The sequence below is a fragment of the Drosophila grimshawi genome, unplaced genomic scaffold, assembly GCF_018153295.1.
Source record: "Drosophila grimshawi isolate 15287-2541.00 unplaced genomic scaffold, ASM1815329v1 contig_311, whole genome shotgun sequence".
Taxonomy (NCBI): Eukaryota; Metazoa; Arthropoda; class Insecta; order Diptera; family Drosophilidae; genus Drosophila; species Drosophila grimshawi.
In genome coordinates this window covers 13,245,675-13,534,032 of record NW_025063098.1, presented here as the reverse complement: position 1 = coordinate 13,534,032, position 288,358 = coordinate 13,245,675, and the positions used below count along the sequence as shown (strand labels likewise).

At 37.6% G+C, this 288,358-nt stretch overlaps 25 protein-coding genes and 1 long non-coding RNA gene across 49 annotated transcripts; 13 read left to right on the top strand and 13 right to left on the bottom strand.

Annotated features, from left to right (window-relative positions):
* The first annotated feature begins 37,844 nt into the window (after nt 1–37,844).
* On the top strand, nt 37,845–39,021 carry LOC6567329 (DBF4-type zinc finger-containing protein 2 homolog). The gene has a single exon (XM_001994294.2). The coding sequence runs from the start codon at nt 37,915–37,917 to the stop codon at nt 38,932–38,934; it is 1,020 nt and encodes a 339-aa protein (XP_001994330.1). The 5' UTR covers nt 37,845–37,914; the 3' UTR covers nt 38,935–39,021.
* Nucleotides 39,022–73,460: 34,439 nt separating this feature from the next.
* Nucleotides 73,461–74,845, top strand: LOC6567331 (opsin Rh3). The gene has a single exon (XM_001994296.2). The coding sequence runs from the start codon at nt 73,485–73,487 to the stop codon at nt 74,631–74,633; it is 1,149 nt and encodes a 382-aa protein (XP_001994332.1). The 5' UTR covers nt 73,461–73,484; the 3' UTR covers nt 74,634–74,845.
* Nucleotides 74,846–100,381: 25,536 nt separating this feature from the next.
* LOC6567851 (E3 ubiquitin-protein ligase RNF113A) lies at nt 100,382–101,719 on the bottom strand. The gene is made up of 3 exons (XM_001994298.3): nt 101,591–101,719; nt 100,794–101,532; nt 100,382–100,730 (listed from the first exon to the last, which is right to left on the bottom strand). The coding sequence occupies exons 1-3, from the start codon at nt 101,700–101,702 to the stop codon at nt 100,487–100,489; spliced, it is 1,095 nt and encodes a 364-aa protein (XP_001994334.1). The 5' UTR covers nt 101,703–101,719; the 3' UTR covers nt 100,382–100,486.
* Nucleotides 101,720–102,044: 325 nt separating this feature from the next.
* Nucleotides 102,045–103,111, top strand: LOC6567852 (S-formylglutathione hydrolase). The gene is made up of 2 exons (XM_001994299.2): nt 102,045–102,092; nt 102,146–103,111. The coding sequence occupies exon 2, from the start codon at nt 102,149–102,151 to the stop codon at nt 103,004–103,006; it is 858 nt and encodes a 285-aa protein (XP_001994335.1). The 5' UTR covers nt 102,045–102,092; nt 102,146–102,148; the 3' UTR covers nt 103,007–103,111.
* Nucleotides 103,112–103,620: 509 nt separating this feature from the next.
* On the bottom strand, nt 103,621–105,521 carry LOC6567853. Of its 3 annotated transcripts, XR_004365385.2 has the most exons (4): nt 105,396–105,521; nt 104,749–105,310; nt 104,174–104,670; nt 103,621–104,099 (listed from the first exon to the last, which is right to left on the bottom strand). XR_004365385.2 is itself a non-coding variant. In XM_032739961.2 (2 exons), exons 1-2 carry the CDS (start codon nt 105,314–105,316, stop codon nt 104,450–104,452), a joined length of 789 nt encoding a protein of 262 aa, XP_032595852.1. In that variant the 5' UTR covers nt 105,317–105,440; the 3' UTR covers nt 103,621–104,449. The 3 variants fall into 3 exon arrangements, 1 of the variants encoding a protein (XP_032595852.1); XR_004365384.2 differs by having other exon boundaries at nt 104,749–105,494; XM_032739961.2 differs by having other exon boundaries at nt 103,621–104,670; nt 104,749–105,440.
* A 1,356-nt stretch (nt 105,522–106,877) lies between these two features.
* On the top strand, nt 106,878–107,777 carry LOC6567854 (vasotab). The gene is made up of 3 exons (XM_032740366.2): nt 106,878–106,990; nt 107,354–107,548; nt 107,614–107,777. Exons 1-3 carry the CDS (start codon nt 106,963–106,965, stop codon nt 107,670–107,672), a joined length of 282 nt encoding a protein of 93 aa, XP_032596257.1. The 5' UTR covers nt 106,878–106,962; the 3' UTR covers nt 107,673–107,777.
* On the bottom strand, nt 107,756–108,943 carry LOC6567855 (iron-sulfur cluster assembly scaffold protein IscU). 2 transcript variants are annotated; one of them, XM_032740365.1, is made up of 3 exons: nt 108,696–108,943; nt 108,094–108,558; nt 107,756–108,036 (listed from the first exon to the last, which is right to left on the bottom strand). In XM_032740365.1, exons 1-2 carry the CDS (start codon nt 108,780–108,782, stop codon nt 108,181–108,183), a joined length of 465 nt encoding a protein of 154 aa, XP_032596256.1. In that variant the 5' UTR covers nt 108,783–108,943; the 3' UTR covers nt 107,756–108,036; nt 108,094–108,180. The 2 variants fall into 2 exon arrangements, with proteins under 2 accessions (XP_032596256.1, XP_001994338.1); XM_001994302.2 differs by having other exon boundaries at nt 108,090–108,558; nt 108,696–108,913.
* Nucleotides 108,944–109,206: 263 nt separating this feature from the next.
* LOC6567856 (ubiquitin-conjugating enzyme E2 N) lies at nt 109,207–110,298 on the bottom strand. Its single transcript, XM_001994303.3, has one exon. It carries the CDS (start codon nt 110,015–110,017, stop codon nt 109,562–109,564), a length of 456 nt encoding a protein of 151 aa, XP_001994339.1. The 5' UTR covers nt 110,018–110,298; the 3' UTR covers nt 109,207–109,561.
* Nucleotides 110,299–110,350: 52 nt separating this feature from the next.
* LOC6567857 (armadillo-like helical domain-containing protein 3) lies at nt 110,351–113,296 on the top strand. The gene is made up of 6 exons (XM_001994304.2): nt 110,351–110,639; nt 110,717–110,924; nt 110,985–111,438; nt 111,508–111,882; nt 111,944–112,524; nt 112,592–113,296. Exons 1-6 carry the CDS (start codon nt 110,586–110,588, stop codon nt 113,035–113,037), a joined length of 2,118 nt encoding a protein of 705 aa, XP_001994340.1. The 5' UTR covers nt 110,351–110,585; the 3' UTR covers nt 113,038–113,296.
* A 306-nt stretch (nt 113,297–113,602) lies between these two features.
* LOC6567858 (tight junction protein ZO-3) lies at nt 113,603–224,112 on the bottom strand. Of its 17 annotated transcripts, XM_032740348.1 has the most exons (15): nt 223,514–224,111; nt 179,875–179,950; nt 162,409–162,940; nt 133,372–133,541; nt 128,274–129,935; nt 127,099–127,759; nt 123,833–124,066; nt 122,988–123,631; nt 122,382–122,533; nt 122,220–122,319; nt 120,749–120,968; nt 120,366–120,681; nt 119,898–120,030; nt 115,893–118,270; nt 113,603–114,535 (listed from the first exon to the last, which is right to left on the bottom strand). In XM_032740348.1, exons 1-15 carry the CDS (start codon nt 224,064–224,066, stop codon nt 114,312–114,314), a joined length of 8,055 nt encoding a protein of 2,684 aa, XP_032596239.1. In that variant the 5' UTR covers nt 224,067–224,111; the 3' UTR covers nt 113,603–114,311. The 17 variants fall into 17 exon arrangements, with proteins under 17 accessions (XP_032596239.1, XP_032596248.1, XP_032596245.1 ...); XM_032740357.1 differs by lacking the exon at nt 115,893–118,270 and having other exon boundaries at nt 113,917–114,535; nt 223,514–224,110; XM_032740354.1 differs by lacking the exon at nt 119,898–120,030 and having other exon boundaries at nt 113,934–114,535; nt 115,893–117,636; nt 120,481–120,681.
* Nucleotides 179,904–180,817, top strand: LOC116805808. 2 transcript variants are annotated; one of them, XR_004365410.1, is made up of 3 exons: nt 179,904–179,964; nt 180,026–180,081; nt 180,465–180,817. It is a non-coding gene; the product is annotated as an uncharacterized LOC116805808 (long non-coding RNA). The 2 variants fall into 2 exon arrangements; XR_004365411.1 differs by having other exon boundaries at nt 179,907–179,959.
* Nucleotides 224,113–228,651: 4,539 nt separating the features above from the next.
* On the top strand, nt 228,652–232,337 carry LOC6567956 (maternal effect protein oskar). Its single transcript, XM_001994309.3, has 5 exons — nt 228,652–229,148; nt 229,904–230,297; nt 230,670–231,100; nt 231,188–231,569; nt 231,965–232,337. Exons 1-5 carry the CDS (start codon nt 228,668–228,670, stop codon nt 232,077–232,079), a joined length of 1,803 nt encoding a protein of 600 aa, XP_001994345.1. The 5' UTR covers nt 228,652–228,667; the 3' UTR covers nt 232,080–232,337.
* Nucleotides 232,338–233,127: 790 nt separating this feature from the next.
* LOC6567957 (centriolin) lies at nt 233,128–234,991 on the bottom strand. Its single transcript, XM_001994310.3, has 3 exons — nt 234,442–234,991; nt 234,107–234,383; nt 233,128–234,046 (listed from the first exon to the last, which is right to left on the bottom strand). Exons 1-3 carry the CDS (start codon nt 234,841–234,843, stop codon nt 233,787–233,789), a joined length of 939 nt encoding a protein of 312 aa, XP_001994346.2. The 5' UTR covers nt 234,844–234,991; the 3' UTR covers nt 233,128–233,786.
* A 470-nt stretch (nt 234,992–235,461) lies between these two features.
* LOC6567958 (succinate--CoA ligase [ADP-forming] subunit beta, mitochondrial) lies at nt 235,462–239,954 on the top strand. Of its 3 annotated transcripts, XM_032740343.2 has the most exons (9): nt 235,478–235,638; nt 236,243–236,346; nt 237,097–237,249; nt 237,316–237,478; nt 237,545–237,812; nt 237,945–237,947; nt 238,150–238,574; nt 238,645–238,814; nt 239,603–239,954. In XM_032740343.2, the coding sequence occupies exons 1-9, from the start codon at nt 235,570–235,572 to the stop codon at nt 239,664–239,666; spliced, it is 1,419 nt and encodes a 472-aa protein (XP_032596234.1). In that variant the 5' UTR covers nt 235,478–235,569; the 3' UTR covers nt 239,667–239,954. The 3 variants fall into 3 exon arrangements, with proteins under 3 accessions (XP_001994347.1, XP_032596234.1, XP_032596235.1); XM_032740344.2 differs by lacking the exon at nt 237,945–237,947; XM_001994311.3 differs by lacking the exons at nt 237,945–237,947; nt 239,603–239,954 and having other exon boundaries at nt 235,462–235,638; nt 238,645–239,262.
* On the bottom strand, nt 239,910–242,021 carry LOC6567959 (beta-catenin-like protein 1). The gene is made up of 4 exons (XM_001994312.3): nt 241,946–242,021; nt 240,420–241,877; nt 240,132–240,327; nt 239,910–240,069 (listed from the first exon to the last, which is right to left on the bottom strand). Exons 1-4 carry the CDS (start codon nt 241,973–241,975, stop codon nt 239,984–239,986), a joined length of 1,770 nt encoding a protein of 589 aa, XP_001994348.1. The 5' UTR covers nt 241,976–242,021; the 3' UTR covers nt 239,910–239,983.
* A 443-nt stretch (nt 242,022–242,464) lies between these two features.
* On the bottom strand, nt 242,465–245,916 carry LOC6567960. Its single transcript, XM_001994313.2, has 3 exons — nt 245,643–245,916; nt 245,382–245,535; nt 242,465–243,099 (listed from the first exon to the last, which is right to left on the bottom strand). The coding sequence occupies exons 1-3, from the start codon at nt 245,786–245,788 to the stop codon at nt 242,737–242,739; spliced, it is 663 nt and encodes a 220-aa protein (XP_001994349.1). The 5' UTR covers nt 245,789–245,916; the 3' UTR covers nt 242,465–242,736.
* A 5,729-nt stretch (nt 245,917–251,645) lies between these two features.
* LOC6567961 lies at nt 251,646–256,456 on the top strand. Its single transcript, XM_001994314.3, has 5 exons — nt 251,646–253,029; nt 253,747–254,418; nt 254,485–254,617; nt 254,726–256,110; nt 256,183–256,456. Exons 1-5 carry the CDS (start codon nt 251,787–251,789, stop codon nt 256,365–256,367), a joined length of 3,618 nt encoding a protein of 1,205 aa, XP_001994350.1. The 5' UTR covers nt 251,646–251,786; the 3' UTR covers nt 256,368–256,456.
* A 193-nt stretch (nt 256,457–256,649) lies between these two features.
* On the top strand, nt 256,650–257,509 carry LOC6567409 (probable ribosome biogenesis protein RLP24). Its single transcript, XM_001994315.2, has 2 exons — nt 256,650–256,823; nt 256,938–257,509. Exons 1-2 carry the CDS (start codon nt 256,743–256,745, stop codon nt 257,430–257,432), a joined length of 576 nt encoding a protein of 191 aa, XP_001994351.1. The 5' UTR covers nt 256,650–256,742; the 3' UTR covers nt 257,433–257,509.
* Nucleotides 257,510–258,290, bottom strand: LOC6567410 (D-aminoacyl-tRNA deacylase). 2 transcript variants are annotated; one of them, XM_001994316.2, is made up of 4 exons: nt 258,176–258,290; nt 258,022–258,112; nt 257,733–257,965; nt 257,510–257,664 (listed from the first exon to the last, which is right to left on the bottom strand). In XM_001994316.2, the coding sequence occupies exons 1-4, from the start codon at nt 258,216–258,218 to the stop codon at nt 257,555–257,557; spliced, it is 477 nt and encodes a 158-aa protein (XP_001994352.1). In that variant the 5' UTR covers nt 258,219–258,290; the 3' UTR covers nt 257,510–257,554. The 2 variants fall into 2 exon arrangements, with proteins under 2 accessions (XP_001994352.1, XP_032596220.1); XM_032740329.2 differs by lacking the exon at nt 257,510–257,664 and having other exon boundaries at nt 257,913–257,965; nt 258,018–258,112; nt 258,176–258,271.
* A 281-nt stretch (nt 258,291–258,571) lies between these two features.
* LOC6567411 (zinc finger FYVE domain-containing protein 26 homolog) lies at nt 258,572–266,974 on the bottom strand. Its single transcript, XM_001994317.3, has 7 exons — nt 266,474–266,974; nt 264,468–266,273; nt 262,634–263,957; nt 260,801–262,485; nt 260,485–260,743; nt 259,107–260,343; nt 258,572–259,052 (listed from the first exon to the last, which is right to left on the bottom strand). The coding sequence occupies exons 1-7, from the start codon at nt 266,594–266,596 to the stop codon at nt 258,614–258,616; spliced, it is 6,873 nt and encodes a 2,290-aa protein (XP_001994353.2). The 5' UTR covers nt 266,597–266,974; the 3' UTR covers nt 258,572–258,613.
* A 461-nt stretch (nt 266,975–267,435) lies between these two features.
* On the top strand, nt 267,436–269,640 carry LOC6567412 (neither inactivation nor afterpotential protein G). Its single transcript, XM_001994318.2, has 5 exons — nt 267,436–267,583; nt 267,641–267,775; nt 267,835–269,105; nt 269,161–269,372; nt 269,431–269,640. The coding sequence occupies exons 1-5, from the start codon at nt 267,565–267,567 to the stop codon at nt 269,576–269,578; spliced, it is 1,785 nt and encodes a 594-aa protein (XP_001994354.1). The 5' UTR covers nt 267,436–267,564; the 3' UTR covers nt 269,579–269,640.
* On the bottom strand, nt 269,610–270,434 carry LOC6567413 (peptidyl-prolyl cis-trans isomerase-like 1). The gene is made up of 3 exons (XM_001994319.3): nt 270,216–270,434; nt 270,113–270,161; nt 269,610–270,051 (listed from the first exon to the last, which is right to left on the bottom strand). The coding sequence occupies exons 1-3, from the start codon at nt 270,287–270,289 to the stop codon at nt 269,653–269,655; spliced, it is 522 nt and encodes a 173-aa protein (XP_001994355.1). The 5' UTR covers nt 270,290–270,434; the 3' UTR covers nt 269,610–269,652.
* Nucleotides 270,435–271,002: 568 nt separating this feature from the next.
* LOC6567414 (sodium-coupled monocarboxylate transporter 2) lies at nt 271,003–274,200 on the top strand. The gene is made up of 8 exons (XM_001994320.3): nt 271,003–271,442; nt 271,810–271,875; nt 271,933–272,207; nt 272,266–272,515; nt 272,573–272,953; nt 273,006–273,202; nt 273,675–273,858; nt 273,921–274,200. Exons 1-8 carry the CDS (start codon nt 271,083–271,085, stop codon nt 273,981–273,983), a joined length of 1,776 nt encoding a protein of 591 aa, XP_001994356.1. The 5' UTR covers nt 271,003–271,082; the 3' UTR covers nt 273,984–274,200.
* Nucleotides 274,201–274,652: 452 nt separating this feature from the next.
* Nucleotides 274,653–278,261, bottom strand: LOC6567415 (importin-9). Its single transcript, XM_001994321.2, has 5 exons — nt 278,008–278,261; nt 277,286–277,933; nt 276,806–277,224; nt 275,382–276,719; nt 274,653–275,311 (listed from the first exon to the last, which is right to left on the bottom strand). The coding sequence occupies exons 1-5, from the start codon at nt 278,159–278,161 to the stop codon at nt 274,793–274,795; spliced, it is 3,078 nt and encodes a 1,025-aa protein (XP_001994357.1). The 5' UTR covers nt 278,162–278,261; the 3' UTR covers nt 274,653–274,792.
* Nucleotides 278,262–278,516: 255 nt separating this feature from the next.
* On the top strand, nt 278,517–279,705 carry LOC6567792 (prefoldin subunit 3). The gene is made up of 3 exons (XM_001994322.2): nt 278,517–278,727; nt 278,847–279,241; nt 279,308–279,705. The coding sequence occupies exons 1-3, from the start codon at nt 278,641–278,643 to the stop codon at nt 279,414–279,416; spliced, it is 591 nt and encodes a 196-aa protein (XP_001994358.1). The 5' UTR covers nt 278,517–278,640; the 3' UTR covers nt 279,417–279,705.
* Nucleotides 279,706–280,402: 697 nt separating this feature from the next.
* Nucleotides 280,403–281,294, bottom strand: LOC6567793 (39S ribosomal protein L40, mitochondrial). Its single transcript, XM_001994323.3, has 3 exons — nt 281,174–281,294; nt 280,873–281,103; nt 280,403–280,806 (listed from the first exon to the last, which is right to left on the bottom strand). Exons 1-3 carry the CDS (start codon nt 281,197–281,199, stop codon nt 280,494–280,496), a joined length of 570 nt encoding a protein of 189 aa, XP_001994359.1. The 5' UTR covers nt 281,200–281,294; the 3' UTR covers nt 280,403–280,493.
* Nucleotides 281,295–288,358: the final 7,064 nt, after the last annotated feature.

Sequence of the window (288,358 nt, the reverse complement as noted above, 5' to 3'; positions counted from 1 at the left end):
TGTGTGTGTGTTGTGTTGGCCATATAAATGCAAATGGCTTATGAAAATAATTTGCCAGTAAATTATAAATTTATGGTAAATTGCATATTGAGGGATTTTTCATTTTCAAGCCATCTGCCGTTGCGTCTTAGGGCCGCACCTGTCCGCCACTCATTGCCCGCTGGCAGATGTGCAATTTTATTTCTTATCATGTTGATAGCGTTAAGTGGAATATTTTATTTTAAATAATTGCGTGTTTAAGGTGAAATTTCTTATGTGCGGGAAATGATTACAGTCCAAAGTAGGTAACGTCGAGTGCCGAATATGCCGAGAGACGTAAATTAAATAAGCGTCTGCGCTTTCCCCATCTCTTCTCGCTGGCGTTTCCCTCTCCAATTGAGAATACCTTGTAATAAGCAGGCTTTCTGCAAAGGCTTAAGTGCCACTCCACACCTATACTCCATCCCCGGTTCTCCTTCCCATTTACAGTCACACCTGCCACGACTTAATGCGAGTGCCTGCGGTTCCGGTGCGATTGTAATTCATTGTAAATGTGCAAAAATTGTAATGAAAGCTTTTGCCAACCTTCAATAAAGGAGAAATGCATTTGTATTGCGTGATGATGGGAGGACTAAGTGCTTTGTAAAATGGAATTGCAGGCCGTCTTCTTCTTTTTATCAGATAATTTCCAAAGACATCAACATCAGTAGGGCATTTAGATGGATAAAATGGATGATTAACAGTGGAAACAATAGACTTTTTTTTTGTAAATATTCTTTTTGTGTTCATTGAAATGCAAGCGATAAATAATAAAGACGCTTGGGATGTAACTAAAAGCAGCAAATAAAACTTCTGTATGCTTTTCATTCAGAGAAAAATAAAATAATTTCCTCTTACAATAAACACAATAGTTTCCAGAGTCAAAGAGACTTTTTACACGTTTATCAGTTTTATTGATTTACGATTTTTGCGAACTATTCACAATCATATAAACTTTCAAGCCGCATTATAAATATAGCACCTTTAGCAAGGTTGTATCATTCACATTTCTATCTGAATTAAGTCTGAAATTCACATTTAATTTTACACAAAGTAAATGCAGTGATCAATAAAAACCTGTGATTCAAATAAAAGCAATTGCTACATTTGACCTGAAGTAAAATAAAAATAAACTGAAATCAATGAAGCCAATGCGTCAGTGTTTGACTGGCTTCTGAAGCCTGAAGACAATGCACTTAAATATTTGTGCATTGACCACAGAGTCATGCAGTCATTCTCTCATTCTGTAAGTCAGTCAGTCAATCAGTCAGCCTGCAGCCAATGCATTGCTCGCTCTTTGCTCTGAATCCAAATGGGAGTTTGGATAATGGAATACAGTCGGATCCATAGAATACATTGGGCACCTTTAACTTTTGTTGCTGCCAAAGTTCAGTTGTTTACGAAATGAACGAAGCAAGAAGCAAACAAACAAATTGCCAAAGAAAACTTTGTACGTTTTGCTCGTTTCGGTTTACAAAAGTAGAATTGCAATTTTGTGCAAGGTGAAGGTGTGTGTTCCTTTCTAGTTCCTTTTTCTCCCCTTTTATTTTAGCTAGGGTGGAACTATTCCTTTGTTGGTCATTAAATTACATTTAAACTTATTTTATGTGAGTCTGCTCTGCAATTCTTTTTGGATTGTCTATCAGGTTCTGTTTGCAATGCTTTTCCTCTTCCCTGCTCTTTCACCTTTTTCATTGAAGTCATTTAGCATTCAACGCATATTTCTCTCACCTCTTCGAAAAGATTCAATTGGAAGCTGCAAGTGCATACTTACCCCAAAAGTATTGCAATTTTTTCAATAAACGTACCAAATAAAACAAAAGGTGATGGCTAAATATTTTCACAAAACAAAAGGAATCACAATAGTACGCTTGAAAAGATTTGATAATACTCAATTCGCATATTTAGCAAAAGTTACTTACACTTAACTAACTGAAATATTAATGCACAACTTTAATATTTGCTTACTTGGCCCCTTTAGACCGAGAGAAGTGCAACAGCAAAGCAGTGCAAATAAATCAAATTGATTCCTGAAACTATTGTCAAAGATATAAAAAACAAATGATCAATGAAAACAACAAAATGGTTCCCTAAAATAAACTTTCGAGTGTCCAAACTTTGAATAAGTGCAGTAGCCGTGAACAAAAGTGTTGTACTCTCAGTGTCTGCTAGTTTAAAAGTTGAACACTGAATTTCAAAGTGAACATTTCAGCATATTTCCAAAAAAGCACTCTAAGAACAAACCAAAAATAAAACATATAAATAAATTCATTAAAAGATTAACTTAGATTAATAAATTTTAAGAATTAAGGCATTTGATATTACATTTATATTTTCGCATCTATTTATAAGTTTATTTAAAAGTTTCAAACTTGTAATAAGATAAGCATATAAATAAATTGTAATACAATTTATCTCACGCAAATATGACAATGAAGAATTAATTATCTGGCAATTAATTTCATAAATGCAAATACATTCGAGCAATTTTTATATTTTAAGAGCTGTAAAAGACTTCAAGAAAGAGCATATCAGTTGAATATAAATACATTTTTATTTTTGTTTCTGGACATCCCATACACAATTCTACAGATATTTCAAATTTGATCTAACCACTTATTAAAAATACTGAGGAACAATTGTGTAAAATATTTCCATGTGAGTTGCATTGAAAACGGATTACTATTACATTAAGTAAAAGTTTGATAAGGAAATCGGTGTACAAATTTTGGGTTTGGGTTGGGAAACTGTAGTTCCGGTAACTGCCCTTAATACCTGTAGCAATGCTGAATTATTCAAGTTATACACTTTTCTTCTATCTGTAATGATAGATATTGGCTTTTTATTGGGGCACTTCCGGTTTCGGGCAAAATATGATATTTCATTCATTATTAATTGCAGAGAAGCCCGCATCTAGTCAAATACAAATTGCAGCTACATTTGCTAAGCATTACAGAGACATACTCAATCTCATTACACTTTCTCACAAATCCTTTACTTTTTTCTCGTATTGGATGGTCTTAGATTCGTTGACGTTGATTACAGGACGACAGAATGGTTGCGGCGCCTGCTGGCCTTCATTAAGGCCATTTGCAGAAATCATTTTCGGCGAAGCGCTGTATAACGAAAAGAATGGGAGAAAGGGAGAAAGGGAGAAATATGCAAGTTGGATTGTAAGCCCAGCATGAAATTCATTGGGACGTTAAATTTAAATTAACATACTTAATTTTGTGAAGGCACTCACACAACAACCAGATCCCAAATGAATTGCGACAATTGATTTTCAAGTAATTAGCACTTTTGAAGTCGACGCTCATTTGCCCAACGGCTGTTGCTCCTTTACGCGCGAACAGAGCCCTCGTGCTCCCTGTTCCCCTCGTGCTTTTTCTTTCGATCAATATTGAAATGCTGACGATGCCAATTTCAAACGATGGCAACATTTGTCAGGAAGTGCGTTAAATTTTACGGAAATTGGCGTTAATGAAAATGCCAAAAAGCAAATAGTTTCAATTACCGAACATTGCCTGGCTCGATTCCTGCCAGCCAGCCTGTTGTTGCGACGTCTTATGTTCCTAATGGTTATATGTGCGGCGTCTACGTGATATTTGCTTATATCAGAAAAGGCAACAGCTGCTTACAAGCTAAACAGTAAGTATATGTATATTTATATACTGATATGATTGCCTGTTATTAAAATAAGTTGAGAGCTCCTCACATTTTTGCCGGCTCAACACTTTTGTGATAAATCTGCCATACGTGACGAGCGCTTGGGGGAAAACTTGCGGTAACCAAACCCGATTAAGGGTAGACCTAAGATTGATTGTGCCTGGTGCTTGTGGTCTGTGGCAAGGATTTCTGCGTCAAATGAGAAGCCCCTTAATTATATAATATTTTTTTTAAGCATTTTTATCAGATTGACTGAGTCCTTGCGCAAAGAATATAATGATGTTAATGTTGTTCGGTGAGCTATTTACACATATGTGTATGTGTGCACATATATAGCCGGGCTTATTCGTATGCAGGCAATTCAAATAAATGTCGTACGCAGACATATCTCTCACCAAAAACTCAACGATTCTCAGCTGCTGCCAGTGTCATTGTCAGTGGCTCTGACCATTGGCACACTTCAGTCGCACTTGTTCACGTCCAGTCGCACTCATTTGCTAAGCACACACAGAACACACACACACACATACAACACACACACACATACACACACACACAGATTCAGAGACAACATAAAGTGCACTTATCATGTGTCGGCCTTTGCCTATTTTGGCTATTATTATTTATGTTGTTGCTGTTGCAGTTGATGAGTTCAGCCCAGATTATTTATATATAAGAGCACTTGTCAAGTGTTTGTTGAGCCATATTAGAATCCAAAACAAAGTTATAGTGAGAACAGCAAGCGATAATTATGATTGAATGGGTTAAGGCACTGCTGCCAAAATAAAGCAATTAGTTAGTGATAATAAAACCAGGAAATGTTCTAATTATCAAAGGAACTCACACATATAAAATATAAGTAAATTTCTTAGATTGCAAATCGAAACAAATAAAGAAGGTTATTATTGACCTAGTTTCACAGAGTATATATATGATTTTCAAATAAAGATCAATTGTATACAATTATAATTAAGCACCGGCAGCGTTCCAATAAATAAAAGGTGCACAAAAATCCATTAGCCTAGGTTAATCTTAAGTAAATGGGTCCATCAATGGTTATCAATTTGCCAAAATCCAATTTAAAGTATCATTAACGGTGACATTTATGCTCACAATGACTTAATGCCATTTTCAGCATCTTAATTGTATCTCCTGACAGTAATATAAATTGCCACATATAAAAAAGAGTATCTCAAACTGTCAGAAGGTGTAACAGTGCTCCCAATTTACCTTACAAGACTTGTGCATAGGTGCGACCCAATTGCCGGAAGTTAAAATGTTTGGGGTTATCTAGAGTGTCATCATTAACCGCAATCAGCGCGTATTTTGCGCCAAATGACAAACAATATACAATTCCTTATGCGGCAGGGGATCACCTAAGCTGTGGTTGGGGAATGGGTACAACAACAAAACTTGTATTTAATCTGTTGATCTGCTCATGTGACAGGCCGGGGAAGAACTGGGACTTTTTCTTTTTAGCACGCAACTTTTCTGCAAAAATTTTTAGGCAGCTTAAGATTTTTCCACACAACGTTGAAACAAAAAAAAGTTAAAAAATAAAAATAAAGAGATAAGTACCAGCAAAAGAAACCAAATCACTGTCGAATTCGCTTGACGAACTTAATTTACCCTATAACTCCAACTTTTTATATAAGTTGTGCACTTAGAAGAGTGCTTAAAAACTATATTAATAATATAAATATTTTTAATTAAAAAAAATGGGATTCGTACAGATTTGTCAGTTTTAACAATTCAACAGCAATATATTATAATACATACAAAAAAAGTTTAAGAAATTTGTTTCATTTTCATTTTGCAACTTGAAAATATGTAATAAATTGGTACTAAAACTGTCTTTAAAATATCAATTGCATCCATTCAAAAGTCAGTTTGCAATACTCGAAGAGACTGAAATATTTTCAAATAGTATCTGAGTAATTTATAACAATAAGAGTTTATATTTTCGAACATAATTTCTTTAACTAACCCTATATTAATAATATTTATAATTAATAATATCTTATACACTAAATTTTGTTAATTCAGTATCGATTTTGTTTCGGACCCGAAGGTCCGAAATGTATTTCATAAAAAAATATTAAAAATTTATTCACTCAACTCAACTTTTATCATTCAGGCAAGAATTAGGGTTAATGGATATTGCTCTATTCTCAGAAGGTGGCTCAATAGATCTATCATTAAGCCAATAAAAATAATAATCATTATAGCAATTTAAGTGCGGATGGCAGTCTTCTCAGTCTTCTTCCGATGGAATGCAACTATTTACAAAGATAGTACAACTTCTGGTTAGTAAGGGTATTCAATAAGACAAAAAGAGGCGTGTGACTTCGTTTTTGTACAGCTATGGGTTGGCAAAGTGCGCCAAAGGCTCTTTGCTGCTTTGGGCTTCCCATCCCCGACCGTCTTCGTCAGCAGCTCTCTTTGCTTACCTTCGACTCCTTTCTAGGCACATTAAGCTTGGCAAGTTGGTGAACTGCCACAAGCGCCCCAAAAGTTTTGGGCTTGTTGCGAAAAACACACAAGGCGCGTTAAAATCTTATCAACAATTGCAGAAGACTCTATGTGAGTGTGTGTTTGTGTGTGTTTTGGGGGAAATTAAAAGCAAAATGCGTTAATCATGAGTTGAGTTGCGTTTTCTTACACAACACAATTTAATTTGCGTTAAACGAGCTCACGCCGCTGATTAAAGCAGCTGAGGCAGCTTCTTCGGGTTGCCGCGCCTAATTTTATGCAACAACAAGAGAAACTTTTACACGCGTCAACGCCATCTCATGTGTGTCAAAAGGTAACTTTTGGGCCAAAGTTCCTTGCGATGCCTGAACGCCAAACAATGACAAGGCAATGGCCGACGTAAATTCAAGGATATGTGCCTAATCCAGGCTGACAGCAGCACGTATCCGGGCTACGTCGAAATAAAGTGAAAGATAAGAAAACTGCAAGTTTTCTTTTTGTACACGTTCCTAATGTGATCAATTTTACTGAAGTTAAAGTTTTTCTGTATTAACCGAATTTAGACAAAATGACTGAGTTGCTTTAAGATTCTGCCGGCTAATGCTGCATTAGGTGTAAATTAGTGAAAATATAAGCAGAAAATATAAAGAGCACTTAAAAATAAATATAGAATAGTAGAAGCATTTTGAAATGTAATACAAAACAATCGCTGATTCCATCAGATATTTGATTTTATATTTTAAGTCATTCATTTTGCAATTAAATATTTAATTTACATTTAATTCATCAAAAATTAATTTCTTAAATCTTTTGCATTCTTTTAAGTCTGAAAATATTTAGATCTCAACAACATTGGAAGTGAAATAAGTGTAAAAATTCTTGAGAATATGAGCTCAAATGCTGCTTCATTTAATGTGTAATTCGCAAACACTTTTAACTTTCCTAATATAAATAAAATTCCACAATATTCTTAGAACAGATTTCTGGGATTCCCTTAGTAGTCAAAAAGTCCTTTCAACACTGACATGAAACCGGAACTGTACAAAATCCACGTTAGCTAACTTATTTGCAGTGCACTGCAGCAATTTAATGTCAACGGTTTTGAATGCAGCATCCGCAGCCAAAAGGAGTTTATTTATTCAATTTGGTTATATTTCAAACACCAACACTCCCACGCCGTCAGTTAGAATTTCGTGTGCAGTGTTTTGTGTAGCATTTTGTTATTGCCTTCATACAACGCGTTGGTTGATGCTGATGAGTTTTTAGGCTGCCAACTCACCAACTCCAAAGTGCAGTGCTACAAATGCAACCACACACACAAACACAAACATGCACACACTCACATAGATACTCACTCCACTCTACTCTGTACTTGGCAAACTAAGCACACATATTATTTACACTTTTGAACGCGCAACGTTGCGTCACGTTGAGTTTGCAACGCATTTGCGCCTCACATTTTATGAATTCATTTCCGTTCATTTACGCCTGATGTGGCGACGACGAGTCGAAACTCTAACGTCAGTTAACAGAGGCTGTAATTAAGCTAAACTGGCGGGCGAGCCTAGAACGCTCTTTCTACCATTCAAAAGGGTTGGCCTCTGTGCCTGCTCCAGGCAGCTGCAATTACATTTGGCCCCTATGTCAGCAGAGCATTCTTGTGGCATGAGCCAGGTGTGTGGCTGGCCTCTGAACTTGCACCCCTGCCATCCCAAACTGAGTTCTGCACCGTCAGCATCTGCTTTTCATAAGTCCTCAAGAGACAAATTGTGGTTGAGTTTCAGGTAAATCTGAACTAAATTGAGAAAATAAACAATATTAATATTTTTACTGGATATTTAATATGAATTCAGAGATCTTAATGTGAATAAGATTGATTAGCGTAACTCAAACAAAAGCCTTTTCCATTTCATTTTTATTTTACAGCCCCTCACTACGGAATTGATATATATTTTCAACTTCGCTTTAGGTTAAAACAAATCATTCAAACAAGATTATTGTCAAAAATGCTTACCTTGAAGATATTCTGTATTTGGTTATTTTGCTTTTTACTTCAAATTAGCTTTTAAATTAAGTGCAATTAAGAAATTCTACTTTTTTTTATATTATCTGCTTATTATTCAGCTGGGTAACATACAAACAGACATAACTTGACACAATCGACTATCACTGCTGGTCTACAATATTTCCACATTTATAAAAAAAAATATGTTTAACACTTGCACACTACTTTAATACCCTGCTTTTGCACACTTGATGTGATGTGTACATCACTCGCAAGTGGATACAAGATGTGTCAGAGTCAGGATATTAAATTGTGGTACCAAACACACAGCTACAATTTTATACAAGACTTTCGTATATCTTATATACATATATGCAGAGTATACATGCAGATATATATACAATAGTGTCAAAAACAATACATAAGACTCGAGGCGTTGTAACGAAAAATGACAAGTAACCCGAAAGCAAACAAAGCTAACATGCCATCCTACAAGCTGATGAGCTATTGTACACTCTGTAAAAACTAAATCAGTTCACTTCACTAGACTTGCATATACAAGTTATGATGTTGTTCTTAATATATTATTTCATAAGTTTTCTAAGTTCTCTAAATATTGAAAAGATTATGTAAGTTACATTTTGTATTGCAGGGTATAAAATGTAATTTATGTGTCCATCGTGTGGATGAGGGCGTAAGGAGGGAAACGGTAACTTGGCAACGGCTTTGTATAAGCCGCAACAAAAAACGCGTCACACATGTGCCATTATTAAACCCATCCATACATGCGTGTTCAAGTGTGTGTGTGTGTGTGTGTGCTTGTGTGTTTGTGTGCGTAAGTGAGGGACAAAGCGTGGAGCAGAATATTAATTAATTTCTTTAACGCTCACTCGAGCACCACAACAAACGAGTGGCACAATGCGCTGTGATATAGCGGCTTCTAGAATTATGCTATAAATATTTTACTTGCCATATTAATGCGATGCTGGCGACAAAGACGATGGAGATGACGACGGCGACCGCGATGGCGACGGCGATGCCATCTTAATGAATTTCAATATGGCGTCAGTCAACCCGAGGCTCGTTTGTCTCTCTCTCCCTCTCTCCCCTCTCTCCCCTCTCTCTCTCTCTCTCTCTCTCTCTCTCTATCTCTCTCATTCTCATTCTCCCTCTCTCTCACCCTGTTTTTTTTCTTGACGTATCTTTGTGTATGGCTCCGTCTGCGTTTGGTCATGTATGGGGCTTCTTGGTGAAATCCTTGAAATCCTTGCACTTGAAGGCTGTTAATTAAAAGCCGCTTAGAAAACTGTCGCTCCAGCTAAGTCAAAAACCATGCTTTGCACTTGACAACATTTAAGTGGTTCAAATTCGTGTGCATTTCAAATGGGCTTTCTGAAGTATCGTCTGCAACATGTTGAAACTAATTCAAGTCTTTGGGAAGCACACTGAGTCGACCCACCGACAGGCTTTCATTCTGTTCTGAGGCCTCCGATAAACAAATTATACTTATGTGTGCTTGAGAGCCGCCAGCGTTGATTTTTCTTGTCTCTGCAAACCAACCGAAAATTCGCAAAAGTTACAAGCTGCTGGAATGGTTGGAATGAGTCTTCATTCGCTGATATTTTATGCTGCTGGCATTCAAAATGTCAACTTAAAGCAATTCACGGAAAAAGTTTTATCTGCCATTTCAATTGCTGCCTGGAGACTTACCAAAAGAGGCCAGAATGAGAAATGAAACAAACTTGCACATACATATATGCTTGTAGGCTTTCAAGTTGTTCTTTTACATATTTTCCTTATGTTTATCCAATATTTTGGATTTATTTACTTTTCTATTTAAATTTCAAATATTTTGTGGATAGGAAATTTACATCTTAATGAATTTCAAATCTATTGAAATTTTGATAAATATTTTTAGTTTTTAAAAAAATTAAGCCGGAATATATTTATGATAATTGCTAGTCCAAATCTTATTCATAATTTATGCAAAACTATTTTAAGGCTTGTTAATTTCTATTAATAAAAAAAAAAAAAATAATAATAATAACAGCTTCGTTATGCACTCAGCTCCATTGAGTCAGTTTCCTATATTTATTAGTTTAAAATGCAATAGTCACAAGGGTGGGATAAGTATATATTATACGCATTAGGAGAAAGATTTGCAATGCTGTTATATATATAAATAAATATATATATATATTATATATGTATATATAAATAAATATATATATATATTATATATGTATATATATATATATAAATATAGCTCACCATCTGTTTCGCATAGTCGTAAGCTACGCTGATTGGAGGGACGCAAAACCGTTAATAGTGCGACGAGACCTAAACGAACTGGCCACACATTTCAATTTTCGACAAACTGCTCATGCCCGGAGCAATTACCTCACACCCATTTAAGAAAAAATAAAGTAAAATAAAAACGAGCACGAGTCGCGTATAGAGTGTGAGCAGCAACCAGTACTCGGCATGACTTTGGTTTTGGTGTTTTTCTTGGCAAGGGGCTCAGTGCCAATTGACATTACGTTCCATTATCGGCCAGACGGCGCTCAGTCCGAGCCAGTGAAGTGGCAATCGGGGAAAAAAAGAGGAGAAGGGACTAGCTGTGCCTATATTATAGAGCCGTTCACCCTGGAAGATGGGAGGTCTAAGCTGGGGGCTACCAAAATTCGTATGTACTCAGTCTGCAGGGTGCCAAATAAAAAGAACCACAAAATCCATTCAGACACAGGCAGCAGGAACGCCTTTCAGTCGTTGGCAATTTCCAGCCCTCTCACCCGAAAGTCCCTTTTAGGGGTGCGCATAAAAGTTACTTCCTGTCGCCTGGCGGCGGAAAAGGCTGCAAAAAGGCTAACAAAACTATTAAAATGCCAGCGACACCATTCACCACACACAAATACTATACATATATTTATACTATATAAATGTATACATTATTTATTTCATTCCCCGCATTCGGTTTCTAGTCTATATTTGAATGGACGTCTGTGTGCTTATACGAGTTTTATTTCGTAATGTTTAGTTTTCGTATATATATATATATATATATATATATATATAAATTTTTTTTTTTGGAGGGGGCTCTGTCTGCGGCCCACAGCGGAAATAGAAATCCTTTAACAGAGAATTGTGAAACAAATTTTGCACTTTGCCCAACAACTTCATGTTGTCCACGTCCTAGGGAACTGCCGCCGCCTGCAGCTCAACCGTGCATGTTGTCCTAATGACGCGCAACGCTAGTTCATCCCAGTCCCCACACTCCCCTCTCCCACTCGTCCTGGTTGGTTATTTTGTTTTACTCTTAGCTGGAAGCTGAAGCTGCATTTGGCAAGCGACAAAGTAAATGAGCGTGTGACTGCCCAGCGGCCCTGTCCGCTGTCCGCTGTCCGCTGTCCGTTTTTCGTTCTGAGTCCTGGCCCGGGTGGTCGGATCGGAATGCCCTGTGACAAGTTTATTTTAGTTTCATTGTTGCTTTCGTTGTGCGGCGCATTAGGTAGCCTTTCGTATTTATTTGTTGCATTTCCGCTCTGCCCTTCTTGGTCATTAGGCCCAAGGCGTTAGGTATTTAGAATTCTGCTAACAATTTGTAAATGGAATTTAGTTGTGGGATTTTAGCTTGGAAGCTTCTTAGAAATTTAAGTGAAAAAATGTAGATTAAGTTGGCTTATAGCATAGCTTAGATATATAAATGAGCTTAGCTGTGAGATCTTTCTACTGTGCCCCACTTTAATTCATTTCACATGTGTAATTCTTCACACAAATAAGTTTACCCACAATTTATGCAGTTTTTAATAATAAACAATTTCCAAAGTTGGAAACATTTTAGATATACTTATGATAATTAACAAAATACTTGTTTTTTCGCATTTTTTTTTATTTTTACAATCAAAAATAGATTTGCATATAAATTTGAGAATTTATTTTCCAAATTTAAAGTGTCAGAGTTTGGATTGATTATACAAACAGACATAGATAGATTGAATCGGATGATATATTAAATCGGATCAAGAACATATATTCATTCCCCCATTTTCCCCATTTCTAATTGGTTCACGGTATAATTAAGCTGAGTTAAAATCAATGTATAGAGCATAAGTTCGAAAATGAACTTTTACACAAATATTACACCGTAAAACTCAAACTGTCAAGCAAAAGTACACCATTTAATTATAGCCTTAAATTTGATCGAATTCATGTAAAAGTCCTGCAAGAAATTCAGGCAAAAATGTTCACATAATGTTAAGTAATTTGGGTTGTCATTCCCTGGCTGTTGTGCATAAGGACGTACCTGGTAGACCCTCAAAATATTTCATTTAAATTTTTGTGCGACAAGCCGCAACTTAGAAATTAATAATAAAAAAGAACTTGAGGACACAGAGAGAATTCGTCAAAAGCCAAACAACAAGCAGCAGGGGCAGCAGACAATCACCTCAGGGGGAGTGAGTAGTGAGGAGTGAAGCATATGACTCCCAACTACGTGCAATATATATATTTATGGGAGGATGACAAACGCGAGGCACTCAATTTGGCAGATTTACATAAAATTGCCAGCTCCGCCGATGGGTGCGTTCCCGTAACATGGGCCGTCTCTCAGCGGCCGCAGGTGCACGTTGGCGACTCTGAGTCGCTGTCATTATGTATTGTGTGTCGACTGACGGGGCTGAGGCTCGAGGTTGGGGACAAGCTGCCCACAAAACTTTACAATGGCGGTGACAAAGTTTTGAGAGCGCAAAAAAAAAAAATTGTTTGCCATATGTTTTAAGGCTCGTACCGTCGCAGTTGTTGTTGCTGTTGTTGTTTAGTAAAAACAGGTAATGTGCTCAAGCTATTAAAAAAGTATTTAGAAAGTATTTCGAGGCAGCGATCCTTGGGGTCGAAAGTTTTTCAGGGCACTGTAGGTGTGCATACCCAACACTCACTCCCTTGAAAGAAGTAGGAAGCCAGTCGCAAGATAAATTACAAGTCCCCATGATTAATGATTGTAAATAGGCCGACCTGGCATCCTCATCCCTCGGTCACCACCTTGTCCTCGTCCAGCTTCATTGTGCTTATCATCTTCGCATTCGTGAACTTTGCTATGTAAAATTATATGAAATTTATTTAAGTTCTGGCAAATTTCTGCATAAATATTTATTATTTCCCACTCAGTATAGACTTGTGGGTGCTTAGTAGTTGAAAGTAATTGGTTTAATACGCTTTGGGGCTCGTGATGCTTAATTTCTATGGGCGTTATAATTTTACAGTTGACAAGATTTCGGTAAATGGGAAGAAATGGATTCATGAATAACAAATGTCAGAACGATTCAAAGTTGAAATTAACTTAGCTTTAATTACAAAACAATTTGTAAAAATGAGCCACATACAAATAAATATTCATTATCTTTAGTTTTATTTATTATTATTACTTTTTTTTGTCAACATTTCCGTTTTTATTTTGAAACTTTAACTTTGGTTTTTCAAATACTATGTCATGGGTTTGGGAAGAGACAAAAACTCAAACAACTTGCTTTCATTGAAGCGAACATGATGCAGGCAAAAACAATTTTCGATTCGAGACATACACATACACAAATACACTTACACATAAATAAGCACACTCACAGGCAAACTTTGACAAATACATATACAAATGTGTGCCGGCCACCAAATGGCTTTATTGCAATTGACACAAAAAATTCGAATGAATGAAAACAACCGTGCACAGGAAATAAAACACATACAAACACAGCAGAAATGGAGCAAGAATCAGAAGGGAGAGATAGAGATAGCGATAGAGAAAGAAAAAGAGAGGTAGCAAGAGATATTCACATACAGTTGGAGCGAAAGCGATGCCAACGTCAACGAGTAACGCAAATGACAACAAAGGAATTTTTCAATATTGCAGCACGTTGCGTATACGCGCCGTCGTCCAAAACAAATAAAATTAAACAATGCGACAGAGTTGCGAATGCGTAGCGCGGGTGAAAGATAACCGAAGAGATAACTAAAATTCGTTGCAGAGAGACAGAGAGAGAGGGAGAGAGAGAGAGAGAGAGAGAGAGAGAGAGAATGGGGAAAGAGAGAGAAGGGAGAGCGCGAGAGTGAGAGAGTCTCCTTGCAGTCCGCTGGTTGAGCAATGTCTGCGGAACGGAAGCAAAGCAAAGGCGGAAGTAATTGATTTGCGTTTGTGTGTGGCTATTTGTGTGTATCTGGGCGTATGTATCTGGGCTTGTGAAAATGTATGCACTGTTGTTTGCGATCCATGCAAATGCGCAACATGAATGCAAAAACTAACAAACTGAGAGAAGCTTGCACAATATCTGTGAAAATAATCGTTAGAAGCCAAAGCAATTTTCTCTTTATATCATCCCATATATTGTATTGGCTGAACAAATTTAATTTAATTTGTATTTGCAAGCAATTCAAATTTATTCATTATTGCACCTAATTTATAATTAACCGAAGAAGAACAGCGCTATGCAAAAACAAATTAAAAATAAATATTTCTAAAAAATACAATTATTTTTACAAATGCTGGTTTGACAAAACTACTATGTAAGGTATTTTGCATTAAATTGTTTGAATTAGATTATATGCTTACTTTAAAGCACCGTCAATTTATTTGAAATTACAAATGAATACGTTAGATAATATCGTTGGTCATTCAATTATGTATTTGAAATTAAAATGAAACACTTGCCAAAATATTGCAATGTTGTGGCCATGCTTAAAAATAATATTCTGCCAGCTGCATGCAAACTTAATTAATCTAAAATTATTTAACCACAATTATAATTACCATATTTCTGTCCAATATCAAATGACTGCCCCTGGAACAAAATCACAAATATATACTAAACAAAATATGTATTGGGATATTTGCTGCCCGAAATGAGTTTTATTTTATTAAGATACACGTGCTGTGCATTTAAATTTCAATTTAAGTCACTTTGCATAGAATTTGCCACCTAAAAAAGTAGTTGACAATTATTTTGTGGAAAATATTTGAATGCATTTCAGTTTAATTTACCTTTATGCGCTTAGCCATTAAATTGTCCAATATAGATAACAATTATTTGCATAATTTGGATCAACACGTTTGCTTTAACACTGGTATTAAACAGTTTAATACAAAGTTGTTCAAAAAATGGAAACTTAATTTTATATATTGTCCAGAAATTGTAATACAATTTCATTTATTTGCTTTTGTGTGTGGGACACTGCGTAGGCGTGATAGTTATTTAATTCTCGCTACTGTCTTATGCAAGTGCTGTAAAAACTTTGATAACTTAAAAGGGTTTTGGCGAGTGCCTTTGTTCAACATTGGATTTTGTTGAAAAGTTAAAAACAGTTTACATAGTTTTAATTGGCAGAGACGATGTCTTGCAGACAACAACCAAATTGATTAGTTCATTTTTTGAACAATTTTGCTGCCAAATATCTTTCAAATACGCGCTTGTTAAAAAGTAGTGAAAAGACGAAAAGTTGGTTTAATTGTCAAAAATTTGTATAGTAAAATTTAGAAAGTAAACCAATTTATCACACAGTGAAAAACAGCAATTTACAGGTGATGATTATTTATGCTAAGGTCATTAACAACTTTGCGACTAGTCAAACAACAGCTCAATACAACAACAGTGCCAAAAACCAATTCCCATCAATTCGCACCAAAAGCAATTGTCAATAGCTGCTGGCCAATGGAATGCCAGCCTGATAGGGAAAAGCGAGCGGTGTGTGCACAAATTGGCAACGGTAACAACAATGATTGATATCACCTGTCAATATTTTATAAAATGTTGATTTGTTTATTTCATTGTTTACTGCATCACATTTGCCAGCTACTCGCAAACTCTGAAAGGCCTCTAAGCACACACGGCAAAAGTGAACCCAATTGGGTGGGGAGAAGAGGTGTTTTTATTGCCAGGATGAGCGAACCGTCCTGTTCACAGCAGGCTTACATCATTTGTGCCTCCATCTTTGATTGTAAAAAGTATGCCAGTTATTTTAGCTTCTTTTTTCTCTTTATGTTATTGTTGGTGTTGGGTGTTCTTGTTTTTGATTCTGATTCTGTTATTTTGTGCAATCTTTCACTAGGCATTCATCAATTTAACAATTTAACAGTAGGACATTGGCAAAGGCTGGCTCTGGCTCCACACGACGAACGCATTATTAGGTTCCTCCGCTTTTTCAAGCTTATCATTTTTTTTATATATGTTTTATTGTCTACCGTTCTATTTCATTGCTAACAATTGGGATTTGAAGGCACTTTTTTTACCGTTCGCATTAATATGCGCATAAATATTGTATATTTTCTTCTGGTCTATTTTATACCCTATACATATTTAGAGTGTGTAGAAGGTATATCGTGAAGTTGGGTGAATATATGTAACAGATGATTCAAGTGTCATCCATACAATAAATTATATTTTTTTTGTTAGGGATAATCATTATCATCAACCTATTTGCCTGTTCGTCGATTATAGCAATCAAAGAGAGGATATGAGCTAGAGACTGCAACTTTCAACAACATTTCTAACACACTGCAAATTAATTTTAATTATATACTTGTTTCTCAATTGAAAATCACATATTATTTGTATTTTGCTCAAAAGTTATTTCCAACTAAAATTCACATTTGGTTTTTCTTAGATCAAAAGAGTCATGTTTACATAAACTAAATTGACTACGAATTACGAATTATATTATTGTTGAGTATTCTCGACTAAAGCACCCTGCTTTCAAAATCACTTTATCAACATTTCTGCTAAGATGTCTTTTGTGTTGCATACAATGCACCGTATTGCAACTGTCGTCAACAATGATGCAAATTGGCTGGGATAAAAATGATAGTTACAAGAAAGAAACCAAGATTCGATACACTTAAAAAATTAGATAATGCAATAAAAATCTAGAAATTGTATGCCCCTTTACACAATTCAAATTAAAAACAAAACAGTTAAGCCGACCGTTAAAAAACATGCTTATAATTACCGAACTTTTCGACATTTGGGGCTCATATCTAATGACTTTTACTGTTCAAGGAAAATAAATATAAGGAAAACGACAGAAAAATACCCATTTAGCCAACTCTCGATGCGGTGAAACACATTTCGATGTGTAGCAGACTGACAGCAAACAAAGTTGCAACGCCCCCGTTTTCGGTGTTGAAAGCAGACTGCGAAGGAAAACCTATACGCAGTGAGAATATTTTATTTGCATTGGCAAGTAAAAGAAGAATTACGCATACGTCTCGTATTGCAATCACGAGCAGCAGGCAAGCACACAGCGCGCTTGTGTGTGTGAGTGAATTTTTTATGCTTATGTGCTCGCCGCGTGTTTGAGTTTAGCTGAAAGTTTGTTAAGATAAATACAAATGGGAAAGTTTTTAACATCAAATGTGCTGGCAGTTATAGAAGATCCGCTGACGGGTTCGAGTTGTTAGTTTGGATGTCTTTTTTTTTGCGTGTCTCATGCATAAGGCAAATGCTAATTGAATTCTCTAATACGAATGAGAGCTAAATTGTGTTTGTTTGTGACCAATGCCAGAAATGTGGCAAAAGGGCGTGCAGCGATTTATCTCCGAGAATATTTTAGTTTTGTTGCTGCTCTATTGCAACTGCATGAGCTCAACTCAACATAGCCACAAACATTAGATGCGCTTGTGATACACATCATCGCTTCGCAGCATTGAACCAACTGTATTCTATGCTCCTCCTACTCTTTACTCTTCTTTAGCCCAGATATCTGCACATACTACAGCCATTTATCCTGTTTACTATATAGCTGCAGCATTCGAATACGTATACGTATATGTATTTCACTTTGCAATGTATGCTGCTATTGATGAGCGAACATTTGTACTTGTCGTTCAGTGTTGGGTCGATATACATCTGCTCCACTCCTTGCACTTGATGATGGCTTTTCAAAGACCGTTTGACATTAAATCCTGCGATGAACGTATCAGCTTGGCGTTAAGTTATTTGAGTGTGGCCAAGCGCAACTGACTACAGACTGAGGCTGCAGCAGCAGCAGCCTCTGATTTATAATTATGTGAAGTTCAGGACAATACCTCCGCTCAATGCCCTATCTGAAACAAGTCAGTGAATTATATGACATTTGAAATGTATGTATTCTGCCAGTTAGCAGAGCATATAAATATTTGAGAGCGATGCGACTTTAATGCCAACAAGGCTAATCTCAGTTTCAGTATGGATATATTTGTTGCTATTGTTCTGGTTGCTTTTTGTTTGTCGTTTGCTGTTTGCTGTTTGCAACTTTTGTTTTTGATTTTCTGATGGTTGGAAACGTAAATGCAAGCCGCTTATGTGTGTAATCCTCGGTCAGCGGTTTATTCGGGTTTCCACCAATGCCACACACAGTCAATTTTATACCTTGCGCTCTTCTCCTTTTTTTTTATCACTATTTCTGTATTTTGTTGTTGCAAGTTACCAGATATCTGTCGCAGTTTCTATTACTCTACTCTTTCTCTCTCACTCTTTTCAACCATATATCATTCCAGCCGCCTGTCAGTTTTCAGTCTAAATCAAGTTGCATAACCAGTTCTAATTAATGAGCCAGTCCCAAAGAAAGCTCTCATGTTTCGACTCATAAATTATATTGTCTATCATTTTGTATGCTCTGAAAACTAGTAATGAACCCAACGTTGACGCAAAAAAAACTACTAAAAAATACTCATCATAAAGTGGAAAAAATAGTTTCTGATGATATTAAGCTTGGAGTAAAGTCATTAAAAATTATTAGCTCGTGAAAACTTATCGCTTCTAATGCTTTTAATAACATGCGCTTATTTGGATAAACTTTTTCCTATAACAAAAAACTTAAAATTTAAACTAAAAGCCGAACTAAAATTACAAGTTTATAAGCTTACATGTAGGCAAAACCATTATTGCCATTCGGAATACTATATGAGAAACTTACCCAAAAATGTTAAAATGACGTAAAATCTACGTAGTAAATAAGTAGTTAAATAAAATTTGAAAAGACATCACCAAATCTAAGGATTAGTTCCTTTGTTGTTATCTAAAACATATTATTCAACTATTAAGCATGACAACATATTTCTCAGTGCATCTGCTGCACAGTTTTTCATTAAAGCATTTACATAGTTGTTGTTATGTTGCCATTTTTGTTATCTTCAATCTCACTCAAAATCATGTAAAATGCGGTCCATTGCATTGTTCCAATGAAAAATGGCCTGTTGCAACAATGTTGCTCAGCGGGTCATAAAACTTGTGCAGCAGCAACAACCGTTACAATAACAACAACAACTCGAGAACAATTCCACGAAATGCGGCACATTGCAGTTGCTTATCTATTCGCCGTCTATTCTCTTAATTTTGCCATCTAGCTTTTCTTTTTTCTTTCTCTCTCTCTAGCACGGGCGGACAACTTAATTTTCCTGGCTGGCCCATAAGACAACAGAATAATAAGAAGCAGAGTGGGACTGTTGGAATGTCTCTTATATATTTTTTTCTTTTTTTTCTGTGATGCTGCTGCTGCTGCTGTATTTCGTAATTAACGCCTGTAATAAGATCACGATTAAGATTTTCTTCAGCTTTTTTTTTATTTATTTATTTTGTTTTTATTTCAGCATTTTTAGTGTCCCTTTGCATTTTAGGACTGTTTGCGTTTGCTGCATGTGAACTTGTTTGTTGTTTTCTCAACCTCATTAATTTTAACTCCAGTTCTTCTTTTTTTAATGGTGAAAGAAATGAAAACTGTCCGACAATTCACTGCGCATAAGAACGGGCGAAAATTAGCATAGATTATGAGGGGTTCGTGTCAAGTTCTGCTGTTGCCAGTGAACTTCCTTGCGGCAGGAAAAGCCAATTTTTTTTTTTGCCATGATTAAGAGCTTCTTACTGCTGTTGTTGCGGATATGTTTCAAGGAAAGTTTATTGGCTTGATTAAGTGGAGTTAAACATGGTCAAGTACGGCAAGAGGTAAATATAAAAAGTAGCTATAAAACAGCGAATTATGCTATGAAAAATGTAAGTAATATAAATACTGGAGGCTATTATACGAATAACGATGTAAAGCGCAGTTTACGAAGACGAGGAGAATAAAGTTATTAGTTCGAGTGATGATAGAAAATATCAATCAGATTTTAATTAAGCTTAAATTTGTAAAATTTTCTATTGAATTTGCGGTCTACAAAATATATTCACTAATTTTTTTTTCTAATCTGAAATGTTTAAATTTGTAAAAATTGTATCGCATTTGTTCTGTATATAGACACTTATTCACTTATAATAATAATTTCATCGAGATATTTAACCATTACATTACTTAATGTTACTTTTACTTCGCTTTGCCATTTTTTGAGACATCTCCAAAAAATGCCTGACATTCCATTACTTTTGTGCAGTCTGCTTACATTTCTCTTTTTGTTTTTCAATTAGCCATTTCTCAATTCGCTTTTAGCTTCGAGTGATGGAGATGGCAACATCGTACGCCAAATGTCTAAAGCACGCAGACAGGATTGCCTTTTCATTAAGACTCGGAGGCGCATCCTCGACAAGTCTGTGCTCAAGTACTTCATCTTTTTGTCCGTTCACTGTGAAAGTTTTTTCCATGGCGTTGATGGAGTGGCTTGGCTTGCCTGCTTTCCCTCCCTACTCTCTGCAAAGCCTCGTGCTGCAGTTGCGCATCACTTTATCATTTTGCATTCTGCTAGAGCCCAGCTCGACCCACGCACACTTGATTATGTGCATTTACAGTGAAATTAATTTCTACTTTAGAGTTGCCAGAAAACAAATAAAAAATCGGTAAGAGTAAAAACGAAAAAGTTTTGTGTCGCTTGCGGCTTTGCACTGACAATTAGCAAATGTAAAGAAAAACAAGCAAAAAGGCGAGCCGGAAACGTAATACTCTTATTGACTATAATGGGAGCTACGTGGTATATTTGACCATAGATAATCTGGTTAAATTTGATATGTCTCTTGCAAAAAAATAATACAACATAGAAATAGACAGACGGACGTGTCTATTGATCAATTAAAAATATACAACTTATAACTTGGAAACGTCTTTGTCAAAGCGTTACAGACCTGTCGGCAAAATTTGAATACCCTCTCCGAGCATATGAAAATAAAATAAAAATTTTGCTTGCCATAAAAGTTGCCCCGAAAAATTGTCGCAAGTGTTGCCATTTGCGCCAAGGGCTCCGGTCCCTCAAGGGGATGAGGCTCGCCTTGAAAGCCGCTTAGCAAAACGCGTTTGTTGTCGCTTTTCTTTATTTTTGGGCAACTCGTGCTGCAGCCCAGCCTTTTCCCCATTTCATCATATTAGCTGTGTGTTCGAGTATATTAAATTTATTTTCAAACTTTTAACGAGCTTCGTTTTGCATTTGCTCTGCAGTGTAATGAAAAATCGGATTAATTACATGTGCGACAGAAATTTTTGCTGGTTTAATGGCAACTTTGATGCGGCAAGTGTAAATAATCCGGTTTTTGTTAGCGGCCTTTTATCGGCAACTTCGCTTTAAGGTGCATAATTGATGGATTGAAGTTTTCGTTCGTTTTATCGGATGTCAACGTCAGAAAATTCTAAAGCAGATTGCGTCACAAAAATAAAAAAAAAAAACAAAATGAATAGTCATTAGTGCATTATAAGAAATCCACAGAATTTTTTTAAATGCAAATCAGAATACTTTTCACCTGAGCTCAGATTAGAATTACTACTTAACACATAGGAGCCAAGTGCACAATATTTAACCATATAATTTTTGAATATGCCAATTAACTATATATCTTTATGGAATTTAGATATTTTCTTATTTCATATTCTTTAAAATTGTCTCAAATTGCTATACAAATACACACTTAATAGCATCTTTTTAGAAAACAAGAACATATGAACGTTTTTTACTTCGTGAATTAATTTTATTGTCAGTATTATTATTATTGATGAATGTGAAAGCACATTGAAGCTGTATTCTAAAACAAAAACCTATTTAAATGACCAATGCTGTTTTAAAAATATTATCAGTCACGACACATCAAATAAAATGTATGTACGTTCAAATGTAATACAATTTTATTTACAACCTGTTACGGCGTCAATTCTAACACATACTTAAATGTAATTTCCCGTAAACGGCTAACCAAAAGGCCAGAAAAACAAGAAGAGAAAAAAGCACGAGAAATAACCCAAAAGTGAAATGAATAATGAGCCTGGCAAAGGATGAAGCGCGACCGCAGCAGCAGCAGCAGCAGCAGCAGCAACAGCAACAGCAATAAACATAGCCAGGCAACATCAAAAACAACATCAGCAGAGACAACAACAAGAACAACAACAGCAGCAGCAAAGAGTTGGGGTGGCAAAACCTTTTTTATTGATGCTTTTACATGTCATAAAATATTTTTATAACATACTTTCAGTAGCAGACCGAAACATTTGTAAATGATGTGCAGCAAAACCAGCATTAAAGCGTGTAGCATACACAAACACACATGGACTCCAATTGAGGACCATACTAGCATAAAAAAGGCAAATTATTTAGTGGCATTAGCATTAACATGAAAGAAAACACGAATACAATTTTAACAATTTTAACTCTTTTATTTGGGTTCATTTTTTGTAGACAACCTCTGTCTGTCTGTCTGTCTGTCTGTCTGTGCATTCATTAAACTTTCAGAGCATTGTTTTTCAAAGGTCAGAATCATAAATATACACAACCCACATACAAATCAGATTTAGACTTGACACACACCCCACTTTGCATATTTGTGTGCAACAATATGAGAGTGTGCGTGTTCATTAATTCGTCAAGTTTCTAAATAAATATTGTGGCATGAAAAAAATCCACTAAAGAAAAGCGTTTGCAACAACACTTCAACTTCCATATACCCTCTACTCAGCTCCAGAAAAATTGCTTGTATAAGTAAGTACCCCAAATTAAAATATTTAATTCCAATACATATATATATATAATTACACTTTCTTTCTTTAATATTATTATTATTATTAATATTATTATATTATTATTATTATTAATATAAAGAAAACTAACATAAAAATAATCTTAGTAAGTTTTTCTATTCCCTATTTTTTTCTCATCAAATTTAATATGAAGTATGCCTAGGTGGAAAAACACTTATCTACCTTTGATTTGTAAATAAATAAATTCCTCAAATTCCTTTGCATATCAATACGCAAATAAGAATTGGCTTTGATGTTTCATTCAGTTGACTGTGAGCTTACATTTTTGTGAATAGTTTTGACAACTAAATAGAACAGGAATGTTACTTTTACTCTTGTGGTATACATTTCTGTTATTGTGAAGCAATTAAAAATGTTCCATTTGTTAAAAGCTTTTAGTCGTCTGGAAATATTCTCATTGAAAATGTTTTGTCTTATTAGTAAAAGTGAATAAAAAGATCTCAAAGGGCACAGTGACAGAAAATGAAGTCTACGTCCTCGGTTCAAGCCAATAACAAAAAATATTTTCGAAATACACATTTACATTTGTGCTGTTTATATGGCCAAGACTGTATTCATATGTGAACTTGGCATATATCCTTCAGCATGGCTTAATCTATACACCAACATTTCTTGGCTTACTGTTGTCAGCTTCAACCTTTATGTTGGGGCATTTAAATTTGTTAAGGCGTTGGCAATTTGACTGACAGCCAACGTCAAAGGGCGCATATATTTAATACGCAAGGGACGCGTTGCTCAACAAAACAAGCATAATAAACGTCAGAGTGCAAAAAAGAAATGAAAAGAGAAGAAACTGCGAAGGGTTGCCGTGCAACATGCATCAAAATGACATAAAGAACATGTTGGCAAACCAATAAAGCGTAGACAACCCCGAACTCCGAGGGAAAACAACCGACAACTAAATGAACTGCAGCACATACAAATGCTCGCGTGTCCAGAGGGTGTCACGTCTCAGGAAGACGACATAAACACACACACACACATTCACACACTCACACACACACACACACACTCGACACAACACTTACCGCCAGCCGATCGAGCGATAGACATCGCAAACACGTTCATCTTGCCCCAGGTTCGAGAGTTGAGGTTCAGGTTCGGTTTTTTCCTTTTTTGTAGGCTCGTCCCGGTCACAAAAATGGGACACAACGGCCAGAAAGATGAAATTTCTGTACGTGAGGTCATTTGGTAAATGTTTTAACAATTTAGATAAAGTTAACACATTTCTTTAGAGTTTGCCTTCTGCCTCGGCAAATGAAAAAAAAAAAAGCTTTGCAGCACACTGCAAATGGGCATAAAATTAGTTGGGTCAGTCGTTGGGCACACACGTCTGCGGATGTGACCGAAAAACAGCCAGTCAGTCGGCGGATGCCCTTGACACACACACACACACAGATACACACATATATTCGCATACAATATGATATAACACAATGAACTTGGCCTTCAGTTGGCCATGCAGAAACGTTTATTATGTTGATAAGAAAAGCAAAACAGAACCTAACGGAACAGAGTATAAAGCACAAAAAAATGACAGCAGCTCATTTGCCTGTAATTTAGTGCTGAGCAGCGCTGTGACTGATAACCGAGCAGACCAATGGGCACCAAGAGCGGACCAAAAAATGGTCCACTGTTTGACATGCAGATGGGCTCGCAATCCTCATAATTTACTCGACTTTACATCGGCCAAATGTCCCATTTGCCTATGTTCCATGTGGCATGTGGCATCTGGATATGCCACGCTCTTTAAGGCAATTTTAAAGTTGGCCTACTTGCTTGCCAATGTATTGTATGTAGGCACCCAGTAACATGAGCAACGAGCTGTTCTGATGCAAGCAATTTGCATAACGAGTACAACCAACTCAATTGAGGAAATGAGGAAATTGTATGCCATAAATGTGCGTAACTCGACAGTAAATGCGATTTGCCAACTGCTTTGTTATGGCACACGGGCCGTGTGAGCGATGTTAATGTAAGAACGGCATGACAATATACGCGACGAGTTAACCTTTTTGAGGCATTGTGAATCTACCTATGCTGAAAGCATTTGCAATACATATATAAAATATAGTTCTAAAATAGTAATTAAAAATATTCAACAATTCAAGATAAAAACCATTTTAAAATAAAATTTGAGTTTTAAACGCCTTGTATTCCAAATTCCCTTTTTTTATAGTTTAATTTAATTTAAATATGTATTACAAAAGTAACATAGAAAATACTATCTCAGCAAATTATAATTTTTTTAATATTTAAATCACTTGTCGATTAAATCATCTTTACTCATTAAGGGTACTATTTTTGAAGTTTTAAGCGCCTTGAAATCAAAATTCCCTTTTGAAAAAGCTTTTTAATGTTCATGTCTCAGCTTAATTTAAGTTTCTATAGAATTACCTAGGTATAATTTAACATATACTTATATATACTATATACTATACTATACTATACTATACTATACTATACTATACTATACTATAGTTATTAGCATATCAAAATCACTACTCGGAGAAATTATTTCTTACTCCTTGAATGACTATTCAAATTTATAGATGTATTTATTGATTTGTAATTTGAATATGGTGAACGAGCAAATAATGTATTTGTAAATTCAATAGCACTAGGATTTAAATATTTAAATTTTATTTGATAATCGTGAACATGCAAATATTGTAGTGATACGTAAATTTATAATGGGCTTCAAATTAGAAATACTAATTTGTACTTTTCTACTTTTATTTTCATAACCTCTGTAAACATAATGAATTGAAATACAACTAATTCAATCACTTTTCGTCCGCACCTAACACATTCAATTAGTATTTGGCTAATGTCAATTTTCTGGTTGACGTGCCTCTGCCTCGTTGCCTCTGGCAATATGATTTACAAGGTATCTGTAGCAAAGGGTGTATCACAATCAGTGCAGATTAAAAGTAAATATCGAATTGCAGTGAATAGGGTCTGTGGCAGCCCAGGGTTGAGCAGCAGCAATCACATGCACGTGCAACACACAGACAACCAGTAAATAACCCCGAGGCACGCATCAATTCACTACACACAGCTGTCGGCTTGTGCAGTCAATGTTTGCATCTGAAACCTTTCGCAGCACGCAGCTGCACGTAGTGAAACCTTAGCTTATGCACAGTGCACTGCAAGTAATGTTTGTTTGCTTTTCTTTTGTTGATGTTTAAGCTGTTAATGGTTAATCGAAAAAATATATTTCTTTTTTCGTGCAGATTGTATTTAATTTTTTTAGTTAAAGATAAAATATATAACATTTCTTGCGCTCTGCTTAAACTGATTAGAGCAACTTGGATTCATCGTGTACACTTTCCAAAAATAGTTCGCAATGTTTCTCTTCAAATGGACATTGCCTACCGCAAGTTGCTTTTATCAGACATTTCCGTTATGAAGTCGGAAGTTGAACAATTGCCACACAATGAAAATAAGTGGTGCGATCTGTGAAGAGTTGAGTTAGGCCTCAACCTAATTGTATTTAAAGGAAATACTTTAATATATTTATAAGTAAAGATGCTTTTTTAATATATTACATCTGACTGCAATGCTTACTTATAATGAATAATATTATTTTTTGTTGGCACGTTCAGTTATAAATATTAAATATTAAATATTAGCTTGATAAATCAATGTGCTGTGTTCTCAGTTCTGCAACGCTTTCACTGTCCATTATCATTTGAAAATTACCAACACACGAAATGGCCAAAAATTGTGCTTTTATTGTGCATCGTAATTGCAAATGAAACTCCGAAAAACTAAAGAAAATGCAGCTGAAATGCAAGCAACATGGTGCGCTGAATGCCCCATATGATCCATTCATAATGCAGGCCATGTTCAAAGTGCAAAGTATTCCAATAGCAAAAGCTGAAGCAACAGCAGTAGCAGCACGAATAGGACTAGAATAAAATGGTTTTGCTTTCGTGATATCTACAACTTTGACTCTGAGTCCGGCAATGGTTGCTGCCACAAGCATTAGCATCGCAACGAGTCAGACAAAAAGGCAGATAGACAGACTGACAGGCAGACAGGCAGAGGTAGAGGAAGAAATTTCTATTGCGGCACAGAGATGTCCATGGGAATTTTTGTTGTCGTTCTTGTTGTGCAGATGGAAACGAAAACAACAATGAAAGCAACCGAGCACTGCTGGGCACGTACTCGAGAAATAATTTTAATTTTTTTCCCCTCGGCGACCGCTTGACTGTTTGCATTTTGATTATACTTTCAAATATAATTTACAGAAAATTTGGCATAAACTGCATTTAATTGTTAACGGCAAAAACAAGCACACCCACACAAAGTACTGACCCAATGGGCTTCAGCATTCAACAGCAATCGCAGAGAATACTCCCATTTATTTTCTGCAAAGTTATTTACCCAAATACGAAAAATATAAAAAACAAGCTGGAATCGTGGTATTCAGCACGCCGAAGATTGGACTCTCTTTCAGCATAATTCGGCTGCATACATTTAAATGTTTATATTTATTAAAACATTACATAACATTCATATATAATACATAAAGAAGTTGTCTAGGACAGAAGCTAAAATGCTTAACTAGAAATTTGCTCAAACAAGCATTTATATATATTAGCATAAATATGTATACATATATTTGAATATTTATATTTTGTATAATTACAATTCCCTGATACAGACCCAAGCAAGGGTATAAAAATGGTCGACAAATGAGGTTAAGTGCGTCGACAAAGCAAAAATGTTTCAGGCCGCTTTTTCAAGGAGTTGTTGCGCTGCCCGTTGGCCAGAGAGTTTCTGATTTTTAAGTGAGCCTGCGAATATTGCATGGATTTCATTTTGCAGAAAACAGGCGATGCCCCAACTGAACTGACTGACTGACTGTCATTAGACAATCGAGCATTTCTCCTGTTTTTTTTTTTTGGTTGCTGTTCGAATTTTGATTCAAATTTGAAATTCATCCGTTTGCCGCAGTCGATTTACTATGCAGACCATGTATCGATTGCCTGGCCTGCCAATTGAAATGTTGACCTCAAATTTCAGTTACTCCCAGAGAGAACTAATTGACAAAAGCTTTTCACATGTCATTTTCTGTATAGCTATTGCAATCTGTACACAACCTCCAAAATACATAAACTCGAATTTTTGGCTGATAAAAAAGCGAATGTAATGAACTGCGTTAAATACGTATACACTTAATAAATACAAATAAAGTTTCATTGAGAAGTGAGTTTAGGCTCGAAATGAAAGTCTGTTATGGGAAAGGAAAATAAAAATCGACTTAACTTTAATTATTCATATCGTTTTGGCGCATTGTATGCCATTAGATGCTGATTATTATGATGGGCCAGTGCAGACTTCAGTTACTACTAATATTAAACAAACAACCTCTGCTCAGGTCACACAATGTCCTCCCTGCCCTGCCTCCACAATAGCAAAATGTGTGTGCTTTTGGTTGCATATGTTGTACCGGCACCCAGTCTCGTAGGCCACTCCCTCAGTCTGCCCTCCACTCCACATCCACAACTCACTTTCAATGTGACCCACAGCTTTTCACCGCTGCCCTGTTGGCCAAGTTGTCTGTTTGTTTGAGGGCGTTCTCGATTCTGTTCAGGCGCATGTATTTAAGCGATTTTGTTTACACGCGTGTTAAATGATATTTGGGTCGAGCTATTCTCGCATGTTGCTACTGTGCTGCCCTCATGCTTCTTGTGCATGTATGCGTGTGTGTGTGTTTGTGTGTTTGTGTGTGTTGTCATGTGTGTGTTGCGGGTAGGTTGAAGATGTTTCGTGGCTCGAACTTGTTTTTGTTGTTGACCGTTCTCGTGAATATGGGGAAACATGTAACACACTCGTTTTGATTAAGTCAAAGGTTTGATAGATTCACTAAAATTGCTGAAAGCTCTGAATGAAATGTAGCTATGGAAATGTTAAGCAATTTACTAAATGCTAAATTACGTACATAAGCTGTGTGAAATGGAACGGAAGACTGAGCTGACATTATTTTTAGGTATAGGGGTGAAAGTACAGTTGGCAGCATTGAAGATACGAATCTTCAAACTTCTTAGTGGCTCTAGATTACTTAGTATATAGGCTAAAATCAATAATTGAATTGGAGAGACATATTTAAAGGAATGTGATCGAAAATCTGTGGATTGTTCTTCAAGTAAATTACAGCAGTAAGCAATGAATAAACAAATCGAGTATACTTAAAAAATTGTGTTTGAAAACTTGTCAGTTGCCGCATTGGTAACCATGTGACTGCATATGACTGCAACCTGTCGTCTGGCGGACAAATAACCTCAAAAGCAATTTAAGTTTTTACCAGCAAACGTGACTGTTAACCCCAAAATTGATATGGAGAGCGACGAAACAAGCAACGAAACTTTGACAAAATACATCCACAACTCCAACCATGACGATGATGTGGACTATGCGAAGGCGCACTAGAATGTTTTAAGTATGTAGAAAATCGGAAAGTTTGACAAGGCAAAGTAGCAAAGGGAACAACAGCAACAACAGTAACAATAGAAAGCTGAATGTCTACACTAAAGCTGAATGTGTAGCAATTTGCTAAACAAGAAAATAATTGACTTGCCACAAGTAAGCATGCGAGGCAAGCACAACTCAGCGAGGACCAACTTAAACTTAAAGACACAACACAGAATTCAATTCGCTTAAGCAGCAAATTGGGTAGAAAAACGGGTCGCACGAAAAGCGCATAGCATCAAAATGATAGCGCTGGAATGAAGCTGATTATAGTGTCCTAAATGTCATTATGATGACGATGCTGATGCTGATGAGATCATGTTGATAGCCAAACATGCCCTTTGTATGGCAGTTGTTGATGCTTTTGTTTTTGTTTTTGTTGTTGTTCTTGCCACTGCGCTGTTGATGTTAATAAGTGGAACTCGAACGTCAACAACGCATGAGGCATCCCAAATGCAGCGAATGATAAGATAAATTAATTCAAGTATCCCGTCGAACGTTGAGCCTACTTCCCATCTACCACCTCCCACCATGCTCCCTACACTCCATCGACCTCTGCTCTGACCAAATTAATGAACGTAATTTTTTGATCCCAACCCCCAGCGTGGGCCATCAAAGGGCCTTACATAACGCTTTGGCCGCCCGCTTACGAGATACGAAAATCAACGGATGCCCATGTCTCTGAACTGCCTCCTACTTATCAGACTCAACTCGACAGCGACTCTAGCGTGGAATGTTCCTTGGGTGGATGGGGAGCGTTACGGCCCATTTGGCTGCTTGGTCAATGCCATGTCAACAAGCCCAGGACACGCGTCACCAATTGCGAACCCTGATTTACCAACATCTCAAACTCCCTTTATTTCTCTATACACTCAGGAATTTAGCAAATCAGCCAAAAATGAAAATCTTGATAATATTATAATTTTGATGTGAAATCTATCACATATTAAAGAAGACACCTCCGACCCTAGCCCAGTTAATAAGGCCATATCAGTCTGTTCGTCTATATGCGAACTATATGGAATGCATCTGTCTTTTGGGGCCAATTTTGGCACATTGGATCAAGAAATGAGCCTTAATACTCGCCAAACCTGATGATATAAATACCCAAGTGTGGCATTTCAGTTCATTTCATTTCACATTTCAGTTATGTCGTACATCGAGGTAAAAAGACTGTACTGGTAAATTTAGTTCAAACTTGTGAAATATAAGCGCTGCCTTAGTGTTTTTTACTCTTCATTGACAGTGCCTGTCATAACAAATGAGACAAATTCCTCACAAAATCTTAATGGAAACTTTGGCAATACAGCGTTATTACTTCTTTCTTGCTAGATTTTAGTAATTGTGGATTCTTCATATCTGGTTAGCTACTCTGCTGCAGCCATTCTCCTGTATAGGTACACAGATTCCACTCATTGCCAGCGATTTTAGCGGTACGATCCGAGCACTCAAAAGTTCAAAGCATGACTTGACATGAACAGATATCTACCACACTTCAGACAACTTTACAAGAAATTGTTATTTGCCAATGCTTTCAGAGTCGCCTCTGTCCAGCTTAGAATTTGTAGTGTCACTTTAACAAGCGTTCAAAAAGTATCAGCTGTTGCTCAGTTTGTGTCAACAAAACTCCCTCTCAATAGCTCATAAACTGTTTGTAAATCGAGTATCGAGAATTTATCGGAAATGGGTGGCATTGGGCAGCTATGGCATTGTTCTTTACATTTGTATCTCATCTTAAAATTCAGTGAATTTAATTTAAATTTTATTTGATTTCAAAACAAGAAATAACTTTATAGAAAAAAATGGCATACCTTAGTGCTTATGAAATGCGGAATAATAATAATAATTGTTTATTTGTTAAAATGTTGGCTTTGGTTGATTGTGGTCGACAATAATTTAGGAGAGCAAAGAGAGTCTTGCCTGCAACAAGGCAAGAAATTGGATCAAATAAATACGGACTCTAATTGCAGAGTTCACATATCAAATAGTTGTTGTGTGTTAAGCTGTGCATAACTTTTGTGCAAGCAAAAATTGTTATTTGCCTTGTTAACAGCTGCATCAGCAAGACACTGGGACATCTTCCCAGCCAGCTTTGAGCTCCAAATCGAAGAGCAGGGCACGAACACGGACTTTGACTCTGACTCAGTCTTATGCATTCATGGCAACCCATCGTCATTGTGCAACAAGCCGAGGACACGCAAATGACATACACACATTGTGGGCGTGGATGGTGATGTGCAATGCGGTCAGTTGAAAGAATGGAGCAGCGAAGCGAACCACAATGCAACCGGCTGCCTGCATCCCTAACCACGTATCGTACACTCAACGCACAAGCACAAGAGTTATAATGCAAATATGCCATTAACTCAAAATGTCAGAGCAAAGTGCAACTGGAGCAACGATGGGGTCGAGCACCACTGAGAGAGAGAGAGAGAGAGAGAGAGAGAGAGAGAGAGAGTGGAAGAGAAAGAGAGCTAGGAGCAGGAACAGGATGAGAAGTATAACGAGTTGGGCTGGGGGTAGAGTACAAGTAGGAGAACAAGGACAACAACGGCAACATCTCAACATGATGTGCCATTGTTTTTTTTTTTCTTTGCTGCTTTTGTTTTGAAGACGAGGAGCGTGCCTGCGATTGATGGATGGCAGCAAATCGGTAGAGAGCAGAGAATACAGCATGGAGCGTGGAGGACCTCACAATCAACGTCATTATCTGATGGCATTGAGCGTGCTTAAATTGTCACCTCAAAAGGAAAATTCAAAGGAAAGAGAAAATTAGAGTGAGTGAGATAAAGATAGACGGAGTATGGGAGAAGAAGTGCAGATAAAATGAGCATTGACAACATGGCAAAAATTTCAATTAAAGTTTTTTTTATCAAGAACATTTTGTTATTTAAGTGAGAGGCCAAAATCTGTTTAATGAAACATGCGGCATTTTCATAAATCAACGTTGCTGAGTCAACAAATAGTCGGCAGGACGACCAGGACGAAAACAAGAACCAGCCTCAAGCTGCGTGTCATCTTGATGGGGGATGTCCCTCACAGTTTTGTATTCTTATTCGTTGTTGTATTTGTTTGTGTATTTGGGTCCGTCAGCAGCTTAGATCTTTATGTGACAACTAAATTGGCTTAATTAATGCAAAATACTTTGGTAAATTGAGCACAAGCAAATGGGATCAAAGCTATATTTAACAAGCTTCTATTTAGATATAATATATTTTTGCCCAAAAAGGGATGGCGAGAAAAGCAGACATACACCTGATGCAGTTCAAAAGCTAACCCCAACAGTTAAGAGGCTTAAAAACGAGCTTAGTTCTGACGATTGGAAAGAGTAGGTAGCAGCAAATGAAATCAGCTTTTAAACTGACCAAAAGCAGCTATTATATGCATATATATTATATTTGACAGAGTCGACATAAAGACATGCCGGAATCTGGATTTGAAATGGTTTTTGGACTTGTAAATTTAAAAAATTTCTTGCATTCAGGAAATAATTAAATAATAAATATAGTATTTACAATTTTAGTTTTAATATTTCAGTTTTTAAAAATTAAGTTGTTGTTAAATTTATGGAATACCTTTTAGTGATTTAGTGTATTTAATATTTGAATATTCAATGAATGAAGAATGTAGTCATCGCGTGAGCTCGACTACGAGATAGGCTGTGCCAAGCTGTTAAATATATTATTATTTTTTATTGCTAAATTTTCGATATTGCTTAAAATTACAATTGGTCAATAATATGTGAAAGTAAATAATTTATGAATTGAAATGAAATGGTCTCAAGCGATAATATATATGTATTAATATTGGAAAAACGATGGCAGTTATCAATAAAATGTATATTCCAAATTTGAAATCTCTAGCTTTTAAAGCGACGGATATCAATGTGTTCGTATAGACGGACAATGATATACTACTCGACTGTGGACTCTAATCAAGAATATATGTATATAATTTATGGAGACAGAGATGTTTCTTTCTGTCTTTTACACACTTTTACACAAAACCATTTTAATCATTTTACCCTTATTAAATGGGCTTAAACTATAATTTAATTCAATTCAATTTAAGATATGGTTGAATGTTTCTCTTGTGTCTTTCGGTTGCTGGCTCAGTAATCCTTGAGGTGCAGGAACAGTAACTGTAAAGAGTATTATTTAGATAATCGCTGCTATGATTATGATTTAGCCGTGAATATTTGATGTTTCCGGCCAACCGGAATATGGGCAAACATGAAACGGTTAATTTTTCTACAAGGGTTCAGTCGCAACGTGGAATATGGCAGCGCAGTAACGAAAAACATTGAATCGCATTACGGCATCCTCATCCAAGCCCCAAATGCTGATATCATGAACATAAAACGGTACACAGTGCATTACACAAGTATCCGCACACATACACACACACACGCACACACACATACAGGTACATGCCTGCTTGTTTTATACAGTGTAAATATGGCAAGCGGACATCACACAAACCGACACATTAATTATGAAAAATTAGTTATTGATGTGGCTGCTGCGTGGATGTTGCTGAATCACGTGGCGAAAGTTTATTTCGACAGCCACAGTCGTTAAAATGAGCAATGGCCCCAGGCATAAGTGTGCTACATTAGATTACATAACGTAACGTTAGTTAACTGACAGTCATAACTTTGTGACTGCCAGCTAATTACAGTTATTAGGTAACCAATTTAACACAGTGGCAACGCTCTTCGTTTCTGTTGCCACATGAGTTGGGATTTATAGGACATACGATTCAAAACTGAGAGTTTGGAAAATGTAACTGAAATTATCCAACAAAGCTATGTCCCTTGGCAAACCTGCTTTTTTTCATGCTGTAAGATGTAATTGTATTTTCCAAATATTTGTGTAAAACAAAAAACGTTGTTCAAATATTTGCCAAAAGCAGAAATGTAGAATATAAATTTATAAAATATATATATTTATATATATGTATATTTTAAACTCCGAACAATAATTTACATATTAGCCATTTTATGTCGGTTTACAAGGGAATTTAAAATATCCTTTCCCTCCAGCTAGAACGCAAAGTATTAAAAATCATCGAAATATTTTTGGGATCTTTTTCCTAATAGAAAGAAAGATGCAGATCCGATAATTGTTAATAATAAAAAAAATGCAGATGCGGGAGTGGGAATAATTAATTTAGCCTTGATTATGGAAATAAATTGTGAATGGGCAGAATTGATTATGATTTTCCACTTGTTAACAGTATATAAGATAATATTAATAAGTGCAAAAAGTTCGCCATAACAAACTGAATAATTTAAAAGAGAAATTGTTATCAGTTTGAGACTAGATGACGTGACTTTTTGTTCTCCGTAAAGTTGATTTACTTGTATTAATTATTCAATATTCCGATGTGGTGTCAAAGCTGTGTTGTTGTTTGTGTTTTTATTTTGCTTAACTCGCTTTGTCGCGTTTCTCGGAACATAAACCTTTTGTCAGTTTTTTCACAGCTTGGCTGACCAACCAAATAACAACCGAATATAACAAGAAATATACAGCAATTTAGTGTCACCAAATAATGAATCACTAAATAATAAAATACTTATTTAAACAGAACTAAATACATTGATAATATTTCTAGTCTTATTTCTGTTTCCCTTCTGATCCATAGGCGATGTCTCCCAATTAGAGCAACAAATATTCTATTCTGATTTCCAGAGGTTTTTTTTTGGTCTATTCGCTTCCTAAGGAAAGTCTTGCAATTCGCTCTTCCATACATTAATTATTAATCTATTCAATTTGTTGTAAATTAATAGTTTAAACTTGGTCCGAACACATATAAAGCACATATAGCTCCAATCAGGCAATGATCGAAGAATGTTGTCAGCAAGTTTACGATATTTACCAAGTTTAATGCATTTTGTTGATGCTTGGGCACAAGTTTAATAAAGGCAAACGCATGAGGTTTTTGCGGGGACGAGGGTAGGGCGGTGCTTAATTCTCGATATTCTGCATATTTCTTCGTTATAGCTTCGTTACAGCACCAGTTGTAATGTTGTTGAAGACACAAAAAGCACAAACTGGTGCATGCTACAGCAGGAAGCATACACACCCACACACTAACATTAATATGGAAGGTGGGCTGTGGGTATGGAACCGGCTGGAAATGTTTCAAGAGCACTTTGCAGTTTTGCTTGCACGGGTGCAGAAGTAGACACGGGCAACTAGACATCAGCGCTAAGCTTAATGGCATAAAGTTTATCTGCAATTACGATATGGGGCTGGCAATCAACCGAGCACGCCCCCTTAAAAGTTGCCCCAACACTGGCTGGCTGGCTGCCATTTCACACAGCTAAATAAATATTTATTACTCTATTTTAAAATGCACTTTAATGGCATTCACGTTGAAGACGCGAAGACGGTAATGAAAATGTTTCATGTTGAAGTTGATGTGAATGTTGATGTTGAAGCTGAAGCTGATGGTGATATGGTTATGGACATTGATTGACATTATACGCAGCTCGCTCCGAGACTTGATTTCAAATTTCTATTATGATGGGATTTTTATGAAAATTGTTAACAAAATTGCTTACTTACACCAAGTGCAATCCTTGTCCAAGTACAGTCATTGCTCAGTATAAGAATTATTCCGCTCAGTCTTTACTCTATAAATTATTTTGGTTATTTTTATACTTTGATTCCATTAAATTAAAAGGTCAAAAATGGTTTCATTGTTTTGTGAAAAATCATGTGAAAGTACCAATTGTACATATTCATGATCAGGATCCGTCTGTCTGTCTGTTCGTCTTTATGTTCAATCTCAGAGACTATGAGAGCTAGAGACTTCAAGTAGGGAATAAAAATTCTGGTATACCCAAAGAAAATTAAAATTAAATTTATTTCATTTTATCGATAACTGCCCCCGCTTTACAAATATAGATACACATCAAATTCGAATAGCAAAAAGCCACCATTTTAAAGCATAACCCAATCGAAATAGAATAAGATCATATTGCTTGAGCTAAAATTGTCTTTGTGCTATTATTATGCCATGTGTTAAAAGGTCAATTTAAACTTATAATATATTTTCATATATTGCGACTTAAGTAATCTTTGTTTAAATAAGATATTCCAAGATATTCCAAATTTTAGCATTTACCTTACACCGGAATTTAGTTTTATTTCGTTTATATTTTATTGAAATTATGTAGATACACATATTTTTTTGATGAGCAATTAATATTTTAAGTTGCTAGTGTTAGTTAATATGTGTGTCTTTTATCCCAAAACATAAAATAATTTCCAAAATTGTATAAATTAAATTAAACTCAAATTTCCTTGGTAATAATTCAATTTTTGACTAAATATACCTACCCAGAAAATGTCACAGCAAACCGTTGTCTGCATGCCAACGAAATGGAAATTTCTATTTGTCTCAAAGTGAAATTCAATTAATCAACAATTTTTGGGACGAGACTAGGGCGGTGACAGAGACATAGACGGAGACGGACTCAGGACCGAATCAGAGGACGCTGCATAGGACATCGCAAACAACAGGCGAAGACGACAAGGGCATCATATTGCATCAAAAACTAGACAAACGATAATTTATCATTTTCATATATATACATACAAGCAAGATAACTTTTGAAACGAAATGAAAATGTGCAAAAAGGATTGGGCCGGACAGTCCATTCCGGTATCATGGACTGTGCTAAGCCCAAAAATGCTGGTACATGCAAAGCAGCGCAGCCCATGTCTTGTCTTTTCAGCACCAGCCGTGACAGAAACACGTCGGCCAGGCTTGGCCAGCAGAAAAGTTGGCCAGTGACCAGAGACGCTGACTGCTTTCCAGTCTGAGACATACATACTCAAATACACATATACATATATATAAAAACGATTATAAAATCGTCATTTATCACATTATGTCACACTCTCCACCAGATCAAGGCGGGCGACAGTCTGATGAGCCGCCCTGGACTCTGACCTCGACGAGGTGTTGGGCTTCGACTTCAACATCGTCTCTCGCTGCTCCTCAGCAAAATTAAATAATGACGTCATGTGATATATGATACTCACCTAGCGCAGACTTCCGGCCATTTTTGTAAAGCCACTACACAAGACACTTAATCACAATTCAGCCCTGGAATAGAGTTAATGGAGCAAACAATCTAGTAGCTGGTGAATATTTGATACAAAAATGAGACTGAACAATTTTTAGAGTGTGTGAAAAATATCATTTTCAATTCGATCGGCATCCAAATTGTAACAGAAAATTTTTTTACAAAAATTTTATTTTCACTAAAATAAACAAATTTTTTTTATTTTATTCGAATAATGTGTTCTCCTTGCGGACCATGCAGCCCCTGTGATCCTTGCTGTGGACCTTTTGAGTGCTCTCCAAAATGTTACAACTCAGCTCAGCTGGAGGCGTTGCCACAGTGTGCACCACGCATTCCGCCACCATTTCCCAAATGCATAACGGTACAACAGCCCCCCCGCCTCATCTGCAAGAAGCGAGTGGTTTTCACGGAAAAGATCGTGCCGGAGCCAATGGTCGTGAATCGTTGCAGGCAAATAACGGTTCCGAAAGTTGTGGATGCTACCAGGGTCATTAAGGTGCCAAAACTTATTTGGGTCTCCCAAATGGTTCGCGAGCCTCGAGTGATATATTACCCATCGATGATACCAGATCCGTATGTCGTCTGCTATCCAAAGCGGATTTGTGAGCCGCGAGAAGTCTGCCAGTCGATACTGTGTCAACCCAAGCCACAAACTATCGACATACCTCCGCCAAGGGAATACTGTTGTTACCCAAACGGACCGATTAACTATAAGCCAAGTGCCGCTTGTCCACCTTGTCCAATCGGACCATGTGCTCCGGGTGGCGCCTGTTGCCCACTTCCCTGCTTTTCCACGAATCAGTATCCAGTGTGCGAGACACGTTGCGGACCCTGCGGGCCATGCGGACCTGGTGGACCGTGTGGACCATGTGGACCCCGTGGAGGGTGTGGACCCTGTGGACCAGGCCCTTGTGGACCAGGTGGACCATGTGGACCTTGTGGGCCCTGTGGTGGAACTTGTGCTGTACCAAATTGTGGACCATGTGGATTGACAATGCCATCGGGTCCATTTATACCCGCACCTTGTGGTCCGTGCGGATCGGGTTGCGGACCCTTGTCGAATGGGCCATGTGGTCCACGTGGACCATGCGGTCCGTGCTCACCTCCCTGCCCCTACGAATCGCCCGAGTGTGGTCCTTGTTATCCTTGCGCGCCAACGCCATGGAATACGCACTGCGGACCTGTTGGACCCTGTGGTCCTCAAGTTCCTTGTGGTCCTTGTGGTCCTTGTTAATCACCTTCGTAATCATCCTTGTAACTCTAACCCATGATGGTGACAAAATTGATATTTACGTGAATAAATACTTATATGCTTCTTTAATATTAAACTCGGAACTCGGTTCTGCAACGATGGCGATCCGTTTTAAGCTTGTCAGAGGAAAGCCTAGATTTTTCCTGTTCTTAAAGCTCGCATTACCTATAGTTGCGCATGTAGGCTCAGTCTGGAGATTGTAGAGCAATCTTCAATGTCCAAAATTGTTTGATAATTAAAACGAAGGCAACATCGAAGACGGAAATGTAGATAACCCCAAGTAATGAGAAATTGTAGATAATTGGAGTTCTGCATCTACACATGAGCATCAATCGATACACATATTAGGTGTGTATATGTGTCTTTCATTAGCTTTTAAGCAAATAAACCGCTGTCAAAAACTTTCGAAAAAATCGAATGCGCCTTCACTCAAATATCATATGGGAATATTATTTGTTTATTGGTTCTCGTGGCCAAAATGAATGCTATCCGCATATCTGTATAAGTGAACTCCTCTTTTACGCAAAACGAAACAAAAGGCAAACTAACCAACTACACACATTAAAAGCTGGCGCAGAATTTCTGTGGTCGCCACAAATGCAAACGTCGAACTAAAAACTCAGAGGTATCCCAAGGGAACCTTGAATGACAGTAAGTGAAAGTACTTTTCTAACGATGTCTCTTGTCGCTCTTTTCTATTCCCTTGTTTCCTTTACTTTACATTTTCTTTTTCTTACACACATTTAAAGCAAAACGTCAGATGCAACTTTCACTCTGCTTTGTGCGACATTAAACTCAACGCATCCTTTTTTTTTTTGCACCTGGACTGGTATTTGACTTAGTTTTCTCAACTGGAAAACTGACAATGTGTCTCGGCAGCACTTGCCAAAACTCATTCCACGCAATGAGGATGCTTGCGGCACATTAGCTGCGACAAAGGTTTGCAACAGTGTTAATGTCAGGTCATCAAAGCTTTTCAATGCAATTATTAGAAGTTTTCACTTCAAAAGAGAAAAACTATCATACTGGGAGGGTTGACAAGGACTTCAAATAGAACTGCGTGCTGCTGTCAACACGTCAGTCGAGTCCAAAAGCAATTTGTCAGCCAGTTGTGATTGACAGCTAAGGCGACGCAGCCAAGCATCAACGGCTCCCCAAAGCAAACACACACTGTGAACAAAAAACACTCAACAATTCAGAAATGCCAATGATAGGTAGACTATTTTACTTTCTAGAATACATCTTAGTAATTTCTTAATTCAAAGGTACACATTCAAAATTCCAGTGATTCCCATTATTTTTTTTTAGTTAGCATAGGTTTTTTTCACAGTGTACTCGCCCGCACACACGCATATTCAGCGAAAGGACATCTAGTTGAGCCAAAAGTGCGCAACATAAACAAAATAGCGAGAAGCACACACGCACACACAAACACATTCACATATTTTGCTATATAAGCCGAAGCGCCCAAGGCGTCTGTCAAAAGCTGCACACACTCACAATTGTTCAGTATATCGGAAAGGCAATCGAAGCGTTCAAATTAATATACAATTATGCCTAAATAAGTTTAGGCACAATTTGCTGCCAGGCATTTTGGTCAAGAGAGAGTGTTCAAGCAGCAGCTCCAAGTCAATCGATATTGCTAAAGGCTCAATCAGGTTAACGGAGTTACCAGTTACACATCCATCTATATACATACACTATATACATATTAAGCCATATTTAAGGTTCACCTGCACATACAAAATGAAATTGCTTCGGGACTGAGTTTATCACCAATACATTGCGTGCATTTAATTTGATTTAATTGAATACAGCTTGTCCTTAATATCCCATCGGTTGCTCTTCTTGAGTGCAAATGGCAATCGCATTGATTAGAAAATTTAGTTTGATTTCTTTGAGTCCTGTGTGACATTCTGTTATTTGCTGTAGCAAAATATTTATGTACGTATATATTAAAATCAAATTGATTGATTAAATACCTGTTATAAACTTAATAAAATTGATATACATATTTTGAATGGGTGTCAAAAAACAGTTATTTTATTTGGGAAATGTGCGTTTATTAATTTGTCAACAATAATTTCAAGAATTATATAATAAATATTCTTTTCAGAACGCAAATAATCATTATAAAAATGTCCTTTTTGTCATTTTAAGCGTTTGTAATCACTTGAAGCCAAACGACTTTTCCATAAATACATGTCATTAAACGTTATTACCAATTTATTTGATTTGCTCTCAAATTAATTGCACTGACAGAGCTATAAAAGTAAAATACAACAAAGGGGAAACTGGATGGCAGATAAAGTGTGTAATCATCTTTGTCAGTTTTTGTATTTAGCATCTACTTTATTTATTTTTTTATTAAAAACATGTTGTTGACCCGGTTGTGGTCCTCTTTTTTGACAAACACTGACTGAATGGCCTGCCGGCGATGTTTTTGATATTGAATAGCAGCCATCGGTCAACTTGGCCCTGTAACTGAGTTAGGTGCACAGTTGAAGAGCACATGACTTTGTGGCCATATAAATACTCAAATTCGAAGCCAGCGGGCGGATAGGTCAAGGGGTCAGCAAGTGTCGAAAATATAATTAAAGAGTCGTGGCCATAAAAGAAATGGAAATTGTTGGCTCTATCGCTGTAGGTGGGACGCTTGCACTAAACAGTCAGCAGCAGCACATTTCAAAAATTAATTTAAACTTTTGCCACATTTACTCATTAGCGTCAAGTTTTGGCCATACACATAGTAGTACTCGAACTTGCAGCTCAACAAGTTTTTGCCAGAGTTGGTAACTAATTTGCCTGTGATTTGTGTGTGTGGGCAAGAGCAGCAGTGGCCCGCTATTTCGCCCAAGATTTATTCGAGTTGACTAAAGTAACATAATTTGCAAATAACACAACCAATCTCACCTCCCGCCGGCTACCCTAATTCCATTGACTCGCATTGCACAATGCAAAATGGCTGCCAACTTGAGCCAAGTTGTGCCGAACGAGAAAAAAAATAAAATCTTGAATAGAAATATAACGAAAAATGATTTAAAAAGTGCGCAAGGTAGGCTCAAAACCAACAATGCTTCCTTCGCCCCACTTTCCGCTGTGGAAGTTTCCCGTAAATAACTTTTTTCACTTGCGCCACGACGACGTTCAGTTGCATTAGTTGCATAAGTCGCTGACGCAGGCCATAACTCTGTTTTGTTGGCCGACTTCAGAAAGTGTTTGCCGCTGCGAGAACAGGCACCCACTGCATGGTAGGCCATAAATCACGCACGCTTTGTGTGTGCTTATGTGTGTGTGTGTGTGTATGCTTATGTATTTGTGTGCGAGTGCCGAGTAAATTTTAAGCCGATTTCCGTTACATTCCCGTGCCATTTCATGTCATCTGAGGTCATCAAAAGCGTCATGCAAAGAATAGCGAATACAACAGCAAGCGTGCAAATGTTTTAAAATTGTGCAATTTCATATACTCTACTTTCAAATAACATTTATTTTCATATTTCAAAATGAAAGTATTTCATTTAACGTCGCCTTGATAATATATAAATGAATGTTTATTTTTATTATATCCTTTATTTTATTTTTTAATTTCCATTCTAATTTACTTAGACGCGATTAATTTAAAATCGTGTAATTTGTAACATTAACTTTCATTTCAAAATTTTTATTTTTAAAAAGTGTGTGCTTTTCTTAAACCAAATTGAGTAAATAAGCAGATAAAAATAAAATATCGCTATTATAGATTACCAAAAAAAAAATGTTATGCTTTTTGAAATACAAAAAAATTATAATCTATGAATTGTTTTGAAAAGCGTACATGTGAAACTACAAAATAAGTAAAGAATTTTAGTTTATATTTATCACATTACAGCGTACTTAAAAGTAATAATGAGAATATGAAAATTTTTAATATCTTTGGTATATGTTAAAGAAGCAAAATACTTTAAATAATTAGTTAACTAAGGCAAAAAACATTTCTATTGGAAATTAGTTTTTGGTCTGCATATAATAATAAATAAAATAATAAATTGATAAAAAAAAACTGTAACATCATATAAAACTCTCATGCAACACATTGTGCAACAATCTTAAGTTATCTCTCCTCTATATGTGTGGTGTTATCAAAATCAAATAAATATCGTGCATACGCCGCTTTGGCGATAAAACTCACATGTCAAGCACCCTATAAATTCGTAAAGAAACCACACAATAAACAAGCACCACCCGCAGTAACTCTGAGGGTCATCCAAAAGCATATATACATATGTATGTATATGTACATATATGTATATGTATGTGAATGCATGTGAGTATGTACAAGAATGTTCATGTTGCTCATGGTAAAATGGCTTAGCCGAAGAGTGGCAACAAAAAATTTAATAGAGTACTTAATGCATAAAATATGAACATAAAAGTTGCGACCAGCCCACGCATCAAGCCCACAAAATGTGAAACACATAAAAACTAGCAGCAACTTTGCGTGCTCCTCAACGATGAAGGAATACGAATGAATAAGATGGGGGGACGCAGCTCCAATTTAATTGCGTTCAAAATTGTGTAAATTGAATTTTTAACGCCCAGTTGAGCAGCAGCGGACCAACATACATGAATTGTTACACGCATGTGAACAGAGATAGTTCCGATTCTTGGGCGTGGCAAAACGGAAATGGTTTTATTTCACACCGCCATCGTTTTATGTGGCGTGTCGCAGCCTATGTCTTATTTGGAAAATGTGCCACTTCTATCTGGGGTGGCATCTCCGCTGTCCGTTGTCTCCCTCGGATTTTGAACGCATTATGCCGACAAATGGTTTTTTAAATTGCTTTGCGTGTGGCCAAACAGTCTGCCCTTTAGACAGTCGAACAGTCTGTCTCGCTGTCTCCCTTTTATTTCTCACCCTTCCCCCGTCTGTCTGGCCATTTACATGCGGATTTGATATATGAGTCGCTGCCACGCCATCAATCAGTCCGTCGATTGGCAAATAGCGTGCGCCGGCGCCTCAACTGGCGCCTCATCATGATATCGCCAGTGACATGGATATCGTTGCACTTACGCACATCGTTAAGCTGCGTTGACTTGTCTCGCTTATGGGTGACACTCTTGCCACATGTTTGTTTGCTGCAGCCCGGCAACTTTATTTTTTCATTTGTCAATGCTAATCATAATTTGTTCTGAATGCATTTTATGATTTAATGTTAAGTTTCATTCAGCAGAATCTTTAATAATTGTGTGTGAAAATATGTGCCAAAAATAGTAGTTAAAGGAACTTAAACTATAATTGGGTTTTTTATTTGTTGAAATCCCATGTCGATACTTTTTAAAACATGTGTTTCTTTGCCGTAACTTTGTGGTGCGAAAACGACTTGTAAGCCATAGTTCAATCTAAGTGGGAAGAAACAGAGAAAATACTAAGTTGAAAGCATTAAGTGGTGTTAGATTCCATTGAACTATTCCGTTCCAGTAGCTAATTCCTTCGCATTTGGAATGTTCTGCCGCTTGTTCGCCAGCTCGTTGCTCAATGAAATGACAATTGATCTTCCCCCTTATCGCTTCAATGCTCGACAGTCAGGATACAAAAGGACACATGGGCTGCTTAGTGTACATGTCTGCTGTTTTTATTATTTTATTATTTTTTTTGTATTTTTAGCTCAAGAGGATAAATGAAATTTACGGTTTTATTTTTGTAGCAACCATGCAGTCGGGGCCAAATGCTTTTAACGTGAAACAGGGGATTATAACTTTTACTATAGCGTGGGCGCAAACAAGTCAATGCGATTTTGAAGTCACCGAGACACATATACGCAAGCAACACACAAACAAACTGTTAAGACTATAAATGCGCATATAAAAACTTTAATGCTTCGAAAAATGCCAGAAAAAATGGCTACAAAATCAAAGGCCATTTTCTGTGTTTTCCCTTTCGCACATTCTCTTTGTATGTATGTATGTATGTTTTGTTTGATTATATACATATATGTATTAATGAGTTGATTCTTTTCGCAAACAACTTTAGCACAACTGAACTTTTACAGCAGCTCTTAAAACCGTCAATTATTATATTATCCAGTGGGAAACAGCAGTAAAATAAAACATATGCAAAGGACGATGAACAAGAAAGCAAGGCCAGCAGAAATACATGCATATCATTATGACTTTAAATTTGGCATAATGGAATTTATTATTTTATTATTATTTCGCAAAAATATATGTTCCAACACTTCACCCTAAACAAATTAAATTTATAATCCAAATAAAATATTCTTTGAACCAAGAGCTCTTGTAGAGAGCTGACATCTCTTAAGTCTACAAGGAACAATATGAAATTTAATATTTTTTTTCGAAATTTATGATGGACATATTAAAATACACATATAAATGCCAGAACAATTTTATAAAATATTTCAACCTGCATCATATGTCAAAATTGCTAATTTAATAGATCAATGAAATATATTTGCTTTTTAAATTAAACTTGTTTGGAATTGATCCTACCACTGCCAGGTATTCTTAAAGATATAATATTAACTTAATTTTTGTGGCTAGACATACTTAACAAACATCAATGTCATATCCACTCCCCAGGCTCTGTATGGCTTTTAAGTGTTTATCATGACAAAATGCAGCCATCACAGCGAGATTGCTAATGTGCAGGCAACGCTTTTGCTTTAGCTTTGTTTGCTGTTCGATCTGACACTCAAATGAGGGAGTTTTGATATGCGTATGTGTATTTTCACATTTTGTATTTTGGTTAACAGTTTATGGCTCTGTCATCACGCTTTTATGGCTCCTTTGTCTCCGTCATTGTTGCTTTACAGCTTTGTTTTCTCGCCCTAACCCACATCAACATGAACTCAAACACATACTACACACATGTGCATTTCGAATAACACTTTTCATAGTCATTGGGAGCGGCTCGCACTTTTGTAATAAAAACCAAAAGTGCTGAATAAGATTCATGAAAAGGCATTAACACTTGCGTCGTATACGTAATAACTTTTATATTGGCATATGTGAATGAGAGTGCTTCAGCAGCTTTAATTGGGTTATCATTGGGATTTCACAACTGAAGTGTTTCTATGATTGATGCTGTGAATATATTCATTTGAACTCGCGTTTTTACGGCAAAAATAATTCAAGACTCATTTAAAAATTACGTTAGAAAGCGATACCTGCTCATATTGTTTTAGAGATACAAACTTTTCCATTTTTGATTATTGATTATTGATTTTCGAAAATTACTAAATTGCGATTTATATATTTATACTCTGATACCGAAGGTGCCCACAATATATTTGTTTCGTGCAATGGTATTACTTATTTGTATCGGAGTGTTTCGTAGTCGATTACGTCCGACTGCAACATTTTCACTTGTTAAATTTTTCTTTGCTAAATTAAATTCTTTATTTTATTTTAATTTGTGTAGTCATTCTGAAGAGATTGCAATTAGCCTACAATAAATAATTAAAATTCCTGACCCACTGCAGGATTAACTCAAATATTTCAATTGTTTTAACTTCAATATTATTTATTTACTTTTAAAAGGGAAAGGATTAATATATTTATAGAACGAGTATATTGAATAAAACAGAATGCGTTGAAAGCCAAATAGGCTTAAGCAAGAAAAACGAACAATGTTGAATACTTGACTGCATCACATATTCGATTCAGGTTTTTGTGAGCTGAAATTTAAATATTCAGAAACGATATAATTTCCATAAAAAATGTGGAGTCAGAGTGTAGTATTATTTGTTCACTTGAATAAATCAATCAGTAGAAATGCATGGAATAATGAAAAATATTAAAACACAAGTAAAATGCAATATTGTAAATTCCAAAGAACAAAAAAAAAAGAAATTGGAATCATATTACAAAAGCCCAAAGAGCCTGTCGACCAACAATAGCCTTAAGAATGCTTTCCGCTTGACCAAACCAATTAAAATCATAAATTTGCAAAATATCGTACGAATACATAAACAAGTCTTTGCATATATGGAACACAAATATTGCTGCTTGCTTTGCATATATGGAAGATTCGCATGAAGTACAATTTGGGAATTCATACAAATTTCACACTAGAACGCGTAAAAATGCAAAATAGTAAATAATAGCTATGAGGACTCTCGAGTCAAGAGCTCGCGACTACCCTACACTCAGTCAATACTGACAACTTATGGGACCACAAATCAACATACAAATTTAAGTGCACAATTAAATCTAAGCTGTAGAAATATTTATTTATATTTATATTAATTTATACATTTTCTTCGCCCAAGCATATTTGGCTTTATACGCATTCCTTTTTATACACACTAAATGAAAAATAAATAAATAGATATACATTCTGAACTTTTATCTCTTAGTTGTGTATCTAACTATATTAACCAAATTGGCAATACAAGGGTATTAAACCTTCTGCATAGAAAATCAGTTGTTGCTACCTTTTGGCAATTTGAAAGAACTTCAAGAGGTTTAGGATAAACGCTACATCCAATTAAGACCAACCTAAAAAAAAAAAATTAAACAAAAGTGTTTTGACAATTGTGGCAATTAAATGTTAACCGTCAACTATTGACAAGTTCGCCAATTCAGAGCCCATTGCACCGATCAGCCCAAGTGGGACAACAGCACTGCGGTAAATCGTTGCATTGGCCATACAAATGGTAATAATTGCTTGGAAAATTGCGGCTCTTAAAAATACATCCGCACATTCTCATGGGAGACATAACCAACAGCCTTTTTGCGAGAGGCCAGTGTGCGCATTCATGTTTGCTACTTCCGGTTTGAACCAACCATTTATCGAACTCGCTTCAGACACACACAAACTGACACATACACAGGGGGAAACATTTGCAGGCATATGTGAGCATATTGGTCGCCATATTGTTTTGGACATGTGCATGTTTTTGATGTCAAGTGGCCGCTCTACTTGAAAACAATTTTTCGTGTTATGCCTTTTTTTTGGTTTGTTTGCTAGTTCGCTTTCGCTGCTGTTGGTGCTGCTGTTATTTTGGTTGTTGTTGTAGTCCATTCGAATGTTTGCCCATTGTTGCTCTTGGCCCTGCTGTTTTTGTTGTTTTTGTTGTTGTTGAATCGTTGGTTCGAATTGCGTCCATGGCTTCAATTTTGTTGACGTCGTTATCAATTAAGCGACACGTTGCGTAGCCAGGCACAGTTGTCGTCAATTGACTGAACCCAATTGCCAAGGAGCCAATGGGGTCAATTCAATTCGCGGCACTTGTGCGTGTGTCTGTGTTTGGGCGCAATAGCAACTTGCCATCTTCTAGAATAGGCCTCAAGGACATAAAGCGATATCAAGTTATTGCTCCACAAATTACCGCCAGTTGTTTTTTTTTTCTCTCTCTCTTTAATATCAGCAAATGTTTGTGTGTGTTCCGAGAACTCTAAAGTAAAGTTCATATGTACTCATCATTGTAGCTTTATCCAACATTGTTATTTGCAGGAAAGTAACAGATTTAAAGTCACTTATGCTTACAAGTGAAAATCTAGAATTGGCTGAGCCCTTTAAATTAACCAACCAATTACCAAATGACATACTCGACAAGACTAAGTTCCACATAAAAAATATAACATAGCCATACATAATATTGAAATTCAGATATTGTTCATACTAATTTGTACCAAGAGGACATAAAACGTTTATTATTTTTTGATTAATTGAAAAAGTTAGCAAATGAATTCTGAACTTACTGCTAAACTATAATACCACTTGATGCCAGGACTTTTGGTTCTATTTCATTAACATAAGCAGAACTGCTACGTTTTGATTTTTCTGCAAATATTAAATATAATAATTTCAATAAAATAATAATCTAGGACCAAACCCCAATTATTATACATCGTTAGATTTGTAAGGTTTTAAACTGAATGCAAACAATTTAAACAAAATATATATACCGACTTTTTATTTGTCAAACACATATTTGCATTTAATTAAACCCACTGGAACTGATGTTTAAAGTGATTAATACTATTTTTCTTTGAAGCCATTTCTCGGTATTATATTTGATTAATTGGAGAACGTAAAACGTGCTTGTCAGGAGTAGACAGCTAATATATTTCATTGTCAGTTCAACCTGTTGAAGATGCTTAGAGCCACGTGTGTCCTCGGACATATATTTAATGGCAAGTAATGTAAGTAAGCTGGAAGAAACAACAAGTTGGTTAAAAGGACACACGCAAACACACACAGACCTAAACACGCACACTAAGTAGTCGCCACACCCACAATTATGCACGTCAAATTAACTGTAACTACAGCTTGTAATAGAATCATAAGGCAGTGGCAGGCTCAGGCTGGCCGTGGCGGAGAGGGAGCTGGGAGGTTGTAAGAAAACACGGCACTGTTGCAGACTCATAAATCTTGGATGCTGGCACACAGAATCAGCGAGTAGTAACTAATGATGTTCATAATCAGAGGCGCGTGTAAAAGGATAATGGCAAAATGCTGATTAACAACAACAACAGGGGTAAGAGAGTAGAAGTAGGTAGCAGGCGGTCGAAACTAGTCACCAGACTTGGTGCCAGCGGGTGGTGCTGGGTCGGGTGTCGGCTGGCAGGAGACGGCCATAACAGCTAACCACAACTTTATTAAGCGCAGCCACTTGGAGTTACATAGAAGAGATGTGTATGTGTGTTTGTGTGTGTGTGTGTATGGGAGTGTGTACGTGTGTGTATGTGTAGCGGAAGTGTCAGCTGTGGACGCCATTAATTTAGCGGAAATATACAAACAAAAATCAACAGAGTAACAGTAAACCGCAAACAAAAATTGGAATGAGGAACTGAAAGTTCTACTCCACTCGGCGAGTCAGTTGCGCGTGGCATGCTGCAAGTTCTCTGTACTCTCATACGGTATTTGTTTGAACAGGATACACTGGAGCGGTGTCTGCTTATAATTGGAGCATAAAGTGATGCTGTAAGAAACGCTACAGCCGTAAAAGCGCAATAGCAAAGCAAGGCCGAGCAAGGCTGGCAAATGAATCGGAAGTAGAAGTAAAAGTAGATGTGGATGTTGATGTGGATATGGATATGGATGGAGATGTGGCAACAACAGAGATACATTTACAAGTTGTTGGCTGCATGGCCTCGTTTATTACACACACGCACACTTACAAACACACACACAAACAAAGACATTTCCACACTCATGTGGCAATCTGGAGACCCGGCTCCACAATAAATAAAAGGCCGAGGTTTCCTCCAAAAGCCCTTTTGCCATTGAGTGTGTGCAGCGTTGTGCTAATTTATGGCCAAAATACAAGATACTCGCACTTGTACAATGTGCCTACTCTTAAGTGTTAGGCACCCCTCCCGACGCGGGACTTGCGCGCCATGTCATGAATTTTAAGTGATTTTGTTTCCTACAAGCTGTGAATATTTTTTTTATTTTTCTTTCGCAGCTTCTGCTTGTTTTTATGTTTCTTTTATTTCCACTCGCTTTTAATTGTAAATGTAAAAGTTAAATTAAGCGCAAACAAAATCTGCTCTAAATGTGCATATGAATATGCTCATTCTACATTAAGCACAACAATTATATTTGCTTAAATGCCTCAATTAAATGAATTTCAACAACATTTTTAGCTTAGAGTTCAATTAGATATGAAATAATCTCTTAAATGTATATGTCAAATGATTATATTTATATATATAATATATTTTTCAAAAGTGCTTGAGTCAGTTATAAAATCAAAGCATGTAAAATAATTTTATGTTGATTTGGGACACAAATGTAATTCACTATTGCTGATTAATATATTGAAGTGCTTCAATTCGAAATGTATAATTATTGAAATTCTGTTGCTGTAAATTTAAAAAGAAATTAAAGTAAAACAAAATTTGTATGCAAATTTTTATAGAAACATAACTTTAACTACAAGTCTCTTCCTCAGATGCAGATATTGAATTTACAATTAAGCCAGAGTCTGACAAGTGTTCCCTGTGAATATCAGCTTGTACAGCAATTTAGACAACAAATGCAACACCAAGACATTTTTCAATCAACATATTGCGGGCTTGGAGCATCAAGCATACAAATGTCTGCTCAAATTTCTGGCAGCTATTTGCATACGTAATCGCTTACAGCCATTTCCACCGTACTGTGCCTATGTATCCTGACCGGCATAATTGCATGGTCCGTAAAATCTTTTTTTATTCTGATCAAGTATGGATTTCACCTGCCCAACATACAAATGGGAATGGTTATTCAGCCTGTAAACAAAGTTAACTGAACAACAACACCCACACCGACGCAAAACACATTCCAACACTACCTCGACCCTTCTGACACACACAGATACTCACACATACAGGCCAAAAATGTGGCTTTCTATTAAAAATGAGTAGGCTTCACTGAAACTGTAAAGGAAACTTTAGGACTACACTCACACTCACACTCACACACTCAGACTCACACACACTGTCTGCAATTATGTACACGAACGTGTGTAGGTGTGTGTGAGTGCGTGTGCGTTACGACGCTTCGGCAGACCAAACAATTTTATGACTTTGGCTATTATTTTTTGCCATAAATATTTATTAGATATTTGTGTATTTTTTTGATGTTTCTCTTCTTTTTTTCCGTTGCTTGCCCCAGTACATTGAAGCAAATTGTGGGAGTAAACCAAATAAGTTGGGGAAAGGAGTACATTTGCCAGTTTGACCAAAACACTCAAATTTAATACTATTCTTGGGAAATTTAATACTATTGACCCAGCTCATTAGGCTTATACTATATGATCAATATTCATTAATTAGATTAAAGAAATACTTATGCAAAACTCGATTATGAGCAAAAAATAATTAATTGGGGACAAAGTGCGTAATTGGCAAAAGGAATACCAGGCAAAAATCATTTGTTGTCATAGATGAATGTGTTAGGATGAGAAAGGACTGGCACAATTCGACTAAGGTTTGAATTGAAATCAGTTCATCATCTTAAATAATCCAATCCATAAAATAAAAAAATACATTTATGATAGTCAAAACTAAAATACATTTTTTTCTATCCGTTGACTTGCCCTTACGTGCCTTTTCGATTTTAGTATTTAGTTTTAAATCCACTTATATTTCTTAAAAGGTACATTTTTAACTAAGTAATAAATTGTACTATTCTTAATAAATTTCAGTTTATATAACAAGGAAGTTCTTGAGTTGGGCAATGTGGTTGGCTCGAGCCTCGACCCTTTTTATTGTGAATGTATTGAGTACAAACGTCTCGCTTAATTAACCAAGCGTAGCACAAGACACCCAAATCAGCAAACCAAAATTACTGAGTCAATACAATTTGGGGAACAAGGAAGTCCAATGCGGGTCACTCAAATGATTATGGAAGGGTGCCCAATTCGAGACTCACATATAGGAAGAGAGAAAGATATAGAGGAAATGGTAGGGAGCAATGCAAAGCCGCAAAACTTTCTATTTACAGCAATGATATTATGCGAAAAGTGTGAGAAGGGTCAATAAATAAATTAACAACTCGCGTTTATCAAGCGAACAAACCTGCAGAGAGAGTTTTTAATTATTTGCAAATAAAGGCAACCAAAACTCTTCCAATTAACGCTACTCCCGCAAAGTAGACGCGCTTCAAAGCCAATGCCGTTAAAAAAAAAAACAAAAACAGAACAGAAGAGAAGAGAAGAGAAAAAAGAGAGAAAAAAAACTTTTGAGAAATGAGCAAATCATAATGAATAAATGTCACACCGGAAGCGACGGAAATCTGAGCAAGTTTCCCATAATGCACAACATTTCCGTCAAAGTGCCGAAAGTGGCAACGCCATTACAATGTGACCAACGCCCCGACAACAATGGCGGCAACAACAACAACAACAAAAGGGGTTCACTGACAAGGGGTTGACGGTGTGGACTCTTAATGGAAAACGCTGCGCGGCATAATAAACTTTTTTGCGTCCAGACTGCACAGGCCAAAAGAGTGTTGACTTTGTTAATAAGTTTCGTAATAAGTTTTGTAGAGCCAAGAGATTGCCAAGTATGAAAATAAACCGCAAGAGCATAAATAACATAAGAAACGGTCTAAGAAAATAAAACAAAAAAAAAAACTTTAATCTCAGTGCAATCCAAATACAAACAAAACCGAAGAAAAAACAAGTTTAAAATGTTGGCAACAGGAAGCAAAATTAAGCTGACCACCGAGATAAGTTACAAAGCAAAAAAACAGGCACTTAAAAAGAATCTTGATAAATAAATGCCTGCATATGCATATGGACTTGTATATGGTCGCAAAAGCCTTAATTAAGTGCAAACTATTTTCATAAATACACCTACATACATATCTTCCTTAATGCACAATACACGAGTGGCAAACAATACGTTGTAATTCAAAACAGAAGCACGTACATTTTTAGAAACGATTTATTAAAAGCAGAATATGTTTCAAGTTTTCAGGGTGGTTTCCTAAACTTCAGGTTGATTTTCTGAGTGTAATCTCTATATATGTACATATATTTAAACCAAGAAATAAACATTTTTAACAATATATTTTTGAGTTACTTTGTTGAAGTTTGATGTTTCCTAATAATATTAAAGTGACTCTTAATATTTGTAACTATGAAATACTTAAAGCAAGATAAAAAGCTATCATCAACTAAGGAAAAACACAAGTCGCAGGAAAGCGAGAAGCCAAATCATGACCAGACTTCAACTAATGCAACAAAAAAAAAACAAAAAAACACACAAAAAAAAGCAAAAACAATAAAAAGAAAAATGATTAATTTACGCGCCTGTTTGTCCATTCGTCTTCGTCCGTACTGCGTATCCTGCACAGTTTCTTCACAATGCCAACCGAAACTTAATTTGATTAACTCTGTGCAGGTTCTACCCAACCAACATTATCTTTTAGGCTGCGGCTCAACAGCAAGGCCAACGATGTGGTTGGTCATCATCGGAGGACACTTTGTTATAAAAAACAAGATATAAGGGCTTTGCATAAACATAGTCGAAGAGGAAATACCCTCCTCGGCTTGCTTTTAAAAATCAAATATATAATGATTAAATGATTACATTTATAATTAAATGATTACATGCATTCACAAATATTAAGCGCATAAATCTCTATTAAAATTGAACAAGTATTTTTTACACATCAACCCATTTAATATTAATCCCTTTTATGACAAAATAATTATATGCTCCACAAGGGTATGCAAGAAATTGTGCTGAATTTTACGTCCTTCGCTGGGTTGGCATTTCATTTTATTGGTCGAGGAAATGTCAATAATCCGGATGGGAGCTGAGTGTTTATGGTTGGGGCGTTCGTAAATCGGTATTAGCGTACTTTAATGATGTGCTCTATGCGAATAAATCCTGCTGATGTCCTTGGGATGCAACTGATGATTGTGGTATTGAGTGAGATTGTGAATAGAATCACCCTCAATAGGAATTAAATTAAATTCAGTGAAATTAATTAAATGTTGAAACTTACATCAAACAACTATTCGGTTGCAAGCAACAAGTTCTTAATGGATTTTGTAAATTCTTTGTGAGCAACAGTCGTATGCGGTAAGGGATGATTTATGCCAGACAATTATTATCTAAATGCTTATTTGATACATTGAATGTATTTATGAAAATGATAAATACTTTGATAAGAAATAATAAACCCAAATAAGCAAAATTATTTCACATTTAAATTTATTGACAATTCGTGTGGTTCATAAGCTATGATTTAAATGATAATTGGAATTAACAAACAATAAAAAAAGTAAAGTTAAATAATTGAAATTTGTATTCAAAATTTTTAATTAATTGACGTATTAATTTAAATTACCTTCATAGACTTCGATTTAAATGGCGATTGAATTGAATTCACGAGATAATTCATTATTGCAATGTTTCCACTAATTGAATAAAATAAATGCAATTTAATTATTAAATTAAAGTTATTAGTGGATTTGATTAAATGTATAACAGATCTATTTACATGGGTGTATTGAAGTTGAACATGAAGAAGCTAACTAACTTAGAGGTAGGCGAAAGCTATTTGCTACAGCTAGTTTTATCCGAAATATGCCAATAATAAAAATATTAATTTGAAAACAAATCACATGTATGAATTTCTGCATATTGTTCTTACTGAATAAATCAACCCAAAAATTACTGAACGCCATCTATAAATCTAGAATCCGTTTTCCAGCTACTGACATAAATATAATTTGTGGGCTATGCAGCTTAGCATTTGTAGCATGCAATTTATTAATTGGATGGAAACACACACTCACAGACAAAGATACAGATGCAGATAAAGATGCAGATAAAGATACGGATACAGATACATATATGGAAATGGCAAATAACAGCTGCACAAAGCAGACAACCAATTTGCAATCTGTTATGAAAAATGTCAACAAATGTAAGAGCATTTGATATTTATGTGCATTGCTACCTGCACACCTACAAACACACATTCACTTACCCAAAGACACACACAAACGTTCACATTGCTCACACCTAGCATTGTGGAAAAGTCAAGTGTATTCTTTTGCCGCTTTCTATTTGCATTTGCCAGTAGACTGTCAATGAGATTGCCCCCAATGGTATATTCATGTGTGTGTGTGTGTTTATATTTGTGTGTATGGGTTTTCAAGTGTTTACCATGTGGCCATTGCCATTGGTTTTTATGCAGTTGCCTGCAATAAATGTGGCCCATATGTGGCCCAGGCACGAGTTCAACTTCTGCTTCTGCACCTTCTCCTCCTCCGCCTCCTGTTCCTGCTCCTCCTTCTCCATCTGGCTGTAGACTCCGTTCCCAGCACGGTAATTGATTATCAAATTCAGCGTTGCATTCGCTGGTACCACCATTTTGCATAGCACCGCAGCGTTGGCCACAAAGCCATTCTGCATTTCCTTCCATACACATACACACTCACACACATACTCGCACACATTTATACAAATTCGCAAACAGAGGCTGCCGTTCAACTCCATGCAGATAATTTTTAATTTTTATTTTCACTTTTTGGCTGCTATAAACTTTGGCCGTGCTTTTATTTGGCCAGCCGTTGAATCCGATTCATATATAGTATGGTAAATTGGCGCACATATTGTTAACGTGCAAAAATCTGTAAAATTTGTGCTATGTCACTTTGATTGCATTTTCGCGACATATTTTTTATTGTGCTTGTTCGCCAGATTTTTATTATCGGTGTCCCAATGTTTTAGTTTAACGACTTTTTGAGCGCCCGATAAAGTTGAGTAGCAAGAGAGAGTGAACTAAGTTTATATTCAAGTATATTTCAACATTTAGTTTAAGTAAAGTTTAGTATATTTAAATATGGATAATTAATTTGCCTGAAAAGAGTAATAATTATGTTAAATAAACATAAAATAAATCATAAATAAGAGATGACTGCTTTTTCCTTTCAACAAAATGAAATACATTTCATAGCTAAAAACTATTAAATTGTATTCACATCTAATTTATTGCATGGAAATTAATTTCACTTTTTGAAAACTCTGGATTATTTATACAAATTTGTCACATTTTCTAGTTCTTCTTGGTTCTCATGTTAAAGCCAAGGAAACGCTTAGATTTCTTTGGGGCTCATGCTGTTATCAACTTGCAGATGCGAATTTTAGATTATATTTAGATTTATATTTAGCAACAGCTGCTACACAAATTCCCCTGCTTACATTCTTATTATTATTTTTTTTTCTTCGAGCGCTGCGGACACGCATTCCAGTGAGATTTTGTGGATTATTTTGTGGATTGCATGCGGCTATGTTGTGCACTGCAGTGACTGCTCTTAGAAAGAAAAATCGCCTAGAATTGTAGCAAATCGCCAAAATCGCCAACGCTAACTAACTTAACAATTCAGAAAGCACAATTCTTCAATGAAAGGTTTCGTCTTCCAAGAACCCAGTTTTATTATATTCTTCATTTAGGAAAAATATGTACAATATGTGCATTTTATATTTGTAAACTATGTTTTACCTTCAAATAAGAATATCCAGGTTAATGGCGCTAATTGTGAATTTTGACAAATTTCCATACATGATTATAAGACTTTGAACCACCTTATCGAAGCTGTGGCAAAAGGATATCTTTGGATAGAATTTGCAACCGTGTGTACAAATTGTGATTGTCCTAATTGTGATTTGCTTATATCTCAGAGCACCTCGCTACAATATAAAAAAAATGTGCTCATTAGGAAATAAATGAGAGTTATTTACCTTGATTGCATAATTTGGAAAATGTTGCTCCAATGAAAATAAAAATCTTTTTGGCACTTACACGGAATCCATATTGGTGCTGTTCTTAAACGAACAAAACCATTAAATGATCTACAATTCAGGCAAGACCGTTATTGTTATCAATTTTAATTAATTAAAATGAAATTTGGTTGTGGTATCAAATGGAACATTTTTGCAATCAATTGAAATTCAATTAAAATTCGATTCCAGTTGGCACCATGTGGTTGTTGCTATTGTTGTTTTGCTGGGCTAATAAATATAAAATTCGAAAAGATTGCGTTTTAGAAGCACGGGTTAAATGTACATTTGGGTGGGTTTGCCTAATGGCTTTTACACCCACACAGCTCAGTACAAAATCCATTAGGTTCAATTAAATGTATTCATCAATTTACAGCAAGTGCTAAACAACAAAGCGATATATATATAAAAAGTGAACTTAAATTAATTACGAGCGAAAACGGAAATGCGTGATCGCAATCCCGGCATCCCTTAACCCAAACCACCCCAAGCCTGCTGCATTGCGCGCAGTCGGCCAGACAAGTTAAAGTTATGCCACAAGCCCTTCCCCAACCCACCCCACCCCCTTCCCATTTCAACCAAGCATAATAAATTCGGTTATGGCGCAAATTATTCAAGGGAAACGCTTGAATGAATCAACTTGACAGCAGCGCCGCCGGCAACTCGACTCAACTCACGGGTCGCAGCTCGCAGTGCCCTTGTGCGGAACTGTACTCAACGCAAAGTGTATGTATGTGCGTGTGTGCGTGTGTGCGTGTGTGTGGCCTGTGTAAAAATTTTTATTGTGTGCCACGCCCTCCTTAGCCGCTCATCAACACTGAAGAAACGTGTGCCTAGCATTGCATGAGATTGTGTTCATCAATTAGTTAGAAATCACACACTTCCCCCCACAACTAAGACTGCTTCCCAATCACCTAACCGTAATAATAAGTAAGCGTGTGTGTGTAATTGGATGTGTGTGTGTGTGTGTGTTTGTAGCTATAACAAATTCAATACATATTTATTGCCATACAATTGCGGTTTCAAAATGCGACCACAGGGCGTATGCGTCATTTAATGTAATTACTTGAATTATAAAATGTGTCTATACAAAGGGAGAGTGTGGGTGGGTGGGACCTTCATATAATTAATCGCAGACGTTTAAACGAAATCAAAACGGAAATAAAAGACCCATCTGCGGAAGAGTCCAATAATACAAGGAAAACTTTCATTATTTTATCATAACAAATTAACATTAACAAATTATTAGATAGAAATAAATATGTAATTTGTAAGTCATTTTGTAAAAAGCTGCTTATGCTCTTCAGAATTGTTAGGGCCATAACAGCACTTGTACTTGGTTGGAAAGCATACAAGATTTTTATTCAAGAACTTTCTACTTTAAGGTTCTATGGTAGATAGGATCGACTCCAATAGCCTTCAGCTAAGGAAAAAGGACCTTCCGTTGAAGAAAGTTAATAGTATGTTGTAAAAATTTAATAACTGGTGCAAGAAGATTTCTTCTGAGATGTCGTCTTCAATACGTTTATCGCAAAAGGTTTCACCGAGCACCATTTATGTTCTGAATTTTATGTAAATACTCTGAATCAAAAATTAATATCAGTTAATTCTGAATGGACTAAAATATGCCACTCGCTGGCTCAGGTAAAATGTTTGTTTATTTGTTAATCCCATAGGAATTTCTCTTCAGTTGTATTACTTTAGCTCAGTTCCAAATAGTGTATATTCAAGTTAATGTCTTATTCGCTGCAAAAAGCTTCAAGTTAAGAGTAGATAACATCAATTGGTATGCTACTTAGTCTTTGTTTTACTTGATTTTATCTTCACTAGCTTGAATTCAATCAGCAAAAACTATAAACACAACTTCTGCTCAAAATTCCCATCTAGATACTGAGTTGCAATAACGAATATGGCAGTCACTTCATTTGCTCTTTGTTGATTTCTTACTTTTACTTATAATTTACTTATAATTTGGTTTCTTCAGCAAGACCGAGGCATGAACTTCCGCATCAAATGAAGAAGCACAAATTTTGTTTTGAGACCAATATTGCAGCTTGTGTTCTCTCATTGGTCATAATGAAAGCAGCATTTAATTTTGCAATGCAAGTGGCTAGTAAAATAATCAGAGCATAATTATTTGTATAACTCATTTGGCTGTCTGGCTGTATTTGTAGCCTGCTTTTCCGCATGTGTTTGTAAACACTTTTGTTATGTAATTACCGTTGCTATTTGTGGTGTAGAAACTGGGACGGGGACAGTGCCGGGAACAGAAATGGGGACGGGGATAGCCAAAAGGGCTAGCTCAGAGGACTTGTAGAGCCAACTGTTACAACTGTTTATGCTGGCGCTGAACAAACAGTCCGAATAGTTACAAATGTAGACACACACACATACAAGGTGAACACTTGGACATTTGACCATACCCAACTAGCTGGTGCTGTTGCCTGTTTTGTTTCTGCGTTTCCTTTAATTTGCCCACACTGCATGCGAAAATGTCAACAACGAAATGTGCAAATGCATTTCACAGTTTGCCTCACTGAATCTGCAACTGCAGCTGCAAGTGCAACTGCACAGTTGCCACAATTGCTGGCTGGTAACTTAAACACACCAGGCAAGCTGTGCTGCGGGACCATTTTCAGCATTGGTATCTGTGTGTGTGTTTGTGATAGTTGAAGTTGATATTTTACTGATTTCTAAAATAAGCTTGAAAGTTTAAAACTGCACTAAACTGTGATACAAAAAAACAAAAAACTGTGTGCAAAAACTACTATTTAGCTCAAGTGGACGAAAACCTGACATTAATATCACAAGTTTGAAATAGCCTACTTTGTGGAACAGAAAAATATAAATACATTTTGCAGGTTTATGGTCGAATTATATATTTAACAAAATATTTTGGTTTTAAAAATCTAAAACAAAAAGTTTTGTGTTGTTCAAATTTTCGCTTTAAGAATAATGTCTCTTTATTCAAATGAGTATGAAATATTGTGTGTCAGGCTATAAAAAATTAAAGTTTGCGGAAAAAATGATGTAATCAACATTTATATGAATACTTAGTTTGCCACTTATTTATTTATCTTTATTAGAGTCTCATTTGCATAAACAAAATAAAGTAAAATAAATATTGAAAGTGTAATTTTTGACATGTCAGTTAAACAAGATGTACTTTCTAAATAAAATAATAATTATGACTCATGAATTTAACATTTGACTAATATGCTTCTCAATTAAATTGATTATTTATGGATTTTATATTTCTGTAGCAAATGTTATTAAATAATATCATATGCAAATCTTAAATGTGGAAAATTGTCAGCAGCAATTATATTGCATAATTCATGCACTCAAATTTGAAGCAATCATTTTTGAATTAAAATGAGAAATAGGCAAATAAGTTTGCTATCAATACCAACAATAATGAATTCATTCACAAACATCATGGCAATTTTGCAGCAATTAATACGAAAGTACTTAGGCTTTAGTGCAAGAGGAAATTGGACAATCACGAAAAACCAGAATAATGGTTGTGGCTGTAGTTTACATTATTAGTTCATGTTGGTTATCTGTGATGCACTTGCCTCGTTTTCTAATAGTTTTACACTTATGACACTCAAAAACAATCACTTGAGAGTCAAATCACAAAACTTTATTTTCTTGGGAAATAAATATGTTTAACATTTTTTGTAACAACAAACGCAACAAATAATACAATTGCTTTGTCAGTTGCTCAATATGACGAGCCCAAAATTAGGTAATTTAAATCTTCGTCTAATGTCCTTCCATATATTGTTAATCTTATATTCATTTCGAATTTACAATTAATATAAATTAATAGAAACTATGTGCGCTTAAGTGTGTTATACAACTGAAAAAAACATGCTGTTGATAAAAATCGTGGAATATTCGTCGAGTTCACTGGATATTAAGCATCTCAGTTATGTATTTTTTTATTCACGAAAAATGTATATGTATAAATATCATATATAGTGCTACATGTTGCACACATTACATTTTAATAACGAAGGCCCTGAAAGCATTTTAGATTGTGTGTACATGTGGCATAGTAAAGTTTAGCAGCAGATATTTGCCGGCCTCAGCGCCATTGATTTAAACAAATATTTGTTTAATACACACTCACATGAACATCGACACACACACACACATACATAAAATAGCTAAAGTTTTCGCAACACAAGGCATTATTGTAAATTGTTAATGGCTGGCAGTGAAAATTTGACAACTATCATAAACAGAACAGTTGACAGATAAGGACAGCCCTACTGCCCACTCAACGAGTAGAGGCAGGAGAAAGGATCAAGCAAGAGAGAAAGAGCTAGCTGGACCAACAAGGAAAGTAGGACAATTAGACCATTTTGTGACTGTCATTTCACTAATTTTATAATGCATACCACAAGACACAAAATGCTACAAAGCCAATGTACTAAGGACAAGTTGGATAAACCCAAATACATGCACAAATATAGTTAAACATAGATAAACACAAATACGCATATATATTTAGAAGGGTATATCCCTGAACACAGCTGGTTCGCTTTGCGGTTCGTTCTTTTGGATGTTTGTGTCAAATTGCAGCGTTGACAATAGACACGTGGTTTGGCCCAGAAGGGTGTCTCTCTGTCAGTCTGTCTGTCGTATTGTGGCATCTTTTCGCCACATGCTTGTATTTCAACTCATTTGTGTAAGTTTAGCTTTATTATAGCCTTTAATTACTTGGCCAGTTGGCCGGCCAACATATCTACAAATGTAATGTAATTTTGCCGTTTCAGTTTCTTGAATTTCAAAACCGTTCAACCTTGCGGCATTTGCCTGCAATTTTATTATATGCTTTCCCTGTTCATAAATAATTAACGCCCGTAAGGTATGTAAGCTGTGAGTAAACGAATGAGAAAACAGCTAACACACACACACATTTGTATGTGTATGCTTATGTGTTAGCCTGTTCAAATGGGTGCTTAGCTTATGGCCTGTAAATAAATTTGAGTGAGCCTCAGTATAATTGTGTTTGCTTTAGTTTACAACTATTCAGTTGGCACATAATATGTCTGGGTTGGCTTAATGAGTGCAACTTAATTGCACTAGTATATGACCCATATGCTCATTAAGCTGACCAATAATTTAACACTGAAAAGAGCTAGCTAAGTAATATCGAAGGTGGACTTGAAAAGTCAGCAGGTCTGTATTATAATTATACTTAATATAATGTTCTTGCTAATGTGCAAAACATACAATATTACGAGAATTACTGATGATTAAGCTTGTACATTAAAGAAAATGGCATTTTTATCTTATCATGGCATTATTCTTTCATGCACGTTCTGCTCCAGAATATGTTTTAAAAAAAAAACTCATTTTTTATTTCTTGTGATTAAACAAATGTATCTAAGATACTTTTTCTTGTCAATTTATATACATTTGTACACTGGGCAATCGGCTTATATATAAATATTAGTATGACAGTAACTGATAACTAGAAAATATATTTTAAAATTCATATATGATATATGAAAAGCTAACGCATGCAGAATCAATAATCATATTTCAGTGATTTTTGATCAAAAATAGCCGCATTAAGTATAAAATTGAGTTTTCTCTCTGCAATATTGGCAACCAATCTTTAACTATTTTGACACCCCCAAAAATCTTATTATTTCCATTTTAAGTTCAAATTTTATTATTCATTTAAACTTTTCTTTTTCTGCTTTTAAATTTGAATTTTTAAACATGTCTTTTAATTTTAGTTTGTGTACGTTAATTAAATATGCAATTGAGTGATTAACATTTCGAATAATATTCAGAAGTGAGATTTATTCAAGTACAAAACTTATCACAATAAGTGAGATTAATTAACGTGATTTTGAATAATTTCCAGGAATGAGATTTATTCAAATATAGAACTTATCACAATAAGGGAGATTAATTAACATGATTTAGAATAACATTCACAAGTGAAATTTACTGAAGTATAAAACTTATCACAATAAGTTGAGACTCAACGCACGCACGAGAAACAAGCAACATGCCACCAAGTGCTCAATTGTCATGTAATGCATTAATACATTTATTATTAATCCCAGCCAGCACTAAAAAGCGAGTACAATGGAACAATGCCATAGCCATCATCAATTAATGGACTGAAGGGTTGATTGCAAGGTCACTGAGTGCTCACTTGGCTTAGAATACCAGTCAGGCCTAATTGCATTCATTAGCAAAACAATGCAAAGCGGGAGGCAGGCCAAAATGATATAAACGTGATGAGATTGCATACATTGCTCTAAACTCATATATACTTTGAAACAACCTCAAATGCTCGTGTTTGTGTGTGTGTGTGTGTGTGTATGTGTGTGTGTGCAGGTAACAATGGCAATTTTGGCAACATTGCTTGCCAGTTGTTGCACAGGCGTAAATTGGTGTCTAATAAACACATAATCGAGGTTCATTTGCTGCATAGACACTAAATTGCATTAGCACAAAGGCAAGTAACACACTTTCACTCACACTCCACCACCCATATCCGCATCCGTATCCGCCTCCGCACCCGCCAGCAGGATGCACTGTTTGCAAACTTGTCGACAAACACAAATACGTGCGCACCCACACACTATAAGCTCGGGCTCAAACCAACCCAAATCGGTGACAGTTTAGTTTATAGCCCGTTACAAGTTAAGGCATATCTGTATTACATTTGAATGCATGACCACAACAACAAGTGCAGCAACAATAGCAATCAAAAGCTGTTCTATTGTACTCAACTCATGTACTTATAAGTAGTCGAATGAATGGGAACAAGCATACATAAATTATTGCTGGCTATATTTTATATTCACAGACATAAATTAAATTATATATTGTACCTGTGCTCAAACGTCAGTACCAACAATAGCTTCAACCGATCTAATCGGCAAACATTAAAGTTGGAAAATAGTAAGGGAAACATGTACATTTTTTAGTGGGCGTCTAAGTTGCAACACTAATTTATTTTATTTATTTCCTTTGAGAAAATAATATTTTTCTTAATTGATTTATTTTTATTTAATGTAGACAGAAATTTGAAAAACTATAAAGTATCAAATTTAAAAATAACAAGTAAAAATGCTGGATGGCTAAGTGATACCCTGAACCCAGATGTTAAACATATTATTCTAGCTGTATTGCCATATTTCCCTTTAAAAAGCCATCTACTCTTAAATATATTCAGGTGTGGAATTGCTCTCATTTCTTATGATTACCACAGGTACTGACTGAAAAACTATGGTTTCACATGCTTTTAAGCCCGAATCAAAATCCCCGTCTTGGCTTTATGTGTGTATCTATATACGTAATTGTAGAATTTGGGGCGCCGCAGAACTCATACATTTTATGTGCACAGAAAGTGCTTTCGCCTGCTTGTAGTAATGAGATCCATATGAGAAATTGTTTCCGACTATAACTCGGGCGTTTTTTAACCGATCTTGATCTTGCCTGTGATACGATAAGTTATTTTATATTTTACATTTGAAATCGCTAGCGTCTGAGATCCGCGTGTTTACACAGACGAATGGACTGACAGACAATATGTCGACCTTATAAAAAGGAACAGGGAGGAGAACCACCACCCACCGACCCACTTGCGCCACTTGCTACTACAGTGGACATTACATTACTCCCGCGACTGTACGTTAGTTCAAGGCAAGGCAGAAAGTAGTAGTGATTGCCAGGAGTCCGTTTCTACATTTATACAAATCCAAATATCCATTTTTGATATTTATTGTTTAAAGTAGTACTGTATGCACATTAATTATATCGATGAGTAGTTATGTTTACTCATCGATTACCCAACAGCTGATTAAGAGTAGCTAGTTGTGACATCAAAACATTGTACCTTAACATATGTAAGCTTCTACAAATATTTTTTTTATTTTACAACGAAATTAAACCAAAATTGCAATTCAAGATGTTGCTGCAGATAGACTACTCGTAACCTGATTGATTTACGGGCTAAGACATACAATTTTTAAGCAATTATCCCATGGCACTGGGGCATTGCAATTATTATATATTTGACAACTGGTTTACTTGGATGCGTTTGCTGTACAACAATGAAATACTGCCGGCCATCGAATTTGTGACCAGTAAATGGAGCTCAAGGTACAAAGTGAGGTGACAGAATGCAAAGCACGTTTGTAGCCAAATGCACTTGAGGTTAATTAATTAACAGTAAATAAATAGTTTCCTTCAGATGCTGCCGAGTTCCTACAGACCAATTCAACAGCAGAGACTGACATTTAAATTGGAATAAGAGAAACCGCATTTGAATATTGTGGATTTGAGGTTAGTTTATTTAGAATTATTTGAGATTGCTTGTTTGTGTTTGTGTTTGCGTTTGAATATCTAGTGCTGTTGCTAATCTTATCGATGAGTTGTGAATGCAACCCACATCGTCCTCAAACTCCTCGAATCTAAGATCCCACCACAAAATTGACGTCAAGTCGATATTAGTGCTGAGATCCAAGAACATATCTTGCAGCTATTTTGTTTGCTAATATAAGAGAAGTTTGGGTAATGTCTGCTCAAGACTGTCCCTGGAATTCGACTCCAGTCTTTTTGTTATTTCTTATTGAACTGCTCAAGTTTAACACCTTTATTTTTGTATGTAAGGAAAGGTTCTTCAATTATTTTGCTAGGTCTGCATGCAATTATGCAACGAAAGGTACTCGCAAATATTGAACATATCTGAACTGGGCAAACGAATGATGCAAAAACAGATGTTTAATTAAAGAAAAAAATAAGGTAATTAAATTCATTTCATTCATTTAACAACTGTCAGATATCTCAATAGTCTCATTCATCCTACCTTTCTATCCTGTATTTACAAATAAGTGTAAAAGGGTATATGCATATAATAGACATCTCAATAACTTTATCAAAGAAATCATATATAAAGTTTGAATTGAGCGTTTTTAAGTACAAGATTGAGTAGAAGCCAAAATCTTTATTGACGATAGTGGGTAGGGTGTCCATAGTCGAGCAATTTCTTTTAATGCATTCTTGCTTATTATTTATGCATCTGCATTCGGTTTGCTTTCGTCAGATCTATTTTTTTTTATATTTAATACTTTTATGAGCACTCAATTAATTAAAACTCAACAATAACCCGCTGCCAATGGATCGAATTTATACTTCGAAAGCGCATTCTATCGTTATACGATAAAGGGGGATAGTCCAGTGGCTGAACCAATGATTTATTCATCAATTCGATGTACGCTAAGTGTGCAAAAACTCACAATTAAGCCAGTAAATTATTGCATATTAACCGGAAAGAAGGCTCCACTAGAGAGTGCTAGACTATAAGGTATTCTACAGTTAGTTGAACTAAAAATACGATTTATTTGTGAAGGTAACAGACTGCGAAATACTCTAACACCAATAAGTAATACCATCTGATAATACGATACAGGCTTTTGTGAATTTTCTTGGAGACGGGATTGGTAGTTTCCTAGTAATCTACTTCGGTATCAGAGTATACATTAATGTCTTGATATCAAATATACAAACATTTATTTTCATCGCCCTAGGGTATAATAACGTCGATGATTATGAGGCTGAAATTTCAGAAAGTTGAATATTTGTTTTTTAACTTTTAGATGAATATGCCACTTAATAATTTGAAAAGGCTGATGAGTTGAAATATTCAGTTATTGGGTATCAATGAGCTTTCAAGTGAGCTTCACAGACATTCAATGTGAATTTTGAAATAATTGTTGTTGAAGAAACACTTAGATAGAATCAATACATTTTATACATTTTTTTATATTCTTTATTTTATTTCACTTTACATTTTTCATTTATTTTTTCCCACTTAATTTTACATTTATTTTTAAATTTTTTTCATTAAAACTTTTTTTTTTAAGTGAAGACTGTTTTTGGTATACAGTAAATAAATAAATAAAATATAAAATGTAATAATAACTTAAGCACTCATTTAATATATCAAGTTTCCTCTTAAATACTTAATATGAACTTTGCTCTCTAATTAGTCAGATAAAGTTTCAACTGACGAACAATAAGAGTAACAAATTCAAATAAAAAAACTAAACGTTGACATATAAAACATTATCAGCATGCAGAGAACTAAATACATACACACATATGTATACAATGTAAGTCCATTCTCAAGCCAAGCCAAGTTTTTCAATTGGACAAGCCGCCAGAAGGGGAAGTTGCAGTGAAATATAAATTCAAGAATAATACCATTTTCATGGCAAACGTGATAAAAACAGACGCTTTTCACATCTGCACTTAAGATGCGGGTAAACGTGAAAACCTCTTTAACAATTTAAAATAATTTTCACAAAGTTTTTCCACAGCATACAGCAAAGAAAACAAAAGGATAGTGTGTGTGTGTGTGGGTGTGTTGCTTTTTTTAGAGTGTGTGTTTGTTTTTTACTATTTCTGTTTGTTTGGGTGCTGGCAAGAGCTCCATTCAAGTTTGTTAAACATTAAAATGTAGCTGCTGTTGGAAAAAAGCTAACTAAACGTGCACAAACAACAAGCAAAAGATATATATATATATATATATCAATGTATGTGCATGCATGTGTACACGTGTATATGTGTTGGTGTTGCATTGCCCGAGGGTAGAGTGAAAAATAAACCAAGAGCTAAAATAAATATTAAAATTTGTGCAATAAAATGCTGAGCAATAAAAGGAAAAACTTAAACGTGAATGTGAATGTGTGTGTTTCTTTGTATGTTTGCGGGTGTGTCTGAGTGTGTGTGCATGTGTGGTGTGTGTATTTTTTATAGAGCGTTCCCGGAAGTGGCAAACGCCTCAAGTTGAGAAATATTAAGCTTACGTCTAATGCTGCCCGCGCGCTGTCCTTCTATCAGTCTCTTACGATCTCTCTCTCTTTCTCTATCGCTCTCTCTGTCTGTCTGTGCGGCAGTGTTGAAAAGCGCCTGGGGTGGCAAGTTTATCGCGCTCACTAAATCTGCGGCACCGGCCGGAAGTGATGCCAAAGCTAAGGAAGTGCGACGAAGCAAAGCGCAGCTGAAGAAATGAACACAAGAATATGCAGTAATGAGCGGCTGAAAGGCAACCGACTAAGCAACTGACTGAGTCAGTCTGTCAGTCAGCCAGTGTGTATGTGTGTGTGTGAGTGAGTGTGTGAGTGAGCATCGACGCTAAGTCGTCGGCGAGTTGCTGTAAAAATAAGTTTAATATATCCGCATCGAGATTGCCCCCAAACGGAAGATGGCGTTTGTTGATAAAGGAATCCACTTTGCGGCTGATTTTGGCCCCATAAGTATGCGACGCTTTCTGCATTTCGTTTTTCTGGCTATTTTTCTACCGTCTTTTTATTTTTTTTATTTTATTTTTTTTGGCAACGCAAAGCAAACATCACGAAGTCAGCTCAACTCAAGGGCGGAAAGAATTACAACGGAACACCTAGTGCAGCTTAGAAGTCGAAACACTTGCACACCTTACACACATGCACACACACACACACACACAAGCACACAAGACACACCCACAACGTGTACCATGTTGTCAGTGGTTTGGAATTCAATAAAATTCCATGTTGCATCTGTAGAATATATGTACGTTCTTGTCTACACACATATATAGTATTTTATATGTCCTGGAAATGAAAATGAATCGTAAGAGCAATGTCCTTCAGGTAATACATGTAATGGATGTAATGTGAATGGTGATCACAATACTCGATTTATAAATGCATTATAAACTCAAAAGTAAAAGTAACATGAGTATTTTGTTTTTCAACCATTGTAAATATAATTGACATATTTATTTTAAAAATAGTTAAAATTCTACAGACAGTGAAAATTCTCAACTTCAAATTCATCGTTACTGACGTTGCTCTAAACAGGTTTCCTAGTATTTAAACTAAATATTTTTTAAGTTTAAACAAATTGTCAGTTATCAAATTATAGTTAAGGTATTGTTTACTCTGCTCTAAGTATTCGAATCTAGAGTAGAGAAATGTCTTTTAAATCACCACTTGCCCTTATCTACATAAAAATCAAAGTGAAACTTAAATTTAAAGTAATATATTAAAAATACAAACATATATTGCGGAAACTAATATGGAAATAAAACAGTTGTAGAATTGCTTTGGAATTACTTATTTAGACTAAGAGCAATTCAGAACAATGGTGAAAAGCATAAGAGATGCCAAGGGTGGGGATCGGAACTCTTCACAAGTGACGAAAGCAGCAAACGAGAGACGCACACACACCAAAACACACACACACACACATACATCTGCAGTCCAGTTGAATGCAACTACTTAGATACTTGTTGCAATTGTGCTGGTCTTGTTGTTGTTGTCAGTATCAGTCACTGATGTTTGCTGATTGTTAGTGCTGGATGCGGGGTGCGAGCAGATGATGGAAAATTATTTTATGTTGAGCTCGGAGCGTTTGCAGCAGCTACAAGCATGGCACAGCACAGACAGCAAACAATAAAGTTTCATGAATCACAACCAACAGAAGGGTAACTAGTCTACTTGCAGTGTTCCAAGTTGCCAGTTGCTACACCTGAAAAAAAATTAATCTCACAATTTAGAAAATAAACCCTGAAAACAACAACTTTGTTCTGTTTGCTCTATTTTTATTGATAATAGAGGTACATGAGTATATTGTTCTGGAGCAATGTGGTGATGCTTCTTGTCGGGCTGCTCTATTTCTTTCGATAGCCTTGAAGTAGAGCCGTGACACGTGGAATGTGCCCGCGTCACACAAAAACTTTAATATTGACATTAACTTCGACTTCCACATATCTCCCACAAATTTAAAGCTGCAGTCACCAAATTTCGGCAGCGTCCAAGCCTACATCTACCTCCCGGTAACATAAAACAGTTTAAGTTTACAATGCATCAGTCAATGCCGTCAATGGCATTCAAAGATCGGCATATAAACTTATCACTTCGCCCATTAAAGAATTCTATGTAAAAAATTTAATTAAAAAAACTTTAGCTTTGAATTGAGCAATTAAGGACGTTGTATTTTGTGTTTTCTAATATCAGCTCGTCTTTTTCTGAGTGTGGTTGCTTGTTGGAAGCTGCTCTTGCTGTAATTGTTGTTGCCGTAGTTGCATGAAGCTGCTGCACCTGACGTTGCGTTGAACTCATCTCCGTCTGTGCGGCTGCCGGCCATTTCCTTCAGTGAGTGCACTAACTGCCAAGCACACACACACACACACACACACACACACACACACACGCACACGCACACATACACGCACATACACAATAACAATTCTGACAGCAGTTGCAGACGCGTTTCGAATGCAAATCTTTGCAGTTAATGACGCAACTGTGGCGTGTTTGCAAAGTGTTGAAATTGAAATTATACCTTGGGGGCTGCTTGTTGTTGTATTTGTTGTAGTTGTTTTAGGGCATGTTGCTTTTGCCTCTTGTTGCCGTTGGCGGTGCTGTTGCTTCAGCGCATAAAATGCATTCAAGTAAAGTTTTGTAGCAACGAAAGTCGTTTTTTTTTTGCTGCAACACTCAGAACCCTAGCAACAATAATGAATACAAAAAATACACAAACACAACTAACAAAAATAATAAAAGGCATCTGCTTGGCAATTGAAATAACCAGCAACAAAAAACAATAGCCGTTAACCTGGATGAGCGACTAATTGTTGCACATTCAAACCAACCAAAAACTTGTGAATTGGTAAAGCAGTAAAAATAATTACCATAATTAAATTTACCCAGTGAAAATGAGCAATGAAAATTAGCCGACTGCGTAACACTCTGATATAAGTTAGAAACAGTTAATGAAGTGAAGGCCTTGGGATCGTGGGTGTTTTTGTAAGAGTGACTCATTGATCTGAACATGTAATATATTTATGTCATTAAGAAATAAACAAAACATTGTTTTACCTTTTTTTTAACAGGTCCTTTGATTATATTCATAAGATCAAAGTGCATCTTCTGGCTGCGGTGGATCCATCTCACTGATTTAAATATATATAAAATGGATTAAAGATGATTCCGTCTATATGTTCCACATTTCACAATAAAATAACCTGCTACCTCTTTTTTTATTGGCTTTAATGCTATTTTTACAACCAATAATATAATATAATTCAATACAGTTCAATACTGAACATAGAGCAATTTATTGGATCTATCTTAAAATTGTAAGAGACAAGTCAAATTCAGGTGATTTTTAGAACAAAGGGTTCTAAGCTTAAAACTATGTGTAATCAAGTGATGAACTATTAATTCTCAATCTCCGATGAACTCTTGTTTTAATTGTTGTACGTAAGAACATTGCCACATTTCAATTACTTTATGTTTAAGCCAGAATTTTTACAAATGCTTAGAGTGGAAAGGTGGACAGAGGGAAAATGATATCTAAGCACATGCAATCTTTAATCAACTTGCAACATGTGAGGGCCACGGGGGAGTCCACAAGACGCCAACAGCTGTACTTAATTACACGGTGCAGCCAATACACCAAAACTGTGCGCCTCTTTGGGGAAAAGCAAGTTCCCATTGGAGTCATTCACCTTGGCGGCAAATAAAAAAATAAAAAAGAACGCAACGATGAAATCAAATAGTAGAACTGAATACTCGTTTAACATACTCGTAGTTATTATTTCAGCAGGCGTATGCTAACAATATGCTAGCTTATTTCATATTACCACCCATGGCTTCCATGTCTGCGTGTTGTTTATGGCCCAAACGCAGCGGGGGCAGGCGATTTGGGGGATGGTAGGGAGACTTAGAGAAAGCTTCCAATTGAGGTGAATATATCCCAGCGCTAAAAGGCAAACAAAGGGAAATCTTAACATATATGTATTCAGCATATTGCTAGGCATATGTATACACATATGAGCAGACACACATAGACACACACACACACACACACTAACACATGCACACAAACGCTATTGGAATTATAAATTTGAGTGCGAACTTTGGCGGGGGCAATAAGGGAATATTTGCATGCCTTTGTGGACTCTTTCCATATGATTTATGACCCAAATTGTAGGTGCACACACGAGCGTCACATAATTACCCATACACACACACACACATACACACACACACACACAATGTCTCCGCATATGTTTGCCTATGTTTGTGGACGCTTTGGGAGCGCACAAAAGAATGCTACGCTTTTTGTTTTACGTGTTAATAAGTGGCGTGGCAGACAGAACAATACCCGCACTTCTTCCAAATAATAGCTACATAGGTATGCCTGTATATGTGTGAGTGTGTCTCTATTGTAATTCAATTGAATATATTCTCTGTATCTTAGATTTGCTAGTAAAACTTAAAGCTTAATCTGCAACAAATTTAGGATGCGAAACTAAGTTGAATACATATCTTTAACTTTTATAGTTCTATATAAATGACTGGTATACTATAAATGCGCTTTTTATGACCGCATTTCATTTTATATCTTAGATTTATTTCATTTTCACAATTTAATTCAGTTGAATTTTAAATTATATGCAATACTACTAAAGCTTGTCTAACATCCTAAGCGAATTGGCAGCTTCGTAGGGCAAAGAAAACTTTATGTGATCAATAAAGTGTAATTGTTTTTTACATTTTACAATCGAATACGTGATTTGAGACTCCACTCACAACCTCTGACAAAATTAAGCTTAAGCGAAAAAATGAGGGAAAATCAACTCGATATTGCAATATTGCTTAAAAAATGTTTCAATTAACTGTAATTATTATAAAAAAAATATGTATGTTTTTATGCATATTTATTTGTCGAACAATTATACAAAATTACCCAAGTTATTCAAATTTAAACAAATTAAATATGATATATATAATATATTGTCTCTTATATTTGCAAGTCATACCTTAAATTGTTTTTTTTTTATAAATATGTTACACACTTTATTTCCCCACATTCAATCTCGATACATAGTTAACGATAAAATAATGGATTAAATTCCTAATGAAAGAGCAATTTGTTATGTAAGAGTTTGGGTCAAACGACATATGGGTATCAATTAGGAGACAAGCCAAAAAGCAAAGACCAACAAAAGATTACCGTAGATAGATTGAATTGATTCAATCGATGACCTCCGCCCACTTAAGGCGACTAAAATCAATGCAAAACAGTTTGCTCAGCGAATTTCGTTGGCTTGGGGTGCAAGATTAGTGGAATCCACAAAGTAATCCACAAATGCTGATGCAGATATGCAACTAATCCAATTGCTGGCAAGCTGCTAGCATATATAAAGACCAGTGCGAGCAGACACTGATTTTGTCTTGGACAGCGACGGGGCCAGCATGGAGTACAATATCAGCAGTGGCATTATACGGAATGTCACGACCGTGCTGCTACCGGAGGCGCGTCTTGGTGCGGAGGGGAGGCTGCTGGGTTGGAATGTGCCGCCGCATGAGCTGCGTCATATACCCGAACACTGGCTGACATATCCGGAACCGCCAGAGTCGATGAATTATCTCTTGGGCACACTCTACATATTTTTCACTGTGCTCTCAGTTTTGGGCAACGGTTTGGTTATTTGGGTCTTCTCGGCGGCCAAATCGTTGAGAACACCCTCGAATATACTGGTCATCAATTTGGCGATCTGTGATTTCCTGATGATGTCCAAGACTCCAGTTTTTATCTACAACAGCTTCAATCAGGGCTATGCATTGGGCCATCTCGGTTGCCAGATATACGGCATCATTGGCGCCTACACGGGAATCGGAGCGAGTGCGACAAATGCATTCATTGCCTACGATCGCTACAATGTCATCACTCGACCCATGGAGGGCAAGATGACGCACGGGAAGGCGATCGCAATGATAATCTTCATATATATGTATGCGACGCCATTTGTTGTTGCCTGCTACACGGAGACGTGGGGTCGTTTTGTGCCCGAGGGCTATTTGACCTCATGCACATTCGATTATCTGACGGATAACTTCGATACGCGCATGTTTGTCGGCACGATCTTCTTCTTCAGTTTCTTCTGTCCGACCTCAATGATCGTCTACTACTACAGCCAGATTGTGGGCCATGTGTTCAGTCATGAGAAGGCTCTCAGGGCACAGGCCAAGAAGATGAATGTGGAATCGTTGCGCTCGAATGTCGACAAGAACAAGGAGACGGCTGAGATTCGTATCGCCAAGGCGGCCATTACAATTTGTTTCCTGTTCTTTGTGTCCTGGACACCGTATGGCGTTATGTCGCTAATCGGTGCATTCGGGGACAAGAGTCTTCTCACGCCAGGAGCCACAATGATACCGGCCTGCACCTGCAAAATGGTCGCCTGCGTTGATCCCTTTGTGTACGCCATCAGTCATCCCAGATACCGCATGGAGCTTCAGAAGCGTTGTCCCTGGCTCGCCATCAGCGAAAAGGATCCCGAAACTTCCACGGTGGCATCCACGACAACAGCACAGGAACCACAGCAAACGACGGCGGCATAGGAACTTCTTCGAAACTCTGCTTCTGATACTGACGACCCGAACTCGAAATCGAAATTGAACTCGTAATACTGAATGCATGGGAACTTCTATAACAACAAACTCAACTAAAACCAACACAAGAAATGTACTAACAATTATTTTTATGAATATTATGATTTGTAGCGCTCTATTTAAATAAATAGTGATTTAATGCAAGCAATGGAAAGAACAAATGCGATTGATTTACTCTCGACAGTGTCCGATTAAAGTAAGTGAAGTCTGCTAACAGATAATTCTAAAACTAGAAAGAACGATTTTCTTATGCTCGGCGAAGATATCATAATATGTCTCCAGGAATAAGACGGATAAGTACCGAGGTTCATCAAGATTGCGCATATAAAAATGAAATGACCTGGCTCTATTAAATCGGCTCAAGAACGTACGAGTATACGCTTTATGGGATTGGAGACGTATCCTAACATGCCAACTGGTATTACCGGCTTTGCCCGGACCATGGGACTTGAATTTATATGTTATCTAACAGCTATTTACCCACTATTTTGAGGATCTGGTGAAATCTGTTGAAATACATATCGATTTATATTTTACTAAAATTTTTTACCAACTGGTTTTGATTTTTAGACTTAAATTGTACCATCAGCAGTAAACCAGCTAGTGGGACAGAGGTCCTAAATCTTGTCAAAGACTTATCGATTTATATTTTATTACAAGGCTTTAGCAACGGGCTTGGATTTTGAAAAATTAATAAATAATTAATCATTAAAAATCTTTAAAAACTAGCTAAAAAAAAGTACTAAAAATTTCTTAAAATAGTTGATTTTTCAAAATCACTTATTCGAATTGGTGTCAAGATTGGTTCAAAGTATTTTCATAATTTTTAGATACAGATACAAAATGGGTAATTTTTAAAGGGCAAACAAAGCAGAGAAGGCTGCAAGCGAAGCACACGAAAGACGCGAATGCCAAAAATGTTGTGCTAGTTTCTGTTGAGCGCAACAATGCTGCATGCCATCCACAAATACAACCCACAGTGAGCAAAGCTCGCTCGCACTGGAATGCGTGTGCGCAGCACATCGAAACGTTTTGGTAATGGAACAGCATGTGGAACACAAAGAGATGCCTGAAAGTACATAACGGAACTTGTATATCAGCTGTGGCTAAACGCCAACTAAGCAGCTGCCGACTGATAACAGAATGTAGTTTATTTAATGTATGATATAAAATCACAACTTTTATGCTTGCCTTCCACATGTGCTCCACACATTTATCATTTAAGTTAAGCACAAAGAGCCGCTGCACTTAGGACCCACAAAAATATGTGTGTATTGTAACTAGATGTTTATGTCTACGCCTAGATTTAGTTACGCACAGCTTCCACAGTCGCCCACAGGCTGTTTTCATTTTGAACAATTCGGCCTGTTTTTTTTAAGCTCCGCCAAAGTGTTGCGCCGTCTGTTTTGTGTGGCGCCTCATTATTATTGTTGCTCGCACGTTCGCTCGTTTCAGTTACAATTTCAACATCTTCTCTGTTCGCTTTCTGCAGATAGCATTGCGAGTGTCTTTTCCTGCCTGGCTTTGTGGCAAGCCCAGAAGCCGCACAACAACACAACACAAGCGAAAACAGCGAATTTCTGGCGCAGACCATAAGCCAAAATCGTCCGCAGCCGCCGACAATGGCAACAGCAAACGCGAAGCAAAATTAATGAAAATCACCCATCCACAAAAACACATATATATATGTATATATATATGTATATGGACATATATACATATACAAAGCGAGACAATTAAAATGGCAGCCACAAACGTCCTTGCGGTGCACGCGAACTGAGTGACTGCCGCCCGAACTTAACAACAAGAACAAGAACAACAACAGCAAGCGACAAGCATCGTCCCCGGCACATTTGTCTTCCACGAATTTCACTTTCGCACTCATTAATTAAGATAATTAGGCCTTTCACGACGCCTTCAGAGTTCAACGTGCAAAATGGCACCCAACAAAGAACTCGCAAAACTCCAAGGACATTCGAGGCATTCAGTGACAGCTCACCAAGCTGATTGTTCGATGTTCGACGGTTGTTATAGTCCTGCCACCGGCATTGCAATTTTGGATTGCTCGCGTGGGCACTTGAAGCCTTTAATGAGTGTCTTTACCTCGCAGTTGTTGCCTTGTTCTTAAGTCTGATTGTGGCACTTTCCACACACAAACTTGAGCTGTTCCGGCACAGTCGTTCACTTGCCTGTGGTTTACCAAAACCACGTCCTCCCACCGGCAGTTGGCACATTTATGAACTACACTTGGAATTGTATTAGTCTGTAAGACCACAAACAGAAGCTAAAGTACTGTAGAGCCCATCAAAATAGTCTATCTGCATTATTTGCTATTTTAGAAATATGATCGAGGATTGTAAAAATATGAACTAAAGCATTTTATTTCATGATTATTATTTATTTTAGGAATTTTGTTAGTGCAACTATTAATTCTATACCTTTATATTAAATCTAAGTCGGTAAGAAAGATTTCTGATAACATCCTTTAAAGATCAGTAACAAAATTTCAATATTTTCCACAGCTTAAAAGGTTGTTTTATTAGTTACTAGGTTAGTTACTACCACCATAATAAGAATTGCTGATCAAGCTTTTTAAATTTTTATTATTACAAGAACAGTTTTCATTTTATTAAGTCTAAACTGAAAAGTTCTTACACGTTTGAAATTTTTTTTTTCTAAATATAATTAAACATTTTTAAAATAATCTAGCTTATTCTTGTTTATGTGAAACCAACTTATATTATTTTAAAAACCTGTGTCATTTTTCTCAAGTAAAGAACATAGTTAATGAGATAACATAGAACCAATTAAATAGAGAGAAAACTAAATAGATGAAGCAACTGATTAGAAATGAAAGAAAAATCAATTGTTTCTCTCATTTTCTCTCTCTCTCTCTTCCTCTACTTTTATGTCAAGCATAAAATGCAGTAAATTTTCAAATTAAAATCTAGTCAAGCAATCTCGAATAATTGTTATTAATTGAGATTTGCATGATTCGTTGAATATTTTGGTATCTTGCAATTTTGCTCGATTTCCATGTGGCTGGACTTTGATAATGTATTGCATAGCAAGCATCGGTCCTAGTCCTCTGTGTTAATTCTTTAGCATTCTCTGCACTGTTCTGCGCTGTGCCGAGCTGTCCTTTGTCAGGCGTGGCGTATACGAATATTGTGTATACGCCCGCCAGTCCCTCGTTAATTGCAATGTTTGTCATTTGCCTGTCAATTTGCATTTAAATTACAAAATTTAAACGCTTTTTTCTGTCGCTGTTGTTGTTATTTTTGTTGTTGTGCTTGTTATTATTGCCAAGTGCGTTGTGTCCCCACACTTAACGACCAGCAAGAGCCACATCCCAAGGAGGCATGAGCAAAAGGTGGAAGCGTCAACCCATTTGTCATAGCGACCACAAGCAGATGACAAGTCACTTAGATGATATATAGGCTAGAGTTGAGCAATATTAACACATTTGCGACTGACAAATAACGTTTCACACTGCAGCTAAAAATGATAACAGCTTCACAGTCACCGTTTCTATGTGTCCATTTCTAGAAGAAATGGTTAAAATTTCCTGAAATCTCTTATTATTGTTATAATTTATGATTTGATTGGATTTCAACTTTTATCTCTAAAAATTTAACGGTTATAATTTTAAATTTTTGTTAAGGTTTTTATTTTATTTAATTATTATTATATTATGCTTTATTTCAATATGTTAATTTTTATTCTAAAATTTATTTCTATTTTACTTTTAGTATTAATTACTTTTAATCACAGTCTCTGAGTATAACAAGGTGACTAAACAGTACCTGATATAGTTCAGCCACTTTGACATATGCCATTTCATGTCACGGTCACACACACACTCACACACACTTATGCTCACACAAACACGTATGTATTTTTATACAAAGGCCGAGACAGAGGCTTAACCCAATCTTTTGTTTAATGCTGGCACGTTGGTCGTTGGCTGGATATAATTCTCAATGAGCATGGCCAGGGTCGGGAAACGTTTTCGGCTAATTTTGTTGCAAATTGCTGGACTGTAAAAAAGAGGCAACGAAATTGCCGTGTTGCTGCCTGACCTCGAACTTTGCTCTCTGAAGCGGACGCGAGATGTTGGGAGCTGTTTGCCGTTTAATTAAAGCGACGCCCACAGCGAACCACCCAACCACCCAGAACATACCAACCCACACCACAAACAGTCCATCCTCCAGGCAAGCCCTGGTGCTCTTCCGCTCGGGCCCCGCCCCGCATTCGGTGCGTGTTGACCTTATTATGTTAACTTTGTGTGCAGTGCATAAACTGTGATAAAAATCGCATATTCTACGCAGCGTTGCCTGCCCCACGTTACTTGCCCCTTTTTAAATGTCTATAATTTATGTTGGCCGTTAAACTCGCTGGCTGCCTGGCTTTGCTTTGCTTGGCTTTTGCTTGAGTTTGGTTACAACAATTTGATGGCATATAATTATTAGTTCGTATAATTTATGGCTTCATCTTGGCTTACAAAGTTGCGCCAGCTGAGCCAGGTCCTGCATTTCATATATATATATATACAAATATATATATATACATAATCTATAGCTCCTGGCAACGCTCCACTGATTTATAACTAATTTCGCTGGCATTTTTATGAGCTATCAAAAATGCAGCTGCTTTGGATTTTAATAAACAGCAGCGATATGCAATATGCATTCAATCAAAATTCGCTTTGCTCTAAACCAAATGAAGTTTAAAGTTCATAAATTGATACATACAAAATTGTAGTAAGCTATTTATATTCTAAATTGATACTTATAATTTTGGTTAGCGGAAGATACTGAATATTTTTAATCGAGTAATTTATTTTTAATATCAAAAGCAAAGCTTAATTTGTAGATGATGTTAACGGCTTGTGAGCTTATATATATTCCAAGCAGGTGTAAATACAATATTAAAAATTTAGTTATTTCTTATTTTCAGTGCAAAATATTAGCTAATGTGTTATGGGTTGTGCCTGAGATTTTAATAACAATATTAGTTTTGTACTGCACTAAAACATTTATTGAAAAAAGTATACGTTTTGGAAATTTAAGTTCTAAATTAGATAGACTTAAATATGTCGTCAGGTTCAAACTCCATATTTCCCCCTGAAGATGAATCCCGAAGAGATTCAAAATATATTGGAGGCAGGAAAAAAATTTGTTTTTATTTTACTCTTAATGTTCTTTCTTATTTTACTTTTATTATTTATTTTTGTTTAATGACCTTATTAAGTAATTTAATTATATTTTTCGCTGATTATTTTAATTTATTTTATAAACTTGTAGTAACTCTTCCTGATATTTGAATGTAACTGAAACTGCTATGAAGGTAAACGATAAAGCACCTTTTATAGTGCAGACAATTTAACATAAGTCATAAACCTACACTGACACACTTAAAATATATATTTTCTAAGAGTCAGCAGTCGTAGCCGTAGTCCTGTGCTCCAAGACACTTTTGACAATTAAGTTTATATTTATATAAAGATCTCTACCGAAAAGTGAGTAATTTTACAAGACTCCTGCTAGAATGATATAAATACTAAAGCCCCAATGATTGCATTATCTATGGACTTGAGGTCACATAGTGCAAGGCAAGTATGCCAAAGAAAGATATCAGTTCATTCCTGAGGTATTCACAGTTTGGAGTAGGGTTGTCTGAGCATTCTATATACTCGTAAATGGCTCGCCCGCATGCAAATAATTGCATTAAAGTTTTTGCATAATACGACCCCAGCTATCGTCCTGCTATCGTCCTAGTGGCAACCGCCTGCTGATTTTGGTTCAAAGTGACACCAACTGCATTGCGGTTCGGGCGCGTCAAAAACTATTTGTTCCAGAATTTGTATTTGTTGTTAGTTTGCGGATTTTGTGTTTTTGTTTGTCAACAAAACAATGGGCCAAAAGTGTTGGCCTGTCTAAGGCAGTCAGTTGGCTGTGGGCCAACAATTGCACGACCCTGCGCTTAAGCACATCCATTTTTCGTAGCCTGCCAGCTAAGTCAAATGCAAAAAGGGCAACTAAGTTAATTTTACTTTAGGACACTCGACAATACTGACAGCGTCGTTAAGTATTTGTCATACAACCACTCAAAATGCCAACGATTCACATTAAAGAATACTTCTCTTCAATCACGTTAACTTCGACCAACTTTCTAATTTACGTGTCTCATTAACTCCAGACAGCATTTTGTGCTACGTATACATTTTCCGCATGGAATTATTTAAAATGTGAACATTAAATGTACTCACAGAACCAGAGCCTTTGAAAAAGTTTTTGGTTTTGTTTAATGTGCCAGAAAATAAATAAGTGATGTTAACTTGTGTAAATGATTTTGTTTAACACTTTTGTGACTCGGAGTTTTCCATATAAAAGCCAGGTTAATTAAAGTTTGCATATGGGAAAAAGTTTATTTAGAATATATATTTGTGTGTGTTAAAAAATGTTGAAAGCATGGATAAAGCTATAATAATTATGAAGAAGTTACAAATTGCACTCTAAAAAATAATTACAAATAAATGTAAATACAGTGAAAAAATATTAGCTCTAGATTCTAAATCAAATATGTACTAAGATTTATATTTGATAACAAAATGGTTATACGATTGATGGTATTCACCAACTTATATGAATTTATTGGTGGTTTTAAAAGAAAAGCTTTTTACGTTCTTTATTTGTTAGCCACTTGGGGCAAGTCTTTGGCATAACAAAACCATTTTGATTTATATATATATATATATATATAAATATATATAGTATATATGTATGTTTATATTTGTTATGCTGTGCTTCTGTGGACGCTGGCAAAATCAAATTTCTCAATAAGCTCAAAGAATATAACTTTCTGAGCAAACTATAACAAGACGCTTACGATAAAAACAAAAGCAAAATACAAAAATAAGAAATTGCAACGCAGAGAAAATTGAAAAGTGCTGTGGGCCAATTCCCAAACAAGCAAAAACAAATTGGCTTAAAAAAAGTAATAAAACTTTGTGAAGCTGTAAGCTTGAAATACTTTAACAAGTTGAACTTGAAATCGAAATGGAAATCGAAATTGAAATGATTCACATTGAAAAGGGGCTGAATGAAATGAACGAAATCAATTCCTCGTTTCGCTCGTTCGTTGCAGCCGCATGCAAAACTTACTCTCTGATTATGTGCGTGTATTTGTGTGTGAAACAAGCCTCGATGTTTGCCTGATGCAGCTGCCAACATTGTCAACTGAAACTCTAAATGCTAACTGCTAACAAGCAGCAAATGGCAGCTAATGCTACAACTTGAGCTCGTAAAACTGCCGCCCAAGGACAACTTTTAACAACGTCAACCAAGGCAGGCGCAAACCAGCAGTTGGGCAGGCGAGTAGCGAGGAGAGCGAGGGGAGCGTGTGTAATGGGCATTATAAAGGAGAAGTCGGTTGGACCATTTGATTTTTACGAGCATCGCTAACGAGTTGCACTTGCAGTTGCGCAGCCATTGCTACGAATAAATAAATACAACATGGCGTATGAGCGATATGCCTAAAGAGGCAATCAACGTGCCTCACGTACAGTTTACGATGTCTCGTGGCTTACATATACGCAATTTGATTTGAGCCGGGCTTACAGCATTGCCTTTAAGACAATTCCTCAATTGCGAAAAGTCGATAAGCCTCTAGAGCGAGTCTAGGAAAATGTTTGACTAATGGAATAATTAACTGCCCGTTCTTGCTTGATCGAAAAAGGCTTAAATATCATTTTCCATTTAAAATCTATCTATATAATCTAATCCATGGACTCGCTTTGTGATGCTGATGAATAATATATATTCCCTTTCTATCTCATATATATGTATGTGTATCTTAAAAGTATATTAATCTACTCAGAAGTTTACATTTTACAAGGTACAAGGTCTGCACACAAGTAGCATTATATTTTTTTAAACTAAAGAAATGGAAACAAAATAAAATATTCACAACATGGAGAAGGACTCAATTCATAACACTTAGTAACAAATTGTTTTACTACACAGTTCACATAATTTCTAAATACTTCTGCACATTTCCAAGCTCCGAATGCTTTCGAGCAATGCACATACTTATATAGTATGTATGTTTTACAACCGAAAACATTCAATCAAATTCTGTGAGCGTAATCTGGCAGAAAAAAAAGAATGAAACAGCAACAAAAATCAATATGCTGCATTGCATGAAGCTGGCGAAATTCTTGCCACAAGATGATAAGCGACAGAACGAAGCTAAAACTCACAAAAAAATAAAAAACAAAAAATATATATATCAGAGCCTGCATATGAGGCAAAAAAAAAATATATATATATATATATACATATATATATATATACATATATATATATATATACATATATATATATATATATTTATATGTATGCCAGACATGCTGCATATGCTGGCAAGTGTTGCCAAGCAAAAACCATTTATTTTTATGTTTAAAATTAAAATTTGCATGCATCCCAGCGAAGCAAATTTTCTAGCTGGCAGACTGACAAAACCGATTTCTCATTCTGCGGTTGATTCCGAGTCTGGTTTGCTGATATCGAACCAAGTATTGCCACCAAGGAGAGTCAGTGGCAAAGCCGCGATTGACCTCAACGGCAACGCACTGCGTCTGAATATGTGACAACTGATGCGATGCTGCTGATTCTGTTTCGGATGTGGTTGTGGATGCTGTAACTAGGTCCGTAAGTCATAATGTGGCGCCAGTATTGGTGCACAATGCTTTCGAGTTTCTAGCACAGTTTCCATTTGCTGCAAGAAAAAATGATTACAAGTCCATAGCGTTTCATTAAAATAAATAATACAACAAAATCAAAATTTAAAAGAAATTTTGCATTATTCGTTATGCGCTTTTAAAAAACCCTCTTTGTTCCAGATATATTTTCATTTCAGAATAAATAATTTCCCATTTATAACAAAAATCAAAACACAGTCTCCCATATGCTCTGATGGCAACCACACAGTCGTTGGCTGCTTAAGTCGGGGATTTGTAGCCGTCTGCTGGCTTAAATCCCATTTAAATGGTTCCAATAACTAGCCGTTTAGAATCATAAGTTCAGCCTGAATTCACTTGAGCGCGTCTTTAGCCTGCCCAGAAGTGAGACATGCAGTCAGTCTCGTAATCGGAGCTACTGTCATTGAAATGATAAAGCTATTTGACAAAGGCATAGAAAAAAGGCATGGGCGGACGCGAACAGAAATCCCCCAGCAATACAACATATCTGGCGATAGCAAAATGCCAACCACCAGAAGGACAATGCGTGGGTTCGGGGCTGGGAAGTTAAGGACGACATATCTGTAAATGTCTCCATAGAAGACGCTGCTTCCGCTCTAACCACACGCCTGTCAATCCAGCCACAAAAACAAGGAGCAGACGCAGCAGATAACAATCGAAGCCACAATCGCCACAGCCACGCAACACGGATGCGAACGTGCCACGGTTTGTGCCCCTGAGCATTTTATTCGCGACCGGAGTGTTGGCCAGTAAAAAGGCTAAATTTATTGTTTATGTATTTCATGCAAATTGAATCCTTTAGCTACCCTTTTTGTTGGCCACGATTTGTGTAACATTTTTTACCACAAATCTCGCTATCGCTTATCTCGGCACTGGGATTTTGAAATTATTCCCACAATGAGTCGTTTGGAATACATAATACTTTTCATTAGCGAGGCAATCGGAACAAACACAAAATGGCCAATTGTCAAATGGAGCCTAAAATAAATTTAAGCAGACAAAGCCAGAGTTGTGGTTATTTACTGTGTTTAGTCATGTATTGTAGCAAAATGAAGATTTGCTGATTTTTTTAAATAACACGCACATACTTAATATAAAAACACTCTTCGGACACTTAAGAACTTTTAAATCTTAAAAAAATGAAGGTCTCCTCTTGAATATCGAAAGCTGATATAATTTATAGACTTTTTCTCGAATTAGCTATTAAATTAATTATGCCATTTATTAATTTGTTCGTAGTTATTTAACATTTTTCATGAATAGCTAAAACTAATTTTTTATTAATTTAATTCCGAAAAGTAGCAAATCTCCAAAACATATAATCAGTATAATCTTAAAAACAATTAGACACAAGTTCAATAATGTGTATCGTAAATTTTTAAACAAAATTTAAAGTCGATAAGAAGAAACAAAAGTGGTTTTCCGTTATCCTGAAAGGATACTTCAATCACCAGTCAATCAATCAGTCAGTCAAACCACAAACTGATTTCGATATCTACAATAGATATAAATATTTTTACTTTAAAACGGACCAAATTTCAAACACATAATCTGAAGTATTTATTTAAGCCCAAACGTGCAAATGTTGAATGTACTCCAGCAAACAAAATTTGTCGAGGAGTAGACTGAAACACGACAGTAAAATTTAATATTCGACTCGAACGTGCCAAAATATAATTTATGTAGCAAAAACAAGAAAGCTCACTTAAAATAAAGAAACGTATGGTGATAATTTGGTTGTATTCCAATGGATTATGCATACGAATTGGTCAGTTATCAATCAGAGCGAACGAAATTTATTCTTGTGATGTAAACAAAGGCAGTCAACTTCTGAATAGATGCATATGCTTGGTTGGTTAACTTTGAGCAATTGGCGACGTGCCTGCTCAAATTGACATTCTGCTGGCAACCACACATAAGGAAAGGCCCTAATAGCCAATTTTAATGACAACAGTGATTGAATTAAATTATCAATCTATCGGCGGCAACAGGGTCAGACCCAAAAGGGCAATGCAATCAAATTGATTGTATTTACTTTGACACCAACATCCACAAACGACGGTCCATGCTCCATGGCCATGAATTGGCATCTACCCCATGGCTATGGCCAGGACCTGGCCTCGATTTGACTTAAATACGGGTTTTTGGCTCGTTAAGTGTAACTAACAAGTTTCCAATGCCCTGACAACAACGCTGTTGCTCCCTTTTTTCTGTCTGTCCTTAATGTTTGTTTTCTTTCCGCCTTCAAACGTCGAATCGACAAATCCCCCATCCAAAATATTGTTGGGCATATTGTTTGGCGTGGTGTATGTCAAACAGCAACCATAAATTTTAGCATTTAAAAACAGATCTTTACTTTAGTTAACGTCACCAACTTGCATTCGGCGTATTGGAATATGCAATCAGAAAAATTAGATCTTGCATTATTAAGGAATATTGTAAGTCAAGTTATTATTTTATGTTAGGTTATGTTATGTTTTGGACCGTTTCGTGTTTTTGAAAAGATTTAAAAAAAGGGTATATTATATTTTATAAATATTTAAGAAGCCGAGAGTCCTGAAGCAGTATTCTTATAATTTAGCAGTCAACCTTCTTTTTAATAAATAATAAATATTAAATTTAAATGAGAAAAGTATGCCAATAAAAAAATTATATTTTTCTTGGCTTTTATCAATAGCCATATGTTTTATTATTCATGAATATTATTTATTTGAATAGCTCTTATCAATGTCCTCTTGTCATATTGTACTTATTTGTTTTTATAGCATACTTTGTGGAGCGCAGTTTAACAACACACAAATATTGACATTATCCATGTAGCTCATTTCAAATGTCGGCTATGATTAGGAGTTAAGAAAATTCTTATGCAATTTAAAACCCACTTAAAGTTGAACAACTCTCAGTTTGATCACGAATATTCCACAAGCGGCACGTTGGGGTGTGAGTCCTTTTAAAGAGCGATGGAAAAAAATAAAAACAAAATAATGAAATGTATGCACAATAAATAAATAAAAGCATAAAATAATCATGTCACGTGCGAATTGATTGAATTTCTTTTGACGCCATTTTGTTTCGACCGGAAAGAAGCCGCCGCGTTTGTCCTTTATTTATGCCCGCAACAAGAACCACCCCAAAATTGGCCAATGTTATTTTGTTGCCCCTTTTTCGGTCGACACACAGTCGTTCCACTTAATGGCAACAGACAAAAGGTATTTAATTTAATGCTTGCCACTTGGGCAGGTAATTTGAACTATGAGAACTCGCATACACTCGCAGAAACACCTTTGAGCACCAGCTATACGTCAAAAAAAGAAACGAAATAAAATCCTCAAACCCCAATCGAAAAGCTAAGTAGACCAATAAACATGCTGGGCACAATGCGACCAATCAACAAAAACCGCGACTTAGATCGTGACAAAAAATCTGAAATTCCCCAACTACGTGTGTGAGTGTGCTTAAGTGTGTATGTATTTGTATGTGTGTGTGTTTTTATAGCGAGCATTCTGCATTAAGCCATTTTTTCCGCAATAAAAATCACTTTTTATTTGCCTTGATCAAACCATACGCTACCCGTACTCAGATAAAAGCAAATACTTGAAATTCATTTTACATTTTGACTTTGATTTCTAAAATATATTATAGCAAATTTAACAATAGTTGTTGTTAAAACTACGAAAAGTAAAAAGAAGATGAATTAAATTATAAAATGTGGTCACCAAACAATAAGCATGTACATAAAATTGGTATTATACTAATAATATTATTCACGCATTGTAAGCATTACATATGGGTAATATAACCCTTGTCATCTCTGGTATGGGTATATAAATCTGCCATCGTTGGACGTGGACGAAGTCGTGGCTTTTTCAAGCAAATTTCGAAATTATCGTTTTTATGCTTCCGCACCGAGATATCTAACCAAAAAGTGTCCAGCAAAATTGTTAAAGTCCGCGTGCACACAAAAGCCAACACTTTGATAGCCACACCCACCGCCTCCCTGAAACCCCAGACCCGCCTTTGCCCGTTGAATTCCCTCTTGCTGTCCGATTCAGTTCAGGCCAGTCCATGGCTCGAAAACTGCCATTGTTATTGCTCCACTTGCAATGAAGGTGTCATCATATTTTTTCAATTTCATGCTGATTTTCTGTTTGTTTTTGCATGCATTGAAATATGTGCAAATGGAGGCGTTTTTTTGTTGTTTTTTTTGTTTTTTTTTTTTTGGATTCGGTTTAGTCTGGCATTATGTGATCTATATATACGTATACAATACATATATGAAAGAAAGATGGTTAAATATTAATTTAGTCTGCTTAGATATTTGTAATCATACTGAAGATTATTATTTGGCAATATTGCAAATCTAAATGCTCATTCTATAATGTCAAGTATTGTTTGATATACCCCAGAGAAAGTGGTGTAGAGTGTGTGATGCCATTTCTGCAACTCGCAGAAAGTCAGCAGAAATATGAACGCGTGTTTGTTGAGGAAAAAATTCTTGTTGCACTTTATGGGCCAGTTTGGCTTCAACCAAGAGGGGTGAAAAGAAAATAAAAAACAGATCAAAATATCCAGTAGCTGTGTGTGAAAGAGAAAGTATGCCATACACACAGGCACACGCAACGGAAGACTGGCCACAAAATACGAGCACTTGCAGAAAGCACGAAAAACTCGTTACAAAAACCGTTAGTTTTTCAATTATGGCGCGTAGATTACTATTTGAAAGCAATGCACCTAGTGCGCAAACCTAATTGCTTGCGTGGGTGTGCAACTGTGCGAGTGTGTGTGTGTGTGTGTGTGTGTTTGTGTCTGTGTGTGTGAATGTGCGTAAATCTGCCGCAAGAGCGAACAGTGAGCCATTATTGGATTCTGGCTTGCTACTGTGCCACACTGGACATTGCAGAAGGTGATGGCAAAAAACTTTCTGACAGCAGCACAATAACTTTGAATAAGTAGAACGTGCAACGCTCTCTGAGTGGGGGTTGCGAGAGTTTGGGGGCTAAGCGAAACTTTACAGCTGCAATTTTCCATTCAAGTTGGGCTTATGGCTCTGTTCAGGTCCAGTCCCCCATTCACGAAGTTAGAATCGCTTAAGCCAATGGCTGCGCTGTCAGTCCCTCAGTCTCTGAACAGCGTGCTAATTTCGCAATCATAACGCATACGACGTGTTGCGCCGGGGCATTTACTGTCAGTCAGTAAACTTTACTAATGGCTTTGAGTGCCAATGGTATAATTGAGTAATATTATCGTGACTGTGACTTTTATAACAAAAATTAATTGAAATGTTTGTATAACAACTGAATTTCCTTTGTTGACATAATTCGATTTATATTTAATTTGCATATCTTGATTGCATTAAATGATGCCCATTAAAACAGGTAATGTATAATATGTATAATGATAGGTACTTTTATGTACATATACATATAGGTTATTATACTGCTATGCAAATTTATTCATCACTGCAACACTGCTTAAAAGGTTTTAGTTTTGAATTTAAATTTTAATTGGCTGAATAATATGCTATTAATGATACTCTTTTTACACCATTACTCATACAAGTTCTGTGCTCTCAACGTAATAGTGACTAGAGACAGATAAGGAGAAAATGAGAGAGAGAGATATATATAAAGAGAGAACGAGAGATAGATAAGGGATACAATATAAGAAATTCATTTTTTATAAAAAAAAATATAATTAATAAAAAAACTCTTGACAGCGAAAAATATATATTGTAAATAGAGCTCACCAAACATCAAATATTGTATACAATATAAATACCATATAGAAATGGTTATAAGAGTAATTAAAAAAAAGTAATATAGATTAATTTAAAGAGGTAATTCAATTAATAATAATAATATCAAACAAAAATTGTAGTCGAAGAATTTCGAAAAAAATATGGGAAGCAAATTGGCTTCCAATCCACAGACCCTTCAGGCATGTTAAACAATTTCAAGCATGTTAAGAGACATTTTTTTTGCAATGCCTTTTAGTTGGCATTCGTTTATGTGTTTTTATTGTGCGCAACACAAACCAAGCAGTTATCGCAGTGGCAGACTCAGCAGCAACGCCATTTTATTGTTCATTGAGCGGACTTACGTGTGAACTACTAGGCGACAACAACTTATGCCATTTCCGCTTCCGCCGACCTGAACTGAGCACAGCTGAACCACAGTGGCTACACGGCCACAAAAAGGCGATGCCAAGAAAACGCAACACAATTGCGAGGTCATGTATGTGACAAACAATAAAGATGATAACGTAGTGTTGCCTGTGCTGCTTAAGGGAAGAGCGAGGCTGTAAGGCACACCGATCGCTACAATGCGGAAACGGAAATGCCCTGTGTAGGTGTGGATGTTCATTCACTTTTTATGTGTGTGTGTGTGTTGTACTTTAAAAATAAAATTTAGTTTTTCTAGCGCTTCAGACGCAAAATATTTCAAAAGCCAAGTTTATTCTGTTGAAAGCAAATATGGTTGCCGTTGTCAAAAGCTTTGACTTTTGTATAGGTGCGCCAACAGCAAGTGCAATAACAACAACACGAAAAAAAACTAAAAAACAACACAGAAACCATGCGGCAGCTGTGTTGCCAGTTACCACAGAGTCTAGCCGTCGACTTGAAGCAAAAGTTTTGTTAGCTCTGACACTTAAAAAGTCGTAAAATGCACATTCCGCATAAAAGCCACAGTTAGAAAATATGCCCTCCCTATATATATATATATATATATATATATATCAGAATCAGCCGCCCTTCTTGAACTCTGTTCGTAGCTCCCTCAGGTGTGTAATGTTTTCCAATTGCAAGTTGGACATGCGGTTTTTATCTTTAATGCATTCTACGTGCACTTTGCCACTTTACCATTTCACTAAGTCATCGCGGTTACCCAATTCCACGCTCACTCTCTTACATGTTTGTAATTTATCGACTGAGTACTGAAAGTTCTTCGTAAATAGTTATATATTAACTTATAATGATCGCAACTAGCTTGATGTTTTTAGTAAATTACGGTTCACAATTTGATATAACATTTTCTTAAAGTGAATGCTGATTGCTCCAAGTGTGTTTGATGTAAGTATTCATAAATATTTTCATTTAAAACATAGTTCCTTTGGTCGAGTATGGAATGTCTTACACAACAGTTGATGAGTATTTATTGTAGATAATTATAAAAAAATAAATTGTTAGAGTTAAAATTAGATTAAATATTGTATTGGTGCAACTTCACAACCTTAATGACCTAAATAATGGTAAACATCATTAATTTGAGTAATGGATGATGAAGGAAAAATGCAATAACAAAATAGGTTCAAAGATTAACAATTATATTAATTATTTAACAATAACGAATCTGTCAGAAACACAGCTGGTGCAACAGCAACAGGCAAAAACAATTCAAGACAAAGTCGACTGGCCTGTCAAAAAATACACAAAAAGTGGACAAGGTAAACATGTCGAGCAAAGTTTTTGAACCGCAAGAAACGCCTGCGGAAAAATACTTGTAGTGAAAAGTGAAAGTTTTTAATTTCAGTTACTTACTTAAAGGTGGACCACTTTGCTGACCTGTTTAATTCATTGTCAGGACTCATGCTGAGCTGTAGGAAACAAAACGGAATTTCAAAATTACATCAAAGTGCGCAGCGGGGCTACTGCTTTTTGTATATATATATATTTTTTCGTCCGCCACCTGTTGGATGGCCGAGAAACTCAACAAAAACGAAACTTTTTTAATACACAACCATTATTTGTACGTTTATCCCCCGCGACTCAGCCATTAACTCGCATAATGCTCGTAAACATAATAGGAACTTTGCTCTCTGCCTGGTCGAGACGACATTCTCAGTTAATGGCAAATCTCTGACCATGATTGAAAGATCCGCCCTTGCCACTTGCCACTTGCCACTTGCCACTCTGCGAGTGCGGTAAGCAAATGTTTGACCGCAGCATAGACCCTGCTTATCGGCAATGTGGTGGCAATTATTGTTATTGCTGCTCTTTTTGTTGTTATTGGTATTAGCAGCACATTATTGAAATTATTTATGTACACTGACCCCCCGAGCGCCCTTGGCTTTTTATCCATTGGTTCATTGACCAAACGCTGGGCAGGTGCTTAGATTGCCACTTTTAATGTGCTTAGCCGCAGCTTTCTATAATTCGTTGCACAAGTTTTGATTAGCTTGCCTTAAGTGTTGCTTGCGGAAATGAACCGCAAATCGGATTATGTAAAAAGCTGGCTATAAAGATTCTAAAAAAATATTTTGTGGCTGGTAAAAAGAGACAGATAAATCAATAAATATTACATTTTATTGATAATACAATATGATCCAAAATAATAAAGATAATTACGTATAAACTTAAAATGTTTCCAATCTTATCCAAATTTATTAAATTATGTTTATATTCAGGCAAATAATTTTCATTATATAAAATAATTATTATATCGACAAACTAAGTTAATCCATATTTAATTGCAAGCTTATCACAATTTATTATTCGAGCAGTTATATACATATAATGTTAAACATATTGGCAAACGTAGCCCTTGCAAAATGTATGCTTTAATTGTCACACTGCAAGAAAAACTTCATGATTCAACTCATCAGCATAGATTCTAATGAGAAATACTAAAAGTTTCAATCGATTACTTGGTAGGATATCACATTATTTACATTTGAAAAAGTAGAAAATTGTTGTGATAATTGAAAAATTGTAAATCAAAATTGCCTGTGATAAATTGAATTTCAAGTTGAGTTTTCAAGTTTTGTTTAATTTAATTTTCTCACATTATATTTTTGTTCAGCTAAATAGCTCTAAAATAATGTACAATGTAACTGCAACAATTTCAATTTGATCATCAAAACTATGTTACAAGCTATGTTATAATAAATATAATATTATCTTAAGATTTAAGCACTGAGTTACTAATCTTTTTGGATACACACGAACTTAGTCAAAGCAATACTATGCACAAGGAGATAATCGTTTAGTATGAGTCTCATATTTAGTGGTGCACAGAATCCTTTACAATAAATAGTTTTGTATATAATGATATGCGCTGAGTACAATATAAACTATAATAAGCTAGCTTATATTGTCAGCTGCGGTCAAAGCTGCTGCGGCAAATATAGAGTCAAGCACTCAGTGTCATGCATAAGTCGCCCTCTCACAAGTCTTAGCCAACTCAGACCTCATGGTCAGTTCGATGAATACGAACATATTGTTACACAATTTTTAAAATAAAATTAACTAGCATTTCTCGACTTTTCTTGTGCCATACACACAAGTACACACATGCACAGACACATATACATACAAACACTTCGAACGATGGCAGAGACATTGCTTTGCTAAATCTTGAGTATGAACTGAAGAATTTACCACACACACACACACACACACTCTCGACTATCGTAAAAATGGCATGAACAGCATGATACACCATACTATACACACATACACACACACACCAGCACACATAGATAGAAATTCTTGAAGTGGCATTGTGTCCGTGCTCTTGATTCGCTTGACTCGCAGTTGAGCAGTCGAGAAATATGCCACAATTGCAACATAACTTTGCAGCTTATTATTTTTTATTGCAGCTAATAAGCTTGACTTGCCAGTTAATAGCGCATTTCCGTTTCCATTCCATACACACACACACACACACACACAAAACCTGTCGTAAAGTTTATAATGAAAATATTTTCAGCTTAGTCCCAACCAAGAAGGGAAAACCGCATTGCCAACTGGCTGTTGGAGCTTTTGTTGTTCAACTCTCACAACTTTCTGAGAACTATCGTACCCTAAACACACATTGACAAACCAGAACACAGACACACACACACACATACTTCTTTGTTTGTGTGCGTGTGCTTGTACAGCTTTTTGTTTTGTACACATTTGAGCTTATTAAAATAAAATTTTACACACTTTTCATTTATTTTATTTGCACATATTTTCTTATTGAAACTTTTAGACTCGTCCCGGCCTTTTCTTTCCTTCCTTCTCTAAAGTGTCGCAACAAAGGAGGCCATTTGCTAAGCACACAGCCGCCAACAACAATAAACAATTGAAACACGCCCAGTTTGTTTTTGTTGTCTGTTTATTGCATTCACTCAGCTTTTTGTACAGTGTTACAGTGCTGTGAGTGTGTGGGTGTGTTTTGAATAGCTCATTTGTGTGCTTGACCGGAAGTTGTTATGTCCCTAGATACGCCGCATGTAAACGTTCCCTCACCCTACACCCTCGAATCGGCCACCCACGGCCGGACATTCTGTGACAGTTGGTTATGTTTTGCTGCCTCATTGTGTTTATTATAGTACAATGGAGACTATTCAACTTTAAGTCAAATAGTTTATTGTGAACTTCAATTGCATTGCTTACAATAAAACTTTGAAGAAAAGAGACAATAAGTTAGGTATTTATTAAATAAATAAATAAATACATATGAATACACATGACAACATTTTAGTATTACTATATATAAACTAGGTTCTTCTTATTAATATTTATCCGATATGAAAACAATTGTGAACTTAAATTAATCATTTAGATGGTCAATTAATTTTTTTTAATTTATTGCCACGCATTCAGCAAATAATTGTATAATTATTTTGCAAATTAAGCCAAATAGCAAGCTATGTGTGAAACAAAAGCAATATTAATCCACCACAAACAGAGAGCATTAATCTTAAGCTTAATAGTTTCAAACAATTATGCACATGCACACATACATGTGTACAGGCATCTCACATATACAAGCAGAGGATGCGCAACAAATGTTGTCATCCAATGAGGGAGCGAGAGAATAAACCCAACTATTAAATTAAAAATTATTTTGAGTGGAAACGGAGCATAAAATGTGTCCCTAGAAATGCAGCCATAAATACAGATTAATGCATATCTATGCATTTGCTTGATCAGATTTCCCAATAGTTAAGGCAGCTGTTTCTGCCACTGAGTTGTAATTTATAAGAAGATTCGCAACAACTGCGCCAAAAGGTTACCAAAAATCTCTGACACTTGCACTGCGGACATTTGTTTGGCATTTGGCCAACAAAAGCCAAAGAATAAGAACCACTGCACTTACAATGTTCCCAAAAGCCAACAACAAGGAAGTAAGTTTTCAAGTATTCTTCAAGACAGACCGCAAAAATTGCCGCCGCCGGTTTGCCACAATGCAAATAAAGATTAAAGTGGCCAGTGGCATGGGAATGAAAAATAGTGGTTGCTAACTGCAGAGAAAAGAGAAAGGCGACTTAGTGCAACTTTTACGCAATTTTGATATTGATGATTCTCTCTTTCTCTCTCTCTCTCTCTCTCTCTCTCTCTCTTTCTTTACACTTTTCTCTCTTTCGTTGATTGGCAGAAACTTTTCGTGCACTTTATGATTTTCCCCAAACTTTTGTCAGCTCGGCTTTGTGCTAGTTTTGCTTGCTTCACTCGGTGTTATTTGTTTCAGTCTGACATTCTGTTTGCTGCCAAACAATATTGATGATTATTATAGTAAGTGTGTTAGATTCTCTCAAAAAAAACTATAGTTTCTAAGAGTTTATTAAACATTTATAGATACCATTGTACCCAGCCCTCAACCAATTGCTTATTTTTGTTTCACATAATTATCAAGGCATTGAGATCGAAGTAATAATGAAAATGTACTTTTAAAAAATTAAGTAAATTGAAACGTTTATCAGTTATTAAACTTAATGATTCATCGAGTGCAAACAAACTCAGATATGCCCTTTAGAAAGTTGACAAGAACTCAGGTAGAAAACCTTATAAAAATAAATCACTAAAGTCATTCAGTAGACACAACTAGCCACGCCTCGCAGACTACCAACAACAACAAATGTGTTGCCGCAACTTGTCTCCAGGCGTCCCGGTCTTTAAGACATTGTCCAAACAGACAGGCAAATTATACGCACAAGCAATAACAATTTATATGGCTGGAGACATTTTAGCTGCGGCGTACGTGCCTTCAAGTTGGGGGCGTGCTAAAGGTGCGACAACCTTGGTGAAGACAGCACCATTTCGAAATTAATGATAATTGACAGAATAAACGACAAGTTGAGCTGCCGAGCTGCCGAGCTGCTGAACTGCTTCCCTTCTATTGCCAGTGCCACCGGACGTTGGCCATGGGATAATAGCCAGTGACATTAGAAGCCAATAAATAAGAGAACGAACACAAACAGCATTCCAAAACGTGCGGGCAACGCGGCGTATGCGTAACATATACACAAAATTCAATCGCCAGTTGCTTATGTAAATAAATAAACGAGGGACACTTTTTAAGTATTTGATATATATATTATATTTCTCATATATATGTAGTTATCTTGATATATTCAACATTATTGAAGCACACATCAATTTTAACTAAGTTTTCAATGCCACTAAATTTTCAAAAAATTAATTTAATAAAAATAAATAATAAATGTAAAAAAAATAGTGATATTAACTACCAAACCAAAATTAACAAAAATATTAATGTTATGCCCTAATTTAAAAATAAAAATGAATATGAAATACCAAACTAAGATATAAATAAATTCGAATGCTAATAATATCAATAATACACATATACACATTACATATTTCATTAAATAATTATAGAGCACTGTGGATACTCAAGTAAGATATTAAGAAATTGTATGTATTAACAAGCGACGTATGTATTAAAGCTATTAATCTCATAATGCATTTATTTGTTGTTTTTTTTTTAACACAAATAAATGATTATGTGTCTCTTCCTTGTAAAATAAAACGCTTGCTTTGGTACTTGCTTAAACACCTAATTCAGAACGTCTCTCACCTTGATTAATATTTTGGATTTGCAATTTGTTAAAATAATTTTCACGAAACTTGAATGTATATTCCCAATAATCCACGCACTATGCATATAATTTTATATAAGAACTGTTAATCTATTGTTAAATAATTAATCGATAGTCCCCCAAGGCACGGATTTTAAATAAAGAAAAGTGAAAAAAATTATATATACTGATTTATGATTATCATTAGAATCCAAGTAGGGCAATAAGATTGAATAATATGAATATAATTTATTAGTACGAGTCTCAAAGCAATAATAAGCTCGTCATCCTGCGAGCTACCTTTGCTAACTAACGTTTGTTGTAGGCGTCAAAAGCATTTAGCGCTTAATTGTTACTGAGAGCAGTTAGAGGAGGGCAGGTGAAGAGTGGATCAGAACACAGCATAACGGCATCCACTTGCTAATTGGACAGCGTTTGCAGCGTGTTAATTTCACTGCTCCTCAACGCGCTCTGTTAATCAAAGCAGCGTTTGTTGTTCCATTTGACGACGTGTACGAGGTGCTTAATGATATCGAGTTCGATATGCGACAGCTACACATACACACACACTCACACACACACATGCATACACACACACACATATGTATATACATACATATAAACTATAAAATGGTCGACAACACGTACATACATTGCGTTCGAGCTTATTAAAATAATTAAAACTGATTTGTCGTAAATTATATTGAGCAGTCAACGTTCAAGAATGTTTCGCCCGCTCAATTTACTTGCTTTTGTCATGCACGATTTTGTCATTCAATTATTTGACTAGGTGTCAAATTCCAATGCTAGGATCCTAAGATGCTAAGAGTAGAGCTGCGTGTACGTGACTTGTGGGCTTTTGTGGCTCCTGCTGCCTTCTCAAGTTAAAGTAGACAAATATTGAATTTTATTAATTACGCACACAAATCGTGTATTGAGAAAAGTACATGGTATCTTTACATATAATAAAAAAAAATTGGTTTGCAACACAACACAACACAAGTATCAAATTAACTTCCTGTACACTCAGAAGAATAATCGAACTGAAATTTAGAGAAAATCTTTTTCAATTTTACTATCATCAGTTTTATTTCTCAAAGCCAAGGAACCATAGAAAAAAGTCGCATTTTCAGGATTTCTTTTTTTTTGACAAGTACAAGCCATCGATAGATATTTTTAAATATTATAAAAAATTTCTAAGCTTCTTATTTTTTTTATCTATGCTACTAATTGATAACTCATATTTAAGCTGATTGCGGTTAGTTTTTTATTTGAATTGTATTAGACATATTATGCCTATCAGACCTTACAGTTGATTTTTATTTGAATTTCCCTTCAACGCTTCAATTAACTATTGGCCTGATACAAAAACGCCACAAACTTTGCTACAAATTCATCGAACTTTCAACAGAACGAACGTCCATTGAGATTTATGCCTGCAACGATGGGAGCGGCTCCAAAGTGATTTGTGTGCATTGAGCAATATTCAACTTTTTTGGTCTTTGTCGGTTTTGTGTTTGAGTCTTATGAGCTCATATGTAAGTAATGCGTCGAGCAGGCAGAATTTGCGGCTTAGCCTCAGACCCTGGCAGCAATGAATATTGGACGTATTTGGATTTTAGGCGCCACACAATGAAAGCAAAACAAGTTTACAGGGCTTCTTGGTGTTGGGTCCTTTGCCTCTGCCAACACACAATTTATTCGAGCTGCTCTCTCAAAGAATGCAAGAAAGTCAGATAAGCAATCAGAAATGCAACCGCGTCGTCTCCCAACAGAAAATTTGTTTGCTGATGCCTAAGAAAGCGGAAATGAAACTCTTGCCAATTGAATTATGAGCATAAAATTGCTCTTTATTGTTCTAGACTTGTGCTCTACGTGTTTATCCACATTGTTGTTTACTCGATTATTTTATGGCTTTGATTGCTTTGACCTTTGCTCCTGACGATCGAATGTGAAATGTTTCTAACTCCGTCTATATTTTAGGGGACAACACAATTGAACATCATCTCGCAATAATCGTCATATAATTATTTATCTCTAATCTGGTTGCACAAAATTATAAATTTGACATGCATGTTTTTAAAAATCTTCAAATCACAGCTTATGCATGGGTAGAAATGATGATTCCGCTTCCACTTATCATAGTAGTAAGATTAAAAAGTTACAATATTAATAACACCGTCACTTACAAAATTGTAAAATTGTTGGCCATAACTTTTAAACCAAGCGAGATACTAGCATTAACCTATTCAACTAAATTTTTATAGTAGCCCGCTGTTAAGACATCTGGAGAACCTTCACCGGCTAACAAACAGTTCTCCATTTTATACGTATCCTGCAGGAAGGGCGGCTTAAATCCATTGCGAAAATCTTGGAAATTTGAACACATGTCAACGTTCGAATAAACTATAGTGTTGTAAAAAGAGTTGAAGAAGTCGAACAGCCGCATTTTCTAAATTCTATAGGGCAACAGTTTGTAGTCGTGCTCATAACCGCTATAAGAACGATAACTGCGGAATTCAACCTGTTGAACAAACAGAACAAATTTTTATTTCTGGTTTTCGCAATTCTTCATAGAACTTACCATCATGGTCTCATCAGCATCAAACTTCCACTCTATTACCGCCGACATACTCATTTCGTGTCGAGAGTTTTGCTGTATGCCAACACTGATATTGAGCATGCTCTCGTTCGCACTGTAGCTGGATACTGAAACAATCTCAAAGTTCCAAGTGCGCTATTGTAAGAACAAAAAGTACTACCTTATAGTAGCTTAAAATAATGCCTGTTCACCTGACTTACTCGGCTGATACAGCCTCCAATCAGGAGGAGCAGCATCCACGGAAAGCCGAAGCAAAGTGGTGCTTTGGAAATCATTGCGAAGACTTATACGGTTATACTTAGATGAGTTTCAATTGTTTTTGACTTTATATATCAGATGTTTTACAATGGCAAACAGTTGGCGTGAAAGCAAATGCTATAATTAAGGTCACTTGTTGTATTTTATCTAACTCGCAAAATGTGTGTCAGATGGCACCAAATTAATATTATGTTTGCGGCTATATCTTAAAAACTGTGATGTTTTTTTGCTACCAGAAATCGGGAGAGTTATCAAAAATAAATTAACTTGATCTGCGCTTGGTATTCCGAAATCTAAATTTGAAGTCTCTAGCTTTAAGGCTTTCTGAGGAAATGGTATTCAGACACCCGAATCTATTCAAAAATATATATACTTTATAATATAATATATATAACCAACCAAATGGTCGATCATTTCAAAAATGAAAAAGATACTTTATTTTCTGACTTGAAAACTAATAGCTTAAGCTTTTATGTGTTACTTTCAAGCCGATATATATTCATTTTTTTTATTCACATGAGTTTGTTAAATATGGAAAGATGTTAATTATATGTTTGTTATCCATATGGTAGTTAGATAAATTTAACAAGTACCTCCAGTGTAACTGAAGTTTGACGTGTTGTTTTCAAATAGAATCCCGTCCATTGGTTGCCATGGGTATACAACACCAATATCTAGTTTTGATCATCCAAATTACAATACGGCGATTCCATTTGTTGAATTGGTACCATGGATACTACGGCTACTAATTGGTGGCAGTTTCAGCTAGGTTAGCATCAGTATTGGCCTATTTATGGCACCACTCTACTAATATTAATTCATTGAGATAGTGTCAGCAGTCAGCAAAATTTTCGGATGAGAGTAAGATTGAGAGTATTATTAAATATCACGTTGTGTGGGACTTGAAGACTAGTCTTGACGAGACTACTGTGGTGAGTCCTTTAAGTCTCCACTCAAGAACAAAAAAATGTAATCTACTTAATATTCAATATATAATTAATATATATATTTTTTCATTTTATGGTTTATCTTAGTTGTTTAATGTTTAATTTTCTGTTGTACCTTTTTTTTGTTAGTATTTCTGAGACATCTTTTTTAAATTCAACATTATTCTAAAATGTGAACTATGCTCAAAAATTCAAAATAAAACGAATCCAACAACGTTTTTCTCAGTAGGAACAACAAATACTGACGTAAAAAGAAATTGATATTTGGGCAAATATCCTCAGTAAACAGGCAGAAATTGAGAAATGCATGGTATTATTAAGATAATATTCACTTTTATTGGTAAAAATAATATGTATTAAGAATAATAAAACTTTTCCAACCTAACTATTTAAACAAATTTAAAAACTTATAGCTTAAACGCTAATCAGTATCGCTGTTAGATGAAATTTCCTGCACCTCTTGCTCAGTATTTTTGGCATGTGGACGTTCATGGTCATCATCATCTTCGTCATCATCCAATTCTTCCATTGGTTCCGTTTTCAGGCGTGCTATCAGCTCCTTGGCAGGATTAAATATTCCATTAGTTTGCTGAGAGCAAATAATGCAGCGCTGCGACTTTTTGTAATGCGCCAGCGCACATTTCTCGCAGAAGTAATGTTTGCACCTGAGAAACGTTAATTAAGTTGATTAGCATAACACTCAACGATTGTATGAGCAGTTTACTTACTTTGTGACCACCGGATTTACAAAGCTCTGTCGGCATATGTGACACTTGAACGGCAACGATTCCTCGTCCGAGTGAATCTCGTATTTGTGCTCATCCCCATCGGAGTCACAATCACCGCGCCGTTCCGCCTCATGATCCATTTCCAGCTGCCAGCCGGCCTTGTAATCGCTGCGATCGTGCAAGAACTTGCAGCTGTCACCAAAGCCACAATAACCCGTCTCCTTGTAATCCTTGCAAATATCCGGCTGATAATCCCAGCGTACTGTGGCACGCAAGTGAGCCGGTGCCCGAATTGGTCCACTACGCACCATGCCCGAACTGGCGTTGCCCGCCGCCGTGTCCTTCTTCTTGTAGTACTGCGCATAGTTGTTAATGCCTCGATACAGTTTATCATCCGCCTTGCCCTCCAGCTCCTCATTGATTTTCAGAGAGCGCGCATGGATTGCCTGCGCATCGCGATCCAGTTCTGTGTCCACTTCATTAACACTAGTCGCGCCCTGATCTTGCGGTCCGCTTGGAATCGCCTCGCGTTTTGATTTATACGCCACGCCTACGTCATCGTTGTCCCCGCCCGACTCTGTCCCACTGCCCAATGAATCGGCGCCTTTGGAGCCGGCATCTGGCTTTCGCTTGGCTGACGTTTTGGTACTCTGAAAGTTGGGATTGGTACGCTTCCGTCGGTTTGCGGCACGAGCTAAGGCACTGGTTTTATTTTGCAACTCCTCGTCGCTGCTTTTCGCTGTCGAATTAAATTAATATTACTCGCATTTCATTTTTGCGCCGATTTTGATGTTTACCTGATTCGTTGCTGCTGCTGGTGCTCACTTTTTTCCGTCGCATGCCGGCACCCCTGTTAATATTGCGCTTCTTGAAGCCAAACGTTGAAGTGCTTGGAGCCTCTTCGGACATTATATTACTGATAAATATTAAAATATTAGTGAAATAAACAATACAGTTGGCGGGTTATTTACTTATAAGGTGCTATGCTAAAGTTTAGTGTTGTAAATGAATCCAAATGAAGCATTTTACAGCACTGCTTCAGGGCTGCATTTCAGATCGCTAAACAGCTCTTAGTTCATTCGGCGAACCTAATTTAATAATATTTTGCGATATTAAGCGAATATCATTAGATTCTTCAATTAAATTAATTTAGGATATAATAGAACAATATTGGTAGGATAGTACTGATTTTAAATATAAGTATTGCACATTTTGATGGATCCCTGGTACCGGTATAAGTTGAACTACATTTTAGTTCACTTGCTTCTTTTTAAAAACAAAAACCCAAAATCATCTTAAGTAAGTCAATTCTTTCAGTTATTGCCTAACTCTAAAAATTATTAAAATTGCAGAACATGCAGCTGGAACTAGTGTCCACCACAAAATGCTTTGAGGGCGAACAGCGTGTCTACAAACATCACTCCAAAGTCTTGGATTGCGACATGACCTTTGGTGTCTTTCTGCCAACGGCGGCTGTTGAGGATAAAACCGAATGCCCGGTTCTTTACTTTCTGAGCGGATTGACATGCACCCACGAGAACTTTGTGCAGAAGAGTGGCTTCCAGCAGACCGCTACCAAGCATGGAGTTATCGTGGTGAATCCCGATACATCACCACGTGGAGTAGAACTGCCCGGCCAGGATGATGCCTATGACTTTGGCAGCGGCGCTGGATTCTATGTTGATGCTACCGAGAAGCCGTGGTCAAAGCACTACAAGATGTACAGCTATGTTACCCAGGAGCTGCCCGAACTGATCAATGCCAATTTTCCGACATTGCCTGGCAAGCGAGGCATCTTTGGCCATAGCATGGGCGGACATGGTGCATTGATTTGTGCCTTGAAAAATCCCGGTCTCTATCAGTCTGTCTCGGCGTTTGCACCAATTGCAAATCCCTCGGAATGCCCCTGGGGACAGAAAGCCTTTGCCGGCTATTTGGGCACCAACAAGGCCGACTGGCAACTGTGGGATGCCACCAGCCTGGTCTCGAAATATGCCAGCACACCGCAGGAGCTGTTCATCGACCAGGGATCCGCCGACAACTTTCTGACCGGCAAACAACTGTTGCCAGAGAATCTGTTGGCGGCCGCTGCTGGCAACGATCACATTCAGACCATATTCAAGCAGCGCGAGGGATACGATCACAGCTACTTCTACATCGCCACTTTCGTTGCCGAACACATCGAATACCACGCCAAGTTGCTAAAGGCCTGAACTGAAAAATCGAAGTTGTCGTCAAGTGTTGCGTGTTGCATGTTGCATGTCAAACATACCCACACATAATTATATACGCAAATAAAATTTGTACATTTGAGCATATTTCTCTATCGATTTACTGCTACTACATGCTGCAGCCATTGCCAAACGTTTATCCGGCAAACATAATTTCGCAACTGTTTGTAATGCATATGTTGTTGCTGCAGCACTCAAGAATATATCTTCCATTTTAAATTATAGTTCATAAATGAATTTATAATGCAGTTTAGTTGTCGGTCGGGTGACTCCAGTCTGCAAGGGTGTATAATATTCGAAGTGCTTGCAACTTTTCTTCTTAAAACTTATATGAACATAAAAAACTTTTCTTTCTTTACCTTAAATATCTTGCCAAATCAAATATATATTTGTTGAAGTTTTTAACACAATACTATTTATTCGTATTTGAAGTAATAAACGCAGTAATGGAGATAATACAATACTGATGGAAATTGTGAGCATATTTCACTAGAGAACATGCCTTCTTCTATCTCTCGCAGCGAGAGAATTTGTTTAATCGATCAGATTTGTAATGCAATCAGCTCTTAGTCGATACAGAAAATAAAAAACGATTATTTATTTAGTCACAAATATTGTGTACTTATATCTTTATTTGGGTTCAATAACAAATGCATAATTATTTTGTTTATGAAATTATATCGATTATTCTTTCCAAAATCAACAATAGAAACACATATAAATATATATATAGAAGATGCCTCTTTGGGAGTTATGATAGAAATACATACCGTCGTTTCAAGCCTGACTGTCCACCACTTTGAACAATGTAAACAAACATCAAACATCGATCAATTGTGTGATCAAAAATCATCTGCAACATGTCAGAATCCAAATAAATTAGTATGGTTTTTGTAACTTTTTCAATATACCAAAAAAAAACAAATCGAACGAGAACAAAGCCTTCGTATTGTATGAAATACACTTGAAGTCTGCAGCTCATCAGGAGATCCTTCCATGAGGACAATTTATATAAGTGTGTGTATATAGGAGAAATCCGTTAGATTTCGAGTGTCGTCTTTAATTGTGGCCGCAGCTGAAAGAGTGGGACAACAAGATGATCATAGACTCAATTGGAACTTTTCTTTTGCAACCTTCGATCGAACCCACCTTGAAATATTCTCATTTGCGAGCTGGATCCAAAAAAGAACCCAACGCGCCTCTCCAAATTGGCCTGAAATTCTGAAATTATGAAGCAAAAATTTATACATCGATGACAAAGGCGGGTTTTCTATCATAAACTCTCCACGGGCTATAAACTAATTGGATACACAAAAGTCGTCATAATGGAAAGAATTATATCGATTCACAGAATAAAGAATTGTGTGCCTTAATCTAACGTAATACTTAATAAAAACATTAATATTAATTAATATATATTTTTTTCTATAGACTTGCAAGATATTCGTCGCCTGCGGCGTCGATCAAGAAATCCTCATCTTGCAGGAGCTGCGTGGGCGGAGTGCGACTGGAACTCCATTCGTAGTTGGGACTCCAATCGATTTGCGCAAACTTATTGAAGTAGCTGTGCTCGTCAATAATGTCCACTGGCTGCAGAGGAAGCTGCTCCAGTTCATTCTTATACTCCGCTGGCGAAGTGTGATAATCTGTTAATAAATCATCGATAAAATCATTCCATGAACTTGTTGGCGTCTCATTTATAAACTGCTCTTCGGCTACACTACCATTGTTCTTCTCGGCACTCATCAACATCGTCTCCATTGGATTCGGCTCGTAGCTGCTGCTGCTCGAATACGTTGAGATTAGGGAACCCTCGGGAGAAGTTGCTCTGTTGATTTGGATATCTCTGTTGTCTGGCGATGAAATCTGCACGCTTTTTTTGCGCTCTTTGTAGTGTGTCCTTCCCAGTGTGTCCTTGAGATATGTGCACTCCTTCTCGAGCTTTTGCGTTAGCTTGAACTGCTTTTTTAGCGCTTTCAGCAGGGATCTGTTGGCGCTGCGCGTCTCGTGCAGCTCCCTTTCCACGGACTCCATGTACGCCTTCTTCTTGCGGCGATTCTCCCGGGCGAGCAACGCATTCCGATTGTAAACGTTGGGATCGGGTCGCCTTGTTGGCAGTCGAGCTGCTGTTCCCGCCGCTTTACGTTTGCCGCCCGTGCAGCTCTCTGCATCTTTGGCAAGTCCAGGGGATGGGAGATAGAAGTCGCTATCGCTGTCGTTGTTAGAGCTGCTTAGATCAACACTCGACGATTTGCATTGGTATTGAGCGACCAATTTCATAAATTCCTCCATTTTTCGAATTTTGCAAGCAGTTAAAATGTTTACTAAAATGTGCTCTATTTCTCGGATAGACCCTTTTCTTGTACTTTACCTTTTCAACATTCAAAATTAGCTCTATCAAAGTATGTATTAATTTGTACTATGCCAGAAAAAAAAACTTTCTTCCCTATTGTGAAATTGCAAACGTTTTGAGCGAAAAATGACGCATCGCCTTTGTGAAAACTAGAGACGTGAAAAACATCGCAATACCGATATATCGCACGTTTGATTATCGATACTCGAGGTTGATATCGATAGACAAGCTTAGTTATTCACATTTTAAAGATATTTTATAGTTACACGGTTTTACTTTGTGCTTTTTTCGTTTGATTTTAAATATTCTCATAATTTGTTGAGAATAAGCATTATATAGCAAAGGGACTATCATCCTTTGAATATAAAATTATTAAATATTATAGGCCTCAAAAAATTTTAAAATCGTTTAATTCAGTGTAACAATTGCCCAAATAAACTTGTTCGATCCAAAAGAAAAATGTTTAAAATTATTAATTTTAATTGAAAATGTAATATGGTTCAATTCACCGATTATCATAATCGTGGCAACTTCAAGGTTAGCACAGCGATGTTATTTTTTTTACCAAAAATATAGGAATAATAATGATAAATAAACAAAATAATACTGATCTGCCTTGAAAGAGAATAACTTTCTTATCCCTGCCATTTTCTTAATTGTGTATGAAACCGTGCACCTTAAAGATTAAGCATCTTGTATTATGACTCTTAATTGTCAATATGTGCAAAATTTTAATGAGTGGCATGACATCACTCATCTTGAAATGCTCTTCTCACAAACAAGACCATTAAATTAGAGCAATAAAGACTTACTTGTAGTGAGTAAATAATGTCACGTGAACTGGATTCGAGGGGAATATTCCCGTTAGTTGCACACGATGCGCATGCAAATGTATGTAAAAATTTGATCATTTGTTTTATTTCCCTTTCGAGTGAAGCATAAGAATGACAAACGGTAATCCAAGCACAGTGGGTCAAAATTACATTTTAAAATAGCTGACAATAAAAATACTAAGCTACTAATTAATAAATAGCACACCGAAAAATATGTCAATTAGATGAAACGCCTTCATCTTCGCTAATTGGATCGCTAAATGCATACATTCGTTATCCACCCACATCTTCGGACAAAAGGGTAAAATGTCAGCAATAATTTGACGCGTGTCTGTCAAATGCCGCCCATTCCTATTTCCCGACTTGCGATTGGATGGGCCCATTAACTGGTCACTTGCTGTCTGCCGTCGTTACTCCCGTCATTGCCATTTTTACCTCTACCAATACAGCTGAACGAATGAATGAATGCACTTCAAGCTCAAGTCTACTTATTTAATATATGTACACCAATTTAACAGTGGGCTGAGTGATTCCCATCAGCACACTAAATATATATATAGTCTAAATCACATCTATGTATGTGTTAGGTGTGTGTGTGTGTGGCTATTGTTCAATGCGAGCTTGACATATGTATATAAAGGTGATAAATCTCACTGGAGCTCAGTTCTATTCTAACTCGTCTCAAAGCCGGTTTACGTGAAATTTTGTGTATTTTGTTTGCGACTTTTTTCTTGGAATATTGGATATATAAAATGCGTTTCGCTCTGCTTACCATTCTGGGTAATTTATTATTTATTATCAGACTGGAATAAATAAATTTTTAATATGGATAAAAACAGAAAGAAAAAAAACATTGACCAATCAGCAGTTCTAATCAAGATATAATACAATTTCTATAATAATAACCATGACTTTGGAATATTTGTTATATATGTACTTATATTGCCTATATGTAAAATCTTTTTACTTACACTCTTGATAACCAAACCATTTTTAATAAACATAGATTAAAATACACACAAATATAACACTCATACACTGACCTTACTGACAGCTCTCCAGATAAGGAAAATACAGTTTATATATACATACATATATATGGCTTATTTGATGAAACTGAAAGAACTAACTGTTTTTTCGTAGCTCTCTGCCTGTTGGCATTCGTCGTTGGCAGCCCTGCCAAGGATACGAAGAAACAGGCCGACAGCTGTTCGCGGACCTGCGGCGATGACTATTCGCCCGTCTGCGCCAAGGCCAGGAACAGCAGCAAGGAGCGTCTAATAACTTTTGGCAGCCAGTGCGTCATGTCCAACTACAATTGCCAGCATGCCGATGATCGTAAGCATTTTGGCCGACATTTTATTCAATGGCTGCTATAAATAATTATTTATATTTACTTGCAGCATTTGAAGTCAAGTCAAAGGGCGAATGCGGCGGCGGGGTCAGCGTGCGTCTCTCTTAAGGTTAAGATCCATTGAGCAGGACAAAAACACTCTTTACAACTTACTATTTGCAACATGTAACATTATTTAACAAATAAAACGGTTTTATATTCACGATCGATAAACACTTTATTTAATATTCAAACATTTGGTGTATAAACTATAAGCTTTTGTTTTGCATAACTTTAAAATTTAAATGGCATCCGCTCGACACAAACTGTTATTTGAGAGCCAACAGTTAGTTAGCTTCCGTACACACACGCAAGATCAAACACACACACACGCATACTTTAATAATCATTCACGCACGCATCGCTCAGATAAGTTCAGTTCCATCTATTCCTCATTGTTATTCCACTTTCCACACTGGTCAGAAATCACACCCTGTAATACAATGGATTAATGATTTACATACAAGCACATAGTATCACACATACTTACAAAGCCTAAAGCCCAATATATAATTTATATGTATGTATGTAAATTGCTATCATAGTAGAATATATATATATTTGTATTTATGGCGATTTATTGCGCCTCCTTCTTCTGCTGCTTGACCTTATAGTCGGCCAAAGCAGCCTTGATGGCATCCTCGGCCAGCATGGAGCAATGCAATTTGACGGGAGGCAAACGCAGCTCCTTGGCAATATCCGTGTTCTTCAGTTTGCCTGCCTCATCAATGGATTTGCCCTTAACCCACTCCGTGGCCAACGAGCTGCTGGCGATTGCCGAGCCGCAGCCAAAGGTCTTGAATTTGGCATCGATGATTTTGCCATTCTCATCCACTTTGATCTGCAGTTTCATCACATCGCCGCAGGCAGGAGCTCCAACCAATCCGGTGCCCACGCTGACATCCTTCTTGTCCATGGAGCCCACGTTGCGGGGATTCTCATAGTGCTCGACGACCTGTCAAAAAATACAGTCATATCTCTGTACATGTTTTTCTTATCTTTGATTTATCAATAAACGATGTAAATTCATTCATGTATAATATATAAAAGATATTACGAAAGAACTTTTATGAGTTACATTTTGAAACTTACATTCTCATGGTATAATGCCACTGGCACGCTCTGCACTCGACGCAGCTGCGCTTGTAGAAGTCGGGAGGAGTTACGGATCAGAGACATACTTGTTTCGAGAGTGTACTTGATGCAAAACAATTGATTATTATCTGATTTGTTGTGAAATATGAAAGGCTGCCCAGAAGAATGAGAGAAGGGTCGAAATCAAACACACGGTTTACTGCGTAGTTTTTATCGAACTAGTTCCAGTGTGAGCCCTCTTATTCCAATTGAACCTGTTCATAGAAGCTTTCCCAGTCCCAGTAAGGAAAGTAAATTAACCTTTATATTAAGAGTATTTATATTTACATGCATGTTTCCATAAATGTGAGTCATTTCTGTATTTGATGTTTACTTTCTAGTTTAATATAGTCTTCGATTGTTGCCTTTCTCTAAATAGATGGAGAGTTGCTTGCTCGTGACACGAAATGCAAACAATCCATATTTATGCTAATCAATTGCAATCATTTCAGACAAATAACGATGAGTGTTTATTTTTCAATACGCACATAATTTATTGGAAAAAATAAAATGCTTGATTTTACATCGAATTTAGCATTAATTCGTTTATTATATAAGTAGCACTATCATTATATGTATGTATTTATGTATCTCTGCACTGCTCCATCCACAAATATCGCATTGACATCAACTTATTTAAATATACAAAAAAAAATAATAATATTATGTGTGTATGTTATCGGTTTTGTTGGTTGCCTGCATGCATTGCTTGTGGGTGGGTGGGTGTTTGGTTGATGCGAAGGACGTCTCCACTTCACCCACTCTCCCCTCCCCCCAAGAAATTAGCTACCGCCCTGTGAGTAGAATTTTTCGAGCAGGACTCTTCAGTCTTCGACAGCGTATTTCTGGGTCCATTCGCGAGCATTGCGTATGGCTTCCGCCTCGTTGACCTTCCACAGCTCGGCGACATCGTTGGCTAGCGGATCATCCGGATTTGGTGCACTGAGCAGCGCCTGAATTGAGAGCAAAATGGTGCGAATCTGCAGTGCCGGACTCCACTTGTCCTTGAGCACATCCAGACAGATGCGACCGAGACGATCGATGTTCGGATGATAGATCTTTGTGATGAAACGCACCTTGGGCGCCGACATCGGGTAGTCTTCGGGCAGGAAGAGCTCCAGCTTGAAGACGCCGCCCTCGAAGGGGGAATCGTTTGGACCGGCGACGACTACGTGAAAATAGCGCGCGTTATTCTCATCGGGAATCGCATTGATGCCGGGCACCGGCTCCTGCATCAGACGCTGCGTCTCCTTGATAATGCGACGTGGCAGACTGGACATGTTTTTTTTTAGATTCTCTTCTCTCTTCACTTTTTTTTTGTCGTAAGTTGTTGTTTTTGCTGCTGCTTCTTTCTGCGGCTGATTGCTGCTTGATGGTTGAAACAGAGCAATTATATTCGATCACAAAATAATTGGATTGCACCGGATTAACGCTGCGCTATTGAAATGGACATGTGAATATTGCAATGATGGCTGTGCAAATATTATTATTTCTAATTTGTTCGAGCGTTTTTATAAAAGCAAACTAGCCTGTGTCCCTAAAACTTGAACAAAAAAACTAGTTCACAAAATGGAATCGAATTGCACAACAGCTGTGAGGCGAGCCGCCAGTGTTGGAAAGCGTGTCTCGCAACAGTCTGCATCAATCCGCAATCTGTTCACACGTTTCAACATTCATTCATTCAATAATCCATCCAGTTGATTGGCCTGAGCGTGTATTGGATGCGAGTTCCGATTGCCGATTGCCGATGTCAAACTGCCAGCAAGAATAGCAACAAAGGGCTGACGACTCCCAACTCCCAAAAAGCTGACTAATTACCACTCAAACAACTCAGATAACAACAACAACATGACGTCACGGAAGCGAAGCGGCAGTGGATCAACGAAACGCCCCAAGGAAAAGGTTTGCACTAATTTCCTTGGTTGCTCGATTTAACCCAGTTGGACTTTAATTTGGGTGCATCTTAAAATCTGCTTAAGGTTGTTTATATATATGAGCTGCTGTGCCGCGGCGAGGATCCCAGCGCCGATAGCCCAGAGTTTTGGAATGAATTCTTCTTGCTGCAGCCCAATTTTGAATCACTCGAGGATCAGATCAGCAAACTGAACAGCGAACAAGTTCAATTGGTGAAGCCGAACTTGAACACCCTATTCCAGAAATGCATCGAAATGCTGGACACAGCCAAGGGTAAGTGAATTCTGTTGTCGCCGATGCAGCTATTTAAATCATATGCTCCACCACACCTAGAGGATCATCCGAAGCGTTTGTGCAACAGCTTGCAGACATTATGTTCGCTATTTTATGGCATATTCAAGAAGTGCAGCACGGACGCCAGCTTAAGCCTACTGAACGAGATATTTGGCCACGAGGCAATGGACGATTGGCTGAAACTGCTGATGAAGCACTGCAATTGCATTCTGCTGGGCGATGTCACCGAAAATGCCCGGTTCATGTGCCTGAAACTGTTGCTGGTGCTGGTGACGGGCGCAGATGTGGGGCAGAATATGCTTTTCGAGTACCTGATGATGCACAGCCTGTTCGATGCCTTTGTGCGTCTTCTCAGCGATCCCACATTTCGGGCACAGCATGGACACGATATCGTCATACTGCTGACCATTCTGGTCAACTATCGCAAGCACGAGGCCACCAATCCCTACGTGGTGCAGCTCTCCATTCTCGCCGACGAGCTGGCCTTGAATGGGTAACTAGAAATAACTATTGTTTGTGTGATACGATATAAGTATAACATTTTTATCGTTGTGTCTTTCAGTTATGGTCAAATGATATCGCAGTCGCTGATTGATTTTTGCCGCCAGTACATGCAGAGTTTGAACAATGTGCAATCGTCGTCGTGGTTCTCCTCGCTTTCGAATATGGTTGGCAACATGTTCGTCTCGGATGAGGGCTGCGAGCGTGTCCAACAGATTAAGGCCAACAATGGCCTGCTGCTGGCCCTCTATGAGGCAGTGCATCTGAATCGCAATTTCATTACGACGCTGGCGCACACCCAGGCGGAGTCGAGTGCACCGCCCTCGCCCAGCAACACTTTGAGTCTGACACAACCGGTGCCTGATCTGGCCAATGCGCCAATCATCGACATGACCCAGTATCCCACAAATCTGCTCGTGGCCGTCTTTCAATATTGGTTAGCTTCACTTATTATTATAATTGTACCCTTGATTGCTTATGATCTCTCTTTTCTGCAGTTCGATTGTCATGCAGGATAATAAGAATGAATCGAGCATTGCCAATTTGAAGCTGTGCTTCCTGATACTCACCTGCATATCGGAGGATCAGTATGCCAACTCAATGATGCATGACAACAATTTGACGTTCAAGGTGATGCTGCATCGTGCCCAGATGCGCCATCGCAAACTCAACGTGGATCGGGTGGGCAAATCGCAGCCATTGGCTGCCACTTTACTTGATCTGCTCGTGGAGTTCATTGTGTCGCATTTAATGAAGAAATTTCCCATGGAGCTGTATCTGCTGTGCATTGGTGTCATCCATCGCATTCTGTGCTATCAGAAGCGTTGTCGCGTCCGGCTCAACTATCCGTGGAAGGAGCTGTGGTCGGCACTGATTGGTCTATTGCGCTTCCTGGTCAACCAGGAGCAGACGCTGGTCAAGAAGTGCAACATCTTTCACTTGTCGCTGCAGGTGATCAACATATTCAATCTGTTCATCACGTACGGCGACACATTCTTGGCCACAACAAATAGCTACGACGAGCTGTACTACGAGCTAAATCGGGAGGAAAAAGTATTCACCGAAATCCATGCCATGGGTATGCGAATTAATTTAAATTCACATTACTTAGCTTAACCGTTTGATTTGTTTCGTAATCTTTGCAGTTTTGCGGTATACGACGATGCCGGAGTGCGAGTTTAAAGATGATGTTATTAAACTATTGAATGCTCTGGTTAATATACTCGCCATTGTTAAACACTTCCAGAACAAGATCAAGGAGTGGCTGGCCGAGCAGGGCCTGTCCACGCCCACGGAGGAGCAGATCCTTGATGTCGTTCGCAAGAATTATGACCTAACGCTCAAGCTGCAGGACTCGCTGGATCAATACGAACGTTATGCTGAGGCGCCGTTGCACAGCAGCTTCTTTCAGGCCATGGTCCGCGATGTGGTCAATGATACACGCAAACATATATACGGCTATGTTAAGGAGGCTGTCTCCGTTATACCAGAACAGGAGGTGCTGATGGCAACAACTGTAGCCACAACCATCGCCACAACAACCAGCACCAGCACCACCCCCTCAACACCGACGACTGCGCCATCCGCGTAGGAGCCACCTGACTCCAAGACTGTTACCATTGTTACCAATTTAACTGGGCGTTTAGTCATGTAATTCTATCCTTAACTCTCCAATCTCTGGAAGCCGACACTCGATGTTAATCTATAAGATTAAAAGTGCTTTTGCCAGCTCTTGTTACATTTCGTTGTCAAGCAGTGCACCTATACCTAAATATACATACATCATTATATATATAAATATATATGTGTGTAAATTACATACACATGAAATACATACGCATATGCCTACAGCTGCTATTTGTCATTCTGAATGTATTTAAAATATATATTTCGCATATTTGTCTACATTTTCAATGATCGACTTTTACTAATATGTAGCTGTAACAAAAGGAGTCCTTGTGTTGGCTCCTCAAATTACCCTATAATCCTTGATTACATTCCAGTCCAGCCATTTCTCTCGTCGCCAACATATTTCAGCAGACTAATTTCTGCAATATTTTCAATCGCCCTAAAAGTAGGCTATATAATTTGTTGTCCCGAACATTTTGACTATAAAATAATATAAAAAAATAATTGAACAAAACACATATTGTTAATTTATTTGTTGATGCTCCTTTATTTATTCCCAAGCTTTCTAATTGTATATCATTCATTTCTAATACAAAAATGTGAATATTTGTATATGTATATATATATATATATACTAATTTTGTTGGCTATATGGTTTATGTAGTTAATATAAAAGTATTTTATATGTATAACTTTTGTATACAAAAAATTTGCACACTATTTAAATTTGCAATGCAATAAAATGGGTCACAAATAAAAAAACAGTTTGCAAGTCGCTTAGAATGAAATATTTTCGATTTGAGTACAATAATGTAAACTTTTAAAATACATACATAGTAATAAATGTAAATAAATTTCTTTAAAATATACAATTTGTTTGTTATCAAACTATATGCTAAAAATTTTATACAGAATTTTTTGTTGCTTTTGCTTAGTACAATTTTTAACTCGTTCGCTTATTTTATACGACACTTGGTTCAGAAGCAATCGATCACTTAAAGGCACAATTAACAAACAATATTAAGTTAAATTAATTTTATTATAAGCAATGCCTAAGTTGCTATTATTATTTGTTGCGCTCTTGTCGTGGAATTCTGGCTTAATGTGTAATTTAATGAAATTATTTACAATCGATTAAATGTTTATTATTCGGTTCCTTCCATGTGTGTGGGTTTTTGTGTGTTTTATGATGAGCTACTAGCTCTCTATAAATATTTAACCATAGTGCTATTCGGCCTAGAAGTGATCCACCTTGACGGACACTGTGTGAGCAGCCGCATTGCTGGGCAGATCAATGTTGTCCCATTCGGTGTGCAGGTTCTTCTCACTGTCGGTGGCCTTCAGCGCCAGACCCAGCGATGCGGTGCGTCCGGCACAGTGCGGTATATTGAGTGTAACCGGCACCAGAAACTCAAGGCCCTGCGGCCCGCACATGACGAGTGGCGATAACATCGTTTCACCTGTGATGGAAATCATTTGACATTGATTAGAACTCGTTTCTTGCCAGTTAGAAGTAGATCTGATTGCAAATAGAAATGCGAGTGTTGGTGTGTGTGTATTTCTTTTCTTTAGAATAGCAAAATAGTAAGATTTTAAGTGTTACTGGCAGTGAAGAAGTAAGTGGATAATATATATATAGAGTGTAAATAGCATAACAATTCAGCATTCAAATAGATAGTTGTAGTAAAAAACAAATACGGGTAGTAGATAGTTATAATAATAAATAAAAAAATACCTTTTGTTGCCTAAGGAATGGAAATATTATTACCGTTTCCAAGAGAATACATCTATTAAGATTTCTGATTTGAAATTTAAATATTAATTGCAGTATTTAATTTTAAGAAATGTGACTTTATCTAAGTTCTGAGGTACTTTTCCTATTTTAACTTTAGAACTTTACAATTGTAAACTGTTTGATTTAAGGAAAGATAATTGTTTGAAAATGATTATTCATGTAATTGTTTCTTGCCTAGAATTAAATAACTGATTTGTGATTGAAACTAATTATAATAAAGAAAATATTGAATTTCGAAATGTTTCATATTTAAATTACTTTCTTATTTAGGCAAAAACAAAATTAGAATATTAAAATAAAATAGATTGACTTATTTATTATTTATTACATTAGACCACTATGCATACAATAAATTGTTTGTTATTATGTTTATTGTATGCTTAGTGATGGAACCCTTTGCTCGTTTAATCTTCATATATTTTTCTCATAAAAAGGCGTTCTGCATTTTGTTGAGATATAGGGAAAATGTGTGTGAAGTTTATAAGCAGGTGCAATTGAGAAAATGTGAGTTATTAAATTACTTCTTTCACCAACTAGTAACTACAAATCAACCGAGATTAGAAACATGCAAGACTAATTCAAAAATAAATAAACACCAGCTAAAGAGTTAGATTTAGATTAATAATACAATACAGATACAGAAAACCATTTCTAGATTGATTTTCAAAGAGAGGCAAACATTTCAGTTAAAAGCAGATGAATATACAATTATAAACAAAAAATATCCATAAAAATCCAAAAATATATAAATATTTATATACATTGCAAGCAAAACTAAAGATAAAAAATATGTATATATATATTTAGGAACATGTGAATTTGCTTTAGTAAAAATATTTGCTTTGTTTTCTTTTTATGCATATTATATTTGTTGTTGTTGTTGTTGCTGTTGCAGTTGTTGTTGTTGCTGCTGCCGCAGTTTGCAAGAGGTGGTGAAGGTGGGTGGAAGGTACAAACAACACAATACGAGCATTACGAGCAAATACGGGACTAGAGAGTAGACTAGAGTTAGTTAGACCAACCATTTTCCATGTCGAGCGGTGGTCCACCAACTGCTTGTCCCATGCGCGGATCGCTGACCGTAAAGTAGATCTCCTGGCGCACTCCCGATGGTATCGCACCCGGCGGTATCTGCAGCGAGACGTGCCACAGTTTGTCGGCCAGAGTGCCACCGCCGGAATCAAAGAAGCCACGCGTCGTGCTCGGCTCACGTGGCAAGCTGGGAAATGGACCAGTAGCCGTAGCAGTGGCAGCAGCAGCAGCAGCAGCAGTAGCCGAAGGAGCAGCTGCAGGCGGACTACTAACTGGACCCGCAATGGGCAGCGACATGTTGCTGCTAAATGGAGTGCTGGTGGCATTGGGCGGACCCACCGGCAAACTGGCCTGCGAGGTGTACTGCGTCTCAATGGAGGTGCAACTGTCGCCGATGGGTGCCGTGGGCGGCGGACCCGTCCGCTTCAGTATGTTGGAAATGTGAAAGGGCGCACGTAGAGCACGTGGCGAGGCGGCCGCCGAGGAGGAACTGGCCGGAGTAGCTGGCTCTGCACACGGCAATGGGCTTATCTGATCGGTGGCCTCGAAGACGTCGTCGGAAATGTTTTGCGTTTCGCTAACCAACATGGCCTCATTGTGCTGCTGACGATTCTCAATTGTGGTCGGTTGCTCTGCTGGCTCTGCAGAGCTATCTGCCTCCTGATCCAGTTCCGGATCCGCCTGCTGCTCGGCATCGTCATCGATTTCAGCCTGCACCAGTGGCGCTTGGCCTGGCTTGGCGGGCATCAGTGTCGTATTCTCGATGATCGTATCTGAGGATTTCTGCAGGTCCGAGCGACTCAGCGTGCTATCCAACGCATCCTCGGGCTGCACATTATTGATCTCCACCAGCACCTGCTCGGTTTTGCACACCTTCTCCTTCTTCTCGTCCGTCTCATTCTCGCGCGACTGCAGGATGCTCTCCTCGCGCGTCTCATAGATGGGCGCCGGGCGACCCATGTCCCGCTTGGAGACATATATCGGCTCCGCCATGCTGTCGAGTGCCTCGCGTCGCGTCTGATAGATCTGGTCACGGAGCTGGGTGCGCGTCGCCTCCCGTCGCGTCGGATAGTTGCCGCCATCGGAACGTTCGGAGCGCTCCTCGGAGCGATCATCGGACTGACTGCTGCTCTGCGCACTCAGCTCCCGTTCCATGTCCCGCTTGCCCTGGATGATGCGCTCCTGCATCTCGCGCTTGGACTGATACAAATGATTCCGTTGCATCTCGCGTTGCATTTCGCGACGTGACTGATACATCGGCTCCATCGGCTCCATCGGCGGCTCCTCGCCACCCTGCTCATTGGCAGCGCCGGGGTAGAAGCGTCGGCGGGTCATCACCTCTGAGTTGGGCGCTCGTCGCTTCTGCTCCATATAGGCTTCGTGGCGTGTCTGATAAATCTCCTGTTGTTGCGACGAATGCTGCTGTTGCATCGGCATCTGTCGTCTGCCAGGTGCGGCTGCACCACGATCAGCTGTTGTGGTGCTGTGACGTCGCACAATGCGTCGTCCACCATTGTGTCCGCTGTTCGCTGCCGCCTCTGCCTCGGCCTGGCGACGTTCCAGATCGATGCAGGCCCGATTCGCATAGAGATCATATTGATCATAGCCGGCATAGCCGTTGTTCTGCGGCCGCGGCTGTGTGCCGCCAATATTGCCATAGATATCCTCACTCTCCAGATTCTGATACGTGCTGTTCATCATCATCATCTCCTGCTGTTGCTGCTGCTGCTGCTGGTGCTGCTGCTGTGGATAAGGAGTGCGATAGTAGGCGTCACCAGGTGGCGGCAATGGCGGACGTTCGTCAAAGCCAGCCGGATAGGTGGGATACTCGTCCGGGTAATAGGGCCGTTGGACGCCACGCTCCAGCATCGATTGCTGGCGACGCACACCCTTCGGTTTCCGCTCCGGCTCCACCATGCTGTTCATGCGGCGCAGCGGTCGCGTGGTTTTCATTAGGGCATTCTTCAGGGCTGCCAGTGGGCTCTTTAGCACCGATTTCTTCTTCGTCTTGTGTGGGGGCAGCGGTGGCGGCAGTGGTGGCATCTCTATGCCGTGCTCATCATAGTACAGCTCCTGCGGATGCAACTGCTGCTGCTGCTGCAGCTGCTGATCGTGCTGCTCGTGGCGCCTATAGCCACGACTGCCTGTACCGTAGTGACTGTAGTAGTTGGGATCCTGTACATGCGGCGGACGCTCATTTGGATAACGTGGCGCGGAACGCGAACGTTGCATTTGATGGGGAGGGGGATGGGGAGAGGGGTGCTGATAGGGATGTGGGTGTTGTTGCTGTTGCTGTTGCTGATGAGGACCGGGTGGTGGCATGGCATAATAATCATCGTAGCAGCGCGCATCGTATGGCTCCATTTCGCTAGAGTTTTTGAATTTTATATGTTTTTTTTTGAGTGTATTGTTTGGTGGTTAGCAGAAAGTTTTTGTTGTGGTGCTAAAACGCTTTGGGGAAACAATACTACAAATTGGAACTGGATAAAGACCCTAACGAATGCGGCCCAAGATGAAATTTCTTCTTTCGTTTTAGAAATTATAATTTTTATAAATTCCATTTGGCAACTTGCATAATAATCCAAATTATACCATTTTTAAGTTTAGGTATTTTCGCTTCTAATTCAATTCAATATCAATGTTTTTTTTTAGAGATCTTAGTTATTCGGAATTAAATTCATAGAATCGTGTTAATCGAATTAATTAATTTTCACGAAATTGTTGCCATTTTCGTTTCAATCTTTTGGAAATATATTTAAATATAGTTTAAATTGAGCACACAAATTGAAATGAAAATAAATTTCCAGCCTGAACCGCAATCTTTTTGAAGTCCCTTTTTTTATTAACTGTTTCGCGAATTTCTGCAAATCTTTCGCAAAAACACACAAGCGCATAACAAAATTTTTTGTATAAATAAGTCAAATAAATACTTATTTGATTTTGCAAAATAACCAAATTGCAGAGTAAATTGTAATTAAACAACAAAAAAATACCATTTACCATGTTTAAGTATTTAATTGAAGCAGCATTTATGAGAATACTAAATGTCAATTAGTTGTTGTTTTTTTTGTTGGGTGTTAGTTTTAAGCGTAATTATAATTGTATTGTGGTTTTTTATGTTTGTTTTTTTATACCCAAAACCATCGATTCAAATACACAAAAGTATTGAACTCTAATTGAAGAAAATAGTTCAGAAATGGAAAAATGCTCGAAGCAAAGATTATGTAAAGTGTATGTAGAAATTCTAGAATAATAAAGATACTAATGTAGAACTGTTGTTTATGGCAAAAAAGTTAACCCGAAAAATGTTTTATTTTCGTTATTTTTTTTTTTATCAGCGCGAAGCGTTTCAAATGATTTTTTGTTGTCAGCTTGCAAATATGTTAAGCATTTTGGTTAATAATTTTGGTTATTGCAAAATACAATAATTATTTATGCGTCTCTAATTTAAATCAAAAAATATTGCATCTTTCGATTTTCGATTTTTTTTTGTGCGTTTTGTGAAAAGGTTGCGACAAAATTTCCAATTGTAATTAAACATTATAATGACCAGCAACCGCATGAATATGAATATATACGTGGCAGTAACAAGAGCTTCGATTGAATGACTGACTGATTAAACTGATTGACTGATTGACTGATTGCTTGCTCTTGTCAAATTTTAAATCACACAAAATGGCATATAACAAAAATAAAAACATTTTTCGTTAACAGAAATGTGGAGCTTGGACAGAGTACAGAATATGGAGTTGTGTTCGGAGTTATGTGTAGAGATGTGTGCTTTAGCTCAAGTCTCAAAAGGTTCTCTTTCAGACACACAACCAATCACACACATACACACACACACACACACTTGTAAACACACTCACTCACAGCTGGCTAAACTGTTGAAATTCTCAATATATTTGTGGATATGTTTCTTTTTTTTGGGGGGGAGGTTGGGGAATGGAAACATTGAGTGTATGCAAGTGGGTCAGTAATGGATGTGCACTTACCTCATGTTGTGATGGTGCCCCACAGCGGCGCCGATTTGCGGCTTACGATACAGCTCAAAGGCAGAGCCGCGCTGCTCCCGACTGCCAGCCAGGTCGAGTGCATGTCGCTCGGGTGTATGGGGTGGAAGATTACCTGCGGGAATTACGAATAATGGGTATAAGTTAGCACAGAAATAGAATTTTCAATTTGAAATCACAAACTAATATTAAAAATAAAATAAAATAAAATAGACATTCAGCTTATTTATTAACAGTTAGAGGTATTATAAATTTATACTATTTATTTTTTCTACTCATTCATTTCAAAATTCAACTTATATAAATTATTTCTTTTTTGTTTTACAATAAACAATTAGGCAAGTTGGAAGAATGAAAGATTTTGAAGCTGTGCTTCTTTAGTAGATTGGGTTCAATATGCATATAATTTTAGTTTCTTTACGGTTCATTAATCCCAATTCCACAACTCACCTATTGGCGGTGGCATGCCTCGATGTGGTGCTATGTAGGGTCCAGTGCCACTTCCACCATTATAGTGGTGACTGTTGCCACTGTAGCCATTAGCTTGTGGATACTGCTGTTGCTGCTGCTGTTGTTGTTGTTGTTGCTGGGACGGAGCCTGGCCATAGTTGCCATTGCTGGCAACGTAGGTGGGCTGCTGCATGTGTCCATTGCTGGGTTGGCCCTGATGCGGTGAGCCGGGCGCCGGCGTCTGTTGGCCATAATGATGATGCGAGGGCGTTGGCGGATAGTAGAAGCCATTGGGTGAACGCGGCGAGCCCGAGTCCTGCAATAGCAAAAAGCTAATGAGTGGAAAGGTCTTTCGCGGTAATTCGTTTAGTTAATCTACTTACGCCATTCTCCCAGGGTGTGGTGCCACCACTGCCGCTGCTGCCGCCGCTCTGCACGGGTGGTCGATAGTTTTTGGGCTTGGGCGGCGGCACTGGCTTGAACGGACCGCTGCCATTGCTACTGGGCGTGGCACTGCCATTCGTTGGCCCGCCATTTGGCGGCTGACCGTGCGGATTCTTCGGCAATTTGCTGTAGTCCGCCTGCGACACGGAGTTGTTCCGGCTGCGATTTGTTGGTGAAATAGTTGTGGTTTGCGGGACGTGACAGGCGGGTGGTGTTGGTTGTTGTGGTTGTGTTTGTGGTTGTAGTGGCACATACAGGTGTTGTGATGCGTGTTCGAGTTCGTGTTTAATTGATAGCGTATAAGAACAAATTGTATGAATCGTGTTGTTGTTGTTGTTGATGGGCACAAAACATAAGCAAGAAAGAGAAAAAATTGGACATAATTATAGGACATGTGTGTGTGTGATAATAAACTATGTACTTATGATTAGATCTGATAAATATATATATATATATATATATATGTACTACAATATCTTCAATGACTCAACTGACAAGAACACAACACAAGTTGATACTTTGAATACAGTTATCGTTTATTGCACAGTAGACAAGATGGGGACTTTTTGCTCTATTTGTTGTTTATATACACGCTTGGCTATGAGGATGCAAGGTATGGAAGGATGCAGTATAAAAAACAAAATAAAAAAGGATTTTTTAAACATTAAACGCATTTTATTAGGTAATAAGCAAAAACAATAGAATGACTTGCCAACAAATAGGAATGGTAAATGCTTTGTGATAAATGTGACTCGCAAATATTTAAAAGAAAATATTGAGGAATATTGACAAAATGACAAACAGGCAGTTAACAATCTGCTGCACTTCTGCAATGGGAATATGATAAATGGACACAACTATTTATGGTTCTTATCGGGTTTACATTTGCTGACATTGGTGCAATATCGTATATGGAATATAAAGATCGTTCAGGTTTTCGTTGTGGACACTTTTTAGACGAGCGTATCGTAGGCCGAGACAGTTGCTGGCAACATGGGCGACATATGGAGGCGTGGCGCAGCAATCGGCCTGCGACTCCAGTAGCCCAAGCCCGGTGCAACTGCATCCTGGTTGCCCAGTCGCCCGGGCAGACCATTCAGCTGCAGCACTGTGGGCGGCTGTGTGCGATGCGATGGGAATTTCAAATGCAAGTGTTGGGCATGGGGATTATGCAAATGGTAGCGTCTACATGGACGACAAGGACAAGGACAACGACAACGACAAGGCAAAAGCGACAAATTGAAAAGTTACAATCGATTTTGTATTTACGAATTTGTTGCGAATCGTTTGAAAATGCATGCGAAATGGTCGTAAACATAAGAGGAAGAGAGAGTTAGAGTTTTTTATGGTTTCCACACATCTTGCAAAGGAATCAAAAGGAAAAAAATGTGGACAATGAATTCAAATTACCTATATTTGCCGTAATCGGTTTTGGTTTCCACTAATGGCTTGCGTGGACTGCTATCCAAGCCCAGATTCGAGGGCCGCTGCGGCGTGCCATTGCGTGGATCTAGAAAGTAATCACAAACAGACAGTTAATACTTGCAGGATATAAACAGCTGGCCCACTTACCAATGTTACGGGACGCATTCATCTCGTTGTAGAGTGGCCTGCCGGGACTGCTTTGGCGATTCAGATCGTTGGCCGCTGCAAAGGCGCGGTGCTCGTGCGGCACGGATCGACCATAGTCATGGGGCTGACCAACAGGCGGCAAAGGACGACCACTGGAAAAATGATAAACAAATTAATTGGAAATCATTGCAGGGCAACAGAATTCTATATAATTACAAGAAACCCAACTTTTGGGAATAATTATTATATACAACCCAACTAACAAATCATAAATCGAATATTTAAGATAAATAACAGAAAAAGATTATAAATTTCAGGAATTAAATGTTCTTTTCAATGGGCTGAATATATACCAACAGAAACTATAGAAATGCAGATATCTCAAATAGTTTACTCTGTTAACTAAATGTTTATTTGAAGTAAAAATACTTTTATCTTAAAGTTTTTTATTTTTTTTTTTTAAATTTTAAGTTAAATTTTAGTTTTAATTTTGTTTCTTTTGTACTTTTTGCATTTTTCTGTTAAAGGAATAATATAATTCTATATAATCAAATAGAAAATATTATCCAATTTTTATTAGATACAATTTGAAAATGTCAAACTCACCTTGCATTTGGCACTGATTTGAGATCATCGGGCGCATTAGGACCCAATCGGCCTAGATTCTGCATGGCCAGCTGTGTGTTGTTGTACGAGTCGTAGCTGGAGACGCTGTCGTAGGTGGAGGCAGCACCTCCATTGGCATTGGCATTGGCATTACCATTAGTCTTGTGCTGCGCCGGGCTCCCCATGGCCGCATTCATGCGTGCCTGACGGTCCAACGAAGCCTGCTGCTGTTGCAACTGCTGCTGCTGACGCTCGATGGTGTCGCCACCGGCACCGACCAAGGCATTGCGCGTCACATACTCGGCCTGGACATCGTCCTGGAGCACAGCCTTGCCAAAGAGACGCTCCTGAGCGCTGCGGCCCAGAGTGCCGCCCGAGCTGCCATTGCGCGATGAGCTGCCCGACGTGTTGAGTGGCAAATCACCCGGCTTCGATTGACGATCGATGCGTGGCGGCAAATCCGGTGCATTGATGCCGTACAGGGATTGGGGGCGTGCCGCAATTGCTGAGGGATCACCAGATTGCTGCTGCTGCTGTTGCTGCTGCTGCTGCTGTGGCACATTGGTGCCGTAGATGCTATACTTGCTGGAGTCGAGGGTCTGGCGGCGATTCGGTGGCGGCTGCACACCATGATCATAGGGTACCTGTTTGGGGTGCAACACATAGCGGGTGTGATGTGAAAGGGTAGCGAAATAGATTAGCACACATTGTGATTAACATGGATGGATACACAAAAGTGATGGATTATCTGGTTTTGGCCGGAGCGAGCGTTGGTGTTGGTTTAGTTTTTGGGCAGCATGCTCAGTGAGTAGTGGATTTGAGAGTATCTGATTGTGGCCTCTTACCGTATATGGAGGTGGTAGTCCTTCACCAATTATGTCTCTATCCCTATCCAAGTTATCCTGGTTAGTGGCAATCGATGGATCTGAGCTCGCTTTAACCAATTGCGGCAAATTGCCAAGCGACAATGATGCGGATGGCCCGGGACTTAGCTCCAAGTCAGATTCGGGACTTGATGCATACGATAAACGGGATGTGGTCATGGGAAATAGGAAATCATCGGAGAGGGATTCGACGGGCTGGGGTTTGTTTTATTTTGAATTGATTGCGTTTTTCATTTATTTGTTAGCAGCAGAGGCGAGTTAATTGAATTTATTTGGTTTTGTGTTTGCGTTTTGTTATTAGCGATATTCGAATTTGGCGCGGGAGCAAAATTTGTAATTGTAATCGGTTATCGGTTATCGGGAAAGAGCAACCAACGTGTTTTTTTTTTTTATTTTTGTATTTTTTTTTTGATTGTAAAACAGCAACAAGAAACGTAAGTGAAACATAACAAATAATATGATTGATAGGTTCGATTGAAATTCGTTCGAATGCCAAGCATATTGCATACATAAAAATGTTTTTTTTTTTATTTTTTTGTTTTGTTTTTTGGACGAACACAATATAGTTGATTTGGTTTGTTTATATATAATTTTTAGTTTTGGACGAGGACAATTTGTTTGATTATTTCGTTATTTGTTTTTTGATAATTATGGCGTGTTGTGTTTTTTGAGGATTTTGGGTAATTGTTTGATAATTGTTGATTAATATGCATCGTGTTTTAACGGGATGATTAAGCAGGAAATGACCATGATGATGTATGGTTTATTGTATTTTTTTGTATTTTGTATTTTTTTGTATATATTTTGTTGTATGTAAATAAAAGAAACAAATGAAAACGATAAACATTTAGTTAGCAACTTGATATCAAATTGTATTTTTTTCTTTTTTTTTTTGGTATAGCAAAAACAAATACTTCACTCTAGCTGCGAAAGTGAGGAAATCTTTTTGCATAGTAGACTTACAACTAGATATGTAGATACGAGTAGTAGATATGAGATATGTATTAATATTAACTATGTAATGTGTAGATATTCTTGTGATTGGGTTACGGGAGCAGCACTCGTTGCTTTTGCTTTTGCTTTCGGCTTGCTTGACGTAGTAACGAGTAAAGCTGGACGAGTAGTGAATGAATTGAGTTCGAGTTCTACATGCTGGTTAACTACACACACATAAATATATGTACATAAAAAAAACACACAGCAAGTCAGCATTATTATTGTTTTGGTTTCGATTTATGATTAGAGCAACGACTACATGCAATTTTTTGGACTTGCAACTAAATTAACAACGATTCTCATGCAATGCACTCGCTGCTGTTGCGGCCCACATTGTTGTTGGAATCAGCATTGTTATTATTATTGTTGTTGCTGTTGTTGTTGTTGTTTCTGCTGCTGCCATTTGTCAGGTTATTCAAATTGGCAATCTGATTGGATAGATTATTGAAGGCCAAGTTTAAAGATCTATTTGCCGCTGTCGCAGTACCCCTGAAGCCCCCCTCATCCCCCGACCCATCATCGATCAAGGTGCCGGCACTGCTGCTGTTGTTGTTGTTGTTGCTGCCATTGCTCAGCAAATCGCTGGTCGAGGCATAACTGCCATAGGCAGTGCTCAATTTTGCACCCAGCAATCGCTGCTGTGGCTTGACAATGGGTGTTGTGGTCACCTGCTTGCCACCAGCCGCAGCGGCAGATGGCAGCTGTTTGGTGGCGCCGGCCGCCTCCACCAGCTTAACATTGCTGTTCTTCTCCTTGTCCTGCAGCAGATTCAGACTCGAATCGAAGACGTTCTTCTGCAACAGCTCGTGGTAGTAGTACGGCGTCGTTCGTCGCTCAATGGAGACGGCTCGACGACCCGATGTTGCAGCCGGAGTGCGATAGCCACGCTCCGCGTGCAACCCATTCGCAGACGGTGGCACATTGCTGTGCAGATACAGATAGCTGTTGCTGTTGTTGCTCAACAGATTCGGCTGTGAGCTATGGTACTGCGAGGTGGCATCCTCGTCGCAAGCAACGCTATCGATGCCACAGCCGCCGTCGAGCAGGTGATTATTGCTGCCCGGCATGGAGGAGGCAGGCTTCAGTATCGGCACCATATTGAATGATTGCCGACTACGCGATTGCAGTTGCAGTTGCAGTTGCAATTGCTGCTGTTGCTGCTGCTGTTGCTGTTGCTCTCGCTTATAGGGACCGCTTGGCTCATAATGTATGGGCGGTGGGCGTGGCGGCGGTGTTAGCGTACTATCATTAAGGGGCATTAGCGAAAAGGAATTGCGTCGCAGACGCGTCGCATTATAGCGCGGCACAGAGACCGATGTGGGACGGCAGCATGACAACTTGCAGGGTTGTGCAATATAAGGTGGGAATAGCATTTCGGTTGGGGATTCGGGAAGCTGCACCCCCCATTTAATATGAGTTCATAATTTGGTTATATGTTTCGGTTGGGTAAATGTGTATGTAGGTATGTATGTATGTGTGTATGTGTGTGTGTTTCAAGAGGGGGAAAAAAGGTTAGAAAATAAAATTAGAATATTGACCATAACCAGTTTTGTAGACTAAGAATTAAAGAGTTACTTTTAAATTAAATGAAATTAATTAGTGAATGTAGAGTTCAAGTTCAGGTTAGATTCAGGTTTATAGTGGAGGCGTACAGGATTTACTCGGAAATTATAAACTTTTGTAGAGCAGAACCTTGTCGTATTTGCTAATTTAGTTATTCTCAAATTGATTTTTTTTTAAAATAATTTTAAGACTTTTTCATTTAAAATTTCACAAGACTTAAGTTCGGTTTTATTAGATTGCTTGTAAGAATTAAGGCAGGCACTTTTTGTTCTGTTTCACTGCTTGTCTAAACACAAAATAATGAACTTTGTCAACAGTTGATTGAGTCAGTCAATCAGATGAACAATGATTGAGGTAAAACTAAGCAATTTTTAATTCGATTTGATCAGGCCCATCACCAAGAACGCATCGTCGACAAGTTAACACACATCGATAACGTAAGTATTTCAGTTATTATTATTATTATTATTATGATTAGAGAGACTCACGACAACGACAACATCGACATTGACATCGATACTATGAATGCTACTAAAATGCTTGCACAGACTTAAAGACTAGCTACGAAACAGAAGACGACGACGACAACAACAAGTTGTGTGCGCCTGTCTTGAATATTGATAGATATATGAAAAATGTGGCAGAGAAGTGGTGCACATCGAACTCACCTTGGATTCGGACATCCAGACGGCGCCGCTCTGCTGCAGATCGATGGAGTCGCGCAATTTGCGATACCAGGACTCCTCGTCGTTGAGCACAATCTGTGTGCTGAAGATGTGCGACCAGACACGATCCAGTTTCTGGCACTGCTCCAGCAGCTTCTTGGAGCTCTTGTGCGCCGATTTGGGCAGACCGTGTCGCAGCTGCTTGATCACGTGCTTGCTGTCCGTCTTCAGGAATATGACAATGGGATAGAATTGTGCATAGTTGAGCCGATCCACCGCATTGGGCGTTATATCCAGCAGCGCATGCTTGCCCCGATCCATTATGTCGCGTATGTGGGAGAGTCGCACAATGCGGCATTTGCCACCACCACCAGCACCACCAGCACCAGCACCGCCTGTGGCTGTGGCGCTGGCACTGCTGCTCACATTCCCATTGCTAGCCTTGTCATCGTCCTGCAGTGGCGTGCAAAACTTGTCCGGATAGTCTTTGGCCAGTTTCTCTCGCGCCAGATCAGAGACGGGTCCGAACAGCACCAAAGGACGCACAAAGCCGGGATGACGCAGCACAACTCGCTCGTACGCCGGAAACTTGGATATGCTGTCCGAGAAGACGACATCATCCCAGTTTTCCCGTGACAGGCTCTTGGAGCGACGATGCGTCGATCTATTCACACAGACAGAGAGAAGAGGAACGTTAGCTGCTAGTTGGAAAAGTCAATTGAATCCACTTGTAGAGGGTATTAAAATGCTTCTACTGGAGTTTATCACTATTCCGATAAATATTTGAAAAAAATACGATGAGCTATTTAGTCAGGTCCGCCTGAAAGTCATTTCTTGTGCTCTTTTTATTTGCTTCAAGATCTTTAAGAAATCGCAGCTAATGAAGCGTCTGCTTAAGAGCTGAAGGCACGTTTTATGATAAGTCATCATTTTGTTATATTTTTTTGGTCTTTATAATAGTTTACAGTTGGAAGTCTTTTGACGGATATCTTCGCAGAATATATTACAATTTCCTAATAAAGATTATTGCTTTTTCAACATATATTATTATATTTTATTTATGGTCTCTGCTCGCTTAGATATCTTTAAGAAACTTGGCTTTCAATAATTCATCAGATATATGGTATATAGTTCAAACAGATATCGTAGTTTAATATGTTGATCATTTAAGGACTTACCGTCGACGTCTGAAGAAATTGCCGCGAGATTCGTTGGCATTCATTTCCTTTTTGGTGGCATTGAACTGAGCCGTGGCCAGTTCCTCGGCACGTGATTTGTTTGGGATGACGCCGCGCTGCATTTCCTGGTGGCCACGTCCAATCTTTAGCACCTGCCAGGAGCCAACGACGCCATTGTGCAGCGTATCTATGACACGGAAAACATCGCCGGCCTTGAAGGCCATCTCGCCCTTGGACGGATTGTCGCAGTGGAAGTGTGTCTTGATGTGGAAGGAGTCGCCGCGCTGATTGGTGACCACCTCGTCGTACTCCTCCTTGCAGTACTGCACAATCAGATCGATGCGATCCTGTAGACTGAGCAGAAACAGCACCGCCTCCTCCCTTGTCACGCCATGCATATCCATGTCGTTGACCTTGAGTATCTTATCGCCGGGCATCAGGCCCTGCAGCGATGCCGGCGAACCCGGTTGCACCGCCGTCACAAATATGCCCGCCTCGTTGCCACCGGTCAGCCGGATGCCAACGCTGCCCTCCTTTTGGAATGAGATGAAACGGGGCTCGGCACTCTGACGCTCCTCGTACAGCTGCCGCCGTGAGCTGTAAAAGTCCTCCAGGGCGGCACGTGGTGGCGGTGGCCTCGGTGGCTCATCGATCCGCCCACGTCCCACACCACCATTTGTGGTGGGCGTAACGGGGCGATCGAGCTGCTGCAGCGAGACACCATCCATGAGCGGACCACGGGAACGTCCGCGTGGCGTCAGATTACTCTTCTCCTCGCTGAGGCCATTCAGCCCGTTGACGCTGCTGGGTCCGTTCGAGGTGCGCGTCGGCGGCTGCACGTAGAGATTCTGTGAGGAGTAGGCCGCACCACCCGGCAGATAGGCATCGTCCAGATTGTTGCTGCAACTGGAGACCTGCGCCTGATGCGTCGCATACAGATTCGCATTGGCCGCCTGCTGCTGCTGCTGCTGCAGATGATGATGATGTCCGGAATTGTTCAGTTGACTGAGCGCTGACGCAGCCTGATTGGTAATGTCCCGTAGCACGACAAGATTCAAACGCTCCTTGCAGCCATCGATGATCTTCTTGGCCTCCTTGAGGCTCATCGTGTCCGCACAGTTGGTGTTGTGGATGCGGGTTATGATGTCGCCCTCCTGCAGCGAGTATCCATTGGCAGTCAGCTGATCCCGTGCCTTCGTCGAGATCTCCTTGACGAACAGGCGACAGCCCAGCACAATGCCATAGTCATCCTTCTTGCTGCCCTTGGTCAGGGTGACCTTAATCGGCTGTGCACCGCCGCCAACCACACCGCCACCCGCCACACCCGTCGTCGTCTGCACCAGCGAGGAGTTCAACGAATTGGGTTGACTCATGCTGGACATGGCGGCGCTGGGCGCCTGGCTGTTGGCCACGCCAACATTGCCATTGCTCAATCCCAATCCCATCGAGCTCATGCTGTGCGAATGCGAGTGCTGGTGCTGTGCGGGATTTGTTGCGGCTGCTGCTGCCGCTGCTGCTGCTGCTGTTGCCACATTCAGTGGCACGCGTCGCTTCACCACCAGTGTGACCGTATTGCCGCTATCGCGCAACACCTGCACAGCAGTCGCATACTCCACGTTCTCCAGCGAGACGCCATTCACTGTGATGATGCGATCATTTACACTGCAAGTTGCAAAACACACAGAGACGGAAAGCCATTAAAATCAAGCAAGGTAAATACATTTAAATAAATAAAAAACATAATAAAAATAAACCACGGTTAATCGTTCTTCAAATTTCAAGCACGTTTCGATGTAGAAAAAGGTTACAAATTAATCTAAAACATTCTTCTGATATCTTCGACGCTAACATTTATAAAAATTAAGTTTAAAGAAATATTTGTAAATTATATGCTGAAAGTATTGGCTGATTTCAATTTCAGCTAAGTAAAACTGTATTTTTTAAATAATATAATTTGTGAAATTGCTAAAAAGTATTTATCTGTGTAAATAACAACAAAACTATGTGCAATGCACAAGCCTACCTATTTTTATTGTTTATACTAGATTAATAACATAATAATTATTATCTCTAAACATTAAACTTTTAATTAATAGCTAAAAATTATTTTCTGCAATCGATTGCAATACAAAAGAAATTGATTTATCCTTTTAAGAATTCAAATTAAATTTAAATTTAAGATTTAATTAAATTAATTTGAATTAGAGCATTTATTTATTCGCATTTTGATAATAATTTTCAACTTGTAAAGCAAAAAGGCAACATTTAACTATTCACTTTTAAATTAAAGATAAATGCATATCCATTAATCTACATAATAATAATGTCATAATTTAATAGATATCTTGATTGCTTATTCAACTTATAATTTAAGATGTAAAATAAACGTTGACTTAAAATAATGCACAATTGTAAATAAAGATTTGCATTTGCTGCAGGCGCCTGAACCAAATCCATGTAAAGCCTTTGGACTCGCATTAGTTGCAGTCGAGACTGGCTTTCGATATTAATATATTCATATGTACTTATGCAGGTCATTAGATGGCGACCTTGTCGAGGCAGCAACTAAGCGGATTGGCTCATTAAACCAATCATTAGACAACAACTATCATAAGCGACACGGCAAAGATTGAATTGCAAGTGGACAAGTGGCCAAGTGGCCAAGTGTGGAATATATAGAGTAATCATCAATGGTATCTAGAGAAATCAGGTTACGATCGGATCGAAGTCAGACTCTAATAAAGAGACAATTCTCTGTGCCTAATATTGACTAGACACGGCTTTGTCTAGAATAAGGCGGCAAATGATTCGTGGAGAGAGTTCAACATTGACAGAGAAAGAGAGAGAGAGAGAGAGAGAGAGAGAGAGAGAGGAGTTGGGCATCTAAGCAGCTTCTGCGGAACAATAACTGCGCATACCTGAGCCTACAACAAACACTCAGCTAAAGATGTGTATACAGATATATATATATATATATATATATATATATGTTCGTTACTTCCATTGTATACCCGATACAATACAAGTGCCAACAAAGTTGCAAACTGTTCTTGGAACGGAACGTAAGAGGATGACGCGTAGAAAAGTAAAAATCAACTACAAATGAAATAGCACATGACGAATTATGGCTATGTCTATGTATGTGTGTGTATCTATGTATGTATCTGTGTGCAGACAACTGATATTGATAATGATGAAAATTGCATGTCTGCGTCGACATTATTAACATGTCCAAGAGCGCATGAAGAGAACACTGAGGCACTGAGACACTAAGAGCTGGTGGAGGATCTGTGCCGCGTTTTACTTTCCGTTGATAAGAATGCGGCGGCTTAGCAATTAAGCTGGTCAAAAATGCGGCAAGAAATGTGGAATAAAGTAGAAGAAGAAGTTGTAAGCAGTGCTATGTGCTGGGCAAACATTCCAGCTGGAATAACAGTGAAACTTCGTCTCTAGCTTTCATCACATGTTTTTTTTTTTGTTTTTTTTTTTATTCATAGCCGGCCGGCAAAGTCTGCTGCGGCCTTTTATGTGCAACTAATTTACACTTGTCGCTGCCGCACACAAATATGTTTCCTCAGCTCTATTCTCGGGATTTTCTTCTCTATCTTTTTTCTGTTTTGAAATTGCAGCAATTGCAGCTAGTGCAGGTAGACAAACTTAAATTATTGTCGGCGTCTGCTGCTGCCACTGCTGTGTAAATAGTTTCGGAAGAAAAAAGATTATGACAAGTTTTTAATCACACAAGCACGAATATAGAGGAGATGACTCTGCGCCGCTCTGCTCTGCCCTGTTTGCCCTGTGTCTGCCTGCGACTCGTCGCAGCGCGGCGCGTCGCGTCTTTGGAAAAACGCTTTGGAATTTTTATTATCAACACACACACACATAGGACAAGGTACGCAGCTACACAGCGCAGCAACTATAGGCAAACCCCAGCCGCCAAAATGTAGTCGGAAGGCGTTGGTTTAATTATTCGAAGGCTCCAATACGTGATCTGAAATTTTGAAGCATTTACATTTGTTTTTTGTGTAATTTCTTCGGGTTTTATTTAAAGTACTTAGCGCAAGATTAACGATGTCAGAATTTCTGTCAATTGTTGGACTTATGAACCCAAGCTTGCCACAGCATGCTAAGCATATCATATTAGAGAGAGAGAGAGAAAGAGTGTAAAGATTCGACGAAAATTCATGGGGAAAACGCTGAGGAAAGCTTAATTTTGTGGAGTATAAATCGATTTACGATAACAAATAGGTTTAAGACCATATTCTACTTATTTTATATAAGTAACTACACAAAAAAGATGTTCGACACTTTGGAGGAAAAAATGTGGCAATAATGCTACTCAAAATTGTTTTTAATTCGTTCGTAAATTTTCTAATATTAAGCCAAGTTCCCATTATAAATGTTGTATATATGAAAAAGATGCTATTGAAAGATTTTCCCTTAAATGTCTTAGGTTTTAGGTTCAATAAAGACAAGCAAAGCTATTAAAAATTAAATAATTTGCAGCTGTCCAATTTTGATAAATACTTTTAAATTATCTCAGAGTATAGATGCAGTCATCAATCTAAAAAATCGTAGATTTAAATCTAATCAAAATTCAACTATTTGAAATTATATTTGTAAGCAATTCTGGAGTACACCAAAATTATTTAAATTCGAATTACAAATATGAGAAGAAGAAAAAGCGAAAAGTACTTTAATCTTAAGAGGGAAAACATAAGCTTGAGCTGCTTTCGATTTACAAATTAACATAAGCACTTCACGAATGGGAAATGCAAAGTTTGTGTTTATTTGCTTATGCAAAACAATGGATCAAGAGCTCAAAGGCGAGCGAACGAGAGTGCAACAAATGGGGGCACATTTGAAGCGAAGAAAACAGCATGTTGAACGCTTTTCAAACACAACAATTAATTTCCTGCTCTGTCAGACAAGAGCGACAACAGCTGACACATCAGAATCATGTATATAATTATCACCAGCTGAAGAACCTCATCAAGTTAATGCTCGAATGAGATATTTGCCGAGTAACTTTTTCGATTGTAGAGGGTCACTAGTAGTTTGAGCTTTGGGTATGTATCTAGATAGTGTATGTACTTACTGCAAACGATCCTCGGCTGGTCCACCTTTGAGCACATCGCTGACTGCTATCGAGGGATCCCCGTTGGCAAAGTGGGGATTATCACGTCCACCGGAAACGGCAATGCCAAACCCGTAGCCGGGCACTCGAGTCACCGAAACTGTGTGATACTCCCATGTGGTGCGATCGCCCTGCAAACGGCAAACAGAAACAACAAAATTAGACATAGGCCATTGTAAAGGTATTGTAATAATAATAATAATAATAAAAAAATATTTTTCATGCATGCAAACGAGAAATGAGGAACCCAACTCTATTCCTCTCTCTCTCTCTTTCTCTCTGTTTTTTCTTCAATTTATTTCAATATATTTTAATTGAAATTGTTTAAGGATGGCCGCCCAGCGATGCGACCAAAATATGTTTACGAGGCGGAAGTGCACAAATGTGACTTCCGTTTTACAATTTACAGACACTTGCTCAACTGCAGCTCGAACTTGAACAAATAAACGGCAACATATACTACTCAATTTTATGCCCTGCAGTTTTTATAGATAATAAAAAAAAATGGCTAAAAAGGCTGCTTGTTGATATGATATGATGAGTGAGGCAAAAGCGAAGCGAAGTAGTCTTTGATAGAGTAGAGTATTTTACAGGTTATGAAACAGAAATATATTTCCTTTCCGATTCTGATATGTAAAATATAAAAATTCCAATAAAGATCAGTTGAGTCTTGTTGAATATATTTATTTATATTTTTTTGTACAAATTCAACTCTCGTTTTCTCTTGCAGAAAAAGTTGTTCACATGATTTTACCGGAATACATCGATTATAGCTAGATATAATAATTACCATATCACTAATGGCAATTATAATTATTATTATACTAATACAAATAGTTCTTGACTTTCACTGGGCTTGAAATTGATTGTGTGTATTAACAAATGCACTGCACACTCATGTAATACACTCAGTTCAACACTCATTTGGCTTGTAAGTATTTCTTTAAAACATATTACAGCCACCGGTCATTAGGAATTAATTGATTTTAGCTTCACAACTCGAAATTGTTCATTCCATTTACACTCACAGCGGGTGGCATCCTATTTTATTTATTTTTATTTTTTAGTTTGATTCGATATGCGAAGCTGAACCCTCGTGTCCAGCAGTGAGTGTGGAACGCTGTGCCCAATTAGATCTCAATCCAATATTACGATAATAAATCAATTAAAACAAAATCCGCTGTTGTAGTTGTTGCCCCATGCAGCAATCGCTGCACTCAATTTCCTCGTCTGAGTGCCAATCCCCAAACCAGCAAGACTTTGAGGTGGGCGCCAGAAATACACATGGAGAAATAAATAGCTCTCCGAGCAGTCGAGACGCTTCCAATTTCGAAATTAACAGAAAAGCACGGACTACAAATATATATATATAAATATTATAATTTCACGTGGGTTGTGTGCGCGACGTGTGCCTAATGAAAATATAAATAAAACTAAGCAACTTTAGGCCATAAGCCAAATTAACCAACAAACACAAAAGAATTAGATGGGCTCAGTCAAGCGCTTGCGCGTGGGCGCCATTAAAAGTTATAAATATTTATATTTATTTATATATATATTTTTGGTTGCAGGTGTAGAAATTGGTTGCAATCACCCAATGCTCAACTATACTCTGTGTGACCCCGTTACACATCCTAAAATTAGCATAAGACATTTGTTTTGTTTTTAGTTAGTGTCTAAAATGTTCCCCTGTCTTTGCATTAAAAGTTTATGCTTCGCTTCTCTGATAACCAACAACAACAGCAGCAAAGAAAATATTAAAAGATTTACTGTATGAATTTTGTGGCAGGTACTCGCGCCAAGATCCGTTGCAAGCGGGGCTAGGCGATAAAATTATAATTAACTTAATTGCAACTGAAATTAGTCTGAAGTTTAATGATGTGCTCCAAAATGAATGCGTGCGGAAATCACAACGGGGGAGTGGAGCTGGAGTTGGAGTTGGAAATCATACTTTCTTTGTAGTTCTGTTTATGCTCGCATCTCCCTTAGGGGCAGCATGAGAATGGGTATTTTGAATGTAATTTATTATTCATATATGGCATGCGTGTCGAGTGAAAACACAGCTCTAATGAGACGTCTACGATTTATGACTTATCCGCGTATGCATAAAATTGCTAAACACAAAAAAGTGTGCAACGACTGGAAAAGGTAAGTCACGGGAAAATATTCTTCTTAAAATGTTCTTTGATGGAAAGCTGGAATTTTGTTGAGTTGCCAAATTCGCCGACAATAAAATCTTAAATAGGAGAGCTAGAATATAGAATATAGATAGATGTAGAGAATTCCAAAAATGTTTGCGTATTTTAGAGCTGAAGTGATCTGAATTTGTTTAGTTAAAGATGAGAGCAAACTGCCACAACTCTCTTTCTCATGAATTTAACCCGAGAAAAATATACATCTTAAACAATAAGCTGCCCTAAATCTCTTTAAAAACTTCAGCATTATTTTTTCTTATTAATTCAAGCCCAGAAAAAATAGATTTCTACCACAATAAACCAAGCAGAAACCATTCATAATAATCATTATAAATGCTGTTAATAATTCTATCTGCTTTATTACATTGCATAATGAGCTAATGTTTAATCAGAGATAACAATCATTATCTCAAGTTCACATTAGTCGCCAGCTTAGTAAATAAATTAAAACCACTTTTAGATTCATTTCAGATTTTTGTCGTAATTTTAAAGGGGGTTTCGACCAGTTTCAAGCATTTTTATGTAACTCAACCTTCGTAAGCAGAACTCAGATGGTTGATTTGGGGGCATTGCTTGGATTTATATTCATAATTTAAGTGGCAACACCTTGATTTATGGAGCATTTAACGCTGCCTAACGACTACAATTATAAGGAAAACCCCAGAAAAGCAAGCAGGCAGTTGGCTTAAAAATATTTGGTGTAAACACTTGTTGTTGTTGTTGCTTACCAACATGTTGTTTGGCACATAATCCGGAAATTTCATTGTCGTCGTTTGATGGGGTTTTTTTTTTTTTTTTGTAATGAAAATGTTTCTCATACGCACTTTGAGCCAGTCAAAGCAATTAAGTTTAGCATTAAATTCAACTGTATGACATATTTGTTTGGATTTTCACTTGTTTGCCCAACGATATACAAGCCCAGCTATGAATACACGCAATTAGGCACTTGAAGATACGAGAAACCAAAGCAAAAAAAAAAACAAATATTGTATGCATAAATAATGAACAAATTGTGGTAGCAAGATAAAAGTAAATACAAAAAAAAAATGAAAAAAATAAAAGCAATTCGAATTGAAATTGAAGCTGGAGCTGGAGCTGAAGCTGATGTCACTTTCAATTGTTATTTACATGAACTACAGGTACAGACAGGTAAGGAAGCAAAAGTCAGAAATCAGTGTTGTATAATTGCTTGCACTTTGGTGCTGAGCTAATGATTTATAAATAAACTTCAGACTAGCGTTGCAGCTAGTTCCAATCGAACAACAAATTTATTGAGGAATTTTGAGCAACATATGGCGACCGGCGATGTGGATTTGCATATTATTTGTATTTATTTGTATGGCAAATATCTCAATACGCGTCATCCGGTAGCGCACGGATACAAAACGTGTTTGTTGTTATTGTTTGTTTGGGGTTTTTATTTTTATTATTTCTTATTTTTGTGTGCTGTTTAACATATTTTAATGGTTTTGGTATTTGGTATTAAGGGGTGTTGTTTTGACTGTTACCAGCCGTCCAGCCAGCCAGCCAAGGTGGCTTTAATTAACACACTAACACAGACACGAACACACGCACGAATTAACATGCTAATTGCTTAACGCACGCACTTTAAGAAACTTTAGGCTGATCGCATTTGGCACAACTTCAACTTAATTGATGAATGCAATTGCATTGTTCACAAAGGTATGATGATACTACAATAGCAGAGCAGAGCAGAGTAGAGCGCGAAAAAAGCCAATGACCGACCAGCTGCAGATTTGGAGCGCAAATGTATCTGTTGGATGCACCGAAAGTGAAATGCTCGCGCCTTGCAGCTGCACGCTTCACTGGACATCGATTATTTGTTGCAACGCTGCAACGCTGCCACGCTGCACTGACTAATCAGTGGAGCTTTAGCTTTCGATTAGTATTTGAATTGTTGTGTTGTATTTCATTGAAATTGCTGGGAGTGCTATTTGGGCAGCTGGCCAATTAATTAACATTTTACATTTGCACAGAGTTTGCTGTAGTTAGCTGTATTTCGTGCGAGTATCGCAAAAGATACTTCGCCGTCGTTGTGGTCGCTTGCGCCGTCGCAGTCCGCTCGCCGCAACCGTTGACGTTGACGGCTTGAAACACGCTTCGAAACTATTTTACAATTGTGGATGGCAGTTCCACGCCGTCCACACCAGTCACAAGATCCAACAAAAACCGGAGAGCGAACCGAAGCAAACGACGACAACGACGCAGATGATGAAGGCACAGCACAAAACAAACAAGCGAATAAAGACACACACACACACACACAGAAGCAAGCAGGCAGCCAAGCAACTAGGCAGACAAAGCGAGCGAACGAACGAGCAAGCGAACGAGCAAGCGGTGTGCAGTAGCAGCTCGACACGTATGTGTGAAGTTGTTAGTGCCCTATCTGTAGTTGTAGTTGCAGTTGTAACTGTGTGTGTGTGCGATTGTGGAAGGTATTGGGTATGTATGTGTGCATTTGTTGGACTCGCTGTCGGCTCATTGAGGCCGGAAAGCGGCAGCGAAGACAAAAATGTAAACAAACCGTCAAAAGTAAATAGCAATATTTGATAAAAGTGTGCATGAAAGAGATTTACAGATTGTCTGCATAACACGGCCGTGGAACCTATCGCCGTGGAACGTATTTAACTACGAGTTTCAAATTCACAGTGCATTAGCTGTATATACTTATATATAAATATATATATGAATGTTTATATGTATATATGTATGTATATATGGGTATACAGAGTTCCTTGTGAATTTCAAATAAAAAGGCAGACAGTTTTTGTGCTTCCTCTTTGGATAAAGAATTTCATCATAAAGCGTAATAAAGATCAATGGATTTATGCATTGAAGATGCAATTTATACTTGAATGCAACGTGATTGAAATGCAGATTTTAAATTAGACAGTTAAATTTATGAATCGTAGATTGCACTTATCTCTATATAAATATGGAAGAGAATGTAAATGTAAATAAATATATACAAAAGTAACTTTTTCGAATAAATCGAAGCATTAATTATATATTTTATAAGACTCGAGTTAAAAGTATGACTCTTGCTATAAATGATTGTCAATTACTGTGGCTTTAAACTACTTATGCGGATGCATCTAAGAAAGACGGATAATATCAGTGATTGCATTGCTTGCATGCCTGCACTTGACGCAGCAAAAGTTGAAAAGTTCACAGCTTGAGGAGCATCAGATGGCAACTTCAATTCAATTAAACGCTCCGAACCCGGATCACAAGCAGCAGTCGCACAATGGCAGCGACTTGACATATTAATTCAATCAAGTGAGTGCTTATTAAACGCTTTAAGTGACAAACAGACGAAGATCTCCATTACAGAATAAGAGAACAGCAATTGCACTTGCAGTGTGTGTGTGTGTGTGAATGTGTTTATGTTTGCAGTGGTAGTTGTTGTGCTGTGAAGTGAGCTGCGAAATATTCCATGAATTAAATTCTAAACGCCAAATGAAAGTATGCTTACTATGCAGAAATTTTCATGAATTAAAGACAATGCTTGAAGAGTGTCATAGTGGTATGTATGTATGTATGGGTGTATTTACATATACATATTTCATGCATAGATATTCATTTACATAGCTTTGGCTGTGTAGTCGTCACCGCATCACCACCGCTGTCATCAATGCAGTTCTCGTTGACAGCAACAGCGACTTCGACTGCGACGTCGACTGCCACTGCGACTGCATCTGACAAAAGCGCGCATATTTATGCAAAATGTGAATAGCAAATCGTGAAGGCAGTTGCCACTCCCAAATGGAGCTACTCCATCAACATTGTCGAAGCTATTTTTTTTATTTTTATTTAAATTGTAAACGACTCCGTTGTCGATGCCATTTCCTATACCAATTCCAACTATTATGCTAACAATGCCGAACTATACCGAGACTGTCTGGAATTTCTATAAAGTAGAAATTCATTTTATTCTTGTATGTGCACAGTTGTTATTGTTGTCGTTGTCATTTTAGTTGTTCTATTCGGGTGTGAAATGAGGGTTTGCCAAAACGTTTGTTTTCGTGCCAAATATAATAACAATGCCCAGATACAAACACACACAGCCACAAACACTACAAGACAGAGGGCAAAAATGTTCGAAATTTTGGATATTGAATTGCATTAATGGATATTCAATTTACTGGTCGAACGAACGACTACAAAATTCTTTCGGCAAACAGAAACCAAATAAAAATACATCAATAAAAATGTGAATTCTTTTTAACTGAAATTATGTATGCAGGACTTGACATTGAGGGTTCTAAGAATATAAATATAGATATATAAAAAATCTCAAAATTCCATATCATGCAGACTTGATTATCATTATATTTTATTAATGAGCTGAAAAGACTTGTGTACGCATAACTATTGGGCTGTGTGTATATTACAAAGTGCAGTTTATTTTTTATGGGCCATACACTGTTAGCCATTTTATCTGACCATGTCCAAAATGTGTGATGTCAGTCCCCAAATCAAATGTAGACCGCATTCGAGATAGGAGTGCCTTAAGTGATCTGTTTAATTTGCTAAACACCTCCTGCAGTGCTTTAACCTCTTTGGTCTGCGTCTGCATTTGGATGCAATGCAATTTATCAACATTCTAATGATTTTTTAATCTATTTCGTTTCTGGGTGCTGTACGCATTTCCCAGGCATTTTCAAGGAGACCTCAGGCCTCAGGTAGTGGCAGTGACAGCAATTAAAAAAAAAAAGGTCTTTCAGCCCAGGGGCAACCCTGGTCTTTGCCAATGCAGGTAGCAGGCATAGACATGAGCATGTCTAGACAGGCACAACCGTGGATTGCAATCTGTGCAACACGTTCCACACACCACTGGGGCTGCGACTGTTGCCATGCGGACCAAATCGCTAAACAATTGACTTTGCTGCATGCAACACTAAAATGCAATCAAGCGTTAACATTTGTGTGCAAATGTTTTTTCCCTTCCTCCCCTCAAAGGGTGGCTATCAAACTGCACAAAATAACAAGTCTTCTTGCAATTGTCGAATTCACAAGTTTGCGACTATTATATACACTGCGAAGGAAGTGGAAAAAAATATGAAATTATTTTTGGAAATACACTTGACGAAATATCTGTAACTGTTTCATATTTTTATTTATAATAATATAATGAGCAAACTTTATTTAGCGTTAATTTTAGTGTATGCTTAATTACAACAGACAACTCTCCCAATTGGTTCCAGAGTATATCAAATTGTAAGTGTTGACTCAGCGCCAACAGTTCTCACTCAAATATATTTATTCGCAAATGCGAAAGTTAATGACTTTTAAATATGATGGTGTCTGATTGTTTATTATGCTGCAATAAACATGTTTTTTTATTGGTACTAATGTACTTTCACATGAAACTGTTGTATTTCGATTTGATTGAGAATATGCATGCAGGTCGACCTCAGAATAGGGTGGCTCAGTTTGTTAACTGATATTTAAAATTTTAATTTAAAAGTTGATGAGGAATTTTGAACTATTATATTTAATTTTAATGTTTATTTATTAATTTAAAAGCTGATTAGGTATTTGAACTATTATATTTTATTTTAATGTTTATTTATTAGTGAATTGGAAAGAAAAATACCTAAAAATAACCACAATTTGGTGCATGGCTTGCTTGCAACACTATTCTATTCTGGTCGTAAAATCAAGTAGAATCGAAAGGTTTTTTGAATAATTATATTTTACAAAAGTAGTTATCGAAATTACTCGGAGACCTATTGGGTCTCTTCCATTTTTAATTTGATTTTACGAGAAATGCTTTAATTTTATAATCAACATAAAAACATTTTTATTTATCATTTTGCTAATAATGCAAATTATTATTTTATTTTTAATTTTTTTGTTTTCCTGACTCCAATTTATATTGTATTTTAATGACTAACAATTTGATAGTTTTGAAACTGTTTCAAATTCCAGCATAGATCACCTTAATGCACCTGCATTTGCATGGAAGTCAGATTTGGAGTATTTAATGTGCACGTGGGACTGCTATTTTGATGGCACAAGGACACAACTGGGATTGCAGCCGTGGCAATGGTGGCAAGCAGGATAAGCTTTCGTTGTCCTGTCGCTCACGTTTGACATGCGACGAGTCGTCTGCGGCGATTAACACGACAGAAGGATGCGGCAGGAATGGAGCTAAACTGCTATTTGGGGAATAGCGTTGATGGCGACGAGGCTATTTGGCAGAGAATTTCAATAATTTACATTTGCATATTGTCGTCGATGGGCACGTCCCTTGGCATGTGTCACAATGTTGCATGTTGCCATACTGCCGCCAAATGAGGCGTCTGAGTGGCTGCTGCAGTTCCCATTTGGTAAGCATATTAACAAGTTTTATGCCGGCGCGACGTGTTAATGTTTAAGGTCATGCCTGCAAAATGTCCTTGCATAAATCGGTGTCGCCCCTAATAGTCAAATGAAGTGAGCATCAGATTGTGTGCGGCAGTTGTAGTAGGTCGATAACTCTTTGGTCATTTGTTGGCATCCAAATGGATTGTGTATGCCCATTTTTGTGTGTCGAGTGTGTTTTTCTTTCTTTTTTGAGACCATTTGTTTCTTCTCTGTTTCGAATGCGTGCGTGGTACGTGCTTCAACTACAAAACTCTAGATTTCTAGATTTCATAAATTGGGCAACGGGGAAGAGAACACACACATGAAAAAAGAGTAGAAATAGAAAAAAAAAGAAAAAAACAAAAACAAAAAAACAAGACACACTGAGGCACTGAGGCATGCGTCGACAGGGTCACATTTCCAAGTGCAGTCGAGTGAAAATTAAAAAGCCCAAAGTCGATTGTCGGTTTCATGTGGTTGAGTTATGCTGCGCATGCGTGCAGTGGCAAGGGGAAAGTCCCTCAAGTACTTATATGTACATGTATGTATGTGTCTGCATGCATCTTGTATCTTGCATTTCCAGTTCCATTTCTTGGGCACGCAGAGTGGCACAAAGTGCGACAATGGGATTGGCCTGAAGTAGGCGAGTAGGTAACGTTTTTCAACTTATCATTCCTAAAGGTCAATGTGGCAGTAGTTGAGCCATTAGGATTAGAGACGCAGGGCTGCCACAGATCGTGTTGCCCGATCCATAATCAAATAGTTGAAGTGGGAAGAGTAGCAGACAACTTAGCTCAAAGAGATTGAAGATGATTTCAATTCAAATATAATTCAATTTATATTTTCTATTTAATTCTCTTTGGTTTTAATTACATAATAAGAATGGAACAGCTTATTTTTGTATGTACATAGAACTCTACAGGAGAATTATTCTTATATTATTGTAGTAAATTTCTAATTTAATTACTCTTTTTTAATTTTTACATTTCTTAGAATCATTTTTGTTTAATTATGGACTGTTTTTAAGCCACTCTAAATAAATAAAGGTTATGATTTTATGCAGATTTCAAGCTAGATTTAAATTGAATTTTACACAAGCTCATTATTAGTTGATCGACTTATAGATTTAATGTGGCTGTTCAGCTTTTTTTTACGAGAGATAAATACTTTGTTTCTATAGTGTTTGTATTAACACATCATTGCAACACCCATCTGCAACTTTAAAGGTATGTCAATAACTTTCACAGCCATTGCCCTTACAAGCCAGTTGAGTTTCTTTCATGCACGTTGGCAGGCAAAATGAAAAACTCACAAGTATCCACAAGCACACACACATACACACACACACACAGACACAGAGATCCTTTCACTTGTCACAGCAACACACATACAATGCTCCCATTGCCCTGAGCAAACAACTCGTACTCCCATTTTAGATGCGACCTGCTCGAGAAGGAAACACGGCTCTATGTAAACAGGAAACGGAATGAAGGCTCCGGGATACGGAACACTTTTCGAGCGCGCACTCTTATGCAAAGGTAAACATTTTGAAATGAGTGTGTAATTTTCTATGGCAAACAGCAGCAGCAAAGGGAAAGCAAAAAGGGAGCAAACTGGCAACATGACAAGCAGACATGTGAAGTGCAAAGAAACATGCCAAGTCCTGTATCAAAATCAAAATCAGATTTTTATTCAAAACACTCACATTGCAGCGCTTGATTTTCCTCCTTCTTTATTTTTTTGGAAAGTGCCACAAAATTAAATCATTTTGGCAGCAATGCTCCTTTGGTTTGTGATTAGAAATGAATTTCTTGATCAAAATAAATAATCAATTATTTAAAGTAAAAAAAAATATATATAATAAGATTATTTATAAATCGTCCGTGTGTTGATAATAAAAGTTATCAATGGTGTTATCCTTAAATGTAAATGTAAATGGATTCAAATATATATTTGAAATAGCCTTAAAAGTATGCTACTAAAAATGTTTGATTATTATTTAGTGAGAGTAGGAAAGGAGCTGTAGTATGCTATAAGGATAATATCCGTATAAACATTGCATATCTGCTGTAGACAAACAACATTTCGCCCTTGGCCTTAAGCCATCATAATTGTGTAAACAATTTGTATGAACAAGTTTATATCTGGTTTATTACTGGCAATTAATTTAATGACAATATTTGCATGAGTAATTTCTTCAATCGACTTTGACGATTTTGCATTAATCAAACATTTAATTGTCGAGAGACAACTATTTGCAACTAAGTGGTTAGGTGCATTAGAGAAACCCACGCTTCAGCTGCGATTATCTTTATTGCACTCGATCAATACTAACAACAAAACTGAATGCTTCAAATATGCATACAAATTTATGGTATTATTTGCTGCATTGTAATTGATGTAAACTATGTGACAACATCAACGCCAGCTCTATTAAACACCCACACAACGATTTAGTCGCAATTAGCTTGGCTAAGCAAATAACTGACTTCGGTTAAGCGCAAATGTATCCAAATTGCTGTTGTGGTTAGCTTATCCATTAGGCCTGCGGCACTGAAGCTTAAGATTCGACTTCGAAATACACTGAGACTAATGTAATTCTAGTTGGCAAAACCAAATCATTGAAGGATACAACTAATATCCTCTTGTACCTCTGCTGTCAGGGTATAATAACATGTTGATGGCAATATGACAGCCATTATGTGATTGGATGGGGAGACAGCAAAAAAAATGACAACTTGTTGTTAAGCGACGCTTCAGCGATTCCTTATATATATATACATCTACTAGATATGCAATTAAGTGCCATGTTACATAAAATTTGCCAGCCATTCGACTGGAAAATTAAAAACTACCATTAACCGAACAGAGTCTGGGCTCTATTTTGTTTATATACTAGATAGAGTGGTCATATGTGAAGCCGTAGTTGAGTTGTTGGTCGCTCGTCGGGCGACTATTCAAAAATGACTTTTGCTTATTATGGCCCTTGATGGGGCACATGTCCAAATGATGGCCAGCACTTACAGCCGGGCCAATTAGGCATCGCGTTGCACGATTAAAGATTTCATACTCACGAATATGCCCCAGGGGCATGCGATTTGGCTAAAGGGAACGCTTAACTTACCTGCAAAGAAACAGAAGCGAAATTAAATAATTACATTATTATGGTAAACATATAGAGTAATCGAGTAATCATAATAAACATTATATAAAAACTCCACAGTCAAGGAGTATACGGAAAAAAATCGAAAGAATCCGGTCGCGGTATGCCATATCAAAAGGTAATTAATTCTTATAAAAAAATATAAAAAAAACAACAGCTTGTAGCCATTTCTATTCAGGCATTATTCGTGTTGGTATTTTCGACTCGAAACTCAACGCGAGCACATTGTTATTTTATTTTAGCCGATGAATCATAAATAACGTTGGCATTCAATCATTGTATTCAAATGTTGCTCCACAAGAGGGTCAGTCAACAAGAAATCAGCACAAGCTCATATGTATGTAAAATGAAATTCACAAGAGTCGCAGTCGCAATTAGTATGCGAAAACGAGCCAAATAAATAAGGGAACATCAATTAGAGTTCGGAGAATGAGCGCAGGGCATCGCCTCAGTCACTTTGGGCTAAATTGCGTTAAAGGTCTGTGTTCTGGCAGATGACTGGCTAATGTTTTATTCAGACTTGGTATGATTTGCATATCAAATTGCTTGTTAGCTTCTTTTTTCTTTATTTTGTTATTGTTTTGTTTTGGATTTAAGAATAAAATGGGTTCCCCCTCCAAAAAAATAACTTTCACATGCACTAAACCGGAGAAGAGAGTGAAAGGTTGTCAAATTGGGAAAATGTTAACCTTAAAAGTGCAAATTGATTTCTGATTTCGATATCATATATGTAGCAAATTCACATAAAATGCATTCAATACACTTAAGCGTCGTTTATTGTTCGTTTTTACTCTTTATTATGGCAAAGGCAGAGGCATGAAAAAGCAACAAATTAAACTATGACATTTGAGTGGAAAAGTGTGTCACAAAAATTAACGAAGGCGGCAAGCGACCCACGCAAAATCACATAAAAAGATTTTCAAAATAATTCAAAGGTGTGAACACTGGCATTGCCCAATGAAGCGATAGAAAAAACAATCACTCCCCATGGAAAAGTCTTCATTGTCTCATAAACATAAACGAAATAGATGTTTATATACATATTTTACATCACTTCGATAAAATAGGTTTAGTAAAAATCCAAAAATAAATATTTTAAATACTTTTTAAATACAAACAATATTAGATCTATCTGCGTATTTGAGCAAATGAGCTGGTATTGGTGATCTTTTTCATAAAAAGCTTTGACAATACCAGTTTAAAGCTGTAAGCCAAGCTTTAAGCTTTGACTCCAATAGCAAACTTTAATTGTTAAGCCTTCTTGTGAGTCAGGCACTTCTCGGAATAATTGTATCTATTGATTGTAATTCTATAGTTATTTGCAATTGAAATTTAATAATTGAATTTCTTTTGATTGAGTGAATAGCCAACACTACCAGAAATGGGAACGCAGCAAAATAAATGTAGAAAAATCACAGAGCGTGGATGAAATTTCAATTAAACAAGAGCCTGGAACAAACAAAGGATGCAGAATGAGTAAATACAAATTGAGAAAATGCAACTTCAGCTGATTGGCCAAAATGAATCATGGCCGAGAGTCAAAGCAGCATTGCCACAATGAATGCTGGCCAAAAACAAAGGGCTCGTTGAAATGAAAGAAAAAACACCGCAGTAACCAACCACAGAGTGAGACAACTGTCACTTAAATCCACTTGGCAGGTGTTTAATGTGCCAATAAAAGTAAACCATAAAAAAATAGAAAAGTAAATAAAAATAAAAATAAAAAGGCGTAAAACTTTGGAATGTGCAGCAGTTGGTTCTGCTTGATTTGATGCGAACGACGAGCAATACGAATTGATATTGCAAAGAGTAAGAATATTAAACTCTTATGCAAATATTTGTTGAAGGTACGCAGAACCGGTTTTTTTTTCTTCATTTTTTGGTTCTGTTTTGGTTTATGAATCAATTGTGTGGAATTTGTGTCTTTATTAACTGGGTGCGGTATGCATTTAGACAAGCACAGCATGTTGAAGTTGTATAGCTCGATATATTTATATATATATATTATATGTATATTCAATAAGCTATTCATGAATGCATCCAACGCATGACTGCAGCTCATTTCCTAATCAATTGCATAGACAATTTGTAAGTCTTGTTGCCTTTGTCTGCTACTTAAAAGCGCGTTGTTTATGCTTGATGTTGTTGCTGCCTGTCCGTCTGTCTGTCTCTCGGCTTATGTGTCTGTTGTGCCAGTGACTCGGTTTCTGTCCGGTAGTTTGTCCGGTGGCTTGTCATCGGTTTCGTAAGCAAACAAGTCTGGGCTTTTGAGTGGCTCTCAGGAGCCACATGAAAAATGCCGTCACATTCAGCGACCACATTTTTGTCGGACGGACAGCAGCAAAAAGCAGAAAAAAAAACAAGAAAAAATAATAATAATAATAAATGGCAAGCAAATGCAGCTCGAACGCATTTTACACATTTTCGAATCTTTTATCTTGTATCTTGTAAATTTAGCTAAATTCAGCTATGCAGCAGCAATTGCAAACTGGCTCACACAGCTTGGCTTTTGTTTTAGCTGTTTAACAAGACCTGGTTTCTATTTGAGTTTCAATTACAGTTTCAGTTTCAGTTCGAGTTCCAGTTAATCAAGATTGTCGCTTTAGATTTCGATTTCCATTTCCATTTCAAAATGCTAATAAATCGCTGCTAATAAGCTCGTTTCAGTAAAAATACTTATTGTGTGAATTTTGTGAATGGCGGCAGCAAAAGCTGTTTAATATCTTTAGACCTGAGAAGTGGCACAAGTCGAACGACATTTTTTCCTTACCGCTATTTGAAGGTGAAAACTTAAGTTTATGTTGCAGGTGCTCTGAGCTACTAATGATCTTATTGTCACTGTATTTGTAAGAAAACTCCCATTATATGCATAAGCAAGTAGATTCCATTTATCCGATTTATAGTAATCTTGCTCATTATTATGGTGTTGGGCTTAAAGAACTTATTAAGCCCAAATCTGTTCTCTCGTTTACCATAAGCAGATCAACTTTATCTCATTTCATCTACAATTCAAATCGATTTCCGACAACAATCAAGATACAATTGTAAAAATATAGCCATACAATTAATCAAAACGTATTTCAAACTGAACAAACCAATATCAGCTGGCCAATTCCATAATGAAAGGCTTCTAGGGTATCAGCTAGTCGTGCTGCTGTTTCAACTATAAAATTCAAACTTGTTTGCGCATAAGCCAAAATTGCTTTCTCATAACTCATGGTATTTAAAATGTTTATGAATTGATTGTTTACTATTAATTCTGTGGGCTTCAGTTTAAAAGCTTCTTAGGAAACAACTAATTTGTAATAAATTTATTGCTTTACTTTTTATTGCTTTATTGATATTCTTTATGTTCTTTTTTTTTCCTTTATTTATATACTTTTTTGATGGCATTTTCCTCGTAATTTGAACTTTTAAAGAATTTTGATATTTTGTGAGCAATAAAGAAATCCAATGTTTTTTCTTATATGTACAATAAACCATATCATAAAGTTAATCACAGTTTTACTAACAAGCAAATTCAAGTAAAAGCGCATAGAGGAACAAATCCGTAAACAATCATCGAGTTAATTGCATGACGAGGAAATTACAAATAGAGGAGGAAAAAACCACCAACAAAGGGGTAAAACAAGAAGAAGCAATTTAAGCTCACGTGACTAACACAATACAGTAGCTAAATTAACAATTTTACAGCTCAATCGAGCATTGCGCCCCCAAATGGGCCACTGAACAAGTCATGCCAAGCATTTTGTGCACTGCTCGCTTCTGGGCAAAGGGCTTCATCAATGCTTCATGCCAAACAATTATTAAGATTAACATGGCAACCAGCGCGTGGAACGGCGGCAGCTCGAGCGGCGGGTCGAGCTCCCTTTCATGGCCGTGCCCAGCATGATTGCCAGAGCTGGGTTCCATGCACCCCAATGTGCCCCGTAGCCATATATTCATGGCAGCAAGCAAGCCAATGTGCTTCAACGATTTCAAATCGATACTGAGGCAGCATTCAATTGTTGTTTGATCGTTGCAGTTCACGGCCTGTTAGATAACTTTCGAATCCGAGAGTCCAGCAGACCCAGCTGCAGAATATAATGGCGTTAAATTACCAATATAAATCAATGTGTTAAACGAACTTGTGAGCCGCAGAATGGCAACACAAACACACGCACACACAACACACACACACAGACTCACAACAATACTTTTTGTTATGCCCAACACCCGCATCTGACAGACTGGCTCGAAACATACTCAATTCACGGGCGGTAGCAAGTCTCCAAAGGGAGTGGGGGATGTGGGGGACCGAAGAGGTTTGAGCAAAGGGCGAGCCGAGCCTGGGGCCGGTTTACAAATCTTCTGCACTCTTGGATCTGATCCGCATTGAAAAACCAGTTGAACAACTTGTCTTGATTCTGAAGACTTTTTCTTTCTTTCAAAATGAGTTGGTTTCTTTTTGAACGCTCTCTTAAATCGTTTATCTTTGAGTGGAAGAGAGTCTACTCAGCAGGCATGTGTTTTTTATTTATATATATATATATATATAGATTTTTTAGGGCGACATTAAGACACACAATTCGTGTTTGTGTGTTATATTCTTGTTGCTCCTCGAGCAGATCGAACCTTTTTTTTCCATGTAGCTTGTAGCATGTGAAACCAGTTTCTTTATGTGTAGAGATTTTTTATTGTGACTTTCCGCTTGTATTTGCTTTAAGTTCGGGTTTTTTGTCTGTCTTTTTTCTTTGCTTTCAGAAATCGGTTTAAAGGATTTGTGTGGCGTATTTGTGCACATAAATTGCGGCTTAAGGTGTTCCAAAATGTCTTCATAAATTTGGCAAAAATATAATGTTGAGAAAGACACAATCATAAAGTAGGTAAAATAGTAAAAAGAAATGTTTATGTACTTGAAATTAATATTTCCCAGAAAGTATTTTAGATAAAGACTTCTGAAAGTCTTATTAATAAACTGGGAACTCTCATTATTATTATTGTAACTTAATAACTACATTTATACAAACTAGTTACTTAGAAACGTTCACCATCATTTGTGAGCAATACTTTTTATTGAATCCCAATACAAAATGTGCTACGAGCGTAATTTGATGATCAGCACATAAATTATCAACGCATATTATTATTTTTATTTATATGAATTACTTAATATAAATATTGTTTTCGTCGTTTGATTTGCTGGTCGATAAAAAGTGAATGCCAGCTCCATCGAGCAGCGCCCAGATTGGTCAAGCAATGTCAAGTTTCTCTAGTTAATAGTCTCGGCAGGGGAGCTAGGGGTATACGTACTCCGATACTCAATCAACCACATTTTCCCCCACTGTGCTGTTTCTATGTGTGCGAAGGCGTGAGCAATTGACCACGGCACAGTATTGCTCTTCTTATTAAATACCATTTAATTTCTTTGGACACAATTAAAAGTATAGTATAGAATTCATGGTTTCTGCTTACATGTGCTGTGAAGTTAATTACGCGATGCGTATATATAGATATATATATATTGATCAACACATTAGTTGAGTCGACCTAAACTATCTTGATGAAATTTGAAATATACTCGGATCACTTTATCATACAAATACTAAAGAACTCTCGCTCGGAAGATGACTTCACGTAAGAACTGTTTACGGATTAGTCATAATCAACAATCAACATCAGACTTCTACATCATATAGCTAGACACATCAGTCAGTAATAGAAATTTATGGTGAAATTTGGTTGTCGGCAAGGCTGTGTAATCGTTGGCGTGTCTAAGATGCTCATCCATTTTTAGTTTATAACTCAAATTTACACGTCTTAAATTATTGAAATAAATACTTATCTATCATATATATATAAACAATAGAGCAAGTCTTAATTTGTTGAGCTGCAGGTGAATTAACCGTTCCTTAATTTACTCAAAACTGTTTTTATTTTAAAATACTTGTTTAACAAGCTAAAAAAGTCACACATTGCTTTGAAATACATATTTTATTAAAATGTCATTAGTTTTCTTGTTATTCTTTAAAGGTTTTTGCTTTCATCAATAATTTTCATTGATTGCTATCGAAATCAAAGCAAACACTTTTGCAGACATGCGAACAAAGCTCTTTGCGATTGGTCAACATGAAAGTGATTTCTTTATGATGCACTAACTAAATCGGAGGACCACAATTGTTATCAAAAGCCATTAATTTGGGGAACGTCAACGCCAAAAAGTTTCACTTTCAAAACTTCATTAATTTTATGTGTACAAGTTTTTTTTTTTTTTTTTTTTGATTGGGAGGGGGCAATTGGCAAGGGGCACGCCTCCAGTAGCCGTGGCAGCTCCGTATACTCCTCAAGACGTAACGCCAAATTTTTAATGACAGTCCCGCTGCACATGCGCCTAGTTGCAATGCTTTTTTATATAATTTAGTTGCTTGTTTTGTTTTTTTTTTTGTTTTTGTTTTTTGATTTCTTTATACCCAGCATGGCGCATGTGCTGGGCATATTTGTTGAATTATACACTTTATGTTAATTGGCAACGATCCAAAGTGGCTGGTTTTTCATCTTTTCGCGGTTGTTGTTGTTTTAGTTGTTTTTGCTTTTATGGAGTTTCGTGCTTGTTTACGATATTATCAGTGAAATTGTGATTGATGCTTGAAAAAAAACCAAAACAAAAAAGCAAAAAGAAAACTTGGCCATGCAACCGAAAAGAGTGTATCAATTCATTTGGGAGGGGAATTAAACCTTTGGCATCGTTGCTTTGAAATCTTATTTAATTAATAGCTCCAGCTAATCAATGGTTCATGTCAAATCTTTGAGCTCTCCTCTACCATTTGTCTAACCGGACTCAACAATTTGTCGCATTAAATGCAATTAGTTGCCACACGTTGAATTGTTGATGTTGTTGTTGTTGTTGCTATTGCTGTTGTTGTCTCTTGGCAACCTTTATGGCTTTTTGCAGTAGCCATAAAAGCCTTTGAGCGTTTCACTTGAATGAAATCCGCTGTTAAAATACAACTTGACATTTTTGCAATCGATGTTGTTATTTTTCTTAGTTTTTCGCAGTTGTTGATTTGTTTTTTCAGTGCCATATAAGCCTCATCTAATGCTCAACATTTACTGAAGAGGTGAGAGTTTTGCAATTGAATTCAATAGAGAATGTAAATGTTTTATAAAAAGATTTGAAAAATATGTACATTTGATGTATTTTCTGCTTATTTACAAAATGATTAAATCATAGTTGAATAAAGATAATATTGCTTGCCTTTCCTGCTTATAAATTGCTCTTTTCAATTTACAATGACACATAAATAAAGTAATAAATGTCGAGTCTATGATTTTCGATTAACTTCGACTAATCAATTGACAATGAAGGTTAAAAATAAAATCTTGAGCTGAAAACTTAGACTTCATTAATTGTTGTGTATATAATTAAATAATTTAGCGGCGTGACTAAGAATAGTTTCATAGTTGTAAGCAGAATGAAGAATTTAATCGATAATGAGACGAGTCAAAAGCAAAAACCCTGCAGCAATCCACAATGCTAATGAAGCAGATATATGTAAATCAAATTGCAAAAAAGAAAAACAAAACAAATTTAATGTTTCGATTTTTGTTGTTACCAAATCGCAAACAGAGCTTTATTATAATAATTTAATAATAGTTCATCCAAGTCTTTTGACCTTTTAAAACTAAATTGGGGTCGTCTGGCAAAAGAAAAAAATGTTGCATTTAGGTTAAATTATGAACACTAAATATGAATTTCATAAGTCAATTGATGTAATTGCTTGACTCGGGTGCATCGCATTCAATTTACAAGCACAACTTTCTATGGTCGGCAATCGACACTCTCTTTACAATAATCATCGTATTTACCTGTTGCAGCAATGATTCATGGCGATAATGATTGTTTGGTAGAACGTGCTGATTGCCCGTTGCTGCTCCGACGATATCCATGTTAACAGCAGCAACCAACACAGCCGAAAATAATATGTGAGAGGTTGTCTTGCTGACGGTCTTTTTTTTCCTTTGCTGTTGGTTGCTCAGTGCGACAACAGATTTGCGGACTGTGGCTGTGACTGTGGCTGTTGCAACAACATGTTGCACAAACTAAATGCAGGCGTTGCGCATGTGCCGTTCAATTTTGCAATTATTTGTGTGTGCGTGTGTGTCACAAATTTTGTTGTATTTTGTATATATTTCTTTTCTTTCTGCAGTATTTTTGGTTAATTAGTTAAACAATTTGTGCACTTTTTGTATGAATGATTTTGGTTTTCACTACACTTTTGAATTTGAATATTTCGTTTGCACTGAAAATGGGCTTGCGTCGCTTTTGGGAGAGCACCGAAAAGTCGCGAGACACGCGCGTGACAAACAATTTGAGCACGAAAACAACAACACAGCCAACAAACGCCAACAAACGCCAACAAACGCGACAAACAAACTGCAAACGGGGCACGTTCGTACAAAATTGGCCCACAGCAAACGAAGTTCGAAGTTGTTGGCATAAATAACCCCCCCTCCCAAAAAAAAAAGTACAGGCGCCGCCGAAGTGCAGCGAAAAATCAAAGCGCACGACTAGATCTAAGTTCGACAACAACAACAACAACAACCACAATAGCAATATCGAAACGAAACGAAACGAACCGAAATGAAACGGACGGCGGCGAAATTCATCCGTTAATCGCGTCCATTCGCCAGCAAACGTTGTCGACTTTTGAAATGGACGCCGAGCGCTCAAGAAAGCAAAAGCCGCCGACGTACGTGGAAAACGTAAAATGTGCTCAGAAATGCCCAACGCACACACAAACAAGTCAGCACACACACACACACACACTACAGAGATACAGAGGCAGGTAAGCAGCGCGCACCTTTCACACAGACACACCACAACCAAGAACACACATACATAGACAGAGACAGAGTCAGAGACAAAGACTGAGGCAGAGGCCTGATACATGTGTCAGGTAGACGACAAAACTTGTTGCTGGCAACATGCGCGCGCTGCTGGCAAAAATGTTGCCGGGCAACTTTTTGAAACATGGAACGACAGAGACCCGGTTTGGCGCTTGACTCTACATATATGTATGTATTTATGTGTATGTATGCATACACATGCATAAATATCCTCAGGTATGTATGTGTGTGTGTGTGTGTGTATAGCATGTATATATATAAATATTTCTTTTGTAGAGTTAAGTTGAGCGACAAAGCAACAAAGCCACAAAGCGACAAAGGCAACAAAATGGGTAGCACTGGCAACGGGTTTGTGATTTTTATTTAATCATTTTTTTATTATTTTTTTTTTTTTGTTGTAACTTTGGCTCCGTGGTTCCTTTAGGCAGGAGTTGAAGGAGTGCTTGTGTGTGCGAGTGTGTGTGTGTGTATGTGTGTGTGTGTGTATGTGTGTGTGTGTGTGTGTGTCTGTATGTGTGCGTTTCTGTAGAGCGTTCAAGTTTGCAATCAAAGATAAAAGAAAAACTTGCAGCCAGGCAGTGTGAAGTGGTATTTATAGGAATGTGGCTCCCTTTGTTGCCTGCTGCTATGCATTTCCAATGAGCTAACTGCTAACTGCTTGCTGCTTGCTGCTTTGCCGAGCAATGCTGCCAATATGTATGTACTGTGGCATGCCACGACTTCTGCTTGATGGCTTGCCATGAGTCAGTGTGGCGATTGGTCAAGTGGTCACAGGGGCGTTAAGTGGACAACGCTTGCGTTGGTCCTGTCACCTAACCTATCGCAATTCAATTTCCTGTGCTCCACCAAATAACACTTTGCACCCTTTAAATACTTTGGATGAGAACAGTCTTAGCAAACTTATTTCAATTGACTTTCTACTTAGTATGTATCTAATTTGTCTACTTTTTATTATTTAAATATCAAATTGTAAACTTCTACTCAGAATGTTTTTTTAATTTATTTTGCTTGTTTTAATAATAAATCAATGGAATTTCCTACTCAGAATATATTTAACTATTTTTTTTAATAAAAAAGTATAATCAACTGATTTTTATACTTAGAACATAATTTTTATACAAAAAACACTTGCTATTTTCTTACACAGACTACTCCCCATCAACCAGATAATGCTAGCTTATAAATATATTACACAAAAATATAAGATCAACTTTTGTTTGTCGCTTTTCATTCTTAATTCTTCATAATTTCCTGAAGCACGTATTAAGCCAATAAGTTCAGATAAGTTGTAAAAGACAACAAAAACTTATTTCAAATATAAACTTTAAGGCAAGTAAAATGTCTGCTTAACTTATTTAACGTGACTGATTTTTAACTTTGTACAAAGGCGTTGCAAAAGCGATAAAAATATCCATAATTTAATTAGTATTTACAAAGTGAATTTCGTAGAATTGCTTGATATTTTAATAATACAATACTTTAAACCTCTACCTAGGTGAATTGCTCATGTTGCCCAGCCAAGTATTTATCAAGTTACCAAACAATTTAAAGCTTGTTAAACTTTTGAGAGAATTCGAGTGAACAAACTATTTGGTCGCCTTGTGCACAGACTTGGCCTAGCCCAATATCAGCCGTCTGCATTATTGTTAAGACATTTCAAGCGAATGCTTGTAGTCTGCTCAAGTGCATGAGTGGACAGAAAACGAGAGCACAAAATATTTCCCAAAGCAGTTGCTGCCTCAGGTTGGGGTGGTGGTCAATGTTTATCGTATTAGCCCACTTGGAATGGGTTGGTATTTCATTTTATATACTATACATTGAACTTGGCTCATACATTGCGTTGAGTTTTGAATTTATGTACCATAAGTCAAATAACTGAGCAATACGATTCTTATCTTTCAGTTTCTTTTGCGACCAATGCTTTGTAAGCCTAAAAGGCCTAATGCACTTTTTTTGTACGAACAACAATTGTTTTATCTTTAGTGTTGTTTACGATTGCCTACATCAACAACAACTGCGCTGAGCACGTGCAGCATTTCAAACTGGCGGTAATTCGATTTTGACACAATTATTACTTTAAGGGGTAGACGAAGATGGAGGGGGTTTTACGATATGACACAGACAAACCCAGCTGGCTGGCTGCTGGTTATTAGCACAAAGCTTTTGAGTCTTTGGGGCCCGTTGGGTAATTTGATTTGTACACGAACATTGCAGGCATAAAATTTTATGAGCTTAATTGTTGTGCCAGTGGCCAGTTAGATTTTTGGTAGTTAAAAAAAAATAGTAGGATTTTTTCAATAGCCGAGCGTAGCAAATATGCAGCATTTAGTTGATATATGCATACGTAGGATTTGATTTAACAACCACCTGAAATGACAAGTGGCATGCTTACGAAAGTAATTATTATTGTTACTGTCAGTGCACTGTGACCACTTGCAGTTATTGTGCCCCTCCTTTATAAATGATTTATGATTTTGTCCAATAAGTCAACTGAAGTTTGACCAAGTTAATCTCTTTTAACTACCTATTTTTATCATTACTTTTAAAAGTCAATTGATCTTCCTCAAGTTCCCGACATATTTACTTTGTAGAAATATATTTCTTAATATTAAATCATATAATATAATAACATTATGTTTGCTCACTGGTATTTTTCAAATTAACTTGTATGAATTTATAAACAATCTTAAATATCTGTTTAGATATGTGAAATCTTAATCTCATTTTACAGTTCTGTGAAAAAAGTGTAAGTCTACAATTCAGCATTCCAATTCTGTTGCAGCGTATTTGATTTCGTTGATTGATTAGAAATGCAGAGATTCCTGCACTGAATTCACAATGAGCAACCGCAAAATCTCAGAAATAAACGTATTTTGTATCTCAAGATGTAGAGCGCTGCAGATTTTGTGTTGGCGCGTGATACAACCAACAATGCAAGAGCAAAAAAAAAAAGAAAAAACGAGTAGTAGAAAAATCGCTGTGCACTTTTGTTAACAACTTTCTTCTTTCGCCAGGCGTCATCAAGCGAAACCCTAACAAAATGCCATAACACATGCCAGCGAGGAGGAGCTGCGTGCTTATTCAATTTACGGGCAACTGCAGCGAGCCGGGCACCTCTGGGCAAGTACTCCTCCCGCTCACATCTGGACACAGAAATAAATACACAAACTCGAACTGCAGTTGTCAGTTTTGCATAAGGTGGGTATAGTGTCGTTGTGTCTGTCCACAGTTTTCCCCCGCCTCGCTGTTAACTTGTCACCTTCTGCTTCTTCGTCGCAACTAAGTAGACATTTTATCTATGCTGAGTTTTGCGTGCTGCCAAGAAATTCATTTCACATGTTGGCTTAAATTCCAACACATTGCTCGTATTTCAAGGGTTTAGAGAACGAGACACTCAAGTCTCCAGAGTTGAGGAACCAGCTGCCTGCTGGTTAGAGTTGAATGAGATAGCATGTTTTCTTCATTCGTTTTCATTTATTTGATTCCGAGTTGATTCGAGCATAACTTCAAAATGGAATTTTACACAGCGGAAGTTGAGTCATTTTGCACAGTGGTATTTTTCTATTTGAATATTTGCTTGTATTTAATGGAATTCACAATTGAAATTTATTCACTTGCAAATTATTTATTTAATTTTAATTTGAATCTTATGAATTGCGAATTTATGTTGTTGCACTTTCAACAAATTGTCAAACTAAAATTTACTCAATAATAATTGTTATTAAGTAAGAGATAAATGCAATTATTGAAACAATTGAAAACATATACAAAATCAAATGAAATTATAATTTTCATAGTATTATTAATATTATTATTTGAGTTGGTTTTTATTACTAAAATCTAGACAGGTTAAAATAATTATTTCAAACAAATATTTATTACATTTTTCACTTAATATATAAAAGCTCTACAATTAAATATATATATTTATTTATATTTCAATTTGTTATGGCTATTATTTCAATTGCCAACGAAATTGACTAATTTCAGTATTAATGCAACCAAATTACACCTTGATATGATCACTTTTACATAATTGTAAGTCAAATTTGGCCCACCGTAAATTAAAAAAACAATCAAGAAAACCAATTTCTCAAATTTAAATACTCTTCAGAATCTGAAACAGAAGCGCATAAATTCTGCCCACAGCGTAGAAAAATGGTGCAAAATAAAACTAAAAATTGTTTATAGGTTCACTAATGATGCTGAGAGTAGACCAAAACGAGCAAGAATACTTCAAAGTCACTGACCAAATGGATGGATGAATGCAAGAATGAAGCGAAGCTCGTTCTGCGCCAAAATGACTGCATAAATAAATACCCAAAAAAAGGACGGCAATGATTTTTGAAAACTGATGGATGAAACCGCAATGGAAGCCGTGGAGTCGCCACAAAGGAACCACAGCAAACAGATAGGCTGCCAGAATGTTTTGAAAACGACTGCAACTGGCAGGTGTGCATGCAGATGCACGTGTGTGTGTGAGTGTGTGTGTATCTGTGTGTATCTGTATGTATCTGTGTGTTTGCCGCAGTCAACGGCAAATTAGCTGCTACTGTGTCTGCCTTGTGGCTGATTTTTAAACCCTGAACCCAGTGAACTTGTGAAAAAGGGTATAATGAAGATATGCAAACGTATGTACAAAGTATGAGAAAGCATCGCCGATCTCATTAGGCATATATATTCGTGATCTATATCGATAGCCGAGGCGATTTAGCAACTGTCAGATTTATGTATGAGTTATATAAGTTCTTGTATACCATACGCAGTCAAAGTTTACTTTATGTGATCGCTAAACTACTCCATTAGCCCCAATATCGATTAAAATCGATTATCGATACCGCAAATTGCCACAGCAATGCCAAACACTCAAACATGATCATTTTTAGGACCTTTACGACTTATGAGACGTAAAGGCTTGGGTATCACCTAGTCGAGCTCTCTCGACTAGAGCATGCTTATTTGCCTTCATTTGCTGTTTTTGAGCCTCAAGCAACAATTTTGAACATCATTAATTTTAATTTTTGCGCAGACGCGCCCCGTGGGATCCACCACAAAAAAAAACAACACAAGAAAAAAAAAGCAAATGAAGGAGGGTGGAAGCTATGCAAGCTTCGCTGCGTTCTGGACTTTGGAGTGTGTGTGTGGCATGAGTGATGAGGACAGGAATTGGAAATTCGGCATGACTGCAGGCGTGTCAACAATGTCTCGACTTGCAACGCAATTAAGGTAAATGAAAATATTACAATGTTGCTTGACAAATTCCATTGGAGGCTTGATTGATCACCCGGTTGAAACTCACCTTTTTAAAGCGCCGCCGTTGTGTGGAGGAGGATTGTATAGAGGCCGTTTCGTGTTGGTTATCAGTGCTGGCATCGTGTCTGCCCAACGCATGCAGCAAATCATCCACATTACGTATATAGGGACGATCTCGGTCCCGCTCCTGCTCCCTGGCACTCAGTGTGCCGCCGCCAATGCAACTGGTGATGCTCTTGCTGCCCAGACTGTTGCTGCGCGAGCGGGAACGGGAACGTGAACGCTGCTTGCCCAGCCAATAGACCTGATTGGCCAGATTGATGTCAGCGGCAGCAGCTTGACGAACGCAGCGACGATCAGCGGCTGCCTGCTGCTCCTGCGTCTGCTCCTGTGTCGGCGCCTGCTCACTGGCCAAATACTCGCCGGCAATGTGCACCTTGGGTGTGCTGACCAACTGCAGCCCGGCGGCGCCCAGCTGCTGGGGGAACTCGTGCAGTTCGAGTGGGAAACGCGGATCCATTGACTGGCCAGGCTGACGGGGATACATATAGCCATCACGTAAAAACATTTTGCTGGTTGTATAGACGCGATCGTCGATCTGATAGAGGCCATCGGCGCCCGGGCCGTTGCCACCGCCAATGATGCCATTGCGTACATAGGCGGTGGGTCGATGTCGTACGAGGGGATTGTAGAAATTTGCTTTTGGTTGCGGTTGTTTCGTTTTAAAACTGCGACGTCGCGTTGACGGTTTCATTTTGTCGGCTGGCACCAAAGAAAAAAGTCCAAGCGGGTTTTAAAAATCAACCGAGCCCAAAAGTATGCAATGCTAATTGCTGCCCGCGCGCCTAAAAGCGGCAACAATTTTGTATTTTCAATTGGCAAACAAGTTGCACTTAAATCATTGCATACTTTTATGCGGCACACGAAAACGGAAATTTTGATTGAGGGAATTTCAAATTTTTGTGCCAGTCACGTTTAGAATTGAAGTTGCACTTAAATTATTAATATGTCTAGGGAAAATCGAATAATCATTTATCGTTTCTTTTTGTACACTCTCATGAGTCACAAGTAAAAAATCACAGGTCAAACTAATATTCAAGAATATTCGCATTTAGCAAGTTCCACTTTTAATACCCAAGTATTTAATACTTGAGTAACGTCAAATTACCCTTAGCAGCAAAGTGAAACTGTGCTTATTTGTTTATTTATTTTTTATTGCAATTTTTCACTTTGAGTTTTGGCCGAGCGACGCGCACGAGACGTTCAACACTTTGCACGTTCGATTTTTTACTGCAATTGTTTGGATTTTATTGCAACAACTTTTTCTACTTTTTGCTGGAAAGGAATGCAGCTAATCCAATTAGTGCACAGACCTGAACCCGAGCCCAAGCATGTAGTTCCTCCCTCCCCCCCTTCTTCACCTACACTACCTTTACTATTGTCTATCTATTAGCCGACGGTTCAAGCAAGGTAACTGACTAAAGTATTGACACAGTTTGCATCAGTCGTTCTGTTCCTACTATTCGTCTTCCTGAATACATGCATTATATGAGAGGGATATATGTATGTATATAGGTGCATACTACATGCTAAGAGCTGAACCCCGCCAAATTCTATGCTAATCTGTCAACTTGAGTTGGCTAATTAAGCTAGATTTGCAATAATTATTGGCTTAGTGTCAGTGGCCCCAATTCAAATTTGAAAGCCCCGCCGATTAGGCGATAAAATCCTTGTAACAGTAACAGAACCAAAATACACGTAATTCAATTGACGCCCCTTTTTGGATGTGTTTTGATACTTGAACATCGTTGGGTTCAATTCGGTTTTGCGGTTTTTGTAGCTCACTTTCAAGGTTAGCCAAGTATTACAATAGCAAACAACATGAATTTGGCATTTCGCTTTCATTATTTTCACAATCAAACTAGGTCACATGAATCGTTTGAATCCACTCTTAGCGAACAATCTTTTGACCTCATGGGTTCAGTTCTTTTCGACTGGATTTCTTTTTTCTTTCTTCACTTCACTTCGCTTATCAAATACAAATGTAAATTAGTCAGCTTTATACTTCCGCTCACGCAACAATAAGGAAATGTCAAAGAGAATATTTGTTCGGGGTTCGACGAGCAACAAATTTGTACTGAACCAAAATGCATTAATTTGAAGAGCAATCTACGGGCAAGTGAACATCCAATGGTCATTCATTATGTAGCCAAAGATAAGCACAACGACCACCACAGATAATTTCCAGCCACAAAAGCCACGAAAAGAACAAAACGAATTGCGATAAAAGTTTTGTTCTTGTAAAGAACGTGCGCTTGTAAATACACCCCCTTATTTTTATTGAAAACGAATGAAAGAGTACAAAGAGTAGAGAAGAGATTGAAAAAAGCCAAAAAGCTTTTCAAGGGACAATGCACATGGGTGAGATTGAAAGCTTTTGCGATATCGAAACGGAAGTTCTGTGAGAAATTGTGAGATCAATGAGCATTAATAATAATAAAATGTTGGTTAATTTTATAAGATCTGAACTTTTACAACATCATAGAATTATTCTAAAATACCCAACTCGTGGAAACTCTTGGACCTGACGCCAGCGAAAAGACATAATGAAATAATAAAAGAAAATCACCAAACAACAAACAAGTAATTACTTTAAGCCATTGTTCTTTAATAGCCATTGTTCTTTGAAAAGTTGAAGTTGAAAATAATTTCAAAAACACTTTTTATTTCTTAAATAAATTTCATTGTTTCGAACCACAACGGCATCGGACAAGTTTGATTGCAACGTTCAGTTTCAACTGACAAAATTAAACGATGTTGTAAAGAATCTTGGCTTATACATGTTATGAATACATTATTTATGCCAAAGTGTGATTAAAATTCAATACACAATCATATCAAAAGCAAAAATAATTTCCCTTGCGTCCAATTTACACCTATTCGAAACCGGGTCGATGATAAACAAGGTAGTAAATGGTCTTTATATTTAATTAAAATTGGATTAAATAAGGCATTCACATGGATCCTAACTAACTAACTTTATATGTGTGTTTATATGTTGCATATGTTTGTCTTCGTATATCTAAAAGCTGATAAGAAATTGTTGTATCTGTTGTATTGTGTACTTACAAAAAACTCATCCTCGATGACCGGATCGGCTAGCATCTCAATGGCTTCGGTCATGGAGCGGCAGGTGCGATTCGTGTTCTTCTTTTTCTTGAGCTTGCGTCCCAAAGTGGCCGCATCGCTGAACCGATGCAGCAGCTTGTCCCTCTTGCGCACTGCCAGCGGACTGGCCGTGGAGCTGGCGTGGCACAGCAGGGACGAGTAGCCGCCATTGGTGGAGGATATTGTGCCAGTGTTGGCATAGAAATTCTGTGGCTGGTACTGCGCTGGTGCAGTCAGCGTGCTATTCGAGTCGATCTTCTGTATGAGATTGTACTCAGACTGCGGATACTTGCTGATGCTGGACGCATGCGAGGAGTCTGTGGACTGCAGTGATGCCTTCGATGTCAGTTGCGGCTTCGGCGGCGGCGGCGGCGGTGGCTCCTTCATGAGCGCCACACGACGCGGCGCGGCACGCGGTATGGTCGCGCAGTGGGTCGGGGAGGTTCCACCGCCATAGCTAACAGCGCGACGGTTGCGATCGTTTTCCTTTTCTCTGCAAAAGAAAAAGCGAAAAAGAAAAAAACAGTTTAGTTCTCAGATTTAATGCACTAGGAAAAAAAAAGTCGCTTAAAAATCAGAACGTTTTTCTGGTTTCTAGAAATGAATTTAATGAAATTAGCAATGCTGGCTCTGAGTCGTTAATTCCAAAAGTGTCGTATTTTTCTAAATGTAGAAAATATTTTCCAAACAATATTCAAAAGTTGTCTGAACAAAAAAACACTGAGGAATTGGACATTTTTTTAATGAATTAAGAAATGAAAACCCTGCTTTTATGAAAGACACAACATTTCTTTTTATAAATTCACTTTCTAAAAAGTTAGGTAAGCAAAAGAAAGGCAATTTTCTACATTTCTGAGCGATTTTTGTTTTAAGTGTGGGAGAGTTTTTAGTCTTTTTTTTTAGCTCTAGTATTGAGGACACGGCCCACCTATAGCGTCGCCGTTGCATGGGCGGACTGAAGAAACAGTTGGGCGCCAATGGCACAAAATAGCCCCACTGTGGTGGTGCTGATGCTGATGCTATTCCTCCTGCTGCTGCTGCTGCTGCCTCTGACCTCACATCATGATAGACGCCCAGCTGCGGTGTCAGCTCCCTGGTGTGGCTGCCGGCACGCAAAATGGGCAACGAAATGCGCTGAGGTGCATAGCGTTTATTCCTTAGCTGTTGCTGGTGGTGCTTGCGATAAATGTGATGGTGCTGCTCAATGGAGGATGTTGTAGTGGCATCCGAATCCAGTGTGCAATCAGAGTGCAGCACATTCTCGAGCGTGCCATCGCTGGAGTCATCTTGGCCATAACCATTACCAGCACAATTACCATTACGATTTCGATGCACAGCATCATCGTCGTCATCCTCATCATCGTCGTCATTATCATCGCTGGAGCACTCGGGCACCGTGTAACAGGTATAATCGATCTGTGACATTATTCTTATATTGTTTTAAAATAGTCTCTTTGTTTTTGTTTTGGTTTTTTGTTTTGGCAATTTTATCGCACGTTTCTTCACTGTCATCGCCCGATTCTCACGCCACTTTTTATTTCGTTTGCTTTTCAAGATGTTTAATTAGTGCACGACTTATTTGGTATTGTTTTTGTTGTATTCTATGGCTTGGTTTGTATTTGTTCTTTCACTTTGAGCTGTCGTTGAGAAATGTTAACCGAGTGCTTTAAGTGGTTTTTGCTAGACATATAATTACACTACAAGTTCTGTTCTGACACATTTTGTGCTCCACTGACTTTAAACTTCTCAAACAAAATTTTAAAAAAAGAGAACACACGCATTTATCATGTGTCAAGCCAGCCACCCCCAGAAACAGCACTCGGAATGTTGTGTCCAGTGGGTGCAATTAAAAGTCGTTTTGTGCTCGAAAAGTTGGCTTAATGAGGTGCCGAGCGGAAGACGACAGCATTTGTCTAGTCTAGTTGAGATATTTAACTTTTTCTTTAGTAAAGCGACTGGGTCGACATCTTATGCAATCCCCTTCCTCCTTAGATGGAGCAGAAAATTAGCTCAATTTTAGATTTGAAAGGCAACTTTTAGATAGACGCAACTAATTGCTCAGCACATGTTTTGCTTTATATCTCTATAGAGATATGCATCTGAATAAAAATACTGAAAATGTACTTGAAATGCTTGAAAAATATTTAAGGTACGAGTTTCTTGGTTTTTGGTTTAATGTTCTACCAATTATATCAATGATTTAGAATCACCTGAACCATTCTCAACTTCTAAACTCCCAACCTAAGCCACGCTTCTATTTAATATTAGCATGTTTTCCAGTATTTTGTTATCAAAATCTAACATTTTTTAAGTATTAAAGTTTAAAATTATCTGCCACAAAATTCATTGCTTCTTTTTATATTTCTGTTTTCAATAATTTTATTCCAGACATACATTTTTCAAGTCCTTGAAAGCTTAACCTGTAAAACCTAAGGAAGAGCAGTCGTAAACTTATTTACCACTAACTGCATTATTTGCAATTCTCTTTCTATTGAGTATCTTTTGTTTGTAAAACAAAACTTGATTAAGTATAAAGTTGGTAGAAAGACAAAAAAAAAAAAGATAAACAGTTGCTCCAAACCGTAAACAGGAACCACTTAAAGTTGAGTTTGGCAAAATAATGTAAACTGGGATACGCATTTGAACTGAGAAATAGTTCATTAAGAATTTATGTGAACGCAAAAGTGTCAACAGTGAAATTCATCATCAAAGCAATTAAGATGTCAAATGGAAAAGAAACACAAGGAACACGAACCACGCACACACATTCAGCAGCTCCAGCTCAGCACAACAATTAGGAGTGAAGAGTGCAACGAGTTTTTCATTATAATAATGCAAAAAAAAAAGAAGAAAAATAAATAAATAAAAAAAAATATATAATACGAGCGGCGTCAGTGACAGTCAGAATGCAAAAGAGTTCAGAATGGAGATGAGTCCAGTACTCTCCACAGAGGAGAGATGGTGGAGAAGAGATGGAGGTGCAGACAGATGGTGTTGGTAGACAACGGACATGGTTGTAGACACGCAGCAAGCCGGATATGGCATGATTACAAGGGTTTGCTGTTGCCGAGTTGTGGGCTTATGGTGATTTTATTGTCGCAATTATTTTAAAATTTGCGCAAATGAATAGAACTGCATATTAGCAAATGAATGGGCTTGATTAATGCATATAAAAAAGAAAATGGGAAACAGTCGCAAAAGCTGGCAAAGAGTTGAACGATGAAACCGCATTAAAGTCGCAGTTAAGCTATTAAGTCAACTTGGTAGTTAGATCCCATTGGTCCAGCATATAAATCATATTGTGAAAGGAAGCCTAAGAAACACCAGAGGCACTCTCAATACAGTAATGCCTTTATAAACAATGAGTAATGGACTGACTCTAGAAGAGTGTAATAACCTCAAGCTATAGGCAAAAACAAAGGGAACACAACAACGAGTTCTTTTGATGTGGACACATTTAATGAACACTCTTTTTAGAGAAGCTGACTGTCCAACATATACAATAAATATAAACTATCATTATTAATTAAGGCCTTAGTAAATCGATAGCAATTTTCTGTATATTTGAAAATTGTATACTGACTGACTGAATAGCATCTGCAACTCATACTGATTTTCTAAAATTCAACGCAATTTCACATAAACAAATGCCACACAGTTTTCCACCTAGTATATGCATGAATAATTTGTTAGTTAATAAAATTCATTCGATGAATAAACATTTCTCTCGATGTGCTTATACAAATTTTACTAGACATTATTGCTCTGTGCCAAAATTTGCTCTTCTCATGGTTGGCTAACAAATCGCATTTGTCAACAAATCACACACTTTTCATTTGTTTTTCACTTTATGAATATTCAAAATATAATTGGCATAATTTTACATTAAGCAATCGCTCGCTAATAATTTAATTGCAATCATTTTCATTATATATAATTGTATATACGCATATGTATTCCTATCTATGTATATATGTTTCTTTTTTGCCACAGGCAGTCACATTTTCCACGAACTGTGCGTTCATTAAATTGAATTACAAAAATAGGCGGAAAAATAAAAGGCGAAACGAAATTTTTCAAATATGTAATTCACGTTATTTGGTTTTTCAGCGGTTTCAGCGGCCGAGTAAATGCGCTGACCGCCGGCAATTTTCAAACTGATTTCGAGCAGTGCGACAGAAATGTTTGCTGCCGGGGAGATGAGAGTGGATACAACGGAACTGAGCGGTGGCGGCGGCGGCGACAGCGACTGCGACACAACCCCCGGAGACGACATGCGCAACAGACTCATGTCTGCTTGCCACGGGCTAATCGGGCGATGAGGGTAAAGGGGGAAGTGCGCCCAAATAAGAACAGACATTTTTGTCGAAATTGCTTAAAGTTTTCAGTCAAAAATAAAAGCAAGAAATAAAGGCATTTTAGACAATTCTGCTGGATAACTAGGCGCATGAGTGTCGTTTATTTACAAAGTGTGAGCGTGTTTGTGTGTGTGCGTGTGTGAAATGTCATGCGAAATAAATGTCAAACGTTTAAGTTCCTCTCTACTGCCCGATCGCCATCTCTCTTTCTCTTTTAAATTGTCGTGACTCTTTAAAAATATGCTTTTTCTGAGTTTAAAAATACATTTTCTCACTTCTCCAGAGCTCTCAGCAATTTCCACTTGTCACCATGCATTGCTGTTCATCCCCCCCGAAAAGATAAAGTGTTGCTAACCGCGAATGTGTGCCATGGTTTATTGACATCTGTTTGCCTGCAGCCAGTTGGCAATTGGTGTAATTAATCACAAGTGCAACCAAAGCTATTTAAGGGTACCACTCTGTCCCTATCTCACTCTCTCTCTCTCTCTCTCTCTCTCTCTCTATCTGTCTTAATGTCTTTGCTGTTGCAGTTGCATTATCAATTACACTTGTTAATTAACGGCTCGGTTCGACACGTCATGGGTATGGATTAACCCGCATCTCAGCCCACTAATCAAAGTCCATTCCATTCCCATTCCCATTCCCCAACATCTATCCATGTTGCCCACAATTGCCGGGAGGGTGACGATATGTATTTGATAACAATTGCATGTTGGCAATGCTGGCGCACAATTGCAATTAAATCAGTTCTAAACGGGCGTTCACTGAAGCCAATTTCTGTTGCTGGTCTTTTTATTAACCCATGCTGGCTTGCTGGCTGGTTAGCTGGCTAGCAGTCTATCTCCATGGCTGGCTGGAAGGCGTGGTTCTTATATGGGTTGCGAATACCATAAAAATTAATTGAAGCAATGCGAAGAGATCTTGAAGATTATGCCATGAGGTGGTAGGTCTGTACATACATACATTCATACTTTCATATAGGCATATAAACATATGTAGACATGTGCATACGGCGACTTGGTAGCAGTAGAGTAGAGTAGAGAACAAGTAAACACGCTATAGATGCGCTTGCACGAAAACTTGATACCCTGTAATCAGCTTGATTAGTGGGCGTTATAATTACGAAATATATTTAATCAGATTGTTAAGCAGAGTAAATATATATGTATATAATATATATATATATTTTTTTATGTTGTCTTATTCTTATAATATAATAAAGCGCTATATTAATATTTTTTCTAACACCGTGCACCCTTTTTTTTATTCTGTGTAAATCACTGAATAAATCACTCAATCTTAATTATTATTTAATTCAATTTTAAATGACTTTTAATTTGTTTACTTAGCTATATCTTTCTCATATCAATTGCCTGTCATCGCTGATTCGATAGTTATTTCACAATTGCAAACTTCTGCATTTTCAGTCAATTTCGCATGCCGTGATTTATTGTATCCAAGCCGCAATTAAACGGCATATCAAAAGAGTAAAGAGTTAAAAAAAAAACGTCAGTTTGGCCTATACTCGCGTCTACAAGAAACTTCCAAGCAGCGCTAAGAGACAAGTGGCTGTATTACATTTAGCCGCAAGAAGCAAAAATTGTTGTTTTTGTTTTTATGACACCAGCAGCAGCTTGTCAGCATAATTATAGCTACAGCTCAACGTCTGTGTGTCATTGTCTGCTGGTGGATTTTCCACTTTGCTTGTTTATTAATTTACGACAATTTACGACAATTTTCTCAGTCAGCTGCTCGTTTTGGCAGCTTTGAAAGGGTTGCTAATAATAAAGTGCAGTACTTAGGTGATTTTGTTGTTGTTCTTATTCATTTTATGATTATTAATTTTGGTCGTTGTTGTTATTTATGGCAACAGATGGAGGGCAATGTGTTTCTAGGGGGTTGGAAATACACTCGGTCCCCAACAAATACCTACACAATGATTTGGCTGCCGGAGATATTTTAATGGGCAGAAACTTTTAGTGATGCTACTCAAAACTGACAACACAAGCATTGCCAGCATTATTTAAACAGATTTCCAAAAAATATAAATAAATATTTTGGTGCTTTTCTTTTTGGAACATTTTAGTTTTATAAGTGTTGTTCCCACTTGATTTATTGCTGCTCTAGGCCTGAGTTATGTTAGGGAAATGGTTGAGGGTGTGACCCTAAATTTGTATATGCATTAACAAAATGTGAAATGAATTTTCTATAAATTTCCCATGGTCCAACAAAAGAATATTGAGAAAAATTTATTATTTATTTGTGTAGACAAAATATAAAAATAGTTCCCTACAAAGCAGAAACAATGGCCAAGTATTTTTTTCATTTTCGCGAATTAGGTTTTTGTGGTAATTTTGCCAAAAAATTTCCCTCCTTCTGAATTTTTAACAAATACATTAAATATTCTACCTTAAAATGCAGCTGTCTTATCGGATGAAATTAATGTCTGACTTTTTATTAGGAAACTAATCTCTCAGTGTTAAAGTTAACTTGATGAAACATTGAATATATCTGTCAGTGCCACCCGTATCGGAAAGATAAGTTCTTGTACGTGAAACTATTTTAAAGAGAAAATAGTTGAATTTTTTTTATTTGGAGTGAAATTTAGGTAATCATCGAAGTGTCTAAAGAAGGCATTAAGTAATTTTAAGATTGTTTTGTTTTATGCGCAAAATTTTGAAAAGATCATGAAAAATCAATAAATTGAATTTATTTAAAAGAAAATGAATAGTCATATTTGGTCCTTGGTTAAAAATTAAGCGATGGATAAAACATATATATATTTAGATATATAAATACGTCCTAAACATGTTCTATAACATGTGTAGTCGATTCATCAGAGAAAATCTTAAGTGTGCCAATAAAGATGACAACACTTTGCTTCATTAATCATAATTATATCATGCGTACACGCAGCAAATTATGTCCGCTGTTGCATATGTCAATTAGGCCACGTGCCACCGAAGTATCAACTGTTGTCGTCAAACTAAATGAACTGTTCTACAATCTCGGAGATCTTCGGCTCACGGTTCGCGATTCTCTGGTCTCTGTCTGCCTCTAAGTCTACTGAGTGCGATTGCATCTGCATCTTTACTCACTAAATTATGAATAATTTCTTATTATATTTACCCCTTGGTATCGTCGGAGGCCACAGTTCCGTGTCATTTCGTTCATTGCCTCATAAAAGTCAACTGCAAATTGCAACTGCAAATGCATCAGCAGCTGCCTCTCTCTGTCTTTCTGTTTCTCTCGCCTTTGTCTCTTGTTTCTTTCTCTAGCGATTGTGTCGCAAATTCGTGTCAAGAGGTTAAATTAATTTTACATCGTGTATTTTAATAAATTTGCATTCCTTGGCCACGAGTTTAATTTAATTATCAACTGAATGAATCAACTTAAGCGAATAAGTTTTTAATTGGAATGCAAATTTAAAACATGTTTGTTTATATATATATCTGGTATCTGTTGTAGTTTTGGCTGCACACCAAGTTTGGGAAATGAAGTGCATAAATAGAAAATTCACTAATAGTTTGATTATTTATAGCTGACAAACTTTTACTTCTTAAGCAAATCATTGGATTTGACGAAGCTTTGAGATTAAACCAATATATACATTAGTTGCTGAATATCGCAGATATCTCTTTTTATATAATTCATATTTTTTGCTCATAATTGTTAAATGTCCAGCGCAACATGGAAAATCAAAAATTGTATAGCACAAGCCAAAGTCAGACAACGATTTTTCATCGTTAATCATCAAAAGCAATTACATATAAATCAGAGAATTTTTCTCACACGCTTTAAGACTGGAAAGAAACGTATCAAAGTGAAATAAATGATTACTTTGTTATCGGATTTCCCATCATCTTTGAACAATTGCTATTACGAACAGATGAATGAAAGCTGCGATAGTTATATATATAAATGCTGGTATTGATTTCACATAATGAGAAAATAGTCAAGGGCTTTAATGCCCAGGGCGCTGAAATTACATACTTGAAAAGGCTTTTGATGAAAGGTTTGCAGCATGTAAGAGGCCCCGCAGCGTCTTTGCCTGAGATCAGCAAATAAGGAGCGATAATTGAGTACCTTAAATTACTTAAGTGAGTGCAATGGATGCTGGCTGCAAACACCTTGAAATATGCAATTGACTCACATTAAGACTGTGGAGCATTTTACAACAGTTGAAAACCCTATGCAGATGGGCATTGATTGAAAGCAGCTCACTTAGTTCAACTATTTGAATGGGTTGAGTTGCGACTAGTCCCGATTATGTCATACTTTGCAAAAAAAAAAAACCCCAAGACTTGATTAATATAGACATTATAACCATCCGGCAATCAGTCATACCAGTATTCAAAAAGACTAGCACCTCAATTGGTACTAAAACTCAAGGTTAGCTTTTTTTTCAGATGCATCAAAAGATATTTTATGGAATTTTGCAACTTTAACAAGTTCCTAACTTGTTTATATACTGTATGCATATCTTTAGTTTTTAATTAAAAGTTTTTTTATTTGCTTATTCACACATCATATTTAAACATATTTTTGATGAGCAGCATTCATGCATAAGCCAAACTGCTAAAACGTGTTACTGCACCTGAAATAGCATAGAGACCTGAGGTGTCGAAAATAATGTGATGCGTTTGACACGCAAGCGTCAACCTCAATTGCACAAAAAATATTTGTTTACAAAAATATGTCAACAAAATGTGAATGTCTTTGACGAGGCGGCTTTTGAACTTTTGAGAAAACGGTTGCTATGACTTTGACGTTAGGCTGAAAAATGTCAGTTGACATTGATTAAGCTTCGCGGCAATAAATATAAACACATGACAAGACATAATTGCAAAATAAAAGCGAACGTAAAAACAAAAGATTTCCAAAAGGATCACCAATTCAAGTTGCATTTTCTATTCATTTTTAATTATTTATTTTATATTTATTTATTGAGAATCAATGTATATTTATATTCTCTAGTCTATATGATCTATAATACTTTTTAATATATGATGTACAAGAAAACCCACCATTATTTCGTACATCGAATATTTTACGAGCAAACGTGAAATGTTAAATCAAGTCAAAAAATTCCAAGAAATTACCCAAGACACAAACCGCACTAAATCAAAACTTTGCAGCGCAGCGATGCCAGAGATTTGACAGAGCTTGCAGGCAAAATTGGTCCCAATTGTGCCATTAAAAATGCTGCGCTTTACAACTCGAAACTTGCAAAATTGCTGCTATGGGCAGCTAGCAGGAAATGCACAAATTAGAGCACACAGCACATAGATTGAGTCATAAAGTTATGACTCGAGTTGAATTCCTCCAATCATATATTTTGTGATTAGGCCATCACGAAATTGAAAAGAAAAACGCCGCCGCTGGCTTTAGCCAGCTAGAAGTAATCCACCACATTTTGGAGCACACAATCAAAAGCAGTGGCAATTTAATTTGCGCAGCGAATGTATCGCGTAATTATCTCTTGGCTCTTGTGTTCGCCAACTAATTAGTTTACTGCTGTAGGCTGTATTATGATGACTATTTTGTGCATTACTCTGGGTGCGGTTCTGGATTCTCATTTGGTTTTTTAATTTTCTTTCAGAGTTAATCAATTGCAAGACAATTAAAATCAACATTTTGAACCCGAATGCCCCTTCAACTGGCGAGAGGCCAATTGCAATTAGCTACCGCTGGCAAGAAGCGATTGTAAACGCCAAAAACCAGAGCAGCTGCCAGCCAAACAGAATTAGAGAATGGGTAGAGAGGGAGGTGGTCGGAATTGAGATCGGGAAGAGAAGAGCGGCCGCTGTGGCATCGTCGGCGCGTGTTGCCAATTTATCTTGAGCGAGTGCTCCGCCAAGTTGCAGATTTGTAGTTCAGCTGCCGCTCTGACTCTGACTCACTGCCTTATGGAGTTAATCCTGTTTTTTATTTTTTTTCATCAGCTTGACTAATGGCCCAATGCGCTGCTTTCTCATAGATGGGGTATATGAACAACTCTTGGAAAAAATATTGTAAGTGATCATGTGGGAAATGTCATTTAATGCGACGAGTTGCAAATGAAGTAACTAAAGTAATAGCAGGTTATTAATCTTTCTGCATGCATAATTTTATTTATAATTGCCCCATTTCCAATTAATAACATCATTTCACTATGTAAATGGTGTTAAAGACCTTAACTCTTTTCGCTATTTATAACTCAGCTAAGTTTCTAGTGAATGTGTAAAGGAATTGAAATTGAATGACAAAAGCAGCGTTTATTAGTTCAAAATATTGCAAACAACTAACAATTTAAAATGTATATAAAAAAAAATCGGAAATATTTGTGATCTAGAATTAGATTTGAAGATAATTTTTCGGTCTTGCCAACTTTTCAGGCACTCTTCAGCGATCTCAGCATTTGTCATAAATAGTCAATTTTTATCTTGCTATAATTTTAGTAATCAGACAACTGATGACAAATGTCGATTGATTATATAAAAAATCTTTTAATATACTAATTGTGATATGCTCCATGCATTAAGATTCTTCCACAAGTGCCTTATTTCAAATAGCAAAAGATTATCTAACAATTTAATTAAGAATACACCTAATATAAGTATATACAGAAGTATAATCATATAATCATAAATTCATATTTCACACACTAATATTTTCAGATTTGCATATAAGCTTAGACGACACTGGATTCAAATACATGTCTCTCTCTCGCTCTCTCTCTAGCTCTGTCTCTATCTCCCTCAAAATATATACTAAAGATTGTCAATAATATGTAATTTTCAGTAGCCCCCCATCCAATTTGTTAGTTGTGGAAGGCATACAAATTTCGCCATAACTCAAAGACAACAGACACACAGAGCGTGTTCAACAGCTTTGTTTGCCCGGCTTGGCTTTGGCTGGCCAACTTGCTTTGTTTATAACTGGTTCAAAGTTGGCACGTCTTTGGCATATATATAGAAATATATAAAAATAAGCAGAAAATAAAAATAACACACACACAGACTCACACGCAAGATATGTTTATCTGTCTTTTCAGCTGTCTGGCAGGCTGCGTCCGCGTCCCTAGACCTGCTTCTGTTTCATTCGCTGTCTTTATCCCGTTGCCGTTGCAAAAGTCCTGTCCTGTCCTGTCTGTTCCCCCCTCGCTTGACAGACAGCGCCAACAGCTGTCGTGCCAGTTAGTCTCTATCTCTTAGCCCCTTTCTTACTTTCATGTGTTGCACAAGGGGACCAAGTTTTGTAATATTCCCTAACGCCACAGTCGGTTGCATGTCGGCTAATTTTCATGCATAGCCCCAAAAAAAAAAAACAAAATTGAAGCTGGCAGCGCTTTATAGCAGTTAAATTGTGCGCTCGCCATCTATTATGACTTCATATAGTGGTATGTGTTTGTTGTGGTTGTGTGTGGAGGCTCTCTGATGAATATGCAAATGCCTGGTCAGATTTCACGATTGCCTTTTTTATTCCAATGCTTCACGTGCATTTCCTACTCATATGCTAATTTCACATATGGCACACAACGCTTTCCGAATGTTAACTAACAATTTGAGCCCCAAACCAAATGCTTTGTAACATTATTAAAGACATTGCCATATTACGTTATTACTTTTTAGCGTGTTGGCTTATTCTGGGCTCAACACTTTTTAACACTTTGGTCGTCGCAGTATCTTGTGATATTGGTTTCTTTTTGGGGTCAATGAGGTTTGGGCGCCCCTTTTTGCCTTGCTCCCAATTAGTGTAATGAAAATACGGTAATTTATGTGTCAAGTGAGCTTACCAATTTCCGACTGAAGTCGAAAAAGTCAACGCCCAGAAATATATATATATATATATTTTTTTTGGCTATTTTGCATTTCAGACTCAAGTTGGCCAAGGCTCAGACTCTGGCTCTGAGTCTGGCTCGTGCCTTGGCGCTGCCCCCGCAGGCTAGGCTTTGTTGTTGTGAAAGCCGAGTTGAGAACTCGGTCCAATAAAATGGCATAAAAATGCATTTATTAATGGTTCGTAATGATTGCAGGTGGGCCACCCAAAAACACAAAAAAAAATAACAAAAAATTATAAAAATGATAACTACAACCAAAACTCGAAAATAAATAAAAGTGGGCACTGGCGTTACGCCCACAAGTTGAGCAAGTCGCTCGATCACATTAAAAACGCGCTGAAATATTTGCGTTTTCTTTAGTTTTATGCCCGTTATATTTTTGGGGGCGTTGTGGTGTTGCAACGCCAATCTGATAAGAATAAACGTTTAATTAGACCACTAAATGCATTTTTTAGTAGTCATAATACAAAATCAAAATAAAAAAAAATGAGAAAACATTTTTATTGCCTTTTTCACATATTAATTTATCATTGTGCAGTATTTATTGTCTTAATTTTTTGCATACAGTTTATTAATGCGCGTCGCTGACAAAATATAAAAAAAAAATAATAAAAAACAAAACAAAAGACTTAGACAACAAACTTGTTTCTTTGTTCGATTTTGATTTGATTGCTACTCTATGTATTTTTATGAAAGAAAAGCTTTTACTTAATTTGATTGCATTGAAAGAGTCTCAGCTTGCATTTGTCTAGATTTTGCTTTGTTTCATGATTGATAAATATTGTTTAGAGATTTAATTGTCAAAATTAATTAGATTGTGTAAGCGTAAAGCGTAAAGCTTATTTGTGTTTCATTTATTGCGATACGATTTAGGAAATTGAAATTAACTAAGACATTTAAGTTGTCCAAATACATAACATATACATTTAACTTTTGTTAAAGTTTCTTATAGTTGCGATTTGTACACTTACCATTCAATTTTCCCATTATATTTTAGTATAGGAAATCGGCTTTTTGACTAGTTATTCATTTAACTACGGCAGGCACAACCACTTTGCTCTTTAGCCGTTTTGGCTTCAAGCTATTTATAAACTGTATTTATTGGTTCGTCATTTGATAGTTTCTCATGTATTGTTGTTAGTGTTATGCTAAAACCTTAAGCAGACTATCGTTTGATATTTTTCAGCCAGTTACCAAACAAAAAATATATATATATATAAATATATATACACAGCAAACAATAACAACAGAAGAAGAAGCAAAATCAAACAAATAAAGCCCCCTCTTTATACATTTTAATGGCTGTCTTCTTTTTTTATTGTTATTATAATCGGCAGGCAGGTCGAACGTCACGTAATCACCGTCACTGGTTACACCTGTTTCTTCGCGCTCAACCCTGTTACATCGTGTAATGATATGCCACCAGCGCCCAAAAAATACAAAATAAAAAACATCCCGCATAGTTCAATGATGTTTCCTATGCCAAAAAGTTCATCAAACGCCAAGGCATGCAACTACAGCTGGCTGAGCAACAACAGCAATTGCAATTGCAACTTTAGCTGTTGTCCAACTACTTATAATTTGCAAGTCTTTTGATGTTTGGCTGGCCGACTGAAAAGTTATAGACGTACAAGCCGTGCCAAGCAACTAATAACTGTTGATTTGTTTTCCTAAGAGTGAAAACTCACAGCAACAGCAGCTGTTATCCTGACTATGCAGTGAAATCTTAAAATTATCAGCAATTAAAAACTCACTTCAGTGAAAGTTTTTCGCACATGGATAATGCGTAGGAAATTTCGCAATAAATTTGTGCAAAAAAGTATCTAAAATGCACACGATTTATATATATGTGTGTGTGTATATATCTACATATATATATATATATATATATATATATATATATATATGCTAATTTTTATGCGATACGCCTGAACAAAAATAAAAATAAATAAAAAAAAACATTCAGCCATGCGACAAATTGCCATCAATTCGTGCGTTTGTTGACTCTTCAGCTTCATTTGCATACGCGAGCTGCTCTTTGAGCCAGTTTTTTACGGATTACCACAAAGCAACGATGACGCTACAAAAAAAAAAAAATGTAAAAAAAAACTTACAAACACAAAAAACAAGCCTTGATTTTGATCGAAAGTGAAATCTTAATGCTGACCAAAAGAAAGCGTTTCAGTTGCCTCATTAAGTTGTAGGAGTTTCGATTGGTTTTCTCAATTTGTACATTTAGTGAATGGCATTGATAAACTCGATGATAATATTCTAATTATGCGCATGCGATAATAATGATGTTCGTTATTTATAGGCAAGTTGTTAGGATTAGCAGCTAAGCAGTTGGTCGACTTTTAACCTGTCCGCGCTCGCATGCAAATCTCGTTTTGCACACACTCAGCTGTGGGCGAAGTGCTGTCATCGCATTTAATAGGATAATACTAAATAAAGTTGTTGTCTCATTTCTAATGAATGACATTAAAAGCTTACACGCATTGGCTCAAAAGCTGCAACACATGTAGGCCCGGTATTAAAAGTTTTCTATGGTCACAATGCACTTCATTAAGACAGCGAAACAGATGGGTCAATTTATTAGAGAAATCTGGCAACTAAATATGGATGAAACTTAGCGTTTGTTAGTGTTCAACTGTTAATTAACTCAACTGGTCAAGTAGTGGGTGCCATATAATTAATCAAGCAACTATTTATAGCTTTAATAAATGATATTTTCTTATATATGGGGTTAGTTACCGAATACAATAATACAGTCAATATTTAACAATGATCAAATTTCAGTCCTTTTTTAAAAAATTGAATTTTTATGATGGATTTCAAAATCTGTTGATAATGAATAACAAAAATCCATATTTAAAACTATAATATGGATGTGTTTGCATTAATTAACAAGTAATTAATGTAATAAGTAATTTTAAGATGACTAATTTATTAAACAAAGAAATTACACTTCAATCAAATATTTAACAAATTACGTTTAAGACACAACTATTTTATTAAAATAAGTAAGCTTTAATTAAAGCTCTATCTATTTTTAAAGAAAAATATAATATATATAAATCAGAATTTCTTAAACGTCTGCAGTAAAGCAGAGTTGCCTTGGTGTGTTTAGTGAGCTCCTCAGCATTAAATGTTATCAATTTATTATAAAATGCAACTCCAAATGCTGACAGTTTGTTGATTATTTCTTTGGTTGTGCCCATGAAATTCTATGGGGGTATCCGTTTACATTTCAGTCGTTATCCCATGGGTAATTAATATCTTATGGGAAGTTAATTAAATCTTGTTGCCTGCCTATAATCTTGCCATAATTTTTATGTAAGAATTGATGTCTGCAGTTTGAAAACGTGTTTGCAACACACACACACACGCAAGTGCTAGCAAGAAACCAAAAAAGTGTTGCACACACATTTATACTTGCAACTGACGGACGACATCAGCAACAGCTCATACAACACAACTACAAGAGCAGAAAAAATCACTGCAACTGCAACTACAACTTGAATGTCATAATTATTTAAAGTCATTCAACTTTAAGAAGCCAAATCTCGACCACATATCAAAAAAGCTAGTCAGCTTTATGTGTGGAACAGGTAACAAAATTAAATTCAAAAGATTACAACAAATATAAATTATAACCGCAACGATAAGGAAATTATGTATTAAACACATCACCAATTCGACGGGCAACATGATCGTAAAAAAAATAAAGTCGAATCAACGACGGAAAAAATTACCATTTAATGTTGGAAAAAAGTTAACAAGTTGCCGGTGACAGCAAAAACTGCAAAATCTGCCACACCAGCCGATTTTTGTGGTTGTTTAACTGAATTAAATATTGCGCAATCTGATGCTGTGTGTGTTTGAGTGTGTGTGAGCTGAAACTCGCCCGTGTTCATTGGCCATATAAATGGTAACAACTGTGGCGATCATCGAGACGCTTGTTGTTGTTGTTGTTGTCCAATTGGCTTCCACAAATGGCTTAAATGTGCTCATGACCGCAAGTAATAAAATAATTTCAAAGAGAAAAAATTGCAGCATAATTCACACCTACAGTTGAGCAGGTTTCATGGCTAAAATGAAAGAGGTAACACTTTCAACTTGTTCCTTGTGGGTTAAGGGCCCGAGAAGAGCAGAAAAGAGAAGGGCTGCGATTTTCTAAATAATAATAAACTTTTATTTGTTAGCCACAATATCATAATATGTAAGGTTACTCAAACCAGAATTGCATTGAATATTATAATTAGGAATTTCAACGAGAGTTAAGTTGATCCTCGAATAAGCCAATTAGGAAAACTATAGAGAATGTCTCTGTGAGAAAATCTGTGATGCTACAAAAATATCCCTTTAAACAATATATCTTGAGCAGTAATAATTATCAGCAGTATGCAATACTTTGTCTTGCTTATTCGCTACAGTTTCTAACTTCCTTTTGCTCATTTATCATAGTATCTTGTTAGCTATTTATGATTAAGATTTCCAAAGTTATGGTTGTGGTTCCTATAGCGATTGGGGTTTGAGCAAACTAAAAAAGAGCAGCAGCTTGCAAAACTGTTTGACATAGCAATCAAAATTATGGTATCCTATAATTTACGACTGGCATTTGCCCTATGCCCGTATGAGAAATGTTGTGGTCACTCGCCCAGCGAAAAAACAAATCGAACTAGTAACAAATTGTAATTGTAGTTCATGTACCAACAACAACTCAGCAACAACAATGACAACAACAACAGCCAAAGCAGCAACACCCAACACTCAGCGTTGTCAATTTAAGGATTGGTCAAACGTGGCGTATACACAATTTGTTCCGGCAATGGCAAAATGGTAACTGCAACTGACCAAGATTAGTGAACAATTATGGTTTTGAAATTGCTACAAGTTAATTCCACTTGTAATTGCTGCCAACTCTGCTGACTGCCTAATATAATTTATGTGATTGCTTTTTTTTAAGGGTGTTTACAAGAGCTACAAAAATAATATACATAAAACGGAAAACAGAACAACAAAAAAAAAGATTAAAAAGTGCAATTGAAAATTACAGCATTCATTGGCAATTGGTAATTTTCGACTGCAAATTAAATTGGCTGTCAGATTTGCGATTGAATTGATTTGGATTTGATTCGAATTAAATTGTAAATTGACACCTTTTCTGGGTTCCGTAGTTGGCTTTTTAATTTCAGGTTCTGCTTTAGTTGAGCATACACTCTGTATAGTTTTCTATTTTATACTCACTTGTCAATGTAATCGATCGTTTCGATTTCCTTTTGTATTTTTTCCTCACTTGGGCTGTTCTCGAGATTGGCGGCATCTGTAAGATGTAGGGTAAATACTTGATATGAGAAATATGATTTATTGAATCTGAAGACGTTAACAAACATTACAGGGTATACATATACAGAGGCGAGCTAAACGCTGATTGTTGAACTAAGAAACATATGAGTAAGTTCTTGATTCGAAACACATTAACTCACTCACAATAACATTGCTCAAGTGAATGGGGCGTTGTAGTACATTTAGTCATTAGCATATTACAATTTATAAATGTTATTACTTATCTATGGTTCTTGGTGACCAAAACATGATAAAAGCGTTATAGTTACACGAATGCTTTTCAGAATTGTAAACACACATGCCACTTAGCCAAGACTTACATAAATTAGACGTATCTTTGCTTATAAATCATAATTAGTAGAACAGCTAAACACACACACACTTGTCAATTGGAATTGCAAATGAAATACAAACATTGAAACTTACGCACCCATTGGACGACAATAACAAAAATTGTCTGGGGCCACAGTAATATTTAACCTTACAAACAGGTATGCATATATATAAATCGTTATATCTGACTTGATTTATGACACAAGAGTCAATCGGGCAACCAACGCAATTGTTCCTACTCTTACACATATTGACACACAGACATAAGTGTATCAATCCGTGTCTCTTTAAATGGATCAGTCAATATGCCGATAAATGTCAATCAGCGCCGATACGAACGAGAACAAGGGCCAAAAGAGACACTTGAATACATGTGAGCCGCTCAAAATGATTGAAATCATTTAATAGAAACCAACTAAGAAGACAATGCTGAAATACACTAATAGAAAAACTTACTACGTGTTTATTTGCTAGTTATTTAAGAAAAAAATACAAGTAAAATCAAATTAAATGTACAAAAAATTTAATTTTTAATAATCATTTCTGTTGTGAATTACTATGAACTATTACTATGTGAGCTATGTGAATATGTATTACAAGTATGTGCATATTTAAAAAAGGAATGCATTTTTTATGACTATTACAGTTATGCAATAACAGCTTTAACGATTTATTTACATTCTTTCAAATTTACTTCGGCATAAAACATTTTTAGACAGTTTTGCTCATAAAAATAACTGACAGGCATTTATTTTTCAAATGTTTATTTTTTTTTTACATTTGAATATACGTAATTTTTTTAATGTTTATTTTTCAGATAAAAAACAAAATATATTAAGATTTCAAAAAAAAATCGACAATATATATAATGCACCGAACAAGTTAAATATCGTGTGGTTTTATATTTTTAATGAAAACGCTTGCGCAGATACTTAATACTTGTACCTTTTCGGATTTTATATAATTTTTACTTATTTTTAAGTACTTGTAATAATGTATTTAATGATTGTTATTGACCTAGAAAAAGTTCTGTATAAACTAAATTTGATGCCATTAATAGAACATAAGATTCACGATATCAAACAAACATTTAGTTTACAATTGTAAATACATTTTTGCAACACTTTACGTTCAGGAATTGAATATTTTGCTAGAGAATCATAACCAAAGCAATGAGATAGCACTAATGCCTAGCCTAGGTGAGCATGAATGTAGAGCAGTTAGTAAAATACATATGGATTACAGCGACAACAAAAGCAACAATTGAAACGAAAATAGCAGACACATTAAGAACTTGCCACACAGACACACTGGCAACAAAGTGGTACAAGCAAATAATAGTTGTGTGTGTGTGTGTGTTTGATTATATATTGACTGGGGTATACGGGTCTACTATAGCTGCGGCAAACACTTCAAGTTCAATTGAAAAGCGGCTGTCTGGCCAAAGATCAAATGAGCAACGGAGAGCAGGAGACGAAGCGACCAACCGCATGGCCAGAAATGCGGACAGACAATTGTTATACATACAAATATATATATATATATATATATGTGTGTCAGTGTGTGTGTGTACTGTCTGATGAGTGACGGGGCTGGGCTCAGCTGTTGGTAGCTTTGTTGCTATCTTGGTAGTTGGTATAGTTTTGGACGGGTTTTATTTTTTATCTTTTACGGGTAAGTGACTGTCAGGGGCCTCGATGTGTCTCGGTCGTGTCTCGGCTCACTTTGCGATTTTATGCATGCAAATTAGTTTTTGAACCTGTTGCAATTTTGTTGTTGTTGCTGTTGGTGCTGCTGCCAGTGTTAACGGCGCCCTGAAGTGGCAGCCACAAAATGGGCACGGACTACGCTTTCCAATTGGTGTTTGTGCCCAGTTCCCATGCTGCATGCTAATTGAGTTTTGAAGTGTAGCGTAGAAATCACTAAACCTAAAATAAACTCATGGAAAATACTGCTCCAATTATTGGGCTTCCACTCGCCGAGTGGTCTGGCCTGAAATGCACTCGTGCATATCCTAGAGACATGCGTGAGAATATCAACATAGAATTTCTCACGGATCTCACCACAAACAGAGCACCCGGGAGAAAGGGTAGGGAAGAAAGGAGAGCACAGATGGGCAACCCACCCGACTATGGTCGCGTTTGTTGTCGTACATGCAACAAATTTATGCGCCGCCAGCAAACTTGCAGCCATTTGTCGAAAGACAGACAGAGGCGCAGGGCTAGTATCAGCTTGGATTGCCACTTGCCAGTTGCCAGTTGCAAGTTGGCAGTTGGCAGTAGGCATGCTGATTTTGAACTTGTACGGTGCAATGTTTAAACACAACAACACACATAAATATATACATATAACATGCTTAAATTACACACAATACATAGGAATATATAGTTATATAGTTAAGTGCTGGGCCAGGTTGGGTTACCTCGTCAGTGTTGGTTGGTCTGTTTTGGTTGTGGAATATGTAACGAAAGAACTTTGCATGTTCATCCATGCCACCAAATGTAACCTAAGGCGTCGTCAGCACATTTTCAGGCTGTTGCACTCACTGCTGCACTAAGCCAACAATTTAAGTTTCTTTCTTTCCCTTTAGTTTTAACGATTGCAACACGCCCGAATTATGCTCATCTGATTATATAGTTAAAGTGCTTTTGGGTAAATATTTTGCACTTAAAACTAAGCAGCTGACAAATTGTTCATAATGTATATGTAGAAGTTATACTATAAATTTCATCCGATGGATAATTTTCGAATTTTAATTACTCACTTTAATCAACCATTAGCAACGATTTAAATGCAAATTTATCAATTTTAGTGCAGCTATCAACATTGATTTAATGACTATTTTAGGAAATCGAAGTCAGCTGTATAATTTAGTAGCCCAATAAAAAATAATATTTGCCAATTCGCTTATAATTTAACAAACAAATTAGACTTTCAGCAAGTTTATAATAAATTGAAATGAATCACACAGTTTCCAAATGCGAGAGACTAATGCAAGATTATTAGTCTTAAAGATAATCATTTTGTGATTAAGTTGTTGCCGCTCGAATTCGTAATTTTATGTGAATATTTATGATGGAAAATCAATTTATACAAGATGTGGACTACACAGATTAGGAGAAAACAACTTTGGCTAGTTTCACACTTTAAAAAATTCTTAGACTGTTGTTAAATTTTAATTACTAAAAATATATTAATAATCATTGCCATTTTCAAAACGTTAAATGTTAAATTTAACATTTTGCAAAAAAGTTTACATATTTGGTAATTTCAAAATAATGTGCAAAGTTCATAGCTAATTTCATGGTAATCATTTCAAACTTTTTACTACTCGGTTTGAAACGGTCTTACAAGATTATTAAATTGTTGACACTGAGCATAAAAATATTTAATGGCCAGCAAATGACTGCGTATTACCGGTAACTATTAGATGTGTACTCTAAACTTGTATTGTTGTTGTTGTTCACGCATACAAATCTTAGTCGTATTCGTATTGTGGTCGTATCAGAAAAACTTAAGCGAAGACAATGGAATGCGAATGCCCTAAAGGCAATCAAGAGATGAATGCAAATAAAACCACAACAGTACAAGTTAATCTACTGCGGAGACAAACGCTTCAGTCAAAAAACGTTTTGGGGCAGAACTGTGTTGCAAAGACAGCCAAGACACAGTGCAAATGACTCACATACACTGACAAACGGAAGCGGAAATATCTGAGCCAAGTCACGGCAGTTTGCGGTTTTAATAATCGTTTGGTGATCCCAAAAAGTACCCATTGCCCCTGGAGTAGGCTAGAAAATAAACAGTTTTATAGATGCTGTAATTGAGAGCTGTACGTGTAACTAGACGGTGTATGAGCAAATGACAGAAGCAAAAGAAGAGAACAGCACCTTTCCCAGACATAACAACTGCGAGACGAGATTTATAAAATATGCAAAGAGATTTTGAGGAAAATGCTGGCATACACTTTGCGGTTTTGTTAAAGGCAACACGCCCAGCTGCACAACCAAATCATGGGCTTAGTTTACAATTACGCACAGAAATATTGCAAAATTGTGAAAGCGAAACGAAGAGAAAAATTAATCAGCGTGGGAACATTATTTCAAGCATGAAAAAATTGAAACATGATTATTGACAACACACAAGCAATAAAATGTGTGTGAGTGAGAGACCATGATTACAATTATCATAAATCTTATTTAACAAATTTAACTTTGCAAACACTCCAATAAACACAGAGAGAAAGAGAGAGAGAGAGAGAGAGAGAGAAAGAGAGAGACTGCCACACTTGTAAATAAATTTCAAATTGAAACACAAATGCGACGTGTAAATAAAAACGCCAAAAAAAGACAACAATATAAATATGTGTGACAATGCAAGAGTCCAAATATGAGACCACTTAAAGTAGCTGGGGGTTCAGCCCCCAGCAAGCGACCCACTCGTAAATGGCAGACAGCCAGACAGAGGGACTGCGGGACAGACAGTCGAACCTACAGACAGATAACGTCGCGCCAACTTTACTCGAGTGTCAAGTTACCCCGAACCCCGACGTCGGTTGACAGCAACAGTAACACACACACCACACACACCACACACACACACACACACACCACACACACACAAAAGCAGAGAAAATCGAAACAAAATAAAAATTTACTTTGCAATTGTTGCAACAATTACGCGGCAACAATGCTATCTGAAAAAAGCCGCAAGTGACATAATTTTTAGAGGCTAAAGCGATATACACAGAGCGCCAGACACCCCAGAGAAATGAATACCCCCAACTGATGTGGCAAGTACTCGAATCCACTCATAGCAAATACTCGCATATATATTTTTTTCTCAATTAGGGAAGAATTGTGCAATTTAGTGAAAGAGACGACTTATAAAAGTTGAATGAGCAAAGTTAAACTTACCATTCACAGATTAACTCTATGATATTTGAGATGAAGTGTGATATGCGATATGAATCGACAAAAGAGTTGGCTGGGAATGTGACTGGAATGTGCCAGCAAGTAAAGTAGACAATAGACAGCAACATTGAATAAAATATTTAAAAACAAAAACACCAATTTCATTTTCATTTGGAAAATAAGGAAGTAGCTGTCAAAATACGTATATATACATATATATAATAATTTAATATTAATTTAGAAAATAAGGAAGTTGCTGTAGGTAATATAAACTAATAAAAACTGAAACCAGTAATTTTAAATTAAATGTAATAATAAAATTATATTTTGTAACTTTAGTTTTAAATTTGTATTCTTTAAGACCCTCAAAAATATGTTAACGACTTTTAAAGTGTTATTTAAAAGTAAAATAAGCATTTACTTGCAAGGAAATAAAATATGTCTTGAGGTAAAATGAGATATTGGTTTTAAAGATTGAGATTGGTTTTATTCACAAGAATAAATATACAAGTTCCATTTGCGTTTTTTTGTTTCGAAGCATAGATTTAGATTTACATATACATAATGACCCATTAAAAACACTTCCTAAATCAGCATGCTAATACAACATGTAAGCACACAATTTGGCTAATACGCAGTATTTAAATTTATAATGTGTCGACTTTCCAACTGTGCGCATAATTAATTAACTGCATACTTTACAATTAATTTTGCTTTATACCATAGGCGACGTTGGGTTCAAAGTCAAAAAAGCATGCAGATAATTTCAAATTATTCATTATGAATGCAACGTTAAAATATTTGTAAGCCTGACAACAAAAGAAAGCGAACGGATTAAATGCAGGCTGCCACACGCTTCAGCCATTTATCATGGCCATAATGAGCGGCTTTCGGTGCAGTCAAATTAATAGTTTAAATTCCCAAACAATATGCAACAAACAAACATAAATATGAACAACAAATTTGTCGCAATGCAGCGTCGTACAAAATGTCACACAGATTAAACGAAGCTCAGCCAAGTGTCGGAATGTCAGAGTATCAGCGTGGCGCAACGGCAGCTGTCGCGCCCCAAAAAGTAGCTGAGGGATTAACATGGCAAACTGGCTGCTGATATAATCGCTGATATGTTTTAAAATGAGCGAGCGGACAGACTTTGGCCCTGACAGTCATCAATCTGTGCAAACTGCGCCATGTTAATCAATTTTATTAGCATTCGATACTCTTTGTTTCTAAAACCACTTTTTTGTATATATATAATATATATATATATATGTATATACATTTTGTTCGAGTTCTGTTCCGCCTTCAACTGTCTGTTGAGGCACGAGTGCTGTAGCACTTTTTCAAGTACAATTCCAAACATCAAAAGTCAGCTTTCAAGTGCGCTGAAGTGCGGCAACTCATCAAAGCTGCGATGATAGAAAAAAATTATGAATGAGCTGGCAGCGTCTACGTTTCAAACAGCATCGTCTCCCATGAATGACGACGCTGATTTGTTCTGCAAATGGTTTTTCTTTTTGCTATTTTAAGTTGATTTTGGTTTGTCTGCCAACAATTACGATTAGTTTTTTGAAGGTTGGCAGTAGGCCTAAGAACCATTATAGGCCTCGATTTGATGAGCAGCTCAGCCAGATAGACAAACGAAAACGAAAAGTGGCGATTAATTCGATGGCACTTCCATTTGTGGGCATATAAATTTAAAGGGGCCTCAACATGATGTTGCTGTTGTTGTTATTATTATGAGCTCACGAGGAAGCGCTCGAAATAAAAGGAAATCAACATAAAGACAAAAATCTATAATTAATTATTCACAAATTGAGTATATGCATAAATCTTTAAGTTTTAACGCAACACTATCCAATTTGTAGATGTCTGCGATTTTGAGAATTGTCTTGCAGAGAATTGTTTAAGTATAAGTGATTGTTGATATTTTGTTTGACTTGACTAGTTACAAATTTCCTAACCTTGTACTCAAGTAAGAAGTTTTTCAACGTGACTAACGCTTTTCAAAGTACTTCAGCGCAATTATTAATTGTAATTATAATTTCTTAAGTGTGATCAAGTTTTCTTGTTCAGTAATTGACTTGATTCTACATTAAGTTCTCAGTAAACATATTTGTATAAAATGTGGGTGTGGTACACATCAAGAAATAGCTGTAAGCATTCCTCATGAACGCCCAATTGTTTTAAATTAAACGTGAGATTCTATGAAGGTAAAAGCTATTGAAAAATCATTTGTTCAACGTTTTCCCAATAAACTTATTTACTTCATCAAAAGTATTATTTTTAATACTGTGTACCTATTAAGACTATGCCAAGGGCAAATGGAAGCATCTACGACACCTTTATGTATATATATCAGCATCAACAGACAAGTCGATTCAGCTTTGTCCACAGCTGAATTTCCAAAACATATTTTCATATTAAACAAACCAAAATTAGCAACAATGTATTTAACAGTTGTTATCAGGGTGTCTGCTAGTCGTGTTCTCTTCCCCCATCTTTCACCTTCCAACTTGTGGAACCCAACAAATTAAATAAATTGCACATGCAACGAATTTATATGAAATATAAGTAAATATTCTTCTTCTTTCGTTCTTTTATTTTTTGAAATTTCAATCTGAAATTAACCTCATTTAATTTGACAGATCTCGTTTCCGCGCAACTAATATTTGTATTTGTATTGCTCTGGAACATTTTTGCCAGAGACAGACAAAATCTGATGTAATCGGCTCAAGGATAACCCCAGCAATTTGCAACAGACTCGTGCTATTGACAGCTGACATTACAACAAGTGTTTGTACTTGTAATTGCTTTGCTCGGCTTGAGTTTCAACCCTGACAGAGCTCGGGGCCATATGACATGTGCCATGTGCCTGAATCTATATAATATGTACATATATATATATATATAATCTGATATGCGCATATGCACCTTGCTGCTCTTCCTTCCTGTTCAGCAATCAGCTCGTAAAGGAAATTTGATACACCCTCTTTTAGTCAGCCGCTGCTCCTGGTGGCACGCTGGCACATGCGTGTCGAACAACCCTTTTGCATTTACCAACCCATGCCGCAACTCCTTTCCCAAGCGACACACGCGAAATAACAATAATCCCTTTTTCGTACAGCTTAGTGCGAAAATTTTGCAATTTCACCGAAAAAAAAAAATGAGAAATGAAAAAACGTATCGAAAAATTATTCATATTCTATGACAGAAATTCGCTGGCTGCAGATGTTGCCCCCGCACGCTTCACTGCATCCATGAAACCGTGGTCATGCTATCCAGTAAAGGCCCCATCTCCGGTCGCGGCCTCATTCATATTTCATTCCAAATAAATAGCAAACGCAAAGGATGTCGAAGACGACGACGACGACGACGACGAAAGCTCTGAGCCAAAAATATTATACAAAATAAATCGCTGATGCAATAATGTTTCCACTTCTGTTTAAATTAAATTCGGCTCGACTTTTGGCCCATTTTCTGGCTCATGTTCTTATTTTTCGCACAAATACACACACACACACACACAGAAGCGTACACAAAAGCTCGTACATATGTTATTTTGTACTTCAATTGAAATGCAACCGGAAGACATTAAATTTGCTGCCAATGCAATTGGACAACGGCAGCAGCAAATGTGACCCGCCAGACATTTTATTGAAAATTCTGTTAAGTTCGACAGAATGGCCATAAAGTATTTTATTTATTAACAATTTAACTGTGCGTTTGCAATAATTGAGTGCTAGTGTTTACTTATTGACTCCACTGAAAGAAAACATAAATTGTTCCATACAAATAGTGCCGAGATAATAAAGAACTTAACATTCGTATTTTCGTAATTGTTTTGGTTTAATTTACTGAGACATTTAATTGACATATATGTAACTACGACAACTTGATGTATAAATTAATTTATTCAAGAAATAATACCCTAATTTTATCTAAAGCAAATCTTTTGGTAATATAGAAAAAATATATTACAACTGCAAGTTGAATAAAAAACAAAAACAATTAAGGTTGCGATTGCTACAGCTGTTGCACAAGCTGCCCAGTTCGGCTGCTGTGCTCTAGCTCTGCTCTAATTCTTTCTGCGAAAAAATCATTCATTTCCGTTGAATTTTATAAGTCTGTTAATGATCGTAGCAGTAGCGATTTATATCACTGTTGCTGGAGTAGTAAATTCAAACACTTGAATAAAGAGCTAGAACAACATCATTTAATCTCCCTATTGAAATATGCAAACCAAGTATTACGATTATTAATCTACTTTTAAATGCATACGCAAAAAAAATAAGAAAATTGTAAAAATAATAATCACTAGAAAAAAAAGAAAAGAACATCAACCAGTGAAAAGAAAATAGTAAGGAGAGAAGCAGAAGCAGATGCAGATGCAGATGCCGATGCCGATGCAGACATCAAACTGGAACGTGCGACGACAGCGCGTCAAGCGGCAGACGCGGAAATAGGGACATTAGGCTAATTTTCCAGTGCGGGGCACAAATGCCATACATACTGGAACAGAAAACTGTAAAAGCGACAGAGAGCCGGCAGGCAGAAATAAAAATGTGAATGCAATTGTCGAGGCGGGCACATTGACAGCTCCATTGAACTTGGGTTCAAGTCGTTGTCCCGCTTCTGATTGTAATTAAATCAACATGTAAGGCGAGTAGTGTTGCACACAAAGCAGCACAAAGCCGCCGCCGAAAGAGTTGCCCAATTTTGTTGGCTAGTGGTGACCAAAAAACAAAAAAAACGCAACAAACCTCAAAAACATTTAAAGGCAATTATGAACGTTTCAGACTTGACTCTAGGGTGATGCTGACGCGGTAATTGTCGACTTAATTGCACTTGGCCGGTTAATTGCGTTTCAGTTGTCATGCCAAGACCAAGTGTCGTCTCGTTACTACCAAGTTGCAGCCCATGAAGGTTGCCTAACAACAGGCAACGACTGCAACCATATCGACAATTGACATCTGTTCGTGTCCCATGTGTGTCATTCTGTCCAAAATGATGAGTCGTGTTTGAGTGCAAGTTGAGAATGAACAGCAAAAAAATCAACAACAAAAAATACAAACAAATATTGAATGCATTACATAAGCGCATTAACAAGCTGCATGTGAGTGTATTTATGTGTATATGGACACCCGATTTATGCCTGCAGTAAATATTCATGTGATTTTATAATTTCAATGGCATCGGCATGTTGTTTGCGTCGATTTCTCAGTATTATTGATTTTATGCGCCACAAATGTTGACTTGAGCACTTCGCTAATTTTCAAAGGAATTTCATTGTTCAATTAGCGACGGCAATTAAAAGTGATTGTAGTTTAAGTCAGTTCAATGAATTACATTTATTTGCATTCGTTTGCGTAATGTCTAATTGTAATCAGTTCTGAAAAACTAAGGGCATTTTTGCTCTTACTAATTAAAGCTCATCGCAAGTTGCAAATTTCTCATGAATCAGTGAGAATATCGAAGAATATTGTTGTATTTTAATAGATTGTTCAATATTAAACTAAAATTCGTTCACAGTTTAAGTTCACTTTTAAGAAAATTCAAAGTTCATTTCAAGGCTTTTCGAACCTTGGATCTTTCAAAGTGTTTAGTAAACTGTGCATTAGTAATGCAAATGTTTTTGATGTTTGAAATAGATTATTGGCAAGTTGATTAATCGTTTTTTAATAAAATTTGACGCATGCTAATAATAATTTAATTTAATATTAATAATAATAATATATGCCAGTTATAATTTAATTTAATATTAAAATACTGAAAGCTTATTTTAGGAAACTAAGCTACTAAAATTCAGTTACAATCGAATTGAACATAGCAATTTTTGAGAAACAAAATTTAAAATGTATTATTAATGTACACATTTTAATTGTTGGGTTTGGCAAACTAATTTGAAAGCATAATTGAAAAACACAAAATGTTCAGACTGGATAAATTACTTGTTTGTTTGAAAAAGTGTACAAATTGGATTCAAAAGCACGTACTATTTCAATTTGAGAAGTAGACCGCAAAATATGTGGTACACTGAAAATCAGAGCACAGCTGAGTAAATAAATAAATTATATAATGAACATTATATTGATTAATACTTAATTAATCAAATTTATTATTGAAGTTTATAGAATTCGGTTTGAATCCTTATCCAATCTCTCCGTATGCACATTATTTGTTAATAGGATTCCTTGTGAGCTTTGATTCAATTTATTAAGCAAACTCTGATGTATTTTACTAGACACTTGCGACATCTTCATTTGAAATCCAATCTTAATCATAATCGGCTTAACTGTGCAATAATGAACTCTTAATTGAAACACTGGTATTTTTCTATTGACAAGCATGCGGCAACAACATTCCATTCAATCAAACCGATAACAATCTCCAGTTTCACTCGACATTTGTTCGCATCGTCGTCAACTGGCAAACAGAAGAACTTGTTTTTTCCTTCATTTCATTTCAACGGGGTCAGTTGGCAATTGTTGGCAGTGTCGACAAAACGGTTTACAGGTCAACGTCAACTGCTGCGAATAGTGAACAATAAAGCCAATGCAATTATTGCAAATCATAGCGCAAAATTGAGTGTGTGATTGTATGTGTACGGCAAGCTGTGTGTGGGGCAAGCAACGCAACCAACATTTCTCAAAGTAGTCTTAATTCAAAGCCGAAGCTGCTGAAAGAACAGAAGCCACTAGACAGAAATGGCAGACACAAGCCGCATCTACACAGTTCCAAGGAAAATCATTAACGTGTCTTAAGCATAAATAATTAAAAGGAAAAAAACAGCAGAAAGCGTTCCACAAGAGACCAAAGACAGCAGAAACAGCAACAACAACAACCACAGCTTTGACAGCTCTATGACAAACAGTGTTGCCAATTGCACTTTTTTGCCGGAAAATCTAGCTGGTTTGCAATTGTGATTGCAGAGAATATTTTAAGGCAGCGAACAGTGTGAGTTTTGTTAAAACGAATAAATAAATTAACCAGAAGTTAATATAATATAAAAAAGAAGTGAATTGAATGAGCTTCAGTTAGAACAAAAAAAAAAAGTCATTTGAGACATGTTCTGTGAAAATAAAAATATTTTAATTCTAAAAAAATGTATAAAAAATGTTATTAACATGAAAATGTTTGAATTCTGTAAATTTAATAAAATAATTGTTTATCTGGCCTGGAGCCAGCGAAAAGCATATTCAAATAAATAATGAAACAACATGAACAGATCTAGCCACTTATAAACTACTACAAATATTTGATATATTAGGCAAACAAGGATGAGAAAACTTAATTTATCCATGGTCATTTGAAAACATTGCATCTCAATAGGATAGATAAAATTGCATAAAACTTTTTCTTTAATATAAAAGTTAGCTGGTTTTTCAGTCGCAACTCAGTCAGCACCGCTGACGCTGTGAAGTATGACGGCTGGGCTGGGTGTAACGTCCGAGTGTGTGTCTTTGCAGCACTTGGCTGCCAGCGACGATTGGCGCGCACATCCTGTACAGTTGGGTTTGGGAAAAGTGTAGCATACTAGCTAGTAGCTAATAGCTACCACTATTACTATTAATACGAAGTTGCAATTAGAGAGCTGACATGGCTGGAAGGAAGCATGCCTGTCAATACGATGACTGTGTGTGTGTGTGCTTGATTGCTGCATACGAGTTGTGCTGAGCTGTTGGCCAGGCTGACTAACTGACTAGCTGCATAACTGAGTGACTGATTGACTGACTGGCTTGACATTCAACGTGGTCGATCTCACTTTACAGTTGGTGCGCTCTCATGGCCTGAGAAAGCTGCGTTTCAGCCTCACACACAATGCTCTTTGGCATCATCGATGGATATCGCATTTCCGGTGCGGTTATTGTGGTAATCTCATGCACAACAGAGAAAACTCAATGAGATAAGCATCTCCATCTGGTTGCAGCTACTGTGTCATTCCACATAAAAATAAAATCGCACAAAAACAAAACCAAAAAAAAAAAAAAATCAAATGAGTTATAGCCTCATATAGAATATTTATATACCACTTAGTGCGCTCGGTTCTAATGCACCAAATAAATCAGTGTAAATATTTAGTATTCATTTAACACTCGAAAAGGCGAGCGTTGTGTGAGAGAACTGAAAACTGAGACACCCCCTCAAAGCCGTGCTTCCCCCTAAACCATTCATAGGCAACATTCGCTGCTGTTCTTGTCCTGACTCACAAACTTGTCTCGCACACTCCCACATTTGATAAATATTTAAACATATTTAATCTCGACTCGCTGCCCACTCACAAGAATATATACGGCTACCGAGTTCAGCACAGTGATTGTTTTTACACAAATTTATAGCCATGAGTGTATCTAGAGATTTGTGTGTACATTGTATCTATAAACTATACACAAGTCCGTTCAAAAGGTGCGCTTGAGTAAGCAGCTCAAGTATGACGAGTAGTTGTAGTCGTAACTAACAACCAAAAATTACTGCGTCAACATGGCCAAAAGCAGTGCAAATAATATCAAGCCAAATACTGCAAACATATATTTATAGAGGACTTGTACACCTAGAGTAAGCCATGAGAATCTCACTTCGACGTCATATCTAATGAAAAATGTAATTGTCTAGTTTGATGGATAAATACTTAAATATTTTACTACTATCCTCAATTTTTACCAAAGGGTGAAGTAAAAAAAAAGACAATTTACGTATTTCTTACAATAATACAACAAAAAGCATAAATTACTTTATTGATTAACTTGACTCTTTTTAAATTTAAGGATAGTGTCAAAACTTTCGATTGAAAACGTCTTATATCATTATTTTTCTTTTTTAATAAAAAATAAACAAGATTTTAAATTTGTAGTCAAGTTTCATTAGCAGTTGTTTGCAATTTATTGTTGTTGTTACAACTGTCGATGGAATGCAATAAATTTACAATTATATTTGACTATATATATATACATATATATAGAAAAATAAAAAAAAATAAAAAAAACACAAAAAAATCAAAAACAAGTACTGACAGTAGTAAAAGTAAAAGTAATCTTACACCTACACTCAAAATACACTTATTGCCAAAGAGGAAAATCCTTGAGGCAGGTGTGCCTTGCAGATTAGTTATGGATTTTTGGATAACAACTCTCAAAACCATAAAAAGATATTACCTAAAATCAAAGCTTACTCAATTCTTTTTATTGTTATTGTAATACCAGCTCAACTTCATATATGTACATATTACTTCACAATGTTCAATCATTGATTTTCTTTAACTTACTTTTGTGAACAGTGTAATAAAAAAGCATTGACAGTTTTTAGGGTATAGGACAGACACATTATTTCATATATTTGTCAAAGGCAACAAACTTTATTGCAATGCTAAACTACCTTTGGTTTTCATAGCGAATCAAGCAAACAAGAAAACCTGCAGTTATTTATGTGGGTGAAGTTCTATGCCAGACTGCTGTTGGCCACTGCTGTTACTTTTGTTTCTGATTATTTTTTGTTTTTGTTTTTGTTGTCTGAGGCAGACCAAAAGTGATTTTTAAATATTGCTTTCATGTAGAGACACGGACTGAGACTTGGCGACCGGAGCACGTTTATATGGCATGCTACAAGAGTTGAAATAAATACATATATATGTAGATGAACTATGAACATACAAATGCTCACATTTATGGTCACATATGGAGAGAAATAAAATCACAACAGAGCTCAAACAACAACAATATAAGACGGTATTAAGCCAAGCGTAAAGCCCAAGCGGCTGTAAAACTCGTAGAGTTGAATTTGAGAGGCTTGGCTGGGGTTTTGGGTTTGGTTTTTATTCTTAAATTTGTTCTGCTTTTTTTTTGTTTGTTTGTGTGTGTGTGTGTGTGTGTGTGTGTGTGTGTGTGTCTGTGTGTGTGCTGTGCCACTAATGAGTGGAGGCTCTTCTCGTAGAACTTCCAGCTTCAAGAGCTAAGCTCTTCGCTTGGATCATAAAATTTATGATGTGTTTTGTTATGTGTTAAGATTTTTTAAACTTACAATCCAAGTTATCGTCTCACAGCGCGAGTTGCGCGTGCCCAAATACATATATATATTATAATAATACTCGTATTCTGTGTATCTATATATTTGTCTCTGGCACAAATACTAAAATCAAATGGCGGCTAATTAAGGCGAGTTTAGCAAATTATATGATCGATGTATTTCAAACGGATTTCTCTCTCTGCCCCTGCTAAAGCGTATAGCTTTGCCAATTCTATGGAAATCACATAAGCACTGCTGAACCGACAACTTTTTTTTGAACAGGATTGACAAGTTTTCAATTTCGCTTGACTTTACACAGTCATAAAAATCTTTTAATTTGACGCGAAAGTGTCAAATTTTGTATGCCCTTCACAAAATTACAATCTATTTTCAAATTTAACGATGAGCTCGAGACGCCTCCAAAGCTATGGCAATTTGAAGCCACTGTTCATTCAACCACCATATACCAAATGTCGAGATCTCATACTTGTAATTTGAGGAGTGTCAACAAACATACACTGCACACATATAAATGTGTATAGATGAGAGCATAAATATATTTCTTTCTTGCAATTACATTTTTCATAATAATTTTGCATAAGTGTACATAATATATTTAAAGTTGTTGCTAAAATACGAATCCTAATTGATACTTTAAAATTTCAAATGTAAAATAAGTTATTTCAGAGATTGTTCATTTTTTATCGTCTTGCAGAGAGTATTATAATTTGATCGTGATGTTTGTAACGAACACATCAATTCCATTTAAGATTTTTATGAAGCTTGGTATACATCCACATCATATAGCTCACGTAGATGCGATCGGCCAAGATAAGAGTTATTTAGTTATTCTAACGAATCTTCCCTAAGATTTTGGAAAATTACCATATAAATCTATTAAGAACAATCGCTATGTTTTTTGTGTTGACCCCGATCTACAAGAGTATTCAAAATTCGACGAACCTAACGTTTGTTTCCTGTTTTAACATATTTCTCTCATCATTTCTATCCATCTAACCAATGTTCATGATAAATGACTCATTATTTTTTAATGAATCTACCTTCTACAATGTTCAACAAAAATTATATGTTTTGCATTGCGAAATTCTAAAACAATACTGGCTAAACCAATAAGCGGATTGTGAATGGGTGAAAGGAATATTATAAATATACAATTAGGTTTAAAATAAGACTTTTGTGAAATAAAAAGAGGTATAAAATATGATTCAAATTTTGTTAACATTGTTTAAATGTTGCTAAGTTTCGTGAATGTCATTTCTTATACGAAACTGAATAATTCTTTGAGTAATTTGTTTTATTCTTATACTTATTATTATTTCTGTTTCTACAAAATATGAAGTTGTTTAAAGCAAAAACTAATTTACTTTTAATTAATTCTTTTAAGAAATTATTCTTCGCTTATGACCGCCTCGAGTTAATTAATTTAAAGATACATGTTTAAAGATAAAACATTGTACGTGATTGGAAATGTGAAATACTCTGCGTATTACACCATAAAAATAGCGATCAAAAATATTATTTAGCAACTCATATATAATACTGTCATGTTAGTTCTTGGTGCCTCTGGGTCCGGCCTTCCATATCCATAACTCAACTGTGGATTGATATGTAAAGCGAAAGCATTTGCAGCCACACCTGATATCTGAGCAAAAAAAAACATAAACTGATCTGCACACATTTGAGCGTGTAATGTAATACATCAAGCAATTTGTATGCCAAAGGCATAATAAAACCGAATATATTTTTTAATTTGCAATACACTGTTGGCGAAAGTAGAAGAGCATATTTGTTTTGTGCAAGGTGTGTCTTGCTGCACTTGAAACTTGGATTATGAACGAAAGATAATGTATTAAAATTGGAAAGCTGGCAAACCGATAACATCGATAAGTGTAAATTGATGAAAATATATATCGTTCACAATTGTAAGGGCAGAACAAGCCTTTCACAGATCGATGTACTTAACAGACAGGAATAACCTAGAGTCACCAAATTGGGAAGGTAAATTGGTGGCAATAACCAACAAAGTTGGTCATTTAATTTTGCCTTGAAAGGCTCTTTTGCCACCAGTAACCAGAGTATTTCACAGTCGACTACGTTCGACTGCAACAATCTCACTTGTTTTTTTTATAATTATTAACATCTCAACAGCTACGGCCACGACGAATTGTAAAGCAATTATTCGAATCACACGCCAGCGCGGCTGTGATAAATTTATAATATTTGAATGTAATGGAATCCTATGGTATGTATCTAAATGGAATGCTTTGCATCGCTGCATTTCAACAGGCGTCAAATGTGGCACGCTGGTGAGTAATTTTGCGAGGGAGAACTGCGGAGCTTTGCATGTACCGGCAATGTTTTTTCAAGTTAAAGCCATTAGCAACTACATATAAAAAAGAGGCAATGATGATGTCATTGGGTAAAGTCGTTGGGTATAATGAAGACGAATTTGATTTGTTTATTCGCTTTTGTTTTACAAACACGAACATAAAAACAGCAAAACCTAATAAATAAATACGATTTTCTGTCTTTTGTTTTTTGGTTTTCCTTTCTTTTCTTTTTTTGGCTGACAAACATTGCAAGCGTATATTGACCATAATATTTGTTTTCAATACATTTTTTGGCAAGACTCTGTGGCGCCGGGTTTTCAATTATTATTTTGCCAACAATGCAAACCAAAATCTGGCACACAATGTGAATTCGCGTACTGTGAACTGTGAAAAAATTGCGTCGCATACGCAGAAAACAAATCGCTGACGTTGTCATTTCTGTGTCTTACCATAAAAAAATGGCTGAATTGAAAAAAGGTATTGGATTTTGCGCAATTTTCACAATATTTTTGTGTTGATTTTTCCCATTTGATTTGACGTTGTGTTTTGTGTCTAATTTTGCCACCTGCATTTTGGCATATTTGGCAGTTAAGTCGGATAGTTGATAACTTGACCAATTGCCAATTGGCAGCCCCTAGTTGGTCGATTGATCGATTGGTTTTGCCCAAAAATGGTCGGACACGCAGCTCATTGGAGAAAAGGGTGGCTCATTTTGGTCAAAAATGATTTATTAACGTGCTCAGTTGTTTATGTCGACTTGTCCGCTGCCTATGGCCAAGTGCAATTTGTTATTTAACAATTTGTAAACGATCCGTGTAATGTAATACCTCGTGCACAATTGCATATATGTATTTTGATATTCCAACTGCATGGCATACATTTTGATACAGTTATTACCTACGGTAATAGAGATGGAGACATTGCTGCCCTATCCAGAAGTCAAACATCACTCGGCAAGACGTAATTAACGGTCCAACCTAGACCAACGTAGATCAGACAAAGATGTATTCGCGGTCAGAAGGATATAGCAGGTGGACAAGCAAGCCAGATTGGGCGTAGAGAGAAACTCCTAATAGAACCAATACTATAATAAACCATACTTTTAGCCAAGAAATATGCGAAAAAATAGACTTCGAATACTCAACGCTAGACTAAGAAGTCTAGTAACTAAAGTAGGATAGTCTGTAGAGGAATCTTCCAAGATTCTCAATGAGGAGCTTTTTATTTCTTACTTTTATTCTATTATTTTTTTACATGCTTTAAAGATCGACGTGCAATGCCATTGTAATATAAACGAATACGAATACAATTTACATTTTTGACTGGAAAATATTGTAATTAAGTAATTAAATAATTAAGTAATTATTATATTCAGCGAACAAATATGGACTGTTTACATTGATTGAACGGAAGTGCGTGAAGAGCCAAATAGGTACACAGACACATACATAGCCATGTACATACATATGTCCCGGGCTTTGAACCAACTTTTTTGATGATGATGGGCTCATCCGACATCAAAGCAACAGCGCCGAATTGGCCATTTGCCAGCCGACAATTCAAAATATTTAACTTGCTTTTAAAAATTTTATTCAAGCCAAACACGTGCAGCAAAAACACGAAGCTCGTAATGAAGAAAACAAAGCCAGAACAACAATAATAATCATCAAATAATAGAAGCTATACAACAGCAACAAAAATAACAATCTAAACATGTCGTAAATAAATTGTTGAATTAAAAATGGCAACAGCTCCAACATCAACAAAACTCCACTCCACAAACTATGCAAATTATACGTAACAATAATAACAATGGCAAAAAAATTGTATGAAAAATGTTACTATTGGAGGCTTCAGACTTTTATTCTCGGACTGCCGCCATTTACAATAGGTGCCAGAACACACTGACAGATAAATTATCAGAAATAATAAATTTTGTAAAGAATTTGAATTGACTTCTGTTTTGCGATATGAATTCGAAATGAGTGTTGCATAAATTGATCGTTTTATGATTTAATAACGTGTTCAAGACCTAGCCGAGTCTCTACAAAGTCTCATAAAATAAGAAACAACTGGTTAATTGGTAACTATTGACACAGATATGTGATCAAATTCACACAGTAGGGTAGAAAATCGAATATGCATAATCCTATTGGAGATTTAAAGTGAAAGGCGTGTAAAAAAATGTGTAAAATATGTAAAAACAAAAAAAAGATAGGCTTATCATCAAGCAAAGACTCGAGACATCAAAACACAAAAATAAGTTATTATAAAATATTACAATATAAGCTTTCTAATTTGAAAATTCAAAGAATTTGGGACGGTCAGATTTAATACCTAATCACTTTTTCTTGTGGTTTTAAGTAACTGAATAGCATAATTTAGTATATAAGGTATAGTTAATATACTAAATAGTACGGCAAATGGGTTCGCCAACTACTACTCGTCAAAGTAACAAGAAGTTTTAAGCCAAGAATGCATTTATTAATAAAGATTCATTCGAAATTGTTTGAAATAAATTTAATAAATAGCTTTTCGATTGATTTTCCCATAGGAAAACACCAAGGTCCGCCTTCTAATGTGTAATTGGTATTATAATGTTGTGAACGTGATGTGTATATATGTCTGTGACCATAAAATGCGAGCCAGTGAGTTAAAGATTTACTAGCGATGACGCAGGGGAATTACAAATAGGCCTCTGAAAGTTATTTATATGGCACATTCACATTTTTATTACGTGGCCATTGTGAATGCGCCGGCCAACAAAATAAAGCCGATCATTAAATAAAGCACAATTCATGCAAATGATAAGCAAAGACACAACAATTATGTGAAATCGTTTTGATATAAACAATCGGCAGTAAATGGTAAATGAATTGGCAGTCTTAGCAGACGCAGCATAATTGAGTATCTGTATCCACTAAATGCTCGAACTGGAGCCCGATGGAACAGGTCTCTCCGACACAGACATGGATCATAAGTATCGCTGCTGTGCGTAATGAATAAATGTTTGTGTCTGTTTGGCTGGTGGCCTCCTGCCATATTTGTACAAAATGCGCATGCGCGCGTGCCTCACTTGGCCTGGAGTCGACTCGACGCAAGATCTTTGGACTTATCGACTCGACTTGAAGCCGGGCGGATTGTCTCTCAATTGTTTGTCCGTTTGGCTGTGTGTATTCAAAGCACGCGCGATTACAAATTGAAAACTTGTTAAGCGCTTGCTGGCCGGCTGACTGGCTGACTGGCAACAGGTGAAGCCCGAGTGCATAGCTGGGCTCGCAGCCCGTTGACAGATTTGAGCTGCTGCCAATTTGCGGCAGAGTGGCACATAACTTTCAAGAGTCTTGCATCTTTGTCGTCGTGTTGATCGCTTTCAATGATAGAGCTGTTGACATTTTGCGATTGCCACTATGCTAATTGAATGGCAACATTTTTACTTACACCCAATCGAATGAACGAAAGAATACACAAAGTAGGGTGCAAATACATACCTGAAAGTAAACAAAACAAAAAAAACATAAATATAAAATGCATTAGAATGTTTGTTTTTATGTGCAAAGAAAATTGGGTTAACGCATTCTATGCTCAACAAAATGAAGTGTCGATGGTAGCTGAACCGGAATCTGTATGTTATGTTTGGGGAATTTACCTTTGATTTCCATTATTTTCTTGGGTTTCTTTGAAAACATAAACATATCTTTTCGATACTTGAAAATGGCTCCCACAAAGGCTATTGACCCAGTTCTATTCAAACGAATCATACGGTTTCACAGTCGATTAAGTGGATTTTCAGCACTTGGTAACCAAAATGAAGTCGATGAAGAGGAATATAATGCAATCCAAGTGCATCCAAATACCATAAACTACTTCAATCTACTTGAGTTTCTTTAATAAACGAATGCAGCAAGTGGAGGAGCCGAATCCAAAAATACAAAAGAGTGCATTGAGTTAATTGTTGGGAATTCGTTGGCCCTGCTTGGAAAAAAAATATTAAAAGGAAAAATTTGAAATACCTTATGCTGTGTTTATTGCATTAAATATAAATATATATTTGGTATATATTGGTACATATTTGGTAAATTTATTCTTTAATGGTTTAATGACCTCCTCATCCGAATTCAGCCTAATTCATTTGAGCATTATAAATGTGATCAAAACATTTTAATTTGCTTCGAAATTAGCAAAGGAACAATCTTTATTTCATAAACTTTGGGCTTGCTGCTCAATGCGTATATAATTATACATATATTTTTAACAACTGCTTCAGAATTTTTCAATAATGCATTTTTCTGCAATCAAGATTTTTCTAATTTCAACTCCAGAGCTACAGATAATCAACATGAAAATTGAAGCCTCTTTAGCTCGGGTATGTCTAAACATTTAATACGTTTCCTACTTATCAAATTACTGATTGCATTCAAGAAAAAGGAGCCGCTAACAGCCGCAAAAACCTCAACTCAACGTTGGAAAAGTCGTCATTTTATTTCTTTGCATTATTATGCATATTAAGCGACTGTTCAAAGTTCTTGGCCCCGATGCAATGGTGTGCAGCACACACTCTGCTTTTAGGGATAGCATAAATGCAGCCACTTTAAAGAGCGCACTCCACAAGAAAAACACAAGAATGCCCGCCTAGTCCGGTCTGCAACAGTACACACTCCACAAAGTGGCCACGGAGTAAACCAATTGACACTTGAACGTACGTAGTACGTGGTACGTGGCAATGGCAATGGCAATGGCGGACAAACCACCAACGCACCACCGGGTGGGCTCGACTGTTCAACTGGTAAACTGGCAAACTGGCGGCTCTGCCCTTTTTGGCCCTTCACTCAGTGACACTCAGTTTGACGGCAAAGCGTCGGGCAACGTTGACGTTTTATTTGATTTTCCGCTTGGTTGCATTTTTGCACTCGTCTCACTCATTCTCCTTAAGTAGTTGACGATGGTGATGATGGTGTTCGTAGCGGTGGTGGTGGTTGTCTGGTCACTCGATATACATCGCATCGATTTTAAAGTGGTCGACAGCAGCAGCAGCAGCAGCAGCAGCAGCAGCAGCAGCGACATCAACTTCAAAAGCATCATGCATAATTTATAACTGTGACACCAGCAGTGGTCGAACAATGGCCAAGATTAATGGTGCCAGTGGAAGGATGTTGGCTTTTTTTATATTTTGCTGACGTTTTGTTTGCATTTGAAAATGCATGATTGTGTCTTATCTGGTTGTGTGTTCTTGTGTGTAAATTGTCTACATTTTTAATGAGTTTTCCCATTTGTGCCCAAAAATAAGATGACTAGTCACTTCTCTATAACTTGAAAAAATAATTTACCTAGTTTTCAGAAATGTCGTTACTGAATACTTATTAATGCTTTATATTTATTTTGTTTTATTTTAAATATATATTTTCTTATAAAAAAAAGTTTCTGAGAAGTTGAAATAATTTAAATATTATTCAGATTTTTCAAAATTCATTTTCTTCAGTTATAGTATTTTTTAATTGCAGCGTAATTTAATAAGTTTTAGTGTAAATAATTTTCTATCAGTGCACATGCTTGTACATATGTAGACAGCTGGACACCTCAAAGGGAGAATCACATTTTGTGTAGTCGTACGACTTTATCTTCATTACCATTTGCAGCTGGCAACGAGAGAAAGAGAAAGAGAAGGCAAGCATTGTCTAGGATCTGTTGCCATTGTTTATCCTGTCAGTTTACCATATTGTTTGTCCCCACTTGACATTGCTCGTTGCTGCTGGGATGTGTTGTGCTGTGCAAATAAACTAACAGGATTATGTGCAACCATTGTTGGCCTCCGGCTTAAGCAGTCGCTACAAGCCCCGTAATCCTTCAAAGCCAGTGCCTGCTAGCTCCCCATTTCGTGGCCATAACTGCCACACAGCAGCGTCAACTCTATGCAAATTTATATAGTCTTTGAGCTAAAAATGTATATATATATATATATATATATATATATATATATATATTGTATACTCATATGGCAAGAGCTTGAAACAAAAGCAACGTGTGCGGCTTACTTTGCTCTTGGCCAACAACAATGTTGGCAACTTGGCAAATGGCAAATGACACGGCACAATGCACAAGGACAATGACACCAATTGCACTTGAAATGCATCAAGGATGCAGCACAATTGGTTTAAATGTGCTCAGCCTAAAAATAGCTCTGAATTTAATCACATACACGTATATATGCAGAGAAACCAAATCAGATAATCAATCAGATAATTTGCCATTTCAGTTCACGTAATTGGTATCCAGCTGAAGCTTTGCTAGGCCAATTAATGTTAAACACAAATTTTATCAAATCAATTGCAAGATGTTGAGTTCGAGATATTAAGTGAGTTACTTAAATAACAATAATAACAAAAAACAAATTTTAATAAGTATTAAAATAATAATGGTTTTTAAACAAAACATCCAACTTAAGATTCATTAAATGAAATAAATTCATTTATTCACCACTCAGTTCTTCCAAACTTTTTGCAATTAAAAACCTTTTATTTATTAATTTATGGATATTAATTGATTTATTAATAATACTTTTCATTATACCCAAGAATCAACATTTAAGATTTATATAATATTAAATACAAAACAATGTAGAATAATGAGCTATTTTTCCTGTTCGACCTGAAGAGCTTTCCCAAATGACTCAATTTGATGCCAAATTTGCAAAATACGCAGTTGTTTGGCAAAACTTCAAAGTAATCACAGTTTATATAAAAATGCATACACATATATACTTACTATATATATATATGAATATACATATATTTATATTTATGTATAGCTACCCACTGCAGACGCTGTCAGATGCAACTGAACTTTTGCTCAATCGAGTCGAACTTTTCATCCAGTTTTTCTTTTCTTTTTTTTCTTTTTTTGGGCTACCATTCAAAAACTGTCTGCTCATGCCAAATGGCAAAACGAAATCAAAACACAATTGGATTGGACTTGGAAGCCAAAACCAAAAATAAACAAATAAAAAATAACCACAGTGCGATCGAAGCAGAATTGTAAATGTGCCACGATTTCGAAATATGCACAAATGCATTTAATGGATATAAAAATAGAAAGAGACAGCGGCAAATGCAGCGCCAAAGGCACTCGTCGACAAATTTGGTTCGGACGGATACTATATTTATATATGTATGTACATGGTCTGTCGGGAATTGTTGTCTGCACTTGTCTCGCTGCCACTGAATACACAGATGCCCTCTCTACCTTCTCTCTGCCCCCGCCTGCCAGCAGGCCTGCCTTGCTAGGCTGCTAGCCTGCCAAGCCGATTTTTGATTTGCATTGAAATTTGTCTGCCTGGTTGCTGTGCTGCTCTCCACTTTCCCTGCGCCCTTCAGCTCGCCGCAACTCCCCTTCCAATTGGCGCGTGGCTGCAACAACTGCCACAACAACATCAATTTCCAGGCCAACCAAAATACAACGCAACTAAGAGTGCTGTCGATCGCGATTGCTCCACTGGGAGATACCCCGTAATGCTAATATCAAAATAACAGCAAGCAGCAACTAAAGATAAGGCATCCAGACCGTGATCTAGAATTAAAGCTGGGGTAATTCATCTTTTCACCTATAGATTTATATATATATATAAAAAACTTATAATTAGTAAATACAAAATTTGCAAATTGGAGGCCTCTAAAAAGGATCATATAGACTATATATATATATATATATATATATATATATATAGTCACAAGTTCAGTATACCCTAGCTACCCATTTAATGAGTAGTGGGTATAAAAAGAGGGAAACATTTCACGCTGCGCCCGCATCTGGACTGAATATAAGTGCAACTGTTTCCTCTCGCCTGGCCAGCTGCCCCTGCATCTGCCCCCGCTGCCTTGTCCCTCGACCCAGTGGTGCATAGGGCATGTGTTTTACATACTTGACAAATTAATAATAATTACGCTCTCCATTTGTGCCTGTGCTTTCTGCAGTTTCGTGATGGTATCCAGTAAAACTCTACAAATTTGTGTCTAATGTTACATCAGACTAAGTCTGTCTGTCTCTTTGTCGGTCTTTTTGTCTGTTGGGGTGTGGAGTTTTTAAGCACTTTGAAGTTAATTTTGATTGATTTTGTTACATTTGCTTGATTTATGTGAAATGCCAGGCTTGGCTGGCATATCAACTTGTGGGAGCTGCAAACCTTCATTTTCTCACGACCAAAAAAATGTTGAAAAGAGAAAAATATTAACTAGTTAAACCACAATAATAGTAATGAATCGAAATATGCACACGGTCAAGCTAGAGCTCAAGCTATATATGTAATGGTTATTATTCAATTCTATTATCTTATGTTTAACAACATATTCTCATTGTTTTCACTACACCAGAGCAAAGCTGTTTTTAAGTCCTCCTTTTTTAACATGTTCAACATAAGATTTCTGATTTATTATGCAAAAGAGTCAAGCGTGTAGCTGGAGTGTATCTATGGTATAACAATTACTGAAAAATTAAGATTTATTACCAAAACTATTCCGTTAGATTTTACTTAAGCGATGCTCAAAGATAAAATATGTAAATATTAGTTCTGGCAGCAGACTTTACACTTGCCCAACAAGTTGTAAGTATAACCAATTTTATACATGCAGAAAGCCTTCCGTTTTGGCAATAAATTCCGAAACAAGAGTAACATGTGAAAAACTAAAACGAAAGCAAAACGGAATCCACTCGGCAATTGCAATCCACTCCCCACCCCTACACTGCCCAAAAAAAAAGAAGCGATATGCATCTCTAAGCGAGCGGACTACAGTGCATTGCAATTTATACCACTTAAGCGCTCAAGTTGGGCCATTAAAGCCAAAAGGCGTTAGCCCGCCCAGCTGAACCCTGCTGCCAAAACGAGTGGAGTGGACTGGAGTGGAATGGCGTCTACGGAAGCACAGCCTGCAAATGTTTTATGTACTAGTCTGGTTGGGCGGCTGCTTCTTCCGCTGCTTCGACAACACACACAAAAGAGTTGCCGAAAAAAAAGACATTTTGGGCAGAATGGAGGATGTTGGCTGGATGTGCGCTTATCCTGGCAACGAGCATCAGCATACTTTTGGGCCAACATGCAAAATGTTAATTCATTTCCTAGTCGACTTTTGTGGCACGGCGCCATATGAACCGGATATTTATCTCTCACGTGCACGCCAGCTTCGACTTGAACCGCGCGTCAGGAGCAGGAAGACCCAGCACAAATGCCAACTAAACAAAATGTGTTGGCCACAAAAAAAAGGTGCAGGCGTTGGCACATTTCCGCTTCCGTTCTGCGCTCTAAAACATTTTGTTGAAGTTGCTGCAGCTTAAAACCTGCCAGTTAACATAAGATTTGTAGCCTGCCAGCTCTGTGATAGAGAATCTGTAACATAAGCATTTGCTGAGCTTTCATCCACTTGCTGCACAAATGGAGTTTTCAAACTCATCCATCATTTGTGCCCAACTTTTAATAACTGAATTTCCGTCAGTTAACTTCAATATTGCAAAAATATATGGTCTTTTAATAAGTCTACTGCCGCAGGCTGCACCGTGGCCGGGGAGTGCCTGTCAAAGTTGTTTTTAATTCAATTATTCCATTTAATATGGCCCAGGCAAATGCATGCAGGGCTCTGAATTTATATGGCAGCTAATTGAAAATTGTGCTCACATGATTGACAGTGATTTAAATAAGATAATTGGTTGACTGATTGAATATTAAATGATTTTATAAATTCCCTTTTATTTATTAAGTGCAATGCAACATTAATATGCATATTTTCCAATGCACAGCGTTTTGGTAGTTAATTTGTAATTGTAATTGGTTTTTAGCTGTCCATTATTAAAACTTTATATATTAACGTATAACTAAGCAGTAAGATTAAAAAAAAAATACTTTAAAATATATAATCGAGTTTTATTCTAAATCAATTTTGTATTAACAAAAACCAATTTTTAAGCTTACAACAAAAATATATAAAATATACTACAAGCTTTTTTTGCATGAATTATAATTTATAATATATATGTATCTAAATTTGATGTTGATGAAGACAACAAAGAAAATGTTTTCAGCACTATGCTAAAGCCACATTTATCATTATTTTATGGCAAACAATAAAATGTTTGAAATATGTACGGTAATTCATTATATTAATATTCATTTAGCCGATACTCAAATCACTGTGCCTACTACGACTTGTATCAAACAAGCCAGAGTGCGGCTTGTTAGCTGGCTCTTTTTAGCAGTTTGGCAGTTGCTATTCGACATCGCCATTCGACTTCGACATCGATATCGAAAATGCAAAGCGAGTGTGGGTGCCAAAGTACATGTGTATGTCCACGATGACAACGCAAACGATGTCGATGGCAGAATGGATGAATGTTTTGCCTTTTGGCGTTGGCTTGCGTTGATGCGTGTCTCTGTGTGTGTTTAAGCTTATGTTTGTGTGTGTGCTGGTGGTGTGTGTGTATGCTGGTGTGTGTTTATGGTTGTGTGTGTCTTTAGGTCTGTTTCGACTGCCCACACGGCATTGCACGGGCAAAATAAAACACGCGACCATATGGGTACATGGAAATGGCCACTGTCTGTTTTGGGCCCAGCCAGCTGACGTTGTTAACTATACAAATCTACATCATATGTGTAAGTATGTGTGTGTGTGTGTGTGTGTGTATAGGTATGTATGTGCATATGTTTGGCAGCCGCGTGGTCGGTGAGTGCATTTACATGACGCAGCGAAAGTGAATGCAGCCTGCTCCAGACAACGACGACAGGCAACATCAGCAACAACATCACAACTAACAACAGCATCAGCATCAGCATCAGTAACAACAACATTTGACATGTGTTTGATTGGACTCACGTAAACTACACAGTAACCAAAATATGGCTTGGTTAACCTTGGATTAGTTATCCTCCCAAAACAACAAAATAGAAAACGATTCGTAAAAAGTATACCATTATTAAAATAAGAAAAAAGTTATTGCTTTGAACTTGAAAACCTTAAATTTGGTACATATATGTTTTAAAATCAAGAACAAATCAACAAATAAGTTTAAAAATGCCTAAGCAAAGTATGAAATACTTAAATTGAGTATTGAAAGATGAGACTGGGGCGAAATTTGATTGGAATATGGCTCGGGGAAGGAGAATTTGGAATTCTACCATATTTTTCATTAATATCAGAGGCCCACTCTGTACTTATAGCACGTCACCCCATATAATACCAAATATTTAATAATAAACCAATAATAAATAAAAAAAATAAACGATAGACACAAAGAAAATATATACATATTTATATTTATAATAGTAAAATGGCTAAAGCCAAGAATTAGTGTCTTAAAAAAGAACATTTTTAATTTGGGATTTAATGTGCCTCTCTCTTGGTTTTTTATCAGTGTATCTAAATAGAAACAGCCGACGCTGAAAGGATGGATACCTTGACGAGCTGTAAAGTAAAAGGCGAGCGAGAAGGAGTGTTTTGCTGACCACTCGCTTGCTTTCGTATTGAAAATCAAAGCACAGTGCCTGCCACTTAAAGCGGGTGTCGTAAAAACATGACTTGCGGCCACAAATTATATTAAACGAAGGTGCCACACAGCGGAAGGTGGCAGTCAAGCCAAGCCAAGTCAAGTAGCTCCTGCTGCTGCTGTTGCTGCTGCTCTCTGGCGATAACAACTGCCGCTCCCTTCCTGCCACATTGTCAGTCCACATTGCTGATGAAGCCGACAGAGCGACAGAGTGTGCCCCACAGCCACAAACAAAGATGACGCTCAATCAGCTGAACATCTGTTGCTTGCAGCCTCATGACAGACAGCAGTGACATGAGGGCGTTGTGGCATTCCTCAGTGTTACTATAGTAATTTGCATGCGGCTAAATATATATGTACCACAGCCTATCTGGGTTCTGAAATGCATACATTAGTCAACTATGCTAGAAAAACTGAAAAGCAAGAGACAAGTCCGGGCTAGGGCATCAAATTGAAAGCGCAAAAATCAGAAACTTATAATTATTAAGCTGATATACAAATATCTACAAGCTAAATATATAAAATGTGTACAAAAGTTGCAAAGTAAACAAACTCCAATCACAATTTTTGTCATCAAAAAGAAGTAAAAAAAATTTGTTTGAATTGCAGTGCCATCGAAGGAAATTAAACTGTCAACAATTTCAAAGTAAATAAGCTAAAAATGCAAAAAAAAAAAATTATAACATATTTTTGCAGTCATTTCGCTATTATACTAATTTCTCTCAGTGGAGAACAAACAATTCCACACCTACAATAATATATTATAATAACCACTATATAAAGATGATTCTCTCCGTTACAGGAAAGGTTAGTAAATTAACTGCAAATTACTAGTTAAAGTCTTGCCGACTAACCAACATTCTTATCAGTCTTATAAATCGTGTTCAATATTTTTTTACTTTTGAATGCATCGCGTCCATTCCAGTGCCTCCTTCGCGCCAGTCAATTTCCAGCATGCTCATCAAATTTGTTAGTGTTGCGAGTATTTTTAAAATCAACTGAGCCATGAAAATGCGGAGCATGTAATTTATAGCAATTTCCTCTTTGCTTTGGCTGCATTTTTTTAATGGCGTTGTTGATATGTCATTGTTGTTGTTGCTGTTAATTCGAATTCCACGCCCGCTGATATGCTAATTTCCCTCCCCCGCTCAGTGTCTCTCACTCCCTCTCTCTCTCTCTCTCTCACTCTAGCTGATTCCCTTGTGTAAAATAAAAATTTATTAATTTATGCAACACTTGAGTTTATATTTATTATTGTTGTCTTTTCTAGCGCTGTGATTTTACGCTACATTTGTTTAGTGAGAGGGAAGTCAATTTATTGAGCACTCGTCGTCGCGGTTATATTTAGTATGTCATTTATTTCACCATGTTCGATGGGAGTCAATTCAATTTACACAATGCTTATACCCTGAAAAGCGTAAAATGAACTTATGCAGAAGTGTGTAACAGGCAGAATGAAGCATCTCTTGAACAGTCTGACGACTTGTTTGTGTAAACAACCATATCTCAGAGACTATAGGTGCTAGAAACTTCATATTTCGAATATTATTTTTCTTTTACTCACATTTGAGTATTCAAAAGTTTGGCAAGCTGAGTGCAGGGTATCTGCCAGGCGAGCTCCCTCGACTAGAGCATTCTTACATGTTTATATTGTGGTTGTTGTTGTACTCTAATTGCTACCATTGATGACTTTACAAAGTGAACTTGTTGGCCAAGCTGTTTGGGGTGCGTGGGTGTTTCCTGTGGCACACGCAACAAGCAATAGCATTTTTGGTTTTTTTTTTATGTGGGGCATGTAAGTTACTTTGGACTAGTTACATATCTGGTTATTAGCGCTTTAATGAACCTCTTTACAACTGCCAATCATAATTCGGTCAGTTTTGTAGGCGAAACGACGGCTTCTCCAAAATAAAGTTAATATTCAGTTTTTCATTTAACTGATATTCACGTGGGAGGCGTGAAATGTGACTCTTTTTGTATCGCTTTTCTCGTGTAAAGTGGTCATTGACTTGCCGCAGTCTGTCGGTGTGGCGTTTAGGTCTTAGTTTTGCTTTTAGCCAGTTGGTAGATCATGCTTTATACAGGAAACACTTGACTTATGGCTGGGCCGCCAGTGGGCGGAAGTTGTTGTTGTTGTACGTGTAAGCTAGTTATAATTGGGCGGCTTCAAACAGTTTATGGTGCCATAAGAGCTTGAGTTTCCAAACATGAGCAGCTTACAATTTTGCATCTTTAATGAGAGCATATCTTACAAAGACCATTTTGTATAGGCTTAAGTGGCATGAGTACAAAACAAAGAATCTATTAAAAATTAGCTTTTGAAAAGGATTGCAATTTCTTATTTAATATTTAATAAAATAAAAATTAAATATATAATTGAAAGAACATTAAATATATAAATTTATAGAATGCATACTTTCGTTAATTAAGTAAATTATGCTGCAAATAAAACATGAACTTTGAGCTTGAACTTTAACAATTAAATTGTTGTGAGTCTGCTTGTGGATGGCATTCATAAATAAACCGACAATTGAAGGTGAATGGGTATTTGTCAACAAATGTCATTTATTACATTATTTACCATTTAAGTCGACCAGATAGATATAATAGCAATAAATTGTCGCCACCATTTGCAGACAACCTCTGACACTGAGCTCAGAGCTGTGGTCAATTGGCAATAACAACAAGCAGACAAAATAATTTATAATAATTGCGCGATATTAAATTATCAATTGCAGAGCAGCAGGCAATAAATAAATTACAATTATGCCTATATATGTATATATGTATATACCCATCTATATATGTATGTGTGTATGTGTTACATTATGTGTGTGAATTGCGAGAAATTGCATTTTCCCACAGGAGCGAGCTACCCTCTCCCTCTCCCTCTGGCTTTCTCTTCTTCTTCCTCCCTGCTTGTGTGCTTTCGCATAAAATTGCACATTAGTAATTGCCGAGCCAACGCGGCATCCGCCCCAAAATGCATTTCGAAACCGAACGGATGAGAAGAGGAAGTTTGCCCAGCGTCTGTATTTGTATGTCTCTCTCTTTCTCTTGCTCTCTCTCTCTCTCTCTCTCTCTCTCTTTCTCTCTCTCTGTGTGTGTGTGTGTGGGTTTGGTGCATTTTCTGCATGTCCGGCACGTGCAACGAAAATATTTACTCAGCCGCAGAAGTCACACAGGCAGGCAGACGCCTCTACCCGATGCCCTCCCCCACTCCACACATCCCTTATATATGTTGGCGGGCATTGAATATTATTAGTTTTGCACTTTATTTGTTTTAAGTATTGGCGTAAACAGAAAATCGCCTTATGCGGCATAGAGAGAATAGAGCCGAATCGATCAGAATTAGCCCGATTGAAAGAACAAACGAACGAACCAATAATTGAACGCCGGAACTACTTTCTTGGAATGAACTAAGAACTACAACTGCAATGTGTGGATTGTGTTGAGCGACTGACTCGCGTTGACTTAGCAAATGAAAAAGAGAAGTGACAAAGAAACCAAGTCAGAGTACTGTGGTCGAGTGAGCTCGACTACGATTTAACCTAAGCCCAATTGTTAAATATATACGCGACTCTAACTTGGATGTTTCTTATCCGATCTTGATGAAATTTAGGCAGTTGATCAATAATGTTCATATGCATATTGTGAATTAATTAGAAGATTTTGCCTTTAAAATTGCAGCATTTATTGCTATCGGAAATTCAAATGTATCGATAATCGAGAAACGGAGGCAGTTATCGATAAAATAAAGCAAACTTGATCTGTGCCGGGCTTACAAGAATCTATATTCAAAATTTGAAGTATGTAGCACTTATAGTCTCTGAGATCTGCGTGTTCATACAGACAGACAAACATGACTATATCGACTCAGCTGAGCAAGAATATGTATACTCTATGGGGTCAAAGATGTTTCCCTCTGCCTGTCACATACATTTGCACAAAACTCTTACACTCTTTTTAGGAATTTGTAATGGGTTCAGGTCACTTGTAACCAAGAATTACGGCTGCAATGCAAGACAGACTGCAGTCCACATAAGCAAATACAAATACATACATACACAACAGACACACACTTATATATATATATATATATATATATATATATATTTATATATATATATATGATGACGTTGATAATTGCAATCAGGTCGCTGGGTGCGACTTCGTCGTGTATTATGACGTCAAATGGGAACGCCAACGCCACGCCTCTGTTTTTACCTCAGGCTCTGCGACAATAAGAGATCTAATTTGGCATTGTATTGGGTTTTCGATCGAATACAAATTAAATCGAATTGAACTCAATTTATAGCCATGTATACATAAATAATTTGGCATATGCACAGCTCACAGCCATACTACACACATCGCCTAATGGCATCCAATCAGCGCGCTGTTGTTCGCTGACCTTTGTGTCTGGCACAGGTGCGCAAATAACAAGACACCCAACATGCGCAGCCATTGAGCATAATTGTAACTGACGCAACGCGAAGCGTCGAATCCAGTTTGAACGGGAGCCGGGAGGTGGGGAAAGGGGAGGTGGAAAGTTTGTGCGACAATTTAGTGGCTACATAGTGAATACACTCAATTCTAGGAACGCTTGCGCGTGCTCCCAATTTAGAGACACATTTGTACAAATTCAATTTTTAACTGAATTAGGCAATAAAAAAGCAAAAAACAGATGAACTGAATTGTCCCAAAATATATAGAAAATAGCATACATTTTTTCATAAAATAAAATAAATAGATAATTGTATTTTCTACTGCTTTTCCGTTAAGACACGCACAACATATTCAAAGCATTCAAATAATATTTTTATTTATTTATGTATAAAATTCTATGAAAATCTAAAAATTTAAGAGTAAATAAACTTGAATGCCTTGGCCTGTCTCTGTCATGATTTCTTAACTTCCAGCTGTTCTCACTCATGCGTGTGGCAGCGTGCAAAATAAACACAAAATATTTGCACAAAACAATCAGCGATAAATATTTGTTTAAACAATCAACTGACTGCTAGTTACAAATTAAAAAGTAACAATAAATTTGCATAAGCTGAGCTCATGATCAAAATATAGAGCGCAATGCACAAAAATAACCAATGAGCACACAAAAACAAAAGCGAACTTAAATCTCTGTAATTTAATCATCATCATCATTATCATCAACGGAGACAAGCGACAAAACGACTGAGGCTTTCTACAAGCCAATTCCAATTCTCCACAAAGTACATGAGAGACGCCAGACGCTTTGATTAATATAGATCAAATCAAGAACAGCAACAAGAACAACAACAACGAACAGAACAAAAAGGCATAAAACATGTCTGCTGATATTTTTACCGTCTGCAGGCAAACTGAACGGCAGCTTCAATTAAGAAATTTCATTAAAAAAAAAAAATAACCAGGAGAGACGGAAGGAGAGAGAAAGAGAGAGAGAGAGAGCGCGCACAGACAGAGGCAGGCCCCTCCAGTTTGCCAGTTGCCAGTTGCCAGTCTTCCAGTATTCGACAGTGTCCAGTGGTCTGCTGATTGCCATGGACATGCTGGAATTGCTGTCGATGATTGAGATAAACAGTACACATCGCACATACATATACAAATATTTATGTATGTGTATGTGTGTGTGTGTATGTAGTTAAGCAGAGCAGCAGACTAGCGATTTGCCGGAAGCTGTGCGCACACTGGCGCCCTCTACACAACCAACCTATCCACCTATCCAGCTATCCCTCCCCATATGTTGTTCATAATAATTTGAATTTTCTATAAATTTTAAATCGCTGCATATTAAAGAAATTTATGAGTCTAGTTGTTGAGACAACGCCTTCTTCAGAATAAGATAAATGTTCTTAGATAGTCGATTCAGATTGTCAGCGCAAAATGAAGTACTCTTTTTGCAACAAAGTCAATCGAACCTTTATTCAATTAATATTGATTGATAATCATGGCTTATACGAACTGATTTATGGCTGGGCAGTTATAAGAGATCCAGTGAAAATATTACAAGAATCCACAGCGCACAATTCAATTTGATATTTGATTATTATATCATCAAGTGAAATAATACTATTTTTAACACTTTTTTTATAAGGGTATTGATTTTGCGAACAATGTTAATCTTTTTTGGTCAATCAATTCAATTCATCTTTCAAATGCTGCTTTTCTTCTCGCTAACATATTGCAAATTTCTGAAATTTGGCCTCTCTTTGCATGGTCTTCTGCGATTCTGTTTATTTATTTACACAAGATGCGCAAAAAAAAAAAAGAAGAAAAACTGTTAAGATAAGCAAATATTAATGTGTAGCTGTCGAAGATGCTGTCAGATATGTGTAGCGTTGTCCCACTGTGCCGCATACCTTATACCCATTAAAAATGGCCAAAAGAGTGTAATGAATCTGTTCAAAAGTTTATAGATGGTTGAAGGGAGCATCTCGGAGCATTCACAGAAAGATTTCCAATTTGGAATGTAAGTTTATTATTACTTATTGATGAAGTGATCAATATGTATCCGAATATCGATAAAAACCGATTACAATTTCAGTCGTCAAAATTTACTTTCTTCAAATACGTGTTATTACTAAAAACCCCATTTCAGGAACAGAATTTTAAACTAACTCTTTCTTCTGCTGATCATTCTGAACTAATCTTCGATAAATTGTTCGAAATTGTGTGTCGATAATATCAAAACCAACCGATACTTTTGCAAATAATATATCGATAACCCATCCACTTCTCACATCCCTCAACAGTTCGATTACTTTTCAAAGTAAATAAAAAACTTTCTGCCATCAACAGAAATTCGCCTAGTCATATTTATCAGAGTGTAGATTATCAAGGAAATATCTCAGTTGTGTTCAGTTTGAGTGCTGGGAATCTGCCAGTCGGGCTCTTACTTGTTATAGCTATTGAATACTATTTCTCATATCCAATAAGAGGGCTACTTTGACAACTAGCTTGAGGCGGCAGCTGTCGTGTCAATCCAAATCAAAGAGCAACTCAAATTCACAAATATCACAATGACCACACACGCACACACACACACACACGCTCGCACACACTGGCAGCTGCTGTGTGTGTGGTCAATGGCTCACTTTGCTTCCCTCCCCTCCTCTAACAAAATTGTAGCCCCTGGCGCCTTTTGTTTGGCTAACTAACCTAACAACATAAGAAAAAAAAATGAAAACATTCATGTTCAGTTTGTGTTGTGATTTCATTAAAAGTAAATAAATTCCTGATAACGAGATCGCATTACTTTTTATTGGACATAGCTTTTGGCATTCGCTTGAGAAGAATTTTATGGCTTTCAAGACTTTAATTGCTTATTAAAAGCATATTGTTTACTTTGCCTGATAATATTTTCAGTTTCATTTTTTTTGTTTACATTATCTGTATAGATTAATATTATTTGGTGTGAAGACTGAACTGATACAATTTTTGGAGAACTAAATAAAAATATCATTCATCTTAAAAAGGGCGTAGTTTTCGATAAAAAAAAAATATAAAAAAATTGATATGCATATGGTACGAGAACTTATATATTTAAATTTGAAGTCACTTTTGTAAATAACAAATCGGATGCATTGTCGATTTTAGACTTGACAAATAACTACAAGTGACAATAAAGAGTATCTTTGATTTGAATGTACTCAAATTTATTTTAGCAGAACTTATTTCAATAATTTGTTGCCTCAAAAATGAGTACATATAAAATGAAGTATATCTTTGATTTGAATTTAATGTTCCACTCCACTTAATAACTAATGTAAGTTTACATTCAAGTATAATCGTCTACAGCTTGACAGATACTCAACATTCCAATATTTTTGTTTATCCTTTGATAGAAGCTTCTTTTGTTAACTCTCGGAAATACTGGTTCAGAGCAATGCAATTAGAAGACATTGTTGCAAAATGCCTGGGCAGCAATGGCAAGAATCCAATTTGGCCCATTTTCCAGCTGAAAGCACTTCAATTATTTTCAAATTACATGCACTTTCCCCCCATGCCAGATGATCATTATGAGGGGATTTTCTTAGCCACGTTTGACCATGTAAAACACGCACTTAAAAGACTCCAACTCGGACTCGCAACCCAAAACAATGAGCGCAATGTCCAACACACATACAACAATCACAACAATAATAGCAAATAACAGCTGGAAACAAAGTCTAATTTTTCTTGGCAAACTTTCTTTTTTATTTTTCAATTACAGCCGAAAAAAAAAAACAAAATAGTAATGCCAACATTGTTGTACTGTTGGCCTTTGTGGCCCAAGACTCAAGTTGATAATGACTAAATGGCGAAAACTGTGGCGAAAATCGAGTGTGATTGAGGAGGGGACGGGGCAGGCGAGGAGAGCAATATGCATGCAAAGTGGTCAAAATAAAATGTTTAGCTCGGCTACCGTTAGCCACATATGGTATCATTCATTTGAATAATTCGCTAAAGCCAAGGTTAAGCCAATTAAACGCCCAAACATACAATACATTAATTTGGCAACGCAAATGTTGAACCTGCATATTAAAAAAATCAAAAATCAAATTATTCCGCGAGTTAAATGATCAAATAAATAATTAAAAAACATTGGCAAATGAAGGTTCAATTTTTAAAGGGAGAAAAAGAGACTAAAAATTACATGATAGTTGAAATACCTATTGGATGCAGGAGTATTGAGACGGAGAGATATCAATAATTACTTAAGAAGTTTTGTACTTTCTGCATACATGTTGAAAATATTTATACAATTTTAAGAATCACAAAAAGAAACACAAAATTTAGGATTTGACGGCATTTTAGATTAGTCCCCCAATATTCAGAACTATTAAATAAACTGATACGAATTCAGTGTACAAATCAATTAATTGGTATTCTCTAAAACGTGAATAGGTTGTAGGATGATATCATTAGCGGAGAGAAACTGATTGATACACTTTCTTTCATTGAACCAATGGGAAAAACAATTGGGAAAACCGTCATTAGTTGTATTCTCTGCCTGCGTCGCATTCAACGAAGCGTTAAATCAAACATTTGGCCAACATACAAACGAAATATACACATTTATTTGGGGTTTAATCAAACCAATCAATCATCATTTTCAACAAGACACACAGAGAGCGAAAGAAAGACAGAGACAGACACAGACTGTACGAGTACGCAAATGCCACCAAGCTGGAAAAAAGCTCAAAAGGACCGGCAGGGGTTGCTGAGAAGAATGGTGGAGTTGGGCATCCATAACGAAGAGCGGATAGGAAGCGATCAATCGATCGATCAATAACCTAAGGCAAACTCGCATCAAGCATCACAAGTATTTTTTTCCTTTACGTTACGTTCTGCCAGCTGCACTTTATGAGCCAGAACGCCGTCATTAAAACTATGAATGAAAATAGTCACTAACCCGATCTGTGTGTCTCTGTGTGTGTGTGTAAATTAAAGCTAATGACTTGTAAAAATAACAGAAAATTCACGTAGAGAAATAAAAAAAACCACAGATAAGTCTCCATGTTCTCAGATACAAACACAACAGATGCATTTACACGCAGATGAGTTATTTTTTTTTTAGTTTTGCTTTGTTGTTTTCTGCATTCGTCTCTCTCTCTCTCTATCTCTCTCGCTACACAGGTCAAAATGCAGTAAACACAACGGATTTGTTGTTGTTGCTGTTATTCAGTGGAAATGGATACAGTTAAAGCGGCTGGAAGTCTGCATTTGACGGGTGTGCAACTTCAGCCAACTGGCAAAAGGCTAACGACTGACTGCGCCAAGTTTATCAGCTGCACCAGCAGGCAGCCAACAACCAATTTAACAAGTCGAAAGTGAGTCTCATAATGCCAACTGATGGCCGAATGAATACCCTACATCAAATATATATGCAAGTTTTTACATATACTAAACAAAATCTAATCTATCAAAACATTTTACAAGAAGTCTAATTGTTCCTTAAAGATGCCATAAAAAGATTGCAACTGACCCAAGACACCCAAGCAACAACTGTTCACAGGGTACACGAACAGTTGCATGGAACAGACGCCAGTCTGCAGATCAAGTGAGCGGTGTGACTGCGTGCGTGTATGTGTGTGTATTATTGGGGAACGGTTGTACAACTACAACTACAACTACACTACAGAACCGAGAATCGTTCGGTTTGCATGAGTCACCGCACCTTTCGGGTGGATTTGTTGTAAGAGAAAGAGCGTAGAAACGAACAATGGATAAAAGAGACGCAAACAAGTTTCGTGGAGAGCTGATGCAACGCCGACAGCGTGACAGTTGTGTGGGTAAACGGCTTAAGAGATCGTCAGAAGCAGTTGCAAGTTACTGCCCACAATTTGTGTCAAAGGAATAGGCTGAAAAGATCTTAGCTTTGACTGCTACCGAAATTAATAAAGATCTTTACACTGAATGCCTAATGAAGTTGAGTTGCAATCAAAGAAGAATTTCTATTGAAAAGCATTTGAAAATGATCTACTTACTTACCGCCCAGAAGTAAGCAGGTTTGTAACTTGTTGCTTGCCCTATTTTGTTTTATCGTCTTGCTTCTAATCTGTAAACATAACATCTTTAACCCATTTCTGTTGCGTAAATGGATAAGAACGACAAAAATAAATAAAACTGTCATATCGTAACAGTCCCATTAAACTCAAGCAATCAGCAACATCCCAAGCGCATTTCCATAAAAAAAAAAGCAAAATACAAAACCACAAATATCACATAACCAGTTTTGCAGAGTTTTTTACGAGACAAACCAATTGACATTGTTGCAGAATGGCCAGGCAAGCAGACGACTGTTGGTTAAGATAGAAGCCAAGCTGAAGCTGTCGATTGAAGTTCAAGACGACAACAACAACAGCGACAGACAAGTGGTCAACACGACGACCTACTATTTGGTCTGGCCAGAAGAGTAACAGAAATAATAAACGCAATACTTTGATGGCGCCAGGCACATCCTGAGTTCGTAACTGGAACGAAAGAGTTGATCGGGAAATGCAATCGATGCTCACAGAAAAAAAAGTAAGCGACGAAGAAAACGCGTCATGAAAACCTACTTGAGCGGAATGAAGCTCATAAGAGAAAGGGAGAAGTAGGATTTCGACAACGACAACAACAACAACAATTACGACAACAGCAATAACGAAGGCGGTCACAAAAACAGGATGCGCCTGCGCAGTAAAAACAAAACCGAAAGGTGAGCGGGAACTTCATAATGACGTTGAGTGGAGGTAGAATAAATACTCATAAGGAAAAAAAGCGAAATCAAAGAAATCAACAAATAAACATAAAAGGAAACGATTCTCAGAGCACAAGCACACACACAGAGACACGCACACAAAGAAGCGACGAGCGAGAGCGAGCGATAAGAACGGTGTACAAAGCAAACGAAATGTTTTACGGTATAGGACGGCGGGTGGGTGTTAAAAGCAGCGGCAGTGTTGGCATAATTTAAAAGCCGAAACAAGCTGTAAAAATAGCTAGATATAAAAATGAGCTCGAAAAATTCGAAATATGTTAAGCACCATATATTATATGCAACACCAAAAATAAGTAATAAATAAAATATTTTTTAAAAGAGGCTTTTAATCTTTCTCAAACACATCCTGTCAAAAAAGCCAATGGCAATATTAAAAAAAAGCTAAAGCGGCAGCACTGAACAGCAGCAGTTGTCACAGAAAGACAAAAAGAGCATAGAGAAAGGGGAATGGCAAACGATAAACGTCATCGAGCAGATTATGCTGCATAAATTATTAAATGCAAAAGACAGTGCCAAAAGGGAGCGCCGCAGTTGAGCGCACTATAAAGAGAAAGAGAGAAGGAGACGGCAAACATTACGCGCTGTAAATAATTGTAATTTACGAACGGGGCAACTGGCTCTGTACCATCTTCTACCTGAGCGGGCAAAGAGATGAGAACATGAAGTAGAAGGAGAAGAGCAAGCAGAAGAAGCATCGCAGACGGCAGCGCAATAGCAAACAAGAAGAAGAGCACGTACAAGAAATTAGCAAGCAGAAGAACTCTGTACATAGAATAATAGAAGACGCAGACAGAGGCCCAAAGTAAAAGCGAAACGTCAACGCCGGGCATAAGTGAGTAAGTATTATGATTATGAAGCTAGCCTCGACTAGCCGATCATCATAATGATGAATGGCCGGCAGCCAGTAAAATACAACAAAAAATACACTAAATATATATTTATATATACATATATATATGTGGGTAAGTATAAAAAAGGAGCCCTGTGGCAGTTGTACAAACGAAGAGTAGCACACACACACATATGCACATGTACACTAATACATACGTGTCGGCCCCATGGATATTGTACCACGCGTAACGCGTTTCTTGTAATCGTGGCCAGAATCGTAAAACGTGATCGAGTGCCTTGTGTACAATACACATTGGCCATGGGCCTTTTTTACAACTACAACTAGTTATTGTTGTTGTTGTTGCCATTGACTCAGTACACAGAAAATGGGATACAAATGAGGTATATGTGTTTCAAAGCGTTGTGGAGCAGTTAATCAAGTCAACATAAATAGATTTCAAAAATTAAAATATGGATCTCACAATAGTTACAATATAAAAGTAACTCAAAAATTAGATTTAATACAAATATATGGACTTTTTGTAGGGCATTTATACGTCGTTCCCTTTCGCCTGGAAGAGCTTTAGTTCGTTTTTGATCTTGTTTGGTTTATTTCTGTGTTTTTGGTCTGATTATTTTGTTTTTGGTTTAAGCCAACAGCTTTTTCATTAGGGAAATACATGTGCACAGCTACTACAACGACAAAAACAACAACAAGAACAACTACAACGAGAATAACAACAATAGTTTATATTTTGTCTGTTGTCTTTGTTATTGTTTTTGTAGCTGCGCGATTCAGTCTCAATTTTTTTATTCTGTTTCCTTCGTGCCTTTCTCCGCCTGCCGCCTGCTGCTGCTTGTCAACGTTGGGGTAATTTACAAGCCTGGACAGGGAAATTTACATGCAGACCCCGACAAGCAATGCTTTTTGTTGGTCCTCTATTGCATTCTCTCTCACTCTCTTTCGCTCTCTCTCTCTCCCTCTGGCTGAACTATAAGTTGTGGGTCAATGAATCAATGAATCAGTGATTCAGCGCGCGGAACTTCGTTGAACAGCTGTGCGGATATTATGATAAAAGTCAGTGAGTGTTTTTTTTAATGATGATAAGAGATAATGTTTGTAAAAGTAAATAAATTATTAATTAATTGTAAAACTTATGAAACACACGTCAAATTTATTTAAAATTTTTATTGATTGAATTGAATGGAAATTTGTTAAAAAATTGAATAAAGCTTTAAGCATAATAAAGCTATCCCATCACCCCTATCGATAGCAAGCATAATAGTTTATCAGTAACCTAAATGAGTTTTAAATGTTGTCTTCTGTTTTCTTCTTATTTATACTTACAACTAAAGATTTTATTTCTATAACTAATCTAAACATTTCTCAGCAAGCACTTTGGGAAACCAAACATTCCTTATCAAAAAAATAATAATAATACAAAATTCTTCGGGCTTATCGTAATTTCAGTTGATTTTTGTTTGTTTACCCAAATAAACATTTTCAGATAACAGTTAGTAGAAATTCTCGTTAACAATTTCTTCCTTTGCTTAGAGTCATTTCTAGCTGCGAATGTAATGCCACAGTAAATAACAAATGTCATTAATAATTTACAAAAAGCAGAAGTTTTGATTGCACATAATCTAAATGAATCCCTATAGTTATCGAGTGTTTTAAAATGAAAAATGTATTCATTTAATATTTGAAATAAAGTGAGATTCCGAAATATGTACATTACACTCATGTGAAATATTGGAAAAATAATTATTTATTCATTTTACTTTGATTTCTGCAATCCATACGAAATGCTCCTTAATTTTTTTAGATCGAACGTTTGTCATATATTTTGTATGGCTTACACAAATGCCAAAATTCTTTAAAACATGTATTTCAGATTTATATTAAAGTCATATTGAAAAAAAAGTATTAATTTGTAATTATATATTTTAAGACTTTTTTTTTAATCCGTCCAAAATGAACATATGCAAAAATTATGAACTTGTCAATTTGAGTCAAAAACTTTTGCACTGTTAGAAAGCATTTTCCAATTTTGATTTTGTAATTTTTTAAGCATAAAATTAATTAGTTTTAGCTACTATTCTGCATGGAATGCTGCCAAATGTGAACAGTGTCACTTCATAAAAACCGCATTAAATGCCTTTTTATAAACGTGCAAATCAATTAATGGCAACACGCCTCCGTAAATGCCAAACGCCCACATATGCAAAAAAAAAAAACAAAACCCATTAGCTGAGATGGGGGAAATTTAAGAATCGATCGGTGCATAATTTAGAGGCTAGAACAGTAGAACAGGTTTGACTGTTGGCAATGCTGGTCGTTCACTTACCGCTTTTGAGACGATCGTTAATTAAATCCTCAATCAGCTGCGGACACTCGCACTCGATGGCGTAGCAGAACTGTTTGAATTTCTCGAAGCCACTTTTGGCGATGATGTCGATGAGATTGGCGCACTGCAGCCGAAGTATTTCGGCGTCGCTGGGTGCGCCGACAGAGGGCGTTAGGGAGCGATTGTCGCCGCTCTGGGCGTGCTCGTGATCACCGTTAACACTTGCACTGCGCGACGAGCCCGCCAAACTAGAGCTATAATCGCCACCAACGCTGACGCTGACGCTGGCGCTGCCCCCACTGCCGCTGCCGCTGCTGCTGCTGGCGACAGCGCTCAATTTGCGTTTTGTCAATGCACCGGCGCTAGAGGGCGCTGCAGTTGTTACTGCTACTGAGGCAGCTGCTGGCTTCAGCAGAAGATCCTCCTCGGATTGGCTGAGAACGGAGTTTTTGACAAGCACCGCCAGCAGATCGGTGCTGCCCAAATCGAGCATAATCCGTTCCTGGTGACGCGAGAGCAACAAGCGCACCTCTTCCTCTTCTTCGCGCGTCATTTTGACGTTTAACGTTATTTGTTGTTGTTGTTGTTTACCTTTTGCACTTTTTTTTTCGTTGCACTTGCAAAAACACACACACACACACACTTGTTGTTTTATTTGTTGTCGTTATTCAATATGCATATTCGTATTATTATTATTGAGATTTACATATAGATTTGTATTATGTATATTGATTGTTGTTAATCGAAACGCAAAAAACACAAACGCGCGCCATTTATTGGCGCTTACGCCGTTTCTAATTCGCTGCTCCGCTCGCACAACGTTCGCTTAACAACGTCAGACAGTAACTGAAAAACCGGCTCGGCTTGAAACAGCGACGGAGTGTCTCACACAAACCTGAGAGTGAGAGCGAGCACCAGACGCCCGCACACAGCAGAGAGCCCAACACAGAGAGCACAGTGGTTCGCTGTGTACACATTTCTCTGTTAAATTTAACACTTCGTTAACAGCAGCAGTCTGTTAAGTTTTGTGATCTTGGTTGTGGTTATCAATAAGGGAATATTTTTGCCAGAGATAAAACAATTACCATGTGCATAATAATTTTGACTAAAGAAAGTTAAAAGATAACATTATGTTATTAAATTTGATATCCATTATACAAATGAAAGCCAAATGTAGAGGTTCTGTTGCTCTCCTCGAAATTAAAATAAAGAACTGAACCACTGTTCGCCGCTTATATTTTCTCTGCATTTGCTTGCAGCTGCAATTGCAAGATAACAGTGTATTTTTGTTGTTTGTGCCTGCGATGTGCTTTGTTTGTGTGTGTGTGTGTGTGTGTGTGCGTGAGTGTGAAACAACAAAATGTAATTGCATTTGATTTGCTTCTCTCACTTACTCTCTCTCTCTCTCGCTCTCTCCGTTTACGAAAAAACAAAGAAATTGCCTTTGCGCTGTTAAGCTGCATTTCTTTTGAATGTCGTAATTGAATAACGTAAATTGCATACGAGTTTGCTATGATGCAGTTTACATGGAGAAATTGTAATTACGTAGCTGTACAAGTTTGACAAGATAGTGGGAAATATTATTCAACAAATGAATTGTCAATTAATGCAATTACTGCAAATATTTAAAATATTAACTTCTTAATTGGCAAAAACTTTTCGTATAAATACACAAGAATATTGTTAAAATCAATTGGGTTAATCAACAAATCTGGAGCCAAATGGCGCTCCAATTACACGTACTAAGTACGGTTTTTTGCCTGATTAGTTTCTTTTGGACGACTAAGTAAAACGGTTGAATTGTAACAGATGTTGACTCAGGCGCAAAACAAACTGATAAGGATAATTAAAGGAAACAAGCGATTGAACTGAGAATTGCAAAAATGTAACAGTCCGGAAAGAAAAAAATCCTTAAAATAAAATATATGATAAACAGTTGGGTTCAAAATAATACTAATTTGTTTTGGAGAATGCTTAGAAAATACTTATATTGTAGTTAAAAAATTATGAAAATTTTATTTGAACACAAGCAATCAAGACTGGACATAAGTAAGCATAAAAAAGTCGGATAGCTACAAAATTATTAACAAAAAAAGTCTTTATGTGGTATACTTAGACCTATAACCTTTTTTCTCATGGCTAAAATGTAAATTAAATTAATTAGCATAAATATTTTATTTTTGGCATAAGAACTAAAAATTCCACAAGTTGAATAAAAACTTGTATTGATTATAGAAAATTAGATGAAACATATTTGCTATAATTTAATAAATAGACAAATAATTGGAACAAAAAGTTTTACACAAAACGTTAGTCAAAATTAAGATTAAGATTTTATGAAATATAATAATATGTAGAGCATGTTTATAATCTATATTTCAGATTTAAGTTTAAAAACGTATGTATATGTATACATATATACATTCGTATACCTATATACAATAAAAAGTAGCAATCTACTCCCTATTATATTATATTATATTCATAGCTGGATACTGGTAACAAGCAATTGTCACGTTCGTTTCTGCTTTTTTCGAATTTGGCACGTTTTTGACGTCTTATCGTCTATTTATTAAGTGATTTGGAAAACATAGGAAAATTGTGTTTACCTGTCAACGGCAGCGGCTGCGGCATATTCAAACAGAAACCAGTTAATTCAGTTGCGGCATTCCTGGCATTTTTTCCATGCAAATCTCTATCAAAATATCAAAACGAGAATCGGCAAATTAGCAGCTGGCCACCCACAACAAATGCCAATAACAAATTACTAATAGCAGTAGTTGCAAATATGCAGTTAGTTTCTCTAGCTGCATAATTTATGCGAAAATGCGGCCTCGCTGCCAAAGTATCGGCACTTAATTGCAATTTGAGGCGGAAAATGGCTTCAACTTCCACGCACTCTCGCAAATCTGTCAGTCAAAAGCCAAGCGAACAATGCTCAAAGTTGTATTCATATTCATATCAAAAGTCTTCAACCGCTAAGCAGAGCACTCAATACTTAAATGAGTGTTGGCAATTTTTCAGTACCAACAAAAATAAAATTTGAGTCGAAAAATGTTAAATCTTTTGTAGAAAACAACTCAAATCTAAAGTATTTTTAATGCAGTTTTTCCCTTTTTCCTTAAACTTTAGTCAAGCATTTAATTTATATCATTATTTGGTTAGTTTGTTGAAGATATATGGGATAGTTTATTTTTACTCTTATACTGTATTTAGCAAAAGTACCAAAAATAGGACAATTGTATGCCATTAATATTTTAATTATCAAAATTCTGCTATCCGCTCTGTACAATTATCTTTTTGGCTACACTTTGAGACAGCTGCATTTGACTGGAAAAAAGCCAAATTGGCATCGCATTCAAATTGATATGCAACGGGAACTGAGTGCGCGATACGCGCGCCAGTGTTATGCAAATAACGGTGAATTTGATTCTCATAAATAGTGCAGCACAAACTTAAGAGCAAAATGGTTGTTCTTGCGGGTAGTTTTCGGAATTTCATATTTGCATAACATTCAGCCTTAAAGCTTAACTTGATTTTTTTTTTTTTAAATCAAAATATGGCATTTATAGCACATGATTACATATATGAACATATATATACGAGTACTTAGAGTTGCAGACAAGGACTGTAACAGAATAAATAAAAGAACATATTTAGCTGTAAGAAAGCATAACTGGCAACACTTGACAACATATTATTATTTGTGATGTATGTACATTGTATGCAAATTGAAATATTACAGAATTAAAGCCGAGACGTATTTGTATTTGTATTTGAATTTTTTATAAAAAGATAGTTAACTTCACAAAACTAAAACTAACTATTAACTATTTTTAATCGTTAAATAGTATATTTTCTCATTGAGTCATCACAAGTAATAAACACGATGGAATCGTCTTCTCTTTTCCCTTTCTCATTCACTATGTTGAATCGAACGGGGAGAGACAGAGAGAGCGCGAGCGAGAGAAAGGTGTAGACAGATTACAGTTGCAAATACAAATCGTAAAAATCAAAGAGCAGTGATTGGGTGGGGTACAAGTTTCACATGTTCGATGTTCATGTTTTGTATTGCTTGTCACGTCTCTGCAGCTTCCTCTGCAATTAATAGAAATTTGGTCAATTTGGGGGCTTAAAGCTCTCTTCTCCTTCTGTCTCTCTCTCTTTCTCTCTCTCTCACACTCTTACACTCTCTCGCCTGCTGGCTGTCTGCGGCATTTCCTTTTTCCTGGTTCGTGAGTTAGCGAGAGATAGAGAGAGAGAGAGAGAGAGAGAGAGAGCGAAAGAGAGAGAGAGGGGTGTCTTGGTCAACCATTCATCCATCCATCCGTCAATGCTGTCTGTCGACCAATCCTCAAGAGTGCCTTGTGTCTTGTGTCTTTTGCTCACAGGTGGAAATTATTCGATAATCATCTGGGGAGTTGAGTTCGAGGCAGGCAACTTATTATTATCCGGTAGTCAATTTCGAGATTGCCGCTGCACGTGGTAATCCTCGCTGGATCTGCTTGAGTTACCGTACAATGTTTTTATTTCGTAATTACCTATTACGCGTGTATTGCTTATCTGCAGCGAATAAGAAAACAAAAAATGACAAAAAAAAAAACAACTGCGGGGCGAGGAGAAAACTCGTAAATTTTAATATGCTCATTATTTTAGACTCAAAGGTGGCAATTGCTTTTCATTAAGTTGACTTATCGCACACATTAAACGCTCTATGAAAATGAAAACCCATTTTTAATGTGCTCTATTTTCATACCTGTTATATCGAATTAAATGGGCTAAGTAAACGATATCAATACTATTACTTCTTGTCATAGTCTGCAAAGTAACTACTGTTTAGCAAATAACCATCTGCTAATAAATATATTTTTTGTCATTTCAAATATTGAGGCACCCTACTACTCTCGATGAAGATAAACAGTTAAAGCACGCATGCTGATGGACTGCAATTAACAGCTCCCACACTTGCCAAATTGCAGTGATCAATACGAATACCAATGCAAATGCACGCACAGCGAGAAACTCTCCAAAATTGACGCACATAGAAAGATGAATGGGAAAGGATAGAGACAGAGCGTGATAGAGAGAGAGAGAGAGAGGACGTGAGGCAATGCACATGGGACAGACAAATGTGCACTCATTTTCGACAAAACGATGGCGACATTCAGAAGTGAATTTAACAGCGTGCCGAACACTTACAATCACCGCCTGACGGCATTGAGAAAAAAGCTGACCACGTGTTTTCAGCAGTGGCGCCAGCAGCTTAAATTACACCAACACCAACAGCAACAGCAGAAACAACGTGGCTTTAAGCAATTCTACAACGAAAAATCAACGTATTTGCGAAAATTTCAAAAGATTTTCACAGCACGCCAGAATTTAGCGGCAGCTCAGCCCCAGCGAGTGCTCAGCAGACACATCAGCCAGGTGGAGAAGGAGGAGCAGAAGCAGGAGCAGCAGTTGCAAGTTGTGACCACGCTTTCGTCGACTTTAATATCGAAATATAGCTCCAGCATGACCATCATGGAAAACACCTATCTGGGGGTGCGTGACGAGTACCCCGACATTGATAATGAAATACGCGCCATATTGCTGGCCAATGCCCAGAATGGTATCACGATATCGAGCATCAAAAGTAAGTACAAAACACGTGAAAGTCTTCATTCTTTGTAATGGAAAACAAAACTTTTATATAAATTGAAAAAAAAAATGGTTCCAGTTGAAGCATGAGAATGAATTACGTAGAATTATGAAATCAGATATTTTATTTAAAATTTCTAAAAATCACTTGAAGAAAGCAATAATTCAGCTGCTGTGATTGAGTGTGATTGACACTAAAAGCTAAAGGAATAAAAATTTTAACACGTGTTTATAATCATGCATGGAATCACAGTATAATACTAACTCGTGGGTAATTTTAAGATAAAACCAATATCCTTTTTTTTCTCTGGTTTTATCTTTAGTCTTTATGATAAATCTACAAATTGTATAGTAAATTTTTGTCACTTACCATAAATATTTGCACTTTTAACTGGTGCCTGAATTGGTACATTTATCGCAGCTTTTAGTACAAGTTAAAAATAGTATTCAATATTTTTGTCTAGATTATTAAATATAAAAAGAGAGAATTTGTTGGAGAATTTTTACTAGCTGTTAAATCTATTGTTTTACATAATTTATAGTAAATTCTAAATATCAACAATTTACTATCAATTTTCACTCTTATTATGATTGACTTAAATTGCTACAAATTTGAAGTTGTTGGCTGCAATTATTACCAGTTTCCGTATATAAGTATCACAGCTCATTTTTGCAAGAGAGCTATTTAAATCATAAGAAAGAAATGCATTTACATAATACCAACTTTTGCTGCATGTGCAACTCTTGCAGAGGAATATCGACAATTTACGGGCACGGCATTCCCGCTGCACGACAACATCACCGATTTTCTGCTGACCATACCGCAAGTGACGGCCGAGTGCTGTGCGAGTGGCAAGCGTCTGTTCAACATCAAGCCCACGGATGGGACGCGGCATCTGCACGAGATGATACTGCAGCAGCGACAGTGCGACAGTGGCAACAATGCTGTTGCATCTGCGCAGGAGCCGCAGCCACCGCGTCTGTGGCGCTCCCAATACAAGCGGCGAGTGCCACAAAACTGCAACCTCAACTACAACCTGAACATGAGTGAGAAGCCGCCAGTTGTCAAGATGACTCAAATGCAGCACTTGGCCAACGCTGCATTGGCGCCCAGCTGTGTCTATCAGGACAACTGGAAGCATCTGTAAGTGCAACACCAGCCACACGATCTAATATCCGCTCCAGTCGGTAATCTCCCTCGGAAATGAGTCTCTTATCTTGAATTTCCATTTCAACGATTAATTTTCAGTCAAAATTAACATTTACAAAAATTGTAATTGAATTTAAAAAATCAGATCTAGAGCAGATATAGATATATAGATCGCTGCAGTATAGCAATGATATAACAGTTGCTGAAGGGAAGAGATTCGTCTTATCGAGTAATCACTGTAAAATGAATAGTAAGGCTACTGTCAAACTTAATGCAATCATGCTGGTTATTTAGTAATGGAATTGCATTTGTTTGGCATTTGGCATTCCTTTGATTAAAGTCAAATCGATTACTGTATTTTTACAGCAACAATCAATATCAGCTACCGCAGCTGGCAGCTCTGAGCAACCACAACAACAACACTAACAACAACAACAACAGCATCAGAAACAACATCTATTCCAACGCCTTGAATCCTGCACAGCTACGGGCAGCAACACTGTCACAGCAACAACTGCAACCACATCAGCAGCAGCAACAACAGCAACTTCATCATCATCCACAGCAACAACAACAGCTACAACAACAACAAGAGCAACACCAGCTGGAGGATTACACACACAAGCGACGTCATGAATTTACGCCCACGCCAACAACGTTGTCATGTCCATCGCAACATGACTCCATGTTCACCATCAACTCGGACAATGATGCATATCTGTTGGATTTCCCATTGCTGGGCGATGACTTCTTGTTGTATTTGGCGCGGATGGAGCTCAAGTGCCGTCTCAAGAAGTGTAAGTGAGAACGAGACGCGAGTCGATCGGAGAATTGAGCATAATTTGTATGTCATCCCACTCTTCCCCACAACCCTAACCCAATAGATGAAAAGGTGCTGCAGTCTGGTTTGTGCATCTCGGGGCAGACAATAAGCGCGGCACGGCAACGGCTGCGCCACGTCGAGCTGGCGGAGATGACACAAATCATTGTTAACATCGGTTCGGTGGATATAATGCGAGGCAGGCCGCTGGTGCAGATCGAGCACGATTTCCGTCAGCTAATCAAGGAGATGCACAATCGCAGATTTGTCCCAGTGCTGACCACGCTGGCACCGCTGGCCAACTATCGCCACGACAAGCACACATGCGACAAGGTGTCGCGCTTCAACAAGTTCATACGCAGCGAGGGGCGACACCTCAAAGTCATTGATATACACTCGTGCCTGGTCAACGAGAATGGCATCGTGCGATTCGATTGTTTCCAGAAGTAAGTACATATGTATATATATATATTACCTTTTGAAATGCGATATGTCTATCTATCTATCTATCTATCTATCTCTCTATCTATCTATTTATCTATCTATATCTCGCACAATTTTAGAGTTAGAGTCGCAAAGTTCAAAGGGTATATATGATTATTCAATAATCCTAATCCACAAGAAGCTTTCTTGCCTTCTTTCTTTGACATATTTTATATATTCTTGCATGAGTGAAGACAATTTTGATGAAACTCTATTTTATATCTGGCAGAGTTGTTAAGTTTTTAGTGAATAGTCAAAATGCAGCCGTAAAATAGCAAAGCAAAATTTAAACATGTTTCAGTTTCAATCAATACATTTTTGGCTTATTTATTGAATAATTTTGCATTGATTTTTGCAGCGCGCCACGTAGTGTGACGGGTTCGTCGGAGCCACATGTATTCTGGAACAAAATCGGACGGCAGCGTGTGCTGCAGATGATCGAGGAGAATGTGGAGTATTTTTATCAGAGCTGAGCTGTGCCAGAGACGAGCAAAACAATAAGAGGGGTGGATGGGAAGGGGAGGGGAGCACTGGTCTGGCACCAAGCACCAAATGAGCTTGTACAAGTTAACAATTCTATTTATTTTTTGAAAATGACGGCACGCTGCTTTTAAACCGAAATGAAATTTGGAATGTTCTAGTTTTTAATGTGTTTTATGTGTGCGTCTCGTTCTGTGTTAGTCTCTAGTTAGTTATTATATGTGATAAATATATGTTATATGTTAAATGTTCTTTTTTTGTGTTCTATGTGTTCTTTGTGTCAAAAATCGAATTATCATTTGAAATCTTTAATTTGTTGCATTTGGAATTTTCGTGTATTTCGTTTTTGCTGCTATCCCAAAAACATTTAGCGAAAATTCAATATACAACGAATTGGATTTCAATAAACAATTGTTTGCTATCAATTTAAAATCCCCAATCATTTTTCATTGGGATTTTCGCACAGAGCCCAATGGAAAATGCTTGAACATTGCAATGTTATTAATTGTATATCTTTTTCTCTGTGTTCCTCTGGCCAACTTAGCCCATGTTGATGTATTAGAATCTGTTCTACTCTGTGCTGCAGGATATCTACATACGTCGGAGCCATGTGGCTAGTTGCATCCATGAAAATGCATTTGTTTCACTTAATGCTTGGCTTGCACAGAATCAATACCGCGGTTGATTTCCTTTAAATTGTGCTTAAGCTTTATTTAAGTGAAACATTTGCACAATTTTCGTGTGTTTTCGTCTTAGCGTTTCAATATCAATATCGAAATGTACACTGCATATTCAGCATGCCAATCAATAAGTGCGTGCTTTCTTACAGTGTACGTTGTTAGTATGAGAATTTCGAATTCGTTTCCATTTGTACAAAGAAACATACTCATTTGCGTAATTATCATAATTATAAACAAATTTATTTCTTGTATCTATGTTAATGTCGTCTTGTATGCTGATGTCACCTTTTTTTTTGTATGTCCAACCATAACAAGCAATGTAAAATAAAAAAAAATGTAAAAAAATAAAAACAATGGGAAAAACTATTAAAAGACGCTTTAATATTATGTATCGAATGCGAATTGTGTTAAGATTGTTGTTGAAAATCAAAAGATGTTTAAAAATTAATTGAAACATTTCATTATTATTATAATGCATGGCATATAATTAGAAGATTCTGTCGCCTTTGGCCAAGACTTATACAAATTCTATGATTTAATAAGTTATATAAATAACTCTAACAAACTTCGGATTCCTTTGAATATTCTTTTGCATCGCTATAAATTCCTTGGAATTTTATCTTTTTTTAATGAGCAACTGCTTTGTGTCTGCTGAGAAGCAACTCAAGATCAGCTTTGTCATATTATTTCATTTTACATGTGTAATTATGACATATTCAATTATTATATATGTATTATAAGTTTAAATCTCTGCTGTTGCTTGTTCCTTGGAATTAATACTGGTAAATACTTCTATTACGAAAGTGTTTTCATTGTAAACAAAATAATCAATTGGGAAAATTAAATGCGTCACAATTCGAGACTTTGAACCAGTCAAAATATTTCTTTAAATATTAATATTAAGTGAATAACTTGGAAATAACAACGAAAATAATTCAGTACTCCAATTGGTCAATATGTAAAAGATTTCAGACACTAAGATTTTCGATTAGGGTCTTGGGGACAATCCATTTGACTCGATTAATACTGCTGATCATAGTCATGGTCCTTTCCCAATATCGCTGACCTTGAGAATGTGTAGAACAACGAATCGATCTGGTGTTTTTTGTACATGTGAAACTGCAGTTGGCGATCGCTGGTGGAACGCCAGCCACAATGCTCGCACAGGGCCGGATCAATGGTCTCCTTGTGCACCTCCATCAAATGTTGACGAAACTCGGCATATGAAGGGATGTTAATGGGAGAATCATTGCTGCCGCAACGCAAGCACAGCCAGGGGCCTACAACAAATACATTTGGATTGTCAATTGTCAATTGCCAATTTAAAATTGTCAATTTACCTGCAGTATTCTCTGCGCCAAGCGCGCTGAGTATATGTATTGCCTTGCATCCAAGGCGCCTTTCTTGCTGTTGGGATGTGCCACTCTGACTTGAAAGAACACTATCGCATGACGAACTTAATTTGAGGTTTTTTTGCAGCTGTTTCTCGTATTTTACAATCGTCTTATCGCGTTTCTCGTTTCCATTCAAAAGCATTTCGTTGGACGCATTCAAGGCGTTGACATTCTCAATGCGTTTGTCTAGCTTCAATTTAAGTTGGAATCGTTCCTCGTCCAGCTTGAAGATTGTTCAACTCAATAATAATGCTTAAGAAATTAATTCAATTAATTTTTACCTCTGAGTATTGTTCCTTCAACATTGCCAGCTCTTTGGAGTCTCCCTTAAGCAAGGCATTTTCTGCAAGTAGATTCTCCTGTTTCTGCAAAACATTTTCCAATTGTTTTTTCTGTTGTGCCTCCAACTCGGCAAGCTCGACTTTGATTGCTTTGAGCAAATTTGTCAGACTATCTATTTCCATGAGCAGTTTTTCGTTATCTGCACGCAGCTTGCGTTCAGAGTCCGAAACAGTTTGCAGCAGATGTGCTTGATCATTTTTTGCTGTGCGCTCCCTTTTTAGTTGTAATTTCAACTCATCCAGCTCTGCCTTGTTCTTATTTTGAAACCAATTAAAACAAAATTGATTGTAAGAATCCTCTTGTTGAGGCTGCATCCACCGAGTGTATTGATCATAATTCATTAGTATTATTTCCTTAAGGTATTTATGCCTTTCAAGCGATCAATTATTATGTATGAATTTTGGTTTGCTATTCTGTGGGTTATTTCATGATCAGCTGGAAATTACAATACACAGTTCCGTTATTTGGCATTAGCAGAAATTAGCAAATCGTCGAAATAATTTGCATCCGTTGCATCAAGATAAGATTATACGTAAAGTTGTAATATTTAAAGATATGATTTTTATTTTGTGTATTGTTATTGAAACTGAAAATGTATAAGATTTTAAACGGCAGAATCCAATATTGCGGCTGAAATTCAAAAAGTGCTATCGGTTATTATTTATGTTGAGTTTTTATGCGATCAATTGAACAATCGCGTATTTGATCGATATGCGTTCATATCAGGCGCTATTACAATAGCAAAGGTTTAGGTAATAGAAAAGCATGTAAAGATCTTTAGATACAAAACATTACAATCTACTAATTACTAAGCGTACAGCATATTTAATTAAGAAAAAAACGTATTTTAACGCATTTGCCTAAGTTTAAATGTTGAAATATCGATTTCAGTTATCGACTAAGCTGAATAAACAGCTGTTCAATGTGTGACCGTATTTTAATACTAAACCCTACAGCGATAACAACTATTAGATTTATATTTCAGAAGGCGAGCGAAGTGAGTCGCACTTTGTGTAGAAATAATTGCCAACAAATTTAGCTTAGTATTTGACGTATTTTAGACAAAAATGGCTTCCTTTTTGGCACGTGCAGGCGGCTGCCTCATCGAAACTGTGAAACCCGCGACTGTTGCAAAGGTGAGTCTCGTGCAACGTTGACAAATGTGCAATTTTTCACCGTACTTTTACATAATTGCAATAGAGCAACTAAATCCAACAACAACATGACAAGGTTAAAACTATGCTATGCTCGCGCTCTCTCTCACTCTCTTTGCGGTGAGCGTCAAAAAGCTCAAAGCAGCCACCTGACTTGCGGTCTTTTCGATCAATTTGTTGTTTGCATATATGTGTGTGTGTGTGTGTGTGACGCAACATTCCTATGTGTAGATTAAGTTAAGACCTTGACCACCTAGTAACTGCAAATATGCTTTTTGTTATCAGTGCGCAGCAATGTCAACTGTTGCTGCTGCCGTTGCCGAGCCCACTAATTAAAATTTTGAATCTATGCGAATTGGATTTGATTAGCATTATGATATGCCGTTATACGTCGTGACGATCTTAACTGATATCTTCGCCTGCGAATCTATATTTACCGTATTTGTTTGTGCCAGACATATTTGCTTATCTGATGCGTCATTGCTTGAATTCGTTTTGTGTTTTATCGTATTTTCTTTTCCAATCGGATTCCCGTGACTTTTCGCTAATTGGAAATTTTTGTAATGTTTGTGCCTTCTGCTTGCAGATCCTGAATTACTCGCCAATTGGACTGCAGCAAATAAGAAATCTTAATGTGCAGGAACACGTCTCATACACCCTGCTCAACGAAAGCAACATCCCAACGCCTCGGTAAGTAAATATGTATCTTTATCTATTGTATACATAACAAGTGCCAGTCCAAAGTTCAACAAAAGAGGCGACTACGCATCTCTGTGCACTTTGGCCACTATTTAATAAAAGCAAATAATGCAAGTATTGCTAAACAGAGTGACAGCCCATGAGATGACGATAAGCAGCACTGATAAGATTCAGTATAGACAATATGATTAAATGAAGCGGTTGATAATCCTTTAATCATTTTCAGTTTTTATTATACAACAAAACTTGTTGATAGTCGAATAATATTATTAAAGTGACTACTGCGTATTCAAATTAATACTTTGTATTCTTTAATTTTGTTATTAAAAAAACGAATTTTTAACAAAACGAAAGGCAGTAAAAAAAAATATTTACATATAAATAAGAAAACCACATTTAAAATTTCAGGAAAATATGATTTAACTTAAAAGCAAAATATAAAATCTCAAATTTTAGACTCTCTACGTTTGAACACCCATAAAAGAAACGAAATAATGAAAGTCATTTAATTTCAGTAATAAACAATTCCCAGTCTAGTAATCTTGAGGTAATACAAAAGTGTTTCTAATGACAACACTTATTGTATTCTAAAAAAGAGGTTTTTATTTGTTGATAACAGCTGTTGTCGCCACTTTGACGTAATTTTCAATAATTATGGTTTGTTTCTGGCTAGCTGAGTCATTCAAGTCGAGCTATCTACAAATATTACCCAAATACTGATGATTCAACTTGTATTTACAGATTTGCCGTTGCCAAGAATGGCAAGGAGGCTCATGATATTGCCCAAAACCTGAAAACAGATAATCTGGTGCTGAAGGCGCAAGTTCTTGCTGGCGGTCGCGGCAAGGGAACATTCAAGAACGGCCTGAAGGGCGGTGTGCGCGTCGTTTTCGAGTAAATCATATTCACTTTTATATATATTTCGTAAAATACTAATATTGACATTTATAACGCTCGCAGTGCCGACAGCGCTGAGCAATATTCATCCAAGATGATTGATCAGCTGCTGGTGACCAAGCAAACTGGCGCCGCTGGTCGCATCTGTAAGAAGGTGATGGTTGCCGAGCGCAAATTCCCACGTCGTGAGTTCTACTTTGCCGTCATGATGGAGCGCGCCTTCAACGTAAGTTTAAAATACTTGATTACTCAATGATTATACTCATTAATTAAATAATTCACCTACGCTTAGGGTCCGGTTTTGATTGCATCCAAGGAGGGCGGCGTTGACATTGAGGAAGTTGCCAAGGAAAATCCCGATGCCATTCTTTATGAGCCCATCGACATTGTCGAGGGTCTTACCAAGGAGCAGGCCTGCAGAATGATTGAAAAGGTCGGACTGGGTGGAGCCGGTGCTGATGAGCATATCGAAATGCTGATGAATCTGTACAAACTGTTTGTGAAGAAAGATGCGCTCTTGGTTGAAATCAATCCCTATGCCGAAGATGCCATGACCGGCTGTAAGTTGATTTCCTTTCTTTATTAATATCATGTGTGCTGTGTCCGCTAACAACTAACCCATTCCTCATCTATATTTAAACTCATTGAATTTGCATCTTGCGTGAAAACTCTAACGATGTTAACCCACAAAGGCTGTAAGTATTATTCGAAATGCTTGGTAGCTAGATTTTAAATGACAATCAATAGACAGAAACCTTCTTTAGCATGTTTTGTAGCATTAAGGTATTAAATCAAAAGTAATAATTTAATCCTCAATATTTCGTGTAACTAAAAATTGTATTGTGTATTGCTTTCGATGTGAATATTATAACTAATGCATTCTATTGCCAATTGCAGTCTTTGCCCTTGATGCCAAATTGCGTTTCGATGACAATGCCGAGTTCCGGCAGAAGGAACTGTTTTGCATGCGCGACTGGACTCAGGAAGATCCCAAGGAGGTCGAGGCGGCCAAATACAATTTGAATTACATTGCCCTGGATGGTACCATTGGTTGCATGGTTAACGGTGCTGGTCTGGCCATGGCCACCATGGATATTATCAAGTTGTACGGCGGTGAGCCAGCCAATTTCCTTGACGTCGGCGGTGGCGCCACGGCAGAAGCCGTCAAAGCTGCATTCAAGATTATTACATCGGACAAGAAAGTCATGTGCTTGTTGGTCAACATTTTCGGTGGCATTATGCGCTGCGATGTCATTGCCGAGGGCATCATTGCTGCCGCAAAGGACTTGAACCTGAATTTGCCAATCGTTGTGCGTTTGCAGGTGAGTTTTCTACACTGTGGCTTCAGATTGCTTTCCAATGTGCTGATCCTTTGTATGTATTTGGCAACAGGGCACCAAGGTGAAGGAGGCTCGCGAGCTGATACGTTCATCGGGCTTGAAGATCTTGGCGCGCGATGATTTGGACAAGGCTGCTGATATGGCCGTGCATTTGGCACAGATTGTTTCGCTGGCGCGCGAAATGAACATGGATGTTAACTTTGAGATTCCCGATGCACAGAAGTAGATCGAAACCAATTAACGGCTAAGTCAACCATAAAGCCCACGTGCAACACTAGCGACACTCACACAAATAACTAGAAGAACACACACACACTCACACAACTACTCAACAAATTAGATACAATCCACATAAACTACTATTCATCGCTTAGTAGTTAGATATATATTCGCTTTCGATTGATCGAATTAAAGGAATGCAGCAATTCTGCAAAAAAAAAAGAGAAGAAAATATAATAATCTGATGACTTATAAGATGAGGTTCAACTCAAAACTCGTCATTGTTGTGTATTTTGAACAAACCACACGCCGTACTATTAAATAATTTCGAATAATCCCGCTGAAAGTTGTTTGCACCTGTAAAGCATTGTATATGTAAAAACCAAAATATATTGTTATTTGCACGAACTCTAATATAATAGGAAACTTACAGCTGAAAGTGAAAACTAAATGCCGATCGTGATTTTTGCTAAACTCATTTAATTTATTGAACAGCACACTGCTTAAAAAGTAGTTAGACGTGTATTATGCAATTAAAATTAGTTTGCTTTTAATTAAATTTCAATACTATTACAAAACACGCTTTATCGAATTTATTTAGTTTTATAATTTGTTTTTTCGTCAACCAATTTTATGCTCACTTGTTTGCTATGTCGAATTCAAAATACCACTGCTGATTCACTTAACAAATTGTCTTTATTTTGTATAATTTAAAATATTTTTTATTACGCGTATTTAATTTGTTTTTTTCTCCATAAGTTAGAACCAACAACTAATTCATATTTATGCAGGGGGAAGGATAAATGCGAAAAGAAACCGGAAAAGAAGAATGATGACAAATGTAAAAAGAAGTAAAAATATAAGAAACTAGAATAGAAACTTCATTTATCGTCCCTTTAAAATGAATAAAGCCAAATAATATCAGAGGATAACATAATTATATACAGTTTCCAAAGAAAAGCGAGAACCAAGGAACAAAAGCAAATAGAAATTGGACGAATAACTCCGATTGAAATTGTAGATCTAAAATTGTATTGAAAAAACAAAAACAAACAAATTTGAAGTTTCTAAATTCCACAATAATCAAAATTTACTAGATATAGGCAAATTAAATTGTTATTGTGAACGCCAAAGGACGTTTAATTGATATAGTTATTTATATTCAGCTGGAATCAAAATCGATCGACTAGGGAAAGTATATGCGTCTGCTCCTGCTCTCGCCAGTCGGTGTCGCCATCTCCCAAATTGCCAGCGTATTCTAAAAGTAAAGCATCCATTGAAATTAACTACATTTTGGATTGGACATTAGCAAAAGCATACCTCTCATTATGCTTCGAATTGTCTTCATTGAGGCACCGCGCAAGTTTAGAATTTGTAGTACGCGCTGTTTAATTGTATCCGATGTGGAGCTGACCTCCAGCAGGATATAGTCGATGCGTTGCAGCGTGAATAGACCGCCAGTTAAGCGTTTTATGTAATTATTCTCCGCCTCCTCGTCTTCATCTATGCTCGCATCCTGTTCAGAGAAAAATGTATTTTCTTAACAATTGCAGTTTTAAAAGCAGTCTGGGAAAGTTGTTCTCAGATATTTGCGCTTGATTTGCTTACCTTCGGCTGCTGGTCGATTTCCCTGTCAATGGTTTCCACTTTGGCCAAATATTTGAGATGCAGCTCCAGCAGACGATCAACCTTCTCGTGATCGTTCTCAGTGAACTTGGCCAGCATGCGCTGGCGTTGAGTGCCCTTGCAATTGCGCAGCATGGACGCAATCACGGAGCACACATGCTCCTCGTGCTCGTCGATGGAGAGCAGGCGCTGCTTGTTGCGCTTGGGCGTCTTCATGAATAGCGGAAAAATGGTGCGTAGGCCAAGGATCTCAACAAATTTGTTGCAATTCTCGCGTCCATCCTGGCCGGCCATGGCATGATCGAGCACCTTGAGTGAGCCGTTGCGCGACATTTTCTTCTCACGCAGCATCAGGTTCATCAGCTGCAGGCCCTCACCATTGAGGAAACGATCGCGATTCTCGCGTGCCATCAGCGCCGAGCACATGCAATTGAACATATTGGACATGTACTCCTGCTCCTCGTTGCTGGCCGGATCGTGCCGCTTGTATACAGCTAATTGTTGCAGCAAAACATCCACACCGTCCAACGTGCCCAGCAGCAGCCGATTCTCGTTTTCCGTCTGTATCAGTATCGACAATATTTCGCTGCAGTATAATTTGTTTGGGTCAAAGGGCGATTTGCCCTTGAGCCGCTTAAGTAACCAGGCGAGCAGACCCTGTGTGGCCGCTTCGCGCACAAATTCGCCATCAATCTCCGTCAAGTTCTCCACAATGGCCAGCGTATTGTGGACTCCGTCTGCCTCCTCCTTCACCTGCTCGTTGAGACGCTCCAGATTCTGTACGAGCAATGCACAGATTTGCTCCTTGCGCAATGCCTCAATTAACGCCTCAGCGCCCTCGTTACTTTCACCCAGAATGTCCACATCGGTGACTTCCTGCAGCAGATCAACGACGGCAACGGCAATGTCTGTGTTCTGATGTGCCAGCAGCTCGAGCAGACTGTGCAGGCCGTGCAGCTCCACGAGCAGCGGATAAAGATCCGGCACTGTGGCAACTGCTTTTAGCTCTTGAATCACCGTATGCAGATCCAACTCCGAGTCCATGAATTTCTCTGCATTATCGGAGAATTTGATTCGCATCTCCTGATTCTTCAGGTTGCGTTTCTCGAACACCAGTATTAGCTTCTTAAGACCCTGTTCGTCCAGCACATCGCCTTCGGCTTCCTCGCTCTCCACATACTTCAGTATATTGAGACGCTCCTCCTCAGTTAACTCCGGATCAAACTCGAATGCGCTTCCGCTGCCCGACCCTGTAGCCGACCCCGAACTGCCTACATGCGGTTTTTTGTAGTTGGCTGTTTCTTTGGCTTCTGCAATGCGGCGCATTCGCTTGGCCTTTTCATCGCCGCCGCCGCCCCGTTTTCCAATATCGCTGGTCGCCGGTTCCGGCAGCGCGAAATCGTCGTCCTCCTCATGTGGTCGCTTTGGTGTCTGCTCGGGCTGTTTTTATTCATGTGTATGATAGACTCGTTAGTGGGTTACGCTTGCTTCTATTGCACCATACTTGCCTTGAACGCCAACAGTTCGCCAATATCCATATTCAACCAGCAAATCCAATAAACATCAACGCTTGTTGTGCAAATTGCATCGATACTATTAAGTATCGATACCACTAGTATTTAAAAATACCACAGCTGAAGATGTATATCGATACAATGTCTATCGTTATGGTTGTTGATCGGGACTTATGTTTTAAAAGCAAAGTTGTGCTGATTATCGGATTATATTGTCAATAAAAATCGATACATATTTCAGTACTTGGTTTGAATAAGTACGTGTATAAATATAGACAAAATTTTCGCTATAAAAATAGGTGTCCATATATTTGAATATGCCGCTATATCTGCAATTATACATACATATATAAACATATATATCAGCTCAGTAACGCCCCAAACCCAATTTGTAACCCTTATCGTTGATCTGCATACAAAATAAAATCAATTTATATGTTTTACATGTCGTTTTTGAATGTTATATTATAATTTAAGAAATCATAAATTAATACAAAATTAATAATTAAACTAATTGATGGGGAAGAGCACAGAGACTGGGAAAGGGTTACAAAAATACATACGTAAGACAAATAGGATAGCCAGAAGTTGAAAAGATAATCATAGAGTAACTAGCAAAAAGTACATGAGCATGTTCGCACAGAAGCACACACATCTACACACATGCATATATACTAATGTATGTGGTAGCTACATAAAATATCATTTTTGGTTTATTTGGAGTAGCTGCTCTGGGCTCCAACTCCAACTCCACACCTAATTCCAGCTGCTACCAATTGAGCAATTTAGATGCGCAGATTGGGATTTGTGTAGCGCACATATTTCAGCAGGGCATCGTTCTCCTCACAGACGAAGGACTTCTTGTGGTGGCAGGCAACATCGTGCCAGTTGACGCCATCGTTGTAGAACTGGTTTAACAGAGCCAAACAGTTTTCGGGTGCGCCATTCTGCTTGAATTCACGGTTATCGGGCTGGGGCAGTCCAATGCCGCCGGTGGGCGACCAATCGCCCTGGCCGCGCTCTGTGGTGGGTGCCAACTTCTGCAGTGTGGCGGTCCAGAACCAGCCGTTGATGTTCGTCGGCTGCAGATCGGGACGTTCACAGCCCTTAAAGTCGCACAGACGACCACTGGTCCAGATGTATTTCACCTGCAAATACATCATTTTGTATGAGTACATTTTATGTAAAATGTAAATAAATTAAATAATAAAAAAGTGTAAGAATCTTACGTATTATTGAAAATTTAATTTTAAGTGTTCCTTTTTTTATTTTAAAGCTTTTCATTTGTAAGCTAATTTATCTATCTATCTAAATTTTTACTAGTTCAAGTTCATTGCACTTGCAGTTTGGCTTAAAATTCCGTTGGCTCGTTTGTTGTACGCATGAAAATGCGTTGGCACCGATTACAGCTATTAGAAATTTTAGCTTTGGCATTTGGTGATTTCCCGATTTTAGGTTTGGGCCGCACACGCCCAATAACAAAAGGCAGCCAGACAGCCGGGCAGCCACTATTATGGTATCATTGAAAGCGAACTCATTCGAAGTCGCGCCCTTTGTGGCCGCACCCGTTCCAGCGTCGATGTTTGCGTGGTGCGGCTGTCTACATTTCAAGAGAGCCACGGGTGGTGGCAGAGGCAGCGGCAGTGACAGCAACCACAATGCTCATCAGTCACTTTCACCCGAGTGGCCATAAAACTGTTTATTTTATATGTACATATATATAGTATATATACATATCGGTATACACACGTACCGTATACCTGTCGTCAGCCGAGTGCTTAATGCTGCCCTTTGGATGACTCCAATGAGCGGAAAGTTGAAACTGAATGGACATTGCATTGTTTTCTTTTGTTTAGCTGCGGCCCAGCATTGTAATTGTTAAAGGTTCAATCAATCAATTGCAGCATTGCGGAAGTGAACAGGTGCACTTGCTTCACTTTGGTATTTGTGTGACGGGAAATGTTTTTGTCTCTTTGATCTGATATAAAGTAAAAGTGGAGCGCTCACGATAAATGCGCATGATATGAGACAGCTTAAGGCTCTTAAGCTTATCGGCGCATACGTAGGTAGGTCGGCAAAATGGCTCAAAAGAAAAGCAATAAAATGAAAGTCCATACGGTGTTTCCAATTGAGAGAATGGAAATTTGTTTAAAGAACTTTCTCAAACAAATAAAAGTATTGTGATCATCATTTATTGAGATTTTAAAAGCTAAAGCTTGATAAGGCTTAAGACTACCGCTTATTTCCATTTAATGGCAGTAATGTGGTGAGTCTTTAGACTAACTATCATTCAACCAAAAATCATTCCACAAGTACAATGATATACATTGCAGAAAGTTCGTTGCCTAAGTCTTTTGTTTGGCATTGGCACTGATTCGTCTGGAAGCATTGCAACCGCAAAAACGCTTCCTCGTTTCTGTAGACAAGTTTGCGCCGTTAGCTAAAGACAGACACACACACACACACACACAGACACACACACACACACATGCATTATTGATTGTTTTTCTCACTTTTGTGCATATATTTTATTTCCTTTGGTGTTTCCTCACACCCAACTTTCGTTTCCATTATCAGTTTTTCTCACGTAATTCACACGGAGACCGTTAGATGCTGCCGGCCACTGGTCAGCAGACAGTTGCAGACAACTCTTTAACTTGACACTTGTCTGTCTTTCAGTTGCATAAGCAACGAATCGCGCGCAAAATGTAATCACAGCAACAGCAACAAAAGCAAAAACAAAATTGCAAAAAAAAATTCAAAAATTTAATTCGTTGTAAATATGGAGTCTGCGAAAGTTTTTGTTTGGCTTTACATTGAACTTGAGTGAATATAAATCAATGAGATCAATATCCCACATCTATATTGAAATCTGACCAATAAGCCATTCAATTTGTATTGGGGCCATTAACGTGGTCACTTCATAATTCGATTATCTTTGGCACACTTTCGACAACATTTCGAGTTGTCATAAGTTCACAGAAAAAGTTATTTCAGTTTTGCCGCTGTTATCCCACACTTCGTCAAAACAGATATGACATAATCTCAACAATAGGCTTTAACTAACATTTACACGCTTGCGGCAAACATCATAAATTATTACCAATTGCTTTGACTTGTGTTGTGGTGCTTTTTGTCGAATCTTTTTTACTTATCAATAAAGAGACGAAATCTTTTCTTTTTTGATATGCCGCTTGTTTTGAGAAGTGTAGTATACATTTGTATGTATATCAATTGATACAACAATGACCTGCATGCATACATATTTTTTGTTGATTTTATTGAATTTTTATGATTTGTTTGACTGGTCAAAATAAGCTTAACAGGTACACTGATAATTCAAAAAATTAACATGTGAAGCAGCACTCAAGTTTGTTGCTCAAGTCTTTTGTATTCTTTAGACCCTATTTTTATAATGCGTAAAACTTACATTTTCGCCCACGACGCGTTGTTTGATCCATTCATTCTCCAGACTGGTCTCCAGCGAAACGGAGTCCATGCAACGTCTGCGGCAATAATTTCTGGCACTCAGCCAATCCTCCTCCACGCCCTTCAATTGTGGGTCACGCCACGAGAAGAAGTAGCTAAATGGTTAAGCGAGATGTAAGTGTGATTATTGCCAATTCTGCTTAAATACCTCTTCGGGCACTTAGTGACTATTTATTAGTGTTGAACGAAGTGATTAACTCACCCTTTGCCATCGGGTGTCTTCTCGTGAATTATGCGCTGGGCACACAGCTGCGGATTTGGTGGCTCCAGACGTCCATTTTGGAATTGCGCCGTGCCCAGGCTGAGCAGACCGAACAAACAAACACCGGCGACAATAAACGCTTTCATTTTTCTGGATGTCTTTCAAATATTTCTCTTGCACTCACACCCACACACTTTCGTTTCTCTTAGTTGTCTTTTTTCTTTCAACAATTTATCGAAATTGTTCGCGACAAGAAAACCAACGACCGACCGATCGACTATAGGCAACTGCAATGACACAAATTTTTTGGTAACACCCGGTCTTATATATGAGCGACTGCCACTTCGGCTCGTAGTTCGGCTTGGACTTCGACTCTCGGTTTTTGTGCGGGTTTTTCATATACCATGAAAATTTTTGGAGCTGCTTCACTAACGATGCTGAATTTTAAGTGCCCGTCTGGTTGCTGGTTACTGGTTACTGGTTACCTGTCGATTGCATTGACAAACATTTTCGGCCTCACTTGTCTCTGTAGGGCATTGTAAGTACTTACTAACTGGGTCCATCCATAATAGATGCGTTCGGCGCCCATCATTTTGCAGCACTTAGTAGTGCGAATACCCGCCTTGGCCATTTTACGTTATTTACTTGAAGCCCCCGGGCATCAGGCTATATAATTAGCTATACAAACAAGCAACGACCACGTCTCAAATATCATCAAACGAATGACAATTTCGTGTATACATCTACAGATTTACATACAAATATATGCTTTAGTTTCTTTAAATTTACATAATTTAATGCATTTTAGTTTTGTTGTTCGCCAATTGTATTTGTTTCAAATAAATATTTAACATCGGTGTGGCAGGCATGTATTTCTCTGGTTCGTGTACTCTATTTTTGCGCCTTGCCGTTTTGACCATTGCATAACCCAAATTTTTGTTCAAATTGATTTGGCCGAGAGTCACAGGTGACACATTTCGCATTCAGTCTTTACCTCGAGTGCCAAGCTTTGAAATTTCATTTTCAATTAGGAAGTCGGCTGGTAAATAGTTGTATTATTTATGGACATCGATGAGTGTTGCAGTAATGTTTACAGCAGAGAGAGATCGATTGAAGTAAATCATAATATTAATATCCAACTCGAGTGGCTAAGATGTAAAGAAAGTAGAAATAAATTTGGAAATAATGATAATAATTTTCTTTTCTTTTGGATCCCCAATTAATATTTTTTTAATTTTTAAATTCGTTATTTGGTATTACAATAAATTACTTTTAATTTGACTTTTTAAATAATTATAATGCATTTTATTTATGATATTGGTTTTAATACACAGTTTGCTACAATTCATGTGAAAATCGAAGAGAAAATCTGTTGAAATTAGAGATCAACAATTTTAAAATGAATTCCATATTGAACATTTTAAAACTCCAAAATAAAAACGGATTTTTATAATTCGTATGTAAATTAGACTTAAGTATCTTAAGAAGGTCAAAGTTAATTCGTTTGTTTTAGATAACTGCATACTTTGGCTTAATAGAACCGACTTGAAACTCATAAGATATAACGAATCTTAAATACCCTTCCAAAGCATAATAAAACATCTGTCTTCATACATGCAACTATTGATAATAGCTAACAAAAGTGATAATGAATAAAAGTGAATATTCATGGAGATAATGAGGAAATCAATACAAATTAAAAATGAATTACAGAAAAGTAAAAATACCACGAAATAATATTTGGACGACATGCATTTATCCCAAAACAATTCAAAATATGTCGAAGACACACATAAGCCAATATAACATTGTTAGGCAAGACAATTCCCACTATATATTTTGATTTTTGGCACTCTCAACATTAACTGTGTCGGGTAACAATCGATAAGATTTCAGGGCAGTGACTGATGGTAATACACACGCCCCCATTCGATTTAAGTTAACGGCAAACAAGTGCTTAACCCATTACATAACGCATATAAACAACGAGAAGATTTACATATTTATGTGTGTACGTGATATTGCATAAGCGTTAAATTAAATGACGCAGGCAACTCAATTCTGCTCAGAGTCCCCGTCAAGCCTGGCCTCATAACTGGCCCAAGTCGCGTCTCCATTTCCCATCTCAGTCGCCAGCCGCAGATCAAGGTCAGTGTGGCGCAAAGAAAATAACAACAGCAGCGAGTACATCAATGGCGAAATTTCACCAGCCAAAACCAAATTTAAGACCCAGACCCTGCCCGGCTGAGACCATCGTATTATTTTTGTTGTCGCTCGCATTCACGTATTTCAGCACAACGAAAAAAAAGCAGATACATTTTTTCTCGTCTTCTGTGCTTTTGGCCATTTTAACATGTTTAGTGATCACGTGCGGTGAAGCATGCAGTCGCTTGATCGCCCCTATTTGCCGTGCACATATACCTGATGATCCCATGTATCTGCTTTGTAGATCTGACAACCCAGTTATACAGTCAGCGTTGTCAAAAACTGTCAGGTGCTCGTCAAACATCTCGTACATCTCGGCATTAACGGATAATACCGCTGCAAATGCCTCGCCCAACTTTATGCGTGTTTACGAGTGTTCCATTTTTATGTACACAGCATCAAAAGATATAACATAACATAAAACTCGAATTTTGTTTTTACATCTCGATAACTGACATTTTTTGGGGAAGTAACAAAAAATGAATTGCAAAAAGAAAGAGAGTTTCCCAATCTAAGAAAGCGGTTATATAAAATAATGCAAACTATTTTTTTTTAAAGATTATGAACAGTTTTTGTACTAGAAAGCTGATTATATTCGATAATTAATTAATCTTAATGTTTAAATTCTAAGCCGGTTTTATTATCTAATTAAATTTGAGACAATCAAACTTCCCTTAAGAGTATCTGCATATTTTATACAAAAGTACACTTAATATTTTGTTGCTCATAAAATGTAATCTGTATTTATTAAGAAACATTACATTTTTATAATGTATTTAAATAATACATGCAATAGCCTAGCTTGAGCAAGTTGTTTTCCAAAACAGCTGACCGAATTTTCGATATCATAATTTGAATGCTCTATGATTTCAATTGACTCTCTTCTTTGTGTAAGAACTAGAAAAAAAATAAAAATATTTCAGTACACTTGCCATATTTTTAAAGTAATATTTATTTCCAATTGATTTTTCGAATTCGTACTCCAAGAATTATCTTCGAATCAAATTTATTATGAACATCTTTAACTGAATTGAAATTTGGATTAAATTCTATAAAACATTCTCAGCAAATATAAATTTGGTATGTATATATAAACAGTAAGTTGAAAAGGGTATTAATAATTTGCAATGTTTATGTCAATACTTTTGTTGTGCAGTCTTTAGTAGTTTTTTGCCATTAGGCCGATCAGCAAGGTTCAAGATTACTCACAATCAACTTAATTACTTGATCTCTTTTTAATTGCTCGCTTGGGTCAGACAAATAGTTATTGTTGATGTCTTGTAACTACCAAAAGATACAAATCTACTGTGCATAAAAATTGTAGGTTTGACATAAAACATTTACCCTTATGGCATTCAATTTGCTGTAACAGGGAGTATTTCATGTCCGATTGTGATAAGGAACTGAGACCAAATGGCAGTGATACTTCACATCAGATTGAGAGGCTGGGACACGTCTGTTTACTTATTAAAAAATTACCTCATATTTATGCAATGTGCCCACGGACTGTCGTCCGGCCGCTCACACGGGCCAATTTACCAATGTGTTGGGTAAATGTAAATATGTACTTATTGAGGGAGAAAGTGACGCCGTTACGTTGTTTTATATTTATGTTTATAGTTTTTCGTATATTGAAAATATTTTTTTGCACAGCTCGTATATTGTTTAATTATGAATATCTGTGTGTGTGTCTCTGTGTGTGTGTGCTGCCAAGTATTTGCACAAAAGAGAGTATGACAGGTGCAGCCGACCTATTTCCATGGGTGTGAATAGATTGAGTCAATATTTGAAGAAATGGGCTGGGGCGCTTAATATTTCTCACAACAGGTGAAATTATTATGTAAAATTGAACACCCCTTTGGAACTTGGAGTTCCCTCAATTGGCTTGTCTGTTTGGCCAACTCATGTTTGGCCGTCAATGTCACATTTTTGACTGCTGTCCGGAATGGGACATGGAAGCAACAACAACAACAACAATAGCAGTAGCGATTACTTATTATTTATGTCAGCGACTTATGCCTATATAGATATAATAATTAAAGTTGGCTTTATGTTCACACCGTGATTGGATTTTAAATATATACTTATATTTATATAGTTGAATCGGAACTTATAATGTTTATTCTGGCTCTTCTATGAACATCATTGAGCTTATGACTTTGGAATTTTAGACTTTAAACATGTGCTTAGGTTTATATAGTTGAATCGGAACTTTTAATATTTATTTTGGCTCTTCTATAAACATCATTGAGCTTATGATAATTTTCGATTTTAGGAACGCACACAAACTAGGTTGGCACGTGACCAATAACCTTAGACATACAAAAAATACTTGAAATTATAAACAAATTTTGGTGATATTTGTTTTTTTATTTAGCTTAACCAAGTCAAAATGTTTGTATTAAAGATTATGTGATTGTCACAGAAAAGAACGATTCGGAGGAAGAAGCGATTAAATTGCGAGAAAAGATTTAAATAATTATTTTTTTAATTAAGCTCATACGGTACTCGATTGCTCTATATTTCGATAGTAGGAATAATATCGATCATAAAAAATTGATTAAATTGTAATTTTTGAAGTTAATTTATTGCATTCTTTTCTATTTGTAAATTAATAGAACTTTAACTTTTGAAATATTTTATTGCGTATGGAATGTAATTATTATTTTGTAGTTCAAATTTTATTGATTTTCAAGACTTTTAACCACTGCAAATAGTCTATATTAAATAAATTAAATATATTAATATATAAATATTCAAACTATTTATATATATTTTTTATTATTTTGTTTTCAATTTATGTATATAATTGGAAGTGTTTTACCCGCTAACACATTTGGATTTGGAGGCCAAGGCTGCATTTTTGTATATGTCAGTGGCAGCGACGCTACTGAACTTTTTGGCACCTGACCAGATCCCAACCGCGGGCGCCACCGACACAACAAATATTTACGCACAATACTGTACATCTGTATACATACGCTGTAGTAATATGCTTGGTATGCATAATAATGCCTATTGCTTTCATAAACATAAATAAAAATATTTTAAGCAAGGGCTATTGAAGTGCCTTCTTACGCCCAAAAATTTTGTAACATCTTCATATTCATAGGCTTAGTCAGCAATCGAATTGTGCTTTTTTTTGAAAGGTGTCGCTCATTGCGGACATGGACATGGACATCAACGTTTATATCAGTCCAAATTCGAACTATAATTGCATTTCAAATAGGTGTCCGTTGCTGGCCTTGTGGCGGCACAATGCGCCTTGGCGCACGTGATATTTTATGCGCTGGATAAATTTATGAGATTTTCAGTATGCTGCGACGCATGCAAGTGCCCATTAATTGCACTTTTCAGAAAATGCAGTATTAATAAATCGCAAAAGGTGTGAGCTGTGAATAATACTATGTATTTTTAACCAAGTTTTACTTATCTCTAAATAACATTGATACCATTTAAATTCAAGCAGCACCACATTGAGAGACTTGCTTAAGCTGACTGCTCTGACACTTCCCCACTTGAATAAATCTCACCATCAACAGGCAGAGAAATCAGCCGACCGCCACAAACTATTGATTGTCAATCGTAATTCTTTGCTATCTATGTGAAATAACAGTTACTGGCTGACTATATATATTATTTTATTGTGCAAATATAATTCAATCAACTGAACTGCAGCTATGCTGATGTAGAACGTTGTTGCTTACACAATGCATGATTTGAATCTGCTGTCAAAGTAGTTAAATTAAAGCTGCAAAAGTCAAATTGAACAAAGCAGTGTAGGTGTCATTCCAGTATAATCACAGGTAGCTTGTCAAAGTTGCAAGTTGTGAAGTACATACTCAGAAATATTGAGCATTTTGCTGGAATTAACTCGAGAAAGAGCAACTGCAAGTATTTTCTGGATCATATAACAATTGCAATCATAAAGAAAAGACAATGGGGCGCCGCTGTTGCGTTTCTGAATGTCCATCGACGTCGCGGCTCTTTCAGCACCACGGCGTCACTTACCACTCGTTCCCAATGGACCCCGTCATACGGGCCATTTGGATCAAAAACTCGCGCACTAGTCTCGATCGACCAATTACAAAGAGTGTGCTTGTCTGTTCGCGTCACTTTCGACGGCTCGATTTTAATAACGTTCGCAATGGAAAATATTTGCTAAAGCAGCGCGTTTTTCCCACCGTCTTTCCGTGGGGCAAAATGGAACCCGCTGAGATCGAGGCGGATCAGCGTGCACTGCAACAGGCGACAGTGGATGGCGTTGGGGTCAGCGGTACCGCAAACAGTGCTACCAGCGAGGACTTGATCAGAGCAACTGTGGACCAAATTGTTGCCCAAATCCATGCCGAGACTGCCGAGCGGAATGCAGCCGCGGCCGGTGCAGCCGAGGCAGCAGCTAAAGTGGAAGCTGAAGTGCAAACAGAAGATGCTAAGGCAGTTAAAATCGAAGCAGAGACTTCGGCTGGTGCTGCTGAGAGTAAAATGGATGCAACTGTGCCAACTGTGGACGCCGTTGCTGCCGGCACAGCTGATTCCGCTAACGAAACGCTGCCAGATGCCAGCAGTGCCAATTCACCCGTGTCTGCCACACCCCCCACATATGGACCTCCCACAAACCTGACGATTGGCGCACGTCTCGAGGCGTTAAGCGCTGATGGCGCATGGCTGACCGCACGTATCGTCGAAGTCAACGATAAGGAGGAAACGCTGCTTATACGTTTCGAGCGGAACAGCAAGCTAAAAGTGTTGCCCTCGACGAACGGCAGCTACCAGGAATGGATGGGTTTCAAATCGGATCGCTTGCGTCAGCGCATCAGCTCGCGTGTGCTGCCCGTCTTTGAGCTGGAGGAGAAGTGTATGGCACGCTGGTCCGGACCTCGCAAATTTCCGGGCACCATCAAGAAGCTGCTGGGCAACGATACCTACGAGGTGCTCTTCGATGATGGCTACACGAAGAATGTGCGCGCCGTCCACATGACTAAGTTGCCGCGTCAGCTGCCCGCGGTGGGAACTGAGGCAGCCACTGAATCCCTAACCGCAGACTCAGCCAACGTTCCACTTGCAGTCGGAGTTGGAGTGAAAAGACCAAGCACTGGTCCTAGCAGCACCAATAAGAAGAGCAAGACGACACCACAGCGCAAGGACTGGCCATTACTGGATATGTCCACTTTGGATTTAGGTATGTTCACAAACCTGACAGCTTGACTTACACACAAATATAAATTGGATGTGAACGTTTGGACCAAAAGATACCCTGTACGTAGATATTTATTAGATTAATTTGCCAACTTCTGTTTGTTATCGATCCAAATGATCTACCATTGAGCGAATTATGGCAAACTTATCGGCTCAAAATACTTTATTGCACTCGGTAATCAAATTTTATCGATTTTAGGGAGATAACTATGCCTTGTCACACAAATTAATTTAATATGATCCAAGGAGTCGGAGTAGCTTATTACCTTTTGCATATTACTCACCCATTGCTTATAATGATAATATTTATATTCAAAAGAATTGTTCATTTATGTTCTTGGTCGATATATTCATTTGAGAAGGGGTGTCAATTTGGCTTTTGTTTTTGTTGATCTTTGGAGATCTTAAATATTTTAACAATATTTAGCAAATTGAGTTGAGAAAAATCTGTTTATATATTAGTCGAAGGAGTTGTTTTCCAATATTTGTAATCTGATTGATTCGAGCCTGTTGCATTTGTGCGGTTGCATTTCGATTGTCAGTGCAAAAAGAAAAGGTGAAATTTGCCTGTTTGTTTTATTGCATCCCTGGCGATAAACAGCAAAACATAAGAATGGAAAGCTCACTTCGCAGTAATTCTCGTTAGAGTTTATGTATATTGAATATAAGATTATAATTGAGTTCCCTTCATTGCTTGCAGCTGCTTTGGGACTGCCGGACATACCGCACGATGGGGAATGGACCTGTCACTGGGTAAACGATCAGCCCATTGGCACCGAAGGTTTTCTCATTGTGGGTGAGCATCAGAAGCCAACGGTAATTGTACACGACTGGCGGCTGCCGGATGGTTGGATCAAGCACATGTATCAACGCTCCAATGTGCTGGGCAAGTGGGATGTCATCCTGGTGTCGCCCAGTGGCAAACGATTTCGCTCCAAGTCCGATCTCAAGGTGTTTCTGGAGTCGCAGGGCGAGGTCTACAATCCAGATGTGTACGATTTTAGCATTCATCGTCGACGCGCCAAGGACATCAATGCCTATGTATATACACACGACTACAGTCCGCAGCAGCCGGTCAAGCCAAAACCATTGGATGTCTCCCTGGACACTACTGCAACATTGCAAGATTTGAACAGCAGCAAATTATCGACTGTCACGCCCATATCGGCAATGGGTACGCGACGCAATGCAACCGAGGAGAGTCAGTACATGGAAACACCAGTGGCCTCATTGGTGCCACCTGCGGAGCTGATGTCGCCTTCGCCACATGCCCAAGGAGTTGAGGCGCTGTCTTCCACAGCTGATGCAGCTGCATCCAGCTCTGCTCCTGGCATGGAAGAGCATGGATCCGTTGTTGTGGAAGATGGTTGCGGTGCGTTAGCTGTCTTATACAAATTTTGCGCTTATTAATTTAGCTTTTTTTTCAATTGTATTGCAGCCTTTATTGGCGGTTTGAAAATTCAAATAACCGACAATTTGTTCGTTTGCCCTCGCGACGGTTGCGGCAAAACCTTCCGAAAAGAAGATTTTCTACAAATACACATTCGTCATTACCACAAGGAACTTGCCGAGTAAGTAAAAAGAAAATAAGAAAATACATCAATGGTCGGAGATGTCTTCTTCATATAGATTTTCGTATATTTAATTTGTATTAATCATAAACTAAATTCATTTAACAGGCACGTCAGTCACTGTCCTAAGATGCAGGAGCTGGCCGTGAAGCGGACGCATCCCTCATCAATTGAGCAGAACGACCAGACGCCCAAAAATCAAATACCCAATCAGCAGTTCTTTGCCAAGCTGCATCAGCAGGACTTACAGCAATCGCGTTCCTTTCGACGTCACCCAGTGGGCACAGAAACATCGCCATCGGCTCGGGACACATCTCCTAATATTTCGCCTAGCAGTGCAGGAATACCAATCAAATTAGAATCGCCAACGACACCAGAATCTGTTTCAGCAACTGCAGCTGTTGGACCAGTGACCGGTGAAGTAGCGACACCAAGTCCACTAGAAACAAGCAAATCCGCAACACCAATCGCCACGACTTCGTCCAATCGATCCGTCAAACGTGCGCGTCCGTCATCTAGAAGACGTCAGTCAGGCTCACGTAAGAGCAGTCGTCAACGCACACAGCGTCGTCCAGTGAATTCATCCCAAAGAAGAATTCCTGCAGCGGTCGGTAATTCGAGAAACTTGCCGGTCTCGGGGGTTGATCACGATGTCACTCAACTGTCGTACACACCCATTCCGGAGGCTCGTAACGATTCCAAGAAGCGACGCATAGCTACTTCGGGAACACCGGTTGGTTCTCCTGCCAACATCGCGTTGGTGCCGAGACCATTATCCAACGATCTGGTTGACATAAATGCAGCTTTGCCGCCGCCGCCTGCACTACCATTGGCCCCCCCGACGCCGCAGTACATCAAGGAGAACGGGGAATTAATCCGCATTGTACGCATGCGGCAGGAGGAAATCATTAACTGTACTTGCTACTATGGCGATGAGGATGGCCTGATGATACAATGTGAATTATGCCTGTGTTGGCAGCACGGCCACTGTTATGGCATTTTCAAGGAGTCGGAAGTGCCGGAGAAGTATGTCTGCTATATTTGCCGCAATCCGCAGCGCATGCGCGAATCAATGCGTTTTAAGCATGATCAGGAATGGCTATTCGAGGGTAAACTGCCAGTAGCTGGCTATCACACGCCTAATCAGCAGTCGGTCAAGAAGTTCGAGCTTTTGAAGCACTCTCACACCCTGACCGGCAATTTGCTGGATGCTAAGCGTTTCATGCACTCGCTGCAGGTCAAGATCAATATAGCTCGGAATCGCTGCCACCCCAAGCTGTATCTGTGGGCCAAGAAGTGGGACGAGGATCAGACAGATGCCTCTGCCTCGCCCGTCAAGCGACCAAAGGTCGAACAGACCAATTGGCCACATGCGCCACAACCTGAGGCTGCCATCGATCCTGAGGAGTGTCAATACCGTTTAATTGAGCATGTCAAGGTACAACAATCATTATTGATGAATCGCCTTAATGACATCGAAGCTGAAATGGATGGTAAGTTTTTTTTTTTATTTTATTTAATATATAACGATTGCAATTATATTGAGTGGTTTTTATTTCTTGCAGAACTTGAGAATGAGGACTACCTGACCGATCTTAAAGACTCAAACATTTCGACAACCAAAGAAGCCATGGCCACGTTTATTAAAGAGCTAGAGATAATGAAGCGTCTTGCAAAGCTCAACAATGTGGCCAACATGAAACAGTCTCTAAAGGACCAAGAATCGGTGTCTGAAATTAATCAAGCGTAAAATACTGTGGCAGTAAATCTTATTTGAAATATAATTTAATTAATAGTTTTTTGCGGTTATGAATAAAGGCTTAAGCGCCATCTATCTTATTAATTGTTCTTCAATGACTTTCCGATACAACTGCATCATATTTGGAAAGTGTTGTTATTATATTATTAATAAAAACAAAGTATTACAGGCCGTTTCGAACAAAACGTATGTTCACGAACCAAAATGAGTAGTCATTATCGATAGTAGTTAGGCAATGTGTTAAAAATATCGATAGTATCGATGTTGGATTTGCATCTCTGCGGTTTATTCCTCTTCTTCCTCAGCAGCACATGTGCTGACTGTTTTGCGTTTTATTTTTACAAGTTATTTTAATAATTTGTAAAAATGCGCATTGAAACGTGCTACTTTTGCTCCAGCAAAATATATCCTGGCCACGGGGTACAATTTGTACGCAATGATTGCAAAGTAAGTCTAATATAGTCTCAAAGAGTATGTTTTATTTACACATGCATCTCTTCTCATATGCGTACAATGCATTCAGTGATACAGATATTAACGAATAAATATTGCTGTTTGCAGATCTTTAAGTTTTGTCGCGGGAAGTGTCACAAGGCGTTCAAGCGCAAGAAGAACCCACGCAAGGTAGGATGGACAAAGGCACATCGCAAGTGGGCTGGCAAGGAGCTGACAATCGATCCCAGTTTCGAGTTTGAGATGCGTCGCAATGTGCCAATCAAATACAGTCGCGAGACCTGGCAGAAGGCCGCTGTGGCCATCAAGAAGGTCACTGAGATCAAGGAGCGCCGCGAGAGGCACTTTGTTATGGAGCGTCTGCGCAAGGGCCGCGAGGTTGAGATTCAAATGGACGTTAAGGATGTGCAACGGAATATGTCACTTATACGTTCACCTGCCGCTGGCCTGAAGGAGCGTCGCGCAAAGGAAGAGGCCGAAGAGGCGGCGCTAATGGACGATGATCTGTCCGAAGAGAAGATCACATACGTCGATGCTCGCGAATTGGAAAAGAGACTCGAAGAGGGTCTGGGCGTGGAGGACATGGAGATGCTAGAAGCTTAAGAATTCGTACACCATTAATTTTAGTTTTAAGTTTGCTGATGATGAAAATAAATGTAGTAAAACCCGTGGCACACTTATTGAAACATCAATTTATTAAAAATAAAAATACGTTTTATGCCATCTTATTTTTCCGCACATTCCTCAGCCCGCTTCGACTGAGGAGATTCCAATTCAATCGTAACCGGACCGTCGTTTTCAATATGCACCTGCATATAAGCACCAAACTTGCCATCTGACGATCGAAATGAAGAAAGGATAAATTCATATATGGGTATAGGTAAAATATACCAAACGGATTACCTTTGATTTTGCTACTGACGTATGACTGTCGCAGACGATCTAGGAATTGATTGTATAGCTGGTTAGCCTCTTCACCTTTCATGGCCCCTGAGAAATCGGGCTTGTTGCCCTTTAGTCGATGGTAGAGTGTAAATTGTGACACGCAGAGTATATCCAGTTCCAAGTCTTTGACAGACTTTTGCCAACGTTTCCCCTCATCCTCAAACAGCCGCAATGCGAGAATCTTGCGCACGCTAAGGTGTCAATCAAAAAACCGATCTGCACGTAACTCAATGAGGTATTTACCTACAGATATTCTACATCAGTTGCCGTATCACTAGTCTTAATGCCAACCAGCACGCAGAGGCCGGGTCCAATAGAAGACACCAGTTCATCGAGCACTGATTCAGACACACATCAGGTGGTTTTTGAGCAATTTCAGGAAAAGTAAATATAATGCTTACCCGTGACTTTAGCGGCCTTAACACGTTGAATTACAGCGCGCATTAAGGATGTTGATATAAATAATATTCCTGTTACGGAAACTCTTGATTTATCTCCGATAAGCACCTGTACACAGCTGTGCAGTTATCGATAACCGCGCATTCAGCTGCTCGATTACAAACAAGCGGGTTCAATTGATTTGAATAACGATATTTAATAAACAATAAAAGTTACATAATATATAATAAGTTGATAAATACAATAAATTGACAATAATTATATACGTGTATAGTTTGGTACTTTGTGAGAAAGTCTTTTGAGCAATGTATAATAGATTTGGAAATACTTTACCAACGCGTTGGTTTTTGGAAAGATTTAAAATCAATTGTTCTACAATAAGATTATTAAAATAAAGCTACCATCATCAGAATTTATATATTGCCTGATTGAATATGTTATCACAGTGGCGTTGGCGACATTGGACTTGAATTTATGTTCAATTTCTTCTCACACAGTTTTTTAATATGAATTTGATTGGTCATCTCCGCCTGTCTCAAGATTTTCCGTATGTCTGTCAAACGCTCATTCTTGTTGGCCAGCAAATATGCCGATTTAAGTTGACCAATAAAAATATAGGACGATATGCGCAGTTCTATGTTTCCAATGCGCTTGACCAACTTGTCCAACGTCTGCTTAGTCTCCGGCTCGTTGCTATTAACAGCAGCATTGACGGCAATCGAAAGCAGCTCATCGGACTCCGAAGCGGTGCTGCTCCCATTATTGCTGGCTATGCAGTCAAGCAGACGATCCACCTCGCTCAGCCTTTCGTTTTTCGCCAAATATTTGGCAGTGGCGCCAAACACTTTCATCGGTGCCAACTTGTAGTCCTGCATAATGCTGTAAAAGAGAAAATCAGATAGTTTGGATAGACAACGACGTATTCAAACATACCCGTAGGCCAGGCCAAAGCCTTCGTCTATATTCTTGCCGCAGAGCAGCACCAGAATGCACAGCTGAATCTTGTCTGCAGCGCCATCAAATAAAGTGGGCAAAGTGCCGCGCGGCGCCTCTAATCGTATCTGTTTCAGAATTTGCAGCGTGCAAAGCGATCCGCTCACCGACGCCTGTTCTCGTTCGCACTGTGCCAGAAACTTGGCCAACTCCATTTGGCGTCGTATCGTATTGATATGACCATTCAGAGCACGTGCATCCAGTTGCATAGCAAAACAAGTTGTGCTTGCATTAAAACTCGCAACACTGACACGTCTGGAACCCGACTGTTTTTGCTCGCGCTGCAAATGATCCCACTCAGCCAGGTCCAGCTCGCTCTGCAGGTGCATGTGAGCTGAAACCAAGTGTTGAGCATTCGCATGCAGCTTCTGAAAGTTTTCGCAGTGCAGCGAATAAAACTTGACGCAAGTCATGCTCGCTCGCACCGGATCCTTGAGTAACAGCTGCAGTTGATACAGTGAATTAAGCTGCTGCTGCTGCTCCAGAAATCTGCAGGTCTGCAACAGCGGCACACGCCACGAATTTAACTGTGCATCGGTATCCAATTGCAGCAGTTCGTCAATCAGCGCAGGTAAGCGACCACCGGCCAGTGAGACATGGAATATATGTAGGATGAAAAGCTCCGCCTCCAGCTGCTGATGCAGCCAGTAGCGCAGTGCCGCACGCAGCTCATCGTGCTGCATGAGAAACTGCAGAATGTCCGTATGGCTGCCATAAGTTAGCACATAATGCAAAGATTCCTCAAAAGAGCGCGTCTGACGATTTTCCTCAGTGCCGCATTTCATTGTCGCTTCCCCATAGTGTCCCTTGGCAATGTGCTTCAGATTGGCTAGCGCATTGATCACATTAAGCGCCGGCTCTTGTAGTGGTGTCTGCACCACGTACGGCTCCCGGCGTCGCGAGAAGAGGGACGCCAACGATGTATTCGAGTTGCGGATTAGCGACGCACGCTGAAGTGTCTCTGGCTGTGGTTGTGCCTGTGGCATTGCAGCAATTAGCTGGAGTATTTCCTGTAGCAGGGCAGGTCCACGTTGTGGACGTTTCTTTGGCATGTGTGTGGGCGTGTCAGTCTGTGACACTAAGGCTGGCAAATCCTTGTCAAATATTTCCTTGTAGATGTGACTGTTCTGCTCCTCGGTCGACAAACGCGCCATGCAATGCCCAAATTTTTCACGCGCTACGCAAGAGAAAGAACAATAAAGAATAAATCAAAGCTACGCAAAAGCAGGATTGTGATTCGCTAATTCTTGATACTCTTCAGAGCTACATTATGATAACCGCTGCATGTACCAACTAAAATATTGAAAGCAATGCATACCTGCATCATAGCATCCGGCGCGCAAACAAGCCAAGCCATGGGCCGCCATTACACCAGTGGTAGCAAATCCCCATTTAAGGTGCACCTCCAGCGCTAGTTTCCAGTGCTCCGCCTCAACTAAAGCATCGGCTAATTTGCGCATACTGTGATTGTTTAATGATCCGGCTGGTATCAAGGATTCGCAGCCCTGCTGCACCACGGCCATAATGATCTCCGAGTGCTCGCGTATGTTCTCAAACTCGCCGGGCGCTCCACGAACCTTAAATACATATATTTATATATCTTATTGAGTAAATATGAATATGATTTAACTTACCTTCGCTGCCAATGCAAGACAGTTCATCATTTTGGCAACTAATTGGTAGTCTACCTCCGGATTGGGCACTATGAGCTTCTCCAGCTTGCGACAGTGGAATAGTAATAGATCCACACACTGACGCTGATCCAGATGATGCCTCAATATGGACAAACTAAGAGCCACGCTGGGCGCATGCTCGTAGCAGAACTCCTCGCGCAGCAGCTTGTCGTGGGTAATGATGCCGCTTAGACGCCACTTGTAGGAATCGGAAGGATTTGAGGGTGCACGTGCCACAATTGTCGCCGTTTCATTGACATGCAACGGTTTCTCTGCAGCGACCGGGACACAGCAATCGTTGCAGACGCGTACCTCCACATCACCATAGAGCTCTGGAATGACCATGCGCTGTGCGGAGCAGGCATAGCAGACAACGCGGCCACAGCGGCGACAATGATGTCGTCGCATCAGCATTGTAAAAGCAGAACGACGACAGCACATGCAGTGGGTGGCCTCCTCGTCGGGTGTCCACTGTTCACGCGATGGCGCCTGCTTGGGCATCTGAAAGGCGCCGCACAGCGAATCCAATGAGTTCTGCACATCTGTACCCAAGGAACCCGGCTCTGGAGCTAGTCCAGTGCGTACATTGGCAATTTGATAGTCCAATGCATTGCTGGCATAGATGCGCAGCAGCAAATCCAGGCAGTCATTGCTGATCACATGGTCCTGCTGGTACGAGTTAAAGTTCAGCAAAATAAATGCCTCCGTGTTGCTATGACCCAATTGAAATTTCAGCTTGCCGGTGCCTTTATCGGTGCTGCTGCTGCTGCTGTGAACATCGTAGGCGTGACCACGCTTCTCAAAACAATAGCCACAGGGACCCAACGGGATTCGTTGCTGCAGCTTGGCACGTGCCGGCTCCAGCAGCTTGGTGAGCAGCTCAAAGCGCGTATTCATCACCAATTGCTCTATAATCAGTAAGGGATAGTGCAGGAGTGCCCAGAAATGTTCACGCTGAGCGCTGGGCAGCTGTCGCAGCAGCTCCAGTGACAGTTGATAATTGAGATAGGGTCGCGCATTGCGTGCATGCCGCTCCAAATAGTCAACCAGCCATTGTAGCAGCGCCAGAGAACGCATCTTATCCTTGTGCGTGTCCAGAAAATTGACCAGCACCTTAGCTGGAAATAGCTCGGCAATGTGCAACAAGTGCGGATCCAATTCATCCTCGTCGCGCAACTCCAGCAGCGCATCTAAGAGGGTAAGCAGACAGACACGTTGCTGCCCAGCCGAATCCGTTAGCTGCACCATGCGGCACCATTCGTGGCACAGCTCATAGTGTCTACCTTGCAGCAGCTTCTCGAAGATCACATTCGGCGTCTGCCGGCCGAAATCATAGGCCTGTGGCCAGCTCTCGAACTGCAACAGCGCCGAGACTCTCGCATAAATCGTAATGTCCGAGAGAGTGTGCTCCAATTGGCTTCGCAGCAGCTGTGGAATGGCAATCTCCGCACCTCGATGCTGCAGTGTTCGCTCTATGAGCTCTTTGGCCAACTGACTGCTGGATATTTTGGTAAAGTGTTGCTGCAACAGTTGCGCCCGAGTGCCCAAATCGTTCATATGGGAAGCCAGTTGTATATGCTTCGGATCCTCTGCAATTAGCTCGCTAATTAAACGATCGATTCGAGTCTTGAGTTGAGTAGTAGATTCTGTAAAAAGAAACGGTTGATAAACAGTCACGATTCGTTAATTTAAGTTATTTCTAATTAAATATTTAACGCACAAGCGAATAGACACTTGATAAAGGCACATATCACAAATCAGCTAATTGGCCTAACAAGTCTTAAATGTACTTACCTCCCTGTCCACCAATGCCCAGAAGAAGAATACGAAATTGCAGTTCCTTGCTGAGATCCAACCGCTCCAGGTTCGCACTGTCCAGTTTGTAGGCATGTAGTGCAGCCATTACTGCATTTTTCTCATGCATAAGCGCAAGTGTCGCCATTTCAGGCAGCTGCATCAATTGGCGCAGACAGCTAAAGTTCAAGCCCGTCTCGGAAATGTCAGTCGGTGGAAGATCGCCCAGTTGAATTGCCTGCAGCAATTGAGCCAGCAGCTGATTGTGTTGCGCAATGTAGTTATGAATTGATTCCTGCTTCTGGACCGGCACCGAACGTGGCGATTGCTTTACTGTCCGTTCTGCGAGCTGCGGACAAATATTGAGTGCTATAACATGCACCAGATTCAGATGTAGAGCAGCCACATTGCCCTCAATCTCCAGCGGTGTGATGTTGCAATCGTAGATTAGCTCACCAATAACCTGGTAGGGATCGTGACGCAACAGCTGCGTGTTGTGATACTCCAAATTCGGATCCCGTAGCTGCAGCAGACGTGCCAGCTGTTGCATATAGCCACAGAAGCGGGTGTAGTAATTGTACCGCGATTTGAACTGTTGAAAAAGGGACGCGTGGCCACGTAGCTCCCGTGAATGCGCATAATCCATCGAGGCCTTCTGGTAAAGAGTTGTAAAGGCCGCCTCTCGCTGCAACTGCAGGGCTAGTGGCGCTGGCCTCAAAGCATAACTGTGCCGGCAGAGCAGCGCATTTAGTGCCGGTTGGCGGCCAGCGCGCTCCAGCAAACGCATACACTCGCAGAGATTCTCCATGAGGTACATGGCGCCAATTTCGCGAGGTCGTCCATCATTAGAACTATCGCCCGCGGATTGCTGTTGTTGTTGCTGTTGTTGCTGCTGCTGCTGCTGGCGGCGTATGACCAGCAGCAAATTGCAGGTAATCTCTCGATTGAAGCTGAGATTCACAATTAAATCACAGACAATTAAGGCATTTAGATTTCGCTCCTGGAACTGCTGCAGGAAACCATTTTGGGCATTTGCGCTGTGTCGCTGCAATAGGCTCCTCAACTCGGCGCTGTGCTGCAGCTTCTGTGACTGCGCGAAATTGTCGACGACGCTGATGATTTTGGATAACTCGAAGCCCTTGGCGGCCACGCTTTTGATTTGCTCCACTGTGGTGGTAGTGGTGCTGCTGCTCTTGGTATCGTTTGCCTCGCCAGTCAATTTCTCATAGTTTGCATAGATGTTGGCCAGCTTTTGTTTGATGAGCTGCTGATGCTCCATGAACTGCAGCTCGCGACTCAGTTGACTTTGTTCGAGGTGAAAGGTCTGCAAGAAGGCGAGGGTTAATTTTTATTAATTCTTGGCATGCAAAAATAAAATTAACTAAGGCATTTTGCTTAATAATTAATTTACAGATTAAAACTATTCTTAATGAGAATAATATTTATAATTCAAAATTATGCAAATATTATAAGTTTATAGCAAACACACTTTAAATACACTTGAAGTATTTTTAGAGAGAGACACTTCTTAATTTTCATATTCACACTAAGCAAATACCGCACAGCAATATATTAAATGAAAACCTACAAAAATAAGTCATTTAATAATTAATAATCGCTTTAGTGCGTAATTCTTGATGATTCATTGTATATTTTATTTAGTTTTTCGACATCAAAGTATAAAATTGAAATCAGAAAAGGGAACAGTATTGACTAACATAATAGGAACACTCATTTATATATACAAAATTGTTGGTGTCGATTGTTTGGCTCAGGTCCGTGACACATTTCCACAATGATAATCACACCCAACCACAATGATTAATCAGCTTACCTCTATGATATACTTGACATCATTGAAGTTTTTAAGCGCCAGCGCCATGATGGCCAACTGCTCCGGCGTGCTCAGCATTTTGGGTATGATGGAGCGATCTGTTGGCTGGGAAACAGCCAGTTGTGGCTCCCTGTTGCGTCGACTGCCGTGGAGCAATAACTGCTGTGCTCTCGCGCGACACTGTTCCAGTGTTGGTGCATCAGCTGATTTACTGGCAGCCGCTCCACTGAAGCTGACCGCTCGGCGCTGTCTGCGCGATTTGCGGCGCGTTAGACTAGAGGCGTGATAGGATCGTTCGCGACTCTCGTCATCGCTGGAGGCCTTCTCTCGCGCATGACTGTGCAATTGGATGAGCTGCAGCAGTTGTTCCGGTTCCAGGTTGCAGCCTGACGCAGAAGCTGTTGCTTTTGTCAGCGATTGCTCGATCTTCTGCAGAACGCTGAACTTCCAAAGCGCCTCACTGATGGCATCCACCAGGCGCTGAAAGCAACGCTGTTGCTCTTCTGTGGCATATTTAAAGTCCTGCGTGTGGAGCTTCTTGGTGACAAAGCTCTTCAGGTAACTAAATAGAGCATAGAGGACCGGTGCACGGCAGATGAAGCCATAGCGACGTTTCTGAGCACTTGGGACATTTGCTGGGCGTGGAGGTGTCGCATCATCGTCCACATACTGTTCATCGTCATCGTCATCGCCATCGCATTCCTTTGTATTCTGCAGCTGCTCCCAGCGTAGAAACACCAGCTGGAAAATATCCTGCAGGAGCGAGCAGAGTGTGCCCAGTTCACGCAGTTGACGTAACTGAGCAGAGAGCAACAAAAGCTGCTCCCTAATACTCGAGTCATGCAGTTCCAATATCACATTGTACACATGACACAACGCTGTGTAGTAGCTCCAAGTTTCTAGCTCCTCGGCGCGCACACATTTCAGTGCTGGTGTTTGCTGCTGCCACTTGTAGGCGTCCTCGATCAGTTGAACCACCTGCTCGTTATCACATTGTATGCCATGCTCATAGATCAGGGAGAGCATGCCTGGTGCACGCAGCAGTGCATCCACTTTAATGGTCTTGCAGGCGTTTCCCTCCTGCTGCTGTTGCAGAAACTTGAGCAGCACGGCGAGCCGCTGAAAATCAGCGTAAAAGAATTGCTGCACGGGTTGCACATCAGCGGGCACGGCGGCAATATCAAAGACAGCCAGTACTTGGTCCAGTTGTGCCAGCTCGTCTAGCGTTTGTGTGCCGATAGCAAATTCATTGGCCAGTCGCAATATGAGTAAATTGTTGCGCAATGTGCAATCGTGAATGCACTCAAAGTTCTTCAGCTGTTGACACACGCGTGGCACAAAGTGCTCCCGTTGACTGAGTGCCAGTTGGAGTACGAGTTGCCTTGTGGGAGCTGCATTGCTGCATAAGATTTCTTGCTGCTGTTGCTGCTTGTACAGAATCGTTTTCAGCAATTGTGAATCTTGACGTGCTAATAGAGCCAGCATTAAATGCTCATTGTTTACCCATGAGTCACTTTCAAGGCGTTCTATCAATTTTTTCTGCACGGTTGCCACCTCCAATATTTGTTGTGGAAAGTTAGCTAACACGCTGAGGAAACGTGACGTTCCTGAACTGGAGTTCAATGCGTCATCATCATCCAGCATTTGATTCAGTGCGTTGCTTACGATGCGTCCGAAGTGGAATTTGGACCGATTATATAGAATTTGCAGTATTTGCAGAGTAGGATAGGGTGAGGCTATAATCAGCGCCTGCAGGTGCTCCCAATAAGCTGGAGTGACGATTCCATCAAGACATTCAATAAAGGACTAAAATGAAAATTAAAAATCAGTAAAATGAGGTAAGACAGCTCAAAAATTGCAATATAACAATATTTTCTTTACAACTTCTTGCTTTAACACAGTCTATGAAATCGTTCAAGACAAATTAAATTTAATACATTTTTTCTTTGAATAGAAAAATATAACAACAGTAAAATCACTTCTTTGACTGAGGATCTTTAAATTACCTGTATAAATTGATTCTCTTCGATGGGCAGCAACTCGATCAGCTGTTGCAAATCCTGTTGCTTCTGCTGCTGAATTGCTGCCATTGTGAAACATTCGTTACCGACACCAGTTGCTATTGGCATACATATACTTTTTTATTTCTGTGATGTTTCTGATTTTGTGAGTTTCGATTCAAGCCGAGTTCATTGCACAGATTGGCTGCAACTGTGTCGACTGTTGACTTTAAGCTTCTAAGTATGTCTGGCAGCGAATAATTTGCTGATTGTATCTGGCTTTTGTTCGACGATCCACTTTTGTTTTGTCGTCAGCAGCAGCTGTCCTCTTGTTGTTGTTGTTTTTGCTTTTGTGATGTCGATTTCCAGCGTTGGTCCCACAACAACAAATGATAAGCGACGCCTGCATATTACTACCGAAGTCAGCGTCGAGCGGATCCAATAAAGCGCTGCTTAGAGCTCTCAATAACAATGGCCGCGATAAACAGCTCAATATAATTACATCTGTATAGACAACAAATACTATTATGAAAACATCACTCAAGTTGACTACAATTAACACAATTTGGCGACACGTTGACATTCACACAAAACGCAGCAGCTGTAATTTAACTCATATGTGGACTTCAAAAAAGTACACAAGTGTTACACAGCTGTGTAGGAGAAAGTTGGAAAGTGGGGGTTTCTCGCATTGGCACACGCATTCCACCAGGCTTCCTTTAAAACTATGTATTTAATTTCATGTCTATGTTTACGAAGTTGTCAAATCGGGTTATCTTATCGGCTTGCCGATAACTTATAAATTTCAAATATAATGAAAGACAGTTTTAACTATGTTTTATTTGCTTTTATAATTTCAGTATTTAATAAAAGTAAGATTTTGCTTGAAATTAACGAATTCGCCAACCGATATGTCGATAACATATCTTTTTATAACAGGTGCTACTTCACCGCTTCAATTCAAATTGTTGGCCTCGCTCACCAGGGGCGGCAGGTCTGCTTATAATTGGATTAGGTCTATGGCGGCTTACTTTCTGTATTTGTGCGCTTTCTCAACTAAGTAGTTGTATTTCGTCATCTTAGACTACTGTCACGAAATGGGAATTCGTTTTCAAAGTAGATTGATAAACAAATAAATCTTATTGCATATATATGAATTTAAAATATCTTTAGAGATACTCTGTGTTGGCGCCATTATTGTTGGTTGCATCGCGGCATTGTTGATTTTGGTGTCCAAGCTGCTGCAGGAAAACCTTCCAAATGTATTGGTACTTGAAAATAAGGAACTTGAGTTTGATTATATTATTGGTAAGTTGTAAGTTCAGACCTATACCCGATAGACTTGAAGTGTATTTGAATTATTTTAGTTGGTGCTGGAACAGCTGGGTCAACGCTCACATCTTTACTGACCAAGCACAGCAATGGAAGTGTGTTGCTTATCGAGGCTGGCGGCTCATTTGGCTACCTGAGCCGGATTCCACTGTTGTCCACATTTCAGCAGATGGGTCCTAACGACTGGTCCTTTCTATCGGTACCACAGAAGCACTCATCCAAGGGCTTGATTGAGCAACGTCAGTGTCTACCACGTGGCAAGGGTCTGGGCGGATCAGCCAATTTAAACTATATGCTGCATTTCGATGGATACGGCCCCGACTTTGATGCCTGGCATAAATTGCACAATTTGAGTGACTGGAGCTGGACAGATATGCGACCTTTTATGGCGGCAGCCACGCCTAAAAAAATGGATCTCTATGAAATACCACGAGACTACTCAATGTTATCTTTAGCACTTGAGGAATCGAAAGCAGAGTTTGTCGAGCAATCCTGGCAGTTTCGACGTTCTGTCTACAACATTAAGAATGGACTGCGACACTCGGTACTGCAGCAGTTTCTGTTGCCAGTGCTAAACAGCGTGAATCTTCGCCTGCTGCCAAAGACGCTGGTCAAACGCATAAAGCTTTCCTCAACCCCCAATCTGAAAGCCAGTTCCGTTTTAGTGGGCATCAAGGATGAGCAAAATAAAGAGGTGGAGTTCAATATTAAAGTTCGACGCGAGCTGCTGCTATGTGCCGGTGCCTATCAAACGCCACAACTGCTCCTAGCATCCGGCATTGGTGACAGCACACTGCTTACGCAGATGAAGCTAACCGTGCAACATCATTTGCCAATGGTGGGTCAGGGGCTGCACGATCACTTTAATGTGCCGTTGTTCGTCTCTATTGGCAGCATTGGACCCACTCTTAACCAGCGAACGTTGCTGAGTCCCATGAACCTGTTGAATTATTTGAGCCGCGGCACTGGATTCTTTGGGAATTTCGGAGTGCTAGGACAGGTTTCTGGCCATGAAGAATCGTTGCCGTTTGGGATCACTTTCTTTGGCGCTGGCGCCATCGATGAAAGTGCCTTCATGTCCATATCGAATTTTAAGCGTTCGGCATTTCGTGCGTTATTTCCACTATTTCATAATGCCACGCAGGAGGGTTTCATTGTCATTTCCAACTGTCTGCAACCCAAGAGTAGGGGCACTGTGACACTGCTGAACAAGAATATGCGCAGAAAGCCTCTAATTGATCCGAACTATCTGAGCCGCGATCAGGACGTCACATGCATCATTGCGGCAATAAGAAATGCCGTAAAGGTAACAATATTTACAGATTGCTTGATCTTAACTCAAACTGACATTTTTTTTGTAGGTGGTCCGATCCTCTGCTTTTGCTAAATTGCAACCGAAGATTCATTGGCCTAAGCTGCGAGAATGCTCCAATTTCGGACCGTTTGACAGAGATTTCGCAGAACACCAGCCCTCTGATCATTATCTTGAGTGTGTTATGCGTCACATCGGACTGGGCTCACACCATCCAGGAGGCAGTTGTGCACTTGGAAGCGTTGTCGACTCGCAGCTTAGGTACAATATTGAAATTACGTGCCATTGTAATTTTAGTTTAATTAATTTTCCATTCCAGATTAAAAGGCATTTCGAATGTGCGCGTTGTTGACGCCAGCGTTTTGCCTCGGCCCATTTCCGGTAATCCCAATACTGTGATTACAGCCATTGCTATACGTGCATCTTCTATTGTACTTAAGAGCGAGCTTCAAGATAGTCTACTTTAGTTTACTGTTGACTGTTAAAAAAACTTGTTGATAAATTGCCCTAATATGAGATGTATTTGAAATTCTGTATTGTGTTACAGTTTCTCGACTTTTGCTTTGATAATTCTCAACGGATCTACTGGTCTATCATTCTTGTCCGTTTCCACTAGGCCAATGCGCTTAACAACCTCCATGCCAGTGTATATCCGCCCAAAGATGGTGTGTTTGTTGTCCAGCCACTGTGTGGGCGCAAGCGTAATGAAGAACTGAGAACCGTTTGTGTCTGGGCCCGAGTTGGCCATGGACAGAATTCCGGCGCCGGTGTGCTTTAAATCGCTGTGCAGCTCGTCCGCAAACTCGGCACCATAAACGGAATCGCCGCCACGTCCTGTTCCCGTTGGATCGCCACCCTGTATCATAAAGTCGCGAATAATGCGATGGAATACCACGTTGTTGTAGTAACCACGTCGGGACAACTCCGCAAAGTTATAACACTGAAATCATATGATAAGCTATATTATATCAACGAAATGAGGCTCCATTTTCTGTACGTACTGTGTTTGGTGCATGTTTCCAATACAATTCCACGGTTATTTCGCCCATGCTGAATACAAAATAAATTTACTAATAATTTGTCCGGCTGTTTACAAATACTCACGTTGTTTCCAGCGTCACGAAATGCGGCTGCCACGCTTTATCGGGCACACTTCCAGCTGCAGGATTTACCAACATTATTAACAATTGATTAAAATTGTATTGTATATTTATATTGTAAAAAAGAAGACGACAAACTATTTGTTATTTTGGTGCTACAGCTCTCTTGTGTTTGTGGCGGCAGGTTAATAAATTATCGATTGTTAGCCTTCGATAAATCAGTCGATAATTTATTCCGCGGGAATTGGGAAATTAAATCCGTAATCGTTTTTATTCAACGAAATCAATTTATGCCGTCGCAATGTAGTTTTTTTTATTTATTTCGATCGTGCTTAAAATCACATAGTATCACAATTCCAAAACTTGTATATGCTTTTTAGCGGTTTTGGCGTGAATTGACAATCCATTTTATTTCACACACCCATTAACTTTTTAAGCATTAAATAAACTTTTCTGTGACATTGTCTGTCATGCGAGAAATACAAATTATGCAATTTTCTTTATAGTTTGGGGGTCAACAAGTTTTATGCGGAGATGAATGGGCCCCAAAGTCACTGTAATGACGAATATGTTGCAACTGAGCGCTTGAGTGTCGCATTTCTCTCTAAGCATAGTACGGCAACAGATTAACTAAAATAATCCCCTGTGTGTGGATTTGGTGTGTTGTCCGAAACCTCAATTGCCCCACAATTGACAATTGAGCGAAATTGGATTGAATCACAGAGCCCAGCGTTTGCCGACTAGCGCCCACTATAACAAATGGAACCCACTGATTCAGTGAATCACAGATGTAAACGCAACGCGACTTAGTACACATCGTCATTGAGAGATCTCGAAGCTCGGGTTGGATCACGGAGATCGCTTTAGCGAAATGCATAATATTGAACAGATTCTACGAGAGCTGCAGCGTTTTTCATGGCCCGACTATGTCGCATTTGTGGCCATGTTTCTCCTCTGCATTGGCATTGGCATCTACTTTGGATTCATGAAGAGATCCGTCTCCGAGGATGATTACATGTTGGGTGGCCGCAAAATGTTAGTGGTGCCCATCGCCTTCTCACTGGTGGCCAGCTTCATTTCGGGCATCACGTTGCTGGGTCTACCCACCGAAGTGTATTCGTATGGCATACAGTATCTGTATGTGGCCCTCGGAGTCCTCGGCATGGTCTTTGTGATGGGTGTCTTTTATTTGCCAGTGTTTCATGATCTAAATATTACGTCCACTTATGAGGTAAGCAGAATAAATTGGTATTCGGTTAAAGAAAACGAAAATAGAAGAAACGTTAAAAAAGATATAATTTTTTAAATAAATAAATAAATAAATTTTTGGCAAAACAATTGTCTATTTACGTTTCTAGTATAATGAACAAAACCTAAATTTATTTCGACAATTTAAGAAATTGCTTTACCCACCCACCAGTGATAAATGTAAATTTTAGATACAGAATTTCAATACCATAACAAATATTTTATGTATTTACTATTGGAATTAAAAATTGTACAACATTATTATTGTTTTTAAATGTTTAAAAAAAATTATTGAATAAATTTGACCCAAACAAAAGAATAATAATATAAAAAATTCTCTTTTCTTACAGTATTTGGAACTACGCTTTGATCGTCGTCTGCGTCTATTCGGGTCCGTAATGTTTTCCATAATGAATGTGAGTTATCGAAAAACCCCTCTAAACGAACCAATCCTCATTCTCATTGTAACCCAGATAGCCTATCTGCCCATTGTGATCTACGTGCCGGCGCTTGCCTTCAATCAGGTAACCGGAGTAGGAGTCCACACCATCACTCCCATAGTGTGCATAATATGCGTGTTTTACACCAGCATGGGTGGCCTCAAGGCCGTCGTCTGGACCGATGTGGTGCAGGCGGTGTCCATGTTGGGTGCTCTCGCACTGGTTGCCATCAAAGGAAGCATGGATATAGGCGGCGCCAGTGTCGTAATAGAGCGTGCCTGGAACTCAAATAGAATTGAGGCACCTGAGTAAGATTAAATTAATGACAAAATACTTCCAATTAAAAAAAAAATCATTTATTTATAGTCTCAGCATTGATCCCACAGTACGTCATACATTTTGGTGTTTGTTCGTTGGTGGCATTTTCTACTGGACTCAGACCAATGCAGTTTCCCAGAATATGATACAGCGCTATCTATCATTGCCTACTTTGGCAGATGCTCGTAAGGCATTATTCATATTTTGTGCAGGAGTTCTAATCCTGATGGCCCTGAGCGGATACAACGGACTACTTATCTATGCCACATATCAAAACTGTGATCCGCTTACGACCAAGGCAAGTTAATGTAGTTTCGACCATATCTTTGATGCATTCATTTATCCGTATCCATAGCTGGCCAAGGCTCGGGATCAGCTTTTGCCGCTCTTCGTCATGGACACGCTGGGTGAGATACCGGGCATGACCGGTCTATTTATTGCGGGCGTGTTTAGTGCTGCTCTTAGCTCTCTGTCCACTTGCCTGAACTCCATGTCGGCTGTAGTACTGGAGGACTTTGTGAAACCATATGTCAAGCAACCACTTTCGAATTTCACCACAACTTGGATCATGCGTAGTGTGGTATTGGGTATTGGTATACTTTGTGTGGCTCTAGTCTATGTGGTTCAGCATATGGGCACTGTGCTCCAACTGACCATGAGTCTGGAGTCAATAACAAATGGTCCGCTGTTTGGCATCTTTACATTGGGAATATTCATGCCCTGGATCAATGGCAATGTAAGTGGAACCTTAAACATTATTAAAATACTAAATGTTATCAATTTACTAGAGTGCATTGCTGGGCGGCTGTGTGGGCGCCATTGTTATGTTTTGGGTTAGTCTGAATGCACAGTGGGCAATTGCTTCGGGCGCCATTCGTTACCAGACTAAGCCATTAAACGTTGAGCAATGCAGCTACAGTTTTGATGCAGCTGCTTTAGTGAGCAGTTCCATTAATGCCACTCATTTAAGTGGACCCTCGGTGGAGTAAGTACAGCCACTTAATTTTTGTAATCTAATTTATCTTATATACACAATTCTAATTGACTGACCTACTGATTAGTAATGACTGCAAACTTTTGAGCTAATTAATTAAATTCAGGTATCCATATATCCATAGGAAGCTTTTGTGTGCGTAATTCGTTTTCTAAGATGTTAATATTTTTGGGATGCAATTTAAGTGTTTTCATCTGGTACTTACTTTTGATAAGCTATACTTTTGTGAAGTCAAAATATTAATGAAAAAAGTTGATTGAAACTTGTGCGATTTGATCTGGTGGATTTCAAACTATTTTGCAAAGATCCATGGGAAAATTCATGGGAGTCTTATTTTAGCGTTTACGGGAAGTCCATCCGACAGACTAAACATTACATCTCCTAACTCTGCATTAAAAAAAACCTCGCCACTGATCCCAACTAATTTGTAACGAGACCTTCTATTATTCGTTGTCTTTCTTAGGGACGTATTTCCATTGTACCGCATCTCCTACATGTGGTACACCGCCTTGGGCGCAATGGTTACAATAATCGTTGCACTGCTCAGCGCTTTCATCTTTGGCACTAATAATCCCAACCAAATTGATCCAGCACTGCTCACACCTTGTATTCGCAAGTTTTATAAGTTTGAATCTCACAAGCCAACGGTAAGTATAAAATCCTTCCAGAACATTATGTATGCATTACAGTTGTCTGCCAAATATTTTAGGACGCTTATAAGGTCGACATTCCGCTGCCGCATAAGCTACGCATTGACGAGGTGGCTCTTTAATTAGTCGTAATTTTAATTGAATACACACATTGTTAATAAACACAACTAAAATATATACCTTGGAAAATGGAGTGTCCAATTTATTTTAACATGAAATCTGAAAAGTTGTCTACTAAGTAGCTCTAAGTTAGAATTAATTATTTGTTTTGTTTTAAGCAAATAATTGTAATTGTTAAAGGGTTAAGTTAGAGGGCTGCTCCAAATTAAATCCAGTGACTTTACAATATGGTTTGTTTATTAAGGTAAGTAATTAATTTCAGTCGTCAAATTAGAGCTAAAAATGCAATGCAATATATAATTATATTTAAATCAGAAAAATCCGCTATGCAGTCAAACGTTACCACTGGTCTCCAAAAGTGTAGCGTTGGCTCCCCGTGCAGTCACTCGAATCCCTAAATTTTGCTGTACTGGTTAGCTGGCGCCAATTTATAATTCAGCTCTTTCAATCTGCATTTATTTAATAAATACCAAACGTTACCAAAGTATAACTCTGTCACAAAATGTGTAATGCTTGCTGAAAAGCATTTCCAACTCCATGAATTGTACACTATAATTATTTTGGCTTATACAATAATTGATAACACATTTTGTAAAGGAAAACAATTTTTTAATCAACGCATATTTTATACTAAAACTGATGATACTTCCAATAAAATACTATATTGCAAATTATTGAAATTCTTTGCAACTATTATAAAGGTTTTCATTTATTAAATGCTTGATAACAATTAATTACATACGATTAACACAATATAATGGGGTGTGAGATTTTAGATGAAGTCTGTGATTGATGATTGTGCTGTCAATTATTACTTCTGTTGCACCTTGGACAGCAGAACAAGGCGCTCGGATTCATTAAGATGTTCGTAAAACGTTGCGAAGTGTTCGTTTTGAGTAAAGTTGGTGAGGAACTTCTGCAGATTCTCGCCAATATCGCCCGAGTAATTGGACTCCTTTAGCAGCACCTGAAGTACCTGTTCATCCTCAGCATTGTACTCATCATAATCGAAGCACAAATCAGAAATGAAGTGTGGCTTGGACGCAGTGCCTGCAGCATCATCCTCCTCGGTGACCTCGTCCTCGGAGTCCGTAAGCGGCGCATCCGTTTTGCTCTCCTGAAAGTGCTGATATTCGGAAATCAGCACTTTAAAGATTTTCACAAGTGCGGGAATTGTCACCCATTTCTGATACGTGGCGGCTACTGAGCGTGTGCGAATGCGATCGCCGCTGGGCTCCTCTACCAGTTCTTTGTAAGTTATGGATGTCAGGCGATTATCCTGCGTGGCCACGCCGTACTCGAAGAGCTTGCAAAGGGCCATCGTTGTGACCTGAGAGTGCGTCATAAGAAAAAATCATTAAATAATGAGTAACTAGGATGAATTACTATAATACACTAACTTTGCGTTCATAGGCACCGAAAAAGGAGTTGTGACGCGACAGCCAATTGGTCAAAACAAACTGCAAGGCAGGTTCGCCGTTGGGTCCAGGCACCGTAGAGAGAAAGTTGAGTACCGCGTCCATTTGGGTGAGGAACAGATGGGCAAATATCAGCACCAAATTCATGATGACCTTCAGGCACTCGAGGTTTTGCATTTTACTAATAACTGCTTTGAGCAGCATGTCAACCGATTGGCCCAGCATACTGCCCATTTTGGTGATAATGGTGATGACCAGATGTCCAATTTGTCCACCGGCCGTCATTTCGGCATTCATTGGATTTAACAGCACGGTAGCCACTTGCATTACATAGTTGACCCCCTCGCCATTCTTATAGTTACAGATCTGCTCCGGCGATACGTTTATGAAGCTGCGAAGGCACTCCCCACCGGCGACCATAACGGTATGATCGTCCGTGTGTAGAACGCAGTTGATCATGGCGGGAAATGCAGTTTCCAGCAGGGCACTCGGTAGTGGCGGTTCTGTGTACCGGACAATTGTGTTGAGCACGTCCAAAGCAATGTCCTGTTTCTCACCGTATTGCTCACCCTGCAGCGCAAGTATGCTAACAATGGTGGGTATGAATTTCTCTTGGAGCGGGCCAAGGCACTGTTTGCGCTGGCAGAGCGCCCTAATCAGATCCTGCACGTTCATCAGCACAAACGGATCCTCGGCGTATTTAAGGAAAGCCGCAATTGTGAGTGGCGTGATCCTTGAGTGAGCTGCGTATGCAAAGTCCGCATCGAACTTGACCATCATTGTGAGCGCTTCCATTAATAATGCAAGCACAGTTGCCTTGCTGCCCGGAACGAGCGTCATGATGCCATCTAGAAAGCCGGGCAGCTTGGACACAAGCAGCGTTCGCTTCTCACCCTCCACATTTTCGTTGGCCTGCAGAAAGCCGTGCAAGGTGCGAACGGCGCTGATGCGCAGAATGTGCGACTTGTCCGGCGACAGGCTGCACAGTGTTACATCCAGAATCTCGACTAACATCTGCGGATTGTACAAATCCGATTTGGAGTACGTGCTTAGGGTCCAGAGTGCACGGCCGACTAGATGCGGCGATTCCTGATGCACTAGCAGATTGCGCACAATCGTCAGGTAGTTGAGCAAGTCAAACTTGGAGTCACCCTCGAGAATGATGTCGCGAAAACCATGAACAGCATCCATGCAAGCCTCATGAATCTTCCACCAATTGGGATTGTTTGCGGCCTTCTCGGCCTCGGCCACGCTGAAGTGCCGGCCCAGCGCCTCCTGCAGCGGTTGAATGGCCTTCTCATTAAACTCGTCATTAATGGCCTGCATTTAAAAATATATCAATTGATTTCGATCAGCAATGTAAAATTAAGTGCTGTATTATGAAATTGAACATTCGTTCGACTTACAAGCAGCACATCACGGCCACACATGCGTACAGTTAGCTCGACGCCGCCATCGTCTTCGTCGTCGACGAACTTCTCTGGATCGTCTTGCCAGTCCTCCAGCTGCTCCTCACTTAGCTGTATGTATACAATGGTAATGTAGATCAAATCCGCGAGCACATTTTTTATGTTGCCGCGCAGCTTGCCGCAGGTGACAATGCAGTTGATGAACTCAAGAATCTGTATGATGAGCGTTTGAAAGTTGGTCTGCTCGTCATCTTCTTCGTTATCGCCACTAGCCAGAGGATTTGGCTCGGTCTGATTCACGGATACCTTAACGTAGGTTTCGGCAATTTGTGTGAGCAGCTGCCAAATAATAGGCAATATACGTTCCATGAAGGGATTTATGTACTTTGGCATTTCGGTAACCAGATAAGTGAAAACTGCAAATTAAAACGAAACTAATATAATATTGCAATGTTTATAAATTAATATATGACATACCTTTAATTATTTCAGAGCGCAGTAGAAAACTGGAGCCAGCGCCGCAATTCATGCTCAGATAATGCACCAGCTTGTCCATAAAGTTAGACAGTATGGAACTCATCATGGAGCTTTGCTCCTGTTTATCTGTGATCAGCGCCGATATGGACATGAATAGCTGCTTCAGGGTGCGAATAGCGGAGACACGCGTCTTAATTGAGTAGTTCTGCTCCGAGTCGAAAATGCGATACACCTCGGGTATGACAACCGGACCCAGATCTTTGATCTGATCCACATCGTATGTGAAATCTTGTAGAACTTGCATAGCACCATGTATAGAATCCTCATTGCCGCCCAGACACTTGACAATAATGTCAAACAACTCCGACCAGCACTGCGGATAATCGGTGGCCGCTATTGTTGAGATGGTGTGCGCCACCGAGGAGCGTATCTTTGAGTTGGGATCGTATAGTCCATTCGGCAATATGTTACGTATCGTGCGTTTCGCCGGTTCGCTGGCCATGCCACCACTGCTTGCCTTGTTGTCAGTCTCACCGACATCCGTCCAGTGGTTCTCCACATATCGCGTCAGCATAATTATGGCAATTTGTCGCAGTGGCAGTTCGTGCGACTGATTCATTATAATCTCCGCCAAGTAGACGCCATAGCCTGAAATTCGGAGCTGTTAACTACAAGTTGACAACGCCCGGCATTGCCCGCTCATTTGCCGCGCTCCGCCCTACCTTCTGTGTATTGCAGCTGCTTGTTTCGCTTTTCCGCCTGTTGCAAAACGGTTGTGTCCGAGCTGAGCAGATTTTGCAGCTCTTCGACAATTGCCTGCTTTACGGAATCACCACCACCGCGCACGACCCCGACGCCACTTTCTCCGTTCGACATGACAAATATGCCAAATTAAATACAAAAATTAAATATATAAAAATAATATATAAAATTAAAAACTTGTCAGATGTTTGCCGCAGCAGAGCGTAGCACATGTAAATTGCTGTGCGTTCTGTTCAAACTTATTAATTGCTGTTGACCAACACTGTTGTGTGTAGTGATGAACTGTGATAATTAGCAATTTTTAATTCGAAATACTTTCTCATTTATTAAAACTATTTTTTTTAACTGTTAATGATTTGTTTATTTAGTTTATTTAAACTGTACGCAGACTTATATAGTAAATTATACACATAGTAAATTCTAAATAAAACAATAAATAAAAAACTAACTAAAAAATACTTGCCACAACAAGTATGTCAAGTCGCTGCTCAACACTACTTTTATTACCATCGTCTTTGCTCTGCTGCTGCCGCCCTGTAGACCTGCTGTAAATTTATTACAATTTATAAGAATAAATAGCAAATAAAAGCACAATGACGAGCATCATGGACACAGTAGAAATGCCAAAATTGCCGGAAAATCAAAAAACCTTCGCCGGCATACCAGAAGCAATATTTCTAGTGAGTATCAAATGGCAAGCGTCCAATTCTAACCTAGACGGGGCTGCAGACAAAAAAGAGAGGAAAAAACAGCTGTAGAAAATATTCAATATTAATCATCGCTCGTGTTGTGCTTGCAGGAGGAAATTGATACGTTTATGACACAACCAGAGAACGAGAACTGTGAAAAGGTGTTGCAACGTCTGGACGAGCAGCATAGCAAGTACCGGTTTATGGCCACCAATTTGGAGGCGCGTCGTCGCAAGTTGAAATCCCAGATACCCGATCTGGAGCGATCCCTGGAGATGGTGAATGTGCTGCGCAAGGAAGATGAGGAGCGTGAAACGCAATTCCTGCTCAGCGATCAGGTGTTCATCAAGACGCTGGTGCCACCCACGAAAACGGTTTACCTTTGGCTGGGCGCCAGCGTAATGCTGGAATATCCATTGGATGAGGCAGAGGCGCTGTTAAAGCAAAACGTTACATCTGCTGTGGGCAATCTGAAGTCAGTGGAGCATGATCAGGACTTTCTCAGGTGCGCTTATTGGACTCGGTTGCACTCCTTGCTAATACCTCTAATGTATATCCTCCACTTCCACAGAGACCAGATAACCACAACTGAGGTAAACATGGCGCGGGTCTACAATTGGGGCGTCAAGAAGCGACAGGCTGCTGCCAAAACTAATATTGCCAGTAGTACGCCCTCCTAGGTAGCTTTTTCATAGTTTAAAACTAAGCAAGAACAACAGTACGTTGGTACACACAAAGAAAATCGGGTGTTGTCCATTATACATTATTTATTTGAAGAGTAAACATAATACTTGTTTTTGAATTCTGATGCCCGATAAATTTACACATACTTAAAAACAATAACACACAGTTCGCAGTGCTTTCAAAATTAAAATTAACATAAAAAAAGACGAAAAGACGCCAATTGCATTTTTTTACTTGTTTTATTCTTGTTCTCGATAATAATAAATATGAAATACATACAATGCAGAACTTGGGCTTTTCAGATATTCCTCCTTATGAATTGTTATGTAAATACGTATGAAGGCCAAAGATGCCTTGGACAAAGACGTACATTTTCTGAGCATATGCCATAACAGTTGCATGAAAGGTTTGGCTTGCATTTCCGATCAGCGCCATCGCAATGTTCGCCGGCTTTCGAATAGCAAAAGTATCGATGACCACATCTTGAAATGGATGAGTAGAAGTTGTTTACGCATCCTTCCGGCAAGGTCTCTGAACCAAGACAAGGCGGAAAAGGAATGTCGCTACAACAAGACACTTAGTCTAGATGTCTAAACTGGAAGTTTAACTACTTACATAGCACCACATTGCTGAAACATCAAAAGGATTAGTGTACAGAATAGAACCACTCTGACTGGATGCAATTTAAGTTGATGATGCATAATTAGTTCAGGGAATCGATCTTTTATCTATGGGCATTCCCTACTATTCAACTGCATTGATGCATTTAATAGTAAACACTGACCAGATTTTGTTTAGTTCTAAGTACATAAATAAAAAATGCGTGCGCAAAAGGGCAAGCTGAGGATTCACTGAGTCAGCTAAATATTACCTTAGCTGATTATAGTGCTGGGTAAATTTAAATCAGGTATGTTTTTTGTGTACCTAATTAACCCATACACGTGACAGGGTTATCTACAATTCACTTGCACAACAAAACTTGTCAGTGTCATTAATTTACATTTATTTTGAATTGATTTTAAACAATGTAACAAATTTAAGCATCTAATCAAACAAATTACTTTACCCTCTGTCTATTCCCATTTCATAGCTTGGTGTACATAATCGCCATCTGGGCTCACATAATTCTTGATAGGGGGCGTTGCAACTGGCCCTTTCACCGATACTGGCAGCAGTTTCATGTCCACTTCTATGGCCGCTTGATAAAGTTCCTCAGACTCACGACGAAGCTCTTCGAGTGCTTTATTTTGGGACTGCACCAAACGATCAATGATTTGGAAATCCGCAACCTTTTCATCGTGCTTGTAACGCGCCCATTCTTTTTTAAGAAGTGCACGCTGCTCCAGCTCCGCAGTTCCCAGAGGTGTAAGCTTTCGTTCCCGTTTCCTATACAAAGTTGAACATAAAATAAATCTGCAAAATGTGCGGCAAAAACAACCCCGGCAAACTTACGCCTTGTTGTCAATTAAGTCCAAGGGCACTTCCAGCTCCTCCACCGGCTTCAATTGGCGCGCATTCTTCTCTAGCCTGCGTATCTGCTTCTCGATTTTCTTTTTCCTGCGGTCCTCTCTCTGTTTTACGACCTGTGGGTCAAGTTTCTTTTTTTTCTTAAGCGGCTCAGCGCACAGCACTGGCGATATGTGCAGGAATCGTGTGGCAACAGGGCTGCTCTGTAGGCTCAACCTAATGGTGAATGAAAGCCGTTTTTATATTGGCAGAAGTCTATGATTGCGGAATATGCTGCAGCAATTACCTGGACAGTGCGTTGAGCAGTGACATTTTCAGTAAACAATTGAGGTAAAACCAAAGCACTGTTTGCGTAATGTGCTGCTTCTTCCCGTAGTAGGTGCTATCGAGTATGTTGACTCGCCTATCGATTTCTAAACATATGTTCAGAGCTGTACCGCATGGCAACGCTGTAGTGTTGCCACACAGGTGAACTCAAATCGATAAAATAACAGTGTTTAACTTTGCCAGACGTGTATCATATTTGTTCTGTCTACTTTATCTTTCATAAACTGCCTTAGACATAATACAAGTTATTACCGTTGTAATACATTAATTCCACAAATAATTAACAATACACTTTCCAAAATTTTTTAAAGAAAATATTTTCTGTTTTCGCTCCCACCACAATTGCAAAGAAAACCATTTTTAATTTTTACTATTTTTATACGATTTTAAAACTTTATTTTTAAAGATGAAAATAAACAATATACTTTTATTATGTGTTTTTTTTTTGTTGTTTTAGTAAATTTTACATAATTTTCAATAAAATAAGTAGGTTTTTTTTTTTTTTTTGATTAAAAATGTTATATTATAGTTTAGTGTTTGGTTGTTCTTTTACCATTTCTTTCCCTTCACGCATTTATTTGTTTTTAATTTTTCTTACAGTTGCTGCATAAATATAAATTTATGTGATCATATTTGCTTATATCCCAAATATTTAATTTTCTCTTACACTTTTTGTTAATGCTGCGTTACGATCTATGGTGTAATGTAATTTTTTTATTTTATTATTTTTATTTTCATATTGTTTTCTTCAGATGTTGTCTCGAAATGCAAATTATATGTATCGAATTTCGTTTTACGAGAAAATGACAAATTTTGTGCGAGTTTGTATGTTTCTTGCTGCCATACGGTCCAGACAAACATTTTCGAAAATTCCAAAATGTAAACCAAATGTAAAAAGTAAGTAATTATAAAACGGAACCGATACCGAAACCGAAACGTACAAATATGTATGTATATATGTTTTGTATGTCTATTTTGCTGTGAATACATACATTTGTATGTTTGGTTGGCTTATTATTTCTGATTTGTTTTTTTTCCTTTTGAAATGAGTTAATCATATAAAGTTAGTATATGTCTTATACGCAATCATCGTGGATTGTGAAACTTTCGATTTCTGTGTATGTTTGCATTTTGCGTATTACATTCATATAGTATTTTTATATGTTTACTGTGGTAAATAGTAATGTGTGTATTTCTGCTTTTTGGGGGTCTCGTAAAGGGTTATGCTCATCTATTGTTATTACATATACTTATAATTTAAATTGTATGCCATCTTTTCAGTTCTCACACTGATGTCTTTCTTTCCATATAGTGTTCAAAGTATAGTTTTACATATGTATGTACGTTAATTTTGTTCTCATTACTTGAGTGAGTGAATCCATTTGGAATGATGTTCTGAATTGAAGAAAACAAAGATTACAAACATTGTGTCTTAAATTCTGTCAAGTTGGAATTTCGAAAAAAAACATTATAAGTGCCAGGCTCGGTAGCTTTATTGGCCTTCAATATCGCTTAGTAATTAAAATATATATAAATAATTGTGTGTTTAAGTTAAAATTATAATAAAATCGTATATGCATTTGAGGGACTTTAATTATATATTTTAATGGCGCTCTAAATCATCTCTTTTTATATTCGAAATCGGGTTAGTTTTGAAGCCCTCAGATCGTTTGTGTTTTGGTTTTTTTGCTAATTATTTTTTCGCGAGCGCCCTTTTTGCCGCTTATTTTATAATTACATTATAAAAGTTATTTCTAAAGTTGTTTGTACTATTTCTTGGAAATAATTCCGGTCTATTGCTGCATAACTCAAAGTATTTCTTTTTAGTTTAGTTTCGTTTTTCTTTTATTATTTTTGTTTTTGGTAAAATCAACTCAAAATAATTTTCGTAGCTTGATTTGGTTTGACTCGGCTCTGGAGTTTTTACAATTTTCACTCTTGCATCAATCAGTCGAAAACGATGCGATTTTTATGCTTGGCCCAAAAGATTATAAATTTCAATGTCGTAATGTTGCCGAAATGGTTAATACATTTAAAAGGTTCTAAGCAAAACCCTTGCACATTTATTCCTGCTCCTGCTTCCGTTCCATATATGTATGTATGCACGGTACACATATTGATGAAAAGAATAACTTGATGATGTGTGTTTTTTTGTTGCTTTTTTGTTTGTTATGTTTTTGTATTTATGTTCAGCTCCGAAATCGTAATTCGTAATCGATAAATGAATATTCATACATACTTATATACATAGTGTGTGCATCTAAACACTTTTTAAATTAATGCATATTCATAAATTAATGTTAATGTTCGTAAATTGTAAATTTTAAATTTTGCTAATTTTCGCTAGTTGTTTTTCTTCAAAATGTTTCGAAGTATGTAAAACTCACAACTCAATACTCTAAACTGAATAATGCAAATATATGTTCATTTCATTTTTTGTTTTTATCTGTTTGTTGGTGTCAGTGTTGGTGTGTGTGTGTTTGTGTGTGAGGGGGGAAAGAAGCACAAAAGGGACACTCGTATTTACTTTGTTTCCTTTTAGTCTTTTAGTTTTGTATACGCCTGCGTTCACTGTGAACTGCTTGCTATTCACAATGTACGATAATAGCCTCTATCTCCTATTTGAATAGATGCCTCGTGTGCACATGCAAATATTAAATGTTTTCACTTTTTATTTTTTCATATTTTATTTTTTTCATTTTCTTTTCTTTTTTTTTTTTTTGTATCGGTAGTTGAGTTTAGCTTAAATTTAGTTGCATTATAGCTTATTGCCGCCTCTTAAGTATGCCGTTCTTAGTTGTCATGCAATCGTTTAGCTTAACTTTCGAGTTTAATATGTATGTATTTTATTTCCACCTAAGATCTAAACTAAATATAGTGTATTGTATGTGTCGTGTATGTATATATGTGTGTGTGTGTGTTGTGTGTCTGTGTATGAGATAGAAAGTAATACATTTATCAATGAGCAACTCAGCGCAATATGGTAGGTATGTATATGCCTCGTAAGTAGTCAATGTATATCCAAACCTTTTCGTTCCTAAATTCTAAATCATTAATTTCATACATAATGTTTGTCTAAATCGACGTTTTTTTTTTGTGTGTGTGTTCATTTTTGTTGTTGTTTACATACTATAACTAAATACACGTATATGTTATGTATGTATTTCGTTTACTAAGGTAGTCAAGGACAACTTTGTTTTAATTGTGGGATTCGGGTAAGTGATATTTAAGATTTGCGCTCGTTTCCTTTGTTCATTAACATTGGATACATAATTTAGTTGTTGTTTAACATAGGGTTCTACTGTGGGTGATCGTGATCCCAAAAGACAGACAGAATACGGCCAGACCAAATGTTGAGCAGTTTTGGTATTTGCTTGAATGCTGGTCTATTTGGAGCCCTTTTTCATTTCTTTTTTTTTTTGCTTATTTTTTTAAATTTGTTATTTCTTTTTACAATTTTTAATTTTTTATACAATTTTATTAATAATTTCATTTTGTTTTTTTTTGTTTGTTCATTTTTTGTTTGTTTTTAGTTACATAACAAATTAACAGTTTTTTTTTTTGGTTTTTTCTTTTTGTTACATGAAGGCACTTTAGATCGGACGTTGTGGCCCCATTTCAAAAATTGTTTTTAACTTTTGCTTAACTCGTTATCACTTTGATTTCTGTTCTTGTTGATTTGATGTTTGGTGCATGTGCGTGGAGACGTAGTCGCAAATTAACAAATTAACAACAAAAGCGTAAGTAATCCAAAGTTGTTCGAAACTCGCCGAAAGATACGTTCGAAATGTTACCGAAAAATCTTTGATTCGAAACTTTAACTTTACCCATGTCTTTTGCTCTGCTTCTGCATCTGCATCTACTATATATGAATAGATTTTGTTGCCCTTTACCATTTTTGTATTTTTGAATTTCTTGTATTGCCTTCTGTGCTATTGTACAAAACGGTCATGGATGTCCAGATATGCAGGCAGCCCAACCCATCGGTTCCTCTTCGGGCTACTGCCATGCAGTTTGGTTTTATTTCAGGCTTGAGAACTGTCAACGCTTTTGGTCTGGCACACAAATAAATAATTTATGTATGTAACTGTTTATTATATCTGTTTTTCTTGTGCTTTAGAAAATATGTAAAATTATCATTTATTGTTTAAGTTGTTATTGGCATCCTGTAACGGAAATAACAAAGAAAATTGCCGATGAAGATTTTATACCAACTGAAAACCGGTTCGATTAAATAATCAATAAATTGAACGAAGCTTTTAGAGCGCAAATCTTAGGTTATCACAAATCTGATCAACTGAATTGGGTTTACTTTATATTCATTCATCATATATTACATATGTCTAGTGGGATATACATACGTGTTTTATTAGAACTAATTATTAGGGACTGAATTTCGAGATTCGATTTCTTTCATTTTCTTGTCTACAATTTTTACATACACTTCTTAATTTCTTATTAATTTTTTTTTGCCTCACCAACATCTAACTTAAGTACTGTCCATGTTTTTTTTATACATCTAAACATTTACAAAGGGTTTGATAACACAAAATCTTTAGAATTTTACAATTTCGTTTTATATATATATTTTTTTTTTGCTTTGGTTTTTATTTGGGCATAATAAAGTAGAGAAAACCTTTTGCTATTTTTGTGGTTCTGGGTTTTGATTCTGCAATTGTTTGTTGCTGTTCTTCTGAGCTTCAAACCGCAAGTTTTTCGATTCATAATTTTGTTGAATTTTTAATTTGTATTAATTTTTGAATTTTGAAATCTGCAGCGCCTTTTGACGCCGATTTTGAATTTTGCTGTTTTATTTCATTTTTTATTTTGTTTTCTGTTTTTGTATTTTTATTTTCAATTTGCTGCTGTTCGAGTCATGGGCAAACACATTTTTGAGCAGGGTACGCTCAATTTGTGCGTTGCCTGAGAATTTGTTGACTTGTCATGTTTATTTTTATAATTTAAGGCAGATTTTCCACGAAATTAAAATGGATTTGAAACAGAAATTAGGAGTTGCTTTTGTGCAAATTTTTTGATGTTAGACTTAAATTAATTCATGCAATAACTACCAGGAGATTTATCGAAAGTTCTTTTTTGTTTGCTATATAAAATTTATACCTTTTTTTGTGTTTCCTTTTTTTTTTTAATGTATTTAAATGTAAGTTTATGTCATTAAGGTTGCATTTGTTTTTCGTTTTATTTATGTTCTTAAAGATAAGGCGCGAAGGTGCTTAAAATAAGCTTGTACTTTTTTCTTGATATTTTTCCAACACGTTTTTAAAATTTGTTTTTTTTTTTGTTTATCAATTTGTTGTTGTTTTTAGCCTTGAGCAGAGTATGAATCTTGTTTTCCCATTTTTGACTCCGTCTGCTAGTTTACCTACGATTTAAATTTAGTTTTACGAAATTTTGTTTTCCAAAATTTTGTAATTTTGCATTCAATTTTTGGATTTTGAGTTCTTTTTTCCATTGCCTAAAGTCTAACGAATTTTTATTTAGTTTGTTTTTGTTTTTTTTTTGTTTTGTTTTTTTTTTTTGTAAATTTGTTGTCCTGAACTTTACACCGAGAGAGAATTATCCAAACATGGCCGAGAGTTTTCAATTTTGTTCGTTTCTTTTGGTTTTCATCATTTTGGTTTTTGTCATCATTGTTGGGGTTTTAACGCGTTATTTCTTATAGTTGTTGTCATTGAAAAGTACAATTTTCAATTTGATCAAGTTATTAAATAATCATCAAACAAAATTATAATTAAGAACTAACAAGATTTATTTGCTTTATAAAATGCTGCCTGTAAATTATTTTATATTTCTTTTTATAATTTAGATCATTATATTGCCAGTGTTTCAAGTGCTTGCCAAATATGTTGGTTTCCTTAATGAAGCATTTCTCCTTTGCTAGTCATTTTTATTTTGATATTCCAAAATGCTAAATGCTGAATTTTCGTGTGTCCAAAATTGTAATTTTTTTTATATACCTTTTTTATATACATATATATGCATATATGCATACATATATAAGTATGTATATATAGGAACATTACCGAAATATGTTTATTATTAATTTTACACTTATACCTAAAACTTCACTTTTTTTTTTTGCTTTTTTATTGCTTCGAAAACTGGGTTTTTGGCAGGCGCTCGAAACACTCGCAGCGCGTATTTTGTCATTGTCTTCTTCGAGTAGTTTGCGTCTTCTGTTGTTCCGAAATATACGCCAAAGTCTTTGCCGAGAGTGTTGACCCTGTGGATCATTTATATAAATATATGTATTTATTTTTAACTTGCAATTTTGCACTACTGCCGAAAGTCGTCTGTATTCGATTTTTTTGTTTTTTGTTTTGTCTTCTTTTCTAAGCCGAAATATTCTTGCTCGAAACTGTCTGCTAGAAGAGTTTAATCTAATGCGATACCACTTGAGCATATTGCCGAAAGCTCCTCCCATCGAAATGATTTGCTGTTATGTTCAGGAAATCCAATTCCGACACTTGAGATTTTTGTCATAAGCATCCTTCCTAAATTATTTCCGAGTATTCTCTGAACTATGCGTTTAAAAGTATGCTGTACAAAATGTATCGAAATTACCGCAGAATTGGAATTCGGCACAAGACTTGAAATATGTATGTAGTTTCTAAAATATGACGTGTATACCCGTTAAAAGTATGCTTTAAAAATGTTTCTTATTTTAAAGGTAGTTTTTTTTTATTGAGAAATTTGCCTGCTTTTCGTTGCTGGGCTTTGGAGTTGTTGTATAGTGTACGAGAATGTTGAGTAAGTGAGAAATAATAAGTTGGCTAATTGATCATTTATTGGCGTCTAAGTAGTTGTAGTTGTTAGCTGTTGATATTGTTGTTGTTGTTGTTGTTGTTAGGTGAACGGCATTTGGTTGTTCGTTTTTTTTTGTTGCTCTTTAGCTGTTGTGTAGTTGTTGTTGTTGGCTGGCGAAAATATCTATTTTTTATGAAGTTAGTTAGTTAGTTAGTCGATTTTGCGAACTATGTAAATTATTTCCTATATGCGATTTGTTTTGTGTCCATTTGTTTAGTTAATTATAAAATAAATCAATTACGACGGCTAAACTATGAATAGAAATTTATGTTTGAAATTTTGTTTGGTTTTTTTTTTTATATATTTCATTCTTATGGTT

Bases quoted from the DNA above. Each gene is read 5' to 3' on its own strand.
- LOC6567329 (XM_001994294.2), top strand. From the start codon at position 37,915: ATGTGTTCTCCTTGCGGACCATGCAGCCCCTGTGATCCTTGCTGTGGA.
- LOC6567331 (XM_001994296.2), top strand. From the start codon at position 73,485: ATGGAGTACAATATCAGCAGTGGCATTATACGGAATGTCACGACCGTG.
- LOC6567851 (XM_001994298.3), bottom strand. From the start codon at position 101,702: ATGTCCGAAGAGGCTCCAAGCACTTCAACGTTTGGCTTCAAGAAGCGC. The intron at 101,533-101,590 runs GTAAACATCAAA...TTAATTCGACAG, and splicing joins CAGCAGCAGCAACGAATCAG to CGAAAAGCAGCGACGAGGAG. The intron at 100,731-100,793 runs GTAAGTAAACTG...AACGTTTCTCAG, and splicing joins GTAAATCCGGTGGTCACAAA to GTGCAAACATTACTTCTGCG.
- LOC6567852 (XM_001994299.2), top strand. From the start codon at position 102,149: ATGCAGCTGGAACTAGTGTCCACCACAAAATGCTTTGAGGGCGAACAG.
- LOC6567853 (XM_032739961.2), bottom strand. From the start codon at position 105,316: ATGGAGGAATTTATGAAATTGGTCGCTCAATACCAATGCAAATCGTCG. The intron at 104,671-104,748 runs GTAGTGTAGCCG...ATTTATTAACAG, and splicing joins GAGTGCCGAGAAGAACAATG to ATTATCACACTTCGCCAGCG.
- LOC6567854 (XM_032740366.2), top strand. From the start codon at position 106,963: ATGCGTTTCGCTCTGCTTACCATTCTGG. The intron at 106,991-107,353 runs GTAATTTATTAT...GTTTTTTCGTAG, and splicing joins CGCTCTGCTTACCATTCTGG to CTCTCTGCCTGTTGGCATTC. The intron at 107,549-107,613 runs GTAAGCATTTTG...ATTTACTTGCAG, and splicing joins TTGCCAGCATGCCGATGATC to CATTTGAAGTCAAGTCAAAG.
- LOC6567855 (XM_032740365.1), bottom strand. From the start codon at position 108,782: ATGTCTCTGATCCGTAACTCCTCCCGACTTCTACAAGCGCAGCTGCGT. The intron at 108,559-108,695 runs GTAAGTTTCAAA...ATTTTTTGACAG, and splicing joins TGGCATTATACCATGAGAAT to GTCGTCGAGCACTATGAGAA.
- LOC6567856 (XM_001994303.3), bottom strand. From the start codon at position 110,017: ATGTCCAGTCTGCCACGTCGCATTATCAAGGAGACGCAGCGTCTGATG.
- LOC6567857 (XM_001994304.2), top strand. From the start codon at position 110,586: ATGACGTCACGGAAGCGAAGCGGCAGTGGATCAACGAAACGCCCCAAG. The intron at 110,640-110,716 runs GTTTGCACTAAT...AATCTGCTTAAG, and splicing joins CGAAACGCCCCAAGGAAAAG to GTTGTTTATATATATGAGCT. The intron at 110,925-110,984 runs GTAAGTGAATTC...CACCACACCTAG, and splicing joins AATGCTGGACACAGCCAAGG to AGGATCATCCGAAGCGTTTG.
- LOC6567858 (XM_032740348.1), bottom strand. From the start codon at position 224,066: ATGACGCGCGAAGAAGAGGAAGAGGTGCGCTTGTTGCTCTCGCGTCAC. The intron at 127,760-128,273 runs GTAAGTCCTTAA...CTGTGTGAATAG, and splicing joins AATTTCTTCAGACGTCGACG to ATCGACGCATCGTCGCTCCA. The intron at 124,067-127,098 runs GTGAGTTCGATG...AACAAACCCCAG, and splicing joins TCTGGATGTCCGAATCCAAG to CCCGTCGAATCCCTCTCCGA.
- LOC6567956 (XM_001994309.3), top strand. From the start codon at position 228,668: ATGGCGACATTCAGAAGTGAATTTAACAGCGTGCCGAACACTTACAAT. The intron at 230,298-230,669 runs GTAAGTGCAACA...GTATTTTTACAG, and splicing joins CAGGACAACTGGAAGCATCT to CAACAATCAATATCAGCTAC. The intron at 231,101-231,187 runs GTAAGTGAGAAC...CTAACCCAATAG, and splicing joins CAAGTGCCGTCTCAAGAAGT to ATGAAAAGGTGCTGCAGTCT.
- LOC6567957 (XM_001994310.3), bottom strand. From the start codon at position 234,843: ATGAATTATGATCAATACACTCGGTGGATGCAGCCTCAACAAGAGGAT. The intron at 234,384-234,441 runs GTAAAAATTAAT...ACAATCTTCAAG, and splicing joins TGAAGGAACAATACTCAGAG to CTGGACGAGGAACGATTCCA. The intron at 234,047-234,106 runs GTAAATTGACAA...TATTTGTTGTAG, and splicing joins TGGCGCAGAGAATACTGCAG to GCCCCTGGCTGTGCTTGCGT.
- LOC6567958 (XM_032740343.2), top strand. From the start codon at position 235,570: ATGGCTTCCTTTTTGGCACGTGCAGGCGGCTGCCTCATCGAAACTGTG. The intron at 236,347-237,096 runs GTAAGTAAATAT...TTGTATTTACAG, and splicing joins AGCAACATCCCAACGCCTCG to ATTTGCCGTTGCCAAGAATG. The intron at 238,575-238,644 runs GTGAGTTTTCTA...ATTTGGCAACAG, and splicing joins CAATCGTTGTGCGTTTGCAG to GGCACCAAGGTGAAGGAGGC.
- LOC6567959 (XM_001994312.3), bottom strand. From the start codon at position 241,975: ATGGATATTGGCGAACTGTTGGCGTTCAAG. The intron at 241,878-241,945 runs GCAAGTATGGTG...GAATAAAAACAG, and splicing joins GCGAACTGTTGGCGTTCAAG to CCCGAGCAGACACCAAAGCG. The intron at 240,070-240,131 runs GTATGCTTTTGC...CTTTACTTTTAG, and splicing joins AATTCGAAGCATAATGAGAG to AATACGCTGGCAATTTGGGA.
- LOC6567960 (XM_001994313.2), bottom strand. From the start codon at position 245,788: ATGAAAGCGTTTATTGTCGCCGGTGTTTGTTTGTTCGGTCTGCTCAGC. The intron at 245,536-245,642 runs GTGAGTTAATCA...TTAACCATTTAG, and splicing joins AAGACACCCGATGGCAAAGG to CTACTTCTTCTCGTGGCGTG. The intron at 243,100-245,381 runs GTAAGTTTTACG...ATGTATTTGCAG, and splicing joins AACGCGTCGTGGGCGAAAAT to GTGAAATACATCTGGACCAG.
- LOC6567961 (XM_001994314.3), top strand. From the start codon at position 251,787: ATGGGGCGCCGCTGTTGCGTTTCTGAATGTCCATCGACGTCGCGGCTC. The intron at 254,618-254,725 runs GTAAGTAAAAAG...TTCATTTAACAG, and splicing joins TACCACAAGGAACTTGCCGA to GCACGTCAGTCACTGTCCTA. The intron at 256,111-256,182 runs GTAAGTTTTTTT...TATTTCTTGCAG, and splicing joins CATCGAAGCTGAAATGGATG to AACTTGAGAATGAGGACTAC.
- LOC6567409 (XM_001994315.2), top strand. From the start codon at position 256,743: ATGCGCATTGAAACGTGCTACTTTTGCTCCAGCAAAATATATCCTGGC. The intron at 256,824-256,937 runs GTAAGTCTAATA...TGCTGTTTGCAG, and splicing joins TTGTACGCAATGATTGCAAA to ATCTTTAAGTTTTGTCGCGG.
- LOC6567410 (XM_001994316.2), bottom strand. From the start codon at position 258,218: ATGCGCGCTGTAATTCAACGTGTTAAGGCCGCTAAAGTCACGG. The intron at 257,966-258,021 runs GTAGGTAAATAC...TTGACACCTTAG, and splicing joins GCAACTGATGTAGAATATCT to CGTGCGCAAGATTCTCGCAT. The intron at 257,665-257,732 runs GTAATCCGTTTG...TTCGATCGTCAG, and splicing joins CGTCAGTAGCAAAATCAAAG to ATGGCAAGTTTGGTGCTTAT.
- LOC6567411 (XM_001994317.3), bottom strand. From the start codon at position 266,596: ATGCCAATAGCAACTGGTGTCGGTAACGAATGTTTCACAATGGCAGCA. The intron at 263,958-264,467 runs GTAAGCTGATTA...GCCTTCTTGCAG, and splicing joins ATGTCAAGTATATCATAGAG to ACCTTTCACCTCGAACAAAG. The intron at 260,744-260,800 runs GTAAGTTAAATC...TATGTATTTAAG, and splicing joins GTCTTGCATTGGCAGCGAAG to GTTCGTGGAGCGCCCGGCGA.
- LOC6567412 (XM_001994318.2), top strand. The intron at 267,776-267,834 runs GTAAGTTGTAAG...GAATTATTTTAG, and splicing joins TGAGTTTGATTATATTATTG to TTGGTGCTGGAACAGCTGGG. The intron at 269,106-269,160 runs GTAACAATATTT...TTTTTTTTGTAG, and splicing joins CAATAAGAAATGCCGTAAAG to GTGGTCCGATCCTCTGCTTT.
- LOC6567413 (XM_001994319.3), bottom strand. From the start codon at position 270,289: ATGTTGGTAAATCCTGCAGCTGGAAGTGTGCCCGATAAAGCGTGGCAG. The intron at 270,162-270,215 runs GTGAGTATTTGT...TTTTGTATTCAG, and splicing joins TTCGTGACGCTGGAAACAAC to CATGGGCGAAATAACCGTGG. The intron at 270,052-270,112 runs GTACGTACAGAA...ATATGATTTCAG, and splicing joins GGAAACATGCACCAAACACA to TGTTATAACTTTGCGGAGTT.
- LOC6567414 (XM_001994320.3), top strand. From the start codon at position 271,083: ATGCATAATATTGAACAGATTCTACGAGAGCTGCAGCGTTTTTCATGG. The intron at 272,516-272,572 runs GCAAGTTAATGT...CCGTATCCATAG, and splicing joins GTGATCCGCTTACGACCAAG to CTGGCCAAGGCTCGGGATCA. The intron at 272,954-273,005 runs GTAAGTGGAACC...TCAATTTACTAG, and splicing joins TGCCCTGGATCAATGGCAAT to AGTGCATTGCTGGGCGGCTG.
- LOC6567415 (XM_001994321.2), bottom strand. From the start codon at position 278,161: ATGTCGAACGGAGAAAGTGGCGTCGGGGTCGTGCGCGGTGGTGGTGAT. The intron at 277,225-277,285 runs GTATGTCATATA...TTTAATTTGCAG, and splicing joins GCGCTCTGAAATAATTAAAG to TTTTCACTTATCTGGTTACC. The intron at 276,720-276,805 runs GTAAGTCGAACG...TTTTAAATGCAG, and splicing joins GTGGCCGTGATGTGCTGCTT to GCCATTAATGACGAGTTTAA.
- LOC6567792 (XM_001994322.2), top strand. From the start codon at position 278,641: ATGACGAGCATCATGGACACAGTAGAAATGCCAAAATTGCCGGAAAAT. The intron at 278,728-278,846 runs GTGAGTATCAAA...TTGTGCTTGCAG, and splicing joins TACCAGAAGCAATATTTCTA to GAGGAAATTGATACGTTTAT. The intron at 279,242-279,307 runs GTGCGCTTATTG...CCACTTCCACAG, and splicing joins CATGATCAGGACTTTCTCAG to AGACCAGATAACCACAACTG.
- LOC6567793 (XM_001994323.3), bottom strand. From the start codon at position 281,199: ATGTCACTGCTCAACGCACTGTCCAG. The intron at 281,104-281,173 runs GTAATTGCTGCA...ATTCACCATTAG, and splicing joins CTGCTCAACGCACTGTCCAG to GTTGAGCCTACAGAGCAGCC. The intron at 280,807-280,872 runs GTAAGTTTGCCG...AACTTTGTATAG, and splicing joins GACTTAATTGACAACAAGGC to GAAACGGGAACGAAAGCTTA.